This window comes from Manacus candei, unplaced genomic scaffold (genome assembly GCF_025592945.1).
Source record: "Manacus candei isolate 608988 ecotype Guabito, Panama unplaced genomic scaffold, ASM2559294v1 h1tg000077l, whole genome shotgun sequence".
Taxonomy (NCBI): Eukaryota; Metazoa; Chordata; class Aves; order Passeriformes; family Pipridae; genus Manacus; species Manacus candei.
Window position 1 is genome coordinate 8,525,508 of NW_026138125.1, and position 286,982 is coordinate 8,812,489.

General features: G+C 41.3%; 5 protein-coding genes across 48 annotated transcripts; 3 read left to right on the top strand and 2 right to left on the bottom strand.

The window, feature by feature from the left end:
• Nucleotides 1-4,800: 4,800 nt before the first annotated feature.
• DAPL1 (death associated protein like 1) lies at nt 4,801-10,377 on the top strand. Of its 2 annotated transcripts, none has more exons than XM_051810417.1 (4): nt 4,801-4,973; nt 7,292-7,430; nt 9,007-9,070; nt 10,010-10,377. In XM_051810417.1, the coding sequence occupies exons 1-4, from the start codon at nt 4,943-4,945 to the stop codon at nt 10,127-10,129; spliced, it is 354 nt and encodes a 117-aa protein (XP_051666377.1). In that variant the 5' UTR covers nt 4,801-4,942; the 3' UTR covers nt 10,130-10,377. The 2 variants fall into 2 exon arrangements, with proteins under 2 accessions (XP_051666377.1, XP_051666378.1); XM_051810418.1 differs by having other exon boundaries at nt 4,810-4,973; nt 7,292-7,379; nt 10,010-10,289.
• A 9,028-nt stretch (nt 10,378-19,405) lies between these two features.
• TANC1 (tetratricopeptide repeat, ankyrin repeat and coiled-coil containing 1) lies at nt 19,406-85,886 on the top strand. Of its 7 annotated transcripts, none has more exons than XM_051810391.1 (26): nt 19,406-19,817; nt 40,153-40,227; nt 52,304-52,507; nt 56,930-57,031; nt 58,707-58,828; nt 59,803-59,989; nt 64,175-64,432; nt 65,038-65,157; nt 66,194-66,475; nt 67,337-67,500; nt 68,713-68,944; nt 69,383-69,549; nt 70,787-71,394; nt 72,730-72,838; nt 73,030-73,152; nt 73,950-74,186; nt 74,776-74,961; nt 76,510-76,588; nt 78,055-78,188; nt 78,906-79,029; nt 79,149-79,324; nt 80,344-80,476; nt 81,246-81,337; nt 81,771-81,917; nt 82,336-82,436; nt 83,334-85,886. In XM_051810391.1, exons 2-26 carry the CDS (start codon nt 40,167-40,169, stop codon nt 84,667-84,669), a joined length of 5,484 nt encoding a protein of 1,827 aa, XP_051666351.1. In that variant the 5' UTR covers nt 19,406-19,817; nt 40,153-40,166; the 3' UTR covers nt 84,670-85,886. The 7 variants fall into 7 exon arrangements, with proteins under 7 accessions (XP_051666351.1, XP_051666349.1, XP_051666352.1 ...); XM_051810389.1 differs by having other exon boundaries at nt 19,697-19,817; nt 52,307-52,507; XM_051810387.1 differs by lacking the exon at nt 19,406-19,817 and adding an exon at nt 19,944-20,115 and having other exon boundaries at nt 52,307-52,507.
• A 101-nt stretch (nt 85,887-85,987) lies between these two features.
• On the bottom strand, nt 85,988-101,985 carry WDSUB1 (WD repeat, sterile alpha motif and U-box domain containing 1). 13 transcript variants are annotated; one of them, XM_051810405.1, is made up of 12 exons: nt 100,168-100,185; nt 99,777-99,899; nt 97,805-98,217; nt 94,599-94,783; nt 94,000-94,101; nt 93,212-93,305; nt 91,446-91,479; nt 89,722-89,762; nt 89,519-89,625; nt 88,466-88,645; nt 87,536-87,676; nt 85,988-86,379 (listed from the first exon to the last, which is right to left on the bottom strand). In XM_051810405.1, exons 3-12 carry the CDS (start codon nt 98,200-98,202, stop codon nt 86,219-86,221), a joined length of 1,443 nt encoding a protein of 480 aa, XP_051666365.1. In that variant the 5' UTR covers nt 98,203-98,217; nt 99,777-99,899; nt 100,168-100,185; the 3' UTR covers nt 85,988-86,218. The 13 variants fall into 13 exon arrangements, with proteins under 13 accessions (XP_051666365.1, XP_051666373.1, XP_051666364.1 ...); XM_051810413.1 differs by lacking the exon at nt 100,168-100,185 and adding an exon at nt 98,909-99,045 and having other exon boundaries at nt 97,805-98,174; nt 99,777-100,105; XM_051810404.1 differs by lacking the exon at nt 100,168-100,185 and adding an exon at nt 98,909-99,045 and having other exon boundaries at nt 99,777-100,105.
• A 146-nt stretch (nt 101,986-102,131) lies between these two features.
• BAZ2B (bromodomain adjacent to zinc finger domain 2B) lies at nt 102,132-217,223 on the bottom strand. Of its 16 annotated transcripts, none has more exons than XM_051810385.1 (38): nt 217,069-217,223; nt 188,268-188,310; nt 187,564-187,733; nt 157,189-157,344; nt 152,099-152,260; nt 150,819-151,012; nt 148,929-149,135; nt 147,848-148,246; nt 146,107-146,287; nt 144,214-144,510; nt 141,804-141,864; nt 141,178-141,286; nt 140,811-140,912; nt 135,803-136,013; nt 134,293-134,385; nt 134,111-134,172; nt 130,931-130,996; nt 130,126-130,191; nt 129,451-129,495; nt 129,168-129,200; nt 127,924-127,989; nt 125,664-125,804; nt 124,653-124,907; nt 123,655-123,869; nt 122,189-122,263; nt 116,909-117,149; nt 115,215-115,277; nt 113,882-114,026; nt 111,792-112,453; nt 111,007-111,283; nt 110,677-110,832; nt 110,094-110,254; nt 108,882-109,192; nt 108,361-108,496; nt 106,583-106,729; nt 105,611-105,870; nt 104,810-104,953; nt 102,132-103,605 (listed from the first exon to the last, which is right to left on the bottom strand). In XM_051810385.1, exons 4-38 carry the CDS (start codon nt 157,340-157,342, stop codon nt 103,452-103,454), a joined length of 6,051 nt encoding a protein of 2,016 aa, XP_051666345.1. In that variant the 5' UTR covers nt 157,343-157,344; nt 187,564-187,733; nt 188,268-188,310; nt 217,069-217,223; the 3' UTR covers nt 102,132-103,451. The 16 variants fall into 16 exon arrangements, with proteins under 16 accessions (XP_051666345.1, XP_051666333.1, XP_051666335.1 ...); XM_051810373.1 differs by having other exon boundaries at nt 111,007-111,280; nt 145,678-146,287; XM_051810375.1 differs by having other exon boundaries at nt 111,007-111,280; nt 129,174-129,200; nt 145,678-146,287; nt 217,069-217,222.
• Nucleotides 217,224-243,597: 26,374 nt separating this feature from the next.
• On the top strand, nt 243,598-268,793 carry MARCHF7 (membrane associated ring-CH-type finger 7). Of its 10 annotated transcripts, none has more exons than XM_051810426.1 (11): nt 243,785-243,852; nt 244,834-244,928; nt 249,440-249,596; nt 254,086-254,244; nt 256,339-256,501; nt 258,118-258,252; nt 259,838-260,954; nt 261,218-261,387; nt 262,600-262,709; nt 263,847-263,960; nt 267,686-268,793. In XM_051810426.1, the coding sequence occupies exons 3-11, from the start codon at nt 249,450-249,452 to the stop codon at nt 267,869-267,871; spliced, it is 2,301 nt and encodes a 766-aa protein (XP_051666386.1). In that variant the 5' UTR covers nt 243,785-243,852; nt 244,834-244,928; nt 249,440-249,449; the 3' UTR covers nt 267,872-268,793. The 10 variants fall into 10 exon arrangements, with proteins under 10 accessions (XP_051666380.1, XP_051666383.1, XP_051666379.1 ...); XM_051810429.1 differs by lacking the exon at nt 243,785-243,852 and adding an exon at nt 265,749-265,797 and having other exon boundaries at nt 244,837-244,928; XM_051810420.1 differs by lacking the exons at nt 244,834-244,928; nt 249,440-249,596 and adding an exon at nt 265,749-265,797 and having other exon boundaries at nt 243,598-243,852.
• Nucleotides 268,794-286,982: the final 18,189 nt, after the last annotated feature.

Genomic DNA, 286,982 nt, shown 5'->3' on the forward strand with positions numbered 1-286,982 from the left:
GCTTCCCACCATTTGACTCTTTTCTGAAGGTGAAGGTTTAAAGCCATGATAAACAGGAACAAAATGCAGGGGATTCTTGTGTTTAACCTTGAGGAAACAAATGCTGCTGTTATGATATGACAAAAATCATTAAATCTGTGCAATGTTTCCATGCAGCTCAGGGTGCTGCAATTGAATTCTTTAGAATTGATTCGCTTATTCCATTACCCAGTGATACTTTTTTAAACAAGGACACTTAGCTGGATAAAACACATGATGACAAAGATATATCTTTTTAGTCCTGTGAAAAAAAATTGACTCTATAACTAAAATTATCCAGTAAGGTTCTTCTCCTTAATGATATTACCCTTTACCTTTCAGCACCATCATACAGTGCCTGGACAATTCTTTGTCTCTTGTACTCTGCAAAACAACTGGCATCCAGATCAGAACCAGGTCTTGAACTTGTCAGGTCTCCTACAAGAAACAGGTAAGTTTTACAGATGTAAATCCTACAGATTTTGTCAGACACATAATATAAGCACTAGTGAACAATTATATCCATACAAACCCACTGACAATATGACTGCCTTCACTAATTGGTCTTGTCCATGCTTTAGACACTCAACAATAATGTTCTCTCTAACAGTATAAATTTTGTGCTGAACTACTATGAGCAGAAAATAAAACCCAGGGAGGGAGAATTAAAGCATGCTTTAATAAAAAACAATCCATATGCCTGCACCAGAATATAAAAATATGCCATATACCTGCACCAGAATTTTTGTTGTCTCCATCAGGCTCCTGCAGCATCTAAATCCAGCTCTGTTGATTCAATTGAAAAAGGTATTGCCTGTCTGTCACTGAACTTAAGAAAACAGCATTCAATTACCAGATGTAAAATTACTGTCAGTTTATACCAGTAGCCACAATCTAGTAATTCTGACGTTTGAAAACAAGCAATACTGGAGATAAGATGGATAAGGGAAAATACTGCAGAGTCATGAGCAATAGATTTTTAATGACAGAGAGAGCTGAATTCAAACATGACACATGAGGAAGGTATTCCATATGTCTTTGTGCTGAGTGCTTGGTTTAGATGTGGACTATGCCTGGTGTATAATTATGCTAATAGCTGTTAGCCAGGTTAGATCAGACAGTCTGCTTGGGAGCATGTTGATTCTTGATCCTGCCAAGTGACTTCTCAGACTTTGCAATCAGGTAATAACCTGCCTGTAGAATGTAGATTCTAAAGGAGGAATTGTCAGGAAAGATGAGGAGTTCCAGAGCACTGAGAGCACCACTCAGGAAAACTTCCTTTGACTTTTGTCTCTTTATTACAGTTAAAATCCTGTATCTGCCCCCAGGCTTTCCTACATCTGCCTAGGTGGAAGGAAACACATTCTGAAAGTACGTAGAACCATTATAATAGAAATTCCATTCTTAATTCAGCCATTCACAGACTACTACCATTAAAAGAAATCTATCCCCAGCATCAGGTGAACACCTCTGAAGTCTGATATTTATGTGATCAGAAAATGGGACTGAGGGTGGCAGGAACAGCAAAAGATTTCAGCTGCACTATCCCATGGTCACAGAAGGATGGTTCTCTCACTCATTCTTCTCACCCAGACAAACCAGTCTAATAATTTCTAATAAATGAAAGCATTACATAAAATCAGGCTTACAAATCTCATTTGGTGCTGTGGTATTGTTGAGGCAGTGCCAACGGCTGCCTGTCAAGAATGAGGTGCTCCAACAAGTACTGTGTAGATATTGTTTCCATTCACAACAGCTTCTGGTTTAAAGATAGTAACCAGTGACAGAGGTATTGAAGTCAAGAGGGCAGAAGAAAAATAAAAAAGAAATTGGAAACTGTATTTAATATTGTAAGAAATCCACAACATGAACTTATGATTTCTCATTTAAACCAAGTTCCCATGCTTTTCCCAGGAATTCCTGGAACAGATGTACAATGGCACTAAACCTTGTCATTACTAATGCTTTGGGCAGCATACCAAAGCTGTGTTACATGACTGCCTTGTGTGGTAAGTAATGAAACTTCACCTCTCCAATCCAAACAGCTCAGGTAAATAAACTGGAAAATCAGTATTTTTCTGCTGAGGCAGAGTGACATGAATATGAAAATCCCTTACTACTGACCAAGTCCTTCAGGATAGGCTTCTTTTGTTATCTCTCCTGCAGATCACTTTATCTGAAAGAATTTATTTCCCCAATCAAAATTGCCATCATGCACTTCAGGCTAAATGCTTATGGCCAGAGACATGCAGCTCTATTGACTTTAATATTTGCAAAGTAAGTTGCTTTTCTAGGGAGGAAATTGCTGCATTGCAAAGCTATTTCCTGCCTCATACACACAGAATTAAATATCAGATAGATCCGGTTTAGACTGGATGTCCTTTCACTTTTCCTGCTCCAAAAATCCAAGCCAACAGAAGTTACCCATGAAGGTGGTTGACGTGCTGTAAATCCCTACCAGTTTCTTACTCACTCTTCTCTTTCACGTTTTTTACTTCATACAAGGGAAATGTTGTACAATCACACATGAATAATCTGCTTGAGCCACCAATGCTGGGAAATTTCTACCTGAAACCTACTACAACTAATGATACGTATTTTCTATATTAAGCAACAAAGAAAAATAATGGAAGTCTCTCAGTTCACAGCAGTTTTGGATGCCATTCTCATTGGGTATCAAATTTTATCGTTGATGATAAAAATACATGTTGCAAATATATGTTTAACACAAATGTCATTTTATGGACATTCTGTATTAATAAAGGGTGAAATTATGGTGCTGCTGAAGACAACGAGACTTCATTGTGGCCAAAGAGTTAATTTCATATCACAGCTTTTCAAAGAACAGATGAAATTCAGGTTACATTTTCTGAATGACAAAATTGGAGCTTTTGGCTGAAGTGATTAAATACATCATAATTAAAACGTTATGACAGGTGGCTTTTTTTTTAATAAATTCTGTGAAACATTTATACAGGTTAAGTAGTATAACTCCTAAGTTTGATGGGTTTGCTAAAGGCTACATTGTTGTAGTTTTGGAGTGTGACAGTAAGTTTTTACAGGCCTGGAAACAAAGGGGGGGTTGAAATTTCTTTTTTGCTATGTAACTCCTCACGGCAGAGAGAAATCTCTGTGTCTAACAGTGCCCTGGGCTGGATTTCAGAGTAAAGCCTCTCACTGGTAGGCTGCATGTGTTTTTTGCAGCACTGAGAGTGTTTTGAAACTGTCTCTCATTCTAAGGGGTTCTTTCTCCTACGTTAACAAGAGCTTGTGAGTATCATCGTACAGTTTTGTGATATTGCCTAGAGATTAAGCTGCTTCTTTAAGCACCCAGGGCAATAATCATTACTTAAGTCAGTTTTGTACACTGAAATGCAAGGAGACTCGCTTAAATTACTAAAGAATTTTATAATAAATTAATTGGATCTTTCATATGTCTTGTTCAAACTAACAAAGTTCAGCCTTTGTACTCCAAAGGATTTGGAAAACCTACTGACCACGCTTTATAACGTTGATGTGGCTTTGCCCAGCAGCTTTGTTGCTGTCCTTTCTTGGCACTTAAATCCTTCCTGCTCATGCTGTTTCTCTCCTGTATTTATGACATGATAGGTGATCAATATGTAAGCTATTGTATCTTAGCCAAAAATACATTTTCAGTAAGGTATAGGCAGCAGGATCACCAAGATAAAGATCTTTGAATGTGGATTATATGAGTAATGCATTAGTAATAAAAGATGGTAAAATCATAAGATAATATAGAAATAGGATGGTGAAATCAGAAACTAATGTAGAAATAGGAAGTATTGTGAGGTATTTTTAATGTTTACAAGTTTTGAGCAGATTCTTAAGAAAAAAAGGACGGAGAATCATTTTGATAGCTGATGTAGAAAAAAAAAGGTCTTTGTTAGTATGTAATGACCAGAAGACTCAAACTGCTTATGATGATATCTTAGGGCCTTAAAACAGATAGAAAAAAATAATTTTTATTGCCTTTGTTGTGTAAAACATCAATCTTCGTTACTGTTTTTTTTTAACGAGGGCATGTGAATGCCGTGTTTTGCTTCTGTCTCAAGTAGACACTAACGATTGAAGAGGGGAAGATTTACCTCACTGAATCAAGACCTTTGAATCCACAGCAATAATTTTAAAAGTCACCACCCCTCACTCTTCTCACCGCCCCTCACCGCCCTCAGCCCCCACCGCTCCTCACTCATCGCCCCTCACCGCCCTCACTGCCCCTCACGGCCGCTCACTGTCCCTCACTCATCGCGCCTCACCGCCCTCACGGCCCCTCATGGCTGCTCATTGCCCCTCACTCAGCGCCCTCACCGCCCTCACGGCCCCTCATGGCTGCTCATTGCCCCTCACTCAGCGCCCTCACCGCCCTCACGGCCCCTCATGGCTGCTCATTGCCCCTCACTCAGCGCCCTCACCGCCCTCACGGCCCCTCATGGCTGCTCATTGCCCCTCACTCAGCGCCCTCACCGCCCTCACGGCCCCTCACGGCCGCTCACTGCCCCTCACTCCGCGCCCTCACCGCCCTCACGGCCCCTCATGGCTGCTCATTGCCCCTCACTCAGCGCCCTCACCGCCCTCACGGCCCCTCACGGCCGCTCACTGCCCCTCACTCCGCGCCCTCACCGCCCTCACGGCCCCTCACGGCCGCTCACTGCCCCTCACTCAGCGCCCCTCACCGCCCTCACGGCCGCTCGCTGCCCCTCCCTCACCGCCCTCACGGCCGCTCACTGCCACTCACTGCCCCTCAGCCAACGCCCCTCACCGCCCTTCCCGCCCCTCACCGCCCTCAGCGCCGCTCCCCGCCCCGTCCTGCCGAGCCGCGCTCGGCGCTGCCGCCCGGATCGGTGTGCGGTTCCCGGCGGTTCGCGGCGCTCCCGGGCCCCGGTGCGCCGTTCCCGGTCCCACCATGGCGCGGAGGAGGCGCGTCCCTCCCGCAGGTAGGGGCCGGGGTCGCTCCGGGGGCAGTGTGAGGGGCTCTCCCACCGCTCCGTCCTGGACAGACGCGGCTCCTCCGCGGGGAGCAGCGGCCGTGCGGGAACGGGGGTGGCGGAGGCGGGTCCGTGGTGCGCGGCCCGCTCGCCCCGGCAGGTCCCGCACCCGCCCCGTCTCTGGCGCACTCGGTGTGCAGGAGCGGGGCTGCGCCCCTCGGGGATCGGGAGCGACGGGGACAGAGCGGGCGTCCTGCTATAGTGAAATACCTCTTTAGAGTGCCAGCCCTATTCCTCGCCTCCTGTCGTAACTTGAAAAACTTCCTCTCCCCCCTCTGGCGGCACTCTGAGGGAGCCGTCGAGCACGGCCGCCTGCTCCCGCCGCCGCGCTGCCGGTGCGAGGATTGTGTGGAGCAGTAGCGGGTTGTAAGGGGGCTGTAGCGAGTGTTTAAGCGCACGGCAGGGTTTTTGAGGAGCCTGTAGATGCGTACAGCGTGTGAGCAGCCCCTGGGCCTCACACGAGTGCGTGCGCTGTGTCCCGCCTGCCCTGGGCACGGCGGAGCCGCTGCAGGCTCACCTGTGGGGCTGAGGGACAGGTACTGCAGGGACAGCCCTTAGAGCTGCTGCAGGCTCACCTGTGGGGCTGAGGGACAGGTACTGCAGGGACAGCCCTTAGAGCTGCTGCAGGCTCACCTGTGGGGCTGAGGGACAGGTACTGCAGGGACAGCCCTTAGAGCTGCTGCAGGCTCACCTGTGGGGCTGAGGGACAGCCCTTAGAGCTGCTGCAGGCTCACCTGTGGGGCTGAGGGACAGGCGCTGCAGGACAGCCCTTAGAGCTGAGGGACACTCACCACACGCACTGAGCCAGCTGGGTCCCCCCGGTGTATTAGGAGCACTTAACTGTCTGAAGAGCACGGGCCTGGCTTGTGCGTCTCACTGTACCCCTAAGATGTGTTTTGTTTTCTTGAAAGTACTTTTTGTTCACTTTGGGGGTTTTAAGCATATTTTTACATGAATTTATGATATAAGTAGTTTTCTCAGCCTCCCTTTCCTGGATTTCTGTGTGTGGCAGGGGCGGTTGGGCCGTACCTGAAGGGGCCTTTACGCCACTGCAGTCAGTGACCTGGGGCAGGTACGGCCTTCCTGGGTTTCCATCACAGTAAACTGCAGCTTGTAGTCTTGCGAGTCTGCAAGTAAGTCTTTGTGAGGCGTATCTGTGACTGCAGTGGGGACAGCTCTGGCAGAGGGGTGGGAGGGCAGGAGTCAGTGATTTGAACCATGCATGTAGTGAGCAAGGCGGTTCAAGTGGGCACCTTTGTTCTGACAGGGATTCAGCTGAGCTCAGTGCCTTAGTTTCCAGTGGGCTTTATTTAGTCTGGGTGTGTTGGGTTTGGTTTTGTGTTGTGGGGTTTTTGTTTTTTGATTTGGGGTTTGGGGTTTTTTTTGGTAGGGGGCATAAAGGGGGATGTTCCTTCTTAACTTTCTTTTTTTACTTTAAAAATACATGTTGTTCTAAATATGGAAATTAGTAAAGATTTGGCACTTAACTGTTAGGTTACACGGCTAACAGGGCACTTATGAATATCGAAAAGTTGAACTCCGTATTAAAACATTGACATAGCTTTCCCTTGCTTTGAAAGACAAATTACAAAACAGCTAGGTAGTACATCCCAGAACTTAAAATATCCTCCTGAAGAGGGAGAAAGGGTTTCTTTCAAGAGAATATTTTAGATAACTTTGTTCAGAATTGAATTTTCACACATGCCTCAGAACTTAAACTGTTATTGTTAGGTTGCCTGTGGCTTAATTAGTGCTAATTGATTTTGTGATTGGCAGATATCTTAATAAAATATAATTAAACATGTTGGAACACAAGTAGTATGCAGCTGGTTCTTATCTACATTACTTATTCTAGAATACCTTGAAATAATCATGAAATCTTTATTGCTGTTAGTGATATTGTTCAAAAACCTGAAAGTGTTTAGGTATTGGTTTGGTTTTCCTTTTTATATTTAAAATACAAATCTCAGATGTAATAGTTTCTGGGGAAGAATGCATGTAACATGGTGAGGTGTTAAGATTTAGTATAGTTAGCAGTGACTGAAACCCCTCTGATTTCTTGATTATGGTGTCTGGAAGTTGATTCAAGTCTGCCATGACACAGAACTCTGGAGCCTTTGCTGGATCTCTGTGGCTCCTCCTGTGTGTGCATGTGTACAAGTGAAGCATGGAGTTATTGGTTAACAGTTGTCTGGGATAAAAGTATTCTTTTGTTCTCTATGTAATTTTGTAGATATCTTTGCTTAAATTGTACTTTCTTCTTGCAGTTAAAGCTGGAGGTATGAGAGTGTCTAAAAAACAAGAAAACGGACCTGTTGAAAAAAACACTAAACCTGCAGGAAAAGAAAAGTCAAGGTACTGCAGTGCAGAGCCTGCTCCCCTCTGCCCCAGAGTTAAAGCTCGTAGGTAATGGCCTTTGAACAGACAGAAAACTCTTAGTTTCGGGGAGTTTAATTCTTAAATTAACTTGTGCAAAATATAGATAAAAGGCAACTTTGAATTAAGTATCAACTTAAAAAAAAAAAAGGCAAACCAAAACAACAAAACAAGTTGAAAACCCAAGGACAGTGCCTTGCAATGAAAGGCAAAGACTGAGTCTCATCTTTATTGTCATGTGTTATGGAAGAGAAATTAAAACAAAGTGTTGCCTACCTATGCCTAATAAAGAAATGGTCAAACAGTTACCAGTGAAATCAGAATGAATTTTAGGCTATCCACATTGTGAAGGAAATTAAACCTACATTGCCCACCCCTAACAAAGAGTCTGTTATGTCCTGTATAGGCTGTAGCCCATATTTCAATCTGAAATGTAATTTGGCTTTCTCTGTTTGCTACTTCATAAGGGTAATCAAGCTGTTTTGCCCCAAAAATGAAGGCATGGTTCTGCTTTTGAATAAAGTAACAGTGATGGGTTGATGTCATCATTAAAACAAGTATTTTTCTTACACCTTTTTCGAACACAGACTGAACATTTTTCTAAAATATATGCACTTTTCTTAAATGTCACTTAACAAAAAGTTAAGTTGACTAATATAGGGATATGAGGGTATAATTTGAATGACTTGTGGTGTTCCTGAAGTTTTGACTGATTGTGGGGTTTTTTTGGAATTAGCAGCTTTTTATTTTCACTTACTGCCAGTTGCCTGGGTGTAATTTTGCTGCTGTCTTTTTTGTAGTTGTAGTTACCTGATGGCATAAGCAGATCTTGAATAACTTGTATTTGTCAATGTAGTAAACTGTTGATTGCTGAATTGCAATGTCAGTAGGGAATGTCTTGCCTGATCCACAGAGCCATTAACTTAACTAAAGCAGTCTCTGCTTTTTCAAGAGTCACATTTACAGTATCTGTTTTTCATAATGATTTTTCTCTACTCCATTTTAAGCTACAGAGGTGTTAGTGGATATAATGATATCATCAGAAGAATGTGCAATCCAAAGTGCTTTCTGCTGTTCAGCTAAATTATTTCATATCCACAGATTGTTTATTTGTGGAATACTGGTAACATGGTGGTCTTCATTAGAATGTGGAGAAATTAATGGGATAATCTTGTGAAAAAAGTTCTTGCTTGACAAATAGCTGCTGTGAAAGTAAACTCCCTAAAAGCAGCAGGTGAATTTTTTTTCATGGGTCTGGGTTGGAATCAAGAAAATTACAAACTTGGATTTTGTAGTTCAGGATATTAGTGCTCAGCTTCTGTGAAGCTACTCCACAGTGTACAAAAAAAAAAATCCTTTTTGAGATATTTGATGGTATTTCATGTACAGATTTTTGAATAAAACAGCCTGTAACATAGATTTTGTGGTGTTCAATTCTGAAAAGCATGCCTTTTTTGATATTATATCATTTTTAATGTGATTAAAGGATTTAGCTCCAAGACCTAAATTTCTATTGCAAAATATTTTGTATTAGGTCTGAAAATCGAAGGGACAAAGTGTTTCTGTGAGATGGAAATGCTAAATACTTTTTTCTTCTGTTTTACAGTGCTGTTGTCAGTTTTTCAAAACCTCAGAACATGGGTGTCTTGGTAACAGAAGCACTGAGCAAAGTAAGTAAGTCTGGAAGAACAAGTCAGGGGTTCTCTATAAAGCTAGACATTACAAAAAGTGAATTATCCTTAAGCTGCTGTCATCTGGCAGTTGCAGGTTTGTCACCTGCCACTAAATGTTGTTGAAATAATCTCTTTCTGTAGTGGTTGTGTGGCTGGGGTGCTCCATGTGTGAAAAGGACCTGCCCTCTTTCTGCTGGTGGTGCAGACCTACACCTGCGCTTTGCCAGAGCCCAGTTCACAGGCAGCTCTCTGATTCGTGTGGCAATCTGAAGAGCTGGCAGTCACCATCTCCTTGTTATACACTTGCAGTCTTCAGATTCTGAAGTATCCAAGAGTTTCTCATCCCTTGAGCTCAGTAAAACATGAGTTGCATCATTTCAACACGAGCCTTTCATCAACAGATGTGTTTATAGCTTTAGTCTGTAGATCTTGAATTTTGGCTCAGACTTATTTAAGAAGAACAGATTCAGCTGATCTGTTTCTTTCCCCCTTGTCCCCACCTCCTCTGTTCTGGCCTACCATTTCCTTCTCCTGCTGGTTTCCAGAATCTCATACCTCAGTAGTTTAGAAAGTGATAATTAGATACTGCAATGATGATGATTTTGAATCTGGGAAAATGAGAATTTGAATCAACTCACTGTTAACTCTGAAATATCGATTATTTGCTGTGCTTTCCTTATCTCGGCAGCTGATTTTATGAACTTCTAAGAAAGGGAAAAAAATAAAAGTTTACTGAAGATAGTCAGATTAATATCACTTTAAAAACATAAATATAACTAAATGTACTGAATCACCATGGGTTTTATGTATTGATCGCTTGAAATTTTGTGGATTTAAGTTTTACTGCTGTTTTTAAACTACATGATGAAGTTTAGGAAGAGAATAATTGAAAAACTGTTCTATCACAACCTTTTTCTCCCTCGTTTAATGTTACAGATGAGCCACAAAATTCATGCAGCAGCATTACAAGTGGCTCACCAAAAGCCACAGCCTACCTTGGAGAAGTTCATACTGCCTAAAAGAATTTACATTATTCAACAGCCACGGAAGTGTTAAGATACTCGTTAAAATATTCGTTTACTTAAAAGTGAGTTCCTATTTTATATAGCACTTAGTACACTGTGGTGAAATGCTCAAAAGCTGTATGCCTTGTATCTTGCTATGTTTCTGTTACTGACAATAAAACATTAGAAGAGTTACTAAATGTACTCAGGATTTATTGCAATATCATGGCTTCTTTCTAACCTGGTGTTTCTAGTGTGTAGTAATTGCTCAATGCCAAAAAGTCCTTAACAGCTTCACTTACTGAGTTTTGACTGAAGGAATGGAAACTTATCAGCCCTGTTGTTTTTTGTTTGGATTTTTTTTTTAATTTAATGATAGCAAAGCTGAAGTGAACATGATACTACTAAAGCAGGTCATGACTGAAAGGCACAGGGTGTGCTGAATGCATGCCTTAGGCTTTTACTGCATGATAAGTAATTCAGAAAGTCCTAGGAAAGATTTCCATGCAGTGGAAAGAAATATTTCTTGCTTGCATTCCTTTCTGTAGGGAAATCCAGCTCCTCTTCAGGGATCCAGCAAGCAGGAAGAACTGAGTGGGAACAGTCTGTTTGAACCTGTTTGGGGCTAGGGCAGATGAGTGAAGGAAGTACCTGACTTGGAGATGAACCCTTTGGATAGGAGGACAGGTACCAAGGAGGAGCCAAGGTGCAGAGAAGGCCGTGATTTGAGTGTGGAGTTAGGGTTGGTAGAATGGGGGATGAGTCTGAGCATGGACTGGTAGCAGTGGGGCCCTGGGGGGTCAGGCTTAATAACAGGGAAGAGCAGGTGTAAATCCCAGTGCAGGCAGTTCCCCCCAGCCATGTCCTGCTCACACTGGCAGCAGGGATGGTAGAGAGAGCCCTGCTGTGGCCACAGAGTGATACTGTCCTGCTGTGTGCTGAGTCCTCAGAGCTGGCCCAGAGGCACACACAGCCAGGCACACCCATGGTTACACTCTCAGGCCAACAGCAGATCTTCACTCCATGCTTTAAGTTGCTGTTGGTGTCCCCTTTCTCCATTTCAGTTTCAAGGTGTAGTGTCCCAAGAAGTGCTGGCACATGCTGGGTGGGCAGGGGGGCTGAGCTAGGGGTGTGGCTTTTACTATGATGATGACTTAACAAACAAAGTCAATGGCTGGGGCAAGTTCTCACCACAGAAGCAGTCAAACTTGGATATATAATATCCAGGATAAGAAGAGTGTTATCTTGTTTTCCCCCTTTCAAGGACCTAGGCTATCAGTTTTGTGTTTTCTACATTCCTGTGGCTGTTCCTTCCATTGCTTAATTGCTTTGTTCTTTATCTTGTTATTTGGAACCTTGTTCCTGCTATTCATCAATTTTCTACTTTTAGACTTATGATTCTTCTTATACATATTGTAAGTCTCCCTTTGCAGCCATCACGTGTTTCCTGAAATGAATCACAGGGATGATAAGGTAAGTCAACTGCTTCATGATTTCCTAAGTGTGAATATACAGTGCTACAGTTAAGACAAAACTTATTAGTATTCGGAGAAAAACAAGTTGTGTCTGTTGTTCCTCTCGGAGGAGTGAGGGTTTGCCCATGTAGCCAAGCTAACCATCCTGCACAGGGAGCACTTGGGAATGGTGAGCACATGGGCTTAGTGCAGAAGTATTAATCTGCATTACTAATTCCACCCGTTTAAGAAACCAAGATGGATTAAACAACAGTTGTTGCTGATCTGCATTTTCGATCACATACGGTCCAATTTCAAAAATTTGAGGATACAAAATTTTCTCTTCCTCTTTGATTGGGGCAAATCTAGTTGTTTTGGTTTCAGTAATATCTATTTTGAATTTAAATGTTAGTCCCACATTATGGTGGTCCCAAAGGCATACCACAAAAACAGGTTTAACCAGGGTAGAATTGTACCAACAATCTCACCTTTTGGCAGCAGAAAATCTTTTGCTCTTGGTTCTGTTGTTCTGTTAGACATAGTAGTCTGTGTGGCTTTCCCATGTGTAGATCCACTGATCATTCTGGAGCCTGTCTGAATTTTTTCTTAGGTCATTCCCCTCAGGAGAAGAACCCAACTATTTCTGTCCCACCCCCCCTCATGTTCTGAGTACACTTCAGCTCCATGCATAACCAGAGTAGCTAAATTGTACCCTAAAATTCACACTTCATGTGAAAAGTGATACTCAAAGAATGTCATTTGTCAATGGATCATCTTTTCATAGTGTCCTTTCCACATGGCTGTCGCTGTTATCCTGGACAACAGCAGCAACATAGTTTATGGATATTGAAGTTAGGGATGGGGTTTGGCAAGCAGCTAGTTGTGTTTTTGTATCCAGTGTAGCACACTTCCACTCCCCAGGCTGGCTCTGTGGCAGGGAATATCAATAGGAATGTCAGTGATCAAACAGGGCTTGAGTTAAAGCTGTCCATGTGTCAAATGATTATTCATGCTTTCAAGGCCAAAAATAGCACAGTGCATCTAACATACCAATGGCTGATACATGCTTCCTACAGAAAGAATATTAGTAAAATCTTCAGAATTCTAATCTTTGTCCTTGTTGTTTCTGAAGAAAACCAATAGCCAGTGCAAAGTTGTGGGATCTGATTCTGGGGGCCTCTTATGACCATTACTTTCCATGAAGTTGAATGTTATTTAGCTGTTCAAAGCAGTACCTTCAGGGAGGGATGACGTGCTTGGTGTAGAAGGGAGCCCTTTGTGGCATAAATCAGGCAGCTGTACAGTCATTGCTGTGGATGGGACAGCTCTGCTAAAAGGTCCTGGCACTGCTGCTGCAGGGGGGTGTGGGAGTGCCCAACGGCCTGGCACAGAGCAGCTTTGATGGAAAGGATCTTCCAGGTACTGCCTGGGGAAACCTTTCAGGGGTAAAAAGAGGCCCTAACAAGAATTTGGGAGGTCTAGTTTTGATAAACTCAGTACCGTGGGTTTACTAAATATAAAGAAGTGCAAGCTCCTCTTCTGCTGTAGGAGGGATCTTGTGGAGCAGGAAATCCTGGCAAGTGATCTGTTCTATGTCCTGCTCTGTCAGGTGGTGTTGTCCCCTGTGGGGGCATTACAAGAAGTTTCATACTTGTTTTTTGTGTCAGTAGCACTTACTGGTGTTTGGAGGGATTCTGAGAGATTTGTATAGACAACAAACTAAACTGTTCTGCTTAAATATATTTTATAATTAGGAACCTTCTTAAATATATTTTATAATTAAGAACTTCATGTAACTAAGAGCACTTTTCAACAAAGGCACTCTTTTCTTCACCTGTTGCATTTTGACAGGTGCACTGTCAGATGCGTTATTTTCTCTGATTTATTTACCTCTTTATTAAGGTATCCTGCTTATGGTAGTATGCTTAATAACAAGAGCTAAGCAAGAAATGAAAACTGTATTTTGAACTTCTAAATAGTAGACAACTTCATTTTTCATCCTGTTTGTGCCTTCCATTCTGTGTCATTTCAGTTTGTGTTTGCCCCATCATTGATGATACTGCGATGAATCTGTTGTGCTTTCTGTTGTAAGGAGTTTGTTTTATTTAGTTCAAGCTTAAATCTTTGCTTTCATTATTTAAATATGAATTGCCACTAAGTTCAGAACATAAGGAACGAAACCAGTAGGTTTGCTAGAAGAATCAAGCCCCTGCAGGAAGCCTGTTTTCAGGCTTCTCAAGGACTGTTCCCAATGATGGAGGCATTACACGAGAAGGACATGCTTTCAGGAAAGTATTTCTGCTGCTCATCTTCATGTCACCATGTTGGAGGGCACAGTGTTGGTTAATATGCAGTTGTTTTTATGTGTAGCCCTCAAAACACCTTACAGAGATGGGAGTGACTGAAGCCAAGTGACAAGGAAAGCAGTGGAAACACATTCAGTGCATGTTGGTTGGTTCAGTGTCTTGCTCAGGTTGGTAATGTCACATGTGCTGTTTGATGACCCGAGACACAGATGTCCTGTTGGACTTCTCTGCAGGGAGGAGTTTCCTCCGGGGCAAGGAAGAGTCTCTGCCCTTAAGCACTTGCCACTCCCAGGTTAGGTGGTGCTTGACGGAGCTGCTTGGGAATTTGGGAGTGTGCACCTTGTCACTGGTCTGGCAGGAGCTGCTCAGTGCACAGACTGAGGCCAGAACTGAGAGGATATGATTTCTGACTCCTGTGTGAAGCTGCAGCAGATGAAATGGCAAAGAAATTACACATGGCAAGTCTGGGGAGTTGCAATACAAAAGAGAGCTATAGCACAAGACTTAATTTTAATAAACAAATATTAGCTGCTGTTTAAAACCTCTGTCCTTTTCAGGATGTACTTGTTCAGCCTGTTCCTCTCTTAAGTGGTATGCACAGATTTGCAAATCATTTCAAGCACAGTAAATCCTGCCTGGCTTACAAGCCCCCAGAGTTCTGGTGAGTGGTGCATACATAAGCTCAGTCATTTCCTGAGCTCACCGTTAGGTCCAGCAGTGGAGGAGTATATTTCTACAGTGTAAAAAAAAATAAAATAGTTCATTGGTCTAATAAGTGTCATCTACAATACTCATATTGTAATTGTTTTCTGTGGTGCACAACTCCCACACCAGGTTCCCAGGAAAGCACCTCTTTGTTTGGAAAGCCTCGCTGTTGTCGATGACCCTTTTCCCACATACTGCCATTCTTCCTGTTCCCTTCCAGCACCTTCTCACTGCTCTCCCCTCCTCAGCCTGCGTGGGACAGGCATTTGCAGCTGCTCAGGTGGTTGGAGGAACGTACACTTCATGTGTCTGCACAACTACTGAGTTACATCCTTTTGAAGAGGTAGGTGTCCTGGATTCTGTGCACATACTGGGATGCCTTTTTTTTCCTCTTCAGGCCTATAGCACTGTCTGACACTTTCTTGTCCTCCCCCCTGTCAGCTGAAGGGCTACTGCTCTGCCAGCACTCTGCAGAACACACTATTGAGCCAGGCCTGTGCTCTTAACTGTTCTCAGTCTTGCTCAGCTCCTGCAAACATTAAAGGCACTTTGATGTCCCTGCTGAAACCAGTCATAGTTTTATTCAGCAAAACCGTGCAGAGAACAATGATCCAACATAACAGCATGTTTATTCTTCTGGTCATACCTGGCCACAGATTCTACTTCTGGCCGTTATACCACGCTTGCTCTACTTTAATGAAAAGCTTCTAGAGAATTTTATTAACAGAAATTTCAGTCTGGCACTTCATTTATAACAGGCTACCGATGTTTAATTCATCTTGAATCAAACAGAAGGACTATTACAGCTCTGAAGTCTGAGTATTGCTGAGTCTCCAGGTAACAGACTCCAACTCCCCAGTCATTTGCTAACGCAATTTTATAGAGGTTTGACTTGTATCAAGAGTAGCTTAAGCAGTTTCAAAGGTTGTTCATTACTCTGTGTGTGCTGGATTTGCCACAAGAGGTTGCTGTATGCCTACAGCTCATTCCAGCTCTGCCAGCTGAGCTGCCCTCAGAAATAACAGCTGTTTTCTGCCAAGGTGGTGTGTTTTGATCTGCTGGATGTCCCGTGGTTTCTTGGATTTCAAGCAGGAGCTACATGAAGTGCATGAAAATTTCCACCCTACATTTTTCACTAAATTGTGTTACTTGTTGTTGTGTCCTGTAACCAAGAGTAACTTTTTATGTACTGTCTGTTACGTTCCTTAAAAGATTCCCTGTGGCTGAAAGTGAAACAGGATGTAGGATGAATAGAAATTTTCTGATCAGTAGTCCTTATCAATATTTCAAATGTCACTGTCTCCTTAGGAGTTTAGAGATGTGCCCATGCTGCAGATTACCTGTAGAGGCAAGGCTGAAATCCAAATTCTGCTTGTTCTGAAAGTACAAGAGCTGCTTTTGGTGTCATGTAGAATCTAAATTACCTACCAACATTATTGGGAGGTGCAATACACTATTCAGCTTCTCTTACAGCTTCCTCTCACTCCATTCCTGTGACTGTAGACTACTGGCATAACTCCACATTTGAAGGGGTGTGTCCCAGGTTTGTTCCTCCTGCTGTAGGATGCAGTTGACTGTCTCTTGAGCAGTGCCTGTACATCTGGTCATGGATCATTACGCGCGCACAGACTGAATAACATTTCTTGTCTATCCCAGACAGTTTATTCCCCATCTCTTTCTCTGATGCACTGGAGCAACAGAAAAGACACAATTTCCCACACGGCCTCCAAAAAATAATGCAAAAGTCAAACAAGGAAGTAATGTTTATCTGCTGATGAAATAGAAAACTTGCTGGGCAACTTAGATCTACTCTTGCAATACTTTACCTCTGCCTTAAAATTGCTTTAGCCTTCTGTGTTCATTGTCGGTCCAGGTTCTCTCATGAGGTAGGATGTACTGCTTCCCTTTTCCTTTGTTTTGTAAGCAGCATCTGATTTTGTGTGATGAAGCTGTGTGGATTCTGGCTAAAAAGTAATACTTGAACAGAAAATCATTAAGGTATAAGCATATGTTTGCAGAATGATTCCCTCCCCCCCTCTCTTTATAACAGCAGTTCCTATGGTGGCTGGGCTCATTTGCCATCCTACCTCCCTGTGCCTCCCAGGAGTGTCCCCCAGCAGCACACACAGAAGCAGCCTCTGCGAATGTTGGGGTCTCTGAGCTGCTGGTGCAAGACAGACCTGACGTCCAGGACCCTTTCAGGCCACTTTTTTAAAAAGTACATAATGGAAGGAGTTGGGAATAGGTAGACAGCATGGAAGCAGAGTATCAGGAAGAACAACTGAAATGGAGCAGGAAAACAGTAGACAGAAAAGAGCACGGGGAAGCACAAATTAATGGAAGCAACTGTAATGTAGTGGCATTTGGAATAGTCTAGTCGATGTCACTGATTATTATTTTTTACTATTTATCCTATTAACACTTCTACAAAGTAGCACCTACACCTGTGGGAGCTGTTTACAGACAAGTATGGTAAGAGACACAGCATTGCAAGCACATGGAGTTCTTATGTGGCATCACTGCAGTGACTGAGGCTTTGCACACAATCAGCTGTGAACAGCAACTGCCAGACCTCAGCTGGTGCATGGAGTGATCCTAAAGTACTGTGATGTAGGTGGTGATTGAAAGTCTTTAGCTTCACTCTTGTTTTGCCCTGTAGAGCTGTGACCAGCTCCATAGAGGAAACAGGCTGAGCTGAATCCCTGTGTGCACACCTGCTGGGGGGTGTCACAGGCTGAGGCGTCAGGGAACTGCAGCCTGGAGAGACATTATGAATGTAGTTTAACAGACCAAAAACCTGTGTCAGAACTTAGACTTTCTTAGACACTGCAAATCTGGCGGTCACAAAGCTCTTGAATATAAGGTGGTGTTGATTCTACTACCTTAAAAACCAGTAAATTAATAATTTGCTAGAAAATTCTCATGTTGCATGAGAATGAATCTGATAGGATAAAAGCAGCTGCATTGAAAGGAAGCCTCTAAAATTTACAAAATTACCTTCTTTGAAGGAGCCCTCCAAACCCAAGAATTGGAATAGTAGGCTAACATGAGAAACCTGAACTAACATAAACAACACTGAAGCTGAGCCGAAAAAGGGAGCAGTCTGATTTCTAATTTCTCCATCCCCCAGCATTACAGTGAACACTGCTGCCATTATATTTGTGTGGTCTGATTCCTGTTTAAAAAAAAAAATGGCTACTAGAAGCTTGCATGATAAGTATGTGGCTGAGCACAGCCATAACCTTTGTGAGAAGAAAGAAGGAGGAAGAACTGAAGAATTTCAGTGGCTAGGAATGGATAAATCATGTGAACAAATGAGTGGAAGGAGCAGAGGGCAGAAAAGGTAGAACAACAGCTGTGGCCTTACCTTCTTCCCAAAAGGAAGCTACTGATGAGAGCAAAAACCTTTATTTGCTGGTATCAAAAGCATTGCTCTATTAAGAGAAATAGAGAAGCACTAAAATCAAGCCCTAGTTAAAAATACTTTGATTCTCAGCTTTCCTGTGAAACAGCGGGACCTAAATCCAATTGACTATAAATACTATTTCAAAACTTCTGGGTTCACATCTAGAGGAAGAGAGAGCCAGCACTGGACCCGAGGAATAGATCCCACAATAGAAATCATAGCTCAGTTTCTTGTCTCGGATTTCAGAGGCACACAAAATCATAAAAGGCTGCCAGAACTAAGACATTTCCTCTGGGAGAGAGAAAATTCCTTTCTTTCCAGACACAGGCCTCAGCACACTGGCAAAATGGAGGGAAGGGAATGTGATTAAGAGGGTTGTCTGTCAGAGGAAAGACACTGTGTGCTGCTGGCTGAGGTGCACACAGCACCCTCCCCTTGTTTTGGGACCAGCCTTCAGCTGCAGAGCTGCTGAAAGGGGCAGTGAAAGAAATGTAAGATCACTAATGGCCCAGCTGTTGTCACCCTGAGAGCTTTGTCTCCAGTTCTTCTGCTCTGACACCAAACAAGGCAGTCATGGCCAATGTTCTCCAGAGACTGTGCTGCTTGTGTGTCAGCCTGCCACTTTTTTCTGAACATACACATGGATTCTCTTTTGTGCCCCTTATAGACGCATTGGAAGACACTCTGTGAAATGCTCCCATAGGCTAGAAAATGTTCTAGAATACTCTGGCACTGTAATAATTATTTTGCAGTTAAATTCAGATTTAGTTTTTCATTATGAATTGCATATGAAAATCAGTTTGCATGGCAAACCCTTACTGTTATTTATAAATGTATTTTGGATTGTCTCTACATTTCCTTTTTGGGTGTAAGGAGGATTCATTTTTGTATTTAATCATGTGAAATTATATTGTAGAGATTGCATGTAGCGAAGCTGAGGGCTTTGGCCTCTGTGTAGGGAAGAGCTGGAATATCTGACACTTGAGGTGAGAGAGACAAACACATCAGATGAGTGTGCTGATATTATTGACTGTTGTGCTCATAACGATGCTATGGAAACCACCACTGCTAAACCTGTGTGTTAATACTTAAAACCACCTGGCTCTTTAATGCCAGCCCCACTGATGTGATATGGTTATCTGCATGTGACATCCCCAGTCACAGGTAATGCTCTTTGATGGCTACATCTGTACAGCTCTTTGTGGTTACCGTGGGTGCCCTACAGTAAAATACCAGTACCTTGTTCTCTTTCTCATAAGCTGCCTTCTGTGCTGTCTCTTTGAGGAACTAAATATTTTAACATTCTTGCTGCCTGGCATCACCTTCAGCCTTCAGATCAGTTTTGTGCTTCTCTTCTGCACCCTCTCGTTTTTCGCTATCTTGGAAAATATGGATGGATAGACTGGAACCGTGTTCACCGCTGTATTCAGAGGTAACGCCACCTCAACACATGTGTGGGGTGTCCGGGCAGCGCAGCCGGGCAGAGCTCTCGGTGTGGGGTGTGTGGGGTGTGTGGGGTGTGTGGGGTGTCCGGGCAGCGCAGCCGGGCAGAGCTCTCGGTGTGGGGTGAGCACACCGGCTCGCGGGCCTGGCCGGCTCTGTGGGGCTCTGAGGTCGGTGTTTGCGGAGCGGCCCCTCAGCGCGGCTCTGGGGCCGGGCGGGCACTGCCCGGCCCTGTCCTGCCCTGCTGTGCCGTCCCCTCCCTGAGCGCTCCCGCTCCGCCCCGGCCCGTCCCGCCGGGGGCGGGCGCTGCCGCCGCCCCTCCCGTGAGCTCATCCCGCCGCCGCGCCTGCCCAGCCCGGAGGAGCCCGAGCAGCCCGGGCTGGGCCGCGCCGCGGAGCCCGGGGCGAGGGGCCGGGCCCGCCGCTGGTGAGATCTCCCTGCCCTCTCCCTCCCTGCCCTCTCCCTCCCTGCCTCCGGCCTGGCCGGCGGGCGCGGGGCCGGCGGTGAAACTTGGTGCCGGGGGAGCGTGTGCGGGCGGGGGCCGGGGCGGGGCCCGCGGTCGGCACGGCCGCGATTTCCGCCTCCCCGGCCCGCCCGGCGCGGTCCTGGGACAGGGGCGGGCTTCGTGCTCTCGGTGGTAGAGATTCGGGGGGAAAGAAGAAGAGTGCTGCTTTCGGGAAAACTTGGTTCCTTGGTGCCCAGTGGTTGTGGTTGATGGTAGAAGGTGAGGAGGAGCCCACTGGGAGCAGGGCGCACGCCGCGGGCAGGGCCTGCGGGTTCGGGGCACTGGGACGTGAGCGGGTCCGTGGGGACGGGCCGGTTTCGGCGGCTGAAACACAAGGTCCTGCCCTCGAGGTCGTCAGTGTTCCTGCTGTGATCTCAAGAATAAAATGATAACTTGATTTGTTTTTAATATGTGAGTTACTGATAATGTATAGTAATGGGGTATTTTATAACATACTTTCTAAAGCTTTCCGATTTCTCAAGTACTTGTTTGCCATAGCCTCATGATGTGTGTTTGTTGGATAGTGAACTGGGTCCTAAATTACTGTTTTCAGAAGTAGAATGTGACTGGAGACCTCTTAATGGGAGGATGAGCCTCGGGGGAAGAAGGGGTGTGACAGTGCTCTGTGACAGTGACAGGTCCCCTGCCCCAGCTCTCTGGCCATGCCCCTGCCTGGGCAGGGTGACAGCAGCACTCCCTGCTCTGCCTCACATGGTGCTTTCTGAGGAAGCCAACAGCTGGGGATGTGGGAGGTTTGCTTTGGGCCTCTGTGCCTGCTGTGTGGAAAAACAATTTGCAAGAGGTTCACTGGTTCAGACTATGTTAAGTGTTTTACTTATCCAGGCTACTTCAGAGCTTTTCAGTACCTGCAGAAGTCTTATTTTAGCTTGTATTTTTGATAGCTGTTGTTGAAAAATAGCCTTATGCTTATACAATTGAAAATATCAGGGAATAAGAGAAATAAATGTGCTATCTTAGATCCTAGAAGATTTCCTCACACTGTAGTTTGATATACAGTAGCCAAAAATGAACCTTTCCCGTTTGTTCTAATCTGTTGGTTAAGTGCTGGAGAAAATAGTATTATATTATTATGTAATGATAGGGAGCAAGGTAAGCACAAATGGAGTTTCTCTTTGCCACTGCTAGAGCGGTGTATTTAGAGCTTCATTCACATGGATGCTCTAAAGTGCTGGTTGCCTTGCTTTCTCAGTGGAGCTAACCATTGGAATGCCCAAATGGGGATGAATTATGTCCACTTTAGAGCCAAAACATATTTGGTTCATGGCCAAAGTCACTCAGCTTCCCATAATGGTCTGTAGGAAAAAGACATTTTGTGTGTCTAACCACAGTCGTGAAGTTGATGCCATGGCAACTTTGTGATCTTGGTGTATACATCTGCAGGCAGCTAAGCAGTCTTAGTAGAAGTGTTCTGTTTTTCTTTAGCTGAACTTGTTACTCTCGTCAAGATGAAACTTTTCTTTGAAGATGAAAGATTGTTCAGCAAATCGTTAAAACCCTTGTGTGTGTAAGAACATCAGCCCGACCTCTTAGTTATTTGTAATGACATTCATAAACGTCTGTAAATTGAAATTTATGGTTTTAAAATTAAATTTTATCTGTAGAGATGCTGTTTTGACTAAAAAGTGGTATTTCATGCTTTATCAGAAGCTAGATCTTTATGTTTTCCAGAAAAACAGAGAAAGGTCAGCTTTGGGTTTTATGTGTGGGTAAGGTTGGAGAAAACTGGGTTAGTTCATGTCTTTTGGTTTGCTTTCAGCTCCCAAGACTTGAAGTCAAAGTTGGAGAGTTTATTTTTCACAAAGCTGTGACCATGAAAAAAACCCAAAACAGCATATGGCCTAACAAATGTGTAAGGTCTTATTTTTTAACAATATATTTATGTATAGGAAGCACCAGTGTTAGAAAACTGACTTCTGACTTGAAGGCATAGTGTAACACTAGAAGCAGTTGCTGGAACAGCCCACGATCCTCACTGCATTTGGTTTTGTGTTTACCTTTAGTTTGAAAAGTGCCTTGTTTAAAAAAAAAAGTTTGTTTTGGTGGAGCCTTAAACTCTCTGATCTTGTTCTGCAGGGAAGAAAATAAAGAGATCAGCTGCTCATTAAGGCAGAATATCTATTGTGCAGCCTAATACTAATGTGTCTGCTTCCTCTGCTGTCTCTTACTACCTTCTTTTAAAATCCATTTTTTTTAGCATGGCTAAAATCTTTCAGTATTCTTTGTACATAGGAAGTTCTGTAAGGCTATATCAGCAGGCTTACGTGACTAGATTATTTATCTAAGTATAAAACTGTCAGAGCACCCAGGATGCTCTCTATGCTACATTTGGGCTCTCCACATACCTGTCAGAGACTCCTGCAGTGTTCCTTTCCTGCTCACTGGGATGAAGGAGAGTCTGAACTGCAGCACAGGTTTTCTGCCACTTGGTTTTGTGCTTCAGTCACACAGAGTGCTTTTGGTCTGTTTTCATAGCTGAAATGTTCTCTTGCTATTCCTCCCTGTCTTTCAGTTTCATGAACCTTCAGACGGTTGTCCAGTGTAGTATTTCAGATTTCTGGTTGTATAGGTGATGCATTGCTATATAGACTTTGTTTTCATCCATTGTTGTTGCTCCTGCTTCCTGAAGTGCAGGTGTTCTAGTTCATGTTCATGGAATGACTAACTTTGACAAATCCTGTTTCTCTTGCCAGAATTCTCAGGAATTCTGGTTTTGTTTCCCCCCTCACCCAGAGGAGGCTTGCTAAGATATAGGCTTAATCTGTAAAGGTAATTTGGCACTAGAATACTCAGCTCTGCGCTGTCTTTGCCTCAGTGCTCGGCCTCCTTGCGTGGTGTCCAGAGACACTCCTGTGCCCGAGGGATGCGCGTGAGAGTCTGGAAGCAGAGGCCAGGAAACAAACGGTGCCTGGGAGTTATTTCTCCACTGCGTGACAGGGAACAGTTGCTGGGAAATGAGGTTGGTTTCCTGAGGTAGTGCCATCACCAGTCTGGTATTTAATGTATTTTCTCATCTGCAGTACTGATTTCTGCCGCGGGTGCCAGTGTGAAGGCAGGACGAGCTGTGTGGATCGGTCGGCTTGGCCCCGCACGTGTGCCTGGGTGCTGTGGTGTCCGTGGTGTCGGCAGGGAGCCGTTTGCTCTCAGCCGTGCAGGGGCAGTTTGCTCTCAGCCTCTGGGCCGTGCAGGGGCAGTTTGCTCTCAGCCTCTGGGCCGTGCAGGGGCAGTTTGCTCTCAGCCTCTGGGCTGTCCAGGGGCAGTTTGCTCTCAGCCTCTGGGCCGTGCGATGCCTTAGCCCAGGAACCTCACTGGGCCGCACACAGGGCTCAGTTCAGTGCCGGCAGTGGCTTTGCACAGCCAAACGTCTGTGCTCAAATCCAGCGCTGTCCTTAGGATCTCGATGCTGTTGAAGTTGGTGGCAACGCTCAATGAATTATTGCCCATTTGACCTTCTTCTGTAAATACTCTGTGTGAGCTGATGCAGGGGTTAGGGTTTTACAACGTCTGTGAGGTGACTGACTTGGTGAGGCACTTGTTGTGAAGCACTTCTCAGGCACTTCTGCAGTCCAAATGGCCAAAATAATTTTGGTAACAGGGCTGATCTTGAAGTCCAGTTCTTCCTTGTGAGCCTTGGGGAATCCAGCTGTACCTAGATGTGTATGAAATTGGAAAGCTGCATGCAACTTAGAGTTCTAATGATCTTCAATATTGTAACTATATACAAAGCTACAGATCTGTATTTTGAATCTCTCTGGGTGTTTTTTATCAGCTGGCTTTAATTCATGGTGATGCTTTAAAGTTACAGCTTGTGAATTATCAATAAATGTGGATTTCCTTCATGTTTTAGATTTCTATAATAAGGGGTGGTGTTAGAAGAGAACAAAATTCCATAGCCTACATTAGAATTGTTCACAGTCTCATTTCACTCTGCAGCAGAATTTCCCCCTGATAAGTGATCCAAGTGTTACTCAAATTTAACACCTTTATATTTTTAAGAAAAGATGCATCATGTCCCAACCCTGTAAGAATTAGGCGTGGCAGAGGATGTGCAGGGTGGCAGTGCAGGGTGGCAGGGTGGCAGTGCAGGGTGGCAGGGTGGCAGTGCAGGGTGGCAGGGCAGGGTGGCAGTGCAGGGTGGCAGGGTGGCAGTGCAGGGTGGCAGGGTGGCAGTGCAGGGTGGCAGGGCAGGGTGGCAGGGCAGGGTGGCAGGGTGGCAGTACAGGGTGGCAGTGCAGGGTGGCAGTGCAGGGTGGCAGGGTGGCAGTGCAGGGTGGCAGTGCAGGGTGGCAGTGCAGAGTGGCAGGGTGGCAGTGGTGCGTGTCCCACCTGGCACAGAGGTGTTGGGGCTGTGTGGGGTGCGCAGGGACACCCCGAGGGCAGCTCTGGAGGGGTCCTGGGGTGGCGGTGGGGTGTGGATGGGGGGTCTCAGCGCTGTGGGCAGGAGGCTGAACACTGAACCTCCTCCACTCCGAGCTGTTTTTTACCCTTCCACCCACATATGCCCCCGTGTAGCTCAGACAGATCTGTAATTAAAATCTTCAGGAATTAGCACGTTACAGCAAAGCCTGCAGTTTTGTCCAGAGCCCTTTAGTGCATCCTGCTGCTGTGGGGAGGGCTCCTTCCACAGCCAGGCACCGTGCTGGGCTGGGACCTCCACCTGCCCTGGGAGTCACTGGCTGTCACACACCCCATGGGATTAGTGGGATCTGGTGTCCCCTGTGCCTCAGAGCACATCAAGTGCAGGTTCAGAAATGTGTAGGGTGAGAGGGTGAGGGGTGGCTGCTTGCTTGCTGCATATTTCATATATTTGATAATTAACAGCTTTCAAACCAAAGTGCCTGTAAAATGTTTGCTGCACTGCACTGAAGTTGTGTATGTGGTGTGGATTGGCTTTTTGTGTCGATTCTGTTTGTTAGTGGGGTTTTTTGGTTTGTTGTTTTTTTTGTTTCGGCTTTTTTTTTTTTTTTTTAAAGACTGGATCTTAGTCTTAGTTAAATTTAGCTCCAGCAAGAGAGAAGCTGGAACTTGTTAGCACACAGGAAACGCCCTGACAGGAGGTTTTTGATGTGTGTGCTTGTGTGCATGTGAACTCTGCAGATCCACACTGGAGTCAAGCCTGGGGAGCTCTGGGTTGGTCACAAAATCTGAGTAGTATAAGATTGTGCTTTTCTCCTTTCAGTCATTTACAGTGAAACTTATCCATTTCTTCCTTAGCAGATGTCCTTTCTGTATTTCTGACCATACTTCAACAAGTTAGTATTTGAACAATATCAACTAAGAGTAAATAGCAAAATACAGCCTTTGCTTTTTGAAACTTAAATGAGATGGAAGTTGATAGAGAGTTTAATGTGTGGGTTTGATGGCTGGGTTTGATTCGAGCTTGTTTTTCTTCTTTTTTCTGTGTTGTGTGGGGGTCTTTGTTGCTTGTTTTTTGTTATTATTTTTGAACAAGAAGGACAAAACACAAAATATTCTTAATGTGAGTTTTGGAGGGAGACAGTTTTTGTGTTTTACACCAGAAATGCATTTGAGTTGAGTTGATTATTTAGTTAATATGCTTCAAGGTCTGTTTTACACTGGGTTAAATTCCCACTGAGATCACAAAGGGATTTCTTTGTATTAGAAAGGACCAAGTTCCTGGATTATTCTACAAAATTTGCCAGCAATTGAAAGTTTGAAGAAAAGAGAAATATTACTACCACAAAATGTAGGCCTGGTAAAGTAAAATTATCAGCACTTTCCAACTACTGATACAGAATCTTTGTGTTCATGCAAGAATTACTTCAAAAAGTTCAAGAGACAATGTGACAACACATCAGGGGTAAACTTTGCTTTACCCTCAGATAAATTGTGCTTGGCAAAGGTAGGATGGAGTGTAGGAATATTGTGCCTCCTAGCATCATGTACCAACCTAATGTGCAGTTTCAGAATTCATTGGTATATTCCAAACTCCGGGAATACAGAGCTGGTGTGTATGTTTTTGTTGATTCTCTGTCTAACCCATTCTTTGTGCTCCTCACCACATGTCTTCTGTGAGTTTGCAGTAAGTCAGCAGTGATTGACAGAGCACTTTAAGAATGTTTTACACTCATTCAGAGGAACCAGGCATGCTTTGGAAGTTTGAGGAAAAAAGAACAAATTAATGTTGGTTTTTTCCTGACTAAAAATGCTGCACTTTGTCCTTAAAAGACAATAAGGAAAGGACATTAAGTGATTTTGTTGTGCTGGAGTTCAAAGCTGTGTAAAAGTCTGCACTGGAGGAATATGTGGAATGGTTTGTTAGAGGACTTGTTCCTCTCCTCGCTTTTTGCTCCCCCGTGCCTGTGCAGAGGGGGTTCCCCCAAGGCTGTGGCACCCCCCATGCAGTGTGTGCCACCAGAGCTGCCTTGGGTCTCACTGGGGACTAGGGCTTCCAGAGAAAGCTCCTTTTGTTAGCAGTGTTCCATGCATCTGCCTGCCTGGCACCTGAGGAATCTCACACTGTCCCTCAGTCTGGGAGAAACAAGATTATTTTCTTCCTATTTTCATCATGTCTCCTAATAGGAAAAACAGATGCTTTCCTCCTTAGTGAACCTTGCTTGAGTTTCCTTTCTACAGTTCTCAGCCTTCCCCAAGTGAAAAATTTAATTTTGTTTCTTTACAGTTTTTCTTCTGTTCACAGGATTTTGAGCTGAGTGAGTTCTTGTTGGTGTTGCATCTCTTCCCAAATCAGTGAACTGGACTCATTTGATGTACAGTGGGCTTGCAAAGCAGCCCAGGGATAGGCTAAGGGGAAGCAGAATACACTATCTGGGCAAACTCATAAAGATTTGCACAGTCCTAAGATTTTAATGAATAATTACTTTTTTTTGAAGGATACAGGTTTGTATTTCACTACTAGTTAAATTCTGGTTGTGAGGATTTAAATTTAATTTTTTTTTGGACTCTTGCCTGTGGCAGGAATGCTTTCTGGCATCTGAGTTAGAGGCTTTACTGGTGCTTGGCTGTTTAATTACTGAAAACAACAGGACAACTGTAAAATTTTAATAAATATGGGCTTGCCAAGTATTTCATATTTTTGGTAAAAGCATGTAGGATCTTGTCTACATCAGGGAGTTATTGCAGGATGGGGCAGGGTGTGAATGTGAAGCACTTTTCCCCTTGCATAGACAAGTCTTTAATTTTTCTTCAAGAGCAGACTCTGGGATGTTCCACGTATTCCACGTTCTTGTCCCTGGTTTGAGCTCTGCAGTGGACTTGTCACTGACAAGGAATTACACCTAAAGCATGTGTCTGGTTTGTGTGAATGATGTCACTGGTTTTGGGGTCTGTGTGTGTAAAGAGACCACATGTGCCAGGCTGGGGCCGAGGGAGGCCTTGTGTGTGAGCCCACTGGGACAGGGCTGCCTGTCAGGAATGTGCAGGCAGCTCCTTTTGGTGCTGTAACAAGGCCTCTCGATGCCATTGCAGCATACCTGAAAATGAGAAGTGCTTCAAGGGAAAAGGAGTTGGAGGAGCATGGGTGTTGGGATTTCCTTGCAGTTTACACTACAGAAGAGTGCCTGAGTCTTTTCCATAAAACAACACAATCAGGTAATTAAAACCAGAAGGTTTACATTTCACAAGAGACAGAAAAAGGCAGCATCCCAGGATTTGAGGTGGGAAGCAGGGAGGGAACTATTTCTGTTTTGCCACATTCCGATGGGTGAGATTTCAGGAAATAGCTGAGCCAGTGTAACAGTTTGTTGTGATTCAGAGGAGCGGTTTTCCTTTGCTCTGTACCTGCTGTGAGACCCTGCTCTTTTCCTGTGTCACCTCTGCTCCTCTGGCTCTGCAGTGCAGGTCAGTGAGCACAGGGAGGATGAATCGTGGCTGGCACAGGGCAGCAGGAGCTGCAGGAGCTGCAGGAGCAGGCTGACCCCGCTACCATGCTGTAAAGGCTGCACCAGGATGACCTTGAGCCAACTGGGCTTTGCTCCTCCTGAGCGAAATGGAAATAAGGTTGTTACCCGCCCTGCAGGCTGCGGGGAGCTGGCATGTGTTGTGAGATGCTCTGAGGTTGAAGAGCAGTATATATAAATACCCAGCATACCTCCTGGATTATGTAACTCAAGTGTCTGGTCTCTAGGCATCCTCAAAAATGTTAATGTTTAATTCCAAAGTTTGCTCATTTATTTTATCCACAAAGACTATACTGCTTTATACCCTTCTTTTTGTGTGTGTGTGTAGCCATGCTAATGTGTCCCGGACAGTCTGGTATGTTTGAGCCTTGTGTTCCTTGTGTTCCTGCTGCTCATTCCCACATTTTAGGTAGGGTCACGTAGATGCTGTATTTGCTCTTTTTTTTTTTTTTTTTTTTTTTGTGGGGATGGTGTGGCAAGGGGCACTGTCACAGTATATTAACACTATCTTACACTATCTTATCCCAGACCAGCAGGGGATGTGTTTGTTAACAGATCTAACAGATCCATTTGGACAGCTGCATTCTCTGAAGGAAATAACTCTGCATTGTATCTTTGATACATGTTTCCAGCATTTTCTTGTGTGACTTGCCCTGCTTGAGCAGGGAGCTGGACCAGATGACCTCCAGAGGTCCTTTCCAACCTCAGCCATTCCATGACTCTGCCCTAATCAAAGAAGTCCTAATGAGTGTTTCCTCTCTGTCACTGTGGGCACCTCAAGCTGCTGTTGCACACAGACCACTCTACCTCTAGTAACTAAGGCTAAAGATAGTGATCCTAATGAAGAAAACATCAGCATCAATTGGACACCAGAGGAGTATATTTTAAAAGTCACATTAAAACATGCAAAAGCGCTCACCTAGTAATAGATGTGTTCATCTCTATTTTTAGGCCTTTGAAGCAGGAAGTAGGTAACATGTCCCTTGTGTACAGATTTTGGATGGAGCTCTGCATTTGATTCCTGGCAAAAGTGACTGGCTGTGATTCCCAGCCCTTTCAAATCAGGTATTTCATGATGAGGGATTATAGAAAACATACTGTCCCAGAATTTGCAAGGATAGCTGCTGTGTGGGGAAAAAATAGACCACAACACACAGGAGGAAACTCCTAACAGGAGGAGAGGGACCATTTTTGCTTTTTTGAAAGGGAGGAAAATTCCATGAAGAAACAGAATAAAGTCCTGAGAATATCTTATTAGAAGGATAAAGAATATAGGAGATCTGGAACTAGATATGATAAGGAACTAAAACAGAAAAAAAGCTTTGAGGTTTATCAACACTGTGTTACTGTCATTCAAGGATATTGCATGTATTATTGTGATACTTCTTTAAAAAAGGAAATCTCAAGCAGATTAGATTCACTGGAAACCTGGAAAGTAGCTGTGGTAATGAAAAAGTCACCTCTTCTGTGTTCTGGACAAAACACTGACAGGATTTTGCCTGGTACGCTTTCCTGTTGTTGCATAGAGGAATTCTGTAAGGAAAATCATCTGTGAATTTTTTTTTCCTGTAGATGAAAAAATGATGGTAGAAACCTTCCCATCTAGAGACCAGGCGTATATTTGCATATTATATCCTGCAGTATTTTCCTTGAGTTCCATGCACCTACTAATCAAATACTACCAGGTTTCACTAGTGCCTTGGCTTACTATCAAATGATTTAATTTAGCATTTAGAGGGAATTTGTTTTCCTTTTGTGAAAGGATTGTCAGTTACTCTGGTCTTTGGAATTCAGTGGTTTTTTCCCTGTACAGTGGTGTCAGATTAGATACAGTAGATGCAGCAGGTGTCATTTTTAGTGTACAAAACCCATCCCCTTTGACTGGCAGCATGACTGAAGACACTCATTCCACCAGTTCCTGTGTAGTCTGGTGGTAAAATCTCATTTTGAGGTACAGCGGTTTCTTCAAATCTGGAGCTGCCTTATGGGTTTTTTCCCCTTTATTCCTATTTGGTGTGCTGGTTAGTTATGTGTAACTTTGTAGACAGAATAAACAGCTGTGGAAGTCAGGTGTTCACTGGGCCACATGCTGCCTACCTCACTATGTCCAGAAGAGGCCTGTGGTGCTGGAAGTCACTGTTTTGGGTATTGCCCAGAGTCCTGTTTTAGAGCTACCTTAGCTTACCTCTGTGCTCCACTGAAATGCTCGAGATGTTATTCATTTTGGTCAGGTCTGATTTTGAAAAAGATAGTTTGTGAGTTTGGGGGTTTTTTTGTGTGGTGGTTTTTTTGGTTTTTGGTTTGTTGTGGGTTTTTTTTATATATGAAGGCTGATAAGAACTTCATTGGTGTTCTTTGGACTGAAAAGGAAGAAAAGTGTCTGCTTTGCAAGATCTGAATTTGAAATACACATCTGAAAACAAGACTCCATGCAGGCAGATAACTAGATAGGTTTATGTGGGAGTTTTTTTATATGTAAGGTTTGTTGACTGCCGTATTTTTAGCAAGTTGAAAGTGAAACTTAATAACTTTGTCCCCCTTGCTATTGGTTTAGCCTGTTTCCTTCTGATAAAGTATTTCATATTAAATCCCTTTATATGGGATAACTTCCTTCCCTTGAAGTCTTAAGGTGGTTGAAATAAACAGTAATTTATTTGTTTCTCTCTGTGACCTGCAGCCTGAAAGCCCCAGTAAACAAGTAGATGGTGGTTCCCCTGTCCCAACTGTAGTAGTTCACTTGCTAAGCTTATGGATTTTAGGGATACTTTAGTCTAGGAGGGTTTTAGTCATTACTGTTCAGCATCACTGGGTGGACCTTATAATCTTCTGAGCAGTGACATACGAGGGAAGTGTAGCCTTTGGCTACTCACCCACTGTGAGCCTGGAGAGCTTCTCTCCTGGCCGTGAGACGAGGTGTGGTGGATCCAGGTGGTGTTCCCGAAGCCAGCGGTGGGATTGCTGTGCTGTGCAGATGTGCACTGTCCCTGGGCTCAGCATTCCCGTGGGCAGACGTGGCTCCTGGTGCTGGAGGAACACGCACTGTTTTCTCAGCACAGACAAGGGAGGACCCCTGGTCACAAGTAGGTGATGCAGCCCTTTGAAAATCCTGCCAAAAATTATTAGAGATTTGATGCATGGCCAGTCAGTTTGGTGCTATTATTTGAAGTTCGTAGCCTGTCCTCTAGTTACAGATTTCTTACAAAGTAGGTGTTATTTCTATTTGTTGCTTGTCTTTAACACCAGAGGTATGTGTTACATCTAGATGGATTTCTTCTGCTTCTTCCCCCTTGGTTTTCTAGACCATGGTGGTTCCTTAATAGTAACTGTAATTTGACAGGAGCAGAAAAAAACTGGCTTAAATCCAAATGGCAAAGACTGCCCCATCCAGGCTGCCTGTGAGCCTTGGCTCAGGAACACAGGACCCCACAGCTCTTGCAGGGGCTGTACTGGAATGTGCAGGAGGCCCGGGTAGTGCAGGAATCCCTGCTGGATTGTTGGGCTCATTCACCAGGTGCCCAGGTGCTGGCTGTCCCCAGTTTGACTTTGTTCCATCAGTCCTGTCTGCAGCAGGGGGGAGCACAGTGTGGATTTGCCTGGTGTGGAAGGGAGCAGGTTAAACTGATGCAGAGCTGAAGGACCAGGGTTTGCCCACGGAGCTGTTTAAGTGCAGCCTGTGGAAGGAAAGGTGGCTCGTTCTGCCTCACCTTTATTTGTGGCTGGTTGGAGTCAGTGGTGGTGTTTTACAAGCAGCTTGTGGATTTTCTTCTGAAATTAGGACTGTATCTAGGACAGCTGAGAAACCAGAGACACATTTTATTTCTGTATCCCTCATCTTTTGTGCTCTCTGGAGAGGACAGGGCCGTGATAGCCCAAGCATGTAACTGTTTGGTAAAATAAGGCTTAATTACTATGAGTTGGGTCAAAGTTTTGGTTAACATGATCTAGTTCTTCAGTTTAATTTTCTGGTTGTTAGTAAAGCTGAAATGCCAGTTTCTGACCTAGTTTTCATCTAGTTTTAGGCTCTTGATATTCTGCTGACTTGTGTGCGGGGTGTCACTTCTGCCAGCTGGAATGTGATGAGTTTTCTTGCCTGGTGTTTTGACCTTTTCATAATTTGAGTAGGTGTTTGTCACTTTTTCTGTGTTTACCATGGGAGGGGAGGATGGAGAGTGATGGAAAGTGGCCATTACAACAAAGGCAAGAAACAATACATCTGTGGTGATACTTCCTTTTCCTTTGCTCCCCTCTGCCTCAGTGGAACCGAGGTCTGTGATGGCCCTGGTTCCTGGGGGTTGCTGGCTGCCGTGCTGCACATGGTGTTTCCTCAGGAGTTCTTTATAAACCTCATGGCCTTAATTCATTCTACAATGCCTCTCTAAGTACTGACCTTCTGCTTAGGGGAGGGCCAACCCTTTTTTTTTGAAGCCTTTTTATTGGAAAGAGGGTTGTCTGTGGAGACAGGTAGTGAGCAGCCTTCCCCACCCTTGTTTATCCCACTCTCAGCAGACCCACCCTCCACCCTCATGCCCCTGGAGCAAAAACTTGGGTTGCAGCATAATCTCTGTACACTGATCCTTGTCTGGCAGAGCTGAAGGACAGGAAAGATAATTCATTGAATTTAGAAATAAAAGGCAGTGGAATGATTGAGGGTAATTTACTTCTGTGAGACCTAAAGATAAAACTGAGGGGAGCAAACTGCCCTGGTGAGAGCAGAATTAGGCTAAATGAGGTGAGACCAGGAGAGCACCGTTCACCCGTGGAGGAACCTGGCAGTGTCCTGTCAGTGGTGAGCTGGAGGGGTGAGGTTCAGAAAGAAGCCTAAACACCAAGGATAAATTCAGTAAGAACGAGAATGGTTTGGTACAAGGTTTGGGTTTGGTTTTTCTTGGGATTACCTTGGTTTTATTTTGTTTTGTTTTGTAGGTCATAGCTGAAGAAAGGGGAATTTCTGTAGAAAGTGGTAGAAGACTGTGGTCTTGGCATTTTCTCAGCAGAATGGGAACAAAAAGGGAAAAACACCTCATCTGTGGTCAGATATTTGGCATACAAGAAACAGCTGTGAAGAGTTAAGATTTTCAGGCTCTGTTGAGAACTGCTGCTCTTCTTCCCCAGTGTAGACAAGCAGGTGATTCCACCTGTGACTCTCCATCTGCACGATGGCCGAATCCTTGGGTTGGTTCAAACAGGTTCTTACGGCCTTTGAAGCGAATATTTCTGACTTGTGAGTGCTCTCCATCTGCTTCGGGGTAGTAAGAAGTAGCTGGGGAACAGTAATGTTGAAAATAGTGACAAAGAGCCATTTCTGCAGTGGCTGGCACCTGCCCAGGGTTTCTGGAGAGCAGTGAATCGAGGGGACCATCTTTTCCCCTGTGTTGGCAGTCTTCAGGGACATTGGCCAAAATAATCAGTAATCAGGTAAAAGAGTAGCATAGCAGAAAACTGGGTGATTGCAGGGCAGAACAGATACATCTCTGGCACCTGGGAAATCAGATCTAGATGCAGACTGGTGGGAAAAAAGCTACTGCAAAAGCACATTCTAATAGCTAACATGATAATGAGGTTTTTCTCACACTTCCTCATCTTTCACTGCTTTCATTGTATTTTAATAGTGCTTCAAGGCATAATTCCACTTTAGCAGTGAACAGCAATCTGGAAACATTGCTGTTAAACTGCAGCATAGCTTTCCTGGGGGTCAGGTGAGAGGGGAAAATGTGGAGGATCTCATAGGTGAGTTTAATAGTAATTAGGTTGCTGAGCGAGGAGCAAATGGCACAAATGGAGGACAGCTTGTTAGTTTGGTATCTGTATTGATTTTCCTGCATAAAAAACAGCTACACAGGGTAAAGACAGTAATCGTTTAGGGTGCTGTATAAAACATTTCAATAATAGCTATTTAACTTCGGTGGGTCTGACTAAGCTCACGGGAAACATCGTATGTGCCACTTTCTACTTTGTTGCACGAGGTCAGAGGCAGACCCCTTCAGTGTGTGTTTTATCATTTTCATTCATGCATTTGAATCATAATAAAACAAATATATCTCATCAGAAGTTGTACCTTAAAAAACAAAAGTAAAACCACAGTTCTCTTCAAATGTGTGTTTGTTCTTGAATTAGGAGTCTCTTAGATCTGAGGATATGCCCTCTGTTGATTCAAAATTTGAAAGGATTTTTACTTACTGTCTTGATTTCTGTTACATCAGTAACACCTTGCTGCTTTAAATATTGTATTTTGCTGTGTTTTGCTCTTGTTTCAAATCTACAGTTCAGAATTTGAATTTTCCAGAAAAGGGAAATGTTGAGACTTTTCTGTGTGTAAACAGTGACACTCTGAATGTGTCTGAAGGCAGTGAAAGCAGTTTTCTGTAGAACTTGGGATTTTGGGATTCAAATGTTTGAATCTCAGCATTCAAAAATAAAAAATACACTTTTAAAAATACAGATTATTTGAAGTATATGTTTGATAAATCCCACACTGAAAGGTGGTTTTTCCCTGAAGTATTTCTGTGCAAAAGTAGAGTAAGATGTTCTACCCTTTATTTCTTTGCAAAGAAATGTTAACTGGTTTTCAAGATTTAAATCAGAGAGCCTGAACAACACAACTGTGGGAAGCAGGTGGAGCATGTGGAGTTCATGGGCATTAACTCAGGTGGTTACCTACTGTGTAGGATTAGTTTATTTGACCTCTGCAGAAGTGCTGAACTGTAGGTAGATCTCTGAAAATAACCCACTGCAGAGGAAAGGCAGGTGGAATGAAAGCTGTGAATGCAGACAGGAGCTGTGAGTCAGCTACTGCCCGATGTTGGTGTCTTCACTAGCCCCTTTGTATGGAAGATATTCTCATGCAAGACAGTTGTTGAGTTTTAAGGAGAGACTCAAAGGCTGAGTGAAAATGTGCAGAGATTTTTTTCCAGTGTCTGCTTTGCAGAGGGGATTCCCCAGGTAACAAAGTACTTCATTTGTGAAGGTCAGCAAATGAAGTGACCTGTTGCACGTGCCTGCTCCCGACCCTTTCCATGTCCCAGCACTCGTGTTTTATCCAGCTGACCGTGTTCTGGAGTCCCTCATAGAAAGCTGACCATACAAGCTCTGGAATCAAGGGACTTTCTGCCCCTCCCCTTCATGCTCTGAGCAGGAAGCGGTTGTGTGGAATGTCTTGTGGATCTGAAGACAAACAGTTGAGCAGGTGGGAGGGCAGCACCCCTTTGAAAATTTGGTGTGAGCTGGGGGATCCAGCTTTGTCAGCAGCTGACACGGTCTTCAATTCCACAGGCAAAAGAGTTCTGTTTGGACATTACCAGTATGAGCCTGGGATAACAAATCTGCATCTGGTATCCACTTTAAAATGGAAATGATTGTTTTTAAAAGACTTTCAAATCTTTAGAGAAACACAAACAAATAAAACCAAATAAACAACCCCCAATCAAACAACAAACTAGTGGTTTCATGGCAGAATTTAAAAATTGAAACCAAGAAAATCTGAACTGGAATTCTTTACCGAGGTGAAAGAATTGCAATAGCTGAAAGGGTTCCTGAAATCTGAGTCAGGGAATGATCTTACTTAGCTGTGGGAGAGAGGAAGTACAGTGTGCTTAGAAAGCCAGCATTACTGGAAAATGTCCTATTAATACTGGTGTCCTTAAAGCAAAACCAGGTCCAGTGTCCCATGCCTGGTTCAAGGAATGAGAAAGTATAGATGCACACTATTGCTGTTCAATTTGATCAGTCTTCCTGGAGTGTGAAAGAGGGGTATGAAGACATACTTTACCTGAAGCTGAAATGCATTGGGATATATGTCAGTAGGTGTCACAGTAGGTACAAATAAGTTTGGTGCGTGTTTTGGGTTTGGTTTTGGTTTGGGTTTTTGTGGGGTTTTTTATTTTTATTTTTAAAAACACTGTTTGTAATTGGTATTTTTAAGGTGCAGTATTTAGTTCATTCCCTAAATGTTCTCCCATGCACTCTGGAACAGGAGTGATGTTACCCTGGATCCAAGGCTGTAGCATTACTTCAGAAACCAGCTGATTTTCAGACCTTTCAGTTTGTGTGTGCAAACCAACAGCACATTTCACTGCTCTTGTTTTGCTGTTCCAGCCCTGCCCATGTGTGTACTCACAAAGCAAAAGGTGAGTTGCCTTGGAAGTGCTTACCTTTCATGTTGCATATAATTTTATAGAGAAGGAAGGAAATGGCCTTTGCTTCCAGGTAATAGCCACCTTTTGTATCTCCACTGAATGTGGTGTGAGTCAGTGACCATCTTGCATGCCAGTTCTGTTCTGTGTTGGAAAAGATCCATGAAGAACTGTTTGCACAGTGGGGAAGTTGACCTCAGTTCCAAAAAGAAAATCTAGGATGGAATTGTCCTTGATTCCTTTTATTTGATCTCTCATTACCACTTGTCTATATCCTAAGAACAGGAATGACGTATACTGGGAAGTTTCAGTTCTATATCAAGCCTCTCTGTTTGAGTTAATAGAAAATTTATACTTGTCATGTTTGTAAAACAAGTTAAATATAATACAGGGGTTTTCAGGTCTTTTGGGGTTTTTTTATTGCCGCTGTGTTCTAGCTATGTATGTAAAACACCTTTCTCAGATTCTGAAGTTCATTAATGGCTCCAGATCTTAACCCTTGCATAATGCAGGCTTTCTAACATGGCAAATGTTTTTTGTATGGAAAAGAAAAATCTACTTACTTAAAAAGCTGTGTGTAACAAATAGATTGAAACTTTTATTGCATTTATGTCATAGCTTAGGAGGCTGTCTGGGAGAGGGTGTTTGTGCATTTAGAAAAAGTGCTTAGAGTTGGTTTTCTTTCCTTTTGGAATCTGATAATCATAATTTTTAGATCTTGTAGTAGTGGGAGGCATTTGCCATTGAGAGTAAGATGGAGTGAGTAGGAATGCACTTTCTCCTGAAGTACTGCTGGCTTCTGGAATGGTTTTATTCTGCCCCGTGACAGGATGTTCCCTTTGGAGCAGGAGGTGTCCTCTTGTGTCTCCTCTGAACTGGTTATTGAGAGCCTCTGCTGAGAGCTGCTCATCCTCCCGTGAGGAGTGTCCCTGGTTCAGAGGGAGCCTCCCAGCTTTCAGTCTCTGCTGAGAGCTGCTCATCCTCCAGTGAGGAGTGTCCCTGGTTCAGAGGGAGCCTCCAGCCTTTCAGTCTCTGCTGAGAGCTGCTCATCCTCCAGTGAGGAGTGTCCCTGGTTCAGAGGGAGCCTCCAGCCTTTCAGCCTCTGCTGAGAGCTGCTCATCCTCCCGTGAGGAGTGTCCCTGGTTCAGAGGGAGCCTCCAGCCTTTCAGTCTCTGCTGAGAGCTGCTCATCCTCCAGTGAGGAGTGTCCCTGGTTCAGAGGGAGCCTCCCAGCTTTCAGTCTCTCCTGAGAGCTGCTCAGCCTCCAGTGAGGAGTGTCCCTGGTTCACAGGGAGCCTCCCGCCTTTGGTCGGTGCCCGTTGCCTCTTTGTCCATTGGATTCCGATCTGCCCCTGTTGTTTTTTTCACTGACTTTATTTAAGCTCACATTTCTTCTCTCTTTGAGCTGCTGCGCAGGTTTTCTTTTAACACTGCACCTGTTCAAGGTCCTGTAAATGTTGTGCTTTATTGTTACTGTATTTTTTTAAAGAAAGATCCAGTGTTCTTGCAACAATGTCATTGTCTTCACTCGCAGCAGGCTCCCTGTGAGGATCCACCCTGTGAAACCAAACTCTTTCATAATTACCCTCTTTTATTTTTTGTTCTAATCGAATACACCACTAAGCTCCACCACTTCTGGAGGGAAAAAGAATAAAAAAAATGTGCATCCAGTGGTCTCTGTAAGGCAGAGCTAGATGAGTCCTGCTCTGTGAACTTCAGCAGGACTTTAGGTAGGTTATTTCTTCCTTGTTCGTGTGGTGATACCCACTGAGTTTTAGTAAAGTCACTGTCGTTCTGCATGACATAAGAGTTTAAAATGCCTGTAAGTAAAATTTATTGTGCAGCATACCAGCAATATACAATACTGAGTGATTTCAGGGGAAACACTAGTGTTTCAAAGCTGGACAAAAGTTAAGAATGTCTCTGCAGCTGGAATTGGACTTCCCATTCTTATGCATGATGTTTCAGCCTTGCCTGTGTGATTGAACAGTGTTTTCTTCACTGAATGTGTCTAGCTGTCAGGGCTGTTTCTTACTCTCAGAAAAGTCTTTACTGTTGTGGATTGTCTCTGTATTCAGCCCATGCAGACAAGCGAGGAAGGGAGAGTGTTTCCACATGTTGCATTTAGTTGTTCTTTCTCATGATCTTGTGGTGGAAATCTAGGAGATATTTCCTTATTTAAAAAAAAATTGAGCAGTGTTCAAGGGAGTGTCATTGACCATGTTCTTTCAGTGCAGCCTCTTGGACGGGGCGTGCTGAGAACAGACACATAACCCTTGCCTGTAGAACATGGCTGGTGCCCATCACTGACAGTGTAAGCACATGGAGTGTGTGTGTTTTAAAAAAAGAGGCTTCACCCTTCCCAGTTGGCATTCAGCACTCTAGTGTAGTATAGCGATGCTGATTTTGATAAATTTATTGATGGTTTGTAGCCAACAAATAATCATCATTTGCTTCCTTTTAGTTTATTCCATTTTTCAGTTAGATGATCCTGTTTTGGGGGTGTGTTTGTGGGCTTTTTTGATGCTGAAACCGGGGAGGGTTGATGAGTTTACATTCTTTGGGAAACACGTGTAAGTGCTGCTGAACCTGTTTGCTCTGGCAGTGGGCAGGGATGGCAGGGATGGCAGGGATGGTGGTGGGCTTGGCCAGCAGGAATAGCAGGGATGGCAGGGATGGCAGTAGCAGTGTCTCTCCCATATGTGCTGGTGGTGCAGAACTTAGGAGCTGGAGTGTTTGCTGCCCTGTGCCCTGGGGTGTGTGGGACCAGGGACTGCCCCTGTCAGCACAGCCTGCTGGGGATGTTCCCTGGATGAGTGGGAACCAGCCTGTGGGGTGTGTGGAGCTGTCAGGAAGCCACATGTGGAATATGATCCAGGCTCTGGAAACCTTCTGTTAGTGTTGGTGTGTGTGCTTCAGGTTATTCATAGGAGCTGAAGAAATTCTGTTGCACTGATTATTTTTTTCTGCTTTATTTCATGAAATGAACTTTCTGAAGCATCTCTGTTTTTTGGATGGATGGAAGGTTTTTGGTTTTCCTGTTGACTTCATGTGGTGTTTATGGCAGTCTGTCAGATTACTTTTTCCCCCCCTTCTTGTTGCATATTTGTACTGCATATTTTCTAAAATGAGATATCTTTACAGTTTTTCAGTAGAGAAAACAAATGAAATTACAAGTCACAGATGCTCTCAGAAAGGGTTCTGAGAAAGACGAGCTCTTCATACTTCCTTTCATTTTGTTTTCCTTGCTCTTCTTTCCTTCTGCTATCTGAAGATAGTTTTCTGAAACAACTCAATTGTCTTCCAGGTTTAACAGCCCAAATGTATTTTTCTTATACTATGTATTGCTCTGCAGCCTGCAGTGGTGCTCAGTGCAGTTGGTTGCTGAGTGTGAGGTGTGGAAGGCAGAAGTGGTGTGCTCGCAGGGCATGGGGGCATTGCAGGGAGGGAGGGAGGGGTCTGTTCTGCTGTCCGGGCACGGGGGCATTGCAGGGAGGGAGGGAGGGGTTAGGGTTAGGGTAGGGTTAGGGCATTGCAGGGAGGGAGGGAGGGGTTAGGGTTAGGGTAGGGTTAGGGCATTGCAGGGAGGGAGGGAGGGGTTAGGGTTAGGGTAGGGTTAGGGCATTGCAGGGAGGGAGGGGTCTGTTCTGCTGTCCGGGCACGGGGGCTTGCAGGGAGGGAGGGAGGGGTCTGTTCTGCTGTCCGGGCACGGGGGCTTGCAGGGAGGGAGGGAGGGGTCTGTTCTGCTGTCCCTGTGCCACTCGCTGTGTGTGGGACAGGGCAGGGCTGGGGCCTGTTGTCCCCCTGTTCTCCACTCCTGTACTTGGCCTTCCCAGCTGCCATCGGGCTGCTCCTGCCGCTCCCAGTCAGCTCTGAATGCCAGGCAGGAGTTAGACCTTAATTCTGGTTTACTTGTGCTGGAGTGTCTGACAGCAGCTGACTGCCATGGAACCGTAATTAGATGTGGAATGTGGAGAATGCTACATTATTTTTCTGTACCAGAAGACAGTGAACTCTTAATTGCTTAGTTTAAGTATTAAAGCATTCCTCATGCATCAGGACTTTGCTTAACCAAGTGAAGCTGTAAGAAGTAAATGTAACTACCAAAAAGTTTCTCCTGATGACCTCACTGTTCTATTTGTATTGATCCTGTCTGTATTTTGTTTGGATTTATGTGAATGGATGTTACTGACCTTGCATTTATTTTTGTTTCTCTCCGTTATCCTCTAGGAGCAACATTTAAAATGTTAAAGGCAGTTTTAAAAAAGAGCCGAGAAGGTGGAAAAGGGACCAAGAAAGATCCAGGTATGAATATCAATGCTATGTGTACTGTGCTGCCAGCTCCAACACAGCCCAGGGCCAGGACTGCAGAGTCCTCAGCTGCAGAAGTGCATTTGAAACTCCCTGATTACATATTACGGGTAATAGAATTTTTATTATGCATGTATTGGGAAAAAAATTTAATTGAAAAAAAATTCAGTGAAAAGTTATTAAACTGGTTACCAAGATTCTGTTATGTTTTAGTTTTTGCTTTAACTACAGGTATTTTTGAAGATAAAATTAATCATCAACAAATCTTACTTAAAATAAAATAAAGCTTATTGTACTGTTAATCATGAATTTAGTAGGCCACTACTTACCCGTGTTGCCTTCCAGGAAGGCAGGTAACAAGAGCTCTCATTGCAGTTCCCAGGGGCAGAGAAGGTCCAGCAATTCCCTTTGAGGAGGAGCAGATGCTGTGGACGTGCAGAGGTTGGGGCTGGGAGGAGCCCTGCCTGTTCTGTGTCAGGCGTGCTGAATTTAGTTTTTGCTGCAGTGGCTGAAAAGGTCATGGACCTGAGGGAGAGTTACCTGTTCTTCACAGTTACATTTTTAACTTCAGACTATTCATGTAGACTAATACATCTGATTTTCTGTTGAGTTAGATCCTAAATTACCCATAAGAGTGCATTTACACTCCTTGCAAAATGGATTTCCTACTCCCCGAATAAGTAAAAGCAAAACCAAATGCTTCTTTAATGTATAAAACCCAGAGTGTAATACAGCTGCCACATCCTTGTTTGCTGGAACCTTGTAAGCAATGCAGTCCTACTTTCTTGGACAAGCAGGTTATATCTGTGTCTTGCACTGCAGCTTTTAAACCTCTGCAGACTTGCCCTGAGTCCTACAGGTGGAGGGTATTTGCAGGGTTCTTTTGCAAAATGCTGTTGTGTGTTCATCTGGCAGCTAATGTGTTCTTCAGGAAATTTTTGCAGTCTTGTGAAGTTTGCACTCTGCCACAGTTCCTTTTTAAGTGACTGGCTGGTGGGTGCTGTGCTGACCAGAAAAAACACTGACAGTAGATCAGAGATGCACAGGAGTGATGACAGAGCAAGATGAAAAGCATCCTGGTAATTTGGTGTGTGCTGCTGACTTGGAGTTACCAGCTGGAGTTGTTTAAACAGAGTGGGCTAAAGATTCCTGTGGTGAGCCTTTCACTGGTACATTTTTCCTTAAAATACTAGATGGAAATTGGTTTAAGCTCAAAAGGAAAATCAGGCTGTTTAGAACAGAGCTCCTCTGACCAGGCTTTGATTAAAATCTGAAGCTTGAAAAGTCTTTTTCCTGTAGGTCAGAAAACACATTTTTTGTTTTAGGATCTCATGACATCTATCTGGATTAATGTGTGCAAAAGAAAGGATTTTCTCCCTTTGTTTTTACAAATACAGTGCTGCTGTATTTCTGAACACTAAAGGAAGAGTTAGAGCCTGGGAAGTGTTTTGTTTTCATTTTTTATTTGTTTTTTTTTGTTTGGGTTTTTCTGTTCGTTTGTTTGTTTTGGCTAGTTTTGGTTTTGTTTCTTTTTTACCAGCAAAGCTCTAGAGTTTCATGTATTAATTGGATGTTATGGAAACGAAGTAGTGGGGAAAACTGTGAGTAATGCCTGGCTGGAGAGAGCTAGAGTAAGGAGGAGTGCAGGAGCCGCTTTTTAAAAGGAAGGAAGTAATTTATATAGTGGATTCCAGAGATTTTTGCTTATTTTAGATTTGAAGATGATGTGAAAAATTTAAAAGAAATCCATGTATTCCATTCTGTATTACCTCCAGGACTTCCTGTAAAGCTATGTCCAGTTTAATAGTTTTCTCTTTTGTTCCAAAGGGCCTTCCAACTCTTTTGGCTGTAAGACATTTCTCCATTTTAGAAAATATGTGAAGCAAGGCAAAGAACATCAGTCTTTGTAGAGCTTATTTTTTGCTCTCTCCTCTCTCTGGTCCTTGAACGCAAAACATGAGTTGACTGTGGAGTTGTCCCACTTCATGGCCCTTTGGGTCCATAATAGCCAGAAAAGCTCTTAAAATGTCCTGCTCCCTGGAGAGGGTGGAAATGCTCACCAGGAATGGGAGCTGACTCCAGAGGCAGCAGAGTTGATGTGGAAATGGCCATCCATTGAGCCAGCCCTGGACAGAGTAATGCAGTAGTAAATTTAGATGTTTTTCTCAGCTTTGTGGGCACATGAACTTGATTTTTTGCTGATGAAGTTTTGGAAAAGTTTTCATTATTTTCAGAGCTTGGGAATGTGGGAGGAAGGAGACAGCACAGCTCTGTAGTGCTGCCCGGAACCCAACTGGGAAGACTTGCTGGGGTCTGTTTTCAATGTGTTCCTGGTTTAGGAGTGATGCTGAGTAGGTAGGAGGCAGTAAAATCTGCATGGGTTGTACTGGGCATCCCAGCCAGGGCAGGAGGGACAGCGGGGCCATGAGCTGCAGCTTGACCATGTGTCAGTGAGTTAGATTGGAAGAGGTTTAGGCTAAACTGCAATAGCTTTTTCTTAAACTGAGGTAACCTCAGTTGTCCCATGGGTTGCATGAAAGGAATGCCTGGAAATCTGTATAATTCAGATCTGAGTGGGATGATTCCTGTTTGACTGAATAGAACTTCCTGTTTGTGTGTTAACCCTGTTTATTGGTTTTACAGCTGGTAGCCTTGTGGAACCAGCGCAAATAGGAAAGGTGGTTTTTTCCCTGAATTGAAGGTACAGCTGTTGTCTTAAAAAGTCTGTAAAAGGGTTAAAGAGCAAAAAGAAATTAGGACTGGGTTTTTTTAGATAGCTTGTGTGGATGTTAATGTTAGAATTTCTCATTTGCCCTGACGTTAGGGCTGAAGACCTGATACTGTGCATAACACTTTTGAACTCAACCTGCTGAGTATGGGGATTGCAGTTTTTCATAACTTCTTAAATTCAAGGTCATCTTGAAAAAGAGGGTTGCAAGAAATGGTGTTGATGCTTTGGGAGAGAGACTGAAGTGCTGTGCTGAAGGCTGGAGAGTGTCTTTGTAGAAATAAGTTCTTCCCTGACCAGGTGGAAGGCTGTCCCCTGGGAATGTCGCTTGCCAAACGATGCCTTGGGCTGCACCAGAAGCAGTAGCTGGAGGTATGCAGTTGGGCTCAAAACCTGCAGTTGCTTCAGTAAAAATTCTACAATTGTTTTGTTAAAATAGCTCATTTAGGTGTGGCTGGGAGGCATTGATAGGTAGGTAGGTGGCTGTTGTAGGATTAGGTAAAATGTAAATGAGGCAAGTTTAACATGTTCAAACATGCACACATACTTATCAATATGTGCAAACACATGTGGACACAGGTGAAAAGAGCTGTGTTGGCAGCAAGTTGTTCATGGGTAGAGCAGCTTTTACAAGCAGAACTAATGGAATGCATTTCTAAAGGTGGATTTGAGGACAAGGTGGTTGGTTGGTATTCCACTTAGACAAATGGATGTGCCAAAGGAAAAGAATTTCAAATAAAACAATTTTTTGACCAAACTTTTTGTGCATCCAAATTTTTTCTGGTGAAGCAACCTGTCTACGCTGCTTCAGACATAGTTACTTCCATACAACAGAAATATCTGTCTGTAAGTTGATTTTTCTTTTGTCTTGTCCTTCCTTCCATTATGGATGAAAATACTTGGTAAAGGACAGAACCTGAGGGGAAAAAACCCACAATCTGCACCTGTCACATTAAAGGAACAGAAAACTATTTTGGGAATGTTTGAAACCAAGCAGGAAGAGAGTAAACAGGAAGATTAATTCTTGTGTCCCAGAAGGTAATTGGTGGGTTTATAGTATCTCATGTACACTGAGCTGAAAATGTACAGCACTTACTCCCACAGTTTCCCCTTGTTTCTCAAGGTTTTTGTTCAGTCTCAGAAACAAAGTAAAAATGTGGTATTTTCTCCTCTTTGTCAGGTTATTGTTATCAAATGAATATTATCTCTTTGCAGAGTTTCCGAGTCCTGCAGCGATTCTCTGGGAGGTGTCTCTGGTGTAACTCATGGGGCCTGGCCTCTGCTGAGGGCACACATTCTCCTGCCTTGCTCTTGGCCTTTATGTTCTAGATTTAAGATAATCTTAACTCTACCATATTTCTGCCCTGCATCTCTTCCTGCCTACCATGGAACTGTCTCTGCTCTCTCTCCTGTGTTGTTTTCATAGTTGATTGAGGTTTGCTTGTTGACTGATTTCTTTCCTTGAGGTTTTTAAATTGACCTCTGTAACCACTGGGAGATTTTCTGCCTCTACCCTCTCTTGGAAGGAGCTGGCCTTTCTTACTTTAATATAGCACAGAAACTTTGTGTATTGGCGTCACAGTTCAAGAAATTGAAGCCAAAGACTGTTGTCCAGGCTCAAGTTCAGCAGGTTACCTGCAGGGCTTGTCTGTGTCTGTGATGAGGTGATGATGTAAAGACTATACACAGTAAACTTCAGAAGATAAACAAAAAGTACTTCTTAGCTGTCATTGTTTTAGAAGTTCTACTCATTCTTAAATGCTTCAAAATGCTTCAGAGGTAGGTTAGTATTAGTATTTCCTGTTGGGTTTCTGTACTGCCAGCGGCTTTCCACTATATAATTAGGTTTGTTTTATTTAACTGTCCTAAAGTCAGCAACTTGTCTGCATTTGGGAATCTGCCTTTTTTTTTTTTACTTACTAAGCAAAAGCTCATTCAATATAAAATACGTGTAAAGTATTTCAATTTAAAAAGAAAGGAAAATCCTGTATATTAAGTTTCTACAGAACATGCTCAGTTATTTCAGATGGCTTTTTAGTAGCATGAGCATTGTCGTTCTGTTGACCCAATATCAGGCCTGAAGGAACACGAATAATGGCAGTATTGTGCTTAGTTTGCAGTGCTCTTCCTGCACTAAATCCCATCAGAAGTTGAACATCAAATGTAGTACATGGTATGCATGAAAACTTCGTTGATGTCAGTAGAAATTTAATGTGGTAAGTAGTCGGGACTTTTAGGTTTTCCAGCTTAGAGGCTTGTTAGACATTAATGTAGTGCTCAGATAACAAGGGACAGATTATTATGTCAACAAAAAGATAGTGTTTAGAATGTAGCACATAATGCTTTAAAGGAGAGAATCTGGAGAAATGAGATGGGTGGGTTTGATTTCTGAAATAAAAGGTATTGAAGTGCTTATGTATTTGTATGCATTGGGCTTTCAGTGATTGCCTGCATAATCAGATCTTTTGAATTTGGTTGACAAAAAGGGTCCATATTAATAAGTATTTCTTGTGTCTTGTTTGATCCAGATTTGATAGATCAGACTTAAATTTTTACAATTTTGAGACTTAGTTAGCTTTGGGTTTCCTTCTTCTTGTGTTCAGATATCTTTGTATAAGCATCCTTGACTTAAATATGAATGTACAGACTTTTGAATGTTAGTATAGACTGGATCCTTTATTTCTGCATTATGTTCTGTGGTAGATGGGAGTGTTAGTTATTTTGTTTGTCTGCCTTCCTCTTTAGGAACATTTTATACAAAAAAAGTAGGATGAAATCTGAAGTTTCTTCCCTTTTTTTGTCACATCATCAGATAAAATTAGGAAATTGAGATTCAACTTAGCATTCTTTTGGAAAAATAAGATGTGTTTCAAAAGCATGAGCTGTGATTGCTCGTACAGTGTTCTGCCATTCCTGTTTTTCTGTCTCCTTTCAGCCAAGGCCCTTGTTAGGAGTCTGATGTGCAGCACTTGGAATGATAAACAGAAATGTGCTGAAATTCACTGGCACTGTGTTTTGGGGTTTTTTTTTATTATTTTTATTGCTAATGGCAACTAAATTGCTACTCTAAAAAAGAGGGCAGTTGCTGTGCAGAAAGGCCCAATCTTTTCCTAAGACCTGCTACTTAATCTTTATTTTAGAAGTGAGTGTTTTCACTTGCCTTTAGCAGTGAAGGTCTGACTCTCAGCTGACCATGGTTGGCTAAAGGCGTGTTTGGACCCACCTGTCTTGCACTGCATCTCACTCAGCTTCCTGGCTGACACACTCACAACCCAGCTGGGAGCATCAAACCTTTGGTACCATTCTGGCAAATGGAAAGGCCATTAAAGAAAACAAGTTTGCGTTTTAAAACTAAATGTGCAAATTTAATTGGCTTTTTCTGTCCAAACTCTCTGTGTTATTAGGCTTTGAATTTTAAGTGCAAAGGGACTTTGTGGTGCATGAAGTACACATCCACTGTCTGGAACATTGAACTTGGACTGGAATACTTTCAAGTTTCAGTTTGACTTTTTGTTGTTACTCTAAAAATATCTTGCAACAGAAGAAGCATTGTTTCATGCTTAAAATATGGTTTTGATTATTCTGTGTTGCTTTGCCCACTTTCTGCTGCTGTTGTCAGTTATTTAAGAGTTTAAACTTTTTTGCTGAGCACTGAGTATTTAATGTGGTGAATGTCTTTTCCCAGAAGCAAATTCCAGTGGTGTATCCCATGTACCTATAAACAAACCTTCCCCTCCCCACCCCAAAAAAAAGAGATTCTGCCCTTGAAACACATAGAAATCACTTCAGTGGTCCAAATAACCTCTTCTCTAAAAATTAGTTGGTTTTTTAAGTAAGAGCTACAAGAGAATGTTTAGTATTTTGTGTACTGAAAAAGTAATCCAGAGTTCAGAAATAAATGCCAGAAAATGGGCAAATAACGTCAAGTACAAGCAGAGTTGGCAAAGCTTGTCCATTTAAACCTTTTATTCTAATGGTGCCTGGGTTGTTTCTCGCTCAGTGCACTTCACTGCTTCCTTTACTCAGGCTGTAATGAGTTTTCTCCCCATTCCGTGCTAGTTTCTCCATTTTTCTGGTCTCTCCAGAGTCTTAAGAGCAAATAAATTAAATGTTGCTCTTCCCTCGTGCATGTATTTTCCATGCCAGGCTGTTTCCTGCCCCAGAAGGCTGGCTGTGGACTGCCCCACTGAGCAGGGATGGTCAGTGTGGGCAGTGGTGTGACTGGTTGCCTTGCCCTCCCTTGGCAGCCTGGGCCACTGGGCCCCCATCCCTCCTGGAGTGCTGTCTCCTGCAGCGGATGGACAGGCACACGTGGAACTGTTCGGTTTCCAGAGACACAGAACCTTTAAAGGGCAGTGATCAGTGTTTGACAGTTAAAGTGAAGCACCTTATACACAGTCCCTGAGCCATTAGACAGTCCGGGTACACTTGCCTGTCAGTTCTGCTGAAAGATCAGATGCGAATGGAACATCAAAAACTGTTTTTTAAAATACCAAACCCACTGGTTTTGGTACTCTCTGAACAGTTTCTTGCTACTTAGGCACAGTGATGCCTCGTTCTGGAATGGGCATTCCAGATGGATCGCTTTCCTCAGGCCACACAACTGTTTTCTTTTTCCCACTTGTAATTTCCTTCCAAACCTACCTGTAAGTCTCATCTCTTACTGACACTTGTTAGAGTGCAACACGTTCTACGCAGCAGAATGGAGTTGGATAAGACAGTAGTGACACGTGAGCACATCTGAGTGTTGGCTGTTCCTGTGGCAGTCTCTCTGCAGTGTGGGTGGTACAGTTGCTGCCTGTGCTGTTCTCCAGCAGTTCTCACAGCGGGATCTCGGGACACATGCTGGGCAGGGACTGGAGGCCTCGTGTGCAGCAGCTCAGGGAACGACCTGTCTGCTGCCCTCCTGTGCCAGGGCATTAATTCCATCTCACCTCGGACCGTTGTGCTCGCTCTGGAGTAGCAGGGAATTACACCTGCTGAGCTCACCCTTTGGGGTCGTTCCGGTGCAGATTCCCAGGATTTGTGCAGTGCTGTCACAGTGCAGCACTGCGGGATCCCAGCGCTGGGTCCCTTGGCTTGGGAGAGCCCAGGGATGGGGCCTGGGCAGTGCCCCGGGCAGCCTGCACTGCTCCAAAGCCCAGGGATGGGGCCTGGGCAGTGCCCCGGGCAGCCTGCACTGCTCCAAAGCCCAGGGATGGGGCCTGGGCAGTGCCCCGGGCAGCCTGCACTGCTCGGTGTGGCAGCAGCAGGACTCTGGGGGCTGACAGAGGCACCATCCCCCTGTTCCAGCAGGATTGCCGGGGCTGTTCACAGGCAGAACACCTGAGTGCCTTTGGGACTGAGCTGGATGGGGGGTCAGTTCTGGTTGTCTCTGCTGTGTAGAGGGCTCCAGTCCCTCTGCTGCCCTCACTATGTGCTGAGCTCCAAGTTCTGCCAGCAGGAGCTACCAGTGGCCTCAGACACAGAACCCCAGACCAGCCCCATGAACGTTGCCCCTGCCCGAGGATCCTTAGCAGTGTACCCGGGGTTTGTCACCTTCCAGTCTCCTGCCCCAGACATGTTACAAAGTGCAAAGTTTGCAGCTGTTACATGGCAGGGTTTGTTTGCTCCTTCCTTGGTTTCCAGTTGGTGCCAGAGGAGTCTGGTCAGGGCTGCGTACTCCTGTGTTTGGGGCGATGTGGTGTGGCCCTTCGCTCCGTGGGGCTTCTCGGTCAGCAGCAGCACCCTGCAGTGTTAGTGTTTTTTTTCTTTTTAAAACATCTTAAACAGAACTGCAGAATTTAGGATTTCTTCTTCTGTAGCACGATTCTATATCAGATGTTTTTCTGAAGTGGGTTGAGAGTTTTCCGTTTCGCTTAAGTAGATAGGTTAAGGGAGAAAAAGACAAAATGGGCCGACCCAGCAGGGCCTGCTGAGGGAATCCATGGAACACTGACTGCTCTGCAGTCACTCTCAGTACCCAGACTCAAGGACTCTGCATGTTCATTGTTTTAGCTCTCACTGTTGTAAAGGCTGTATAATATATATTATACATGAAATATATATATATACATGCAATATATTATACATGAAATAATCTGAATTCCCACATCTGCACCAAACCCCTTTTTACGCATATTTTGATAAAGTAGTTGGCATTCTTCTGGTTTCTTAGCAACTTACATTGAATGAAGAATTAGATGCACTTTATTATGTTTAATACTGACATATACCCTGTAAAGGTTTTCGTTATTCAGTAGAATTAGTTTAATCTTGAAGTTCAACTTCTCTTTTAGGATATTAAGCTCTACAAAATCATTACTTTAGTCAACCATCCTTGTATCTTTTTGTATCTAAAGAAGAAAAGTAGTTTGTTAATCAGATTATGCTTTTGAATTGCATCCCTAGGTGCAACTAAACTGGGATTTGATTTCCATTCTTCAAGCTTTTTGTGTGTGGTTTTTAAAGCTATTAAGTTGTTTCTGTGGTTACATTGACCACTGAGTAAGAACTCCAGTGTTGATTGATGTTTTGAAAGCTTTTTGTCCAGAGGCTACTTGGCAGTGGAAAATGTACAACTCAGAGGTTTAAAAAAAAAAGAAAGTGAGGTTTCACAGGACCTTCCCTCATGTGTTTGTTTGACATTGTTAGCAAATTTGAGAGGGGTCATTTTCCTCCTGCTCCAGAATTGGCATCGCCAGTTTTACACTGGGGTAGGCACCAAGAATGTCATGTAATTTTAAAGTATTGTTCTGGTAGCTAAAATGTTTTGGGGTTTCTGTGTTTATCAGCATGTGACCTCTGCGTATATTCAGGCATTGTAACAAATTGTATTTGGACAGCTGTTTCTCACGCATTTTTCTAGTATCATGTCAAATTGCTATGTTAGAAACATAATGTATTACCTGGTGGATCCCACAAGCTTGGTAATTTTGGGTCTGTTTTGTCATATATGTAGTTCCAGGTATCTTACGGGAATTTTCCTGTAAGTTGGATGAAATGTATAAATTTGGTCATCAGCCCAATTTACACAAAATAGAAGATGCAGGATTAGGGTAAATAAAACCTACAGGATCAATTTAGAGACTTGGGAAAGGATGATCTAAGCATATAAAAAGAAACTTGTCACCCCTCAAGCTGGAGCCAGCCACAAGTGAGGGTCCTCGTGTGGATGTGGAGCTGCCCTGCAGGGCCATGAGTGTGTGGATCCCTCAGAGACCTGTGGGCTCTGTCCCGTGGGTCCCTCAGAGACCTGTGGGCTCTGTCCCGTGGGTCCCTCAGAGACCTGTGGGCTCTGTCCCGTGGGTCCCTCAGAGACCTGTGGGCTCTGTCCCGTGGGTCCCTCAGAGACCTGTGGGCTCTGTCCCGTGGGTCCCTCAGAGACCTGTGGGCTCTGTCCCGTGGGTCCCTCAGAGACCTGTGGGCTCTGTCCTGTGGCCGGGGCTGAGCTCCAGAGCCACGAGCCCTCTCCAAATGTCGGCGCTGCCTGGGCAGGGCCCTGGGCTGGCTCTAGGAGTCCCTGCCCTGGGCACGGAGCAGTTCCTCGTGCTGTGCCCCCGTTGTGTGTGAGCAAAGGGGATCCTCATCCAGCAGCTGTGAGGGACAGGGGCTGTTCCAAGGCCTCTCCGTTAAAGGTGCTCCTGGATCACGAGGGGAGGAAGGGCTGGTCCATGTCACGGGCTGGGCAGTGTCTGAGGGGCTGGAGGTGCACACCTTCGGGTGGGTCCCTGTTGTCCCTGTTGTCCCTGGTTTCTGAGCTCCCAAGGGCTCACAGCTCAGTCTGTGAGCTGTGGGTTAACAGCTCTTTAGAAAGGGCCTGGAGGAGCAGCAGTGCTGTTTCTGCTTTCTTGGAATGATATTTGTCCAATAGCTGTCTGCTCTTCCACAGTATCCTCACCATTCCCACTCATAACAGGAGTTTTTCTGCTTCAGCAGAACACAGTACTGTTAAACATGTTCACATCACTGAGGATATGACATGCTTGGGTTGGAGCCAGTAGGGTTGGGTTTTCTCAAGATGTATTCTTTGCTCTGAAGAGCTATTCTGTCTGAACACTGTGGGTATGTGAGTGGCAATAAGCAAAGGCTTGTTGTAAAATTAGGAAATTAAGTGACTGAAAAGGAGAATTTCTGTGGTACACATTTTAGGTTTTTGGTTTTTAAGTCATACTGCTCTCAGAATCTGAGCCATGGAAGACTGCTCCCCACAGTATCTGCAGGGCTGTCAGGGAAAAGGAAGACTGGAGTATTGCTGGCACAGAAATTACTAAGATATAATGGTGTTCGTATGTATTGACTGTAAAATATCTTTCCAATTACTGTCATGATCAAATAATCTGAATTTACTGATTAGAGCTATTTAGCCCTATCCAACTCTCTTCTGTGTTGTAACATTTCATATACAATAGAGAAGGATAAATTAATTCAAAATTCAAGTCGACTAAGAAGACAGTGAATTAAACAGATTGTTTGTGTCATCGTAAAAGGGAAAATAGAAGTGAGGGAACTGTAGGTGTGCCTGTTAACCCTCTTGCACCTCCCACCTCTCAGCATTCCACTTGAAATACTTACACAAATTCCAACTTACAACCTGGCAATGTATCTAGTAAACAGCTGTTACCAAGAATTCCGGTATTTTCTAATTATATTTAGCAGCATTACCATTCTACTTCCTTGCTTTTTGCTTATGTTCAGAGGAAAAATGGAATATCACAAATGTGTCTTTGTTCTTCAACAACTTGTGATGCAAACTCACATTACTGTGTTGAATAATAAAGAATAACACACCTAATGTTAAACCTGTGCTTGGATCGGCTGTTGTGAAAGTTCGTTTTCAAAAAAAACAGAAAAAAATCCTTAACCTCTTTATTTCTACTCAAAGTGGAAAAACATCTTAGATTGGCCATCTCTGAGTGTACCTTTTAGTGATCTACCTTTTCATTCCTTATGAGGGGTAACCCAACTAAATTTCTCCTTTAACTAGTTCAGTAAACAACATTTCAGGTGGTCCTGACTTTCAGGCTATCACAATGATCCTAAAACACCTTTTTAGCTGTAAAAATACTTTTATCTTCATAGGAAACTTACCTCTAAGATTGAAACCTAGAAAGTACTGACTGTTGAAAGTGAGATTTTTCTTCCCCCTTTCTGTCTGTAGTACAGTAAATGAAAATATTGCTTACTTGTATTTACAGTTTTCTGGTGGCTATCTGGATTCTGCAGTGGAGGGGGCACAGTAACATGAGTCCTGCTCAGTTGTTGCTGGCAAACGTTCCCATGTGTTAAATACTTGTATTTCAGTGCAACTCTGTGGTGTTTTTTTGGCACATCAGCTAATGGATGACAAAATTCTATTTTTAGTAGGTGACTGCTGCCTAGAGAATGCCTCGCAGGCCATAGCCACATCTGGCCACAATGCAGATTTGCCCCCTGGGGAGCAGCCAGGCCCCGAGGACACCTGCAGAATGAACGTGGCCAAGGGAGTGTCGATGTCCCTGCCGTCCTCGCCCCTGCTGCCACGCCAGACCTACCTCCTGCAGGCCAGGGCAAACAAGAAGTCTCCAGGTAAAGGCAAACAATGAGCTACTCAAACCTTCATAGGGTGTTAGCTGAGTTATTGACAGATGTTACATAAAGTAACACAGTAAAATCATATTGAACTTTTGCAACAAAACCAAGAGCGGTGCATGTTCCCAGGGAAAAAAGGCTATTAAAATAGAATATATTAAATAGAACATATTATTTCATATGGCAAAAAATTAACTGATGTTGCAAATACTTGTATTGAAATATCTGAATATGGTTAAGTCCAGTTATTTGTGCTTAGTGTATCAGGTAGAGGACTGCTGCAAAACCCTTTGTTTATGCAAATGTTAGTGACTGTGTAAGAGTCGTTGTTGTACCTTTTGCAGTTCATTTGTTTCACTCCTATCTCCGAACATAAATGTATTAATAGACAAATTGCTGTGGAAGTGACAAGGAAGTTGATAATTTTCAGGGATTGTGTCCTCAGTGGTGCCAACACAGTGGTGTGTGAGCCAGGCTAAATATGGGGCTCCACGGGCTCCTTTTATCAGCATTCTGTGCATCGAGATCATTCCAGCACACCGGCATCACTTGGGTTCACTGGGGGCAGAGCTGGGGGCCAAGTGACACTGTCCATATTCCTGCTGCCCGTGGAGACACTGAACAGGTTTGAGTTTATAAGGTCTGGGAACAGAGGGTGTTGAAAGGTGGGTTTTGTCAGCACTGAGAAATGTCTTGGCTAATGACCCATTTTACGTAACATTAAAGAAAAACCATTGTGCAACGGATTGCTGTAAGATAGCTAATACAGTTTGTAAAAAGTATTCTTGGTTTAACTTGCCTATCAACAGTGGGTTTTTTCTCCTTTCAAAATTTAAAAGTAGTAATCTTGCTTTATACGTAAATAATTTTGGGTTGGTTTTGACAGTTCACATAAAAGTTTTGAGCCACAGAATGGTATTTTGATGTTTTGTCCCTTGCTACAAGTGGTTCGTGTGCTGAACAACTTTAAATGATGGGTGAAGTCCTTGAAAAGGGAAAGGAAATGGGATTTTTGCCCAAGACTTAAGTGAAGGTCAGGATCTAACTCTTAGTTTTGTTACTGTTGAGAAAACCTTACTGCAATCTGGGTGTCTTTGAGATAATATTTTACCAAGCCCCTCACTCAGTGATTTCGGGCAGTGACATACATTTTTATAAGGGAGTGGCTGCTGACTGGTTCTCTTGCAGAAAATGATGAACAGTTGATAAACGGTGACTGAAAAACCACATTCACTGTGACTGCAAAGTCATTCCACTGCGATTCCCAGCTAAAGGAAGAGAGTTCTTAACAATATAAAGTGCTGGGAATGCATTGGCATTTATGTGTCATTATTTTGTACAAAGACCTAACTAGGCAATAGGCTGCTGACAGAAACATTCTGTGCTGTTCCTTTGACTCTAAACAAACAATAGCTAATGGAAGATGATTTAATATAAATTAGCTGCCTCACATCTGGGGCAGGAGTAGTACAAAGATGATACTAATGTCCTGATTTCAAAGCTCCATGTTTTAGTAGCATGATAGCAAGTTACAGATCTTTTGGGATATGGTGAGTGAAAGAGGAAAGAATTGGGCTATAGTGATGAAGTTATCTAACCAGTGGTAGAAGGAAAGTCTGATTTCAGCTACTTAGAGACATGGTTTTCAGTGTTAATATCATTAATATTTTTTGAAGTCTTTGAAACTGTGTAATAGAGAGAGAAAAGAGTGTGGTCATTGGTTCTGCCTTTAATTCTGTCCGTACGGCCGCACAGGTTGATGGTCAGGTATATATTGGGTGATACTCTTGCATAACTTATTTCCCTGAAATAAAACTCCAGGGGTAGTAGTTGATTGTACTCTGATTTAGGAGGGTCAACTAAAAGGTTGAAAATACTGATATATAAAGGATGTTCCAAAACAATGTGCGTTTGGAGTTTAAGGTGTAAATGAAAGATACTGCTGCTGCCCTTGAAGTAAATGTTTGCTGGCTTAAATTAGTGATACAATAATGCTTGAACAGAGAAAGGGAACAGCTTTCCTTTGAAATCAGGGCATTTCCATCAGTGAATGTCAGAGATGACTGCTAGGAGAATCTGCCATAAATGTGCAACAGAACTTTAGTTAGTTTTGAAATTAAACTTCAGTTAAAACTTCTAATTAATAAACAAATTATCAGCATACTTGATTACTTGAGACTAGACTAGGTCAGAGAACCGGTTTCATCTCAGCTGCAGTTCTGTGCCCTGCCCTTGAGAGCTCTGGGAGCTGTTCCTCCTGCATGCAGTAACCTGTCCCAGGTCCTGCACCTGTGTGGGGCAATCCCCAGGATCAGTACAGCTCCACTTAGTGCTGATGGGAGGGAAAGGAAGGGGATACACAGGTTACAATCATCTTTTGAAAAATCAGCTTTTCTGCAGTCAAAAAAGCATTAAGAATTACTAGGAAAGCAATAGATCATTTTAAAAAAGTATTGTTATGGAATTGTATAAATCTGTAGTTTGTCCTCCTCGGGAGGAGTCTGGTGTAACTGGTGCAACTTCAAACATCTGCAGTGGATGTAGGACAGAGCTCGACAGGAACAACTGGTGGTGTGGGACGGTGCTGAGGGAGGGATCATTGCACTAGACTGCACTGGGATGTGTCTGCCTGGAAGAAGGACAGGTGCAGGGAAAAGGAGGCAGTGCAGGGACAGTGTGAGGTGGTGTTGGGTTAACCTGCACAGAGTGCAGGCTGGGAAAGAAGGGCCGGGGTGAGTTGTTGGAGGGAAAATCCATCTAGAACTCCTAAATAGCAGGTGACTGCTTCTCCCTCTGGGAGTGGTGAGGCCCTGAACAGCAGTCACGGGAGCCCGCCAGGGACTGGGTTTCCCTTACTTGGATTCCTCTCTGCCGTTTGCTGCTGATAAAGCCCTGCCCCAGATGAACCTTCCATCAGACCTAATTCAGCCATCTTACACTTCTGGAAAAGTGCTCCTGTTGTGCAGATACAGTTCACATTTAAATGGGTCCTTTTTCATCCATTTATTGATTCATGTGGCCTGTTCTAGATTAGTGAATGAAAATAAACTTTCATGAATTCCCATACTTGTTGCAATGTTGTATGTCAGATTTGCAAGTACTGTAAGTCACTTCCACAGTAGTTTGTGAGGAAGAAAATTCAGTAAAGGGTCTCCTTCACAGCTTAAAACATGAGTATTAAAAACACGTCCCGAAGATATTTCCATTTTGATCTAGTTGTACATGACTGCTACATGTTGTTCTGGTTCTTTTAGAATGATTGCTTTTTTTGTTGTTCAACCTTGATACATTTGATTACACTTCTGCTTACAAATGACAGGTGTGGACTATTGTCTCCTTAAAGAACGTGAATTTATTTCAAAGGAATGTGTATTTTTTGCTGTCTCCAGCAGGGCCAGTGCCCCTTATTTTGTCAGGCAGTAGCGTTGGAAGAGCCCCCTCTGCTGACGGTCGGTTCTGAGCTTTTGGGGCAAAAAGTGGAATTGACTCAAGACTCTCTATTAGGGATACAAACATATGTTCATATATGACTGACGTTTCCTGCCCAGCATTTCTTAGCTAAGAAATTGGATTGTCACCATGTTCCCATGTTGCACTTTTAGATGGAAGTCTGAAAGAGCAGGTGGATCCACCCAGATTGTTCTGGGGGAGTGACACCCTGAGATGGGGTGACCAAGCTTCCCAGCTCTGTGACAGTGTGACCCTGGGAGCCTGAGGCCAAGGAGGAGAGAGATGCAACTTCTCTTTCAAAGCAATCATCAGCCTTAGAGTGCTCAGGAAAATGAGCAAGAAATCAATGCAGTTTTTAGAGACTTAATGTAGCATCTGAGGCTGCTGCCAGAAGGAAAGATGGGATGCTTTTTGTGGCTGAAATGCCACATCCTAAATATATTGTGGGGTTTTGATAAACAAAGTGTGGGACATCTGAGAGAGCTTTGGAGTGGCCTTGAATATTGAGCCAAGGAGAGGGATGCTGTTTGAAGACCCAAACTGCAGACAGGAAAGCCCATTTACCAGGGCCATGTGTGCAGTTGGCATCAGCCCTACAGTCCCTCTCCAGAGCTCCCTGAAGGGGCTTCGCTCTGTTTGGGTGGGAAGTGCAGACCAGGAGGAGGAACAGTGAGAGCCTGAGGTGCAGTCCTGAGTTACAGACCAGCAGGAAGGAGGAAAGGAGGGAAACCAGCCTGCTTGAGTTTCTTGCAGCTTACACACCATGTTCAGTGAGTTTGTTTTCCTCGTGTTCCAAAAAGCCCAGAGCGTGTGTTTCTCTCAAGAGCGGCGGTGCAGCTCCTTACAGCAGCAGCTGTGTGTAAGGAGTAATTCCCTCTGCTTTTTTTGCATCATGGAGGATACAGGACACAGGAAACTTGTGATCCATCTGGGAAAAGTTGGATCCACTCTGCTGCCTTCCCATTTCAGGTCCGGTCAGGAAGCCCAAGTATGTGGAAAGTCCGCGCGTGCCCGGAGAGGCGGCTGTGCCCCCGCGGAAGGGCCCCGAGCCAGGAGAGCCCAGCCCCGGCGGTGAGTGTGTGTGCAGGGGCTGCAGGGGCTGTGGGCAGAGCAGAGTGTGTTCTGGAGTACACACTGTCCCGGCCTGTGGCTGGGAGGAGCTGCTTGCCATCATACCCCTGTTATCTTTGTAGTTGTCTCAGTTCTTGGGGCTCTCATTTAAAAGAAACTACAGTTTAAAAGGCAATGTTTTCTTTCAGAAAAAGGCTCTTATTTTTGATACTTAGTAACAAATATGGATCTAATTGTAATTATTTTCACCGTCTATTTGATACGGTGTAGTTACCCTGGTCCCTCTTGTGCCTTCACAACCTTTTAGTGCTGGTGTTCAAGTTTTAGGTGCAGCTGGGAGAGCATGTAGTTCTCATCCCCCTCATCTGAAGGTGACCATGTCGTGATGCTCCTCCTCTCACAGAGCTGTACTCCCAGGCAGACTGCTGGGGATCAGCACTAACCTCTGCTGTGTAAGGATTCAACAGTGCTTGTTGGGTTGAACACCTCAGGCTTTGATCTCTGTTACTGACTGAATTTGGTACTGTGCCTAACATTTACTCAGACTTGTCAATGTTATAATTTAAATATAATAATAATAGATGGTGATTTCACAAACTGTGTAACTTCAGGATTGTGACTTAAAGATTAATTGTAAACTTTAAAATGGCAATTTTTTAGAGAAAATTTATTTTCCAGTCAAATATTTGAAGGCCTGTCAATTTGTGAAAATTCTGAGATAAAAAAATCTTTTGCTGTTTACTTTCATGGACTTCCCCCTTTTGGGATTAAGTGAGATCAGATAATTCAGTCTTGCAGAGTAAAACCTGTGCTGTTAGGGAAGTGGCTGTGCACATGTTCCTGGGTCTCCCCCTTGGCAGTTCCAGAGTTAAGTGTTCCTGAGAGGAGATGGTTCTCAGAGTGGTAGGATGATGCTCCTTACTCAATTAGCTGTGTATGCCTGAGGATGGGACAGGGTTACATATATATTTTTTTTAATGGACAAAAGAAATAAATGCTCTGTAAATGTTCCTGCCAGAGCAGATGGTCCCAGGTTGGTGGGTGATGCCAAAGTGCTGCAGTGGAAGAAGGAAAATGTCTTGTTTGTGAGATTCCATTAGCAAGAGGTGTTTGCCATGGGCACAACTGTGCTTGGCTGCTTTTGGTGGAGGTTGCCTCATTTTGAACTTTGTCTTATGTCAGTTGGATGCCAGAAGACATTTCAAAGCACTGTACTGATAGAATTAAATATCTTTGCAGCCAGAAGAGCTGGGAACTGATGTCCGTCCTTTGCATAGCAGGCAAAACAAAAATCTGTGGTATTAGCTGTAGTGTTAACTGTGAGATTACAAAACATCTGTGTCATTAACCTCTACTTTTTTTTGACATTACAGAAATAGAATCCCAACCTGCCACTAAGTTCTGGTAGCATTGAGCTTAGTGCTGCAGATGGGAAAATGGTCATGTTAAGTTGTTTATCAGTCCAGGGATGAACTGGTTGCACTTAACCATTTCTGTTTTGACTGGCAGGGTGGGTTTTGACTCCTCTAGATTTGTACAGATATGCAGAGGATCCAAGACTCACCAGCAATTAAAAGTTTGATGGATAGTTTGGTTGTACTCTTTTTACCTCTTTTAACAGTTTCCAAATACAAGACTCTAATCTTCACCACCTTTTTTTCTCTCCACTCCAAAGCAAAGCCAGACAAAGACTCGAGCTGTTCTCCTGCAGCACAAGAATTGATGACAAGATTGGGTTTTTTGCTGGGGGAAGGGATTCCAACTTCTGCTCACATGGAAGAGAAAAACGAAGTTATGGTAGGATAATGAAATATATTTAATGTTCATCATGTTTCAGAGAGGACTAATGTTATTTCCCCTATTTCCTGGTTGCAGTTACTTGATACTTACCAAAATACAATCTGTTTAAATAGACACATAATAATAGAATTGTACTTTATTTTAACAAGTGGTTTTTTTAAGAATGGAATATCAACTCACAGTTTCAAAACAAACAAACTGAATAAACTCCCCATCATTTCTTAGAGGTTAAATCTAATCTTCTGTGAATGTGAATGGCTTCTGGAGTTCTCTCAGCCTTACGTTAGTATTTAGGAGGAACTTTTTTCCTTTTGTTTTCAGTGATTTCTGAGAATGCAAAATATCAGCATTGTGTTAAAATGGGAGCAAAATATCAGCATTGTGTTAAAATGGGGGGTAGGGTTGTGTTTGTTTTTTCCTGAGAAGTTCATGTCAGTCTGGCAGTCTTTCTCTGTCATTTGGGGTAGAGGGATTGGAGAGAAGCAAGCAGCTACTGTCCATATGAAAGTCGTCTGCTAACCAGAAGTTCACTGTAACTGCCAACCTCTGCTCCTGCCCCTTACTCTATCCACGTTTATTCCCAGTCCTCATAAATCTTAGTGCATCAGTTTGGGTTTCATTGATAGCAAAATGTGGATAAGACTGCAGTTCTAGTGTTTCTGTCCAAAGAATAGCTACAGGAGGTGGAGGGGAAGGATATCCAGTAAAATGTTTGATAGAGAAGAAAACTGCCTCACTGCAGCTCTTCCACTGATCTGTGAAATTCCTTTTTTTGGTTCAGAGGTTGCTTTTTAAGAGTAATATGAAAGATTAAGATTCCCAATCTAGATAAAGCTTCCACTTGTTGAAGTTTTTCCTTGAAGAATGGGCTCTTTGCTTTGTTCTTACTGTGCCTGCCCTCGAGGTGTGTAGTTCTGTGCCGGGCGGTGTCCTGCTGCTGTGAGTGAGTGTTCCTGCTCTTCCCACGGCAGTGTGCAGTCCCCAGCCGAGGAGTGAGTCCCTGTTCCACCCTGACCAGCAGCACAACATCCCCCAGCACCGACAGCCCCTGCTCCACCCTCAACAGCTGCGCCGGCAAAGCGGCGGCCAAGGGCAGCCCCTGCGGCACCATGAGCACCCCCAGCTCCACCCTGGAGAGCAAGGACAGTGGCATCATAGGTGAGCACCCTGAGGCCCAGGTAACACACAGCACTTTCCTTGTGGTTGTACAAGTCTGAACAGCTGCTTCACGTCCTTGTGTTTGGTCCTGCGCTGTCCACGGATCCTGTTTCAAATCCTCTGTGCTCAGAAGACCGAAACCTAGTTCTTGGCTGTAACAGTTGCTCAGTTTCTGTTGTTAGGTGTGCATTTCTTTTATTTTCCCAGTGCAGTTCTGATTTCTCCACGTTTTCCTTTAAAAGAATTAATTTCCTCTGTTTTTCTCCATTTCTTATTTTCTTCTGCCTTTTTCCTTTTCCATTATATAGGTCTATTCAATGCTTCTCATAAGGGTGAAGCACAGCAGAGCTTGAAGCTGGTTTACTTTCCAGCTGAGGAAACAATAATTGATGTGACTTCTTATGAGAATCAAATCAGACTGTTTAAAACACTGCAGACTTTTGAGTAATTAGCATGGAAATGAAACTAAAATGGGGCATCGTGGAAGAGGTGCCATTGTGTGATTCTCCAGTGAAAGATGACTGAACTGAGGGTGTAGGTGCATCTCCTGTGGGGGAGTCAGTGATGGTGAGAGGCAGCCACCCTCGCAGCCCAGCTGTCACCCAGCTCCTTTTACCACCTAGCTGACTCTGATCAACTCTAAAGAAAACATTAAATTCCTTTTCTGCCTCATTTGTGCCATCTGACCCTCTTTCTGCTCTGTGCCCCAGTGGGTCTCTGTCTCTACCACTACCTGCCTGCACCTTTGGGCACTCATGTGACAAGCTTTAATGTTATTTTCTGGAAGGTCAGACTGAGATGTTAAAAGCATATTTTTCATGTTATAAACTGCTGTAGGAAGGTTTATTCTTTATTGGTTTAGTCTTTTTTTAATGCTGATTCTTTAACCAAGTGATTCCTTTTAAAATTGGTTTTTAACAGCTGTTAAGATTGCTAACAAAACCAAAGCTCAAAGTGCCCCCTAACACAATACTTTCTCAATACACGAAAGAGAACTTTTGGTTTTAGTCCAGTCCAGCTGATTGAGTGAATTTAGGGAGGCTGAAGAATGGAAACAGTTTTAGATCTGAAATGCTTGAATTTGACAAAATAACCTTAAGACATGTCATTGCCTCTGACTGTGAACTTAGTGCTTTTCTATTTACAACTTCTATTTGGAGAAGGAATTCCAGGTGCAAGTGCTCTCTCCCTGCTGTTGTGAATTCTGCCATGATGATCACTCTGGTGACACTTCACTGATTTTATAGATGCTTTTGCATTTTATTATAAAGTGAGGAAAGTAATAGTCGTAAGTTTTGACATAAATTATTGTTACTGATCCATTACCCTAAAAGACATGTTCATCATTCAACAAAAGACTCTTTTGTGTGAAACTTCAGTGCTTCAGTTTAAGAAAATGATTTTGTGAACTCATTCCATAGCAGATTGTTATGTGGTCAGCTTGGTGCAAGACCTACTTTTGAGACAGTGTGAACATCTTGATGTAAAGGAAAGGGTATATCAGAATTGTTGCTCTTGGAAAAAGAGCACAAATGTAGATACTGTGTGAACCTACTACCCAGGCTTTACAAGCTTTAAATAGTCAGTATGTCCATGTTCTAAATAAGGTCAGAACTGGCCTCGTGTTTGTTTAAAATAGTGTATTGGTGTGACAACTACATCATCATTTTATAACCTCCTAAGTACTAATATTTTAAAAAAAATATTTTAGAACACAGTGATAAAAGCTACTTATTTAAACTACTGAAAAGGAAGGAGTTTCAAAAATAAAAGAAACATGAAAAAAAGTCCTCTATTATACAGGGAGAAGAGAGGATGGTTGAGTTGAGAAGTATGCGAGTGTGAGAGCAGAGAGGAGAAAACTCCTAGAGCGGGGGGGGAACTTCTGTGTAGCTCCTTCAGGCAGTGTGTGGTTCATGGTTGTGGGGCCACATGAAAATCATCTGCTGCTGCTCCGTGGAACTGTTGTTCATGTCTCAGATTCGGGGAGAATTTGAACACCCCCTGGCCACCCATGGCAGCACCCCTTGCATCTGTAAAGGCATAAAACTGAGAAAGGAAAGAAGAGGCGTCTCTCTGATAAGTGACCTGGGCTTTTCTTCTTGTATACAAATGTGTCTGAACATTCAAGTTTTAGGAGCAAATGTGCATTTTAAATTATGCTTAGCAAGTATATGTTTTCTGGTGTCTTTGATGGCGTTCATCCAGCCATGAGAATATCTTGCTCTTTCATGCTACTTACGTGGGCTTCCTTTGTGTTTCTACTCCCACTGTGTTTTCTGGGCCAGCAGACTGATGGAAAATGTGTCTTTTCTCCCTTTGCCTCTTTTTTAGTTACGGTTCAGGTTTCCTTTAGTTTTCCAGTGTTCTACTGCTGTAGCTGAATCCTTCTTTGCTTCTATTGAGTTTGACATAATAGTAGTGGAGGCAGGTTTTAATCTTTAGCAATGATCTGAGTAGGAGAAAAGATTGGGCTGCTGGCCAAAATGTAAGCTTTGCTGGATCCTTGCCCCTGTTTCAGTACAAAATCTCGAGCAGCCAGGTTTCCTGATGCTACATTTCACTCCAGGAGGAATCAGAGGTTTAAAGATTTCCTACTTCAGGAAGAGCCAGATTTTTTTGACAGCACCATCAAAATGAAATAATTTGTCATACAGAATGCAGTTTAAGGTGTGTGCAAGGATTAATGGAGTGCCTGAAAAGCTTTTTTCTTCTGTTGCCTCTAGATTGTGTATCATATTATTGGTACTTCTTAGAATACAAGCTCTTGAATTTAAGCATCAGATCTTACATTCCTTAGGAATGTGAGCCTAAGCTGGAGGAATGCAGAGTTGTACAAGTACCTCACCATCCTTCAGGGCTGAAGCTGCAGTGCAGGTGGTGTGGAAGGAGAACAGTTGGTCCTTCCCCTTGCCTGGACGAGGCTCAGTTCCAGGAGCTGCTCACATGGTTGGGTTTCATTGCAGCTCCAGTATGCCAGAATGTTTTACTTAAGGAATTGGCCACTTGAGTGTAGAATTGCCATATATGTAGCTTTAGCTTTTAAATTGTGAGCCTGGGGAGGACCCAGAGTTCATATAGATACTGTTATCTGAACTGGTACTGATTTTTTTATTTTTTAATTTTAGGGTTTTTTTTAATCCTGATGTTCTTTCATCCTGTATTGTATTTTCCTCTGTTGATTAAAGTGTTCAAAATGCACTGATTGTTGGCTTAACCTTTAACAAATATTTGTTGTTCAGTTATTTTATGAGAGTTTAAATTAATTAATTAAAAAAGTTTTAAATGAAACCGAGTAGTTTCAATATTAAACATCCCAAAGAAGTGTATGTCTGTTCTTAGGCAAAGAGGTGAGCATAGTTTTATGAAACAGTACTTGAGTAGGTCTTCAGGAGTACAAATTCTTCACACCTTCAGTTATTGCAGGGGGCCTTGATTAAATGCAGTCTCAGGCAGCTGAAGACACACTCTGATAATCCTCAACCACCAAGGTGGAACATTTGGATCCTTGGATAATGCAGTTGGTGGTGTCTCAGTGGAGTGAGTCACTGCAGCAGTGGAAGGCACTGCTCTGTAGCAGCATCCAAAGGCACCTGTGTGCTCTCAGCTGCCTTTAACTGAGGATCCTTCTAGATCTGTGTTGCTTATTGTGCAACATCGGAAATTTTCATAGCAGTATAAGCACATCTTACTGCCTAAAAGTTTCACTCAGTATTGAGAAATTATTTGTAAATGTTTTCTGGTGACATCAGAAACAACCTCCCCAAAAAAACCTTTCTTTGACCCTCTGATTTACTGTGTACTGCAGCGCACTGAAATACTTTAAAAACCTAAATCAGTATGTTTAATACCATTTGAAATTTTGTTAATATACTCAACTGGTTCTTTTACATTGTACATCTGGCCTCATTTGCTCTTCTTGTCAGTAACATGTAGTAGGTAGCTAAGAAAGGAACAGTAAATAGCTCAGTTGCTGTAAGGTTTCTGTTGAGTTAGTTTGCCAGATATGTGAGTGCAGGCTGTTTGTCATCCTAATGTAATTACCTATTTTAGGTGAGACAGACCTGAACAACACTGAATTTTTATCATTTATGCTTCACAGTGCTGTTTGAGATTGACTGTTCTAACACGTGTGCCATGTTCCTCTGGTGTGTACTTCAGTTGGGTTTTTTCACTCTTTTTCAGCCACTATAACCAGTTCATCAGAAAATGATGATCGTAGTGGATCCAGTTTGGAATGGAGCAAGGATGGGAGTCTCAGAGCTGGAAAACATCATGGCATCAGTCGTGATCGAAGGACAGATAATTGTTCCCCAGTTGCAGAAGAGGAGGCCATTGGATCTGCTGAGAATTTGCCAAAAGAAGTACCAACAGGAGAGGGTCCCCTTCCTTACGCTCAGAGTTCTGGCTCTTTAATAATGCCTCGTCCAAACTCCGTTGCAGGTAAAGTGCTGAGGTAGAAAACAAGGATGTTCTTAATGGTAGGACATTTCTGTGGAATCTTTCTGTAGTTACATTGTTAGTATGAAAGTGTCTCTATAGGACAAAAAGAAAAAAACCTCTGTTCTGAACCGAAGAGATGAGCATTACCTAGGTTGTTTAAAATTGTCATCCAGAGGGCTGTTACTGTGCTTTCTACTAGGTATTGGTTAGGTCAGGACTTGGAAAGTCCATCAGTTACTCCAGGATTCTATGTGGGGTCAAGTAGTGTGTTATAAGATAATACCTGAACCTGTTCCTAACAGTTCTGACCTTGCTGAGGTGGTTGTTCTCACAGTGAAAAAGAAAACTCTTAATGTGGGAACTGTTTGCAACATGAGAAAGTTAAGGCAGATGTGAGGGCCATATAAATGGGGAAAAACCCAACCAAATCTTCAGTGAACTTGATTGAAAAGCATTTTGTAAATGTTATGACATGAATGGCTTCACTGCCATTGTCTAGAAAAACTTCTCTGTAAGTACCATGTGGAGGAAGAACTGTAATAAATAATAACGCTCTCGGTAACTTATGTGGGGAGAAGAATAATCTTCAGTCCTTTAATATCTAGCAACAAGTTCAACCAAACTGGAGGATCTGAGCTACTTGGATGGGCAGAGGAACACTCCCTTGCGCACGTCCATTCGCTTGCCCTGGCACGGCGCGGCCGGCGGGAGAGCGCAGCACGAAGGTAACGGTGCGGCCTGGAGCTGCCCTGAGCTGGCACAGTCCCACGGGCCTGCAGGGATCCTGTCCTGTGCATGATCCTCCAGAACAGCCCTTCAGGGTGCTCCTTACACACCACTCCACATGGCTGCAGATAGGAGGCTTGCTTACACTTTTCCCTGCACGATGCTGGGGTTCAGAGATTGAACTGAATGCCTGTGCATCCATCACAACCAATGGCAATTAAAAGCAGAAAAATCTTAAGTAAACTGGTAAAACTGATCTTCAGATCATATGTAGACACTATACTGTGCTTTTTCACTGATGGCTTTTCATAGTCATAGTTGGATGCTGAAACAGCATTTGTGTAACATTAGATTTGGGTAATGAATTTTTAGAGCATTTTATTAGTTAACATTATTATTCCCATAAATTTTAATATATTTTATGCAATCAAACCCAAATTCTTCTCTAAGTTGTCAGGTGTTTGCCTGATATATAGATCAAGTAATCAAGCATGTAACTTCTGATCCTGTGACTTCAAAAGTACAAAAACCAAGGAGGTAGTAGTTTTTTTAATATTACTTTAAAATGAAGGGGTTTTTTAAAGTAGAAAAAATTATTTATTCTCTCTGCCTTTCTCTGTTTCTCTGTAAGTGTCTTTACAGATCTGAAGACCTAACACTGAAATACTCAGCAGCATGTTCACTCTGAAATGAAAAATATTTGGCACTTCCCCATTTATAGAATTATTAATGCATTTTTAAGAAAACTTTTTGGATTCTGCAACTTCTTAACTCAAGTTCAGTCATAAAAGAATCACCAAATTATACTGGTAGTTTCTTCCCTTTACAGTTTAATTCATACAGTTTAATTCATACAGTTTAATTCAGGTCATGGAGATGACCTCAGCTGAGCAGATCAGTCTTTATTGTTTTCATGATGAAGGCTCTAAAAAGTCATATTGTGACCACTAAATGCCATTCCCTTCTGAAACTGTGCTGTTTTAGTGCATGTCAAGTTTCTTCTAATGAACCTTCCTCCCTGCCACCTCTTCCCAGCTCGTTTCATCCCCTACAAGCCCCAGGACATTTTGCTGAAGCCACTGCTGTTCGAGGTGCCGAGCATAACCACAGACTCGGTGTTTGTTGGAAGAGAGTGGCTGTTCCAGGCCATTGAAGAAAAGCTGCAGAGTCCTGACCCAGCAGGGAACAGGGGAGTGGTCATCACTGGAAATGTGGGATTTGGGAAGACTGCCCTCATCTCACGGCTGGTGGCACTCAGCTGCCATGGAAGTCGCATGAGGCAAATAGCTTCCAACAGCCCTAATTCATCCCCCAAAAGTAGGTTCCTTTTCCTTGTTTGGGTTAGTGTGCTGACAGCAGGAGTCACATGTTTGCTCTTTGGCTTGAGGTCATTGGGCCTCATCAACTCCTTAGCAAACACGTTTTTCTTCCAGCGAGCAAAGGAAGCTAAAGTTAAAATTGTGTGTTCTGACCAATACCTTCTACATACACAGTATGGGCTCAGCCCATCAGAGAGGTGGTAACATGAGACAGTGTGCAGGATCTCTTCCCTCTGCCAGGCAGTGTGTACCCAGGCTCTGAGATGTGACTGTAGTAGCTTTGTCTCCCGTGGATTTGGAAAGGGAGCAGTGAGCGTTCCGTTACCTCTGTATACCATGTGCCTTCCATAGAATTTCTGTAGAGGTGAGAATAAAACTGTGGAGAAGCTACTTCTGTCTTCTCCTGGGATCCCTAGCATCCTGTCACCAGACCAGTCCAGTGCCTATGTTAACTGGAAGGATGGTGAGGCTGCTGTTACTGCTACTTCCCCTACTGACACTTGAAATATTACTATTATTAATAATAGCAGTGATAAATTGTTTCTGTTTCCCAAGAGATCAGTCATGTAATAACTGTTAGTTTAAATGAAGCATCGTATGTGTAGTTTTCTGAAGGAAACTCTTCACGTCACCATGGTTTTGCTTTCAGTAATTCTGTAATTTTTACCTAAAGTCTGTTGAGTTGTTTTAAAATTGTGAAGTTGCAAATGTGGGTCTGTATTTATCAGACTAATTGCAAGTTTCTTGTAGTGCTATTTCTCAGTGTTAATTTTTACTGTAGCAGTAAAAACACTCCATGATGTTTTCCTAAAAAGCAGCCTGCTACCGGCAAATTTGGTCTCTTTTGTGTTTGTTGCAGGTGGTGACTCCTGCCAGGAGATTCCCTTAAGCCAGTTACCCCCATGTGCCCCTCCAGCAGGTGACACCAGTACAAGTGACATTAAGGTCAAGACTCTGACTTGTCCTGCTGCTCCTGAACACAAAACTCAGGCGGGAGATGCTGTGAGGCGCCTTGCTTCCAAGGTGAGCTCTCACTCCTCACAGGCACTCGGAGTGCTGGGGAGCTCTCAAGTGGGGTCACTGCTTTGCAGAGCCCCCTGGGAGGCACAGGCAGTGCTGGCAGAGGGGCAGTCACCTGGGCACCTCTGTGGGATGGCTCTGTTTGGTGGCTGGTGAAACCAGCTACCTGCCTCTGCTGCCTTTCAGGGGGTCACTTGGATCCTTCTTGATCTTGGAAAGAGTCAGGTTAACACTTTCTCCTCAGTTTTGTGGGGCTGTGGGAAGTTGGGATCCTTTCCTTGCCAAGGGGGCTGTGTGTTCTTTCCGGGGAGCTGCTCAATGTACCTTCCAAAAGCAAAATTGAGGGGGGGGAAATAAAATCTTTGGTCTGTATATAATCCATCTATATATGCTGCTGTGATACAGTTTGAGTCTGAATGTAGTTCTTCTGTTTTCCACACTCTGAGAGTCTGAAGTCATTTTTGCATTAGATTGCTATGTTAAGTGTTTTATTTTTTGCTTAAGTAGTAAAAATAATGAATGTCTGAATTGCATACTTTATACGAATAGTTATGATGAAAACATCATAATACATGCAGTCTTTGAAGTGATATGTGTTAGTTAGAAGCAGTGTTATGAAAGCCTCTGAAGTGCAGGCTTTTTTTGTTTGCCATGTTCTTCTTGTGGTTGGATTTTTTTTTTCCAAAGAAATATGGCTTATGTCCTGGTTTATTTTTGAGTAATACACACCTTTGCAATACTCAGAATAAAACTAGTTGTCCCATTTCTCCCTTGGCTTATGTGAGCATGTCTTTAATAGCTGTCTGTCATTTACTTCTGCCTGATGATGATCAAATTAGTCCTTGGTTGTTACAGTGTGAGACACAGCGTTGTTAAATCCCAGCTAACAGGTCAGAACCTCAAGTTACTTCTCTCGTACTGCTTAGTTATTTAGCTGCTTCCCCACTGTATCCAAATGCCACAAACTCCCATTGCTGTTTTCCTGCCAGAATGTGACACTTTGGTTTCTTTTCCTCTCTGCATGCCCTGCAAGGTCAAAAATCTACTCCTTTGCCTTCCTCCCTGTGTTTGACCCAGGCCCGCGGGGTCGGATCTGACGCTGAAGAGTATTTTGTCGATGAGAGAGAAGTTTAATAACACTTTGTTATCACTACACTAGCTAGTACCCAGCTGAAATACTGAGAAGGTGATGCTTTTTGGTTTCCCCCTCTCCAGGTGGTGGCTTATCACTACTGCCAGGCTGACAACACGTACACGTGCCTGGTGCCCGAGTTCGTGCACAGCGTGGCCGCGCTGCTGTGCCGCTGCCAGCAGCTGGCAGCCTTCCGGGAGCTGCTGGGCAGGGAGCCCCAGCTGCAGAGCCTGCTGAGCCTGCGCTCCTGCGTGCAGGACCCTGCCGCGGCCTTCAGGAGGGGAGTGCTGGAGCCGCTCACACACCTCAGGAAAGGTACGGGGAGCAGGGACCTGGAAATGGGATCTGAACTGCAGGAAACGTGGAAAAGAAATCAGAACTAAATAAAGCAGGATATTCCTGGAGAAAGGGATTATTCCTTAATTGTGGTAGTTGTTTGTAACAATAACAGGTGGGTTTTCAACGGTTTATTTGTGTTTTAAATTAAAATTCTGTGAAACTTACTAAAGGTCATGGAAGCTTTACCTTTTTTTTTTTTTACCAGAAAACTGAAGGATAACTGTAGCTTGAAGTTAAGGCTGCACGTTCACATTAAAGGATTTTGTTTTCAGATGCTTTTGTCACGTTTTCTCTTGTAATTGTCTGTGCCTAAGAATTTGCAAAGTGGTTGAGGATAAAAATTTGAGGACAAAAATGTGTCATTTAATGGGAGAATTTGTTTTCATCCTTTCCTTTTTTATTTTCAAATTTCAGAACAGAAGATTCCTGAGGAAGACTACATAATTTTGGTAGATGGTTTAAATGATGCTGAATTTCATAAGCCTGATTATGGTGACACAATTTCTTCATTTATCACAAGTGTAATCTGTAAGTTTCCTCCCTGGCTGAAGCTCATTGTGACTGTAAGAACTAACTTCCAGGTAAAAACACCTTTTAGTACTTTCCTTACCCTTAAAGACTAAACAATCATTCATATTGGTGCAGCTGCATTATTATGAAAAATACTGGGTTTACAGGAATTCAGAGTGAAGTCTCTTGGGTTTTTTCCTTCCTTGGTTGTCAGATATTTATTCACAGTACACAAATATGATATTGGAGGCTGCCAGTAGAATTCATAAGAAATGGTGAAATTGGAGTCTGTTCCCTTGGCCCTCAGGACTGCAATAGCAAGGTGCAGATGTGCTTCAGTACGGCCTCCTGGAGTTCATCTCATCTCTGCCTGCCTGCCAGGAGCACTAGGAGTGTCTAACTGGCTGAAGAGTTGATTGATTTCTCAACTAAAGTTTTTTTTTATTTTCTGCAGTAGGGACTGTTCCCTGTCTGGAGATGTGTGTCTGTGATGAAGACATCTCACTGGCCTGACAGTGCAGCTTTTAGAAATCCATGTAACTGCATAAAGTGGAATAGAGGGTTCCTTTTTGTGTTGAGGAAAGTGTGGAGAAGTTTGTTTTAAACCCTTGTGATACCTCTATGCAAGAAGTTTTTAGTTCCAAAGCTTTAATTTTAGAAATTTTAAAGTAAAACTTTAGAAGTTTTACTTTAGGTAAGAAGCTGAAGTTAAAAGTTGTAGAAGCTTTTCTTTAAAATAAAGATCTTTTGGATCTTTATGTAAATAAACATAAAAATATGTTCAGGTGAAGCTGCTGAAGTGTCAAACTGTGCCGCACTTGCCTTCAGCCACCTTGGGCTGGGGATGTGTGGATGGTACCTTTCTGGTACATTGTTACTGGAAGATAAAATGAAAAGGAGATGCTTTTCTCTCTTGTCATTTATGATACTTCTTAATAAATCTTTCCTACCTAATATATCATTCCTCTTACCTGCCCTTTCCCCTGGCCTGTCTTAGGGTCTAATTCTGGTAACTGTATTCTGTTTTGAAGTGATCATTTCTATAGCTCATCCACTTCAACTACTGAGCTTGGTCACTGTAATATTTGATACTTTCCTATGAAAACTGATAAAATGTAGAAATACTGTTCTACCTGTTATCAGGGGATGGTATTTGCAAAGCCGTCACAGGGATACTAAATTACTTTGTCTGATACTACAGAAGAGAAACACAGCAGAGATGTGTCATGGAGTTCTCAGTGCTGGAATACTATAATGCCTCTGGGTTTGTTTTTTCTTTCTTTTTTTTTCCCCCTCTCCCCCTCACAGGAAGTAGTAAGTTCACTACCATTTATTGCAATATCCCTGGACAATTTTCCAGACAACAAGGAAATTCACAATGATTTGAATGCTTACATTCAGTACAGAATTAATAGCAGCCAGGAAATCATAAACAACATATCTTTAAATGGAAAAGCTGATGCAGCTACTGTTGGGAAAGTGAGTAACCACCTGATCATGAGAAGCCTGGGATCTTATCTCTATTTGAAACTCACTCTGGATCTTTTCCAAAAGGGTCACTTAGTAATCAAAAGTGCAAGCTACAAGGTTGTTCCTGTGTCTCTGTCAGAGCTGTACTTACTGCAGTGCAATATGAAGTTCATGACAAACTCTGCTTTTGAGCGAGCCCAGCCCATACTCAATGTGGCACTGGCATCCCTGCATCCCATGACAGATGACCAGATTTTCCAGGCTATTAATGCGGGACAGATAAATGGGGAACACCAGTGGGAAGACTTCAGCCAGAGGATGGAAGCCCTTTCATGTTTTCTGATCAAAAGACGTGACAAAACACGCATGTTCTGCCATCCTTCCTTCAGGGAATGGCTTGTCTGGAGAGCAGATGGTGAAAATACTGACTTCTTATGTGAGCCAAGGTAAATAAAACATGCAGTAATTTGGTTTCAAATAACTGCAGTTGTGTTTTGTATAATTGTTTGCAAGAGCTGGTGAGAGGAAAGAGGGATGTTAAAGCATAATTACACCTAATTTTTTCCAAAATTAAAAATTTTATATGTTTAGAGGTAGACTTGACTTGAAGTCAAAGGTTACAATGCATAATTGACTCTGTAGAAGTCACAAGTTTGCATTTGACTTTGCTACTACCTTCGTGGAGAAATGAGAGTACTGTGTTGTTATTAGTACAGCAAAATTGTTAAGAATCAAGTGCAGCAGCACCTTGCCTATATAGAGTGCAGAAATAGAAGAGGAAGATCATTTGGGCTCTTTTAAATATAAAAATAGTAAGACATTTTGTGGTGTAATTATATCCTCCTGGCATTGTTTCAGTTTGTTCCAGCTCCCTTTCTGTGACTTGAGGAGCAGGAGTTGATTGAGTTGGAGACAATGACTGTTACTGGTCATCACATTCTCACAGTCAACTCCTTCCATTTTTTTCATGTTCTTCAGGGTTTACAGTTTTGGGGTTTTACAAAAGAATACATAATGCCTGACATTTGACATTATGACCGGCCCGAGACTTGTCTGTGCTTTCATGTGGCTGTAAGGGAGCCAGTTCTGCAGGTGGGGCTGGGGGGTTGCAGCCTCATGGCCCCCCCAGTTCCACCGCACTGGGCACTCCCAGCGCCGGCCCCAGCAGCAGTGGGGGCTGCCTGGGCTTAGGGAAAACTGCTGGCTTTGGAAAGGTCTGCCCAGAAATTTCTGAAGGCAGGGTGAGAAGCCCCCTGCAACTTGCCCCTCAGCTGAAGAGCCCAGTTAGCCTATGGTTAATTGCCCAGTTCCAGCGTATATCCCATTAATGAATAGTGTATGATAACCTTGTTTCCTGAGGCTTGTGGCACTGCCACTATTGTCTAGAACACTGACCACCACTAATGTAGGTGTCAAATTACTAAATTCACATTTTATCTCAAATTTCAAAATGATCCAGATCTTGTGTTTCTAAAAGAATTGACTTCTCTCTCAGGTGCCTGCAGTTCCTGACTCGAGAACACAAAAGGGAGGAGTAAACCAGAGTCAAGCTGACATGAGCCCCCTGCAAGGGGACAGCAGAGAAATACCAGGACTGTGTTTCAACTTCAAAATTTGTCTCTTTTCTTTTTGTGTTATTTCGTTAGGGAAGGAATTTTGTTCAGATGTAATGGTGTGTTTCAATAGTCTGACAAAGTTGAGCTGTTATAACAGGCACCTAGACATGTTAGGATATTTACTGAGATACAGTTATAAAAGTGGTTCTCAATCCTTTTTACTAGGAATGGACATGCTCTACTGGCTTTCATGTTTTCTCGACAAGAGGGAAAGTTAAATCGCCAACAAACTATGGAACTTGGTCATCACATCCTTAAAGCTCACATTTTTAAGGTAAAGCTTGCAACTTAGTAGTTGGGTCATAGAGATTCTCCTCTGACTTCCTTGAATAATTTGTTAGGAGCTTATGCAAAATACTTGGTAGTGCTAACAACCAAATTGTTATTTCTCTTTATACTGAGTTGTAGATCAAAATAGTATTTCTAATCTTATAGAGAGATCTCCTGTTATATCATTCCTGTTAGGGTCTGAGTAAAAGGACCGGAATTTCTTCCAGTCATCTCCAAGCCCTGTGGATTGGTTATAGTACTGATGGACTGTCCACAGCCCTGGCTTCTCTAAGAAACATCTACACACCCAATGTGAAGGTAAGAAAATCAACCTTCTCATACAGTCAGCGCTTCATCTGGTGCTGCTGCTGCCACTGGTTGGTGTTGAAGTTTTAGCAGAAAAGCTGCTCACACCCGGATTGAACTCCTTTGTACCCAACCTTCATGTCCTTTTATAAGCTGTGGTTGAAGTCCAGCTCAGTTTTCCTGGATGGTTTTGATGGAAAGAAGGGTTAGGCCTGGTTCTGCTGTAGCCATACTCTGCAGCAGAGGGGGGTGTGGGTGCATTTCTGGGGCTCAGACATCCCACTGGCCTCGCGGGGCTGTGGGGATGTGCCAGTTGTAACAGGGGGAAATGCTGTGAGAAGAGAGGATGTAAAATGCCATAACTTTGCACTGTTATTTGAATCCCCAGATTACAGATAGGGAAATCCAAGTTGGTGAGCTGGACTTTGAGCCAGCTGCTCCTTTTGGTTGGGAAGTGCATGTCCGTGAACACACACACGCAGGCTTTGCTCATTTTTTTGAGATTGCTTTTTATGCAATCTGATTCTCTCTTAATGGAGACAGTTACTTAAATCTTCAGTCACACATGTATTTGTGATGAGAGTAGTGAGTTTTCAGGGGAGAGACGAATCTTCTGTCGGGAGTGTGTTGGTCAGTAATACAGTAATTATTTACTAAGAGAAGATTTTACACTCATGTATTGCTATATATGTGATAAAGTTGATGTCTGCCAGTAAAATCTGTATCAAAATTAGAGAATAACACCTGATCAAGGTGTCAAATTCAGACAGATCTGAGGAAAATATTGTTCTGTTTAAATTAAATTTTAGGTGAGTCGACTGCTGATTTTGGCAGGAGCAAATGTGAATTACAGGACTGAAGTACTGAATAATGCTCCAGTGCTGTGTGTTCAGTCACACCTTGGGCATGAAGAAGTGGTCACTCTTCTGCTAGAATTTGGAGCTGCTATTGATGGAACTTCAGAAAACGGGATGACAGCCCTGAGTTACGCAGCTGCTGCCGGTCACATGAACATCGTGTCACTGCTCTGTAAAAGAGGTGCAAAGGTGAGCTGGTGTGCAGCCAAGAGAGTCAGGCAAAGGCCTAAGAAAACTGTTGTTGATTACAGAAATATATAATTATCAGATATAGTCCTGGTGGGCAGTCCAGACTTCCATGAAGCATTTTCCTTGTGCCATTAATCACAACCCTCTGCCAGATCTGTGCAACCAGTTTGGGGTGCACCTCACTGTGCACTTACAGGACCTTCTCATCAGCTTATTTGTCTTACTGAAGGAGTGTCAGAGCCCCCTAAAGTTGAGGTTGAGAGCATCCCTAGCTCTCCTCACCCCCTCTCCCATCCCCTTGGAGCCCCAGGCTGTCCAGCTGGCCAAGCTTCATCTCGCCTTGGCAAACCCATGCTGACAGCTCCTGGTCACCTTCTTGTCCTTCTTGTGTTTAGCAGTGGTTTCTGGATTCTATTTTCCATCACTTTCCCAGCCACTGAGGTGAGGCTGCCTGGCCTGTAATTCCCCAGATGTCCCTGGCTGCCCTGGACAGCAGGAGTGGCAGCTGCTCTCCTGCAGTGCTCCAGGTCTCCTCTCCAGGCCTTTCACTGCACTTTTTAACCCCCAATGTTCCTTTTCCCCCGTGCAGGCTGACTGTGCAGACAAGAAGGGCCAGTGTGCCTTGGTCCATAGTGCCCTGAGAGGGCACCGTGGCATCCTGGAGTACCTGCTGGGGCTGGTGTGGGTGGCTCCGTGCCGGGAGCAGGACGCACTGCGGAAGCGCCAGGCACTGCACCAGGCACTGACGGCTGCTGCCAGCATGGGGCACTGCCAGGTGGGTGAGGATCACACATGGGGCACTGCCAGGTGGGTGAGGATGACACGTGGGGCACTGCCAGGTGGGTGAGGATCACACATGGGGCACTGCCAGGTGGGTGAGGATGACACGTGGGGCACTGCCAGGTGGGTGAGGATGGCACGTGGGGCACTGCCAGGTGGGTGAGGATGGCACGTGGGGCACTGCCAGGTGGGTGAGGATCACACATGGGGCACTGCCAGGTGGGTGAGGATCACACATGGGGCACTGCCAGGTGGGTGAGGATGGCACGTGGGGCACTGCCAGGTGGGTGAGGATGGCACGTGGGACGCTGCCAGGGGAGTGGAGCTCAGTACTACCACATCCCCTGAATTCAGTAGGATGGGGCAACAGTGCTTGCAGCTTTTTTGAAAAAGGTTTGGGAAGAATTACTGAAGCTCCTGGTATTTATCCCAGTTTGTATTAGCATCTGGTGCAAATGCTGTCGCAATGCTACCCAATAATGTGGCTTCAGGTTTTCTTTATATGTATTTTCTGTCTACATTTTTCCTCTCTGTTCTTGGAAGTTGTCCTAAACCTCTAGTGGTGATGAGTTTCTGTATCAATGATCCACCTGAGTGGATCTACTTCACAGTGAATTTTTTCCATAGTATACCAAATTTTACATTGCATATAGTTGCACATGCTTAACTTTTTACCTGATCTACATGTCAAGTTACAGACTTGACCTTAATGTCACTTCAGATAGAAATTTGGGAAGGAACACTAAAAGTAAACACATAACAAATACTCAAAACGCTTTAGATATTTAGGTAATACAAGTATGTTGTCTGTTCATTGAGAAAATAAATTGTAACCTTGATATAAAAGTAATGGGTAAGTAAAGGTACTTGAATAAAAATCACACTAGGCTGAGGGGGTCTCTGGTCATGTATTAAGTGATGGGCCAAAAATGGAAACAAAATCTGTTCAATAAAGCCATTTCAATATTTACTTCTTTTAAATCTATTTTTTAATTAATATAAGATCAAGAATCTGATCCTTAAAGTTATTTAGATGATTAACATATAAAAATGCCTACATGAAGTCAATTTATGATATGATATATAAGCCATTGCTGTCTTAAAATATAAACCTGAGGATTCTGAACTGTGGTTAACTGGGATTAATGGATAATTCCTTCACTCTTGTAAAAGTTCTTGCTTGTTATCCAGTGATTAAATGAAACCAGTCAGCTCCTCAATACCAGCAAAACAGATGACATTAATCATACTTACCAGAAAATGTCCATGGTTCGCTATTCTTAAGACATTAAGAAGCTCAATTCTTCTTAGCTAGAAAAAAGGACCTGTGTGTTTCATGAATTTTAAATAAATTATGTTCTAGCATTTAAAATTCTAGGATTTTCTATACATTGTATACAACAGTTTTCAGACAGCCTGAAAATACCCAGATCCTTTTCTTTACCTGTAGCATCCCAAACTTCTTGTTTTACATCTTTTATCCTTTGCAAGTGACAACCGATGTTTTTGTGGCTCAGCACATCTCTGCTCCTTGGTTTTGTAGGTGGTTCACTACATCCTGACAGTTGAAAAGGACCATGACATGGATATCAATGACACTGATGCCTTGTGGGGAGAAACAGGTATTTCCTTTGTCATATTTTTCCTAATTAGAGTTGCTCATTTAAGAAGAAAGAGTGTTTAATTTTTTTAATTTAATCTTCTGTAATAAAAATGATGGGACGTACCAGGTTTAATAAAAAAATGCAGTTTATAAGGATAGCGTTTTAACTTACTAAATCTGTTCATCTCATGTATTGAATTATTTTATATTAAAATTACTGTAAATTACTGACTTTCTAATTAAATTGAAAATGGTGGAAATACAGTGTTTCATTATGGAACTTTATGAGATTCTCTGTTTGAGAACTTCTGTTTAAATCTCATAAATTTTGAGAAAATGCTGGGCTGTTGCCTCATTTGCTCTAATTAGGCAGTGGAGGAAAAGACCTGTCTTTGGACATCTGTTTCTAGGTTAATTTTGTTCTTTAATATTTTGTCAGTGGTACTTTTTTTTAAGTTCTTGCATAAGGCATTGGAAATCTTTACTCACCGAGGAAATGAACTTCTGAAAGGATTTTTGAGCAAGACAGAGTCTTTTGCCAGTAATACTTGATATCTAGAGCAGTTATTTTCCAGTTGTTCAGCTCTAAACAGTTGATGTAACTGTAACACAGTGAAGCTTGAGTGAGTGAGGAGGGAACAGGTTGATACTGTTGTTAAAAAGGAAGAATTTACCTGCAGTGTTTGTAATTTCATTTACTTTCAGCATTCACTGGAATTTAAAAAAAATCTACTTTACTATGTTTGAAAATGCTAAAAAATGAGTAACAGGAAATTCACAATTTGACCCACTTCATATAGAAAATATGGGGTGTTCCCTTTGTCATATGTTTCCTAATTAGAGTTGCTCGTATGGGCTTTAGAAACTGGAGGGGCAAGTCCTTTGCTGATCTTGCAGAAGTCACACACAGACCTTTTTTTTCAACAGTGTTGGCATGACTGGTGAGGCTTCAACACAAACAACAAAATTTTAATTTCAAAGTCTATTTTGAGCAAAATGGAAGAGGGGGGAAAATAATGATGGAGAAAGTATTTTCTTTTTTCTTTGTTCTTTTCAGCTTTCAATGAGGGTCGCAGGGAAAAGCTGAAACAAGGGGGATTCAGTAACACCTGCGGGGGGGGGGGTGTAAAGGGTTAGCCAGCCCAGAGCTGGTGCTGATGCCCTGCTCTCCCAGCCTCTGATGCCCTGCTCTCCCAGCCTCTGATGCCCTGCTCTCCCAGCCTCTGATGCCCTGCTCTCCCAGCCCTCTGTGCTTTCCTAGCCCTCTGATGCCCTGCTCTTCCAACCCTCTGTGCTTTCCTAGCCCTCTGATGCCCTGCTCTTCCAGCCCTCTGTGCTCTCCCAGCCCTCTGATACCCTGCTCTCCCAGCCCTCTGATGCCCTGCTCTCCCAGCCTCTGATGCCCTGCTCTCCCAGCCTCTGATACCCTGCTCCCCCAACCTCTGATGCCCTGCTCTCCCAGCCTCTGATGCCCTGCTCTCTCAGCCCTCACAGCTGCTGCAGGCCGAGGGAAGCTGGACGTGTGCGAGTTGCTCCTGGGGCGCGGGGCGGCCGTGACGAGAGCCAACAGGAGGGGGGTGCCCCCGCTGCTCTGCGCCGTCCGGCAGGGCCACTGGCAGGTCTGCACAGCCTGGGGGATCCCTTGGGAGCTGGGCCCCGATTCCTCCCCCCTCCAGTTCCGAAATAAATTCATGTACATTTTCTAATGGGCGTTCGCATCAACTTTCCTTCCAAACCCTTTGTATCGCTTGACGTAACTCACAAAAGTACATCGGCTGCACGACAGCCTTAAGTTGTAACATACCTGAAAAATAACTCGTGAGTTAAAATATTTCATTTCCTAGACCAAGATCAGAGACCATTTTGGATCTTCTGAGCTGCTGCTGGGCAGAGAGAGAACCTTGGAGTCAGGAGCCTTCCTCTTTTTGGCCACTCCTGCCAGGACAAGGCCCTGGACTGCAAACAGTCGGGGCTTGAGCTGCATGGGATTTCCCAGGGATTGCTGTAAATAACACCTGTCCTCTGTTCTAAAAGTTCATGATATTGTGGCTGAAATCTAAATCTGCCAATTTCATAAAATCATGGTGTCAATAAGGTTGGAAAAGCCCTCTGAGCCCACCGAGTCCAACCATCCCCCAGCACTGCCAGGGTCACCCCTAACCCATGTCCCCAAGTGCCACATCCTTAAATCCCTCCAGGGATGGGGACTCTACCACTGCCCTGGACAGCTGTGCCAGGGCTGGGCAACCCTTTCAGGGAAGAAATTTTCCCAATATCTAACCTAAACCTCCTCTGGTACAAGCAGTGTATTTTTAAATTGCTATTTTCTATTTCAGGTTGCTAAGCTTCTAGTGGAGCATGGGGCTGACGTGAATTTAAGTGACAAGCAGGGCCGAACACCACTGATGGTGGCTTCTTGTGAAGGACATCTGAGCACTGTGGAATTTCTGCTTTCTGAAGGTAGAAAATAAATAGTGGATCAAGGCTGCACAGATGCACCAGAGACTGCATCTGTGTGTTAGGCAATTTTTCCTATTCAACAGAACATCTTCCTAACAAAGTTAATATTCATTTTACAGGTGCAGCTATTTCCTCTCTGGACAAGGAAGGACTGACAGCTCTGAGCTGGGCATGTCTGAAAGGCCACAGGGAAGTGGTTCAGTATTTAGTAGAGAAAGGTGCAACAACTGATCAGACAGACAAAAATGGACGAACACCCCTAGACTTGGCAGCGTTTTATGGAGATGCTGATATTGTAAGTATAACAAAAGAAAAGCATGTACTAAATTTTCATAATACAAAACAGAGCTTAGAAAAAATATTGCCAACGAAAATGGAAAGAAAATTTGGGGAAGTAGTTAAGATGCTTACACTGCTCACATCCCAACTGCAGTGCAAGTGTTTGCTCAGAAAGCATTTTCCAGATGAGGGAGAAGCCCAGAATTATGCTGCAGACCCACGGGAGTCCCCTGACAGGGTCCTGGTCAGGTGGTGCCTTCATGGAACAGAGACCCCAGGGAGAGGTGTAGGAATAGGAAGGGCATTATGGACAGATCCAAGAGGTCAGCAGGGAACTAGAGGGAACAGCACGTGCAGCCTCTCACACTCACATCTGTATTTCTGAGTCTGCACAGACAATGTCCTGTTTCAGAACAGCACTTCAGGTGCTGCCATGCAGGGACCTCACTGTAGCACTTGGTCCCATCCAGCCTTTGTCAGAATTAACTTGAATTGTAAATAAGCCCTCAGGTTCTGCACTGGCTTTGGCGGGTTCCTGACACTGCGAGTGTTTGTAGGTGACACTGGATAGACTCTGCTGGGAAGTGAGGGGTGTCCAGGCTCCGTCCTGTCCCCATGTTTGCTGTTAGGTGGCTGTGCTGGAGCAGTGCCAGCTGCCATGTCCCCTCACAGACTGGTCCCATCAGAGTCTGTGCTCAGCCACTGGCTGGGGGGGATGATGCCAATGAAAGGTGCAGAGCAGGCCCGTGGCTGTGGGTCGTGGGACCCGTCTGGTCAGGACTGTTGGTGCCTCTTCCCTTCAGAGATCACTGCTGGTCACACTTGGGCAAGCAATGACCATTGCTTCCATCCAACCTGCCACTGCTGCCAGGTATCCCATGCTGCCTTGCCTTCAGTGGATTTCACGTGCTGTACTGACCTCTGGAGCGCATCCTCAGTGTATTTCTAGGAGGATATGCAGTAGCTTAAATATTTCACTGCTCTGCCTTTCCTGCCACAAGCCATGTTACAAGGCTTGTCTCATTCTTTTCCCAGGTGCAGTATCTGGTGGAGAAGGGAGCAATGATAGAGCACGTGGATCACAGTGGGATGCGGCCGCTGGACAGAGCGATCGGCTGCCGCAACACCTCAGTCGTGGTCACACTGCTGAGGAAAGGAGCCAAGCTGGGTGAGTGGAACTGCCCTGTACCGGGAGAAACAGCTGCCTTCTGCTCTGCCAGAAGCAGTCATTTCTGTAAAGCAGATTAAATAACTGGAAACACTAGATTTTTTTGCTGGTTGTCTGGTTTGCAGATGCCCACTCAAGAGAAACAATCTTCTTTAAAGGCAGACACACACAACTCTAGAAGTTTTATTCTGCTCCTTTCTGTGATGTGTGCTGAGGGTGAGGTCTGGAGGAGTCACTCTGTACGTGGTTACTCTGCCATGATATACTTAAACAAGAAAATGGTGATTCACTATTAGTGATACATAAGTCTGACACTGTTAATGAATTAGATTAACAAGTTTTACATTTAAGTGACATTCTTTTAATAAATTATAGAATCATACATTTTTGCAAAGGGTAGGCAAAAAAATGTATGTCCAAGTCATGTATTATCAGTAGGCAAGTACATGGTGCAGTTGTGTATGTGATAATTACTGAATCCTTAGTACCTTTGAAATATTATTTCATATTTTTTGGATAGTAAGTATCACCAAATACAGGTCCTTGCTTAGGCCTGAGCTTTACCGTGGTGGGGCAGAGGGGCAGGCAGGGGATAGACGTAGTTTAAACGTGTGTACACCTGGATGATGAGAACAGGAATACTAGTTCCACGCAGGTGGAATATCTCCTGAAGTGGGATTAGGCTCTCTAGGCTGATTCACTTCCTACTCTGAAAGCAGAAACACACTTTCTTCCCCTTTGTCAGAGACCCCTAAAATTTAACTTGCAGGAAATGCAGCCTGGGCTATGGCCACCTCGAAACCCGATATCCTCCTGATTCTGCTGCAGAAACTGATGGAAGAAGGAAATACACTGTACAAAGTAGGTAGATTCGTACTTTTTATAACAGAATCTTGGACTTCTGCATGTAAGTAGATTAAATTTCTTTATACCTCCTTTTTGACTACATCATCTGGTATTTTACTGGTCTGTTTAAAAAAAAATAAAATGCGTGTATCATACATGATTTTTTCTGGTACTGGTAGTATTAATGCAAGTATTATCCTGGTCTAATACCATTAAACATTTTGAGTTCAGAAACAAACAAACACAAACTGTAGTTAATGTGCAAGTTCTCTCACTGTGCTTGTCTGCCAGTATAGCCTATGCTGCGTATATTTATTTTTTAAAAATCTGTCTCTGTTTTCTTCTGGAAGGGCACCTCTTGGTAGATGTCAAATATAACATGCTTTTTTGCAACAGTATTGCAATATTAAAAGTTTGTGAAAAGCTTCTTGTTCCCTAAACTCTGCAGAAAGGCAAGATGAAGGAAGCAGCCCAGCGCTATCAGTACGCCTTGAGGAAGTTCCCGAGGGAAGGCTTTGGAGAGGAAATGAAAGCCTTCACTGAGCTGAGAGTTTCACTCTACCTGAACCTGTCACGATGTCGCCGAAAAACAAATGTAAGATCTTACTGTTCCTCTGCTGCCTCTCTGGCTTTCGGAATCTGAGAATTCTCTCCTACTGCATTGCTGGGGTGGACATTTATTGGTGCTATTTTATAATCCTTTTCACTGTACCCTGACTCTGGGCTTTGTTGTGTTAGCAAATGGGCAATTTATAAGAGGAGTGTGTGTTGCAGTGGGGGATCTATTACAGCTAGTCTGAGGTCATCCAGTTATTTTGGAATGATGAACTGCTGCATATCTGTGGTACTTTTCAAAGACTGGATGGACAGTGCTGCCACCACCCTTTGTTGTGACACAACCCAGTCTGGTGCCGTGGGTGCTTCCAGGGGAGGCAGAGCCTGTGCCACGGCCCCAGAACCTGCAGCTCCCTCTGCCTGCTGGGGTGTAACCGGGGTGTTTGGTTCATTGCCAGGATTTTGGGATGGCTGAAGAGTTTGCTACCAAAGCCTTGGATCTGAAGCCCAGGTGTTACGAAGCCTATTATGCCAGAGCAAGAGCCAAGAGGAACAGCAGGTACTGTTTGATTCTATGGATCTCTCTGCACAGATTCTTTTTTAACCTAACATTTTTAATAACTTGTTCTCTTCCGCTAGTTCTATGTGGAATTTGCAAAGAAAAAGTTATTTTTTGTGCACTTTCCATCTGTATTAGGTCTCTGTATCAGTTAAAGCCAACAACACCCAAATAGCAATATTGAAAACTTATTTCGGTAATCACTGGGCAGTCCAGAAAGTAACAAACTGATATGAAGAGGGATTATTTGAAATGTAAGACTGCATGGGTCTGCTACTCACATGACTGAGCAGAATGTGGCCAACAGTGTGCAACCCAGCCTTATCACTGCATTATTTATTACCAAGTTTATTTATCATGTATTACTGGCTGGTTTTATAGGACAGGATATGTTGAATCATTAGCAGTTAAAGATAAAAAACAAGGGGAGAGAGGAGGAACTATCTCTTCTAGTCTGGAAAAATGGCAAACTATAGAGGTATAGCTGAAGTACAGGGAAAGGTGCCTGTGGTTCACAGTATCTCTTCTAAACAACTCAATAGATAGTCATGGAGTTCAGCAGGTTCCCTACTCTGGAGGTAACTCTGGAGGTAACTGTGAAGGGCTTGTGAGAGGAAGTGTCAGTTCCTACTGTTCCCAGCAGAGACTTCTGCTGCCTCCCTGCACGGATTGTCACAACACTCAAGGAAGGACTTAGGGCTGGGTCTGTGGTTCACCAGAGGGAAGAATTTCCTGAGGTGAAGAACATCCAGTTCTTACATTGTCACCACCTGCAGCAGGAAATGACACATCAGAATATTTCTCTGCAAGTGGCGGAGGTGGATTAGTAATAGGCAATGGTGGGGCTCAGATCTGCTCTGGATCTTCACTGTTTATTTTTCTTTTTACCCTAAACAGAAAGTTACTTGCTGCTCTTGCTGACCTACATGAAGCCGCTCAGCTGTGTCCCAGCAATCAGGAGATAAAACGTCTCCTGGCTCGGGTGGAAGAGGAATGCAAACAGTTGCAGAGAACACAGCAACAGAAACATCAGTCTGCACAGCTACTGGAGCAAACCAACAACTCCGATAATGAGGAGGGTGTTGTATCAGGCGTGAAGGAGAATTTCAGTCCTCAAGACAGGGAGGATGAACTGTCACACCCTGATGAATCTGTTTCCCCACCACAAAGGCTGCAGTGTTCCTCAGCTGCTTCATCGTTCAGCAGGACCCTTCAGGAAGGTGTTCAGCAGAAGGCTCGGTCTGTGTCCCCTCAGAGCAGAACAAGCAGTAAGTACCTGAGAGAGCCAGGCTTGATCATGCAGCCAACAAAGCAGGCACAGATTGTAAAAACTAATCAGCACCTGAGCTCCATCCAGCCTGGATCTAAACCAGGAAGCAGTCAAGGTAATACAAAGGCACAATCATCTTTGCAGCATCATCCCCTAAGTCCCTTGCCTGTCCCACACTCTAGAAGTCAGCATTTGGATGGGACAAGCACACTGTCATCTGGAAGTATTTCCGCAGATCCCAGTGCTGAATTGTGCAGTGAGAAGTTCATGTCCAGCCATTGTTCCCATCCACAGCATCACAAGACTCTCTCTTCTCATTCTTTTGCCAACAAGTCTAAACCTGCAGACAGGTCAACAGGCCCTGCTCAGATGAACTTTGGTAACACAAGGCAGCAAAGCCCTGTACCCAGTGCTGTCTCTTCAAGCTCTCCATCCAACAGTGTGATTCTGGCCAGCTCAGCCAGCAGCTTTTCAGGCAGCGTTAAGGGGCTGGGCCCTGATGTTCGACTCAAGGAGAGTAACGTGAGTCAGGTTCAGGGTACTGAGCACCGACCCCGCAATACCCCGTTTATGGGAATCATGGACAAGACTGCAAGGTTCCAGCAGCAAAACATGCAATCCAGTCGCACTTGGCACGCTCAGGCATCAGATGGATTATCCACAAACGTTGCTCCTGGGGGCATCCAGCCCACAAACTTGGAGCAGTTCTCAGTGAAACACTACCCAACTAAAATCCCCTCTCTGGCTGCTGCCCTGGGAGATGGCAACCAGAGCAGTGTGCAAGCGAGAGACCGCGAGGAACTCCCATGCCCAGTCCCTCCCCACTGTCCAGACAAATGCCCCAGCCAAGGTTCTCATTCATACCCCGATGCTGCAGCCAAACCCCCGTCCCACAGCAGCCAGGACGGGCACCTCAGCCACACGGCAAAACCAAAGCGATCCTTCATTGAATCAAATGTATAAATCCTACTTTGGGTATTTACTGGGTAAACCTGGCTCAGCACAGGGGGTGACTGCTCTCACAACACTCACTGGCTGGGCACAGCTGGCTCCGAGGGAACAGCCCGTGCTGGCCAGTCCTTACTGGGATACAACCACTTCACACTGTTCCTACCAGCACAGGACAGTGACAGTAACTGGAATAACAGACTTCTGTAGGAAGAGTCAATTAGGGTTGTCCAACCAACAGAGTAGGACCTCGAGCAGAGAAATCCTTTCCATTACATTTTACCATTAAATGAGAGTTTCCTTTCATGTAGGGCTTCAATCTTGGCTTTTGGTTCTGTTGCATCTCACACATAATACTTGTGCCTCTCCAGTGCTTAAGTGCTTACTTCTCACAGCAGTGTTAAGGAAGATAATCTGCTGCAGAATACTCAGATCTGTACATGCATGCATTTTTTTAAATCAAAGATAGTATTTTATCACTTTTCTAGCGGGATGTAATTTGGGTTGCATGATGTACATTTAGGAAGCATAAATAATTTGTGTATGAGTAAACTATAAGCAGCCATGTTTGACATGTAAATATAACTATTTTTGGTAACTAGGAGAAATCGAATAAAATAAAGAGTGACATTTGCATGTGTATTAAGAAGCTTTGACCATATTGGTTATTGCACTGAAGAACACAATATTATGGCCTATTAACAATAATTGCACTTTATATAGGTTATCTAATCACCTTTGGGTGCTATCTTAAAGCAAAATGATTTATTGTTTATTTGTGAAAAGGTACAGCAGTTATATGCCTAGTGAGTGTTTTTATGGGAAACCTAACAAATGGATGGAGTGAAGATGAAAGTTTGAGGAAAAGTGTATGTGCAGTGGCATGGCAGGATGAAACTGTGAAGTTTTTTTGGAGGAAATAAGGTTTTATATTGGCAAGAACGTTGTGAAAAGGAACGGCTGCAGCGAACGGTGCGACGAGTGCAATTCAGTTGGAGAGCTCAGCTTTACACCCTGCCCAGCGTGCTTGGTTACAGTGCTCTGTGTCCAGTGTAAGCACCTGTACCCAGCTCTACAAGTCCTTTTGGAGTTTGCATCATTATGCTTTAGCTTATTTATTGTTTACCGGTTCTTTGATATTTTGTACAATTCATATATTAGTCTTGTCCTGTAGTTCTATTTTTGCACAGCTACTGTATTTTTTTCCATACAAAATAAACATGCTTAATATACCTGTGGGATGAGATGCAGTCCCTGATGGGATAGAATGATATAGATCCTATACTTTGCTATTTCTTACCTTCTGAAAGACTGTAGACTCAGAAGTCAGAAATGTAGTGAAAATTTTAAGAAAACTTTATTTGAAAAACTGCTATTACTTCATTTCTTGAACAGAAATACCACAAAGGAAAAATAACCAATAACTTTAAAAAGTTCTTCTGGGAGCTTCCACCAGTGAAGGTTTTCTTTGAAAGAGCCACAGATTAGACCAGAAATAGAACTTTTTTTCCCAGTTGTTCCTGATACAGTTAGTTCCTTTAGCTACACAGAATTCCAAAGGGGTTTAACATTTCTGCTGAGTCTCCAGCCAGCGAGTGATGGCCATTTTTAGTGTCCTGTTTGGTGTGAGCATAAGGGAGTGGAGGGGAAGATTGGTCATGGGACTAGATCGTCTCTTATTGCTGATCCAGTGTTCCATTGCTTCCCTTTCATAGGAATAGCCATCTACAACAAAACCATCAACAGAAGCTCCTGTTACAGAGGCGTGGGCACTGTGGCACTCCACGAATTTTAGATATTTAAATGGAAAGGAAGGAAATACATCCAAACAGGAAAAATTGAGATTTAGAGTAAGTCTATGGTCTGTGAGAGCTCTACTGTGAATATAAACAGTTCAGGCTAGTTTCATGTTTCTATCTCTGACTGCAAAGCACCAAAGTATATTATACATGTTAAATAAGACTGTCTTTTCAGTTTGACTGATCCATAATGTGAAGTAAAAGCTCTTTAATACAAAATAGCTAACACAGCTAAAGCTTGCTGCGCCCATGACCACTGTGGGTGCCTACCTGGCTGCCCCAGCACTGAGCTGGGCCCCTGCTGAGCCTTCACCAGCTGGCCAGTTTCAGGGCTTCAGCTCTTCAGTTGGTACCTAAACAAGGTGTTACTTAAAGAAGAGAAATGTGGCCCCCGCTCAGTGTTATTTAGCCCAATCACCCAGAAATCTCTCTGATGGAGATTACACTGCTCACCCTGTATTCAGTAAAGCCACTGCCACTCCAGCAGTTAGCAAATGTCTTCATACTTTGAGCATTTTAATTCTCAGGAGTCTGACACCTCACGACTGAAGTTAATCACTGCGTCAGAAGAACTTACACTGATCTTCTGATGACTGTATGCCCCTCCCCACCCCCAAGATTAGAACTACTAAGCACTAGTTCTCCATAGAATGTTTTACCTGTAGAACATCATAAGCTCCTGGTGTAGCATAGTTCAAAGACCTTGCTGAATTTAAAGGAGTCTCCTTCAATACAAACTTCTAAGTGCCCTAGAGATGGTGTGCTAAGTAGTAATGAGCCTGGGTTTCCTTGGCTTTTTGCCCCAGTGTGTGCACTTATTTTGCACTTATCAAGCCAAAGATGTAATTAGGCTTGTAATTATATTTGCAAAGGCACATTAAAAAAAAGAAACAAATGCTTGATACAGTATTCTTCTTCCTATTAGAGATGTCATTTGGCAAATTAAGCATTTATCACAATTCTGTTTTGTTGCAACAGCTATTTAAAATAGTTTATCTTTCTGATAAGACAGGCCCATTTTTGTGTTCCCACACCGATCTTTATCCTCAAGTAATTTTAACTGATGTCATGTAAAGACATACCCGCTGCAATGACAGGATCCTTCATAAGCTCCCTTGTTATAGGACACAGGAACTCATCAGGGACAGGAACAGACACTGAGCTCATTGTCATCCTCAGTTCTTCAATCTTCTGGAGAATTTTACTGCGCAGGCCTAGAGACTCTGAAAAATTATTCATACATGAAGCAGACATGGCAAAAAGTCAGCAGCTGCTTCAAGAGACACAGTTCCATCTCACCACCCCCCAACCAAAAACCTGCAGCCAGCCCAGGGCCAGGATGTCTCTCCTGCTACTCAACAGGAACCTGAGTAAGGAAAACAACCAGTAAAACCAACACAGGTGCAGCAGTGCTGCAGAGCCATGGCTGTGTGGTGATAAACTCCTAACATTTAGTTAAACTGGGACTGCAGTAGCACTGAAAATCTTGTTCATCTTGGGCAGGTAGTATTTTCCTGTTTTGTAAGTGCTTGAGCCGTGGCAGGTAGAGAGCAATTCTTCAAGTCAGTTTTGTCAGGCCATAATTTTTATACCTTTGTTGAGTCCTTTCCCCACAGAGAACTCTTATTTTCAGCAGGTCATTGATCACATTCAGTTCTCACAGGACTTCCTAGTCAGTGTTAATTGACTGGCCTCAGCAGGTGATGCTGCAACAGAGTTTTAGGCTACTTCAATGCTAAAGACAACGTGCAGAAACTGAGGAAGCCAGGGGGCTTTCGTGGATGACAATTCTGTCAGATTCCCAGCACCTGTTATTTCTAGAATTCAACAAAGCTGGCTGCTACACAGAGATACTGTGATCTCATACAGACCAAGTCAACACACGCAATGGTAATGAAATAAAAAGGCATTCTGGGGGGGGAAATCCATGTATGGAATTCTTAACTTTCTTTTATTACAACATTTCAAAGTCCTTTAAAAATTAAAAACTATTTGGATTTCCATACTCTTACCGATTTTTAATTCATTAGCAAGACCTTCCTTAGTAAGATTCAGTAGCTCCTTGCCATCAATATTATTCATTTTGAAAAGCCCAACAAAGTCTGCTAAATCTTGTGCACAGAGCCAGGCTGAAACATCATCCTCTGACCAGTCCTCAACAGCCACCTCAGATTCAGTTTCTACAATATTTCCTTTGGAAATGAAAAAGACAGTTACAAAACAAAACAAAAACCAAAAAATCCCCAATCAAACAAAACAAACCCACAAAACCCAAAAAACAACCAACAATGAAACCCCCCAGTTCTAAGAAACAATGTCATTAATGAACTCTGGTTTTAAGTGTTCTCAGTACTATACATTCTCCATCTAATAAAAGAAATGCTTATTAGACATTATTTTGGGGAAGAGGCACGATAATTTTTGTCTTTTTACCTGTCAATTTTCAAAGTTTAGAAGAATTTAATCTCTCAGATGCCCACATGTCTGTAAAATCTGAACTGAATAACTAAAAACCAGAAAAGTGGAACCATCTCACACCTCCTTAGAAAGCAGACTAAAGCCCAAACTTATTCTTGTGCTTTGAACGAGATCACATGTACCTTTGTTCCACAAATTTTGGGTGCTGATGTGTTTTGTAACAGTAGCTATCTTGGGTTTTTTTCACCTGTAACAACTGGTAAACTGTTTTTCTTGTTGACAATTATGCTTGCAATTAGCATATTTTCTGGTTAACCCATCACAAATGATGCTTGTCCAAAACGTCTTTCAGCACTCTGGCAATAATATTCATCTCTTAAATGCTGTCCAGAGAGCAAGCAATGGCAAATATCAGAAAAGAAGATACAGCAGATTAATCAAATTAAGATACATCTAGTATATTTTTCTTTAAAAAAATAACCAAATTCCTTTGTAGGACTTCAGTCAGGTCAGTTCAGAGAAAAGACCAGTAACAGGCACACAATTCTGAGGTTACACATTAACTGCAGGTAAGAATGTGGGGGGTTTGCATCTTCGGAAGGTGCTCTGAATTTAAAGAACAAATTACAAACACTTCACACACTGACCTGCAGAGGGTTGCTTCAGGTCCAACTGCCATATGTGCACAGTTTTATCCATTGAGCCCGTGGCAAGTAAGTGACTATGTGGTGCAAAAGCACAAGTTGTAACATATCTGCAAATAAAAAAAAGAACACTGTGAAAATTCACAAGAAAAAGACTTAATTTCTTTTATTAACAGTGAAACAGAACAATCATATTGAATTCTTACCTGGTATGCTGAGACAAAGTACGAAGGGTATTGCCAGTACTCTGTAAAAGAGTTTTTGTAATTTTCAATCTTAAAGAATAAAAAGAACATTTCTTCATTTGCATGCTTCCTCTCAAAGTAAGGAATATTGCCTCTTGAAAGGTGACACAAGTTACCTTCAGAGAAGTTACACAGCCTTGACAAAGCTGATCAGCAGTAGAGGCAGAACTGCAACTTGAATTTCCTGCCTGAAGCCCCCCTGGATTCCCTGGGGCACTGCCACCCTTCCCAATGAGCCAGCACGGAACATGCAGAAGAACCGTGCCAGAAACATCAGCTGAATGAATTACATCCATACTGGCTGACTGTTCGTGGGGATAAAAACATTTCTTTTACAAATCTGGTCTTAGAAATGACCAAAAGGGAAGAGATTTAAGCCACGATCCTTCAATGGGACCAGTAATTAACCACAGCAGTGGTTCTCCTATTTGGCCACTAAATATCAATAAAAAACCAAATTCCTGAATTTCCACAGTTTTCATTTATGATTGAAAGACTTTCCCTCTTATGAAAGATACCTTTTTTTGACAGGTACAGACGAAGTGGGAAGATGATGAGCAGTTATTCAGAATCACTAATTGATCAGTCAGCACTCCAGTAGTTTGAGCTGCCCAACATGATCAAAGTGCCCTATTTTAGGCCAAAATCTCTCTCTGTCCCATGAAGGCTTTATGTCCCCACTTTTCCCCACAAAATCACAGGGGATCTCTGCAGATCACCTAGTACAGACCCCTTGCTAAAGCAGGGCCACCTACAGAAGGTGTCCAGGTGGGGTTTGAGCATCTCCAGAGGAGAATCCACAACTAGAAAAGTTATTGTCCCATCTGATAAAAACCAAAGGCCACAAAAGCTGACAAACAGTATTAAGAAATACTTATGCTGTGGTTTTGTGCATCTTTTAATTTTCTGAAGCTCCAAAACTCTGGAGGACTTCTTACATACCTGTCTAAACTTCAGACTACTAAAATAACTGGACTAAAAACTGTGCAAGTATCATATTAGTGATTTTGGTGAAAAACTTTAACACTAATTTAAAAATTGTATCAACACATTAGGTATGTGCAGAGCAAGCTGAAGAAGCTTAAAATTTGTTCATCCTCCATTTTCAGCAAAATTATTTTTTTTAATATTAGAAAGTACTAGAGGTAAATAGCACTTACAGGTGAACCATGAAAGATGTAATAACATTATTACAGAAAATGCTTAAACAGTATGTTTTAAGGAGAAGACATTTAACATAATTTTCTTGACTTCTTTATTATGCTTCTATTTTATCTGCACTTTATATATAATTAACTAAAGAATTTCTATGATCACCATTCCCAATTTTATGTCAAAAGCTACACTCCTCCTTGCTTTGGAAGTTAGGCATGTTAGGATAAACAAAAAATCGTTCTGCTTCAATATGAACACAACTTGTAAGTATGGAATTAATTGAATAATACCCTACTGCAGAGAAATCAACAAATCCTCAAAATGTAGATAAAAAGTGAGAAAGACTGATCAATTCTCAAGAGACACTTTTCCTTAGACAACTCCTGCTCCTCCCCCCAAACGCACAGTAAATAATTTGGGATTATATCGTTTCTATTCTTCAATATTCCTTTATGCTGATAAGACACTGCAGCAGTACTGACATTAAAAGACAACAACCCAATGAATGGTCTGTACTATGCTATACTTACAGTTTCATAGATTATGACACACTTGTCCACAGACCTTTAAAAAAAACAGACATTAAAATGAAGCAGAGAGGAAAAAAGAAACTGTTTTTCATGAAGAAAGGAGGAAAAACCTTTTTTTGCAAACAATGTAAGATCAAACATATTTCTTAACAACACCTGATGCAAAGTTTAGATATCTATCTCCCCTCCACCAGTGCCCACCTTAAACAACACTGACCAGTGTGAAGTAAAAACCAGCCAATACGAAAACTCTGCCCTTGCATGAGAATTCCCGAGGCAAAGGATTTGCACAGTTGCTTTTGCCCCCACTCTCTCTACCATATCTCTGCTTTATATCTTTGCAAGTAGCATCTGTAAAGCAAATGCAGTCTGGCTGTCCAAGATCTACTCTCAGCCCTTCTTATTTTTGAGACCTTTCCATTTGCAAAGCAAGCCAGAGGAAGTTGTGTCATGCAATACATAAAATATAGCTGTGCAATGCAATCAGTACATACATATTTCATGAAATACAAATTGCACAGTTATTTACCATGGCAGCAGTATTTCCTGAAAGATTTTATGGGATAGACATTTCACTTATGACAATGTAAGTGAAAACAATAATCTGTACATCTAAGGGAAAATAAAATAACTCTACATCACAAACATTCATAATGATCTTCAAATACTGAAAAAGACTCCCTTAGAAAGAATATAAAGCAAAGTGTCAAAGCAAGCTATTGTCTCCTGGGGTTTGTTTAGTTTTAAGTTTATTTGCTGGCAATTGTAGTCTTTTTCCTTTGCAAGACATCAGCCTTTCAGTTTAGAAAGTCTTTGTAAATAAGACAGTTAAAATTTAGAGTGGAACCACTGTATTTGCTACTTCAAGCTACCACTTAGTTTAGAAGTGACTAAATACCTTTCATGAGAAGAGCAGAGTAAAAGCATACAGTCACTAATATTCATAAAACCATAAGTGATTATACCTACCTTATTTATAACTTCCTCTCTCAACAGCTTGGTCCCTGAGGAAAGCCACTAGCAACGAGCTGCTGCTGAGCATCAACCAGCCCTTTGAGTCTGACCACAGAGCCCCCTGTGCGAGCCCCCTCCCCTCACAGCTGCCTGGAACCCTGGGGGCCGTGCCCACAGCCGGCAGCATTCCCTGTGCCCACCCTGTCCCCACAGCCAGCCCTCCCCTCACACACGGCTCCTGGGATCAGCATTCCCTGTTCCCACAGCCAGCCCTCCCCTCACACACAGCTCTTGAGGGCCGTGCCCACAGCCGGCAGCATTCCCTGTGCCCACCCTGTCCCCACAGCCAGCCCTCCCCTCACACATGGCTCCTGGGGGCAGCATTCCCTATTCCCACCAGCCAGCCCTCCCCTCACACACAGCTCCTGAGGGCCGTGCCCACAGCCGGCAGCATTCCCTGTTCCCACAGCCAGCCCTCCCCTCACACATGGCTCCTGGGAGCAGCATTCCCTGTTCCCACAGCCAGCCCTCCCCTCACACACAGCTCCTGGGAGCAGCATTCCCTGTTCCCACAGCCAGCCCTCCCCTCACACACAGCTCCTGGGAGCAGCATTCCCTGTTCCCACAGCCAGCCCTCCCCTCACACACAGCTCCTGGGAGCAGCATTCCCTGTTCCCACAGCCAGCCCTCCCCTCACACACAGCTCCTGGGAGCAGCATTCCCTGTTCCCACAGCCAGCCCTCCCCTCACACATGGCTCCCTCTGCCCTCCTCACTTCCCCGTGCTTTCCACAAGCACAAGGTGCTGCTTACCCCGACACCAACATCTGCCCATCGTATGAAAATGCACAAGCCAGAACTGGGGCAGAATGTCCATTCAATGTGCATTTATATTTTAATTCAACACCTAAAAATACAGAAAGGAAATTATTACATACGGGCATATCTGACAAGGTACAAGACAAACCACTTTTAGAAGCATAAAGCTCCACCAAAGATGTGACTCTGTGACATACCATCTACAAAGACCACAGAGACAACTTAATTTGAACATCTCCAACTTCCTCACTTTGTAGTCTTAGCATGTCTCACAGTGTTTTAGATATTAAATGCATATCTGTACACACACTATTCATCCTTACAGACTTTTATATAAAAGAGATTACAAAAAAGTACCCTCTGTAGATGTTTTTGGCCATTTACCCCGTCTCTACATTGCAGTTTTAGGAGGAACCACTACTCTTTTCATTTCTCCAGCAATTGCTCAAGGCCCAGGACATATTGAAACATGAAAGCAAACCTCTCCATGGCCTGGCAGATTAAGAGGTTTCAACCTATTGACCTGTTCAAAGGCCACAGTAGATTTTTTTTTAAAATCTTTACTTTTACTGTTATTGATAAATAGATGGGTAAATAAAATCTACATGGGGCAGCAGCATCAAGTGGTCAATGCCTCAGCTGCTCTCCTGCTAACAGTTCAGAAAACTTTCAACTTGTGGTTAGTTTGGCTGTGAATTCAGCAGTATAATTTTGATCTTCGATTTAAACTGTCACTAAAGACTTAAGACATTGGTATATGAAAAAAACATTGCTGTGCTCACCTAAGAAATCTGCAAATAAAATAAGCCAAAGCTTGATCTGATTATCTTGTCCACAAGAAGCCATCTGGAAGTATTTGAATCCACTTTCATTATCTGATAAAACTAAAATATATTAATGGGAGTTAGAAGCACTGAAAATAACAGCATACCAGTAAACTACATCAGCAAAAAATCATTACAGAAGTTCTAAAATTGCTTAGAAGAAAGAAATCAGTATCATTGTTATACTGTTCCCTGAACAAGTAGATAAAGACCAGAGCTGTGCTCATATTTTAAGTTTTCTTGATGGTAAATGTTTGATTCCTCTATCTACTGAGTGCACCGACATACTCTTTTTAATTTTAATTCTATGGTTATACTAATTTTCTCTACAGTTCAGTAGTTCTCAAAGTTATCACCTTGTTTATTGACCTAGTACATTCTTTGCCACCTCCCTGACCACAGCTTTTACTAAAAATATTCACAATACTTTAAACATCAACTCTTCCCAAGGTCATTTGTATCTTGAGCATTGCTAACAAAAATAATATGAAAAGAAGAGCTAGAAAGAACTTTTTTTTTTTTTAAATGTTCCTCCCCTGATGAGTTAAGTAACTAACCAGATACTGGATTTGAAGAAATATCACAGCAGGTAACACCAAGATCATGTGCTTTTTCATTATACAGGCATCTCATTTTATCATCCCAAATGGTTAAATCACCACTTGATGATCCAGTGACAAAGAAATTTCCATTGGGAGAAAATGCACAAGCCACCAAAGAACCATCTTTAACATTTCCAGACCTGAAAAGCAAGAGTACACAGGATTTGAATTTAGAATAAGTACAATTCTGAAGAAGTGATCTATCAAACACCATCTGATACAATAAGCCAAACTTCTAAGTTCTGCACATCAGGACTTGGTAATACAAGGAAGAGAAACTCAACCCAGCTACGGGAAGAGATGCCAAATAAGCACTGCAGCAGGGAACACACCTGCTCTTTGACTGCAGGAGGAAAAACATGAGATGGCACCCCAAGGCAATAATTTTAACTGAGTGATAATTTTCAAACTACTTGCATGGACTTTACATTTAAAAGTAACATTCTACAGCAGGGTACATTTTAAAAGTCAAAGGTAAATGCACATTATCATAACACAGATTTACATGTACACAAACAAGGGAAAAAAGATTCCCACAATTCCTCTGTTCTGTTTTCAAAGACAAAACAGAACACCTACTAACCCATATCATAAGCTGTAGCTGAGAAGAACACTTTGTGATTTATGATGTAGGGTTAATTTTGAACAACATGTACACAAGAGAAAGCAATGTAGAAAAAAAGTCTCTATTTCAACTAAGCAAAAGCACTTTGTAGAACTGATCTTTAAAGAAAATTTCTAGCAGATACAGAAGTGTGGTCAATCCTCAGGAGGGAAGTGGGGTCAACCTGACATCCTTTACCTTATCTGATAATAACCTAAAGTCAACTGAAAGTGTCTCACTCCTTTTAACGGACAGCAGATCCAGCCCAGCATGCAGAGCTGAACCTACAAGTGCAGGAAGAAAATCAACAGCCATAAGCAACAGTCACACAGCAAGAAATGTCTGTCTTATTTACTCTGTCATTGTATCTTGTAGAAGCTGCTCATTCTCTTTTGCTGATAGAAGTTTTATTTACTGTGAGAGGTGTCAGACTTAATGTCACAGAAGTCAATAACTCTCCCTGAGAGTCTTGCTAATCAGACCCAGGACTTTCTACAAAGCACTGACTCCTTTAATTCTATCATTAAGAATACTGTCAAATCCACTACTCCCATTTTCATATGCAGAATCCTTTTTCCGTAGTGCAGCCTTTAAAACTTTCCTTCTTTCACACAAAAAGTTGCAGATTCTGCTCTGAAAACGTAACAGTAACATAAACAGCACTGTACATGTTCAGAGTATGCATTTAAGACTTATGGGCCAGATATTAGTATGGGAACTACTGAACAGAAAACAGAGACCACTAAGAAATACACATAAATTAACTTGCTTTCATGATGTTCACATCCATCACAGAGATTATTTAAATAGTCATCTTACTTCACAACTTGAACAGTCAATTACAACAGCAGAGCAGATAAGGAATAAGTGGCTACCTTTGTTCTAATTACCATCCACATATTTGGTCAAGTGACATAACAGTGTGGCAAAAGGTGTTCTCTTCTTCAACATCAACACAATCGACTGTTGCAAAAGAAACAGAGGACCACAGACTGACACTAAATGGTTAACTAACATCCTCTGACATAATTTTTAAGTACCTTGATAATTTCTATGTGATATTGATCTCAGCGTTTAAAACCAGGACATGTGCATTTTTCTATCTGCAGTTACAAATGACAGTAAAAAAAATTCATCATCTGAAAATACATACACATATACACATCCCAAAATACATATAATTAAAGTTAAGCTGACTACTGCTGGCGAGTTAACACACTGAAATGAACTTTTAATAGCTCAAGGGGACAGGATTGGGATGTTCAAGTTCTTTCTTACTTCTCTACAATGCAAACAATGTCAAAGCAGACAAACCCTTACAGTTCAGAATACTAATGACTGAAATTCCAAATTTTTCTTAAAGATAAAAATAAGAAAAAATATGTAATCACTACTTCTTTATTGTCTGAAAACAAAACAACCACTTCAGCATTTCTTTATGCATTAGAAAAACCACGGTGGCAAAAATCTATAAGAATTCTGTTTATGGACAAATTTCCAGATTTACACTATTTCAAGTAACTACAATAAATCATTTTAAAAAACTTTACAGTTCCCATCTAAATCACTGCTGTGGAAGGCAAAGGCAGAGAGGCCACGATTACCAACACCAAACAACCTTGGCTTTCACAAATGTCTGCTCCTTCAACCTTAAGTGAAAGTTCAATTCTCTCAATCCTTAACTACTTTCCAAACTTTGAAGAGCAGTTGTGTAATTGCAGCTCTAAAACCTAAATAACATCTTGCCCAAGTACAGATTACAACAACTGGCCTGAAGACTTTCCTGAAAGACAAAGATGTAGAGGAGGACTTAGAAGATCACTCTAAGGTTCACACCTTTAACTGTGCAACATCAATAAATATAATCATCTGCTTTGTTTCAAATGTTTCTTGGAAACCCATGTCATACTTAACTCATTTAGCTCCAATAATCCTTTCTGTCACTGTTATGTCTCAAATTGCATGGTTTCAGGACACGTCCATAGTTTCCAAACTCTGACTGCTGGATTACTATCAAGCTTCTAAGACCTTCTTGGACTCCAAACTCCTAGTAATTAAATATTTAATTTATACCACTATGTATAATACAATATAAAGTACACAGTACAGTCAGGCTCCATTAACTAGCTGTATATTACGTATCGCAGTTTGCTGACTCGCTGCTTAGGAACCAGATGCAATGCAGTACACAATGCATCATGATTTCATGTTAAATCATGAAATGAACTTTTAAAAAAATCAGGATTTAGATGCAAGATAACTGAGTAAAAATTAAAGCTTCTTGAGTTTGCATTAACATAAGAAAAACCCAAAAGAACCCAAAACAACAAAACCAAACCAACCAACCAAAACCAAAATCCAACAACAAAAAACCCCACCAAAAAACCCCAAAAAGACTCAGCATTTCTCCCAATCTTAGGGTCTTCCAAGTCCTATCCCCGTTTCTTCGTGATACCCATCAGCGGTGTAAGCCTGTGAGTCCTGTACGCAGCACAGCACACTACTCACACTACGCTCCTGCAGGCCAGGGACGGGCCCGAGAGCCCCCGGCACTGACCTGTAGAGCTGGAGCGACTGGACGTCCCAGAGCACGAGGGTGCCGTCGGCGGCCCCCGCGAGCAGGTGGGAGCCGCGCGGGCAGAAGCGGCACACGCGGACGGGGCTGGCGCGCGGCTGGCCCAGCACTGCCAGCCGGCAGCCGTCGCGCGTGTCCCACAGCGCCGTGGTGCCGTCCGTGGAGCACGAGGCCAGCACGCGGCCCGACGGCGAGAAGCAGCAGCAGTGCACCGCGTACGTGTGGCCGCGCAGCGGCGAGTACGGCAGCTCGGAGAAGTCGCGCAGGGAATACACGCGAACGGTTTTGTCCAAGGAACACGTAGCCAAGCACGACGACGAGAAGGCGCAGTAGTTGATGTCATCACTGTGATCTGATAAACTGTGAATTAGTGTTGCCATTTTCAAATAAAGAATCTGAAAAAGAGTTCAACAGTCAGACTTAACTTCCCTATTTCAGAAATGAAAAGACACTTTCTCCAGGAAAAAAAAAAAAGGAAAAAAATTCATTTGCAAAGGCACATTTTTCATCTAAGCATCATTTAGGCATAGAATCACAGAACAGTTTGGGTTGGAAGGGACCTTAAAGTTCATCCTGTTCCACCCCCTGCCATGGGCAGGGATACCTTCCCCTATCCCAGGTTGCTCCAAGCCCCGGACACTTCCAGGGATCCAGGGACAGCCACAGCTTCTCCGGGCAACCTGTGCCAGGGCCTCCCCACCCTCCCAGGGAACAATTTCTTCCTAATCTCTAATCTAGACCTACCCACAGTTTAAATCCATTCCCCCTTCTATCACTATATGCCCTTGTAAAAAGTCCCCCTCCAGCATACTTCTAGAGTGTGGCTGGAGTATTTCACAGTGAAGACGGAGACAAAGAAGCCATTCAGTCCCTCAGCTTTCTCCATGTCCCAGGTAAACAGGTCTCACATTTCCTTTCAGAGAAGGCCCACATTTTCTCTAGTCTTCCTTTTATCACCAACGTGCCTATAGAAGCTTTTCTTGTTGCCCTTGACATTCCTAGCTGGATTTAAATCAATCAGGACTTCAGCTTTCCCAATCTGATCCCTGACTACTCAATCAATTTCTCTTTATCCTCATAGGCTACCTGTCCTTGCTTCCATTCTCTTCCTTTTGTGTTTGAATTTGTCCAGGAGCTTCCTTCTGCTCCTTTCACAGACAGCAACAGTAGTGATGGCAAAACATCACAGCAATAATAACAGCCTGAGGTTTGACAAGAGTTGACTAAAACATTTAAGTCAAAATGTGAACATTAGTTGGGTGATCAGAATCTGAACCTCTCAGGAAATTGCATTTGCTGCTACACAGAACAGCAAAAGAAAATATGAACATCACACACATTTTCCCAGTACTTAAAACTGCAGTGTCAGACAAGTGATATACACTGCTGAGGTCTGGGAAATCCCCAAAAAGGCACATCTCAACCAGTTACTCCCATGCTGCAGATCACAGCCAAGCTTCCTGAGAATAAGGAAGCACTGAGCCAAAACGAACTGCTCACGCAACTCTAAAAAGATGTTTATAATGAACAAAAGCAGTAATACTGTTTATATTGAGTTAACTTAAATAACAGTCTGCTGGTTTAGATAAGTATTTGATTCTGAACAATTTCAATGCTGAGGCATCTGCAAATAAAATCATATATATTCATACATTTTAAAAACATATAAATTTATATTCACGTGTTTGTATGTATGTGGACATACAAATATGTATATTATGCATACATGCACAGGTATGTATGTAGACATACAGACACAAAGGTACATATAAGGGCAAAATCCCTGTTCTCCTCAGGTAGTGTATGGCAGGCCAGTTTAGTTAAAGACTAAATCATTGCATACTCCCTGTTGTAGCTTCAGGATTTTCAGAGTTTTACTACTATTCTCTTTAAAACCATTAGGGAGATGTAGTGTCAATAACATGTCTGATCTGTAGAAAGAAAATGAACATACTTTCTTCAATTATGAGAAACTGCAGAGTCAGACAAAGCTTGACATCTAGAAAGATGAGGCTGAAAAAGCGACCTTAATCTCACTGTTAAGAGACTTTCAGGAGCTCACTGCAGGAAAGCAAACCTAGGAACGAGATGTTTCAGTATCAATAAACTGGCTGAGGGAGCGAGGAGCACCGGGAGCGTTCGTCACCAGAGAAATGTTCAGCACCACGGCATCACCTCCTCTGGCGATTACCCCCAGCAGCTGCCCACATGAAAAGCGACAGCAATGCCCGATACGGCTTACAGCCCCTTCCCTGTTACTATGGCCCACAGCCCACCCCACACAGCCCACCGCTCTCGGGAGGGCGGCGGGGTCACCCCGAGCTCCAGTGGCGCGTGAACACCACCTCGCCCGGCACCGCGGCCGCGGGGCACGGCCGCCCCCGGCGCTGAGGGACCCCGGCGGCTCCCGGCCGGCGCTGAGGGACCCCGGCGGCTCCCGGCCGGCGCTGAGGGACCCCGGCGGCTCCCGGCCGGCGCTGAGGGACCCCGGCGGCTCCCGGCCGGCGCTGAGGGACCCCGGCGGCTCCCGGCCGGCGCTGAGGGACCCCGCCCGCTCCCGGCTCCCCGCACCACCCGCGGGGCCTCCTGCCTCGGCCGCCCCGCACTGCCCGGGACGCTGCGCACGCGCGCTCCCCCCCGCCCTCCCGACGTGGCGCAGCCCGGGCCAGCCCGCCCCGCCCGGGGCCGCACCACGGCGCGCCGGCCGCGGGGGGAACTGGCGCTGCGTTAGTCGCTCTGCCCGCCGCCAGCAGCGTCGGCCGTGAGGCGGCGCGGGCGCGGGTGGCGCAGGTTTCGGCCCTTCCCGCGGCTCCCCAGGGCCGCACAGCCCCGTCAGCGCTGTGGCTGCGCGACGCGGGCCCTGCCGGCACCTGTGAGGAGATGGCGGCGGGCCCGGGGCTCCGGCCGCTGCCGAACCCTCAGAGCCGGGCCCCCGCCGGCTCCGCCCTGGCACCGGCACCGCGCCCGTCCCGGCGCGAAGGGAGTTGAACAAACAGCTTCCCCAGCACCTGTCAGAAATTCACACCGTCGCCGCTGCACATCCAGATACACGCTCAGCAACTCATGCAAAATAAACGGTTTATCACCACACCTACTTTTTTTTCGAGGAAGACACAGTCACTTCCTCGGAGTCACCCTGTGCCCAGGAAGCATTCCCTGCTGTGTAATAATCTCCCTCCCGTGTTCAGTCTGTACCATCTCGCGTTCTGTTTTACGGCACGTTAGTTGACTGCACACCGTGTGGTTCACTGGCTGAAACCTGTCTCACCGGCATCACCGTAGTAGCTGTTACTGCCTTCAGCTTCCCAGCTGTTGAGCTGAATTAGGATACGAGCTGAAAAATTCCAAGTATGTATGTAGTGTCGCTGGTAACCTGGCTCTGACATTTCAAAAAAACTAACAGATCCAGTAGGGCAGACAAAGCATTGTCCAGTGCAGAATCCGAGACTGTTTTTCATCGAAGAATTAGTTTTCGGATTTATCTAAGCAAGCTTACCATCACACATTCACAACACTGATTAATCTTCACACCTCTGGTACATGTCAGCAAACCTTTTTACTGAAGTCTTCAGAAAGGTCATGAAAAGAAAAGGTGTGGAGCAGTCTGGGGGAGTTCATATTAGAATGCAAAACTGCCTGACACCCAGATATGAATTTTTTATTCTACGTAATAATGGATTATTTTAACAAGACTTTAGAAAAGAAAAATATCATCGAACAAGATATTCTGGGGAGGGCAACGGAAACAAACATTTCATTAAAAAAATAGGTACTGACTGTTCTTTCTTAGTAGAGGCAAGAACTATAACAGCAAGGGTGCATATAAACCAAGGCTCCAAGGCTCAAACGTGGCAGGCCTAGTTTAAAAGCAAAAAACACCCAACAGTGCTTTATGAGAGAGCTATAAGTACTGGTGTTCCACAATATCCCTTTGTAATTCTTCTGGTTTTCTTCAGTCAGAGCAAGGATTATGACTAATGCCCTCTACAGGCCAAAAAAGGGACAAAACTTCCCATGGACAGTGGTTTTCAGACACATTATCCATGGCGTGGGTTTCCATGACACGCGACTCCCACCGTAAGGGCACTGCCACCCCAGCCCTGGGGACACCCCGAGGCCTCCCTCAGTTAATGACAGACATTTACAGGTGGGACCTGCTCTCTGACTGCTGGCAAAGGCAATCGCTTCTTTGGAACCACCAGGAGAATGAGATGCACTGTAAGAACTGACTAAATGCAAGACTCCCAAGATATTAAAAAACAAAACACCTATATACACAGGAGCTGAAGTATTAAAATTGCCAAGAAAATCTGGTTTGCAAAACAGTCTTTTATTGTATCCGTGCCACACATACTAGTGAAAAATAACACTCCTAAAAAAGGAAAAGAAAAAGAATGCTACCTTTCCACAACATTTCTTTTAAATAAAACTTCAAGTACTCTTACATTAGTACAAAAAAAAATTCTGATCTATCTGCCCCAACAGGCCACCACAACACACAGTAGATAAAACACAGTGGTTACAAATGTCTTTTTCCGTTATTCTGTGGCAAGGCAAATGGAGGGAAATGTTTCTATGAAAAAATACTGTGTGCGTAGGAAATTGTCACAATTTTCTTCCACATGGGTACAAATGATTATACTTGAATTTGAGGCCGTGGTGGCTTGAAATTATATAACAAAATAGAAAAATGGAAAACTAATATCCCCTACACCCTGTTTCAAAGGCAGGCACTACCAAGATTAAGGAGACTCCACAGTGTTGGTAGAGGATAATTACTGTACAAGCCATAGAGCTATAATTACCTTAAGACTAAAATAAAATGCTACCATCCTCCTAAGGCATAAACAATAATGTCTGCAAACAATATGTACACATCATACATATTTAAAACAAGACTTAATATAAACAATAATGAACAGTATATACATGTCTCAATTTTTCTTCACTGTCTTGAAATACAATTTAACTACTCAAGTGATGCAGCAACATATATATAAATGTACTTGTAACTCTACAGTAAAGTTTAATTTTTAGTGCTTTCACAGCACATCAGTGTAAACAGTTTTACTTGGCTTTGTTTTATATTTTAAAACATTCCTTGTTGTATTTTCAACATTTAAAGCAATTTTCTAATTCTTCCTTTTCACAGAAAACGAAGATTCTGAATGCTGTATAATCATAAATAATTCATAAAATTAAATACATTCACTAAAAAATAAACTACAAAGTAAAAAAATGAAAAATAGATATTTATTGAAAGGGAAAAGAGAACCATTTCCCCAAGTAGAGCTCTGGTGGTTGAATATTCAGTGCGTTTTGATAAATTGCTATTGCACTATAACACCCCTTTCTTTGAAATTCTTTGGGTGTGCTTCCCTGTTCTACCTAAATTAGTTCGTTAAAACACACAAACCAATAACCAAGGGGCCATGGTTGCTGTAGGAGTGAAGCCTTTAAAACTAGTATCACAATTCTGTGATATTTTAAAGGAAAAAACCCAGTCATTAGTTACACATGTGCCTTGCACTTTCATGTAAATACAGTTCACATTGCTGGTCTCTTCAGTCCTTATTAGATGGAAAAAAAAAAAGAAAGAAAAAAAGAAAAGAAAAGAGTTCTGGTAGCTTCAGCTCACTTTGAAAATCTCTGTCCATTTTTTTTCAAAATATTTCCTCATGTTGTGGCCAGCCCTGCCTATGTCAGAATCGTCTTCATTGAAAGTTTCACAGTTGTCAAAAACAAGCCTGACATCCAGTGAAAATGCTTCAAGATTAGGGTACCTGGAAGAAGAAAAAGGTGAATGATTTCTGGAACATGGAGAATCAAAGGGGAAAAACACTTCAACTACATGAGAAAGAACTTTCTTAACATCAGTGAAAATTCAATGAATGTTTGCTAATAATGCTAATTATACTTTTAATTTTTAAATTCTGATTTAAATATTTACAGGAAAATGAATGTCAGTGCAAGGAAATACTCTCTCATCACTGTATTTGTTATTGTCCTCAAAAGCTTTGTAAGGTAGAATTTCATGCCTGTACTGGAAAACAAACTTGTTTAAAAACTAATTCTCCTTTCCCTTCAACAGCTTTCTAGTTAAAATGCTATGGCTATTTTCCATTTATGTATCTATTCTTGGGCTCAGGGTCCTTTCAAAGTAAGTGATGAGTAGAGCTGCATTTACCTACAAGAGGAACAAATGGCCACAAAAAAAGGCTGCCCAGATAAACATGAACATTGTCTTTGCTATTCTTTTTATTACCCCAAACATACACAGCCCAAAGAATGCTCCAATATTCACACAAATTATTAAAAAAAAAAAGAATAAAAGTTACAAGTCTACCGACACCAATAAGCACATATAGAGCATTTAAATCTCATATTCATGGGAGAAAAAGCCTGAAGAGGCTCAGTCTTCACAGATGACAAAATGTGCCTTGGTGCTGGGGAGTCCTAGAAGCACAGGGTTATGACAAGGAGGGAAGGGGTCAGAGTAATACACTGTCTTGCTCTTTTTTAGAAGTTGTGCTGTCTAATTCTAGGACTATAAAATGATTAGCCACCATTACTGGAGTGTGGCCACAACAGAGCTGCCAAGTCACTCCACATCTACATCATTTACAGGGACTCCACTCTTAAAGCCCACACAGATGGTTCTCTCTGACATGTAATAACACTAAGATGTCTCCATGAAAAAAAAGGTGAGGAGGAAAAGTTTTTCCTGTTGATCGTTTTGGTGCATTTGACCTGGCAGTTTTACTGTTTTTCAGCCAGTTCCACAGGTTCTCCCACCTAACATGGTATTTCACTTGGTTATGGCAAAGATAAAAGCATATAATTAAGAATTTTTATTGTTACTGCAGAAGTAACCACAGAGGTGTCAGAGCAGGCAGATCAATACAGTTTAGCTAATTTTAAAAAAATGTACTGTATTTTATTATTATTTTTAAAATGTAAAGTAAAATTTACAGTAGGTTTACTTACTGTCCACTACTTAGCTTGTCTCTAATGGTGGAAAAGTCCATAGGTTTTTTAATAACTTTCTTATAACCAGGAACAAGTTTCAAGTTTACAGGAAGTAAGAAAGGCCAGGCATCTTCATGAGTTTCCAATTCTGAGAGAATCATGCTGAATAAAATAAGGTTTAAAACCAATATTTTTAAGCTGTTCATACATTTACAGAGGTTTTCCATTGTTCTATAAATTCATCATGCACTGCCAAACTATTCACTTTATAAAAGGAAAGCACTTTATTCTGTGCCCTGTGAAAGGCTCAGAACAATATATATAAAGACAGACATCTTAACTGAGTAATTAAAATAACATTAAGTTCTCTCCAGACAACCTATGTTAAGAAGAAATTTTAATGGTCAGCATTCCAAAAGAAAAACATGGCTCTGCAGCTCTGATCATCAATGTAAACCATTCACAAACCAGTAAAAAAGGTGCTAATACTGACTTTCCAAAACTGTGACAAGGCTAAACTACACTGCTTTTGACTGACCAGCAATGGTATCACAGAAGATGATTCTTGTGTCCTCCTCCATAAAGCAAAGCCCTTTGGACACAGTGGACAACCCTCTTGGCTACACTTGGGAAAGCTGTCAGTACCACTGCTACTGGGGTTCATGTGTCCCATTCTTGGAAGAAGCATTATGTGTATATATGTCTATATAAATATGACAAAGAACAATGTTCTTGTTCCCCAGAACAGGGATAAAAAGAATCAGACATTACTTGTTTCAACAAGGTTTACACCCCTGAGTTTAGAATTTGAAACTTTACCTGCATACAGCCAGGTCCTTGGAGTCATCTCTCTTAGGTTTCTTAACAGCAGTGCAATTTTCTTGCTTTAACTGGCTTACAGAAACATTTTCATCCATTTTTCTTTTTTTAGGGTCTGTTTTTCCTTTTTTTAAGGAGGCGCTTGTAGTTGCAGAATCTTCATCCTCTGTTTCTCCTGCTAATTTCCTGCTTCTCTTTTGTTCATTACTTTTTTTCCCTTTGATTTGAAGCTTTTTTATCTTTAGAGTTTGACCACTTGCCTACAATAGAGAGAACTTAAATAAGTAATAACCAAGAAAGTACAGAAACCTCTGTTATCATTGATAGACAGAAACAAAGATCAGAAGCAAAAGCACCAAAACAAATGAAATATTTAATATTAGAGATTATTCACTTTTTGCTCTTCTCTGAAGGCAAATAAGGCTGCAGAAATTCCTGTTACTAGTGATTTAGGTTCTCAACTTGTGACAATATATAAAAGCCCCTGACATTTGGATTAGTAAAACAGTACCTCCTAACAAACAGGGCTGGCACCACTTTGGACGAACACATGTCTATTCCTAAAAGACTGATATAAACACATAAAATTAAAAAAAAATATATTTACTGAGTTTTTTTTCTCTGATTTTTCTTTTAAAACAGATTCTAAGACGTTGGTCTGTCAACAATGATGAAATTTGCAAGATAAATACTGAATAAATTCTAAAAGTCAGATTAAAAACTACGCTATTGAATCAGCATGAAAATTCTGTACCTACTTACATTAAAACCCCCACAGTTTAGAACAAATAAAACTGTAGCCTTTACTGCCACTAAAATCCAAGTTATATAAAACTGTTAATCTCATCATTTAATGGTAGCCCCACACAAAACACACAGACCATTATTTCTATTGATAAAAGCACCTGTAACTGTTCCATGTATAAACAGGTCACTCAGCTCAGGTCCCTTCCCCCTGCCAGGGAGTGTTACCTTTGCTATGCAGGCAGGGCAGAACCAGTCCCCATCTGGGATGGTGCTGATCTTGGGTCTGTGGCAGTAGGTGTGACAGCCTTTATCACAGCCATCACACAGGAGCAGCAGTTCCTCATTATCTCCCTTTCGACAGATTTGGCAGTACTGTAATTCATGAAAAATGGTTTTAATTCCATTTTTAAACTTTGAAACACAGGAATGGTACCTAAATTACCCTTCTCCTCCAAACACAAAAATTCACTCTCAAAATTCCTTTCATTTTACCCCAGTCAGAATCTACTGATGATCGCATCTGAAAAGGAATATATGCAGTATGTGAGGAACTGATCTAAAGGCTACATTTGGGAACACATTGGAAAAGCAATTCATTAAAAGACAGGTTTCCTACAGCACACAGAAGCATGAGCCCTTTTTGTAATTCATTAATGTCTGTGATAAGTAAAGGTATCTTAGACCTATCAAAACCCTCTGGCCCACACATATGATCTCAGAACTCTTCTCTTCATTTATGCCCACACTGTATATGTAAGTTGCTACTTAATAAAGAAGATTTATATTTTACAATAATATTTCCAAATAATTATCAGTAACGATCTTATCCAAAGGCTGCTGTGAACAAATTCAGTAAGGCAAAACAAATGATCCCATCACTTCCTAAAATTCACACTAACTTAAGAATATCTACAGGATTGTCAATTTTTTTACTTACACTGTGTGATTTTGCTACTCCCCTATACCTAGAAATTTGTTTCAGGAACTTGAAAGAACTCCAAATGTTTTCACCAAATACTTATGTTTACTGTGTAATTAAATGCAGAGAATATTTCAATCAAATTGAGAATGATACTTTTCTTTCTGGATAATAAATTACTGCATCTTGAAACGTTCAAATGCCTTTTCAGGTGCTCCTACCAAATTCATAAGCTTTTTGCACTGAAGATACAACTCTAAACTTATAGTTATATAAACTAAAGGATACAGCCTTACATTACAGTTTTTATTTCAATCATCCTTTAATTGTCCAGGTGTAATTAGAATCTGTATAGGACTGGCAGAAATTACAAAAATAGGAAGGAGATCACAAATGGAAGAATCGCTTTTGGCACTCACTGTACAGCACTGGCCACACTTGACCACATATTTCTGTAGTAACAGTTTTGTTTTCAGAACTTTGAGGTTCAGTGGACCATGCAAATTTTGACACAGGCCCTCTCTCTGCATGCTTTTTCTGTACATGTAGTTATCACAGACTGACATGCTAAGTGTACAAGGAAACAGGTACTTTGGCCTGCCTGCTCACACACCAATTGTGTGGCCAATCTGTATGTTCCATGGTGAGAACTGTGCGTGCAAAGGAGCCACACGCTGGGAGCATCTCAGCTTTCTGAAAAATGAAGTCCTTAACTGGGGTATGTGATGTTGAACCTCCATAAAGTTTGTGCCATGGATTAGATCAGAAACACTCCATCAGACAGAGTACCTTCCATCAGATGGAGCCAGAAATGACTCTCTTTTACGCAGATGTCATCATCAGAGAATAATTACCATCTTAAAGTAACCAGTTACAAGGGCTTTTTACCTTAGCAAGTTCAGGATGCTGAATTTGGCAAGCAAGGGACAATCTTTTCCATTAGGCTTATTCATCTATGCCCAGTGTACGGTTTAACTGTGTGAGGTTTCACGTGAAATAATAACAAATGCATTACTCCCCATGGCAACTAAAAGTGTCTAAAATGGGAAAATAGGATAACAGTGAAAGCAGTTTAGATACTTACAACTTTCATGATAGATTTTTCCCATGCTATTGATTTCTGTAACTGCTGAATGCACAGAGCTACCTGTGCAGCACTGCGTGCCTCTGACAATGCCCTTCTCCACACTCTCAGCCCTGGAGCAATATCCTCTTCAGTTCTGCATTGAGATACAGAGAAATTAAGTAGGTCACATGCGTGTTTGCTTATTTGAAACGTGGAACAATCATTATCACACTGAAAGCCAAGCAATGACAAAACGTACACAGCCAATAAGTATAAGGTTTAAGCAACTAAATTTCATGTAGTGCACAGACTGTGGCTACGTGCCTCAAAGCTTAGTCACAATCAGTTAAATATAAGATAACTTTGCAAGATTATCAACAAACGTAACAAAAAAAATCTTTACAAAGCACCATGCAGAATAACATGATCCATATGGATCACAGACATACAAGAAAGTACATAGATAACAGGCAATAAGAAAATAGGCTCCAATTAGCAAAGAAGCACAATAATTTTTCAAGTTAATCTCAATGACCTACCCGTCACCATCACCACTAATGGATGGTGCAGGAGCAGGGACAGTAACTGTGCCCACATTATCCAGTTTGATCTGAATGGTGGTACTTAAGGGGCTCTTCAGATACCTTCTCTCTATGTTCCGCTCCAAGTCAGCCAGCCTGGTTACAGCTATATCTAGAGGGTTGTCACTCCTCCGCTCTACAGAGCTGGCACTGCCTTCTCCGCCTCCAGCACAATCCCCATCGTGCTTCTTGTGCAATCTAGTAATTGACTTATGGTCACGATATACCAAGTCGTCTCTCTCTGATGCAGGTTCAGGACACAGCCAACCCTATGTCAATAGAAAGGTTTGTGCATTTATTGGGTGCCGTTAACTCAGTGTGTAAACAGAGGAACTGTCCTATGGAATCAAACTAAGTAACTGAAGCGCTGTTTCCAGTAGATCTTGGTTACTTGTAATCCATCTGTAGAGACAGTTTCCAAAATATCCAGAGAACTAAAATAATTAATCAAAAAAATACAAGCATTACCAGACTTTCTGAAGGGACCTTTATTTACACAACATTCTTACCCCCTTGTGAAGTATCCTGTTCTATTGGTGGAAACACCAGATCAGGTCTACCTGTCCAGCAGGCTCATGAAACAATGTATACACTGGTCACACAGAAATAACATCCACCTCACACCCAAACTAGATTCCAAACACTGCATCTGTACTATAACCAAACGTATGCAACTTGATAACCTTACCCCCACCTTGGAAAAATTCCAAATTCCAGAGAATTCTTAACTCTGTCACACTCACAACACTCACATGTTCTCCATGACTCTGCAACACTCGAGCAGAGTATTATGATGTACTTGTAGGCTTTTCTGAAAGTATGAACAGCAACAGTCACACAAACCAGGCAAAACTGTGACAAACCCCCTGAGAGTTAAGCAGTGTGTGCAATACAATCTGTGCATTTACAGGAGGTTAACAAAACATGCAGAGAACTGCACTGCGGGACAACACTCCAGGAAACGCCAGTCTGAGCACCTTCAGTTGAAGACCGAACGGCAGTAAAATGTTTCAAACACAAATTTCCATGATACTGCTGCAGCGTATTTGTTTTATTTGCAGGCAGTTAGGATGGAGTAAGAAGGCACTTACCACCAGCAAAAGGACTGTTACCTGCTTTAAATTCTTACCACTTATTTTAAAGAGACATTTTACTAAAAGTTGGTTTTACCTTAACTTGTAAACTAGCTGATGCAACTCTCCTCTCTAGGTCTTCCACCTGCTGAAGAATAGTAAGATCCATCTCCATTGCTTGTTCTTCTACTGACCAGTTTTCCACAACATCCCGAGTTACCTGGTTATCTTCATTTTCATTGGTATCAATAATTGCAACTGTATTTGAGAATCACATTTTTATTATTTTAATTAGCATTATAACTTCTCTGGTAAATCCAAGCTGATTTACCCGTCACTCAAGTCAAATTGTGTTTGTTGAAGAACTGTTGTAGAAGTGTACTATTCTTAAAATACCTAGTCTGGACAATAAATTCTGTACGCTTTCAAACTTGCAATTTAAAGGCTAGAAGGGAAGGAAAGGCAAGGTTGAGCTAGAGTGTTACCGAGATGGAAAGAGCTCACTAGAGCAATTGATATGCAATGGTATTTCTCCAATCCAAGGCTGGTGAAAATGCAACTACAGACAAGGAGACCTTTACCTTTTTTCTCAGCCACTCTGTTCTAAACACATCTCAAAGAGCTCTAAGCAGTTGTCTGATGCCCCAATACCATCTGTAATATAAATATCAGCTACATACCATCCTTGTTTTTGATGCAGGCCAGAGTGATATAATCCATGTGTTTCTGTATTTGCTTTTGTAAGGCCTTTTCTCTTATTCCCCTGAGATGCAGCACTTTAAGCAAAGATTTTAGGTCCTCTGGATCAGTAATCCTCCACCACCCATACTGCATTTCTAAATCAAGATAAGCATACAAACACTTTGCAGGCATTTTTTTATGTGATCACACACAATCAGATTAGAAAATCAATAGGAAAATTATTAAAAAGAAAATAAATTTTAACATCATAGTGGCATTGTAGAAATTATCCTTCACATAGTTCCATCTTATTTTTGTATTAGACTTACCTTCAGGTATAGGTTTCGGGTTAGGATAATCTACTGGCTTGGCTACTTCAGCTGCTGTAGAAGGGGCAGAAGCAATTTTTTCAGTTTGTACTGCTGGTGATTCACTTTTACTTGCAGGAACACTAGATGCCAAGAACGAGTTACCATTCACTTCTGATAATCCCAACCCTGATCCAAGAGCAGGTAAAGGAGATGGAAATGGGACATTTGAAGTAAGAACGCCTGTAGGCCATCCACAAAACTGAAGACCCATTATAGGTAGTCCAGTCTTCATCTGCTACAGAGCACAAATACCATTATTATCGCCAAGAAACTTGAATTATGATGCTATTTGTCAAACAATAATCAAAATATAAAGGAGGTCTTTACTCAGTACTTCGATTGGTTCCAGAAAAACTAACGTAACACTGGCGTGTAAATGCTTTCTATTAGGGCCCTGTTAATGCTAACAAAATAACAGCTTATAAAGGTAGGGTGTGGTGTGTCACACTTCTAAAAACTAATTTTTATTTACTTGCTTTCCATTTAATATCAGTGGCCAACAACCTAAAAGACAAATCAAATCACCTAAATACATGTACAAAATGTCATACATTGACTAACCTAATTTTACACATCTTAATCTAGTATTATACAACTTCTGTAGTTAGTTACCAACATTTAGAAACAGAAAAAAAATAAATGAAGACATAATGATTGCACATCTGTGAAATTATTTGTCTAAACAGAAATCCTGCCCAAATAAGCACTGCAAATTCAAACTATTCCAAAGTGAGTTTGTTTACCTGCAGTGGCGACAGTGCAAAAGGACTTAATCCCATGGGACTCTGTGCAGAGGTGGAGCCCAGGAGAGGCGATGGCACAGGGGATGGGGACTTGGATGGTGGATGTGACTGAGGGGTCAGGGGGGCTGCAGGGGCTGCCGTGTCCACCTGGGTCACCGAGGTGTCGTCGCAGGGCACCCGCGGTAACAGGCTGAACCACTGCCTGCTCTTCTCAGTCAGAGTCTTCAGCAACTGATCGCTGGGAATCAGTGCAGAACTGTAAAACTTCCCTGTCCCACTTGCATTAGGACTGAAAAGATTAGTAGAGTCAGACTTCTCCATGGAGCTCTGTGACACACTGGGCTGCAGACTGCAGAGAGAGGGTTTGGAATTGCTCGGGTAAGACAATGTGCAGCCATTTGCTGCACTGCCATTAGGTTTTGGGGACATAACGTCAGATTCAGGTGGCATTTTTGCTACTTCTAACAGTTTGCTTAATTTTGAAAATGACCCAGGTTTTTGTAAAAACAAATTAGTGCTGTCCTTTTCTTTCAGATCTTCCTTTTGCTCACAGTGAGTTGCAGCTAAACAATGTAATTTTTCTTCTGTTTCAAATTCTTCTTTGATATGCATACTTTCTTCCTTTTTTAACTTCTCTTTTTCTTTAGCAATTTCTTCTAGACCTAAAATTGTACAAGAAACAGATTAAATATAACAGATAACTAATTAAATAATTTCAATCATCACAGTTAAATAAATTACTTCACTTTTGGCTCAACACATGCTAGATCCCAATGTCTTCGTTGTTGTTGCTGTTGTTAATGAAATCACTTCTCACTTCACAGAGGGAAACAAGTTTCCAGGCATACAGATTTAAACCCTGCTAAACACCTGGAGGAGAAATAACCCCACTGTAGATAACGTACTACAGGATTCACCCATCTGAAGCAGTTTACCAGGGCCAAGTCTTTGAAAAGAACCATTTTTTGCTAGCTTTCTTCCTGCAAGACTCTGTGTGCTTTATCAAAAAGCTCCTCTATTATCAAGAGGGTATAGTGTCTGCAGCCTTAAGCTTATTTTTGCAAGAAAGATAATTCATTAAACTCACAGCCAACTATGAAGTGGAGAACCAAAATTCCTGTGGTGAAATCAAATATTCCCCAAATACTGAAACACGATATTAAATATTTTACCTCTTTCAATAAAAATCATTAACAATTCTGACTGTAAAATAACGTCAGCATTCTGGAAAGTTTAATACTCTTTTGAGAGCCAGCCAACATGACTACTGGAACTCTCCACACAGCTAAGCAGACAATGTAACATCTAAGCAACTTAAAGTACGACAAGCAGAAGCTGATTGCAAAACTAGGTTTCCTCAGACATAGGAGGTACAAAAGATCTGAAGATCTACCTTTCATGAAAAGAAAAACATTTTTCTTTGCACTCCTAGTCTTTCTTAACCATTTCTCTTCTACTCTTATACTGACTGCCAACTTGGACAAAGTCTTAAAAAGTCCAAAATGTGATGGAAAACTGTCAGCAAAAATCCAACATTCCAATTTATTAATTTATGTTCATCAGATACTGCAGTCGCAAATAAACAAAGGTCCTGCTTCTGGTTTGTGACCAGCACATCCACATTTCACTGCGAGAAAATGATTTTCCCATTTTTGCAGACACCTATTATATCTTCAAGCACAAAAGTGTCTGTGTACTTGCAGAAAATCTAACAACTGAAGATGAAAGCAATTTTCTGCATTCTACAGTCATCCTAGTTTTCACACGTAGAGTTCACTGCCATAGGGGAACATGAAATAGTTCAGAAAGAGTCAAAAACCACCACAAGCAGGTAAATATGAAAAAGCAAAATATGTAGAAGTACAAAAACTGAAAACTTCCAAAATAACAATCCTTATTTTGAAAGGTATTAACTGATCTTTCATCACCAGAAAGAGACATCAGAGACAACCACATGAGTGGAGAGGTCTATTGACAGCAGCCTGTTGAGCATCTGGTTGAGGGTGAAGACAGAACCAGCGCCTCTGAGACGGGCAGCATGTCTTGGTCTGGTGTACCTTTGTGTGCCATCGCTCCTTTATGGCTCTTACCTTCACCACTTTCCATGCCTTCCACAAAAATTCCCCCACACTGGGGCAGGATCCAGTACCGGCGCCTGTAACGGTCCTGACCGAACATCATCGAACGCAAACAGTGCGAAGCTTCAAATAACTTCTTTCTGTACTGGCTTTGTTGCTGTTTTAAAAAAAAGAAAGCATTATAATTCAGTGGGGGTGGGGAACCTCATTGTAACAGACAACATCTCCTGGCTACCAGACTGAACAGAAGTTCAAGGGTCACACGAGGAGGCTCTCTCAGAGATTCGGAGCAGGGGGGTGTCTCTGTGTTACCTGATACTCCACTCACAACTGCTGCCTTTATGACTTTATTTGCAGAGTTCCCTTTAAAAAATCAATTAAATCACTTCCTCGTTCAGCCTAGAAACACACTGTGATGATAGATCTTGTCTTTTTATCTCTGACTCTCAAAAAGCAATGGAACAAAGATTTCGTTGCACAAGAACAGCTGAGATCCTATCAAATATACAGCATCAGCAAATGGTGAACAGAGCCCTGAAGATACCTGATAGTGCAGCTCCTGATGGGAAACCAATGGGATATTTTAACTGTTTATGAAAGAATGAGAACAACAAGGCACAAAAATAAATTCTTCAAACATAACACAGTTCTCTGAGGGGGGCCAACAAGAACTTCAGTTTATTTATTCAATTCTTGCTCTACTAAATTGGCACTGCTGGAAGTCAGGTGGAATTCTGGACAACTAATCTATTGTGATTTGAAACATGAGAGAAACCAAAACACAAAGTCTTAAATGACAAATTTTCTAATACAAAGAATAAAAACGTGTGCCATGAGTACCCTATCTACAGCACTGTACTGTTCTCATTTACACTTCTCTTCCTGTTCCATTGCTGCTGCTTTCAAAATGTCAAGCCCAGACATCTCTGTCTCGGGCTTGAAGCTCCAGAAATCAGTCATGGAAAGGAAGGCATGAGAACCACAATCCATTGTACAATAGAAGCACTGCTTCTCGTACACAAAATTTGTCGTTGCAAGGATCAACAGACGGAAGTAAATCAATTAGGTCTGGATAAAAATAACATTACTTTTTATTTTCAGAAATGCAAATATATTAACAACTATTATTATTAACTGTCTTTTGAGTGACATCCACTTCCTGCCACCAGACTAAACTTGCAATTCTGGTGTCTGAACAGTAGCATCGTTCATATTTTCACAAAACAAAAGCTGATCCTTATTTCAATTTGTATTAATTTGGAGCATTGAAAATGATGGTAAACATTTTAACTCATGACATCCAGTGATCAAATTTCTAGTATAACAAAAACAAATGATCTCTCACCTTTGTCAGTTTTTCAATCTGCTTCTCTAGTTCTTCAACACTTGCTGTCTGGTCCCCATCATCCTATAATCACCAAATATACTGTCACGCCAAATTTATTTCATAATACAAGCATACTACTATGTCTTACCATTATTACAGTAAAAAGATGTAACAGAAAATGAGAGGCAAATACTAAGGAAAAAATAAAGTTCAAATTGTGTGCTTGTTCAATGTATTTGACTAGTATTTTCCTAACTGAAAAAAGGATACACCTTTAATCTTTTCCAAACATCCTAGATGTGTAGGAAGGAGAAGGCTCATGACCAAATGTTTGCTGAAAACATTCTTTTACTGGAAGAAATAATGCAGTTTGTGCATGAACACTCAACACTATAAAATTTAATCTTAGTTTCTATGAAGCTTTTTTGATAATCAAATTAATTTTAAGAGGTTTTCATGCATAAAATAATGGATCTCTTAAAGTCTTATTAAGAAGTGTTTAGTAAGTCCACATTTGCATTTTATTTCAATGTCTACATGAAACTGTAGAGTCACTTTAAATTACAACTGCTATAAAAGTTACAGTACCAACCCTGCTGATTTTTGAAGAGGAATGCACCCATGATTAAGTCTATAGTTGCCTTCTTCTTGACAGTTTAAAAATGGGAGTCTTTTCCATAAAGAGAGTTTCAATTTAGTTCAAGAAAGTCTTTCTTGATAACAGTAAGTTTCCAAAAGAATACAACCAAAATCATCCACACCCTAAGATACAGGACTTGTATTTCTTGGTTCTGTAAAAGTGTACCAGAATGAAGCCTCCTGAAATACCACAGAAAGCACAAATGCAATGAAACTTCTGCTAGATCAGAAAATTAATTTCTCTACAGAGTTACAGGAATTTTGCCTATGAATAGCCCAGTGCACCAAAACAGGAGATTGTACAAGAGGGAAAAGGATTAAGGGAGGGATTTGAGATCAGAAATCTAAATAAGACTTACTTTTAATTCTGAATTATTTGTAAGAACCTTATGCTATTCCTCTAAGGTATTCTCCTTAATTCACACACATTCCAGTACTTGAAATAAATCGAGAACAACAGCATAAAGGGCTGTTCCTACTCTCGAAATTAGCTGGGTTTCTAATAAAGGGCATTTGCAAAGATCTGAGTTAATATGTTGGATTCATGCATTGTTCAAGCAGTCTTAAAAAATTTACTTTGAACCTTGCACAAACGGATCGTTTTCAGGTAAACGGTGCAACACCCTGTGCACTAAAATACAGTATTTGGTATTGTTTGTGTCTTGTATCAGGTTCCATACAGGGGAAGCCTGGGCATTTCTATTAAAAATCAGCTCAACAAGCTAAAACCATTTCAGTGATCCTTCCTGTATTGCATCTGATACTGACCAGCAACATTTATCATCCTGTGATCAAACACAGCCAAGCAGTGACTACCCTGGATTTGTGAAAAAAATACACAGCAAGGTCAGAGTCAGGCTTTATAATAGAGAATGTTAAATGTAACTTGACACTTCTATTTATTAGTTAACAAAATAATTGAAACTAATAAAAATTTAAAAACATTAGAGGTAAGTTATTCTTCCCTCCTTTTTATTGCAACATTTTGGGGAAGCAGTGCCATATTACAGAGAAACAGAAGGAAAACAAGTTTTAACTTATTAGTAAATTTGGTTTCACTTGAAATCCCCCACCTCATCCTCACAAACATCTGCCTTCTTTCCTTTTTTCTCCTCCTTGTCCTCTTCATCCTCATCCTCCTCATCTGCCTGGTCCTCGCTGTCCTCCTCGTCGTCGTCGTCATCGTCGCTGTCGCCCTTCCGGCGGCGCTTGCGGCCGGGCTGGGGGGGCTCCAGGGAATGCGGCTCCTCGCCCCCCTCGCCGCCCCCCGCGGCCTCGCGCTTCCCCGTCTTCTTGGCGTGGATGATCCTGAGCCTGGGAACACACAAGGGGGGAAACTATGGACTGTGTCTGGAGCATAAACATCCCTCTCTTCCTCTGCGACTGAGAGAAAATCAGACAGTTTAGACTTAAATTAGAGCTTCTGTTCTAATATGAGATTATTTTTGCTCAGTATTTATTGTCATTAGTCAACAAGAAAAACTGAGGTTATAAAACCCCTTAAGACTCTTAATTCCGTTCTGAATGGACTTTGTTTCTCCCAGGTGAATTTTACTGCATAACTCTTTAGAAGAAATGAAACACGGGAGGGATTTTGAGAAGTCAGAAAAGACGATTAGAAGAAAGAACAATTTCAACTTATCTTTTATTTACTGCATCTAAGGATATGATGATAAAATACCTGTGTCTGAGGGAGGAGGGAAAGGCAAAAATCCTCAGTTGGAAGTGTGAAATTATATTTGCACGGAAACAGCAAAGCTTAATTTTTTTTCTTTTTATTTCCTCCCCCCACAATTTTAATAAATTTTTTATATTATTTTAGTCCTTTGGTTGATGTTTTTATTCTAGGATACATACTTTTTTTCCCCTGGAAATCTTAGCTCCCTCAACTATCAGCAGATTACTCAAACTGTCATTTTTCCTTTTATGAAAGAAAAGGGAAACTTACATACCAGTAATTATGGTTGTAGTAGACCTTCTTCTTCTACAAAACCCCTATAAGACAAGATTCCACACAGCAAAAATTACAGTTCCACCTCTCAGGGAGCTAGCAGGCAAACATGCTGAACCACAGGAGGTATAAATAGCCAGGCCAAACCAGTCACTTATAACGCAGACCAAAAATGCAACTGATTTAGAAGAGATTCATAAACATGTAGGAAAGACAAAGATTTTGTAAGAGATGACTGGAAGAAGGTAGGATGGGAAAAGTAGGATGGTAACGACAAACACAATTACCAGGACGTAATTTTTCCTTGTCGTACTCCTCTCTCTTCCCATCCTACAGAACAATATTCCATACAGCAAGTGGCTACAGGTCCGATGAGTGCAGCCCAAGCACTGGCTCCAGGACACTCTGACAAAGGGATCAGCCCTGGAAAATGCTGCTGGACAGAGCCAGGACCCAACAGCACAGCCTGAGACGAAGGTGCCGCTGTTCGACTGGGAGCGGCGCTTTTTAGAAAAAAGACTGTTAGGCAAGAAATCATCAAGGGGAAGTGAAAACTGCTGAGCTTTGTTTTTTTGGTGTGGTTTTGTTGTTGGTTTGGGGTTTATGCAGTGGTTAATCCACTGGAGAATTTAGAAAGTTTTATGCTTTTATTTTTCCAAAACAAATGGATATTTACCTATTTCAGCAATTCAAAATACTTTTTGATAAAAAAAATTTCTCAAGCCTCTCAATGAACTTGGAAGCAAGTAACATTTTCAGGTTTTGTGCAAAAAGCCTTAGTGCCACTGAGTATCAATACTACCCACGCTCTGAATTACATATTTTTGAAAAAAATTTCCCTTTTATAAGGATAACTTCAAGCCATCAAATCCTCTTCACGTGGACTAGAAATTCCTGCCTATACACAGGAATTAACTATCACAGTCACTAGTCAATGAGTGGATTGACTGCTGCGTGACTGCATGATTTCAGAGACAATTTAGACTAAGATAATCTTGAAGACAATTCAGTAATAAAGCTGGCAAGTGGAAGTTCAATGACCAGCAAACACCTTTTTCATATACCTAAAAGAAATGAGAAGAAGCAAAAAAGGCTACTTTTGCTGACAGCAAAAATGGAGATGTAATGCTGTCGAGCACTAAAGGAAGCTTTGCACAACACTGCAAATTACCAAGGATGAAAACAAACCAAAGATGTTCCCTTTTGACAGCACCACAAGTGCACGAAGGCAGCAGTCTGTATCCAGAGTAGCACAGAGGCAGAAACCAATGACATGGCTTTAAAAAATGTTCAGGTATTTCAAGAAGCAGCATAATTTTCCTGCTGCTACCTACACATATGACTCACTGAGAGAAGAAAACCTTCACTCACAAAACTGTCCTGGCTTTCTCATTTACAGGTATGGACCAAAACCATACCTGCAGCTGCTGAGAGAATCATAAAGTCTACTGGACCATAAAAAGAGTGGATGGCCCATCAAAGAACCAGATGTGTGACTTAAGCCTGCTCTAATCTCATCTATAATGTTTACTAGATCATATAAGGAAAATTCATCTTCTGACTTAATTTTCATGCCTTCCTCCTAGTTTTTGCACATCAGTATTAGGTAGTACCAAGGCAAAGAAATTCTTAACATCATACTTATAACATGCTTCACCTTGGGACTCAAAAAATGAAAGTTTCACAAATCAGCATTAGCACCTCCTACGCAAACTCAGGGTGTAATTTCTCCCCTTTGTGACTGCTTTTCATATACCACCATCATTTACAGATGAGATGGCTTCATTCAACAGAACTTAACTCACACAGATCATGCCATAATACTGGTGTGTTAAAAAGAACACTGTTGCAGTGAAAAATTTGGGTTGCAGTACTTCAAGTCCTGTAAAAACGACCAGATATCATGTGATTCTTCAAGTGGTTATATTTCAATTTTTTTCCATTTTATATTGATCAAGCTACAAAAGAGATGCCAAAGAGAAGACACGTAATGGAAAAGGAGATACTGAGACTGATTATCTAGTTAAAAAAATCACCAAATCACCTCAGGTGAGACAGCCTTTTGACCACAGTTGTCATTTAGAAAGCACAAAGAAAGATGAACTGATTGTATGAGACGGGTGCCTTTACAAAAATGGTGATTAGTATCAAGATTCACATCTAAATGTAACAGAGAAGGAATTAGATGCAATCTGTCATTGACCATCAGTTAAGCAGAAACTGTCCAGGCAGCTCAGAATTCAATTTCCAACCATACTTATCAAGAACCTAGGGGAAAGGAGAAGAGGAGGGACGGCAGCAAGGGGGAAAAAGGAGCATCCCTTAAAATAAAATATAATTCCTTTTTCCAACTTGGGATTTTAATTTTGCTTTTTTGTATCTTTCAAGGCACAGGTTTTTATATTTTATTTTTGCCCCCCTTCCCAGCTGAGAAGCTTATCTGATTACAAGTGAAAACACAGGCACAAAAAAATCACTCAGTGAAAATATCTGATACAGGCAGAATCTCTTCTCATCCCACTTGGATACACCTCCAGCCAGCCTTCACCACAGCAAACACTGGCAAGCCAGGCTGAGATCAAATAAACCCATTCCTCAGCATCCATTATCCATCCACTCCACACTTCCCACACAATGGGATGTACTGAGGAGCTCCTAAAGGTCTGTGGGCAGGTGAAAAGAGGCCACATTTGCTGATCACACTGCAAGTGGTCAAGAAACCAGGTATTCCCATGCAAAACTGTTTGGGACTGGGATGCTTAAAAATTAGACTGAGATGTGAATGGATGAGGAAGGTACTGTGTAAGAATGAAGTCTGGAAGCAGAAAAAAAGACCAAAAAGAAGACTGAAATGTGCAGATTTCTTTTCAGAGAAGCCCCAGAACAGTTGTAAGAGTTTACGAAAAACACCAACTGACATAATAAAGAAGAGAACATTGATCAAAGGTGGCTCTTCTAAAAAGCTTCTTAGAGTTCATCAGAAAAACAGTGGAAAATCCAAAAATTTTGAACCAAGGACGAGAGAGATGAATCAAGTCCAGTGAATTCAAAGCAGAAGAGCAACATTTCCAAGCTCTCCTGCGATACTTACGCTCAAAAATAGGGTCAGCACTACTGGAATCTGAAATCCACACAGGAGGGGAGAAAATAAGAAATGGAGAAATGATTGTAGCAAGGAAGAAGGGCTGGGACTTCAGGGTATTATGCCCACTATTTGAAAGGGAAGAAATGAGAGATTGTAAGGAAAAGAGAAAATCCTACATCTACAAGTACTTACAGTTTGATGGAGGGAGAGAAAGACTAAGCAGGCCGTAAGAAGACAAGGACAGGGAAGGGTCCCATTAAACTAATGGTAAGTTGGCTACATCAGAACTTCAAAAACAGTTTTTAAACTATATCCCATAGAAGGGATACAGATGAAGAAAGGAAAAAGGTATTTGGATTATCCTAAAAGATAAATTACATTAACCCTGTGCAGACTGGGATCTGCACCATCAGTAGAGAATTTCTTATTGTTGGTCTAATTTTTTCCTCTACCTCCCTCTTGTCCTTCTTCTTTACTTCTTTCCTTCTTCCTTCTGAGATACATTAAAGGGAAAAAAGGGAGACATAAGATTAGAAACAAAAGTACCTAAAGCAAGGACTAAGAAAGGATTTATTGTTCCTAGCAAGAGGTAAAGATGACAAAGAAAAAAAAAAGTAGAGTCTGGCTATGCATTTTTACCCCCTGTGATTCATTAACTTTATGCCGTCCAGCTTCCTGGGAGTTGGAGCCGTGTGCTTGCTGTATGGAATTTTGTCTTGTAGGATGGGAGAACAGTGAATATGAACTGACAACCCTTCAAAAGTTCCAATTTTACCTTCAATAAAAATATATAAAATATCTCAAAGTTTGCATACTACATCTGATCCCTAGCTATAGGGAGCAACGCAACACTGACAGATGGGAAACACTAAGAAAACATAAATTAGCAAAACTTAATTGGCAACTGTTGTAGGAAAATCATGTCATCTTAAAATGCTTTTCAGAATGAACAGTGGGAATTATGGTAGGTCCAAATAAACTTTGAAAACGTCAATAGCAATTTTACAGTTCCTTTAATATTCCAATTAAAAACTTTTCACTTTGTTCCAAAAAATTCAAAATGGACTTGACTTTGCTCCAGTTCTGAGGGACACTAACCCTCTGAATCTCATGCATCTTTAACAGACTGTAAAAGACTGGTGTTGCACCATTCTAAATCCACATCTATCTTAATTAAGTAGTTTGGTTACTAATTTCTTGGTAAACCTGTAACTGCATCAGCTAATTATGTTCTCAGAAGCAATTCCCCATATAGCACCATATCTGAACAAAGGCAAAAAAGCAATATATTGTAATATTTAAGGAAACAAAACTTACTTCCGAAGTTTGCCTTCAACCATCCACTTATCTCTCCTTAAGTTTGACATATAATCAATGTTTTTATCAATTTCACTGTCAAAGACAAAATAATCCATTAACTGTGAACGTACACATTTTTTTCTGACATTCATTTATGTACAGACACTTTGCCTCGAAAAACTGTCTTGGAGAAAAAACTGTCTTGGTTAAAATTCAAAAGAAACCATTTTAAAGCTAGCAAATGTCAATACCCAGAACACTGATGCAGCTGTACCTATGTCAGTCTTTAGCTACAGTATCACCTCAGCTTCCTTTCCAGAAGAAGTATGTCATTCAAAACAGCTGACATTTCCTTCCACAGCTCTAATTCAGCACCAAGCCTCCAGATGTCTTTGCCACAGAGCAGCTATCCCTGTGCTGAAAAAACAGTTACCAGTGGTACATCCAAGGTATTCTGCCCAGGACCCCTGAGATCTACAAACCAACATTCACTTTTCACTGTAGAAACTGAGGAACCAAAACACAGGCTTCAGTCCAGCCACCGTCTGCAAGCCCGCTCCCAACACATCCCAGCCTCAGCAATTCAGCAGATTATAGTTGTTTCTATAATCAAAATGCAGAAACTCCAGTTCTGAGTGATCGTTTCTACAAACAGCACTTAACAGTCATCTGCAACAAGAGGAAGTTTCTTACTACGATGAATTTGAATGATACACATGAACTCTCTTGCACAGCTCATGCACAGTACTTGCACTGGCCACTCCTGCTAGTTTTCAACTTTGGAAAACCTGAAGTATCTCTTCCATTCTTCCCTTACGCAGCCCTGATTCGCTTTGGCAGCACCATGTACCAAACCCACAGAATTCACCAGGAAACAAAGCAGCACTCAGTGAGGTGATAAAAGACTTTACCACAGTAAGTCAGTCTGTGGGAGAACAGGCATCCTAGAGACTGGCATTTCATAACTTTTATTGCACATTGTTGGGTTTTGACAAGTTGCTGAACACAGGGGGGTTTAAAATTATGAAATGCAGTGCACACCTTTCTTGGATTACTACATCAAGTTTGCCACCTCACCTTATGACCCCAGTTAAAGCATTTAGACAAGACATGTCTTGAAAAACAAAAGGAAAAAAGAATACTGCAGAAGATTTGAACAACTCTTCTAAATTATTCGCTAGACTACCTAGTACATTGCTTTGTAATCAACCTCATATTTTACTCCAAAAATTGCTGGAGAAATTTTGGTGCAAGCTTTGGAAACAAAATTATGGACCAAACATGGAGTTCTATTTCAAACAAAGTTGTATTCTTCTGTCATATCAGAAGTAAATAAAGGTAAGAAGCAGTAACTCGACCAATTTCAGCTTTCATTGTAAGAATGTCAATAGCCCTACTATAACAGAACAGTGTATTCACAGTATTTCTGAGCTACAACATTTTTATAATTTTATTTTTACACACCTATTTAGGAAAAATCTTACCTTACTACACTTTTGCTGCACGCTAACTCATTGACCAGAAAAGCAAGTACTGATGCTTTCTGAGCTGGCGTGTGTGCCTGGAAAGCTTTTGTCTTCAAGCTCTCTGTCAGCTCCGTTTGCCCACAGTGAGCCTCCATGAATATCTGCAGAATCTCAGACACATTGTCTCGATTGATACCAACACTCAGTAAGTGTTCCCCAAGAATAGTTTTGGCCTAAAAAGGATAAAGACATTTCAAACAATTATGTTTTAAAATATTATTTTCCTTTGCAGGTCGTATTATTGTTTTTAGAAGAGGGGGGTGGTGGGTTCATTTGCATTTTTACATAAGGACTTTTAAACATGATTATTCTTGAAAACTATTCAAATGTAAATCTTAAATACAGTAAAAAAATTATTATGTCTTCACCCCTAAGTTTTTAAGAACAGAGATAATATTAATAATAATTAAATAATTAAATAATTAAATAATTAAATGGATGAATTAGAAACTGATGAATACTGTTTTGTACAATGATGCTGTGTAGACTTCTGGAGTGGAAGAGAGCTGTACTGGCTTGAAAAAGAAGGCCAGTAAGAAAAGAAAATTATGAATGAATTGGAGTTTTGAGGAAGTCACCTACACAGCAGACTTTAGAAAAAGAAACAGCAAGATTCACTGAGAATAGAACATGAAGGTAAGAACGAAAAGGGGTAGGGGGAAAGGAGTTAATACACGTAGCCTCAGATGTGACAGTGCCCTACAAAAGGTCCAAATAAAAATGGGATGTGTGTGTGTAGAGAAAACGCCCAGAAATGTATGAGTTCTGGAAAATCGGAAGGTTGACAGGGCACAGAAAGTCTTGGAGTAACATTAGAACAGTAACATCAAAGAAAAGAAATAGGAAAGTGAATGGAAATCCAAATCAGAGAGGTGTCACAGAGGCACTAGGAAGAATACATTCGTATATACAGGGTGTTTCCTATGGATTTTTTTTCCTTTTTTTTTTTTTTTTACCTTGTATCCTGTACCAAGTCCTGGGTCACACACAGCTGCAGAGACAAGCTTCACAACCAAGTCCTGTACTTCTCCCATACTGTCCCCTATGTTGAGCAAACCCTCCTGAAGGACACTCAGGGAGGGGACATCCACGCTCACATCAAAGCCAAGAACTTTCCCAAAGTTTCGCAGGAACTGCACCACCATGAGACAATCTGAGAACGTGCTTCCATCGAGGACAAGGCCGGGGATGCGAGGCAGCTCTGGGAAAGGCTGGAAAGCAACAAAACCCAGTGCAAGCTTCAGCAATATATTTCGAAAGAACCCTTTTTTGATACCAGCTAAGGAAATGGGCTGATATTTCCTTATGACCTCCAACATGCCAATGCTGGAAGATAAAGGCTACAGGGAACCTGCACTCCCCAGCCATTCCACGCTGAAACACATCGACCTTTTCACAGTCCAGGAGGCGAGAGATTAACATGTACTTCCTTTTTGGTCAGGAGATGCTACCAGGATTTATGCTGAGCCAAATTACTGTAAAAGGTGGTGTAAAAATATTTAGGGGGCAAAGAGAAGGGATTTCTCTGACACAGAGAGGCTTGGAACCTGAGCTTTGTCAAGTCTTTAAGGACAAGAACTAAAAACACAGAAGACTGTGAGAGTAATTTTTTTTGAGCAACAGCTTATAAGAGTTGTCTAGATGACTACCTAGTGTCTGTGTACTGAGATATGATGCATATTCCTGATGTAAAAATAACTCAGAGTAAAGAATTTTTTTGAGGCAATCATGAAAGTGCTTTTTGGGAAGCAGGCTGCTTTTAAACAAAAAGCTTTTCATTAACTAAACATGTGCCACTGAAGCGCTCTAATATCTAATATATCTATTTGTATATATTACAAATAGTTCTCTAATTAGTTGGATCAAAACTTGAATGCTTTGGGTGTGGCTGCAAGAAAAAAGTTATTGTCAAATGATAAAATACACAAACAAAAAGCAAGAAAATAAGTTTATGTTGCTGTGATTACCTTCTGGTCTGCTAAGCACATATCTTCATTAGGCTTCTTTAGCTCCTTTGCCATTTCTAATTCCAATCTTCGCTGTTCCAGCTTACGTTCTTTATTTAATCTTTTTTCATCACGTTTCTCTTGCTTTAACCGCTCTTTTTCCTTAAGCAGAATTAAAAGGGCAGAAAATAAACCTTATATATTAAACTTACAAAGGAACAAGCTACAAATTTAAAAAGCACTACTTATGTAACCTTAGTAATTACCACAGCAATTAAGGAACTTGCATTAAAGTAAAGGGACAAGTGAACAACACATGGTTTAAAAATTCCCGTAATACACAAACTGGATATGAATAGCTTGTAAAACACAACAGATCTTTTCAAACAGGTAGATTCTGGGCTTGAATTACCATGTACTTCACATGCAATCTGAAAACTGAGCGGCCCTTTATGTCTCATTTACACAACAAGAACACAGGGATCATCAAGTGAAAAGTCAAGCTTTTATTACTTCTCTCTCCCAATGCCCTCTCCAGAGATGTCCCACACATTACTGCACTCCCTCTGTCACTCTAACCCACCAAGACTGACTCTGAATTTGGAGCTCCAATGGCCTTTCCTATCCCTGGCTCCAGGGGTTCTGCAGCCCCATGCCCAGCACCAATCCACTGTCCTGACAACACAATTCCCTACACACCTCTGTGCAACCAATATCAAGCGCAGAATGTATGGAATCTGCATCTGTCGATGCTCCTCTTTGGAGCACAGGACCGAGAACATACCCACAAACACACGGGGGGTGTGGGAGTCATGACTGAAGAATCTGCTCCAGCGGTGAAGACACCGTATGTGCTTTCCACCTGGGGGCACGGAAGGGCTGAAGAACCAAGCCAAGCTGCTTCCCGTTACTCGGAACCACTCTCCACTATTCTGTCAGTTTAGGAGGTCACTGGTCTCTTCCATTTACCACCACTCTGCTTTGCACAGATCAGAGTGTGGGAGATCCTAAGTCAGGGCTGGGCCACATGGAGTTCTGGCAGGCCCCACGACTTCTGATTCGTTCTGTTGATTCTATACTGAGTATTACTAGAGCACTGGTGACTCCTGTGGATAACCACTGTGACTGCACAAAGATCAGGACCTCTACTACTACAGTCTTTGGTGGATTTTATGCAAGATTGAGTTTCTCATTGGACACAAAGAACATGTTTGGACCAGTAAATTAACACTGGCAGAAAAAAGCAGTGACATACAGAACTCCCCATCTGCCCAACTGCTTCCTGCTCTGCAGCTGTGCAAGCACCCTCTGTATTGCCAACAACAGGCCTCGGATCTGTGGTGAGTTCATAAGGGACATCCCGTGTAGAAATTCACAATACACTAAAGCAGCACACAAAATCCAAAACTTTATTTTAAAATGGAAAATACTCCCTGGCTTGTTTTTTTAAATTGTTTATTGCCTTTTATCTTAAACTATGTCAAGGTCTCAAAGCCAACTGGCATTTCCTACAACTTGTTTTTGTCAATTAGAAACACTCCAAGCCTGAAGAAAACAAGAGGTGTACATATGGATATTTATGTAGCAACACAGTAATTTGCAGTTATGATTAAAAATGCAAACTTTAACCACTATTCTGTTTCTACCAGAGCAAGAATACAGTTACAGCACTGGATCAGACTAAACAATCGTGTAGCCTGGCATCCTGATTTCCAACAGTGGGATGGGTGCTTAGGGCATCATTTTCCTCTATTTCCTTGCACTGAAGTATTAGTCAATATTTCTTGGTTTTGGTCAGCCACTTTTATTTAAGTTTGTGAATACATCCAAGAGAAAAGTTTTAAAACTTCTTTGACAACTAGTTGCTATAATTACAGTTATTTTACTTCAATATCTTAGTTATCTGTACTTTATTTATAAAAGTCTCAGGATACAGAGATTAAAATAAAAGTCTCAGGATATAGAAAAATACATAAAACCAAAAAATAAGTTAGCAATTATGTCCTTCTGTATTTTACTTATGTTTCCTCTCAAAAACAACCAGAACTCTCAAAACTGGGAAATCTGTGCCAGTGTTCAACCATCACCCTCCAAGTAGAACAGTTTTTCTTAAGTTTGAACAGAATTTCCTGTATTTCAATTTGTGCCTATTACTTCTTGTCCTACCGCTGCCATGTATACAAATGAAACTACCCACATGTACATCAAAGACACTGCTCTTCTACAGATAACTAGAGAATGAAACCACGAAAACCTCAAGCTTTTCGAGGTTAATACTCACTTCTGCTTTTTTACGTGCTTCCATGGCTTTCATAAGCATCATATGCTGTCTTCTCCGTTCGCGCTCCTATTGAAGCAGGTAATATTAGAACGAAACTAATCCACATTTTCAAATCAGTAAAAAAGCTGAATAACAAATTTAGCATTAATAGACAAGTCACAGTAAATACTAAATATAGGACAAGAATGGCCAAGTCTGTGCATGTTTTAGTTCAGGTTTAGAAAGCAAATACAAGAACAATCAAAAGCAAAAAGGTAAAGCAATGAACATGGAGACAGTGTAAAAAAGAAGCATACAGGTTTACTTATGGTCAGTTGTGATGCTCCTTCATAAGCTGGCAGAACAAAAAGCATAATGGTTGGCTGGAACAGGTCAGTTACCTTACATCTGCTATGACGGAACTTGCAATTTACTTCTTCAATAGCCAATTCAGCAGAAATTTTATACTGGTCTTTCTCAAACATTGCAAATACTAACATTTTTGTAACCAAGCAACAAATTAACATTCTCAGCTCTAGATCAGTTTTAATCAAGCCAGTGGTGGTGCACATACGTACACAACAACACTTGGTTTACTGATGCCTGTCCCTCAATAAATTCTGGCAGTAATTTCAAATGCATTAAGGAGCACTGTTCTAGGGCATTAAGTATGGGAGCTTTGCCTTGAAAGCTGTAGAGTAAATCCTGGCCCCAGCAAAGGCTATGGGAATTTTACCATCTGATTGGGTGAGGCCAGGATTACATTCTAATGTTTCACTGTATAGTTGTAACAGCATGAATTTACCACCGGTTGAAAGTTAATTTTCTCAGTATCTTACAAACTTAGGGAAGATATCATCCTGGATTCTAAAACAGGTTAATTCAAATTGTATTTAAAATATCTGGATTCATTCCCAGTGAATGGGACAAGGTTTGCAAAAATTATACAAGTGACTATCTATTAATTTTGCATTAATCCCTGATTTTATATAGTAGTCAAATTTCTACTAGGACATCAGTAACATAGATCTCTGGTTTAAAACCTCACTTAGTTATTGCCATGTTCAATTTATACACATGTTCAACACATGTCCTTTTTTTTCCTGAACAGACAAGACAAGCAGATGTATGCAATGCACTGTGCTGTAAAGCCATGCAGCAGTATGTAATATGACAGCAGCCAGTGCTACATTTTATGCATTGCTATGACAACCATATCACAACCAAATCACAATGCGGTGTTAGATGTACAAAAATAAACATACCCATACCATATCTAGTCTATGCCTCTCCAACTCCTGGTAGAAAGAGTTGGCACAACATTATGAAACAGAAATCACAAAGTCATAAAACCACTTTATAATCCCCCAGAAGACCCCAATACCAAAGCAAAGCAACAAATCATAAGGCGAAAGAAAATCTGTGCAGGAATCAAACCCAGAATTTTAAAATGGTTTATTTTGAAGATTCCACCCCACCCCCATATAGCTTAAAGTAGTAGCTCACAATTGGCATTCAGTCTGTCTGGTCAACTGAACATATACCAACCTGGTGCTTCAGAAGAACAGCCTGCTGCCTTCGCATCTCCTTCTCCTTAAAAAAGCATATTGAAAACATCTATTAAAATTTACTGACCAAATCGCACAGTTTTGCCATACAAAACCAGCACATCTGAGTTGAATTCTACCTTCCCTGCCCCCCATGAGCTGAGCACAGTGTACGCGACAGGAAGTCTGGTGAGCTGGGAGGTCCCTGTGAGAACGCACCGAGAATGCCAAAGCAGCCATGCAAGTACCTATATGCACCATATTTGCCAGTGTTTGTAAGAGTTCTGCAGTCCTGTATGCATACAGCCTAGAAGAGACTAGGCTTGCTGAGAAACAATAAAGTTTTTGGATACAGTGTGCTTAAAGAATACATGTGAATAATGTTACTGAACGGGCATTCTGTTGTGCAAACCAGGCGTCATGTAAGCAAAACTCAAGGTAATGGCACACAAAAAAGTACTGTCGCTATATATTCACACATGTGTATGTCACACATACACAAACTCCTCTGCACATGCTTCATGCAATTATATAACCACATGGACATGTTATCGTGTGCTCTCTATGTACAGTTTCCTTAGCCATGAATATTCTTCCAAATTTACTGCTTTTTATACATCAACATACATTATGCACAATAACACAGTTCTTGTTTCTGGAGCTCCTCCAAACTAACCTTTATTCGTTTTTCGGCCTCCAATAATTTGGCATTTGCTGCTTCTTCCTTCTTTTTCTTTTTTGCCTGTGCATGCAAAAAAGGTCACACAACAGCACCATCACAAGTCGAGAACAATATGACTAGAAATAAAGTTATGTGCCTTTAAAAGTTAAAAAACATCATCACTTATTGTGTACATTACAACAGATCTCTTCCTCAATGCAGCTTTTGTGATGAACCAACTCCCAATTCACTTACTTCTTAAAAATTAAGCCAGAATTTCAAGTCCTACTCAAAATTGCTTCATCTGGCTATTATAAGAAAGCAAGTACTCACAGAAACAATATAAATGGCAAAGAGTTACTACTAATTTTTCCATCAATGAAGACTTGAAAATTAGCAATCTATCTTTGCTAGTACACTAGCAAACCCATTCCGTGTATCAGTATATTCTAGCATATATACAGACACAGTATTTTAAATCCACTGCACTACATCCAGAGCAGATCATTATACTGTTTGAACATCCTGCTACTGCAAACTTGTTCTCTAATAATTGAACAGCTCTGCTGTTAATTTTAGCACATACAAGACTTCATGTACAAAGTCGTGAACCTAAATGAACATTTCCAAGATCTGGGGCACAGTTAACGGAGATTTTTTAAGAAAAATATTTTAAGACACATGTTTGAACTGGCCTTTGGAAATCCAGGTTGTTAGAGTTGTTATATTTAGTTATATGCCTAACTACACATCTGACTGTCAAAATACAACATTCTTTAAAATGGCAACACAAAAATTACATTTGAGCCATTATTTCTACCTCTAAAATTTGCTGAGCTCGAAGTTCTTTCTCCATTCTGATTTGCTGGATTCGCTTGATTTTTTCCTACAAGAGTAAGAAAGTTATTTCTTTAAAAAAAAGATAAAAATATCGAGAAAGCAAATTTATTCTTACATTTGAAAAATGACCAAGTTTATACATACTTTTTGTTATGAAGTCTCATACCCACTGTAGTCAATTGTTTCCATACAATTTTTACTAGCATTAAAAGATGTCTGGTATAACCCTGAAGGAACCTACTCTTAGTTATGCAGAGGTGCTTATGTTTAAGTTGTCGTAGTTTCTTATTTTATTTTTTCAGAGGACAAGATTAATAGCAATGTAAACAAGCCAATAGCATTCAAATTCTAGCTGACAGTGGGGGAGCTATTTAGGAATGAACAAAGTGTGAGCTATGCCATGAAATACATGATGTTTTGAAGTGATCCTCCTGACCAAGAAATAGGGGGTTCTGTCAAACCACTGTTTTCTGCCTCAGGTCCAGCAGCCTTTCAGTCCCACAGGCAGCACAGGGAACCCGAGCTCTGAGAAACCCAAAGCAGGTGCTCTGCCAGCGACATTGCCCCTCATGAACCTGGGTAACACGCTCAGTCAAGTACACTCCACTTTCCACAGATTTTTAAAGCATTCAGGTAATTGAGGACAAGTTTGGATGCCTTCCTATGTAGTTTGGGGGATGGAGTTGTAAACATGTTGTAACAAAAGAAGTAACTGGAATAGCAACCGTGGGCAGTACAACACATTTTAGCGTGTTCCATGTGGAGAGAAGAAAATGATCAGGTTGTATGTGCACTCCACAGACAGATGCTGTGCAATCATATTCTGATTTATTCTTTTTTGAGAATTAGTTCCTAAAATCTGAACTAAGTCCTACTACATTGATTGAGAAATGTAATCATTGCTAACATTGGGATTATTTTACATTTCCTGTGCTGCATGGGTTTGTCTGTTAAATTAGCTCACATTAAAAATTTATTAGCCCATTATTTGAGATTTTATTATCTCAAAAGAACTGCCTGAGCCACAGTGACTGGGAAGGGACCATTATGAAGAGAAGCAATACATCCAGCTGAACTTGTTGTAAAGTTTTAACAGCAAAACCCAGACCACGGAAAAGTCCTGCAGGCTGGGAGGCCTAGATCAGAAGCCTGAAATGGAGCTCAGTGCTTTTCTTTGGAACAGCAGATGTTTTCCCGACAGTGAGGGCAAGCCCATCTGTATGGAATACACTGTTTACCTGAGAGCTGGTCTGAGACTCTAGAACACGGACTACCGCTAAAATCTTACTTTCTGGAGAACACATAGGTATATATATTCTTTATCAAAAAATAACAAACCAAAATCAAGTCCCTAAGAAAAGATAATCTAAAATATTTAACAGTAAAGGAACAATCGCAGAGGAGAAAGACATACAAAATTTCCTGATAAATAGAGCTCCAATACATGAGGTCTTACAAACTTCAGGCAAATCTTACCAGCTCCTTAAATTATTGAGAAAGTCCAGCATAAGACTACATTATCCAGCAAATTAATTCAGAGGCCTTGTTTAGACAGTGCTGAACTTTTATTTTCACCATGTGAAGGCTCACAGCATGGACCTTAAGTCTCTGTTATCCCCCATTACACTTTAAAAACAGTACAGAAGTTGAGAGCATGTACTACACCCTCTCAATTCCACAAAGGTTAGAGTTAATGCAGAACAAACTTTGCAGCAAAGAAAGCATTAAACATCTCTGCCTTGTCTCTGTCCTTGTTTGTGAGGTGACCATCCTGACCCTCTAACAGGCTGATGTTATTTCTACACTGCCTTCTGCCATTAATATATTTGAAAAATCCCTTTTTATTGTCCCCTCCAGCTTTGTCAGCTTCAACTCCAACTGAGCTTTGGCTGCACAGATTTTCTCCCTACAGTAGCAAGCAGCATCTCTGTGTTCTTCTCCTGTGTGATAGTTTTCACCCTAGGCCTTCCTGGAGACCAGCCTGTAACCAGGAAGGAACTAGGGAAGTGACCAAGGAAGTATTCCATGCTATTCCTTTATGTAACCTGAGGTACAAACAAAGCCGAGCGGGGAGACCTCGCTCTCTTCTCTTCCGGCGAGGTTTGGGAACAGCGGGTCCCTGTCTCGGCCTTGCTCATCTGGAGCTGAGGCCTGCAGTGACTGCTGTTGTCTGCCACGCGTGAGGGGACAGTGCTGGGCCGCGTCCAGCCGTCCTGCTTTTCTCAAGGGAAGTGGTGAGATTTTTAATAGTTCTTTATTTCGTAAGTTACCGGGTTTCTCGATTGTGCATACTTGTTTTGTTTTTGTCCCTTTTTGCCCCTTTTTCTCATTTTCCCTTCCCCTCTCCCCTTTCTTGGGAGTTGTACATAATATCCTTACTGTATATAACAGTATATATGCCAAAATACACATATATTTTGGTATAATTCAGTTGGTTTCAGTTTCTCTCAGTTTCTATAATTTTTTTCCTTTCCTCTCTTTGCCCAAAGGAGGTAGGGGAGCGGCTTTCACTGAGCTGTTGGAGACTTGGCAGGAAGCCAGCTCAAACTTGCTCACCTTGTCACTTACAGGCAACTAATACTAATACTTAATTTTGAGTTTGGGATGTTGAGACCAAATACAGACACTGAAGTGCTGGAGCGTGTCCAGAGAAGAAAGGGCAATGGAGCTGGGGAAGGGGCTGGAGCAGCAGGAGGGGCTGAGGGAGCTGGGGGGGCTCAGCCTGGAGCAAAGGAGGCTCAGGGGGGACCTTCTGGCTCTGCAACCCCCTGACAGGAGGGGGGAGCCGGGGGGGGTCGGGCTCTGCTCCCAGGGAACAAGGGACAGGAGGAGAGGGAACGGCCTCAAGTTGCACCATGGGAGGTTTAATTGGATACTAGGTGAAATTTCTTCAAGGAAAGGGTTGTCCAGCTTTGGCACAGGCTGCCCAGGGCAGTGGTGGAGTCCCAACCCTAAAGGGATTTAACAGCCATGTGGGTAGTGGTGGATTTACTGGAGTTTAAAATTTTAAGTAACATACACTGTGTGCTCTTGAACACTAGATTTAAAACATACACTTTGCTATCAGCATACTTAGTAATTTACTAAATATTTGAAGCACCTAATTCAATAATTCAAAATATAATTTAAAGGGCTCATTTAGGAATCACAGAAAGTTTACCTGCTGCTTCATTATCTTTATCTGCTCCTTTTGCTTTCGCTTTTCTTCAGCTGCCATAATAGCTAACAAACAAAAGCAAATGAATTAATATCAGCAGAACATGACAAGAGACAGGTTACTTTTAATTAATGCTTTTCAAAATAATCCGCTAACATGCACAAACTTCCACAAGTAATACTTACCTTGCTGTTTTTTTGCTTCCTTGGCAGCTCGTGCTTGTTCTTGCTTCTGAAGTTTCCTAAGTAGCTTTATTTGTGCTGCTTGCCTGGCTATTTCTGTTACAAAAAGAAAATATTAAGTTCATAAAAACAGTGCTGTCCAACAATAAAGATACAGTCCATGTTCCAGGCATTTGTATGTTGTAAAGACAGAGTAAACAGTGAATTTCTTTTGTACATGCTGACTTTTACAAAATTTCACTATCGACTACCTTTAGTGGCATCTCATGTATCAGTAACTACATCAACAGTGTAAAAACATAGTGTAAACACAGATATTTTCTACATAAAATAAAATACTATTTTTGGAAGAAAAGAATTGTCTATTAAGTGACAGAATCAGGCCAATAATGCTGCACCATTTTAAAACCATTTCCTTCTTTCTTTCTAAAGCAAAAACATTTTTTCAAAAGTACTATATCAACCTTTTATTCAGAAAGATGGAATTGCTGTTTTCCTTGGAAGTCCCCCCATGTAATTATCTAATTCTTTTTTAACAAGACAGGGAGGGCACACTCATCTGGGTCACACCTCTCTTTCCTGTGGCTACCTAAATCTAGCCACTCTTATGCTAATTAGTAACCACCTGAAGCTACCCTTGGTGAAATTTGAATTAACTGCTGATAAAAGCCAGCTGTAGAAAGGATTTTCTGGAAGTTGAATTCAGCTTGCTTTTCAAGAGGTCCAGGGCCTCTCTGACAGCATTCCCCAAAATACAGCTTCCTGTGCAATGACTAAGATCCAGGTAAACATATAGAAAATCCTTGTATAGGTCAGATGATGCTGTAGATACCAAGAGTAGTGTAAATAGGTAAATGACAACAGGGAAACCTTCACGCTTCCATGGGGAAAGCACACAGAAGAAGCAGTTACACCTTAACTGAAACAGAATCTGTAGCTGGATATTAGAATTTATGTCATAGACAAGAACTTAAACTATGAGCTATGGAAAGGCCAAGAGATACAGAAGATCACTTGGTTTAAATTGGCACAATCCATGAGAAGGATGTGGTTAATGTTCACCATGCACCTGAAAAGGACCAATGGGAAACACTACAAAAAACAGGGACGACAAAACAGTACACCTGTACTTCCATTCAACTAGTATGTACTGTACTGAGCAAAATTTAAGGACTTCTAAAACAAGCTAAGACTCTAAAAAGAAATCAAAGAAACTAGAATTCTTAGTATCAAATGATAACTCCAAAGTAATAAGACTCTCATGCCACAGTATGAGGACAATAATCATAGAATGGTTTGGGTTGGAAGGGACCTTAAAGCTCACTTCTTCCTTTAAAACCTACACACGTTTACTGATCTCAAAAAAGCCTTCAATAAAAGCATGTACGGAGTTTCCCAAATCAAATGCTGTATACTCATATCCTGGTGAAACACATCACTCTTCCTTAGGAAAAACATTAACTCTCTATATCCTAATACCCTCTGTTTGTGAAAACAGTAAGACATTTCTTACCTTGGGCCTGGAGCTTTCTCAAAAGCTTTGCATCGGCGTTGTCCAGGAATTCCGTGCTGCCAATGTTCGGCGGTCGGCCCTTGCGGCGCCTTGTCCGTGACTCCTCCCTGGAGTGCTGTCTGTCTGGGTTTGGTGGTCGTCCTCTACGCCCTTCCATCGCTCTGATCCGGGGAATGACCTCCTCTTCTTTCAGAAGACACCACTGCACACCCTTTTAATCAACACATTTCACAGAGAGGTATTATAAACACAGATTCAAAAAAAAAGACAAATAATTCTGACACTTGAGAACATGAACAGCAAGAGACTTCTCCCCCCCCCCGGTAAGTTATAGATAGAAAATATGTGAGAGCTGTGATATCCTATTTGGGTAGGACAACGCTTTGATGATGCACAGAAGCTATATATTGAGAGGCTATCACTCAGAACTTTGTAAACTGTACCACTATGAAAGATTTTGAAGACTATTCAATGACATACAAAGTTATTACCTAGTAGGTATGCCATTACTATGTTATTTTTAATTATTTCTGATCAAGTCAAATTGCTCAACCCTTTTTAAAAGGTGCAATGGATTCTTATTTTGTGAACTCAAAACCAAGTATTCTGCTTTCACATAATCTACTGCTCAACATGAATGAAAAAATGTGTCAAGCCGAGTTGCTGTCTTTCAACTGAGTGTTTACAGAAATTCCGACATACATAACAAGCAAATGCAGTAATGTATTTTCAAATACTGCTTTCAAGTGGCGTAGATCTCAACAACTGAGTTGAAAAAACAGACGCATTTCAATCTTGAAGTTTTAGCACAACTGAGTTCTCTCCTCATCCATTGTAAATTTATTTGTGCCAACTTGAAGCAATCAACGTTTGTAACTTTTAAGCATCCATGTATCTGAACTAAAAATTCAGATACAGATATATTTATTCTCTAACTAAATAAAGTATGCAGCAGTACATTCCACTCTTGCTCTCACTGTTCTTACCAGAGTATTTTGTGGAATCACAAAAGAAGCTACTGAAATACTTTGTTCATAAAAATACCCAAGTTAATCCTCACGTAGAAATAGCTTTACATTAATTGATTACTGAAAAGTAGTTTATTGCCCCTACTGAGCAAAACAGCGCAGTCTAGCTGATCCTGTTTGATTGAACATCCATATTTCAAAATTGTAACATCTTTTACCATTTCCCCAAGTTTTTGAGAAGCACAGGGAAAAATATGTAAGCTAAGTATCCTTTGGGACTTCTCCATAACTTGCCTTAAAAAGATCTGCAGATTTCAAAAATGCCTGCTAAAGCTGGTAACTTAGAAACTCATTAAATATCAGTTCAGAAAAAATACATTTGGAATGCTTAAGTTTTCATATTTATATGTACATAAACATTAACATCAAATCTGCTGTACCATAACATAAATGATTTTTGCTTATCCTGGCAATTTGTCTTTAATTAGTTGCACTCATTCTTCACAGTTACAAAAGTTTAACATAACTTCAGTAAAAGCATTAGTTTGCTAATGAAACATTCAGGTTTCAAGGGAGTTATCAGTATCTGCAAAGATACCTTTTTTAAGTCTCAATACTCCCAGTTAAGACCATCCCAAGAGTACATGTCACACTTGGTCTGCAAACATTTCAAAGGGCTTTGTTATTAGTTATGTTCTGAAAATGCACTGCTCAGAACCATGACCTATCTTTACTGTGTACGGCATCATGCATCACCCCTAAGGACTTTTCAATCCAAAATATTTACCTCTAACACTTAACCATAAGTTCTCTTACTATCTTTTAAGAGTATTACTCAGGTGTAACTTTGATTTCCCTGCCTGGTACTTGAATTAAAATTTATCACAGGTTCAGTTTATTGAGGTAGCTTCAATACTGTAGTTATTCACCTACACCAACTTCCAGCCTAGAAAATCTTATTCCATAAAAAACAGATGCCAGGAGAGGGGAGACAAAACAAAAATCAGAGGAAAGGAGAAGTAGCCATAATTCAAGAAGTACTTTAGAACCTGCAATGGAAATCGCTCTTGCTCTGTATTTGTATGTCCCGTGGTTACTGACACTAATGATAATAAATACACAGAAAAGGAAGGCAAGAGGTCTGCAAGATCGTCAGTGCCAGAGACCACATATTACGTGTATTACATTTTCCTAATGCCACCTAAAAGAGAAACTAGAGGCTGTCAAATGAAGGTAGTAGCAAGTTCAATAGGCAAAAGGAGCAGGTGTTTCAGGGAATGGGGAGAAGACTGTTTAATGCCCTGACAAAGGACATTGTGCATGCACAACTTTCCACAAGTTTAAGAGAGGACAAGACAAAAATAGTCCAGAACAAAGCCATTAAGGGTTAAGCAAGAGGTGACTGACCATCTACATTTTGTGCTCAGACATCTTTTAAAATCTAACTCAAAATACATTTCTATTAAAAAAACGTACAATCTAATACTCTGTGTGTATTTTCAATATTCCAAAGAAAAATATGGGGGTTGAGCCCTAATATAGGAGAATCACAGGCCTCCATAAAATCTAAGCTTTGCCACTCAAACATTAGAAAAATAATGGGAATTACACTGTGAAATGTTGTATTTTATTGCTGAAACTAATCAAAACAAGAACTGCATTCAATTTCTCACCTTTGAGCATCTACCATGTACTGCAACACCGTGCTGAATCAGGACATTTACCAAAAAGGCACCAGACAAGTACATGTGGAAGCAGAATCAAGCTCAAATCCTGCTACCCAAAATAATGAACAAAACCATAGGCACTTTACATGAAGCAAAAATCCACAATAATTTCAGATTAGATTTGCGAGGAAAAATTAACAACAAAGCTTTCTAAAATGAATTGCAGAACTCAGAATAGGACAAACATTCCTATCCATATTATCTAAACTCACGAGGACCTGTGTCCTCTTTAGCATCCCAAATCACATTCACAGTAATAATCTTTCTAAATCACAGCAGTTTAAAGCTTCCAGGTCCTGTCACTGAATTTTCACATTTGCCAACCACCACTTCACCAAACTTCAAATGTTCTTCTAACCCTACTCTTTCAAGGCCCACTTCTGCCAGATCTGCTTCTCTGTTACAGCATTTAATTGCTCTTTGAATAACCTGTAATATCTGGTTGCTTGCGTACCATGAGTAACAAACACAGGCACTATCAGAAGCAGGTAATCCACATATTTTTGGTTTGCTATAGGTAATTCTTCAGTATAACTGATTTAGCCTTAAGATAATTTTCTTCACATCTTGTTCCATCTTAGAGTTCTCTGAAACTTACCCCATCCCTCTGGATACTGCATATCTCGAAAGATGACAGAAATATAAAACAAAGAAAAGGAAGAATAACCACAAAAGGCTGTACAGAATAATCAAAACTACCACAAATGCAGATATAAAATTTCTGGAATCACCTCCAGATATCCATGAAGATATGACTGTCCCATATTATTTTGAAGTTGGACAATTCAAAAAACTGCAGTAAAAAGGGTGCAAATTCTTTTCATGAAGTATCAGTATCACATACTGTTTTGCTGGGTGCATATTATCAGTCTGAGTGCAGCTCCTATGTTTACATTATAAACTTTTCATTCATACATAAAATGTAAAGACATTTTAGCACAGCTGACACAGCTGCCCTCAGTCTCTTTTTCTAAAAAAAAAATTTTCCTTTGTTTACCCAAGTCTCAGTAGAACCTAGCACAAACTCTATCAGTAGAAACTACAGTTTATGTGCAGCAACTTAACGTTCACCCTGCCAGCCCTGCCAGTAGAAATCTGCCCCTCTCACTGCCTTCGCTCTCAAGTTTTATAGATCACAGTTCAACTCATGAATTAAAGGGAGAAGAAACAGATAACTAGAGAAGGGGACAACACTAATGAAGTAATATGGGCAAGAGACACAAAAAGGTAACAGGGTAAAAAGTGAGCAGATACATTATGTTCACAGTACAAAGAATTATTTCACTCAAACAATTCAGGTACGAAATGAAGTTCACAACTACAGGAACTCGTAACTGCTGTTTTCTGAAGGCCAAACACAAAACAAGTTTAGCAATGTTTTACCCTGTAAGCCAGGAATCAGTAAGCACCACCTAGAAGTAGCTGCTTACTGTGAACTCAGTCTTCAATGCTTTCAAATTTATACCATGCAAACATTAATATTTCTACATGGTATCACAAGGACATAAAGCTTAACTAGAGCCTGAATTCAAGACTTGCTGAGAGTTAGTAACATGTTCAGAACGCTTTTCTTTTAAAGAAGCAAATATATTCACTGACAGAAGTCCAAAAACCTTTGGTGCGCATCCTGAAGAAATGGCAACATGGCCAAAATTCAGTAACACAGCATGGCACAAACACAGTAACACAATTTCCCTAAACTTCTAGTTTTACTTATCCTTGTGTGGTTTATCTACACACAGTCTAACAGTTCTACCACTGTAAAGTGTAGCTGGGATAGCCCTGCATTCCTTTCCTTAAGTCTCAGGATGCTCAGTCAGTGTTCTTGATAAGGACACACTTGCATATAAACATGCATTTTACACATATATACAAACACACATACACATATATAAATCATGCACATGAACACATGAGAAGAGTGGGATTTAACGCATACATATAAACTACTATTGATAGAGCTTGTCCACAGTAAAGGAAGACATAAAGGTTTAAGTCAGGAATATCTGCACACTAAGATAGAATAGGTAGCTCAGAGTTTCTGTACCAGCCCAATCCAGGATCAGAGCTGATCATTAAAGAGTGTGAATTCCTGCTCCCTCCAAACAAAAGCACTGAAGGGAACAGCTTTCAACACTGCCTTGGGTCCAGCTCTCAGCATCTCAATCTCGCTACTATTAAAGAAACACGCATAAGTTTTAGAAATAATTAGCTAAAAACAGGCAATGCTTCAGATTGCAGCAAAAATTACTTCACCTACACTTAAGTTAATGCTCCTTGGATCAAAGACTTTACTTTTTAAAAAGTGGATACCTGCGGTCCATCTCTGGCTTCATAGAAGTCACCCACTCCTATTTTTGCACTGAAGCTGAAATTGTCCCTTGAGATATCCATTATTCCATTTCTGCTGAGATACTGAAAAAATCACATATTTTTCCACTTCAGCTTGTAAATAATTACAACCCAGCTTTGACGTACAGCTAACTTTGTGAGTGTAATGTTTTGCACATTCTGTCAAAGGGATATGCATTTATAAGAGTTCAAATCAGTAACAGACCGAGATACATTACACCTCATATCACAGGAAATAAATATCGTTACTGGAGAGAAAAAAATTGCACTTTTTAACTGCAGGCATGCTTAGTAGCATTAGAACAGAGAAGTTAAAAAATGAATGTACCTTTACTACTTCAGGATACTGTCTCAGCTTCTTTCCACAAGGTGCAAAATATGCTACTTCTCCTTGAAGACGACCACCAAAGTTTCTGATTCGGGTTTCTCTTTGCCACCTGGAGTAATATGAAATAGTTGCATACAACAACACACTTTTAAAAAAGTACTTCATGTCAACTTAAGAATTTTACAAAAAAAAGAAAAGAGGAGAATGTGACTAGAGTATCGCAAATCAGACAAAATCAGAAAATTTTATTATGTAGATTATCCAAACCGACTATATATGGATTTACTTATATCAAGCTACTTACATATTACCAGATTTTAAATGGCTTAGAATTATACTTCAGGGAGTTATTTGGAGTCTATATTGACTCAGATCTAGCAATCACGATTAATTTCCAGTGGCAAAACTGCTAAGAGACAGGTCATGTTTGCAAAATAGCAAATTTAATGCACAAAAATTAACACACAAGATATGTTGACCCAGTCACTGGAAGTTGGAAATCTAAATTGTTGAAGCCCTTTCCTTATTATTCAGCCTCAAAAATTTTTCAACTGTCATTTCTTTACCAATTGACTTTTGAAGGTATTATCTCCCTTTAAGGCAAGGCAAGTACATACACGACCTACCCATATTCGAGAGGAACGCGCAGCTCCCGTTCATCCGCTACTCTTCGTTTTTTTGAAATACCTGAAACAGAACTTCTGATTAACACCTAACAGAACTTACAAAATGAAAACATTCCTAAAATGTACCTTTTATGTTTGTATTCCCAAAACAAAAGATAAATAATTTGTTTCATTCTAGGCATTATGTACCTCAATTACTAAGAAAAATCACTGCAGCTGTTCTCCTTTTGAAATACATTTTCCTCTAAGTTTCCTGTAACCTCTTTCTCTGGAATTGTGAACAGAAAAACCTAACTATTCTATACTTAACGACTCGCTTTGCTTGGTGCTCTCGTGTATTGCTAAAATAATTCCTTGCATACCTCTTTTTCTAGACCAGACTATACATGATTTTTTTCAGTACAGAGGATGCAAATGAAAACACTTGAAAGATCCATACATTCTAATAGGTTCAGTCTTCTTAGAGTACTGTGCATAGACAGCAGCTACCTGCCAAATGCAGAAAATTTTCAGGACTATTTCAGCTTTTCCAAGTACAAACAGATGTTGTGTTTGATGCTAGTGGAGAGACTGAATCAATATCACAGAGACAATTACCAAATGTGGGGTTTTTAGTGTGAGCCAAAGGCTGGTCCTTTTCTCAGGCCTCTCAGTCAGCTGTAGGACATGAACTATGTACACAGAACAACTTCTGGAAGATGCACTTCTCAAAAAGATAGTTTGGACCTTGTGTAAAAATGTGCCACATCTCTTCCCTGAGTGAGTTCCATTATCAAACTGAAGCCCTGGTTCCAAGCTCCTACAGCCGGGAGTGTCACACCAGGCCAGGGCACAGCTCCAGGTGAGATGCCAGTAGCTGCTTCCAGGTAGTGCAAAGAGTCCTCTAGATAAGCACTGAGGAGCTGCCCGTGCTTGGGTGCCAAGCTTTAGGCACAGGTCTGCACTCAACCTCCCCCCCCCCGAATATTGCGTTACTGCAAACGATCCCAGGGGAGGGAGGGAGGGAGGGACAGAGGGAGGCTTCTCTTCCGAACACAAGTGACATGAAAAATGAGCTGTCCAATGCAAAACAACACAGCGAAGAGACCACAAGACCTCTTCAGTGACTGACCAACTCTAGGTAAAATGGACACAAACATCTGTTGGTGTGTTATGGTGATTCTTATTAGGTGATTCTTAGGTGAGTACTATTACATCTAAAACAAGGACACAAAACTAACATATTCTACCTCCTACCCCTGTAAACAGACAAAAATCTGCTATCAGTCTTTTCAAAGCATCATAAGTTAACACAGAGCCCTGAACTTTGTAAGTTAACAATTTGGACTACTTCTAATCCATGGGAAATCTTTTACTGACTGTACAATTAACAGGTCTGTTTCTGGGGAAAATATGAAGTAAATCACATTATGCTGCTTCAAATCTAATGCCCTTGATGACATGGAATGAAATTCCTATTCCACCGAATCCAAACATAAAAACCTATTTATAAGTGCATGTCCTCATTTAAAAATCTACTTATATGCATGTTGATTAAACATCAAGTTTCTAATTCATGCAATTTCATTGTTACCACGCAAATTAACAAGTGTGACTTTCAAAAATGCATTCTTTACTGTAGTCATAGTAATTAGTAAATCTTACAAATTAGTCACCAAATAAAGAATTTTAAACACTAGGTAACATCAGGCAAATGCTAAATGTACTTTTCATGAACCTTTCAAAAATAAGTCCTTGCAAAAAACCATAAACTCTACTGAGAATTTTTAAATAATAATGAATAAAGTTATACTCTGACAAAATACAGTTACAAAATTTGTCAAGGAAGGGGCAAAAACAGAAGATTCAGAATGCCTCCTATAATGCCCAGAAATTACAAATAAATAAGAATAACTAGTTTAGAATAAAACAGTAAATAACAAAGACTAAATAACGAAGAGTTTTAATGTAATAAATATTGACTCTGGCTATTTCATCCTACCTTCTGTCAAATAATTACATGAGCTAAAATGTCCTGGTCTAAGTGTAATGTTCTAGTCTGGAGAACCTGCAATTCTGCTGACTCACTTTAATGTCTGCTACAAACACCCATGAAACAATCACGGAGTCAATCAGCTGAGCTGAGGTTGGAAGGGACGAAGTGTCAAAAGACACTTGGTTCAACCTTTCATGGGAAAGGGAGTCTGGCTGAGACTATCTTGTCCCCTGACCAACTGGCACCTGAAAATATCCAGTGAGGGGGCCTCTGACACATCCCTGGGGAGGCTGTTCACTGAATAATTGTTCTTATGGTAAAAATCTTCCTTCTTGAGATATCACTTGATACCAGCACCTGGACTACTACTGTAACCCCTTTTACAACACATGCACTCAGCTGATACAGGCACTATAAGAGAAGACATGGAGATACCACAGTGGGCACTTGGCGGGAGGGCGGTGGGCGCTGTCCCGAGGAACACCGCCGGCTGCGACTCGGGACATAAGGCAGCTGGAGCCGAGCTGGGGGACTTTGCTACTTGGAGATTGAGCGGGGTGGAATGAGCTGCAAGACCAATGGAAGAGCTCTTCACAGAGGATGACGTTTTATTCAGTTTCAGTGGAGTTTTTTCTCCCTCAGTGTCTGTATCCGATTCATCTTGGTCTTTATCATCCTCATCATCTTCCTCCTCAGACCCTTCTGTATCTGACTCAGAATTACTGTCAGACTCTGTTTAAAAAAAAGTGTGGCAAAAGGCACATTATGACTTGATAACTACTGGAAAGTACATTAAATTCTAACACTTGAAAAGTCATTTGTCTTATTATGTATGTTTTTAATAACACCTCTTGACTATAAATAGAAGGTTATAATTAACTACCTAAACTTTACAATTACTACAACTATGACAGCATAAAGTAATTCTGCATAATAATGCACTGTTCTTTTGAATGGGAAGAGGTGAGTGACAGAAGCTGCAGTCTGTTCACCCCAGAATGAGCTATAGCTAAATCATTCTGTTAGCCAGGCAATAGCTGGGCACTATCCCAAGAAGGGCATTTCACAGGGTGTGAAATCCATCGTGAAGAGGAAGAAAACAACAGAACTGGGTACAGGTTGAGAGGTGTCAGAATTGGAAGTACAGCGATCCGGGCAAAGGAAGAGTTACAATCAAGGATACACAGGGTAAGGGACTAAAGATGGGCTGCACTGTGAGAGAAAAAGATTTGTACAGGGTATGTGGATGAGAGGGAAAGAGAATAATGAAGGTGGAGACTGGACCCAAGGGATATCAGCTCACAGGGGAGAAAGGAGTAACTGTGAATACAACAACTCTTTAAAACAGTCCTTGCTTTTGTTTAAGAGCCTTTAAAATAACAGTCTGGACTGCAGCCCTTAGAACTGTCCAAGTTCTTGCTCATGGACTACTGTGCTCCTGAATGAGGCGTAGAAACACGCTTTTCTTGCCACTCTTGACAATTTGAAGGCCTTTGTTTAGTCCCTCTCTGGTTAGGGAAGCCTAAGCTCTGCCTGCCAGAATCATTAACCACCAACCAGACAATTTCCATCCCATCCTGAGCACCTTGTCACATCAGCAGGACATGAGCTACAGGCCAGGTGACCTATGTGGAAGGCAGGACTCTGACAGCCTTTCCAGAAGGCTGTGGAGCCACCTTACTAGGGCAGCTGACCAAGTATCAAAACACTCCAAACATGATTTTGGGTGTGATATAATGGGGATGGGGAGATGTGCTCATTTCAAGGATATAGGTAGGACAGTGTGGGCCATGATGGCCAAATATTTCCTACCCCTATTTTAAAATATGGTGGGAAATGCATGTTTTCAAAACTCAAAAAATAAACTTTTTGCTTTTCCTATTAAAAAGGTTAAACCACCTGATTGGCTATCATCAGAATCATCATCTTCATCGTCCTCATCTTCATCTTCATCATCGTCGTCATCATCATTTGAGTCGTCAGAGTCTTTACTGCTGGGGGCATCTGAGTCTACCCCTCTGAACTGCTCCACCACCAGTTTTGCAGAGTGGAGGCGGTGTTGTGGTTTTACTGCATTTACTGCATTATTGCTGACTGGTTTATCCTTTCCTGAACCAGGTAACACAGGAGAGGTAGAGGGCATAACAGGTGTCCGGTTACCAGCTGGTTTTTTCCCACATGCACTCAAGTTTACTGGCAAAGAAAAGGGGGCACTACTAGAAATGGCTACGCTTTCATTGCTCTTGGTCTGGGGTTTCGGTTTCGTAGTGAGTGCAAGAGGAGCCTCCTGGATGACGCTCTGAATAACTCCATTGGGTTGGTGATTACCTAAAAGTGCATTTGTCAGGAATGGGTTAGAATGGTTGTTTTCCAAGGATGTCAGTTTTTGATGAGCTGGTGAACCTGATGTTGATTTAGGGCTTGACAAAGCTGCGATAACCTTCTTCAGGTTCTTAGATGATTCCTGTTTCTTTAGCTGTGCTGCTGGGAATGTCTGTTTATATTGTTCCTAAAGAAATAAGAAGACAGGAATAAAATGTGGAGGTGTTTGGTTTTCTTTAGTATTCAGGCAGGTGAACACTAGGAAATTATAAACATCTGCTAAACTATTTTCAGTACGTCAAAAGCAGGCTACACAGAAGAGATGAGCAACCACAAGTTACACAAATCTTGCATGATTTTCACTGTAAATCAAGTAGGAAAAGACAAATTGAAATCAAGACTAAGTTGATCCAAATTATGTAGGGAATATTTCTCACATGCTATATTGCTCTAGACAGTGACTTTCATAAATATATTAAGTCTCTTGAAAATAGTAATTTTTAGAAAGAGACTACTCTTGTGTACCAGCATAGGAAAACCCCCACTTACTACTTATTTCTGTATATAATAATATCATTAGTGAATGTAAAACTACCTTTAATAATTTTTTCATTTAAAAGCGCAACATAATGCATTTTTAAACACTAATAGCCACAATACCAGCAGAAAGCTAACAGAAGACTCTTGGCATAGAAAAATTTTATTAAAAAAATAAACGGGGTGGGGAGAAGGCATTAGTCATAACTGCTGTGATATACTAATTTTTTAACTGAAAAAGTAGTTCTTCAAGGTTTGCCAGGTAAAACTTAATCAGTAGTGGCTCAGAAATGCACGTAAAGCTTACACTGTCTTTAGTCTAAAGACTCTTACAAAGAAAAAGACCTCACATCATCTTTGATGGAAAACATAATAAAATGGATAAAGATGGTATCTTTTCAATCAATTTTTAAAAATAAAGTCAAGCGTAATACATTCTGGAACTTACTAACATTTAAAACTGAATCTGAAATTATGAAAACCTCCAAAATAAATATTCACACAATGCATACCTCCAGTACATCTTTTAGAGAAATCAAACCACTAAATGAGGATCACCAGCTAAAGAGCACCTGGGATAGTGGAAGGTGTCCCTGCCCATGGCAGGGGATGGGACTGGATGGTCTTTAGGCATCTTCAAACCCAAACCCAAGCTGGGATTCTAAGAATCTACGGAAATAGCCCTACTGATTTTAATAGCTATCAGCGCGTAAATATCTGTCTTTAAAGAGCAAACAAAACTCGAGGTTACATGGAGCATTTTTTTAAGAAAGGCTTTCAACTTCTTTTTTTTAAAATCATAATTAAAACAGGTAATTTTAATTACTTTGACTTAAAACTGTCCAACTTGAAATGAAGTGAAGCTGCGCTTACAATACTAGATACATGAAGCATTAAATCAACATTCTCACTGAAACTAGAAGCACAGGAAAAATATCCAGGCCACACGATTTATCCATGAGTACTTTCCTTATTTTGATACTGATTTTAGCTGCACATTGTCCTTAAGAGATGCATGACCCACACAATCTAATTAATTTACACGATTCAGAAATCCAGATTAACTTTAAAAGCACATAAAAACTTCATGATTATGAAAAAATATACACTTATAATTTTAACACATTGTATTTAAAAGAGCTTGACAGCACAATGTTCCATCTTGTTAAGCAAGTAACACAGATCACAAATAATCAAAACATTCACTCACCCGTTTTGATCTGACATCGCTGGTCAAAGAGAGAGATTCTTCAGAGGTATTTTTATTCCCTGCTTTGAGTAGATCAGGGGAAGGAACTATGAGTTTTAAATAGGTTTCCTTTTTGGCTTGATGTACCAAAGACAAAGGTTTCACATTAGGAACCAATCCTGTAGACTGTATTACACTTGTGTGTTTGTTCACAGATTCCTCCTTTGCCTGAGAGCTTTGGAAAATAAACGGAAGCTGCTGTGACAAAACCTGAGGCTGCTTCTGCTGGGACTGGAATGATGAGTGAGTCTGGGAATCAGACACAAGAGGTATCTGCTGGTGTGTTCTTTTTTCTTGAGACTTTTCATGTGTTTTTTGTCCGTCAGTTTTCGTATCTGTTACATCACTATGCATTAGCACCTGCAAAATATGTATTTTTGACTGTTCACTATAGAAGTTAAAAATCCTTTGATAAAAACAACGCATATGATCAGTCTCCATGAAACAATTATACTATTCTAGGCAGAGAATCAACAATAATAATTTTTAAATCAGTCTTGTAATATATTTATTGTTCAGTTAGGTTTTTTCCCCCAGATAGTTTCAGCATGTGCAGACAATGCTTACTAGAGAAGGAGTATTAAACCATGGTTGTTCTAAATGTATTTTTGACTGTAAACCTAACAGGATACAAAAAAATTCAAATCTTCTCATTCTGCTGCCTACCAGGGAAAGTAACCATTCTAGTAGGAAGAAACCAACTGCTGAAGCAATATCCATAAAGATATATTTGCAATGCACTATTAACACACAGTACTTAATTTCTTTGTATTTCCTATTTTACAACAGACATAAGAGTCTACCAGCTCTTAAACTCCTAGCCTGTAAAGAACAGCAATACATAGACATGCTCACACACAAAGGAAGCAAAAAAAAACATAAACAGAAAACTCTGAAGCAAACCTAAAAAAAGTATTCTTAGCATTTATTAACATGCAGTTAAATATTGCTTGCTATGTTTTCACAGACAGGAACAGTCAGTTTGTCACAAACAGCCTGTAGTGACAGGACTGTGAGCAGAAGGATGGGGTGTTACACCTACCTTGTTCTTGCTTTTGTGGTGTGCTTCGTTTTCAGAATCAGATTCATCATCTTCACTCTCTTCAGCACTCTGGTCCTCCTCCTCCTCTTCATCCTCCTCTAGGTCATCCGAGTCACTGCTACTTATGCCTTCACTTGAGGTGTCTGAAGAGGAGCCCGAATCACTGTCACTGTTACTAGAGCTTTCCACTGCTTTTTTTCTAGGTTTCTACCAGAAAGATGAATTCTCTGTTAATGGTTCAGCTTTAATTTGCTACATAATCTTATTATTACACATAATCTTTGGAACAAAGAACAGTGAGACTTTGGACTACAGTGATCTGCTGTCCTTAAAAGAGAAAGTGTTTCACAAGATGATGAAAATTAAAAACTGGTCACAAAGTTCCACTGCAGTATTTTTCTGACCACACACAGTTGGCATCACTACATTTCAAAGCTATACATCAAATTAAGGCCTGGTCACGGATAGTGTATCAGAGCATCACAATGACATCTATCTCCCACACTGTTATGCTCAACAGACATACCATGATACGCCACAAATATACCGTGATGAGTGAGGATCCCACACAGTGTTAAAGTCACTTTTCGGACACATTTTTGGTTTATCACTGTTACGTACAACCCTTTGAATCATCACATACACACACAAGACAAAAGAAACTGGATGAGAACTTATAACTACAACTTTGATGATCAATGCTTCTATCAACTGAGAAGTTGTTTTTCAAACACTACAGGCAAAAAAATTCATGGAATACAAGTTACTATCAGACTGCACTTGAGGATTCCCCAAGATACACACAACAGGACTAGAATTCAATTCAGGAAGAAAATATTGCACAAAATGTAACTCTTTAGATTTTCATCAACTGTAAAAAGCAGTTTGGATCAGCTTTGCCTTCTTTAAAAAAAAAACCCTAAAAATTTATTTTTACATTTTTTTAGATATCATCCTCAAAAGGAAACTACAACTAAGGAGATGATTGAGGAAGTCAGAAGATGAATACTAAAAAAACAAAATCCTAAAGAAAGGAACATTTAGAGAAGTATAGCTAAAATGTTTTAAAATAAACCATACCTTTTAGAAGAAGAGGCAAGAGCTGTTATATTTGAAATTTAGAAATGTAACATCATTTGTACAAAGCCCAGCAAAAAATACTCCCATATGCCCCCTTACTTATTCCTCTGACTTCAATTCCTGCCATGGCTTCACTCTAGCACACTGAAATAAAAATACAGATTTTTTTTGGGGGGGGTGGTGGTGGAGTGTGTTAATCCTCCTCATGATGGAATTCTCATTTAGAGTATTTTCTATGTTTTCATTGGAAAGCTTGTTCAAATCATTACATTTACAAATACCAATTACCTCTAAGTTTCAGAGGAAAGAAGTTACAAATGTCAGCATTACAAATGTCGAGTAAGACTAGGAAGAACCACCTCCACTTCAGTATTAGAAAATTTACAAATAGAACTTAGGAAACAAAACCACTGAGAACCTGAAACTTATCTGCTCCAGACAGAAAACTTAAATGTTAAGATACAGAGCAAAACACTCTCAAGAAAGCTACTTGTCCATCTAGTCCATCATCTTACAGCAACTCAGTATTTAATCAAGTGAAACTGGAGTCTAAAATCAGTGCCCACATCAAAAGAAAGTCTATCAATCGTACAGAATTTACAGTTCAAGACAAATGGTTGCACAAAGGAGAAGATAGCAATGCTGACAAGCATGCTGACTGAAATTTCAAAAGAAAAAAAATAAAAACAGGCAAAGAGAGGAAGAACCCAAAACATTTTGCGCTCGGAAAGAACGCTTAAAAATGCTACTGTTTGCAGAACACTTCTGTCAATTTTTGTCTGAATCTTCAGTTTCTTTCTGTGTATTTACCTTATCTTTGATTTTGTCAGCCCTGGTGTCCAGAAGCTGAACTTTACTTTGCTCCTGGTTGTATTTGCGCCCTCCTGCTCCTGAGGTCACAGCTTTCCCTTGTCCTGTTGACGTTGCAATGCTCGTGGAGAGCACAGACGTGCTGACAGCAGACACTGCAGTGGTACTGCTCCCATTCAGTGATCCATTTACACCTGAAGATGACAGATTCACAAAGTGACACTTAAATAAATCTGAAGTAGCAGATACTTTCTTTGAGATGCTCCAGTCACACTAACCTAGCTTCCATAAACACATAACAACATACTAGACTACTTACAGGTTACTCCCCACATATACCAAAAATTTGTTATCCAAGTGTCATTTCAATTTGGAGTTAGTTTAAACATACAGAACACCCATGATTTAAAGGACAAACACAATTAATGCTGTAAGAGATGCGGGGTGGGGGGAGGGGGGAGAAAAAAATCTGAAATTGTCCATTTTCAAGTCATAGAATCATAGAATATGCTGAGTTGGAAGGGACCTGTCAGGACCATCAAGTCCAACTCCAGACTCCACACAGGACAACTTAAGTTAAACCACAGATCTAAGAGCTCTGTCCAAATGAGCCTGTTCACCCTCTCTGTGAACGTTTTCCAACACCCACATGAACTCTCCACTGCAGCTTTATACCATTTTGTGTCCTCTCATCAGACACCTGAGAGCTGAGACCCAGCACCTCCTTCTCCACCCCCATCATGAGGAAGCCACAGAGAGCACTGAGGTCATCCTCAGCCTCTTCTCCTCTAAGCTGAGCAGACCTAGTATCAAACACCAAACCAATGTATCTCACATCTTCCAAAGGCGTGCAATACCACATAAATACTGAAGAGTAAGAACATGCTGTCCTGGGGCTCTTTTCAGCAATACCCTGCAGCCACAGCAATCTCTCCCTCCGTGCTCCCCACAAACAAGGCCTGGGGCCTACTTCAGACGTGTACAGGAACAGGAGTCACTCTGCAAGGCCTCCTAAAGAAACTGCAAACGTTAAAAGGAAACCTTTCCCTACTACTCAGTCACAGACACACTATCTAAGGAAGAAGAGGGAGGGAAATATTAGCAAAAGAGTATTTTGTTATTGAAAGCTCACACCTGTATGCCTCATGTTTAGCTAACAGGATCAATTTTTATAGAACTGTTTACAAGTGGGAAGAATGATCAAAGGTAAAGCTCAAATTCCAACTTCTGCATGTGCAGAAGTTCAACATGATTATTCCCTCTACAATTGCAGCCATTACCTTTGTCTGTACTGCTCCGACTACTTTTTCCCGTAGTTCTCGAGTGGAATGAAGCAGGATCATGATTCTGTGCAGCAGGTGCAAACAGTGGTGGAATTCCCAAGAGTGGTGGGAAAAAAGCTGCCCCGGGACGAGAGTGTGTGTCTGCTGTTCGCCACCACTCTGCACCACAAAGGAAACGAAAACAAACTTCAGCTGTTTAAACAGTGTATTTCAATATTTCAGTAAGTACATTGCATATACGTATATATGCATATATATAATATGTGCATGTATATATATATGCATTCATATAGATATCAAGAGAGATAGAGAGCAAGCAAGCAGATTTATTAAATCTAGAGGTAAAACACAACAGTTTGGAACTTCTCAAACGACACACACATTTCCTGCAGCAACTCTGGTCTTAAGGTATTAAAGCCATCAGCTTTATTTATATGCATTCTGAAAAAAAATACGAGAGAAAAAAAACAACACAGCTAGGTGAACTGGATTGTAAAAATTACAGGTAAAACCTAAGCATAGGTGGAGCTGTGCATACTTTAAACAGTAAGGAGAGTGAATCTAATGCAGAAAGGAAAAAAGAAGTGAAAAGGAAAAAGAAAACAGGAAGTGACCAGAAAGAAGTGAAAAGAGAGTTTATTTGAGCTGCTGCACACCTGGAAGGTTGGGAAAGGGCAGAAGAGAAGAGAGCAAGCACAGTATAGCAAGTCAGGACGTGTTCATAAGTTAGGACAAGGCAAGAATTCATAATAATATAGATGAGAGACAAAAAACAAAGGACCAGAAATTCTATAATCCTGATAAAGGAAACTTCATAGGAGTTTCACAGTTAAACTTCAATTTTTGAGATAGCCTGGACATGGGGATGGAAGACAAAGCATGGAATTCCCAGATATAAAAGCATACATAACCAGGAGAACAGAACAGCAGGAATTCATTTGCCCTTAACTGCACTGATGCTAACTATGGCAGGTGATGTGTACAGTATTTCCTTATATTTTTGACCCGAGTTTGAATGCACTGTATTTCAGTTCTACATTTGTTGAATGTAGTTCAAATGTCTTTAACATCAGCTTGTAAATTATCACCAAAAAACCCCTCAAAACCCACCACAACCACCCAAACCTCATTTCTGTATCTTCTTCCACAATGCTTCCTCTCACAGACAACAGTGGTGATTCTTAATGATGCTGATGAGCAACACTGCATTGCAAGGTTTCATAATACTTTGAAGACTTGAGATTGTTCATCATCTTTCTTCATCACACAAAAAAAAAGAGTTGGTAACTTTACACTATATTACACATTACTATGGCCTTATAAAAAGATGCATTGTGTGCTAGCTAAGCCATTATCTAATGTGTCCAGAAAAGAGAAGCCATCCATTTTTAAATACACATTTCAAAACATGGAAGAAATAAAGAAAAAATGGAAACCAAGTCTTGTAATAACAAACAGAATTGTAATGGCATTTTCTCGCTTTCTGACTGGATGAAAACACTAACAGTCTGTTTAGCAATTAATTCTATTAGTTCCTTAATTTTTCCTATTAAATTTGCTCTTCAAGTTACTAACTTACCTCAGACATGCTCCACACAACTAAGACTCATATTAAACCTCACTCCTTAACATTCTTGCCTTACTTCAAATAGGTTAAATATTTTTGAGCTCAGCTTTTGAAATTCTACTAGCCACTGCACAGATAATGATTGAGAGCGTTACTCCAAAGGGCAACGTACATTTCAACAATGCCAGTCTCTTAGTAACAAGGAATGATAACTGTGAATGCCTTTGTTAATATTAATGAACTTCATGGTGCAATACAAGCTTTTCAAAAGAGCTAAAAAGGAATAAATACTTAAATAAACACAAAGTATCAATGTGCCAATCAGCAGAAATACCAAAATAATGTGGTATTTAAGGGAATTCCACCTTACACAACAAATCTGAGAACTGCTTGGGGTGACAGAAATTACTGTGTACTTTCCTCCTCTCTCTGTTGTCTTTTAATCTTTACAGTGGTAGCAAAGTTTGCGTTCTACATGCCTCCCAACACCAGTAAGTCTTCCTAACTCCCTGTATGCCTGATTCCAAACTACTTATGTGAGTGATTTCCTAGTACTGGTCTCTCAGTGTAAAAAGCTGCAAAGCATGGAAAAGGCTGGAAATGGTTTATACATACATAAGTAACATCACCCAGTCCAACACTGGTTTGAAAAACAAAAGCCTTCATACAAATAGAGAAACATCAAAAAACTCTTCATTTAAATGAAAAGCACTGCATATCTCAGTAAAGCACCTCAAAAACACAAGGCATTTTAATAAACTCCAAATATGCTCTCACAGAACCAAACACACAAGGACTTAACTCATTCTTCAACTTTCCTTCATAAATCATAGGCTAAAAGATGCTAGACTTGGACTAATTTTCAAAAAAAAAAAAATTAGAAAGGGATTGATAAAACTGCACACTACTGAGAAAGATGATACATAATTTAGGCACAAACACTGGTGATGATTAACTCTGAAGAGGTAAGAATATAATGAACACACACAGAGCACAGCCCCCCCTAAGCTGCATTTTAAAAAGTATCCATAACATGGCAACTCTCATAGACACAAAACACTGAACTATGATTCTCATATGAGAAAAAGCTGTTGATTTATATTCTTTCAAAGTTGCTAACATTCTTGTGAGGGTGAATTTAAACCTCTTTCTCGAGTCAATTTACTTTTCCAATGTGTCTTCTTATTTTCAGCAATGGGTGAACAAGAAGAAAGCAAGTAAAGTTCCTGTTTACTTGATTAGAATGCTTTAATTATTCAGCAACTAGTCTGTATTAACCAATTAAACTAACAGTAGGTGATATATTCCATAATGGTTTCACACAGGTGCTTTGTCTTTTTGACCTGGGAATATGCCAAAATAATTTATTTGTAGTCTAATCTCCCTGGCAAAGCATAAAGACTGCCAGTCCTAACTCACCATGTATTGTGGGGACTTGATAGAATATGTAATCAAATTTATTGCAGAAACTACTAAGTAGACTATTGATTGCTGCAAAGAAAATAAAGAGATATACTGGAATTAAAAGAATCTCTCTAATCTAATGCATAGATTAAGATGCCTTTACCTTCTCTTAGTAAGAATAATTGCTCATTCTTAAAAAAATTATTTTATTAGATACTAGAGAAATGCATTTTTAAATTTTAAGATAATTTAATTATCAGATTGAGATTGGACAGACATTCTTGGGGTTTTTTTAAATATCACAGAAGCGAAGAACACCTCAGTTTAGGAACAGGCTAAAATATTAGTCTACCTTGGCTTCAGAGTAGCTTGTACATTCAGGAATCTTACAACTTCAGTGATGGGTCATTCACGGGAAAAGTCTTTGGCTGGCTGACAGCATAAACACCTCTGTGGGATTTCTCTACGACAGCCTATACCTTTTCTGAGTGGATACAACAGTAACCACAGTGCACTGTGTCAGCACAGAAACAGATATACTCAGAAATAAAACTGATGGGACAGCACAGAGTGAGTTACATTCCAGCTTGGTTTTAGGAAGACAAAGTGTCTTTGACAAAATATATATGTTCTAAAGCATCAGATGCAGCCAGGCAAAGGATCTGACCATCAAAAAAATGAATCCTGAGAATTACTATCAGGCTTTATGACCATTAGCCACCAGACAGAACTGAAACCTTTTTTTTAAAATAAAGGTTGAGAATAGAATTTTTCAGTGTCCTTTACTGAAGAAGTACTGGGATTTTCTAGTGAAGACCAAAGCTGACAGTTGAGGATCTTTATTACATGATTCATCTCTTCGGTCTTACTGAATTTTGGCAGACCAAACATATGTCTTATGTGTACATGCAATGTTACGGGACATACAAAATTACATCCTGTAGTATCTACAAAGCAAAAGCAGCAAGGAGAGGTAAAGGAGTCACACAAATCCTCAGGGTGGAACTGCACATTTGTAGCCACACGCTAATGAACTCCTGCTACATTCTGGGGACCACCACTGAGAACCAATTCAAATAGCACAGGCTAATGAACACAGCCAAAAAATGCTTTTGGAGCTGCATTTGCAGTGGAGGACTGAAAAATATGATACGTCGTTATTTATTCATTAAGAGTTTTAGTCAAGAATTCTTCTGACTGATTTTAGAGAAATTAAAATAAACAGGTGAGACATAACTCTAGCTACACAGACATTCTTGTTCCTACTTTTCTTCCCGGGGCAGCTGCAAATGAATACGTGCAGGATGTAGGAGGGAACTTGGAATCTACTCACTCTGTACTACAAGGCAGAAGATTTTTTCAATTTGTAGAATATACTTTTGCTCACTCTACTGCAAGAACCAAGTTTGTTCTGAAAGCAGTGGATTACCATGAATTTAAGATGAAAAAACTTCTATTTACAATATATGTCATAAGAATCAGTAAAACTCAGGTTAACAAAAAGAACGTTCTCAAAAAAAAATCATCTCTTCAAAAGTGAAGAGAGAAGCAGCAGGGAAGAGTTATTTACCATTTCTTGTTCTGTGGATGACATAGGCATCATTCAGTTGAAATATGAGTTTCATTCACAAAAAATTAGATTCTTGCATGGAGAAATCTTTTATACATGTTTGTGATTCAAGACGTTTCATTCTAGTCAAGACTATCCAAGACCCTTTCAAGTTCCATTATAAAAAACTATTCATCCAAGTATAAAAATACAGTATGGGTTGGGCTTGAATGCTGAGAACATGATGATTATTAGATCTTAATCTGAAAGTGGTATAGAGTTTGCTAGATCAACCCTTTACTTGATCCTTGCTTTCAAGGCAGCCTTGTGAACTGAAATTTTTTCACATTTTAAAGAGGCAATTTTTAATTAATTTCAATCCTTCAATAAATAAGTACTATGTAAAATGTATTCACAGGAAATGAATGTTGCTTGGCAAAACAAAAAAACCTCAAACATTTTTCTCTGATGCATCTGTGCAACCGTTTTATATTGACTTGTAATAATAATTACAAACGTTGACAAACACTACAATTACACCGCAATATAGACTTGAGTCATTTTTACCACATGTGCTGATTGTGGAACTCAGTGTCGCAGCTCCCGTGGAAAGGCCACCTTTCGATCCTTCTGAAGCTCCCGATGGTGTCGGCGATGCTGGAGTGGAAGCAGCTGCAGCAGAGGAGACTGATGGTGACGTTAACCGCTCTCCAGACTCCATATCTGTAAGAGAGAAGAGAAATGTCTCTCCTCCATGGCAGGAAAGGAAATCACAAGGGACTACAGGGCTCTTTCTGCTAACTGTGTCTCAGGATCTGTACTAAATTCTTGAGAGGTTCCTACGAGACCTTCACACGGGAAGTACATCCCACTAACAGCCCCCAGCCACCAGGGAACCCAGCACAGTTGCAGCATTAAGAGAATGGGGTAGTGCAGTTCAGAGTTCGATCACACTTCTACCTGAAGGCCTACGGCCTCAGCTGGGACCACTACCCACACTCTGTGCCAGGGAGCTCCAGCTCAGCTCAGCCCAGCTTGGCCCCTTCAGCCCCTGTCAGAGCCAGCCCACACTCTGCAGCCTGCTCATGCCCAGCCCTCCTACCAAGATCCCATGTATCACATTCTAGCTTTCCTCTAGGACAGCATCAGCTCCCATCTTCTGCCACTCCTGATCAGACAACATCAGAGATGGGCCCTGGGCCTGACAGGTTCCGTTATTATGTCTAACTCTGTGACTAGCAGTGTCCAGATCCTGTGGGACTGTGCCGGAGCCAGGAAGAGCCCTGCCTGCATAATCCTCAACTGCCAGCCTGTCCCTCGCAGAGCAGTCCTGCTCTTGCTGCTCTCTGACAGACACCAGCTTTAAAGAACCTGTAGTATGTGCCAAAAAGTCCATACTGTAGACTCTTAATTTAAGGAAAGGCCCAGCAATTATGGTAAGGTAGTATAAATATAAGAACTCCTGTAAGTTGGTAGGGGGGTTTTTTTGTTGTTGTTTCCTCATGAGCTTCTCATACAAAATAATAAATTTTTATTTGTGCCATGAATTGTCTAAATCAAAAGTTACCAGACTTATTTCACTGAACAAGCATGTGCAATTTTAAGGAAAACAGATAGTAAAATTATTCTTAAAAACACTAGTTGTTGAGAAGCAGTTTCTCAAATACTTAAAAAACACAGTCAAGACAGTGATGTCTTAGCACAGTGGTAGCAGCATCAACAGACTCTCTGACTAAATCTGCCAGAGCGTCAGTTGATGGTGAGTCAGGATCAGAGTATAAATAAGGTGAGGAAGAAATCTTCTCAGAGTCCCTGTATTATTAAAAAAGCAACGAGACAAAGCACATTGAACTCTGAACAGGGAAACTCCCAAGAAACCGGTTCCTGTCCTGGAGTCTCCCAGGAACAGAGGCAACACCCTTTCTCAGATTTACCACTGGAAAGTGAGGGGGGCAAGTACTGAGCCTAAATCAAACAACTGCTACAAAATCTCACTCCAGTACCTGTGAAACATAATGCCAAGTACACAAGAAAGATCCACTTTTCCAAGTTCTATTTTAAACAATTTAGAAAACTGATGTGTTAAACAGCACTTCTAATCTAAAGTTATATTAGACAGTGACTTCCCAAATGCTCCCTTGGAAAGCCAGCATAAAAGCTGTTATCTGTGACTCCAGAAAGATGCAGTACCCTTGGTTCCTCTCGGTCACTAAAAATGAATCTTAAAAAGACAAAGCAAATACAAAAGCAAAATCCATGGAGAAACACACAAAACATTGTGAAGATACACTGTGCCATTTTAACTAAATTGTTAATTCCTCATCACTAATAGTTTTTATACACGGCCACTTCTACGTACCGAAGAAGTCTCCAGGCTTTGCTGGCAGAACAAGAGGCAGTACTCTGGCAAAGTGAAAACTCTGCTGGCAAAGGTACAGTCTGTCACACAGAACTGCCCACCCTCTGCACCACCTGTGAACAGCCACTCTGCCCACCACAACACCCAAAGACTTCACTGCTTTTAGTCTTTACTGCCCAATTTATCACACATCATTTTCACACATGCAGAAGAAAACTAATTTTTTTTTTCCGCAAACACAGAAAAATCAACTACTTACACTCATATGTCACCAAAAAAAAGTATCTACTAATATACTGAATATGAAGGCTATGACTATTCACTTCCGAACAACAGCAGAAACACAAAACCTATTTCCTTCAGATAATTTATGAAGGAAAAATATTATTAAACATTTTAGTTTTTAATTCTGAACTCTTAAATGCATACTTTCCTCCAATTAAACATTTTCTATCCACAGGTAAAGAATACATGGATTTTTAGTAATCTGTGATTATAATTAATCTAAACTGCTACTCTGTGGAGGCAGGTCACTGAAAAATACTGTGTATACCACATATCACATACATGTATGTCTACTAAATTTTAGAATTATTCTCGAGGATAATAATTAATAAAAATCCCTTTCAAAAGGGATTATAGTTTAATTTTGCATCTGCAGTAAGTCTGTAGCATTTGCAAACACGTGCGTTATTTTGTGTTACAAAAAATGTACTATTGTTAGTATATAGAGACCTATAAATAGATACAAATAATTATGACTAAGTATTTTTTTAGTCACTATGAATGACAGGACTTATTTGAGCATTCCTTGTACAAATTCAAATTTGTTGTATTTTGGTACTCATTGTTTAAGTATGGCTACGTGAACTTACTGTATTTACAGACAGTATAAGGAAAATTAGAAACACATCCAAATGGTACTACTGCAGTAATCATTTGTAAAAGGGGAAGTCCTTCTAAGCTTTAATGCAAACTTCATTCAAAACTCAGGATTGACACTTCTTATTTTACTTATGTTCCCCCTCAAAAAAATCCAGAACTCTTAAATTTCTAAAAGAAAAATAAATCTGTAATGTTGTGTAGAATAATACAGCATTAAAATAAGTCTTTACCACAGAATCACAGAAGGCAACCTAAATGGTTGGAAAAGCCCTCCCAGCCCATGGATCCCCCCCTGTGCCCGATGCCCCCCTTGTCCCCCAGCCCAGAGCACTGAGTGCCACGGCCAGGCCTTCCTGGGACACCTCCAGGGCTGGGCACTCCATCACTGCCTGGGCAGCCCCTTCCAAGGCCTGACCACCCTTTCTGTGAAGAAATTTCTCCTGATGTCCAACTTGAACTTCCTCTGGCACAGCTTGAGGCCATTTCCATTTTTCCTGTCCCTTGTTCCCTGGGAGCACAGCCCGACCCCCCTTGGGCTCCCCCCTCCTGTCAGGGGGTTGCAGAGCCAGAAGGTCCCCCCTGAGCCTCCTTTTCCCAGGCTGAGCCCCCCCAGCTCCCTCAGCCCCTCCTGCTGCTCCAGACCCTTCCCAGCTCCGTTCCCTTCCCTGGACACGCTCCAGCCCCTCCGTGTCTTTCTTGCCGTGAGGGGCCCAGAACTGGACGCAGCCCTCGAGGACCCTCCAGCAGTGCCCGGCACAGGGACAGGGGACGGGCACTGCCCTGGGCCTGTGGCCAGTACTGACCAGGTGCCACTGGCCTCTTGCCCACCTGGGCACACCTGGCTCATGTTCAGCTGCCCTCAACCAGCACCCCCAGAGCCTTTCCCACTGGCAGCTTTCCAGCCCCTCTTCCCCAGCCTGGGGCTGCAGGGGCTTGTTGTGACCCAGCTGCAGGACCCGGCACTTTACCTTGTTGAACCCCATTCAGTTGTCCTCAGTCCATCGATCCAGCCTGCCCAGATCCCTCTGCAGAGCCTTTCTAACCTTCCTGCCCTCCCCGGCAGATCAACACTCCTGCCCAGCCTGGCGTCCTCTGCAAACTGACTGAGGGTGCACTCGATGCCCCCGTCAAGGGTTTGGATAAAGATATTGAACAGGACTGGCCCCAATCCTGAGCCCTGGGGACACCACTGGTGACTGGCCCCAGCTGGATGTAACTCCACTCCCCACCTCTCTCTGGGCCCGGCTGTCCAGACACTTTCTAACCTGGTGAACAGTGCCCCAGCCCAAGCCACAGCAGCCAGCTTCTCCAGGAGAAGGCTGTCAGAGAAGCATCAAAAGGCTTTACTAAAGTCTATGTAGACACATCCACGGCCTTTCCCTCATCTGCTGAGTGGGTCACCTTGCCATAGAGGGAGATCAGGTTGGTCAAGCGGGACCTGCCTTTCATAAACCCATTCTGCCTGGGCCTGATCCCCTCATTGTCCTGTACGTGCCATGTGATTGCACCCAGGATGATCTGCTCCACAACCCTCACAGGCACTGAGGTCAGGCTGACAGGCCTGTAGTTCCTCAGACGTGACCATCTAATGTGTTTTATAAATAAGCATAGCTAAGAACCACCTACAAGCAATCCATATTTGAGTCACAAATAGGAAGATATCCTTGGCAAATCAATACTTTTTTAATACAGAAATGTAAATTTAGCTTTACTTGCAAGCTTTTAACCAACATAAGCCATCTGTCTGAACTGGTAACACAGGATCACATAAGAACAGGGAGAACAGTAACAGACTGCCCTTTTAAGGCTCCCCTTCTTCCTCTCCCCCACCCCTCTTATTTCAGTTTGCAGGGGGCTGGGAGGTATTTTTGAGAAGGTGCTTTTTCAACCTCTAATTTAGCTGCTTAAGTCTTTAATAGAGAACTGGAATATTGGTATTTTTGAATTATTCTGAACTGAGGAAATTATATTCTTTTCCTAGAGACATACATACTTCTGATTTCAAACTAAGTCAACTCTTAATTATGTTTAGTTAATTACTCTAACCACAGCAGATGGCTGACTCCAAAAGAGATAATCCCCAAAACAGTCATTAGTCAGGATCAGCAATAATTACACTGTAGACCTAATGCGTTCTGTGACTAAAAAAAGTCCATACCAGTTACAGCAGATCCTTGTTATTTTTAACCTCAAGTATAAATTAGACATTAGTTCCATTGTAATGTATTTTGTTAGTCAATACTTAGGATGAACTTTCATGATTTTTTTTTAATCTCTCATATTTGTAAAAGAGAAAATCAATAAATAAAGCTAGGAAAAAAACCACTTTTTTATTTCCCAGGTGTAGTGATATGTGTCAGTCTTCTCAATGCCTTGCCTGAAAGTCCAGTTATTTTCTCAGAATTTTTCATAGTGAATAATAATCATTAATGCAACTGAACCCAATGAAAACAGAAAGCAACCTCTCAGTAAAAAGGAACAAAGAAGGGAAGAACATGAAACTTTACACAAGCAAAATGTTGTCTTTTCTGGGGAAAAATAAAAAAAGGAAAAAAATTACTAATGTTTAATAAAAACAGAAACACTAAAAACAGGTAAATGTTTACTAAAGGAAACAACAATCAAATCATTTTCAAATGTAACAAGTTGAAATTCGTTTAAAATAAATCAGCTACCTATTCTATGCTTAAAACCTTTGCTGACATGTACCCTAACACAGAAAAAAACCCAAACCTTTCTTAGTTTTAAACAGGTATTAACAAGTAACTCCTTTCATAGGATAGTATCATGGATAAAATGGCATCCTGTCAAATGTTAGCTGGGATGTGTGAATACTATTAACTGTGTCTTGAAAACATCTAAACACTAGACTAACTCACCTCCAAATTCCAGTTTAACCTCTACACTCCTGTGCATTGCTTCATTATTTCAATTATTACATCTAACACAGTGAAAAAGAAGTTGGGTAAAAATGCACTTCAATCTTCCTCAATTACCATGGGAAATTTGAAAAAACTATTTGACAGCCAACTATGGAAGAGTTCCACAACATCTCGTGTTCTCTTGCCTTACACAAGGTATTTAATTGTGTCACATCATAATACCACCAGTCCACAGCTACTTCTTGTGTCAGTGAGAGCTCTGACGCCAGAGATCTTGCAGCTGCTGAAGGGAAGAACATCAGAGTGTCTCCGAACAGACAGTCCAGCACAGCAGAGTTCATCACAGATGAGAAATGCCCCAGAAGGTCAGTGCTCAAGAGGTGAATGCAGAGCCTGTGTGCTGGCTGGGAGGTGACTCAGCAGGCCAGGCAGCACCTGTAGGTTCCACACCTCCCACAAGGGCCACAGAACCAAGGAGGAGTGGGGATAAAACCAGTGATGTCCGAAAAAATACACAAAACAAGCAAGTGCCCTGACCAAAACCTGGCAGAGAGGGAAGTGAGGTCCCCACAGGAAAGGTTGCAGCTCGCCACAGACCACCTGGGAACACCAGAGGCTCCCTGCTCTGGTGACCAGGTCTGCTCACACACCTTCCACACAGTCTACTACAGCTACAGTGTTTTACACATTGAGATGTTTAAACTCAAATAGAAGTGACAATATAATTACTGAGACCCACTTTACATTTCTCAAATACTGTACAAACCTTAAAGGCCGAGTCAGTTGCTAAATATTCCAAGTTTTGCAGAATGTCACTGTTATTACATCACTTTCAATAATTTACTCTAAGCACTTTACATAAAGCTCTCCAGGGAAAAAAGTCACCACAACAAAATTTCTTTTAGTAAATCAACCATCATAATAAAACCTTTTTTAGTAAATCAACAGCAAGATTGGTTTGTGTTTCATAGGTATCATACAAACTACAAAGACACTTCTACTCACAAATACTCTTAATGTATTACTCCAGTTACACTGTGTGAACCAGACTGTATGTTCCAGCACTACAATCTAAATGGGCTTTATAGCCCTCCCCTGCCTCATACTAGACCAGATTCAGCAATATAACAACTCACTGTTTTATTGCGTCAGATTCCACAGCAGTGAAGAGATTCATGAAATCACAAACACAATTCCATAAATGTTTTTTCAACAGTCTTTACCCAGATAAGGTGACTTACTAAAAGCCAATTCAAAGCAGATCCAACTCTTAAGTTTGGTATAACTGAGTCAGGACTGGCCTGCAAAAATGGAAACAGAGAAGGGATACAGCTGCCATTCTACTATTTGGTAACACACACTGGCCATTTTAAATAGATTCAGGATAAAATGACATTTTAAACAATGCATCTCTTTTGACTCCATCCGACAGGATAAATTCTTCATTAAACAATACATGCAAATTTAGATGCAACTTAAAAATTTATTTTCTCCTATTGTACAAGTAATGGTGTTCCTTTTAGTTAAAAATAAATGTCACTTTGAATACTTCTGCATTCACACGTTTCACGATCTTCATGATTTTGGTAAAGAAAGAATATTTACGAATAGGGCATTATAATTCACTTGCTTTACAGTCCATGGGGAGAGGAGGGGCACACAGGTCAGGTTAAGTTACAATCCCCCATAAGCCTCATTTATGGATAAACCTCAGAATACTGAAAGCTGCATAATGCTAGGCAAGAAATCTAATCCACCCAATTCGTACCACAAAAAGTGTATGGCCATACCAGGTACCCATGAGGCAACACAGCACTGCAGAGAGGCACTTAATGCTGAAGTGACTCGACTCTACCTAAAACAAACATTTCAAACCCAGAATAACAACACTAAGAGTCTGGTTTAAATAAATATATAATTAGAATCATAGAACAGTTTGGGTTTGAAGGGACCTTAAAAGTTCGTCTCGTTATACACGCACTCCACCACAGGCAGGGACACCTTCCACTAGACCAGGCTGTTCCAAGCCTATCCAACCTGGCCTTGAACAGTGCCAGGGATGGGGAGCCCATAACCTCTCTGGCCAACCTGTGCCAGGGCCTCACCACCCTTATAGTAAAGAATTTCTTCCTAATATCTAACTTAAACCTACTCTCCTGAAGTCAAATCTATCTGCAATATCTGTTATTCTGTTTGAGCCTATCAACTTTATACATGCATGTTTTGCAGTCACCACTTTTTTTAAGAATAAGCACCTCTTCACCTTCTGTTATTTTCACTTCTATATTGGGTTAGGAAAGGAAAAGTTGATACCACCACCCTCACAACACAAAAAATAGATGGGTGATAGCTTCTGACACAGATGTAAACACATGCAGCCACGAATGTCACCCTACAAAAGCAGCTGCCCAAGTTACTTCTTGCTGCACAGCAAATTTCAATCAGGTGAAAAGAGAGGAACCCTATCCCCTAAGATACTTCCACCAATGGAAAAGCTGTGCAACCCACTCATCTAAGAAGAGAAGCAGTCAGAATTTAGACAGCAGGGTGGCAGTGCTACAGTGCAGACGTTAAGGCTCATGGAGACATCGCTCACAGAGTGGAGATGACAGCACTATGTGTCTGTATCCCAATACTTGTAAGCAGATGTTAAACAAAAGTAAGTATTGGCACCTCCTAAAATTCATGAAGAGCCTGGACTCATCGTGACTTTAGAGGCTGAAACAATAGTAGTTCTGAAGAACATTATAATGCAAAGATTCTCTGGCATCAGTTCAGTAAATATCCAAGGCAATTTCAACAGATTTTGTTACCAAACCGAAACAAATGATTCATCATTTCAGAAACAACATTTTACAAACCTTTCTGTTCAAAAAAACCCAAACAAACAAACAAACAAAAAACCCCACCAAAAACCAATGAACAAAAAAAAATCACAGAATCACAGAATATGCTGAGTTGGAAGGGATCCACAAGGATCATCGAGTCCAACCCTTAGCCCTGCACAGGACCATCCCCAAAAGTCACACCATGTGCCTGAATCACTGCAATATTTTATATTGTCTTGGGATTGATACCAGTTTTTATTTTTGTGCATAACAGTTCAGCTTAACATGTTTCCAGTTTCTATGTAAAAGGTCAATCTTTCATGTCCCACATACCTATTTTTTTTAATATCCTGGTTATGAGACTTCAATACTTGGTTCATCTGCACTAGATTCTAGTAGTACTACATCTTGTTCTGCAGAAGCAAGACTTAGCATTTTATACTATTATTCAATTTGTGAGGGTACTGAGCAAACTGTATCTATAACTACCTCTGTAGTTTTTAAAATAATAAAGTATTATTCAATCTTTGGATATTGATAAACAATACAACATTTTTTAAATACCTAGCATAAATTCTTGCTTAGGGTGGCTCTGAAATAGGTAACAGGAACCCACATTAGAAATCCTATGCAACAGTAGTTCAAAAATCAGTAAAAAAAAAATGGAACAGCTGAAGTCAATGCCTTTTTTTTCTGCTTTTCCGAAACCTAAATTTCAATCTGCCAGAGGCCAATTTTCTGCTTTTCTTCTGACATTTCGCCACTCAGAAACTTAGCTCCTGTTTAGCCATTGTATCGTACACCTCTTCCCCTGGTTCAAAAGCCAGATTTCATCTCAAGCTCAAAATATAGGCTTATCTCCAATTACAGGGACCAGCAGAGTTTCAGAAAACACCTACAGAGGAAGTGCCCTTCTGAACCTCTGAAAGCAAAAGCTGCCACAGGCTTGTTTGACAACTGTTAAAATTTACCAGTGCTTGTGCCAAACATGCTTTTTAGTACTTCCATAACTGCACCTTGCCAATCTTCACCAGTCTTTGTCAAATAACAATGGAAGGCATTAAACCAAAGGTTAACTTTCTGAAGCCTAAAGTATCTGCTCTAACATATATATATATATACATATATATAAGACCACTCGAACTCACTACAAACAATGTATTTTGCCCACCTGGTATTATTTGACCTTGTGCTGGAAAAAATGGCATATAAAGAAATGATTGAGTACAAAAAACTCCGAACAATTAACCTTTAAAAGCATAAGCTAATTTGGGGAAGAAATAACTACAAATCCAATACCTGTTTGAGCGTATGAACTCCACACGTGTCAAAATAATGAGCTCAGAGCTAGTTCGCAGGTACTCCCCCATAAGAAAGAGGATGCTTAGAAAAGGATTCTTTTACCCTGCAGTCCTAAACTTACAGACTACCATAATACCTCATCATACTCCAACAAGCAAGAAAGGGCAAGGATGTTAGTCAGTCCTTCCTAACAAATGGTCTAGAGGGGGTTTTTTGGATGTTAGTCAGTCCTTCCTAACAACTGGTCTAGAGGGGTTTTTTTTTGTTTCTGCTGGGTTTCTTTTTTGGATTTGTCATCCTAACAATTAAAGTTACTATTCTACACCTTTTAATATTGCTAAAAACTAAAACCACTAGCAAACTCTGATGAGAAATGAATTCTCGAGTACCAAGTCAGAGTTCCAGAAAAGCATTCAGGAGAAACAAATCTTTACTATGTATACCTGTAGCAGCCCCAAGCTTTGCACTGGGTCCTGATTTTGTCTTAGAATAGCACCAAACTTCAGTCTCATTACTCTAACATTAATATCATCTTACATTTAAACAAAAAGAGAAAATGCCAAACAGCTAAATCGTACATTCAGTTCACCAATGCCAGCGAAAACTAGTTTTAACCCACATGACAGCAAAGAAGTCTATCAGCCTCTCATGTCATTGAGTGAGTTCTGGCACTTTGACTAAAAACTTATCAGTAAGGAATGCTACTTCCTCAGTTTTGAACTCTCAAAAACACCTTGTGGTGTCATCTAGCAGGAATGTAATGGTTCCCACTAATAAGCTGAGACACAGATAAACGGTTTCCACATTTTCATGCAGTTGCACTCAGGTGGATCTTTGGAAACCCAGAACCAGTTCTGGCAGGAAGCACTCCGTGCCATAAGAGCCATTGTTTTGAGTCAGCGGCATCATTGGCATCCACCTCCTCTTCCAAAATATCTTTCTTAGGTTGGTTGTTCATTGTTTCTTCCAGTTTTAAAGGCATAAGAATACTTTTTATAAAATTGAAGGATTTAAGCAAAAACAAAACAAAACCCACAAACAAACAAAACAAACAAAAAAACCCCCACAAAACAACAGAGTCTACTGAATTTTATCTAAACAGAGGAACCAGAGGCAATAATAACAGAGTTCTTAAGATACAAAGAAATAAAATCAAGATTCAACAGAAGCCACAGCAGCTATTACCATGTCAGAAGACTAACCTTGCTGGCTGCATTCACCACATTATTTTTACAAACCAAGCACATGCAAATCTAACAACTTGATGTTATTTACATGCTTAAAGGAAGTGGTTAGACATAAAAAACCCCTGACAGATCACACTTTTATTTCCACATACTGGAAAGAAAGAAGATAATAAGCCATCTGTAGTTTTATCTACAAAACAAAAGTACTGTATCTAGATTTCAGGCTCCTAACAAAGCCACATGCTAAACATTACATTTTCCTACATGGTTAAAGAACACTGGTTAAAACACAGGAGGTTATTTCAGGTGTAGGGGTGTTGTTTTCTTGGCAAAGCTTGGAAACCATTTAAAGATTAACACTGATACACGGTACTCCCATAAACCATTCTTTCCGAATTCAAACACACTCTGCAAACACGAGCAGTCAGTGATGGTCATATCTGAGCAAGAGATTAAAACTGTGGCTCTTTGGAGGGGTGGGGGAGCAGGAAGCCACCCTCCTCACTTCGAGAGGACAGTACAAGAGGCGCACCACAAGGCCCTTTGGCTGGACCCAGGATTAGGATCTGTCCTTCCCTGTGTGGCAAGAGCACCTTTATTCCTTGACCACAGCTGCTTCCCGCACTTCCGTCTCCCCAGGCAGGGAGGTAGCCCAGGAGCTGCAGCTCAGCAGCTCCCATTGGGGCTGTTCCACCTGTTCTGCAGGAATCTGGTTCTGTAAGTCAGGCTGAAGCTTTGAGCCAACAAGGTCAGCTGTGAGGCACAGACCTGTGAGTTTAAGAGCCTCTACAGAGGTGGAATATGCAAAAAGATTCAACTTTTTTGAAACACCAGGACTGTAGGACACTGGAGAAAATAGAGCAGGGGTACAAGAAGCCAGCTGGACAGCAAGGGAGTCTGCTGGAAGACAATACATGTTTTGCTGGTACCCAAGCTAGGACATTTCACAGATAGTGTCAATATTAAGCACTACGGTAAATTATTTGAAACATCAAATTATATAAAGTTTATCTATTAACAGGAGCAATTCAGTATTTGTTAAAAACATTAATGGAATTTTATTTTGTAAGAGACATCAGCACAGAATAGTACTCCAGGTCACTGGGCTTCCGAATTAAATACCAGTGTTAAGGGGCTTGTAAGGGAAGCAGCACATGTATGAAACCTAAAGCTATCCTGTGAAACCTTTATCTTGCTGTTAATGTTCTCAAGATGAAGAGGTCATAGTTTCATAAAGAACAGTGACTGGTACTCATTCCTCAGTAATCCTCAGAATACATGGATAAGTATTTTGGGGAAAAAACAATTCAAATCAATACCAGGTCTGCACTACCTGAGAGCCCTTTAACAAAGTAATGTAGATTGAATCTCTCCTCTCTTCTTCCCCTTGGCATTTTTCCTGCCTTGTTCTCCTCAAAATAGACCTGTATCTACACGCTCTAGCACTCCATTGTCCACACCCTTTTCTCTATAGCTAACAACTCAAGTGAACTAATAGGTCAAGCACCTCAAAAAACTTCTCTCAAATCCAAGCTGGAGGGACACTGTTCCTCACCTACTTACTCTTCTCACAGTTTGAACAAAACAGATTTCTCATATATGCTGTCTACTCCACAATTTTTTTAGTAATACCTACTTAATTCAAAAGTACCTATTTCTGTAAACATCTATTATAAAAACATCTATTTCTTTTAAGTGAATCACACTTTTCCTCCATATTTCATTTTCAGTTCCAGTTTCTGTTAATGTAGTGGATACCTCCTGTAACTAAACGAAATTGTACATAAAATTATTTCCACAGTAAGATACGATAATAGAAAAAGTGGACTTTTGAAGAGCAACAATAATTTTGGTTAGGAACTCACTAGAGGTTTTTTCATACTCTAGCTTACAAAGGGGAAAAAGAAAGAAGTTTTTGGTACCAAGAACACAATATCATTTTAATATTAATTTATTTTGGAACTGCAAAATTTGATTTAGCGCTTTTCTAAATTTGCACAAAACAACCAAGAACATGCATCGGTATTATTTGCTACAGAACTCCAGTAACGTTCATCATGGCACGTACAGCACTACTGCAAATGCTATGCCAATTATATTAGCGTAACGTAAGACCAAACTCAATGAAAATAACAATCACTGTAGACCTGTTTAACAGAGACGAGTAAGACCAAAAATGCACTGCAACCACTGTTTTAAAACATGAAATCTGTCAGACTGATGATCTTAAGCAAAATAAAACTGGACCTGCACACTGAGTGACAGTTGTCACACTCTCCTGGTCCTCAGCAGCAAGAGCTGAAAAATTACTTGGAAGTAAAAATAATACATCAACTGAAATACAGATAGAAACAGCACTTACACAGTCATATAAGAAAAGCTGACAAAAAGGCTCTTCTGTTTTATTTGAAGACTAAGTTTGTTAGACATGAAACAGTTCTGCAAGTGACAAAAAGATTATGAAACACACTTCAGAATGTGCATGAAACACGCATTTTATGTCACTGTATTTGTCCAATGAGCGTTCACCAGAATGTTTCATAAAGTTAATACCATTTGTCTGAAACCTAAATAGACTTCAATGCGGTTTTTTTTAAATCTCATGAAAATCAGATATATTTGCTCCTCACTAATATCAGATAAGCATTGCAAAAAGCAGTAGTTGTCTTAGAATTTAAAAAAAAATTAAATTTGCAACTCTATATAATTTTTTTATATTCTTTTTCAATCTATAAACATTTCAAAAACTATTAACCCAGGGAAGGCAGGGGGAGGAAGCACAGGAGAACAGAGAGAGAACACGAACAGCTTACTGTGGAGAGTGGTTTAATCAGGAAGTAGCCATTATCCTGTCGCTACAGAGCAGTGACAGCACTCCAAAACAAGCCGTGGGCTGGTGCTGGGGGGTTCTGTTGTTTGGGTTTTTTCAGCCAAGAAGGAAGAAAGCACACATGCTATCCTGCCCGAGTTCGCAGAGCGCAGAGGTCGCCAGATGCCTATTGTCAAAAGCTATCCCGGAAACGAAATCCAAGCGAGCGCTGAAAAAGCTGTGTTTGAGAAAGCATCTAAAATCTACCACAACCTCCCTGTGTGCCACACACAAAACATGGCTGTCTTATTCAGAGATTAGCAATTATTGTAATGAGATACCGTCGGAGAGGGTCAAACAGTGCTTCCTGCAGTTTACACATCTTGATTTCCTGGTAAACAAACCGAAAGGCAGGTGGAGCCCTGGGATAACCAGTAACACAGATGCTCCCGGGACCAAACCAGCTCAGGAGAGGAGTATGCAGCTTTATCTGTAGTTTATTTACACAAGGCAACAAGGTAGCAGGAAAACATAAAACGAACTGAACTATGAAGGAAATTTTTTCCACAATTTTACATAGTCATCATCCTATTTTATGCCAAGCCCAAGAAATTTTTTTTTTTTTTAAATGATGCTCATGTAAGCGCACACACTCTCCAGAACAAACTACACACAGAATTGTTTCGGTATGAGAAAGTGCTATGAAACAATAACCTGAACCAACTCTGGAAAAACCTGAAACTGAGAAAAACAAATACTAATCACTGCATTTGAATTTAACCATCAACCTTTAAAAAAAGGTACAATTAAAAAAATCTACTAAAAATATCCAGAATTATAAAAAATAACTAATTACCACAATTTTAAAAGAAACTTGATATTTTGAAACTAACACTTTTCCTCCACAAAAAGAAATAATCACATAGGGACTAAACACATAGCAATGATTCAGTGAGAAGAGATTATAGGTTGTTTCCTACTTATAATTTTTCCAAAAATTAATTTTCATAAGCTCCAGTTTAAAAATCATATTTTCACAGTGGAACTACAGAGGGCCCTAGGCTAGTATGAAAACTAATATGAAAAAAAAGAAAAAGCAACCCCCAACAAACAAACAACAAACACTCCCCCAACAATAAAAACCTTGACTAAGAACAAAAAGCTCGCTACTCCTAAGCAACTGAAGTATTTGGTCCAAAATCAGAATACAGAATTTTGGGGCAGTGTTATCAATCAATTTTTGCTCTCTCAGAAATTCAGCAGCATGGAAGAAGACAACCTAGGGAATACACCAAAGTAATGTGTCTGAAGAAACAAATCAAGGAACAAAACACTAAAGAGTTTCTAATAACACTGTTAGAAATACACTCCAGCCACTTTTCACATTAAACTCAGGAAAGGAACAAAGGAAAGCTATGAGAAGAAAAATACAGAAAGCGTTACTGGAAAGATCATGAACTATGAAGGGGTGCATCTGTATCAGCAAAAACTGACAGTGAAGATGCAGCCTCTGCCAATGAGAGAGTGATTCTGCCATCACACAAGGTAAGATACAGTAAACAAGAGGGATCTCTGCAACCAAAACAATACATCAAGCAGGAATTTTGGAAGCTGTGCTTGCTACAGATATAATTAGTGCAGCCACAATTTCCTCATCAAACACTTGGATATACCACTGCTTTAAGTAAAACCAAACTAAAACTTCAGCATTTCATTCATCTGGTTTTCTATTGTTTCTCCTTTTACAAAAAAGCAGTTTTGTCAAACCATGTAGAGCGTTTCTGAAGGAAACGGTAAAAATCCAAATCATCAAATGAGAAAAGCCTTCTGCAAAGACAAGGAGTATCAGCAGCATTCTTCACAGTAGCCTTGAAATAGTTTTAAAAAGCAATGCATGTTGTATTTAATCAGGGTAAGTTTGGTACTAGTATCACTGCAAACAAGCTCTCACTGCAAGATTTAGGAGATCATGACCTGAAGTCTCAATCTGCTAATTATTATTAATATCAGAAATTTGCATGCTAAAATACAGCCACAATGAACTTGAGTCTTATGTGACACTGGGAGAATCACACACAATAGTTCTATGTGTTAAAATAACAGCCCATAAACGATGATTTTTCTAAAATTATTTCAATCCTAGTTGCTCATAACGTGAAAAATACTTACTGTGGAACAGCTGTTTTGCACTGACAGTGCAGTGAAGGAGAGGGAAACAAAAATATGCCACTGGAAAGAGCCAAACAGAATGCTCACACTTACTTTCTGAACCCTGGGCTCAATCAGACCCCAGCCCAGTAATACCACTGCAGCCATTAGAGAAGCTGAATATACTGAACTACAACCCATGTTAGTCAGCAAGAGGGTAAGAATGATTCAGCAACTTATGTTCTCAGACAGAAATTCTACAGGCTACCAAAACAATGGTGGTCAAACACCTGGCTCCATGAAAAATTCTGTTTATAAAACAGACCTAAAATGATACAATAAATCAGCTACTCCAGCAAGGTCTTACATATGCACCAGCACCTGCCCTTGTGAAATGGCACAGCATCAACCAGGGGAGCCCAACGGGGAAGTTACTGTCTTTCTGAAAGATTTTTTTTTTTAAGAGTATTACTTTCTGTATAGTAAATTCTAACTATAAATATGGGTATTGAATACAACTCTAGCTATGGGTATCATAAGATAAAGTAAATAAAAATTTAAAATCTTTAAAAAGCAATACATATGGTAACAGTGAGTAAAATACTGAAGTGTCCTTGTACTGAGATTTCAAACACTGCCCTCAGAATTAAATCTATGGTCATAAAGAAATTACAAAATCCTGACAACTTTACCCACTAGATTTGAGCCTATCTAGAACTACCTATGTCGTTCAGGTCAACAAGTTTTGATTTCAAACTTCTTAGTTTACCCTGTGACAAACAAATATAAAAGAGCTAACGAATTTTGCTTATACACATTGGAAAAGAACATGTCATCTCTATGCAACCTCCAGTGAATGCTAACAAAGCCAGAGATCTACACTTTGCACCATACCTTGATGCAAGCTCCAAAACTGCCACAAGAAACACAGCTTACTTCAGAGCAGAAACACCTCCTTAAAATAGCAAGCCTTTATGAAAACAAGCACAATACCTAAATCCAGCATCATCTGTGAATACAAACTGCAGCAATGGTGTGGAGAGTATGAACTCCCTTCATTAAAGGGAGTTCTTTAAATCAATAGATTTATTTATAAAATTTCAGATGCAGCATTAATCTATCTTTTGCTTATAGCAATTTTAGCTAGAATCCTCTGACACCAACTGCATGAACCAGTAAGGAGGGGATAAAACGGACCATTCCTTACTCGGAGATAACAGAAGTTCTAAATCATCTTTTTACTTGCAAAAAATTAACAAGTTAATAAAGTGACCTTCAACTAAATTACAAAAACTAGAGGGCCTCAACAAAGGACAGACCAACCAACCAACTTTTCACCTCATACTCAGTCCATGACGAAAGTCTCAACCACCTTTTCCTCTTGAGAGACCTTCACACGACGGCACCCCAAAGCAAGTCCTGCTCGCGTGCCTATCAATTACGATTCTGACAACATTCACAAGCCTCAATATCATTTTTTTCCATACTGCAGAGACCACTCCTGAGTTCCACGGTTACACCGAGTACCACTGGATTGGTCTACATTGGTCTCCACAACTGAAAACACAGATGCATCAAGGAGACAGATTAGCTCATTTCACATAGTTTCTCACTACCGAGAACAACTAAATCAACCAATCTTTAAAACCCATCAGCTGACACTAAGTAATCCCCATCCTTATGCTGGTCTATAGCCCTACCAAAGCCAAGGGAAAGAGGCTTCCTTCCCCAGGGGCAAGAGAGGCAGCAATCTTCTCTTTGTTCTACCTCCTCCATATTCTGGTCACATTTATTGGTGACATTGCTCATGATTAAGCTTCATTTTAAAGCCCCTTTGCTCCTCACTGAATTGTTTACAAAACACATGGACACTTCGTCTATCAATTTGATCCTTAAAATAGTATCCTGGAATTGGAATAAACATGGTAGCTACCACTGAACTATCACTCAGAAAGAGCCATATTCTACTGTTGTTAAATACATCTCTACCAAAACCCCAGTAAGGACAGAATTGTTTCAAGGCATGTAAAAGTCACTCACAGAAAAACCCAGAAAACTAGCTTATTGTTTACATTACTTCAATGCCCAAAAGCATTCTTCATGCAGGCTCATCACCTAGAACAAATCACAAAACCATTAAAACTTTCAAATTATCATTTATTTATTAGCATTTCAAACATTTACTACTAGATTTCAATCTCACAAAGTACATATATATGGAATAAATACTGAAATAGCACAGAAAAATAACAGAATTAAATCATTTCAGTACATTTTAATTTTCCTGTATGAAAGTGTTCTCATATGTTCCTTCTCATTTTTACTATTATGATTATCAAAATGTCTTAGTATTACTGAAACAATGGTTTTAACTAGCAACTTGGAAACAAAAGAAACTAAAGCACACCAGTATCTCAAGTAGCTCATTGTCCTATGCACCAAAACATGCCATTTCATAATAAAGTTGATGTATCTTTATACATCAATATATCATATTGATATGTTGTACCTTTATACATCAATATACAAAAATAAAATATTACCAATATTCTTCAGTATAATCTATTAAAATATAAACAGTTATTTGAGTTTTATGAGGTTTGAGACTGAGATGACGTTTGTTTCCATGTTCTATATATATTACTATCACCCAGTTTAAAAAGCATTACAGAAATCAATTCTTAATTTTCTTTTTTATATATGTGTATGTATGTGTATATATGTACGTATGTTTATATATATATGTGATAAATTCAGTAATAACTGCTATTTAGTCAAACTGAAGATTTTGGAGAAAAGATCACATAGGTAGCAAACATGGTAGAGAAATACACAGAGATCGAGGGTTAAACTGCTATTTTCCATAAAAATAACCATTAATTTACCACATTATTGTAAAATCAAAATTAAATTATTTTGAAACTATAAAGGTTTTTCAGAAGTTTTAAAAGCTTGGAACAACTGTAAATATATTCTTTATCATCATAATGTACACATAGACACACAGACAAGACCCTCTGAGAATACAATATTCATTTTGCTGCAGAAGAACAGACATTGCATAACAATGAGATCTGCTAATGAAATCAGCCATCAACCTGGAATACATATGTATTAAACCAAGACCTCAGTGTCATTTTCTTTTTGCATCGTTTGTTCTTTCTCTCAGTTTTCCTCGACCTTTCAAGTATCCTGTCCTCCTGGTTTCACTGCTTCAAGTACAGCAATACTGCAAAATATTCTGTTAACACCAAACACTTTTTATTTCATAAAATTTCTTTCTCTAGTTACTGCTAAATGTAGATTCTAATTGCACGGGTTCTATCAGCATTGTTAACGTAGTCTTGAATGAAAAATCAATGGGTGCTATAGAGACAAAGGAGTATTATCTCCCCTGTGAAACAGCAGGAGTATCTAATAAAAATTGGGTGTCGCTTGAAACACACTGTACTTTCGTAGCTCAAGTTGCATTCCCATTAATACAAGAATTTAACAGAATGCTACATTTTAAAAAAAATCCCCTCTCTATTTATCTAATGATTAAACAGGACAAAATTTAGAATCATTACACGAGTACAAGTGTAATTTCTTTGCCTGAACATGCAAAATCACCATGAAAACAAGTAAAACAATCCAGCAAGTTCAGTGTATGTTTGAGCATAAGTAACATTGCAGTTACACAAACCACTTCACTGAAGAAGAAATGAATACAGAATGGAGTTCACATTATACTAATACCATATTTTGGTTTTGTGGGATATACGTTGTCTTATATTTTGTAGATAAAAAGCAACCCATTTGTACCCCTAGCTCCAAGAGTATCGAACCTATGTTTTGAAATCACACCAAAACTATTAAAACTAAAATACAGCCCACTAATTTTTTCTACCGTTCCCATTTCACAGATTTTTTTTTTAATTGAATTAATACATTGTTACTATAACAGTACTATCAAGTTAGCATTGCTGTCGATTAAGCTCCAAAGTCATACCAAAAAGAAATACAAAACAGTAGAGAATAAACATTTGCTGACTTGTTTGGTAGGGCTGGCTTTTTTGTTGGGGGGACGCACATGGGTGGGTAGGGGTGTTTGCTTGTTTTTCTCCTTTCTTTTTCAACTAACAGTCCAAAATCCTAATTCTAAGTAAAAGAATGGACAAAAAGTTACTCTAGTATACAAAAATTGCACACAAAACTCTCACAGAAAAAATGAAAGGAATTTGTAATTTATTTTATCTTGAGGGGTGCAACAAAACCATTCAGTCATTCTAAAGTTATGATGGCCATCACAACACCCAAGAAACAGAAAGCAAAAAAGACCACTGAAAACACAGAGGAAAAAAGTAATTAAATGTTAGAAAATGGACTTAACCATCCCTGACATCAGTCATATCAAATTGGCACTGTACAACCCTGGAAGAATACCATCAAGATACCGGACATAATGAACTAAGTAAGTAACTGAAAGCAAAAAAATTCCCATAAACTCTCTTCATATGTGCTCCACTGCTAAGTTAACAAGCACCTGTTTCATTGAGAGCCTTGAAAGCTGAAAACATAAAACACACGTCCTTATTTTTTCTTCTATGACTCTCACTTTTAAAGATCTGTGGCTACAGGATATAAGCATCCACGCATATGTCATATGAAGAGGTCTTACTCTCATCTGTTAGCTTTACAAGGTCCTAATAAAAAGATGTATGAAGGCTGTCCTCAATCACACTATCAAAAATGCTTATGCTTCAATTACAAAGCATTTGTCCTTCTGCAACAAAGCCCTCTCTCACCACATTACATCTCAAAATGACTGAAAGTGAAGAGATAGAGGAGGTACGATTAATTATAGTGGGCTCACCCTTAAAAACAAAGATTATATGACCTCCGGGGTTTGAAATAAAGAGGTTCTAATGAAACAACCTTGACCCTTGAAAGTGCTGGGTCATTTTCTTCTGTAATGCACACTGATTGCTTTCTATAACTCTAACAATTGTCAAGTAGGCTAAAGAGTATGGTTGGTAGGTGATAGCTGTGAAAACCTTGCACTTTTAACAACGACTTACGCCCTGTAATATAGATCAACTGTCCAACTGAGCATCTTCTATAAGACGTTACAGGCTCTTAAAGTCATTTACTGCACCAACGGACATCACTGGTTCTATCAGATATCAAACTAGTGTATATAGAGCCTAAGAATATAGAAAACTGTTAAACAATTCAGTCTTAATTCAAATGATTAAAGGTGAAAGACTGAGATATGCAAATTTGCTGTACATATGAAATATGTGACTGGTACATAACTGTTAGCACTACGTAATCACACATATACCCTAAGTACAGGTCATAACTCACACAACTTGGCACGAATTTCATTAATAGGTATGAGAACATGGAAACCAGTTACTCTACTAATAAAAGTGAACCCTCATTCTAAAAATATAGACTCAACCTCATACAAGAATACAGATGAAACCGTATCAGCAGCACACAGAATTAGATGCTGCCAGGTGCTGAAACATACTTGAATTTTTATCAATAAGAAAAAACATGAACTCGGAAATCAGACTGAATTTATCAACCATATTTATCCTCTCTGAACTAGCTTTTTCAATATATAGTCTCAAACTCTGTATTGTTGGAATAAATCACACAAACCTAGATGCCCATAGTATGAACATATTCTGAAAATTAACACTGTCCAGTTTACAGTGTTTAAAATATTCCAGAGAACTAACAGTTCACATATACAGATCTCATATAGTGCTGTACTCGTAGTTGCACCTATGCACACAAACACACCTTTACTTTCAGTATTACACAACGCTTAGTTAAAAGCTATTACTGGCACTTCATGCAGAAATCACAAGCATCCTTCAAAGCTTACTTTTAATACCTAGCAATAAAGCACATTTATGTTTTTTTCACAATGAAACACCTAAAATTGTACTGAATTATGATGACTACTATTTATCTACTTTTAGGAAGTAAAAGTGGAGGACAATTTATTTAAGTACAGGAGGAACGCCTGAACACTGGAAGGTCACAGCCTATGTGCTGAGCCGCTAAGCAAAAACATCTATGATGTTGCAGAGCTGCCATTTTTCTTCCTTGACAAAGCCTCCATCTGCCACAGAGCCATTTACAGCCTCAGAGTCAGAATATCAATGATTTCCAACCATTCTGCAAGTGTGCTTTCACCTTGACATCACCTCTGTAATACATCTAAAGCAGATGATACATACAACCCCTCAACAAGCTCTAAGCCCATGCTTTATTCAACTGATATGCATTTAAGCTGTACTCTAACATACAATTTCCTTACTTCCTATGAATTGTGCAAGAATATTAAAACTCCAAGTTCTACATCCTGTTCATTGCTGTGTTTGCCTTAAATAAATTACCTTTGGAAAACCTAAAAAGAAAACCTTTTGAATGCTCACAAAACATACAAAAAGAGTTAGAAAACACCTGATAGTTTTAAAATTTGTACTTACATAATGTACATGCACAGCATCACAATCCACTTTTTTCTTTTCCAAATAAACAGAACATGCCTGGTAAGATCTTTATTACAGACCTCCATGCAGAATAAACTATCACAGCTTCAGTGAAAGCAACAAAACTAGATGCAGCTCAGCTCGACATCTCTTGATGTATATATAAACTGATTAAAAAAAATGTCCAGGTTAGAGCTGAGTCAAAGAAGGATAGGGAATCTTGCCTTATTGAATGAGTACTAAAGAATTAGATCCTCAGAGAGAAGAGATTATACCCAGATTGATAACACCAATCATACATATACACACACACACACACATATATGCACACATACGCTCTCTGTCAAGTATGAGAATACACACTCCATCATCAGGCTCATCACAACACGACTTTAATGAACGTCTTCCTAGACAGCAACTTTCAGAGTCTTGAAATGCAGGTAAATGTCAGCACTCTAGACTAATTTTAAAACATGCAAATGTCCAGCCTGCTTTTACAGTGAAACTGGGCCACAGAAGAAACCATTTTGTATTACAAACATGTATGTAAGCACATATGATTGCACAGCCAGATCTTCAATTATTGCCATACAAACCCTCAATATGTTAAATATGCAAGAGCAAAATATTTGAACACTAGACGAAGCTTGCAAGCACCTTTATGAAAATTTACTTCATAACACCTGTCAAGTACGTATTTTACAATCTCAGCTTTACATCCCATCCTTTCTTTTCATTGCTTATGTCCTTCTTCCCGTTACAGAAGTTAGTGTCAACAACTTCATAATTTCAACCTGTTCTACTTCCACCTGCTCTCTGCGCACTTCCCTTTGTTGAGGCTGCTTTTAATATTCCAAAAATAAACACAATTTAAAGCCAGAATATTTTTTAAATGGAAAAAAATGTCTCTTCATCTCCTCAAATACCTTGCACCCTAGAACTCCTCTGGCTAAATCACACTAGGGTTTAGGCAGACTGCAGTACGAGGCTGAACTAGTTCAGGTGTTACCTTTGTGCTTGCCTTGGAAAGGGTAGGATCAGATATACACGGATATATATCCAACATGTTTATTTTATGACTCACGGGTATTCACCTGACACTCGCATATCACATCTCTCACCAAAAACACCCAAAACCAATCAAACATAAAAACCCCATCAAACTTGTCCAATTTTCCACCTGCTATCAACATACATTTTGCTACTTATCTCATCTGCAATTCAGCTACCCCTACACCAATCTCCTCATTGGCATTAATTGCTTCATTTTTTTAGTAGTGTTAAAGTGTGTTGGCAAAATATAGAACACAAGGGAGCACCTGTGTGAACCATATTTGCTCCAAGATTAATACAGACAGCACTCCATTGCTCACTGTTCTTTGCACTGAAGACTCAAACCTGAAGAAGGGCACCATGCTGCATCCAAATTTAAGATAATTGTTCTCAGACCAAGGAAAACCAAGCCTGACAGAAAAGCAATGCAGCACTTCTCTGAGAGGATGTACTACAAAGCAGTAGAGCCAAGGAGATCAAGATAAAGCATTCAGAGGCATGGCCAGATTTGAGAGACAGCACCACAGCTACAAAATATTTCACTGAGGACACTGAAGGACAGTGGTAAAAACAAGAGTTGATCACTTAGATATCCAATACCTCTCAGTCTTACACAACAGCAGCTCTCTACCACCACGTATTCCCTGCAGTGAAGCACCACACTTATCAATTCCTTATATACTGCCTCTCTAATTCTACCTTCCTCCTTTAAAAATCCTAGGAGGAAAGAGACAAAGGGGAAGAAAAGGAAGATAGTTAAGAATTCTGTAGTTAAGACAGAATCATAAAGTTGTGTAGATTGGAAAGATCTTACAGGATTTACCTGGTCCCATCTCCTGCTCAAAGCCCCCAGTTAACTTCCAAGTTAAATCAAGTTGTTCAGAGCCTTATCAGTAAACAAGACGCAGCTTTTGCATGCTCTCTGAGCACCCACTTCAGTGTTCCACAGAACCACAGACTGGTTTGGGTTGAAAGGGACCTTCAAAGATCATCTAGTCCAACACCCTGCCATGGGCAGGGGCATCTTTTACTAGACCAGGTTGTTCAAAGCCCCCTCCAGCCAGACTGACCACTTCCCAGGGATGGGGCATTCTGCTACTGCTTCCACCTGTCCTGCTCGGCAAAAATTTCTGAAAAAAAAAAAATTTTCTTTTCTTATTTACCTACTGTTAAGATCAATTTATGAAGTACTGATGCTACAAGTAGCAGAAGAGATACAACCACAAATCAAGACTAAGCCAAGGCCTTGTGCCTTTCACCCGTGGCTGAAGAGCGGTTCTGATCAGCTGCTCCCAGTCACCAACCTGTCCTGTTTTCACATCAGTTTCCCACAACATATACATTTAAGCTCTTCCAGCTGTCAAGTTAAAAGAGCTCTCGCTGTTTATTTAACCAGTTGCCTTTAAAGTTTCGCATCTTTTCATTTCACTGTTTCTTTTCTTATCACAGGATTTGCTACCTACCTTAAAATAAGACACTAACTAACGCAGATCTAGTTTTGCCTAAGGAATTAAGACTTTAAAAAAAGTCAAATATAAAATTATTGATAGTAATATTATGAATTCTGGTAAACAGCAAAAAAACTCCAACACATACACTACATCTCCCTTTGTGGAAGAACAAGAAACAGAATGGCAGCGTTTCCAAGCTTGGAGAGACCTGTATGATGCTTGAGGAGAACAACAATTTATGGACTTCTATGTTTTTACCCCAGTTCTGAACACAGTTTAATGTGCCCACACATATATCTCTGTATTACCCCTTGATTTGTATCACCCCAGACTTGTCTGGACTTGTCCCCAGTTATTCCCGCCAAAAGTTGTTTACTCCCTTACTCTCCCCTGCTTTCCCGCTCATCCCACACTGACTGGTCGAAAAACGCACAGTGCCGAGTGAGCTCCCACTGGTCCCAAGCACCTGACTCCTCCCAAGTTCCTCCCTCCTCCTCCCTACTCCCCAGTCCTGTTGCACCCTGAGATGTCCGTCCCATGCTCCGCCCCAGTTACTGGACCTCCCTCCCCTGAACCCCATATAAGTCCTCCTTCTCCTCAATAAATTGGCCATTGCACCCCGACCTTCCACCTTGTCGGACCCTTCTGTGCAGTGTCGCGTCCCTATTTCCTTCCCCATCAGGCCATGGCATCCCTTCTTTCTCATAAACCTTATACAGACCACACTTTTTGGAGCTCTCCTGTGGTGAATTGGTCCACTCCTACTAAAAGCAGCTTTCTAGTAGAAACAGGAACACAACGCTCAGATGAGCTACCAGCAGAACAGTTCCTGAAGACTTAGAATCAAAAGATAAGGCTGCAACAATTTATATATGGAAAATTATCTTTTCAGTAGTTGACTAGAAATGCTGTCTTCACCTAAACATCTAAATTACAGACCTACTGTATATTAAGACTCTGAAATTTAATTAGAAAAAATATTTCTCATTTTCCATAAGCGGAAAAAGCTTTGTATTTAAATGCTAAGAACACTTCTTTCTGTAAGAAAGCCAAAGCAAAGTCAAAACCCTAATCTAATCACATATACTTTGAAAGATTTCTGAACTTTTAAATTTTCGAAGTAACTGTAAACAACAAGAACACCTTTTTTCTGCAAATGGATTGTTGCTACTGCAAAGATAAAATCAGCTGGTCTAAACAACACCGTGCTACAACTGAAAATTCAATTTACATCTGAGGTCCTCCAGTTGACATCTGTACAGTAAAGCTTAATAAACCACTTATTCCACCTAACAATGGATTGACAATACATAATCAAAATCTGCCCTTTAAGCCTCTCAGCAAATAACCATTATTAAATCTGGTTTGCAGCAGAAGCACTAACACAGTTTGGAGCAAGTCTTACAGAAGTTGTGTCAGTAGCGGGGTTTTGTGTTTTGTTTTGGTTTTTTAACTGTCGTCCTATTATAACTTATAACACATCAAATGTAGACTATCAGTTTAAAAGAAAACTATAATAAAACTAGGCATTCCACAGAGAAATATGCAGTTCATTAATTCTTTCCTTGAAACTTTCAGTCCTTTTGTAATTTCATTTCCATAATTGTTTGATGTAGCATGTTAATTTGTTCTCCTCATTAAATGAACCTAAATACATACAACCAAGGATATAAAAGTACACACCCAATGACCATATTTGCAGACAACATACAGTAATAAACTACTTTTAATTTTTGAATAAGAGAATTTTCTAAAATGTCTAAAAATAACTATGTAAAATAAGTAGAAAAATGGCACAATTACCCTCTGTATTTTATTTACACTCTGTATAATTACTGCAAGCACATAAAACTGCTACAGTCATATCATCATGCAGTTTCTTAGTCAATGTTAATTGTTGTTATTATGCTGAAGCAATTAAATCTGCAGGTCTCACACATGTACGAAGGAAGTAAATTCTCGTGTTCTTTGGTTTTGGAAGCTTTTGTATTTTTTCTGAGCTCGTCAAGTGTACATCCACCCACACTTGCAAAAAACCGAACTCCTCCTTTTCAAATACTATTACCACAAACCATGAACAGCCTCTTTTCATAGTCACAGACGGTTCTGTTTGGAAGGGACCTTAAAGCCCATCCAGTGCCACCCCCTGCCATGGGCAGGGACACCTTCCACACTATTCCCAGGTGGTTCCAAGCCCCGTCCAACCTGGCCTTGGACACTTCCAGGGATCCAGGGGCAGCCACAGCTTCTCTGGGCAACCTGTGCCAGGGCCTGCCCACCTTCACAGGGGGAATTCCTTCCCAATATCCCATCTAATCCTGCCCTCTGGCAGTGGGAAGCCATTCCCTGTGTCCTGTTCCTCCATCTCTTGTCCCCAGTCCCTCTCTAGCTTTCCTGGAGCCTCTCTAGGGGCTCTAAGGTCTCCTCAGGTGAACCCCCCAAGTCCTTCCCCAGGTGAACCCCCAGCTTTCCCAGCCTGGTTCCAGAGCAGAGGGGCTCCAGCCCTCAGAGCACCCCCGTGGCCTCCTCTGGACCTACTCCAGCAGGTCCATGTCTGCCTTGTACTGTAAGCCCCAGAACTGTTTGGGGGAATATAAAAACTGAGGTACCATTTCCATAATCACATGCACCTCTCCATGAATTCTCTACATCCTTTTGAGTAGTTACATGATGAAAAAAGGCAAATACAGCTATGTATTAGATGGTTTAGCAAGTTTTTGGTAAGAATGGGAACAACTGTAAAGAGGAAGCTAACAAATTGCCCTGAAAGCATAAAACTACTTTTGTTTAACCCAAGTTCACCAAATTTTTCTTCTTTTTTGCCCCTTACTTCTCCGCTGTAAGTTTTTATCAATAGTTTCTCATTAGCTGCCAGTTCCTAGACTTATCAAATTTCACTTACAGTTCAACAATCACATTGTTTGTTCAATTTCTTTTGTTCTGAGACACAGAAGCTGACAAGTGATAAAGCATATGGTTTTATAAAATTTAAAAAAAAAATAAGTCTGCCTAACAAGTCTGCTGTGTTGTTATTTAGTTTGTAACAGGCTATTATTCACATACACTTAAATTTCATGTAAGAAAAAGGCTTTTCTTGGCAATTGGTTTCTATAGTTTAGAACCAGTAACTGAAATATGCAGAACTTCTGGTGGACCTGGTGACAGCAAGAAAAACTCTCACACTTTTTTCTGTTGCTGTTTGCCTTCACACGCCCGGCCACTAATTCCAAGTAGGCCAATGCACACTTTGTTACTGTGAAAAGAAACTGGGAGCTTGCAGAACTTGTCAAATCCTTACTTATACTTTCTCTAGAAAGTCTGATTTCTGAATCTTTTAACATCTTGCTCTTCCTCACTCTTTTTTTCTCCTCCACCCTCACCTCCAAGAAAATGGAAAGAAACCCCTTCAGTGTAGATCTCACCTACAAGGATTCTTCTGCTAACCACAATATTCACCAACTCCAGTATTCCTGTAATGGCAACATCTCTCATAGACCTGCCTTGTCAACACAATTTTGGTCAGAGGTCTCACTTCTTAACTTCCTAACTTTACTCCAGAAAATTTTGTTCAGCCTTCTGCTGCACTAATTTTTTACTTTTAACTCATTTGTTTCATTACAGACATTATTAACTTGCTTTGTTACAACCATATATAAAATTTTTAGAGAGTATTATCTGCATAACTTTAAAGTACTGTGTCAACATTCTAAATTATCTGTTTCCACAAATAAAGTGGGACTGTTAGAATTCCACCGCCACCTTTTGGAACAAATAAAAAGAGCCACGATCAGGAATTAAAAGAATTTTGTATTTTGGGAGCAGAAGGTATTCTCAAGAACTTCCTATCTAAAATGTCATCACTTTAACATGAAAAAAATCCAAACAAATAAACCAACCACCAACACGAAAACTCATAACACAGGAGGAATTATTACTTGCCATTTTTCCTAATCTTTTTAATCTCTCCCTTAAGCAATCCATTTGTTACAACTGCTATTTCTCTTGCATTTTATAATGCCTACAGGAAAACTCATCAAAAAGCACAAACCTCTCTACAACTTCCTCCTGTTCTTCTCCAATTGCATATTTAAAGGGAAAAAAGTTACGCATGTCAGCTTAGCCATTTATGGCGTACTCTTCTTACTTCCTGAGTAAGGCACTTTTTTGTTCAGCATTCATCCTAATGATTCCACACAGTAACACAACAGAGGGCAGCTGGCATCTCTCGCTCCATGGTTGTAGGTCTAGGAAAAACTGCCCCACAGAGTAGGGTCTAGACTTGTTTGTAGGTAATAATTCCCAAAACATTGAGGAAGGAGCCTTTGTAACATTAGGGTGTTCAGAGAAGTCAGAGACAAATTTTTACCCAACCAATACATCTGTATTCTTAATGGGATTGTATCTCCTTCCCAAGGTAAAGGACTTTTTTTTTTAAACAAGATTTCACAAATCAGAAAGTTAAGCTGGTTTAGCCTTTCAAAGTCAAACATACAGGTGCTGTTTAGTACCAACTACATGCTACATTCCCTTCTCTGCAAAACTGGAAGCTTCTTCTATAAAGTTTCACTATCTTTCTTCAGACACTGGTAGCTGGGAAGCAAACAGTCTCAGGACACCCCAGCAAAAAATGTTACCTCATTAACAAAACAACAGGGTTCAGTCTTTATGAAATGAAGGTTTTTCCAGTAAAATGGCTCACCTTACAGCAACTGGCAGTATCGTACTGCATTACAGGAAGTGTCACAATATCTGATGCCTGCAGTAAATGTTAAATCCTAGATAAAGTCTTCATATTTCTATTATAGCAAATTAATTAATTACTTTCCTAGTTCTGCATTTTAATTTTTTTAAGTGGTTCAGAATGCTGCTCCTGACTTCAAAATAGTAGGTTATCCTACCTCCCGCTCTTACCAGCTCTTCTATCACTGCCTGCTAAGCAATATGTTCACTAGAAAACTGTTCTTTTGAACTTTCATTCACTTGAGTCCTCCTATTTAATAGATCTGCCCTCTCCATATTAACCTATTTGCTCTTTGAATTCAGCAGCTGTTGGTGCTCTTACCACTCCTGTAAACACTGTATTAAGTCACAAGCAGTGGCTGTAACAGCTTGTCTTTGCATTGCACAGAAAGCACTTCTGAAACTCGAGCCTTCTACATTTCATCTTAAAAATTATTTTAACCAACATGCAAACATGATTGATTTAGACTTTTTTTTTCCCTACTGTCAGTGCAAATTTTATCTCTACTGATTGTAAAGTTATGTCTGGGATGAGGGCAAGAAAGTTGCTACTGAAATGTAAGGCTCCACTGTATCACAGTCCTGTGCCTGGATCTAAACAAGGCTCTTGGTAACCAACATATCTCATTACTGCATATAAGTTTACAATATGTCTTTACAAATTTAAGTATGTTATTCACTGTTTTCATGGTATTTTATCACAAGTATATGAAAAACTGATGATTAACATGAGCAACACGAAAACAATAAACTTGAAAAATCATTCCAAATGTATTTCAGATTTTCCTCCCTTGTATTACATACCTCACAGACAGTAAGTCCAACAGAAGTTAAAAAGTGTTCCTGAAAATTGCATCTATGAGCTAAACAGGCAGTCAGGCTTGCTGTTAAAATCTCTATTTTGGTTGTCACTGTTAACTTTGTCTGAAGCAAAGTGCTGGAGTAAGACACAAACAGGTTTTTCTTCAGCTATCCTGAAAAAAACCCAAGCAAACTGATGCGAATGCAGAATTTTTCATTTCCTAGTAGTCTAGCAAAACAGCATAACTCATGCTCATCATATAGCAAAATATCATGTATTCTCTGACTACGCAAAATGCTTTTTGAAGTCGCTAAAATCGATTTTGGAATCAAAACTCTCAGCACAATTAGTTTTAAATATTCCCTAACTGTATAACATCAGACATCGAAACTACTAAAGGTATACACTAAAATTACATTCTATCATATTTGTATTTCAAGCCTACATACACAAGGTAATCCAGAGAATGACAACAGTATTGTGGACATGAATTGTTAAAGACCTACTCAATAGTCACAAAGTCACAAAAGTAATTGTACTCAAATCTCTAAGTTTTAGTCAAGGCTGTGCTTAACGTCTGGCTGAAACCAGGACCTGGATGCAGATGTTAGCATTAAGCCCTTCAGTACATAACATTTTCCTTTTCCTTGTATGAGTCATGCTTCTCAGAAAACTATCAGAATGCTTATTGCTACAGCTCACTTACTGTGAGGAGCGTGGTCAGTTCTGGGACATGGCTGTTTTGCAACCTGAAAACAGAAAACAATTAATGATCAGCTGAGTCATCAAGTAACTTTTACAAGGACAAAGAAAGACACATCAAACAGAACAGTAAAATTTCTCCCCAAAAAAGTATGTGAAGCATTTCCAGCACAGCGAAAACACTTTGTTTTCCACTGCCAGATACAAAGCCCTTACAACAAGAACAGTTGAAGACAAATGTTATATAATCACCCTTGTTTTGTTTGCAACCAGCTGTTTAAACACACATACCCATTTTCCCCTTACTAAGTTGTAAATTAGATGGTGTAACATGTTCCCCCTTTGATGCATACAGTAAACCAAAGAAATGTTTCTGTTAAAATGCAAAAAAAACCCCAATGTCCTGGCCTCCCAAAAATCAATGGAAATTCTCAACTTTGTTATAATGGAACCAGAGTTTCATTCCATTAGTGACACTCTCTAGCATGAGGATTTCAAGTTTTCCTCATGCTATGAGAATTTAGAAGTGGCCCTGTGTCAGTACAAAATCCACATATATTTCACAGAAAATTTAAAACTTAAAATAATTTTGAACACTTGTTTGGATTGTTTACTTCCCAGACTTTTTTCCCTGGATAGATGAAGTTTTTCTAAACATATAGTTCACACACACTGTATAGGACACAGAAAACATAATAATAGATGCAACATTTCCACTTCAGGAAAGCATTACTTGCTGAAGTAGTAGAAATGCAATATCATTGGGGTTTTCATTGAAAATTAGTAAAATTCAGTGAAATTTTACAGTTTGATATTTTAAAAATATCTTCTGTAGCATTAAACAGATACTTGCTTTAGAAAGCTCAGAGATGCTCTCTTGAGCTACACTGACAGGCAATTTTAACCAAGCAAATATGCATAACTGCCTAAATATCAAAAAATGCTACAGGGAAATGGCATATCAGAGTTTTTAGAAAACACATGCATAGAAAAACGGGTATTTTCACTCTAGATCTTTTTCTACAGCATCACACTGATCGGAGCACAAAGTCTGCCTACCTCACCATGGCACAGTCAAAAAAGCACACTAATAAATTTACACAAACAAAACTTCAGTCATCTGCAGGAGCAAGAACTCCATTTACAGAGTTAGGCAAGCTAAGTAACAACTTAAATCTAGGTAGACAGTTGCATCAACAACACTCAGTTTTTTTAATTTCATCCTTAATTACAACCTGCAAATGTGTGGCCATTAACACCAACTGCTTTTTTGTTTGTCAAGGCCACCAGTGTCAAGCTCCTAGGTCTGCCAGAAAAACAATAAGTATTTTTCTCCCTTGACAAAGGACAGCCAGGAACAAATCATTTCTCACAACAGTCAGTGGCAACATCATCAACCTTTCTCCCAAGGAGAAATCAAAACATTAGTATTCCCCTTCTCTACCCTACTGCCATACTTTGACCCTACCCCAAAAACCCAACCTACTAGAACCAAAAACAAGAAAGACAGAAGCGATGGAAGACAACACTATATAGTAATTACGCCATTTAAAAAGCAGGAGCAATTCATTGGAGAGAAGACAACTTTAAAAAGTATGTATTTTGCTACACTCTTAACCATTCTGCTGGCTGACTAGAGGCCTCAACTGTCCTCCAGAAAGCAGAAACAAAGCTGTATTTCTTCTTCTAAGTTGCATTTCCTGCATTAGATGAAGCTCAAAGCTCAAGTACTTAATCTCTGTTAAAATTCTGCACATTTGTTCTACTTCTGACTAATCTATTCCTCTGGCACTGCTAAGTCTGGGCTTTGGAATCAGTCCTGAGGGCATTGAATAGCCCCCCAAAACCTGACCCTTGGGACAAAGGTCAGAGGCTCAGTAGAGCTGAGGACAGTGAAAAGAGCTCTTAAAGCTCCTGCCTGCCACTCCCCCAGAATGATAACCGGCTACTGAGGTACCCAGCAGGCAGGGACACTGCACAGCCACAGCCTCCTCAGCCTTGTACCCGGAGAAGGAAAAGTTACCCAGACCCCTAAGAGAAACCACCCAAACCAGAAAACAGCCTACTTATTTCCCAAGGGTAACAACTCTGAAACAAGAAAAGACTGGGAGGAAAGAGAAGTCTCTTTTCTATCCTTAGTACATGAAAAGGATCACGACTCGGAAAATCCTCTACAACTCTACTAGAAGCACAAAAACTTGTAAAACAAAGTTTCCACAAGAAACTGGAATAGGTACTTAAGTAACTGAATACAAAAGATTGCATAACTGCAAGTAAGAACAGGTAACAGTTTTAAAAACAAGTTTTACCATGGCTCCCTGATTAAAAGCACACAGACTGGTTTTGGCCCTAGTGCCCAAAGTACAGAGTAAACAGGTGCCCTAAGTGGAAAGGTCTGATTTGGCATGAACTTAAGGAAATTACACAACACCAACCTCTCTGTCCAGTAGAAGAAAAAAATACTTAAAAGGACCAAAGAATATTGTTTCAGACTAAATATTCTGTTCCTTGACATAACTGCACATACACAATGGTGGAAAGCTCAGGATTTCCCATTTAACTGTGCAATAACAGAAGTCCTTGAAACTAGTTTCTTCTCCCTTTTTGTACTCACAGTTATTCCATTAAAGCCAACAGAAAAGCATTTTTGTGATTTATTTTTTAGATTTGTTTTTAGAACCAATTACTACAAAGTATCCTTAAATACAGACAAAATCCTAATGCAGTCTGAGAACAAAATGCCAGAAACAGCCAACATTCCACACCCAATGGAAACAGGTGGAAGTTGAATATTTAAAATAACAGAAAGAACTGAAAATGTAGAGTGGTCCATGGAAGAATGGGACAGTTAATGTGGACAAGAATGATTTTATTGTTTGTTTTCAAATTTCATTACTAACTGTGCAACATTAACGTACCCTAATCAGGTTTTCCTGCGCTATTTCCTTATTGTGTACAAAGTAAAGAAAAAGGAAGCTTCCTATGCTTAATATTAGCATATAAATGGTTAATTGAGGTTTGACTTCAGTGGGAAGACAGGGTGGGGTGAATTCCCACCTTTGTTACTGTTATCACTTTGCAAGGTGGGTTTTTAAGCAAGACTAGAATAACTGGTTTACATTCTGGCAATGGTATCTTCCCAGTTAAATCGAAATTTAGTATCTGAAAGCACTGCAGAATGCATCAAAACCTGCACCATTTTCACACAAAGCTGTGAGGAAAGACCTTTTCTTTCTTGAACTACAATTTGCTTCTTTCCCCAATGCAAACATACTACAAAGGATATGCCCGTCTTTTAAAAATTGACTTGGTGTCCTTTTGAATTATACTGCAAAGACAGAAAGAACATGGGTTTTCAGGTTACATTCTCCCTGGCTTTCATTAGTAATTCAGGACTTGTCTGCTCCAAAAGATTACTGTGACAGGGCAGCTAACACCGTTAAGGTGTTTATAAAAGACTGAAAAAGTGAAATGAGGGAACTTGATCAAACTGTTTCACACTTCCATTAACATTTGCAACCAGCAGTTCTCGAAAACCTCACAGAAAGAACGTTTGATAAAATAGGGGCCCCCTTGTTCCCTAAAACTTAAAAAAAAACAACCTGAAGCAAGTTTCTCTATTTAAGATGTGCCACTTTCAGTAGTTTTAAAAGGCTTAGTAGTAAAGTCATTAATACCTATTAAAAACTAACACAACATGCTTCTTGAAAACCCCTTCTAGTGGAATAGTCAAAAGGAAAAAAGAAGCCATGTCCCTAAAATACAGTTTTAGAAAAGTAACCTGATTTAAAAAAAAACCCTCATGTATTTTTAGAATTATTTTTTTAAGTACTTTTATCCCCTTTGATGAACTAATATGTGGAGAACAAATGATTCCAAAAAATGGATTTAGAACAAAAGACCAATAAAAAAAAATTTTAGAAAATGTTTAACCTGCCAAAGTAAAATTATCCCTTATGATTTTGAAAACTGGTAATTCAACAGAGGTTCAGTATTTCAGCATCATATTTAGTAAAGACTGGGCATCAATCAGTATGAAGAATATTTAAGTAACAAAAATCAAATGCTTTCCATAGGAGTTTGGGTTCTGGGTTTAATTTCTTTTACAAGATTTATGTAGTTGGGTTTTGCCTGCTTGGAATTCTCCTCCTCCCTCCTTCTACAGACCACACCACTAATATGGAAAGAGCACAGAACTGAAAATTACTTCCTGGATCAAATTTACTTCCTTCCCATCCCACATCACACAATCCTTCTCATAATGGATCAAGTACCATCTTTGAATTTGGTTTCCTTCTCCAGTCTTTACATTCCTCGGGTTTTCAGCCTAAACTTGTTCTTCATCAGCTTAGCCCCACTTGTTTGAATCTAACAATTTCTATGTTTCTTACACTGTTTTCTTTGCATTTGTGACCCCAGGGCAGGAGTATGCAAGCTCTCAGGTTTTAATTTTGCTAAACTAAACCAGCCTAAGTTCTTCCAAATCCTTCTATAAGTCTCCAAATTACCCTCAGAATCCTAGTGTATGTTCTCACCTACTTTAACTCCATGTTTCTTGAGTACGAATAATCCTTCTGGTACAAACCAAAAATAAACTCTGTTCCAGATGAGGCCTTGTCAGGACATTCCCAGTGCAACAACGACCTAAGAGAATCATTAAAGCCACCGCACAAAAAGCCTCCCATGCAGAGATGCCACATTCACCTCAAGGACTCATTCAAGTACTGGTCCACCAAGATACAGTGCTCAGACACTCACCTGCTGTCCTGCAGAACCCTTCACTGGTGAAGCTCTTGACAGCTTCTGCTGTGTCTTCTGAACAGGAATAATGAAACTGGGGGAGTGGGAAATGGGGACCCACCAAAAAAACCTATATACTGAACTCTCTTCAATTTTATCATCAAGTTCCACTGAGTCTCGTTTCTTTAAGATCTTCTTGTTTCTTCCACTTATTTGCAATTGTACATTCGTCATGCCATTATGTATTCAAAAGGAGAAACACAAGCATAATTTCTATTCACCCAAAATGCCCTGTTTTCTCATGCTATTACTTTATCAGTCCTCAAAAAACTAACCACTCTTCACCCTCATTAGACAAAATTCTATAAGTGGCAGGAAACTAAGGCCTTTACATTTTAACTTTGTCCAGACAGAATGAAGGTAAGAAATGTTAATTCAGTTTCATTGTACTAAGAAATCATCTGAGCAGCAGAAAATGGGAGTTGTCCATTTTTAGACAAATATCCTAACCGCGGGAGGCCACATTTTTATGGTGAGTATGAGTATGCTGGCACTGCTTTATGAAAGCAGAAGCCACAAAAACCTCTTCTATAAGTACCTGATCCTTCAGTGTGCACACTGTATTTCCTCTGTTGCAGAGGAAATACACCAGGAGTCAGTCAGCTGCTGGAGCACTGCACACAGAAGCTATGAATTGGCCTTAAAATGCCTGAGGCTCTAGCCCACAGTTCCACTGCATTCTTTTATCCAAGAAATTTATCTGTGCAGCTGGAGACTTCTCTCATATTCAATTCCTGTGTACAGAGACCACTTACACAAAATCATTTAGGTCAGAAGAGGCCTCAGACCATTGAATCCAATCATTCCCACAGCACTGCCAAGGCTACCCCTAACACATGTCCTCAAATGCCACATCCACACTGCCTTTAGATCTCTCCAAGGATGGAGATTCCATCACTTCCAGGGCTGGACAACCCTTTCAGGAAAGGAATTGTTACTAATATCCAATTTAAACCACCCGTGGCACAAAACTGTTACAATCATACCAAGTAAATACCTTCTAGGTAGAGTCCTGATTCTCCTCTGAACTGTTATCTTTAAGTCTCCATTAATTTAAATTTGTTTGACCATTTTCAAATATTTTAAAAATATTATTAATTCTCATACTATAGCAGTTACACTTTATTTGACTTCCAAATGCTGAAAATCTCTATATACGCTGTATGAAGAACAAAGAGGATCCTTCCTTTGTGCTTATTTCTGTTTTAGCGCAACAGCCCACAAAAGCATAGCAACTGATCTGAGGGTTTATTTAGTTCAGTAGTATTAAAAAAACAATTCAACTTGTAAGTCTTTTTGCATTCTTCAGGTAAAACGTGAAACATGCCACTTCTGTAGCATCATTATCCTCTCCCTAAAATAGAATTTCAGCCAAAAAGTAAGAAAGTTCAGAACGCTGAGCTACGGGGTTTTATTCACATCGTTGACCATTTCGTGCAGCTCGACAAGGTAAGATTCCTACACTCAGCTACTAAGAAAAAATATCCCTTTGGAAGAAACAAAAGCTGTGTGGACTGTTAAAGCTCTGTCAGCACATCAGACACACTTATGCCACAAACCTTTCCACATCAGGCCTTCACACTGTTGTGATGGCTGAAAGCAATGATGTCAGCTATGACAAGGTCTACATCATAATTAGGTATTTTGATCAAGATTCAAGACTCGGGAAAAAAATGATCTTTTGGCAAAGCTTGCCCAAAAGTGCTGAAAGGCTTTTGCATCGCTTAATTAGTTTTCATCGACTCCCACATTCTACAGACACGACAGAATTTTTCTCTGACTCAGCACTTACAGGGATCAGCAAGCATACTTATGACTAAAAAGTGCAGCCATTCTATATAACCTCTCTGTGTGTCACTGCAGTACACCTGAGAAACCAGAATTATGGCAAGGCTATTCTCTAACAAGCAGGGACATGTTGATTAACAACTCTATCATGCCAGTATAAAGTGAAGAAAGGAACACTGCCAGTAAAAATTCAAAACTGCTCCTCTTCCTGTCATTACCCTCAGTGGAAGAGAAAGGAAAAATGTGAAAAGAATTTTTTCTTCTAGCAAAGTAAGTTCCATTTCATCCTTTAACATCCATTTTGAGCAGCACAACACGAGAAAGTGAGAATTACTGCATTGGAGGGACTTGATCCTCTGTTTGAAGACTGACCACCACCCTGAGACTGCGCAATGCCGTAAGCTCTCCCGAAGGAGGAGGGAGCAGCAGGACATGACTTCAGCACCCACGGAGCTGCTCCAGGCTGCCAAAAACACACAGTCATTGTTTTGTGTAGTGTCCCATTAGCCAGCAATCCCAGCCATAAACAAAACTTCACTGCGTTTTACATGACTCAGAGAACCCTGGACACTATTAAAAAAGCAATAATCACACAAACATAAACATGGTTAGGGAAAAGAAAGAAAACAAGGATGGAAAAATCAGTCAAGGGAAGAACATAAGAAAAAAATTAACCTATTAGAAAGTTGAAAAGGTCTTTTTTTTTTCAAATTAATAGATAAGGATACAATACTTAAGAACAAAAATGCAATGCAACTGAAATGGGAGAAAGCGTAGAGAAAGTAAGTTACTATGATGATGATGAATATAAGTAATTTGAAGTTCTTTGATATTTTGCAAATTCTCATAGGCACCTTTACTAGGTATATGTTTAGTCACACAGCCAACACAGAGACATATTAAAATGTCAATAAGTCACCCAGCACTGAAATCTAGTAACACATGGTTAGATGAGGTGTGAAATATAGGTCTGATCCACAATTAGATTATATTAAGTACACAAGCTAATATCAAGAGGCCTACCTACTCTGAAAGCCGTAAGAAGATAGTTCTTCCCACGTAAAGATCTTATTCCTAGGTCCTTAACAAAGAAAATTTGATCTCCAAAACTTTGAAATTTGGGGCCCTCTGATGCAACAAACAGAAAACATCTTGTATCTTCTCTAATAAAAGCAACTACCAGTCGCAAGCTAAAGCACTTCAACCAAATGAGATTGGAAATTAATTGGTTATCAAGCACAGCTACATTGAAACATCCTTTGCATCAGATCTTCTGTCATTATATTCCCACATCAATGACAGAAACATTGCCCAGTCTGTCAACAAAACCAATTAATCCAACTTGTAAAAATAAATTTTAAAAAAGTATGTATATATATGTTCGTGTACATATAGGAACACCTTCCACCAGATCAGGCTGCTCCAAGCCCCTGACCTTCAACACTTCCAGGGCTGGGGCAGCCACAGCTTCTCTGGGCAACCTGTGCCAGGGCCTCCCCACTCTCACAGCCAAGAATTTCTTCCCAATATCCCATCTAAACCTCCCCTACCAATCACCTGGCATTTACAGCCCAAGATACCATCGGAGAAAAAGACCACCCACATTGTGTGACACTGAAGAGTTAATTCAGACCCTATGCAGAAGCAGCATTTTTGAGGCAGAAACACGGGTACTTTCTACATTTACTTGTAATTATTCTCTTGATGGGCAATATATACAAAAATTAATTTTTCAGAATAATACACAAGAAACCACATGACCCAAAGCAGGTAGGACACAATGTACTTTCATAAAACAGAAGTCACAAATTAAAATCTGGGGGAAAATATTCCTGAGCAATGTATTTGAAAGCTTCTTTGGCAGAGGACTACTGGAACCCAAGAACAAAACCACTTCCAGTAAAAACAATCTTAGATAATGCTAAGATCGCACCATTTACTACATATCATTACATATATTTTATAGGCACATCAGAAAAAAACAAGAACAGATTTAATGATAAGAGGATTTTAGCAATGGAAACAACTTTTACCTATAAATACATATCAAGGAACAACAATAATCTACTGTAATTCTAATTCACTCCTGCCCCAACATAGCAGCATCTTCTTTTTGCACACATACGTAACACTTTAAGGCACTGAAATATTCTGCTCACAAGAACCAAAACAGTTTCCATTAATCCACAAATCAAGTCAACATAATACAACAGTACAAAACACACACCCTTCAGTAGGGCAAACACCTACAGTTTTTCCAAGACAACAGTCCCAGGCTCCTGAACTGGCATCTATCATACAAAACAGATCAGAGTAGCACTTATTTCACATAGTGCATAGTCCTTAGACAGTAACATCATATTCTCCCTCCTGTATTTCCCAATGTATGCTCTTCTGCTCCACCCTTGAGAAACACAGTCTGCTGCTTTTATGCTCCTACAGAAAAGGCACGTACTCAGATCTCACTTACATAGCCTCGTATCAGGAGATGCCAATAACAAACACCTATAACAGAACTAGCACAACACAGAAGGAAAACAAAGGAGTTGTGAAAATAAAATACCCCATATCTCATTCGCGTGTTGTATCTTCATTTTTGTTTAACAGTGTTTAGTAAAATACTTTATTTAAATTAAAAATCTTGTAGTACACTTTCTTAGTTTACAACCCCACTACATTTAGACCTGAACACTTCTCTTACTGCTCTTAATAATCATTGTGAAAATTCCAAGATAATGAATCAGACAGTATGTTTACTAGTTACCTATGTTTCCTATGTATAGTGAAGGCAGCATTACTTTTCAAAACCACCACAAACTATGTAAAAATGGGGTTTGTTATTACAAGCAGGGTTTTGTTGGGGGTCTTTTCTTTGTTTTTTTTTAATATTTGCTAAATTTTTGAAGTTTACTGCCTTTCCAAAACAAGGCCCTGCAGCTGGTAAAGGAACTTGAGCACTGCAAAGATCAAAGGGAAACACAGATCTTCTTAATTTTAAAAATCATATGTTTATATATTATCCTTTAAGTCTTCATATTTGTAGAAATGTTATTAATAAGTGGAATTACAACCATAAAAAAATTAAACTAGTGAAGAGATTTTATCAAATTAAAACATTAAAGTAATATATTACTCTCTGGGAACAATAAAAGGCTTCAGATTGGTCAATGTGCAAATAATCATATCAAAGGCAATAAAAAGCCTGTATCACAAAAAACAGCAGTAGTAATGGACATCTTCAGTTGTTTATCCCTAAACCATCAAGATATGACACAAGCCATCTAACAGGCAAATATAGCTGATTTATCGTATCACGTGGTAAGTACAAACACGTTACCTGAAAAAAACAAACAACCCACACTAGTGGGTTAAGTCTATTCCACAGATTTTTCTAAATGCAGACCCTTGCTACAGAAAGTTCACTTCCCTGAAGCTAAAAGGCAACAGAGATGACCACACAAAAATCTGGAATAGAGAAATTATATTGCTCCCTGATAGCGGGTGAAATATAGCTGACAGAATGGAGCCACACACATGAATGCTGTGTATTTTGTTTTTGCACAGATAAATTTGAATGGAAAAAATTGTTGGTTTTCAGGGAAAAAACAAAGGAGCAAATTTCAGTAAAAGAAAAATCAACTCCTCTCCCTCTCCCCTCAGGTTTTGGGTAAAACAGAACTTGGCAGTGTAAATACATGCAGTAATCCATCAAAGACAGAACTGAAGAACTTCCTATTAAGCTTATAATAAAACAGTTTAAAAACTCCCATTTTTATTATTCTGAGGAAAAGCAACAAAAAGAAGTTTAACCTGTAATGCTCAGGGTTCCCTGTATTCACACAGTTTATCATGAAGTTACTAAAATCACCTGTTGTCAACATTCTCTTCTAACATGATATAACAGCACCACAAAAAAAGCCATTTTGTACTTGCCAAATTTGTTGATTTCCCTCAGGCACACTTTTATCAAGTCCTCCTGTCTCAGGACATTGTTCATTAAATGTCCAAAGAGTATAAACTGAGAAATTACAGAACAACAATAAGTTATCTTTTAAAGATGACATTAGGTAGCTTGTATTTTTAATCCTCATGCATCTTATTCCAATGAATCCTGAAGACCTCAGAATTTTAGAGTTTGTTAATTCAAGACTAGCAATATTCTACTTTTCTGGTCAAAACTTATGACTCTGCATGCTCTCCTAGTATCATTTCAACACAAACTAACTTCAAACAGTTCACTAAAACATCCTAAAATACAAAAGTGACACACGGAATCACAGAGTGGTTGAGATTGAAAGGGAGGTCGTCTTATCCAACCCTTTGCTGAAGCAGACCCGTCAAATCAGTTGCCCAGGACTGTGTCCAGACAATTTTGAAGTATCTCCAAGAGTGAAGACTTTGCAGCCTCTCAAGGCAACCCATGTCAGCACTCAGTCACCTCACAGTCAAAAAGAGTTTCCTGATGTTGGGGGGAACCTCACAGAACGGGTCAGGTTGGACCAGCCCACAGCGGGTCACCTGGTCCCAGCTCCCTGCTCAAACACAGCCCAGAGCACGTGGCACAAAACCTCCTGGGTTCCACTCTGTGCCCCGTGGGCTTTTGACCTGTCACTGGGCACCACTGGAAAGAGCCCAGCTCTGTCCTCTTTGCACCTTTTGTTCAGGTATTTATAAACACTGAGACTCCCCTGAACCTTCTCCCCTCTGGGCTGAAGAGTTCGAGTTCCCTCAGCCTTTTCCATCAGGAGAGATGCTCCAGTCCCTTCAACATCCTAAAGGCCATTTATTGGACGCTCTTAGTGGCTCCATCTCTTCCATACTGAGGAGCTCAGCACTGCACACAGAATTCTACAAATCTCACCTCTGTCCTTCAGCATGTATTTCAAACAGTGAAATGCTATAAAGAGTTACGGCAACAACTTATGAATTATGATAATTTTTCTGGCATAAAGAATTATGATAACAATTAGTTCAAAGAAACAGAAGTTGCATACAGATGTTTCTCCATTACTGGAAAACACAGTTCTGTGGTATTAATGAACAAATAACTTTGAGACAGGGTTGTGGCACCAAAACAACAGACTACAAGACATCCCTGGAAGTTCAAAGGGTAAAGTAAGGTATCTATCTTACTAGTTTAAATAAAATTGAGAATTTTGAGTGAGGGACTCTGCTGCCAGGAATGCCAGTGTTTCTTCTATATTCCCCCTATTCCTTCAGTCTTGCTGAAGCAACGCTATAAATCTTGCCCACATATGAGAAGGGGGGGGAAACAAAAAAACCTGTAAGTTATGTACACAGAAAATAAAGAATCTAAAAGAAGGAGCTAGTGGTAGTCATACATTTTTTAGTTCAAACCATTCATATAGATTACATTCATTATCCTAGCATCAGTCTAGTACAAAAGCAGTGTACTAGACATTGTACTAGGCTTCTGATAACGATAGTAAGCTAACGGCAGCATGGATTACAGCAAACCTGAAGACTTTGTTAAGGGGTACCTATTAAAAATCTATTATTTGTGTTTCAGATTCTTTTTCTTCTGCTTCCCTGTTCTTTCTGGGCAAAAACAAGCTTGCAAGTACTTTCTTCTGCTCTGTGAGCTTTCAGGTTCAGGATAAGAACACAGTTTTGACAAGGTAACTTAGGAATCTGTAGAAGGAAGTTGATTGCCCAGAGACTGAAAGAGAAAATACTGTAAAGAGCACTAAAACCCGAATGGAAGGGACCCTGCAGGGCAAGAGTGCCAAGAGGCCAGAAGCCACCTGAAGTTCCAAGTGCTTCTTAATAGAGTATCCTTGTCTTTTCATTTCTTAAAGACTGGAGCTTGAGCTAAAGAATGAAACTTCCACTGCTGCTTAGCACTAATTTAATTCTGCTGCTAATGCAATTCCACGCACATCTACTAAGAGCATCAATAGAAATGCTAAGCATTTTTTAAATATTGCCTGAAGTATCAATCAGTATCTGAGTATCTCAAGCAAAAAAACACTAAAGCAAATTAGTAATAACCCACTATGGAATAGGTTTGGTTTTCTTCTTTAGCCAACTGCATTTATTTAGAAGGAAAGATGGTCAAGATAAAAGTTTGTTCTAAAACTTAAACACTTGCTCATCTACAGAGCCCTGGTCCTCTGACCTTTGACTGTTTCTTTACAGTCCAAGCAACTGACAAGTTGAAAATTAATCATTCTGAGCCCATATTCTTTAAAAGACATGATTTATGATTATTTCATTGGTTGCTATATGCAAAATATTCTATTAAAAAATTAAAAAGAAACTTAAATATCTTGCTTAAGAAACCAAGTTTCTCTTCAAGTTCTGTAGAAACTGTAGTCTTACACTTTTGCTGTTCAAAATTAGTTATATTTATACTGGTCTAATGGCACTTGACTTCTGTTTGATGAATCAAAACATACCGAAACCTGTTTTTCAGCAATGATATGACGACTTATTTTCTAACATCAACAGAAGTTAATTATTGCCACACGCATGAACCAATGTGATTTATATTACAATAAAAGCAAGCCATTTCTGCAGGCTTTTTAATATTTGACAAACAAGTTTGACTCTTGCTAGTCTGACTTACAATTTACAGGATGGAAGCGAACCAGGTATGGTCTACCTGATCACTGAAATCCAGTCTATGACACTAAGGGGGTGGGTGGGCACTTCACTTCCACTAAAAAATAGCTATGACTATACTTTTTAAAACCTTATGGTTTTCACTTACATTTGACTACATAAAATGGCAAGTCCTGCTTTTATTGATGAAAGGGCAATCAGCCGTCTGTGAGCTATGCATGTGACACATGCACACAATCCATTTCACAGGGCGCTGTTAAGCACACAGACTCTAGTCTGAAAAACCATCAACCAAAATGAAAGCTCTGGAAAACTGTATTATTATGTGCATGGATTCCATAAAGGCACGTTTTCATTTCACACATCAATGCAAATGTTTGTTCTCTCATGTAATAGTGGAATGGAAAGATAACAAATCAGCATGACTTGTGCTGGCCTATCTGCACACTCAGTAAGAAATAAATGTGCACATGGGAATGATTCTAAGGCATTTTCACTGACAGAAATGACTGGATTACTTATTGCTTGTAGTTACAGATGTAAATGTAATTCTAGTCATGTTACTTAAAAGCGACCAACATTTTCTAATTGAAATCACACTGCATTTATTCTGAAAACAAAATTTTGATCCAAAAAAGTAAACTTCAGTATCCACATTCTGCTGTACACAGAATACATGTAGAAGGCATCATGTAAAAGCTTTTTACTACAGGTTTCCTTATGTGCATTCTACCTTTGAGGTAACTCTCCTGAGAGCAGTGTTCCTATGATGGTCCTCTGCATTCTCCTGATGCCATAAACCAGATTCTCTCCAGAAAATACAAATCCATTGCAACAACTCACTTGGCAAGGACAGTGCTGACAGTGGATATACTTACTGGAAAGTGCACACACACTGAGGAACTGGAGAACTGCTTGAGGCAGGGCTGAAATTACACTACTACTGGCCTACCACTTCCTCAGCTGGTGGGTCTAATCTGTGCATCTTCTTCAATACAGGAATTCATTTTCACAAAGTCGTAGAACTTTACTGTTAAATGTCTAGCCTACTTTCAGTTAAGGCTGCAAAGAAATGGCAAACAAAAGTGACTGCATGGAAGGGACAGGCACATGGACAGACAGGTGAGCAGACACAGCACCATCACAGAACTTTACGTGTGTTGACAACAGGAAAAGAGCCACAAAGGAAACTCCTCCTTAACTAGGAGTAACTGGAAGCACTATAGTAGCAGTTGAGTTTTACCAGAAATTACTTTTTCCATTCCACAAACAGCATTTGAGTTCAATCTCTACTCATAATGAAGGGTTAATCTGCAGCTCCATGGCTAACGAGCTCTGGATACATGAAAATAACTAGTTAAGGACTATCAGAAATCTACACTATATAGAACCAGTATTCAAAAGTGTGTTTCATTTTTTAACTAATGCCATTCTATGCATCACAGGCAGCTTTTTCTTTGGGATGGTACCTCACATCATTAAGAACCACAACGTGAATAGTGTACAGGCACCAAGCCAAATTTCCAAGTGCAAAACATTGTTATATTCACTGGATTAGCAGCCACATGCAACAGTTCCCTTCTTTCTCTGACAATTGTGTCTAGAAGAGGTATTTATCCTTAAAAAACAGAACCAGAAATGCTTAAACTTGGTATCTGCTCTGAAAAAACATCCTAAATTTTTACAGTCTACATTCTTCTGACTACTATGATTCAGTATAAGTACGGTAAACATTTTTCATAGTAAAGAAGGTATCAGGTAATGAAACGAGAAGATTGTTGAAATATGGTAAGTCATTACTGATTAGAATAAGTGTAAATTATTTTTATAGAAAAAAATTACAAAAAGTATTAAATACCATTAATGTTCCTACTGAAATAATGAAAAGAAACCAGTCACTGACTAATTTAAGGCCAAGATTCTGCAAAATAATTTTACATGCTCAGCTCCTGTAAGTGTCAGTAGGTCAATGCCTTTTTATGAACGCAGACACACACTTAAAACTATTCAGGATTAAGATGTATTGATTTAATCTAACTGCATCTCAATTACGATACGTGCCATATATGTAATGGCAAACTTGTGCACTGGGTCACCTGAGATCTACATATTGCTTTGGTTTTCTTCTAGCAGATGCAGGTTCCAACTCAGGGAATACAAATGAAACTAAACAAGCACATTTATAGAATCATCTAGATTGGAAAATACCTTTAAGATCACAGACTTCAGTCATTAACCTACTACTGCCAAGTTCACCAACCCATGTCCCCAAATGTCACATCTACACAGTTTTTAAAATCCCTCTAGGGATACCACCACTGCCCCGGGTAGCCTGTGCCAGGGCTTGACCACCCTTTCGGGTAAGAAATTTTCCCTGACATCCAATCTAAACCTCCCTGGTGCTACTTGAGGGCATTTCCATTTTTCCTGTCCCTTGTTCCCTGGGAGCAGAGCCCAACTTCCCCCCGGCTCCCCCCTCCTGTCAGGGGGTTGCAGAGCCAGAAGGTCCCCCCTGAGCCTCCTTTTCCCAGGCTGAGCCCCCCCAGCTCCCTCAGCCCCTCCTGCTGCTCCAGACCCTTCCCAGCTCCGTTCCCTTCCCTGGACACGCTCCAGCCCCTCCGTGTCTTTCTTGCCGTGAGGGGCCCAGAACTGGACGCAGCCCTCGAGGAGCCTCCAGCAGTGCCCGGCACAGGGACAGGGGACGGGCACTGCCCTGGGCCTGTGGCCAGTACTGACCAGGTACCACTGGCCTCTTGCCCACCTGGGCACACCTGGCTCATGTTCAGCTGCCCTCAACCAGCACCCCCAGAGCCTTTCCCACTGGCAGCTTTCCAGCCCCTCTGCCCCAGCCTGGGGCTGCAGGGGCTTGTTGTGACCCAGCTGCAGGACCCTTGTTTATCTCTGTTACTGACACAGAGTCTGGAAGTAAATGCATACCTTCATGTTCAGTGAAGGTTCACAATTGATGTTAACCACCTACATTAACAACCACACTGGGTCAGGCCACTTTCATTTAGCAGTTTTCTGCATTAGACCAGTTTTGTTTCAATTGTAGACATTCCATTCAGAAAATAAGCATATCTCACAAATGCCTTAATTTTCACAATATATATGAATTACAAACTTAAGCTCATGATTGGACTTCTTTAATTTAGCCTAACAAAATAAAACACTTAATTAGTAAGTAATTAATATGGGAAAAAAATCCTTTAAAGATATCACTGTGGAACTGAATCCCCAAACCAGTCTTTAAAAAGCATTTTAAAAAACCCCTAACTTAAAGTTTTCTTGCATTAGAGTGAAATGTATTTTAAAATTAACTCCCCATCTATCACATATGTTCTTCCAAATTCTCAGCACTACTATTTCTCTGATTTTTGTACTGAAAGTTAAACACAATATATCCATGTACGGAATGGCCAACCTAATAGTTACGCCTGTTTGTGATAATTAATGCACTCAGACTTCTGTTCTTCACTATTAAGAGCAATACCATAACAAGTATAATTCCAAGATATTCTTATTTTAAAAGTTGCACTTCAGAGAGGTGATGCTCTGCTTATTAGTATTATGCTGTTCACATTGACAGCATCGACAGGTTACCTGCTGCACTCAAAAAAAAGACAAAACAAACAAAAAGAGCAACATAGTTACACTAGTTTCTGATATGGTCCTAATCTTCCCTTTCACAGGTGATCCTGAGGAAAACAGTTCAAAAACTGTACATAGCAGGTTGTCTTTTTTACCCTTTTTTTATGTATAAGTTACAACTAAATCAAATGTGAACTCTGTGCCTCAAAGTACTACTGAAAGTCCCACAGCACAGGAACAGTTTCAACATTTTTATATATTAGTCCAACCAAACACATTAGCCCAAATTTAACTGCAACTTATTTGCAATGTTGTGTGCAGTATTTAGGATAGGTCATTTTTCAATTCCATTAAATATAGTGCCATTAACATCTATAAAACACCTGGATTTATGAATATCCCATGTTACAAACCTGAAGACTAAAATTCACACACAGGAACAGGGAAAGAAAGGGATATGGGAAAAGTCTGTAAGGTGGCAGTTACTGTACATAAAACTAGTCTATACTGCATTATGTTAATGGAATAAAGCACATTAACAAACTCAGCACAAAGAGAGCACAGTAAGGAACCAAGAATGAAGGACAGAATAATCAGTGGTAACTGAAAAAACTGTGGTTGAAAATACACAAACCAAAAGTGATTACTTTTAAATCCCACATAAAAAACATGAAGAAACCGCTTTATTCATTAAAATCTTAGAAAATGTTTGGCGTTTTGGCATTTTTTGTTATTCCATCTACACAAGACCTCAAATATTAACAAAACCTCAAATATTAATGAAACCAAAATTAACAGGAACTTATTCAGACTAAAAGTCCATCTACACAAGTAATAAACATTTCAAGAAAGAATAAAGGTATATATCCTTCCCATAAAACTCAGAAATATGAAGATTTAACAAACCTAACACTGCAGTTCAATCACCATGTTCAGCAGTGACTGATAAGCACATCTTCCATTAATCACTTTAAGTGCATTTTGCTCTCCACAGCATCTAAGGAGGATTCCACAACTTAATCCAGCATCAAGTGCTACTATTTGATTTTTGTTAACAAATTACTGGGTTTTGTTTTACCAGGTTATTTTTCATATCTGAAATGCCAAAAAAAAATGCTTTCTATTTATTTCAGGTGTGGTTTTCCAGCCCAAGCTGAAGACTTCTATATAGTCTCATCTCATATGGAAAGTGTTCCAAAACTGATGATTCCTTTCATTTTTATTTGTATTTTATTTTACTTGACAGGGTGACCTGAATTGATACAGTGTTCCAGATGTTTTGTGGTTTGCCCTTGTTTTTCTCCTCCCAGTAACAGGTCAAACTTGCATTGTGACTGCTGTTAAACTGACATTTTTGACAGAACTATGCATTATGACTCCAGTATCTCTGCCTGATAGCAGGTAATAATCTAGAATCTATCACTGTTTAGTTCATGTTATACTCTCTGCTTCCCTCTGCTCCATGTGCATTGTTCAAATTCACACAATCTTCCACAGGTTGGAAGAGACCTTCAAGATCATGTAGTCCAACCATCAACCCAGCACCACCATAACCACACCCAAACCATGTCCCCAAGTGCTGCATCCAGATGCCTCAAACACTTCCAGAGATAGGGACTCCACCACATCCCTGGGCAACTTATTCCAATGCCTGACCACTCCTGCAGGAAATATTTTTTTCCTAATATCTCTTCTGAACCTCCCCCAGTGCAACTGTTCAGCCTGGAGAGGAGGAAACTGAGGTCAGACCTCATTGCGGTCTTCAACATCCTCCCAGGGGGCAGCGGAGGGGCAGGTACTGACCTCTTCACTCTTGTGACCAGTGACAGGACTCATGGAAATGGCTGGAGCTGTGTCAGGGAGGTTTAGGCTGGATACTAGGAAAGGTTCTTCCCCCAGAGGGTGGTGGGGCACTGAACAGGCTCGCCAGGGCAGTGGGCACAGCCTCAGGACTGCCAGAGCTCCAGGAGCATCTGGACAACACTCTGAGGGACAGGGTGGGATTGTTGGGGTGTCTGTGCAGGGCCAGGACTTAGACTGGATGATTCTGATGGGAAAATATAGTGCTAATATCACAGTTAAATGCCAAACAATAAAGGACTCTCACTAAGTTTGTTGTCATTTGGGGAATATATTCTTTCCTTAAGTGCTTTTTTTCTTTTCTAAAATTTACTTCTCCAAACACTCTTACATGCATTAAACAGCAAGGAAACTATGCAAAACCTTTAATATAATTTTCATTTGACAAGTTGTTGGTAAGTTAAAATAAACAAACAAAAAAGACCTGAGGAACAAATGCCAAATAGGTCTGTAGTATGCCATCAAAATGGCATCCCTATTTTGAGTTCACATGTCCACTCACCATGCTTAAATCCTGTCCTCCAAATCCTTCTCCAACACATTTAAAGTATGACTAAATCCAAGTGCTCTCTCTACTAAGCAGCCAGAAAGACACTAATTGTTGGAATGTATTGTTGTGACTTCTTTCAATAATCCACAGTCTTTCATCTTTCTACCCATTTCTTACACTTTCTTTGGGACAGTAGCTTTCTAACATGGTCTATGTTGACAAAATGGTGAAAAAAATTCAATCACTGTCTGCTGTTGTCTGAGTGCCAATGCTCACTAAGAGGAGGGTGGGTGTGTATCCATTTAAAAATCACAGAATATCCTGAACTGGAAGGGACCCACTGGAAGGATCATCCAGTCCAACCCCTGGCCCTGCACAGACACCCCAACAATCCCACCCTGTCCCTCAGAGTGTTGTCCAAACGCTCCTTGAGCTCTGGCAGCCTTGAGGCCGTGCCCACTGCCCTGGGGAGCCTGGTCAGTGCCAACCACCCTCTGGGGGAAGAACTTTTTACTAATACCCAGCCTAAATTCCCCTGACACAGCTCCAGCCGTTCCCTCGGGTCCTGTCACTGCTCACAGAGAGAAGAGATTGGAGCTGCCTCTCCACTGCCCCTGGGGAGGAAGCTGCAAACCCCAATAGGTCTCCCCTCAGTCTCCTCCAGCTGAACAAACCAATTGACTTCAGCCACTCCTCATATGGTCCCTCCAGACCCTTCACCATCTTCAGAATCTTGAGTAAGGTAATTTCACTGAAAGAACCAAAACGGGACTCTCTACTGTTTCTCAGATAAGACTTGGTAAGTAAAAACCCTAGGAATTCTCCTTGCTTCTTTGAAAGCTCCTACAATCATGCTATAAAGGAATTGTTTCTGGCATTACAACTGTAGTAGAGGTTGGAGCCCCAAACAATCTATAGAGCACTCTTCTGCCTCACTTTTCTCCTGAACCACACAGTTGTAATCTCAGCTATTACCTCTGATCTAGCTCTTGCATCAACATTGATAAGAAGCAGCGAGTTGCTTAAGGTAATTCTAAGGATGAAAAATGATCAGAGATGCAACCGAAAAATACTCCTTTGCATGTCTTATGGTTTATCCTTTCTAATAGCTGTAACTACCTAGAAAAGACCACAGCTGTAGGGAGAGATAATATCTTTTATTAAATCAAGTGATATAGCTTGAAAAACTAGACTCTTTCAGGCATGTATGTTATTTTTATCTCACTGAAAAACACAGTAAGAAACCTTCCCTAATGGCTTCCCCTTTTCCTGGATCCATACATATGAAGTGAGAATTTATTTACAACTTTCCTCAGCAATACCTTCTATTTACGTGGCAGGTTATAAGTTAGTAACTTAAAACATAGAGGACCAAAAGATGTGTGGAGAGTGAGCATATTGGGCTCACTTTTATTCCCACAGGAACTAAGGATGCTAGGAAAACTGATTTTTATAGTTAAAAGTATAGTTCTCCTTATAAAAGTTCTCATCACTAGGGCAAACAAAAATACAGAAAAGTTGTCAAACTAAATGTATAAACTTGTGGAAATACCTCACTTGATTTCTAATTTGGAAAAGCAAAACTGAATGGGAAGGAGGGGGAAGAATCAACTTTACATCACAGCTCATATACATTATTAACTAATATTTCTAAATACGTACTTTTCACATTACAATGATAGGTAAGCCTACAGTTTATATGTATATATAAGAGTACAGTAATTTCTAATACATCCATTATTTTCTCCATGTAACACTCAACAAGGCAGTGTTTATTACTAATTTTACTTCACCTTTATTTTGTGTAATACAATCACATTTTATTCTTCTGGGTTTTTCTCCAAAAGCATTGGGCATACAATGCATGAAAACCACGAATTTCAGTGACTACAGTGTTAAGCAAGGTAAGACTGGGTAAATCTAACAAGGATTTCTTATTCAGAACAACTAATGTTAGGAAAGGACTAAAAAGCTTGGCTGATGTCACTTTTTTAGGCTGCTTTACATAACAAGATTTTGTGTTTAAGATGTATGTCACTGCTCACCCTTACACTTGGTTTCTTTGAAGCTCACCATTTAAGGTTTTATTTAACATTTAGTTAAAAATAAATATTTAATATGGAGGTTGTCCTATGATGCAAGCACAGCTAAAATGAAGGGTCTCCATGGCTGCAGTGACCAGATTTCAAATGCAAGCAGATCAATAAAACAAAAAATCTCAAGCACAGTCTCCACGTGTGAGCAGAATGGTTTATAATAGCTTGCAAATGACTATGCGCTCGCTGTAACCTGGCGTTCGTGAATTATGAATACGCAACCAATTCACGTTAAAGCCAAATCCTACCACTATTTCGACAGGGAAATCCCAGTAGGTTTTGTTTGCTCCTGTTTGCTCCACACGTTAGTTCTGTTAAGGATACAAACAGCAGCAACTTCAGAACAAACAGTACCGAACTACGGGTGTTCCATGCACTAAGTCCATTAGCACAGCAAGGGTTGTCAATCTCTAGAACTTTCCTACAACAGCTCAGGCAACACAACCGTGATCTCCACAGCATACACCCCAGCCCCTCTGCCACGCTTCTGCTTCAGCCAATCAGCCAGCCTGCCCTGACCTGCTTGAAGGCTTGCTTCAAACACTTAACACCATCAATCATAAAAACAAAGACAGGACACTGAATTATACAGTATTAACCTCCAGGGTTTGCATACAAAGACCTCAGATTTATTTATGGCCCAGCACGTTAAGAGCTTCAGTACGGTCTTCTTTACACCAAACTGGCTGCCAAGTTGATGAACCTCTCTGCCCTCAGCAGGAGTACCGTGTCTTTGATTAATGAGTGCATGCTTGTGGAAAAGTGCAAGAACAGAAAATGGGGCAAAATCCACACAATTACGTCCCTCTGCATCTGATGGACCACTGCAATAATTTTTGTCAAACTAATTTTCTGTTGTAGAAAGAGTGAGGGCTGAGAAGGGGGTTGTGGAGTTATTTTGATTATTATACTTGGAAACTACACACCACTCTTCTAAAATAAGTATCTGGAAAACGCAATGCATTGTTTATTAAAGAATCTTTCAGTGTTAGAAAAACATTAATTCATTAATACCAATTGATTAATAAATAGGGTCACAATCAAAAAACATTAAAAGTGAAGAAAAAATACTCTTTAGAGGATTTCAAGGTTTTAGCTTCTCATCCAATAGTCTCACAACAGAGATTCAAGCTCAAGAATAGGTAGGCAGATTACTTTGTGCCTTTAAATTACTGTGTTAAATGCTGTAAAGAAAATCTAGCTTACACTTCCTGTAATTTACAAGAACACACTGGTAATTTGTGATTTAAATGATTCAAAAATGAAAATTCTTCATTATCCTTTCCAGCAATTCCAGAGCAGAACTACATTCTGTGTGAGGCTCCAAAAAGATGACAGCATTATTTCACAGTCATTACTTTATTTCTAAACCTATCTTCTTTCCCAAGGCTTTACGCTGCAAACATTACCCAGACAAGTCTTTATACTCAGCAGTCCCACTGATTTTAGTGGAACCATTACTAATGTAAACGGTTCATCAGGTAAACCATTTTTTCAGGCGGTGTCTTTACATTTTTAGAAATTTGAATTTTAAGGTTTTGGGTGATTCCTCCCTCAGGGGCTAGAAAAATCTCTGCAATCTCTTTTTTGCAAACTACCGAGGCTTAACCCATTCAGCTCTTTACAATGCCTGACCTACATCAAGTGAAAAGAGGTCTTATGTCCTTTACACACAGAAAACAAGACATTCAGGAGGCCCTGAAGGGTGTGAGTAGCAATGGGAGAAAGTCCACACTGAAGGCAACAGGCATCATCTGGACACGGACAAGCCCAGCATATCTTTTTCTAAGTACTTTCAGAGACTATGTTTGAGATCATCTGTCAGTAGGTAAGGTTTAAAAATGTATACTTTTCTTTGATGTTTGTCTTTTATCCAAAAAACTGAAAGACATTCAACATAAAAAGAGAAGAAACTGCTATGAGAAATTCTGTCAAATGCATAAATTAATTCGGTTAAACTAAGCAGGGAAAACCCCTGCATCTTCCTTTCCTGGTTGTTACATTAAAAAAACAAAACAAGCATAAGGCTTCCTCACACTCCAGGAGTGTTTGTTTCACCTGGTGGTTTCGTGAAATGCTAATATCACAAAATAAATCACAATTCCTCCTCCCTCCCTCAAAAAAGAAACAAAAATCTAAGTGATACCATAAAATTACTACAATGGTCTTCTGGCATTTTAATTTCCATTTAAATCTTAAAGGAATTGCAGTATCAGACTTAAAAAAGTATAGTTATTTTTTTCTTTTTAAGGACATTATATAATGCAAATTTAGGACAGTAAAGAGCTAAAACACTAAACAAGAACTTAACTCAGCTAACTGTGAAATTGTGTGATAACTGGATTATATGTTCTACATACCTTTTTTCACTTAAAACAGCAAAATACTGCATCTAGCCTGGCCCTTCTGCAGAGTGAACTTAATGAACACATGGTCCCAATTTCTTCTAATGACTATGTGCACTCAGCTTACCCACCCCACTGGCATTACTCTGCAGAATAACAAACCACGCATTTCCGTTTTCAAGGAAACAACTACCCAGCACACTAGAGATTAAACTGGGTGAAGGCAGCTCTTTTTTCTGCCTCTATCATCATCTTGTGATGTTGGTAAAAGACTAAACCCTTCCACAAATCAGAGTCCTTATCTCTATAACAGTGAATCTTACACAGCCTTGCCTCCATAAAAGTAATAAGAAACACAAATTTCAAAAATTAATGTGAACCCACTATTTTCCTTACACTAATCTTCTAGTGACTCCATATTGATTTGTTTGTTGCCTTTTTTTTTTAAATAAGCAGGCAAAAAATGGGGAGCAGGGTGGAGGAGGATCTACTTTAAGCTTACTAATACAGTATCCTTGTTTCTGCTTCTCATCTGTAAAGAGTAAACCCAGAGGAACTCCAAATGCCTATCACTCACTTAAAAAAAAGATGCACTTTCTTTCTACCATTACACAGAAAGAATACAACAAAAATAGGTCTAAAGTAAAAATGTAGTCTAACAAAAAATTTTTAAAGTACAGATGTTAATTACAAAAAGGATGTTTCATTTCCTTCTGTGATGCAGCAGGGAAGATCATCCGTACCCAAATTCTCAATACTGCATCATGTTCTTCAACATAAACTTCCAGTTTCTTTAAAATACATTGACCAACACATACTACATTTTGTCCATGTTCAGGATGTTGTAAACTATCAATCACAAAAATCACTGCTGTCCTTGATACCTGTTTCAGTGTTTCTTCTGGTGGCAATAAACAATCACAAACTAGTTGGTACTGTGGTATGACATAATTTACTGAATGTACTGCAGTAAAACAAAATTAACTAAGATGCTGAACCACACTTGGGAGAAAACTGGTAGACTTTGGGAATCTGCATTGGGCCAAATTATTTAAGCGATGAAAACACTAAGTATCACTCTTATGTAATCTATTAGAATAGTTTGCTGATTAAAAAAAAAAAGCACCCCATCACTATTTAGTTTTATTTAAAGATACCTGTATTAGGGCCTGGGAGACAATCACAGTGAAGCAATTTGAACACACAGCATTCACACAGTGAAGCCCTTCATGTGTGTGTGAGGGAGGGGTAGCAAACTGCATTGTGCATTGTACCTCCCAACAGTCAAGATCTCTTATTCCCAAATATGCCATCATAAGAAAATTAAAAAACTAAAAGTAGTCAGGTACTAATGCCTCCTTTCCTTCATTCAGGGATATTAGACAGGGAGCACAAACTTCTTTTTATCTGCAACTATGATATTCCACATTTTGCATAGGAAGAGAAAAGTAGCAACAAAGACGTTAACAATTGCAGTTCAAGCTGGGAGCCACTGTTCTGTTTCAATTCAATGACACCACTAATGGCTTCTTAGCAGTTCCACGAAATCAACCAGCTGTCAAGTCGATGCATCAGAAGGAACAGTTATGCACTCCCATAAGAAAAAGCAACACATCAGGATGTTTTGCAAAACATCTGCTCCTTTACACTGCAGTTCTGTAATAAACATGCAGACAAAGAAAACACAAGAAAGGTCAACAGGACCTAAAAAGGAAGACTTCCATTACTTTCTTATTGGCATTTTCAGTGTTCTTCATTAAGAAAAAAAAATTCAGTCTCCTAGCACTTTCTTCTTAGCAGTATAAGGATTAAACACATATACTGCAGTGGTCAACCAATGCTTTTTCCCCCTATTACATAAAAATATTGCTAACTTATCTTTTGAAAATGCAAAGCATTGTATTACATGTTCAAGAAAACCAAGCATTTCTCATCGAAAGGTACGAAGCACATATTTAGTTACCTTTCCTCTAACGCTACTCAAAACATTTTACAGTGGTATTGACAACCTACAATAATCTACATGGACAAATCCTAAAAACAACTACTTTTTCTGGGAACATTGACCTGTAAGGAACCCAGCACAGTGGAATTTAGTTTAAAAAAATAATCCGGCTGAGAAATACCAGTGTGCCGTAGTTTAGGAATGGTACTCTCCAATTTAGTGCTCTGACTGAAACTGCGCTGCTCACTTGCTCCTTCCCCGCCTCCCCCTCCCCTGCAAGATGGAGAGGAGAATTGGTAAAGATCAGGTCGAAATAAGAGCAATTTACTGGAAACAGCAATGAGATAAGAAAACGAACAGTAACAGCAACAGTACTAATGACAGAGGGTACAAGAAAGGAGTGATTCACATGGAAACAATAATTCGCAATCACTCCCTGTTTCCCTCCACCAAGCTACTCTGACCTGGAAGGAACCCCTTCTCCCAGGAACAGACTCCTTTTCCACCCCTTCCACTCTCCCCCCCCAAAAAATGACATGAAGTGGTACAGAATAACCTCTGGGGCCTGGCCATACCCCCTCCTGGCTATTGTAAAAATTAACCCTGTCTTGGCTGGAACCAGGACACAGTACCACAATTCCCGTTTATTTTCAATATACGATAGTCACAAAACCTTATTTTGTGCTATCTAGAACAGATCTGGGGTCAGGAATGAAAAGGTAACATTACCTGATCCTCTGAAGAAATATTTTTTAATTCTCCAGAGACTTCTGTTTACAATGAACTCCATCACAACATGATATGAATACTCCATTACTTACAAGGAATTGGTACCATCTATGATGAAACAAATATCCCCTGATTGAAGCAAACATAAAATTTCTTGAACACTGAAAATCCCTTAACAATTCCTACTGCTTCCTGTACATACACTTTACAAAAACTACCTTGGCTACAATTTTCTTAATATTATGTAGTTTATTGATTTTGCAGCAATTTGACAAAAACGTGTGCAGTTTTCTATGAGATGTCAAAACTATACTATCGTTTTCTGAAACTACTTATGCTGTTGCTCATCATTTATAATCTGTCCAATCTTCTAGACCTTTGTTCCATTTGCAATTTAGAATCACCCGTTGTACATGCTTTCAACTATTTAAACATTTTCATTTACCCGGTATTCACATAGCTAGTAAATACTGAATCCAACCACGCTTTCTGATGCATTTAAGAAAGAAAAATAAAGTAAGTAATATTTGACATTTGTTCCAACATAACCTTAAGTATGCTTTAAGTACATCATTCAATACTGACTTGGATATAAAAGCCTTGATGTACAAACAGCTGTTGCTATTACTTTCTATGTTAATTGTAGTCAATGTTTTTCCCAACCCTGAAGACAAAGAAAATGCAAATTAAATACAGTTTCGTGTTCTCGATTGTGTGACTTTAAATATGCAGCAAGTCAGATAAGCATAGAAAGAACAGAAAAACAGAACTTCACCTACAACAGCTATTCCTTATCAAATATCCCATGTTTCAATAAGTCATATCATGTGACCAGAAAAACTTTTCTGAGATAAAAAAATGTGCAATTGAGAAGTAAATTAACACAGCAGTACCTTTTATTGTTTTCCTTTTCACAACAACTGATGCAAAATGTATAGAAGATACAATTTGTTGTTGGCTTTTGGGCGCAGGGTTGTTGTAGGGTTGGGTTTTCTAATGAGTTTAGCACAGTAACTACATTTAGCAACCCACATTACACGGCACCTGGAACATAACCCAAACTACATGCAATATTTATAGGTACTTCCCAGGCGGAACCTTTTAATAACATAGGTTAATAAGTTTGTTACTTCCACACATGCCTCCCAAAATCTGTCATTTAAAAATGGACTTATGTATTTCCATGTTCCTCATATCAAGGAGATACTGTTTATTTCTCAGGGAAGATCCTGTACCAAGTGTTTCATCTAAGCTTCACATTAGATTACTACTTTCCGTAAACAAAAACAATGAAAATCTCCAGATAGTTCGTTATTTAACATAAGAACTTTAGAACGTTTACTTAAATAACCGAACAAGCATTACATATTAAACACTGAGGCCGGGACAGGAAAAGAAAAGAAATAGGCAAGGGGGGGCAGAATAACCCAAAAGCACGATTATTTCCCTGTTACGAAACCAGACACAAGATAAAGACGCATATTCACAATGTCCCCTGTGCGTGCAGTCTCAACTCGGAACCTTTCTCTTTAAAGTGAGGTTTACAACGCGTTAGATCAGGAATGCCGGGGGAAAGCACAGAGTCTTGGAAAAAAATCCCCTTAAACTTTACATGACGTCACTGTCTGTCCCCGTAACATTTCCTAAACTTTGAGACTTATCCAAAGGGCTTTCAAGATTTCTACTCGTTCCTTCCTAAAAGAGACGGACAGACTTTGGAATAAAAATTCGCCCAAGATGGCGAAAGGCTCGTTGTTTAGAGGGCAGAAAAATGGAGGATATTGTAATATACACAAAGGGATAAATTTCAACAACTCGGCCCAGCGCTGCAGCCGCTTGCTTCTCTTCACAAGGACGGGACACGCACAAAGCCGCGGGCAGAGGGGCCCGCGCCGCGCCCCGCACGGCGCGGGAGAAAGGGAGGAAGGGAGGGAGAGAAGGAGAGAGAGGGGGAAGGAGGGAGGGAGCGCGGACCGGCCGTGCGGGAGCGGGGGCTGCGGGGCCGGGCCCGCCCGCGGGGGCAGCGCGCGCTCCGGCCGCTGCCCCGCGGCCCCGCGGCCCTGCCCAGCGGCCGCTCCGCGCGGCCCCGCCGGGCGCAGCTCCGCGCCCGCGCAGCGCCGGGGCCGCCCTGACAGCGCCGGCCAAGGGGAGCGGGGCAGCGCCCGGCGGCCAGAGCGGAGCGCACCGCACCGCGCCACACAAAAGAGCCGTCCGGGGGCCGCCGGCAGCCGCCGCGCCGCCCCGGAGCCTCCGGGCGGCCGTCGGCAGAGACGTGACCGGCGCCGCCCGGCCGAGGCACGGGCGTGCGGCCACGAGTAAAGTTTAAAATCGCTCGGAACGCGGCCGTCCCATCTACAGACACCCGGGCTCCGGCCCTTTCCCGGGACTCGCCTCCGCCCGACCCCTCCGCCTGCCGCCCGCAGCCCTGCCAGGGCAGGGCCCCGCGGCGGGACCCGCGCTCGGCCCACACAACAAAGGGGCGATACGCACCGGCGGGGACGCGGCCGGCGAGGCTGGCGCTGCCCGAGCTCGGGCAGCCCGGCGCGGCAGGACGGCGTTCCGCGGCAGGCGCTCACCTGGGTAAAGCTGCCCCGCTCGGTGCGCGGCTCCCGCTCTCTCCCTCTCCCGCTCGCTCCGTCTCTCCCCTCCGCCGTGCGGTGCGGGCGGCGCGCGCCGGGCCGGCCCTTCCCGGCGCTCCCCGGAGCCGCGCGCGGCGCGCGGAGGGGGCGGGGGCGCGGGGACGCGCGCGGGCGGGGGCGCGCGCGGCGGCCGCCCCGAGCCGGCAGGTCCCTGGCGGGGGTCGGCGGCCCCGCGGCCCCGGTGACGTCACCGCCGGCGCTCCCCACAATGCCGGGCACGGGACGGGAGCCGCGACCCCCGCCCGCACCGGCATGCGCGGGGGGAAGCTGGGAACGGCCCGCCCTCTCCAAACAGCCTCGGAAAGTGTCGGCCGGCACTGGGGCGGTTTTTAATGAGGGCTTTATCGATCGGGGGAGACGCAGTTGCCCACCTCAAGAACCTACATCAGTTCTCACGCTGCAGATTAAGTTTAGGTTAGAAAAAAAATTAATATGGCAACAAAGAATCTGTGGTACAAAGAACTGCCAAATTGCCACCTACTAAAAAAAAAAAAAAGCTACCCGTTCCTTAAAGAGGAGACATTTTAAAGACACCGAGCAAATCGGTGGAAGCAACGTTCAACTTTTATGCTCCTGAGGTCCCAGATAAATTCAAGTAAAACAGGCGACAAGGGTGGCGGAATTAAGTTAAACTTACGGGGAAGTATTAACATTCACCAGCTGTTGACACAAGAACTAAAATAAAAAATACATCTTTTAATACCGATGTTCTTGCCTTGCCTGAAACAACCCATACAGGTTATTTGTAGAAAACTAGAAGCTGTGGTTTCCTACACCAACCCTTCACACTACACACGTGGTATCCTCCTTTTTTTCTTTTTTTCTTTCTTTGGCATAGTCTCAAACTCAGGCAGGGTTAAAGTACACGGCAAGAGCCAAAGGACTGCTCCCTACAAACCATAACACTATATAGTTATACCACGGTGCAGTGACAAAAATCCAAGTGATTTCAGTATGAGCTAGTAAAAACATACTTGTAGAATTCAAGAATATGAACAGCTCGTTAACCTTGTTAAATACTACATACAAGCACTTTAAAAATCAACAATATTTCTAAATAAAGCTGATCTCTGCATAAAGAAATATGCACATGTAGAAAGATGCCATTGTTTTCTGTTTCCTCTTAGCCACTGGCTGCGATTTTAATTGTGCTGGAGGATCTTCATTAGTATTAACACATGGGGAGATTTCACAAAGCTGCTTCATTAGGAGAAAAAAAAAAAAAAGCCTGGCAGACTAGGTCTTTTTGCATGCAATGAGAATGTCAGCCTTACCTCGGTCATTTGTAACATAATAAGTGCAAGCACAATGATTGCAATGCAGGAGCATTGGGGGAAGGGCAAAAATGCTGCCTAATACGGATACGAGAAAAGAAAGCTTCTCATTACACAGGAAAATGTATGCTAAAAATTAGTGGAGATGATGTCTCGTGAGACTCATGCTAAATACATTAACGTGCTGATATGTTTTTAATTATTATTTTTATACTAGTTTATTTCATTCCCAGGATTCACATCCAGCAGCAAAGGTTTGCTAGCTCTTATTGATTTTTTTTTGTCCACCACATTCCCTGAATACAGATTTTAATCGTTTCACTGCACCACACTCAGTAATTTCATTAAAAAATGGAAGCTTCCATCCCCAGAAAGGCATTTAATTTCAATGACACACGATTTCTTTTAGCAGCAAACTGTCTCAACTGTAAAAGCTGGCCTAAGGTTCAAATGCATAATTTAGTCCCAAGTTCTCCATGCTCTGCATTCCTTTGAAGCTATAATTTGACTAACTACCTAATAACTGTAATAAGGACAATGATTTCCTTATAATATGTTATTAACCCACATTTAATTAACTCAGAGGCCAAGCTCTGTACATGTTTGATTGGGTCAGTACCTCTCTAACCTCAAAATTTACTAATAATGGTCTTAAAAAAAGAGTGTGGGATAAGAATGTGTATAGGTATAATAAATAGCTGCTTTGCTCAGAATGTTATGCATCAGAAACTCACACATTTTCAAATACAACGATATTGTCACTCAGGAGATAACAGGATTTTATAGGGAGAAACAAAAAAATGGATTTAGATAATTCCTTATCAAATGTACTGGCTGTTTTGTAAATATTTGATATTGCTGCTTGTAACATTTAAAAACAATTCTACTATCTCTTATTGTTGCAACCTCTCTAAATACCCATTTGAGGTATATTTTTTGTTATTAATAAGAAAAACTGTATTATGTTGTGAAAAATAAAAATGTGTGTATGTTTGGACAATGTGAACACAGAACCACAGGCCCCAACACATACTTCTCTTCAAAAAGTTCAGTCAGCTATCCAAATTTACACCACGGGGATATATTTGACATCAAAATATGAACAGTCAACAATTTAATATAGTTTTAGCTAACTACATTGTATTTTATAGTCTACACCAAAATATGCTTAAAAAGTTACAGTTTTTCCACTGGTCACAAACAAATCAGTTCTACTACTGCAAAACTTACTAAGGTTTTAAAAATGGATTAACAATTCCTTTGTTTTAATATGCTTATTCAACAGAAGCTGTTGTTAGTGGATGCTACTGATGCATTTAAAGTGATTAACTATTACATCAGAAGGGTTCCTAGCTTTCAAATTTGGCTGTTCTCCCCCAGGCAATATTAAAGCTGTAATTCTCAATTTTAAAAAATGCAAATTCAAATGCAGCACATATACTACAAAAACAGGATTCTCTTTTCTTTTGCTTTCTTTTCATGATGAATTAATTACAAGTACAGTTAGCCTTTGCATTCTTTTCAGGCTTCCAGTGTAAATGCCATTAAAGAAAACCACCATGCCAGTTTTGTAGTTCCCTGAGTGTTTTTTGCTATGCTTGTTGACCCTATCATTAATAATTTTTTTTGAACGCATGATCTTAACTGCTGAACTGGGAGAAAACAGAAATAGAACAAGGACCATATTTACAGATATGTAACCTCACATTGGAATAACTACACTGATGTCACTACAGCCATTTACATACCATATATAAATGTCTAGAAGGTCAAACCCAAAATTCCTATGGGACTACTTAGGTGGAGTTGACTGTAATGATCTCCCCAAAGGCACAGTCAATTTAAGAAATTCTCTTCTCTACCTCTACTCACAGATTTGCAGCACAGGTTTATAGCCCTTCATTCGTTCAACTGTTTATGGGGCTACACTAAAGTTAAAACTCACACAAACATTTCCAAAATCTGATCTTGTAACATGGTCTGTTCTAGGCAGAGCTTCTTGTCCACCTAAGCAAACATGAAGTCTTTGAAAGCATTTTAAAAGTCTGTGCAGTATTCACTAGAGACTAGAAACTATACTATATGCTTTTGTTAACAGGTGTCCTGGTGTACTGTTTGCAAAGCATTCATTTTATTATTATGAAATATATTAAAACAGATTTGACATATGATAAGGACCAGCAGCAAGTTACCATCATTTAAAAATAACAAAATGTTTGCAAGGCTAGTAGGACTAATCTTTCCCCTGATGAAGGGTAGAAACAATTAGCATTTAATGCATGCTATTAATAAAAAAAATTAAAGGTTGATCTTCATAAAAACTTTAATATATCATTCAAGTGCAATATATCATTGCACAATTATGTTGTGCAATCTGGTTTTTAAAACACTACTTTTAAAAATATTGCATAGCCCTTTTGCTGCATTTACTCTGTGATTAGGAGGTTTATTGTCATCATAGATACTTGTTGGCATTTGCAGAGCTGATGCTGCCGCTCCCTGACAGCTATTTATACAATCTCAGATGTCTGAGTACTTCTGGCTTTGTGCTCTTACACTCCCGGTTTTATTATATCAAATGAGGATCTACTTCTCTTCACTGTAACGAATAAGGCTTGAGGTACAAAAGGCCAAGGGATCTTTAAAAGCACAAGTAAGTCTATATGAAGTATAAAACAAATGTGATAGCTTTGCGACTGGATAGATGTCTTCATCACTAAGTTGCTTTCGTTAAGAAATGCTGTGTAATTGTTGGAAGTCAGTATGTTGATAACTTTTCTTCTAAAGCTTTGTAAAGGTGCTGAGCTAAATGAATCCTCAAAACAGACGTAACTGGTTTGCAAAAAATACAGATTTGAAGGGCCAAGATAAGAACTTCTGAAGGATGGGGAAGAATCTAGATTGCAACTTCACACATACTATGAAAGCCTAGAAATCTTCCCTAAGGAGCTTCTGCATCAGCCTACGTTACAGACAATTTACGAAATACACTTAATGGAATGTGCACTCTTCTTACCACACATCTCACTGTGAAAGAGGCAAAATTAGCTACAAGTTGTTTCCCATCACTCCTCAATAGTTAAAGAATACTTCTGCTTGTCTTAAAAGATAGAGGACTCTATGACTTGTTCTGCCAATCCCATTTTAGCAGTGTCTCATACTCCAACCTTGCCTTCTATAGCTTCTCCGGCATCTCTTTCACATTTGTGAACAAAAATAGTCTTTTTATTAACTAATTTAATCTCCAAATGTCAGTTCAATCTAAATAATTAAGATATTAACCCTTTGAAAGTAGAGAGAGAGAAAAAAATGTTCCTCGCTTGGTCCCCTCTATACTGGTATTCCCGTTGCATTTTACTGTTGGCTCTGTCTTGTACTCAGAAGCAATGTTTGATTTTAGGTATTAGAGTGTTTTCAAGTGCAAGTTACTTCTACATTAGAAAAGACTTAGGTTACTTTTTTCTAACTGACTAGAAAAGCACCAGCCTTACCAATAGAAACGTTAGCAAATAAGGTACTGAAAATCTTTTATTACCACCACTACTGCTCACATTGTTCTATCAGAATGTTTGCAAAATAAAGTGACCAAAAGAGATACATAAAAACAAAAGAATCAGGGGTTACTTCTGTCTGTATAACTTTTCCCCCTAAGTGTTTCATAAGAAGTAAGCCAGGGAAATACTAACTTGCAAATTCAGTTAATTTTTATCTTCTTCCAAAAAATGGATGTTTTTTGCTATTTGGGCATATTTGGCCTTTCCCTTTCCCTATATATGTCTCCAAAATACCTTACATAACAGCCGGGTTAATTTTCTTGTGTCTATGAAGCTCTCTTTTTCTGGACCAAAATTAAAACTAGTTTTCTCTGATCAAGGGATATAGTGTGTGAGGGGGGTCCTGTTGCTTCTTTAACAAGTATTCAAAAAAGCCCACTTCAAAATCTAGTGTGAATCTGTAGTAATTACACCCACAAGTGAAAAGAAGCACTTTCAGGGTGGAGCACAACAGCTGTCACACAGCAGACAAGACTACACAATAGTTTAGGACAGGAAGTGATGGCATCTCTTATTAAACTATAGCTAAGTAGGAAATAACCTTGTGTAATTACCCAACTTGGGACCTGGCCAGGTCACAAGGATTAAGAACTTTTGCAAAAATTTCAACACACTCTTAGTTAATTATCCATGAACTTAATTTAAAAGCACAGCATATTACTACTGCACATATAGTGCAGTATGCACCGAAAGAAGCTATGGCAAATTATTTTGTCTGTAGATACATTTTCAAGTTGTACTTAGTCTACTTACTGTTCTTTAAATAATTTTATCCATAAAATGCCATGCAGTTGGCTGCCTTTAAAGCTACACCAAATTTATGTGTATTGTCTAGCTGATTTTTATATATTAAATCAGAATAATGCAAAACACCAATACTATGACACAACAGAGATTTTTTTGTTTGGGTGTTTGGGTGTGTGGTTGGGTTTTGGCTTTTCCCTTTTTTTTTTTTTTTTTTTAAAGGGACACATGCTGTCCAAGTTTTATTTGATTAAGATCTCAGGTGCCTGCAAAACCTATAGTTTTGAGGTGGAAACTCTCCTTGCTTATACAGTTCGGATTCTTCAGCTTCTAGCTCTTCTTCCAGTCTTTATTCTCTTGTTCCTTTTTGTGTTTGAAAATAATGCTGCTAAAGACATTATAAACATACTTTTATACTTTAAGAACTTGATGATACATCCATGAAACAGAAAATATGTCAAGCAGAATAAGGATTACTGTAGAAATGCTAAGCTGGAAGAGAAGTGCTTTGACAGTTCTCTTCATCCATTGGGATAATTACAACAATACCATCAAGTGAAATTCAGAGGACATGGGTCTAATGTTTAAGAATGTCCTTAGCATAAGAGAATCAACCAATTAGTATATTTAATTTTCCCCCGTATCATAAATGCTATTCTAGATGAGAGCTAGGTTGAAAGGCAAACTGTACAAAGGCCCTTAAAAGTTACATTCACTTGTTCTTCATTGCCTCAGAAACAGTAACCCTTAAATTTAAAATCTACTAACGATTATGTCCTTTTTATAGATAAAGGTAGACGGAACTAAGAGGTAGACGGAACTAAGAGCAAAAATCATAAGCTTGTGATTCTAAATCCTACAAAGCTCCACCTTCCAAATGCTAGAAAAAAAATGTAGGAAGAGTTTTCTACCAGGATTAGTTGCATATGTTGGTAAAGAAATACACATTCCGTAAACTGATTGTTTTCTGAGAATTTATAATAATACAGTTTCTCAGAGTTCAGAAGTAATCTTCCTGAATGCAGTACTATTGCCATTTAAAGAAAAAAATGTTTATCCTATCTCCAGGCCTTCAGAAACTCTTGCTAATCTGTTATTTCTTAATATGAGAACACTTTCTGCATCATCAGTTTGATTTCACATCTATTTACACTATCTTAGAACCCTCAGAACGTTATCACCATGCATGGCACAACATAACACAAATAAGGATCGTACTTCTCTCAGGACTACAGAGTGCTGAACTGCAGATCTAGAGATTATTATTGCAGCTATCAGAATTTTTTAAAGTGTTTCTGAAAAGTGTTTCTGAAAAGACTGAAACGTAGTATGGAAATTTTATACTGTTTTGTATATCAAATAGCTAACATTTCTTGAAAGGAAAGCATGAAAAGGACCTTTTCCATACTAGTGCAAATGTGAAACACCCTACATTTATTGTTATATATTTGGGGATATCTTAGGCAAAAGAAAAAAACTTAACAAAAAGTTACTTGCTGTAACTAGAAAAGTGAAAAGTTGACGTATGTGTACTGATAACTCAAAACTTGTACAATCTTGGCCTTCCTGGTACCTTTTCCCTTCTTCTCTCTCCTCAGATTATACTAACTTCCTATGTTGAAATTTAAAACTGCATAAATTCATTACTATCCCCTACAGAGAGTTCTATGACAAAGCTTTGCCTAAAGCAGTTGCTGGCACGGTAAAACAACTAATTTGTAGTTCTGCGAAAGCTTGTAAGAATTATCATCAGTGTGAAAGTTGTGTCATGTTTGAACTTTTTATGATTATAATAGGTAGTATTCTCAAATTAAGCATGTAATTTGAAATTTTAGCTTCTAAAAATTAGTTTTCTGGTCACATTTTGATCACAGAAATCAGCAAAGATTCCTTTGATGCTTCTTATGCCATTATGTTTTAACATAAACAGCGAAATATTTAAAAAAAAAAACAAAACCAAACATTCCAAATGTCTAGTCTTGAATTCCAACATTAACTCATGCTCAGCAAATATAAATACAGCTGCAATACAGATAATAGAAAAGATTGCATACACTCATGAAATGCAAGAGTTAAAAATAACCTTGATGTTTTTCCCAGTGTTTTTAACAGGCCATATATACTAAATTCAATCTCCTTTTCTGTGGTACTTTAGCAACTTAGGAAAAACTTTAAAGAGGTATTAAAAAAAAAAAGTTAGGGAAAATAGTGGAATACCTCTACAGTTAATGATGATATCCTGCAGCTTCAGCCTGACTTTACCATATTAACGGCCCTTGATCCACATGCAGCTGTGGCTGTGATTTCCAGCTGTTAAAGAGAGTACACGAGTCGGAGCTGACCTGGCTGTTCACAGTGCTCCACCCGCCCGGGCGAAGCACCAGGCCGAGGAGCACCTCAGTGCCTCCATCCCCCCGAGCCCAAGGCTGGCTCCCAGCTGTGCAGTTTTCCCCTGCACTCACGGCCATGTAGTGATGTCCTGCACCGGGGCTCAGATATGAGGGGAGCGGTGATGTCCTGCACCAGGGCCCAGCCGTGAGGGGAGCGGTGATGTCCTGCACCGGGGCTCAGATATGAGGGGAGCGGTGATGTCCTGCACCGGGGCTCAGATATGAGGGGAGCAGTGATGTCCTGTACCGGGGCCCAGATATGAGGGGAGCAGTGATGTCGTGCACCGGGGCTCAGATATGAGGGGAAAGGTGATGTCCTACACCGGGGCCCAGCCATGAGGGGAGCGGTGATGTCCTGCACCGGGGCTCAGATATGAGGGGAGCGGGAATGTCCTGCACCGGGGCCCAGCCATGAGGGGAAAGGTGATGTCCTGCATCAGGGCCCAGCCATGAGGGCAGCTGTGGTCTCGCTGGATCAGCTGTAGGGTGACTGAGCACTTTGGTCCAAGTCCTATTTTGGTTATCAAACCATATCGCTGCCTGAAGTTGGGTTTTGCTTGTACAAGTTCAACTGGAAGTGACCTCATGCTCAACTGGAGTGGTTTATTATACAATTAAATTTTCTCGCCTACTTCATTGGCAAGGATTCTTCTTTTTCAAAGCACTGACATATCCAGATGAGTAGATGTACTTGTTTCTTAAAAGGCTGTGTTTCATGAAACGCTATGAAAAGGCTAGAGTCAGCATATATATTAACCTTTTTTCATTGCTGGGCATAGCTTTAGCAAGGAAACCTACAGTAAAAGTACTGAAGGTAAAGGCAGAAACTGTTCTTAATCTTCTATTAACATTATCTGAACAAGAGGCTAGGGAAGCATTTTATAACACTTTGGGGCAAATATATAAGATTCAACTTGAAAAGAGATGTGTATTTGGGTGTAGATGTAGTCTGAACTATAAAGCCAAGAACCTTGAGCTTTACACAGTCGATGGAAACCCAATGTAAAAGTAATAATAATGTCTCTGGACTAATCATGACTTCACATCTTAAATTTTATAGGAAAATAAAAGAAGCCAGGTTTGGATCTTTTTCTCTCATTACATATAGAAACAGAGGAAGAATTTTTCCAATGAGATACCAATATGGAAATCGAATGAAGAATTCTAATGGGAAAGAATTATTAAACAGGCTTGATCTCTAGTAGACTTATTATGTACTATCAAAAATCAGTGCTGGTATAGAGGCAGTTCAGCAAGTTTGTCTACCGTTGAACATTGTTTAGGAGTAAGAACAAACTGCCAACAACAGGCAGTTTTTGTTGCAGGCTCACCTGAAATGATCTCCTTCTGTATACTTCAGTGCACATAAAAGGTAGCCAGGAAATCTGTTGATGCTAAAATCTGCTGAGAGAAGATCAAGCTAAGTCCCAGACAATCTTAAGAGGTAACTTAATAGTATCACTATAGTGCTACAGTCAAGAGATCTAAATGACGGCAAGGAAACTACAAGGAAAATACTAGGAAAGAATTCCTGTAGTTATATTTTAAACCTATCACTAAACAAGTCCTCAATACTGTGTCTTTTTCTACATGGGGCATTTAGTAAGAAAAGGAAACTTTTGAACTTGTGAACTCATTCTTACCAAGCATTAATTTTCTACCACAGAAAGTACAACAGTGTATGCTTCTGCTGTTAAGACCTTTAGCTATGCATTGATTTTTACTAATATTTTTCCATTCACTCTGAACTCTAAAGAGTTCAGTTAAAAATCAAGGGGTTTATTTTCCCCAGTGTCAAATATATTAGTTCCATTCTCTGGGCCATCCTAACTTCCACTAAGTCAAATGAATCGACAAAAGTAATCTGAGTTTTGATTTCTTTGCCCTACTTCTGCTACATAGTATTAATTGTACCAACTGATGTAGTGAGTTTCCGTGGCTGGGTTTTGGTAGTGGGGGGGGCTACAGGCGTGGCTTCTGTTAGAAGCTGCCAGAAGCTTCCCCTGTCTGGTGGAGCCAATGCCAGCCGGCTCCAGGACAGACTTCCTGCCGCTGGCCAAGGCTGAGCCAGTCAGGAGCAATAGTAACACCTCTGGGATAACATATTTAAGAACAGAAGGTTCTTGTGCAGAAGGAATTCCAGCCAGGGAAGAGCAGAGTGAGAACATGGGAACAACAATGCAGACACCAAGGGCAGTGCAGGAGGGGCAGGAGGTGCTCCAGGCACTGGAGCTGAGGCCCTGCAGCCCGTGGGGCAGAGCAGGGTGGGGCAGCTGTGCCCCTGCAGCCCCTGGGGGAGCATCGGGGTGCAGAGACTCCCCTGTGGCCCATGGGGGAGCATCGGGGTGCAGAGACCTCCCTGCAGCCCATGGAGGCTCCCATGCTGGAGCAGGAGGATGCAGGAAGGGGGCTGTGACCCCGTGTGAGGCCAGGATGGAGCAGGGTCCTGCCAGAGAGCTGTGACCTGTGGGGAGGGAAGCCCACGCTGGAGCAGGTTTTTCCCAGGTGGGATTTGTGGCCCCTGTTGGGGACCCACGTGGGTACAGCTCATTCATGAGGGACTGCACCCCATGGAGGAGTGACCCACTGGACAGCAGGTTGGGAAGAGCTGCTGCCCGAGGGATGGACTCACACCAGAGGTCCATCAAGGACTCCCCTCCCGTGGAGGGACCCCACGGGGGCAGGGGAAGGATTCCAACTCCTCTCCCTGAGCAGCGGCAGAAACAACAACTGACCATGACCCCCATTCCCATCCCCCTGCACCGCTCAGGGAGAGGAGGAAGAACATGGAAGGAAAGAGGGGCGGGGGGAAGGTGTTTTTAAGATTGTTTTATTTCTCACTCTTTGGCTCTTATCCTTTTAGTAATATCCCCACTTTGAGTCTGTTTTGCCCATGAAGGTGATCAGTCACTGACCTCTCCCAGCTGTTATCTCTACTCATTAATCCTTAGTTGGTTTTTTTTCTCTCTCCTCTGTCCAGTTGCAGAGGGAGAGAGAGAGAGCAGCTTTAGTGGGTGCCTGGCATCCGGACAGGGTCAACCCACTACAACTGATAGCAGGTCCTTTCATGAAAAGTGAGTTCTATAACCACACCAGAGGTATCCACTGTTACTTATCAACTGGGGGGCAGGTTCCTTGGTCTAGCCAACCTAAGCTTCATAAACTATTTGAGGAAGTTTAGAAGTGGGGCTTTTTGCTCTCAAGTCCAAGCACTAGTGGTGTTTCAAGGGCTAAGTTGAAAGCCCAGCACAACTGGCACAGTAACCACAGCTCAGGTTTTGAACGGCTGGCTCAGTGCAGTCAATCCTGGAAATTAAGTCTTCCACACCTGCCCGTATGTTGTTAATTTGAGCGGACTAGAAATGGTGTTCATGAGATATCCTTCCATTTGTTCTGTTCAAAGTGCAGTTTTGCTGCCTTCACATTCTGTATCCTCATATATATGGAATCATAAAATGGTTTGGGTGAAAGGGACCTTAAAGGTCATCTTGTTCCAATGAATATCAAGATGTATGCGGAATAATAAATGCAGACACACAAAATTCCAAATACCTCTCTTTCATGAATGCTTGAAAATCCACACCAGAGGGCAGTACTGGGGTTGCTCGTATGTACAACAGTTTAATCACAGAAGGCAACTACATATCGATGTGTGTGTCTGTAATAAAACTCTAGTGCAATGGAGACTTGGACGGCCAAATAAGAGGTGTCTGGATTCCTAAATTCTAGATGGTAGCTATAAAAGAAGAAAGGAAGAACAGACTTTTGGAGGGAAGCAATGAAAACTGACAACTTTGATTCATATTCTATCAGTTTAAATTTTTTAGAAAACTGAATAGACAAATATCTAAGATTCAGTTTTCTGACAAAGACTACAAAGTTGACAGCTAATAAATGTCTGTCATCCATGGAGCTGAGCAGGCCTAAGGACCAAAAATTAACATATATTATAGAAATAATCCTGTACTACTTTATTTGCCTTACATTTTACCATATAATAAAAAATATTGTCAATACTGCACAGACAAGCTCTCTGAGCTAAGCACAAACAGAACTAAAGCTGCATGTGTGACATCAATTTGGCCTCTTTGTGCTTGTGAGCTTATTATTCTAGTGTGGTTTGGTGGGGTATTAAGGCAATACACAAAGGAGGTAGTTGTCTATTCAATTCCTGCATTCACAGAATGAATGAAATATTGAGTTGTTGGTCTTTAAGTTAAGGAAAATGAACACCACATAGGAGAGCAAGCCTTCTATCTCAACCTCTGACTTGAAATTTTTTTTCTTAAACTGAATTTTCTATCTCAACCTCTGACATGAGATTTTTTTTCTTAATCTGAATGATCATTAATTAATCTTCATTGCCTAAATATTCAGTTTGACCACCTGTGTTCTAAAAGTACAGGGTATTCACCAACTGCAATTGGCATAAATTTAGAGCTGCTGTTTGGCAAAGATCTTCACAAAACACAAGTCCTTGTTCTGCATATTCAAGCTAAAAGTTAGCAGATACCTATTCCAATATGCCACAGATGAAAACTGACAAAATCATTCATAATACATGTAACCTGGCATGCCAAATCAGGACTACCCATTCCAGAATTGACTGTTATGTAAACAAAGTCTCATGAATGACCTAGTGACTGCATTATAAAGATTTGCTTTAAATTCATGTCTGCTCTTATTCTAGATTAATTTTCACCTGTAAAATAAAATCATTACTTATAGCCTACTTCTTGCCTCTGAATTGATAAATTCCTCATGTACCTTTTTAGTGCATACGTTGCTACCATACAAGAAGTAGAAGCTAGATGTCCTTCATTTTGCTCACACAAGCAATTGTCAACAAATCTGGCTTTGGAGTTTGACTTCAGTTGCTTTCAAACAGGGCAATTGATTTACGGTCAATGCAATCACAAACACGTGAAGACTTATTTAAAATATCTCCTTGTAATCTGATGTGTATTGCCATTTCTAAAATTAGATAGCAGCAATTTGAGACCCAGGACTGGAGAGGTGGTTTCATTAGAGATTCCTGTTCTCAGAGTGCTGGCATTTCTGACAGAATGATTTTACTTATGCATCTCAATCCAAAGATGATATTTGTTGCTGTTGCTTTCTGAGCATGGCAAATAAAATAAAAAATATTTTCTCAAAGTCCTCACTTTTTGAAAAGGTGGTGAATCTATTTTATTTTGTCTCTAATTTCAGGAGTGTATTTGTCTCCATAAATTAAACATTTGGGTTTCCATAAGCTGTATGAATATAAGAATCTGTACATATGCCATCTGTATTTTTTTATTGCAGATCATTGTATAAGATGCTGGGATAGATATAAATATATTTTAATACAATAATTTTAGTACAAAATTAAGGAAATTTCCTCGAAATAATGAGACCCTTTTTTCCAACTTTTTGCATTTTTCCAATGCTTTCTTCCATTGGCTTTGTTTCCACACGAGAAAGACACAAGTTTCCCATGTCTGTTTCTTCTTTTTACTTTGACAATACTGATGGTTTCTACTGAGTCTTGGGCTGTTGGCTCTAACAGGATACTGCTTTTTCCAGTGGAAAGAAGCATTTCTTTCTTTTTCTTTCTTTCTTTTTCTTTCTTTCCTTTCTTTCTTTCTTTCTTTCTTTCTTTCTTTCTTTCTTTCTTTCTTTCTTTCTTTCTTTCTTTCTTTCTTTCTTTCTTTCTTTCTTTCTTTCTTTCTTTCTTTCTTTCTTTCTTTCTTTCTTTCTTTCTTTCTTTCTTTCTTTCTTTCTTTCTTTCTTTCTTTCTTTTCTTTCTCTCTTTCTTTTTCTTTCTTTCTTCTTTCCCTCTTTATTTCTATCTCTCTCTCTGTCTTTCTTTCTTTTCTTTCTTTCTTTTTTCTTTCTTTCTTTTTTCTTTCTTTCTCTCTCTCTCTCTCTGTCTCTCTCTCTTTCTTGTTAGTAACTATTTGGATTTGGGAACATAATCAACGTCAATTGCATATATTTGTTTTGGATAATTGCTTGGACGACTGTTTATCATAAAGTAAACATTACCTTTAACGGATTATGTTAGAACTGAGGACCAGAAATGCAAATTGATGATTTTAAAGGAGTACACTGTACTCATTTTCACCTCTCACTAGCAGCTCATAGAGCTTGGTGATGGAACTAAAGGCATGTGTTTGCTTTTCTCTGCATTATCTCTTCATATGAAACTGCCACTCCAGCTTATTTATTAAGGTAAACAAAAGAACCTATAGTTTTGATATAAAATATGTTGGGATTTAACTAATTTCATGAATGTGCCTTAAATTATGAGAAATTATGAGTATTTCTTACTATATTTGTTCTTTATCTTATCGAGTGACAATAACGCAGAGGCTAAATGACACCTCCCAAACAAAACACATTCTAAATTCAATTATGCCAAGTGCAATCACAGGAATCTAAACATATGAGCATAAGAATATTTTGATTCTGCACAATAAACAGAAGTAGATTTAGATACATTATAAAAAATTTAAGATATAAACTTTCTTTTTGTCAGATCTTTGTTTTGCTCTCTGGGCTAGATTCAAATCCAGGGGTTTTAACTTCACAGATAAGCAATAATCCATAATTCAATCCACTTTTCTTCTTACGTGAATATTTTTTGTACTGGATCTATGTTATTTAAATTCCAGACAATATTACTTGTTCGGCAATATGCTAAACTCTTGTTATAGCCTGAGCTAAGAAGACAGATATCTTGAAGATGAAGCGGGAGACAGCCAAAAAATCCATGACTGATTTCAAAGCTGACCAATGCTTAATTGATTGAGGCTCAGAAGGCATAAAGTAGCATTGTCTTTTATAACTGTAGCCGAATACAAAGTCTCTAATATATTGTAAAAAGAATCTTTAACATTGATAATGACATATAAACAAGCAAGCCTGGTGTTTTTGCATGCATTTACATGGATGCAAGCCTTATTGGCAAGGGTTACGAAGAAAAGCAGTAAATTTATTAGAAGATACGGACGCAATGGATATTTTTGAAAATTAAACAGGTTAACTTATCCCCAGAATACACACTCAGCTGTTTCAGTGATGTTATAAGTGACCTTGTCCTTCTCACATTACATTCAAAAAGTATGCACAAATTAAAAAGTAAAGCAGCATGATGTCCTGCAACAAAGCAGTTTCTCAAAGGGTATTTAAAAGCAGTTTGAGAGTATAAGGATTGGGGTGATACAGTTTGTCTTGCAGTGTGGTCTTTCCTCTCTTTGTACATCACTGGGAAACAATTAATCAATAAGAATTCAATTATGAAATTGCTTCAATGTGTAGCTTTCCAGAGCAAGATCTACTCATGTGAACAGTTTTCCTCAGAAGGGAAAGAAGAAATAATGTCGTGGAATACATCAAAATCAGTTTTTACTGCAACCCAAGCTTTCTGATTCTGATTTAACTAGTCAGTGTTAGTGTGCCAACTGGTGCTAATAAACAGTTACAACGAAGGGAAGAGAAACGGTGCTGCATCAGTGAGGAAGATGGGTACTGAGACAGAAAAAGGGAAAAACCCCACATGCTATTATGTGATTACACAATACAGCCATTGAGCCTGAGTATGTTTTACAAACCGTTTTCTATCTACATATGGGATTTGGTATTTTAAAGTAAATAAAATATTGTGAAAGACTTTTTTCTGTTTTGTTAGTGTATTATTGCTTTCTTTATTTCCTGGACATGACATTTCGGCAGTGTATAGTTTCAGTGAGATCTGAAATGTGACAAATGCCACCCCCCCCAGGATTATTTCCAACCCCACTTGGCAGTCTGAAACTCAACATTTCCACCAGCTTCTGGAGGCGGCTCTGTATTTGGTTCTGGCTAAATTCTTCTTATTTTTGTGCTTGAAAATTCAGGTAAAAACTAAATGCATTTTATGTACCCAGGCTTTGCAGCACCTGTTACAGCAGTAGTTGTTTGCAGATATTTAGCATCTCTCATCCTCAAGAGTCCAAGTATTTTATAAGCGGAACACAAGAAGCCCCTGCGGGACTGAGCGTCACCTGGTGGATCGCCGAGGCAGAGCCTCAATTCGCCGGCCGGCGTAACCCGGTCCGGGGGACTGGCCCCGAGCCACTGAATACAGGTGAATACAGGCTATTCTGAGCTGGGCCGGACCCACCGCGATCGCCGAGTCCTTACGCACTTGCATCTTAGCAATCTTTACCTTGACCTCCTGTACATAAGGGTTACAATTCAGCCTTTCAATACATTATGACCTTTTCTGGAGACCACTGTCTATCCAGTGAGGAATATGCTCTCATTGTCTCCTGGGCTCTTTCCTCACTACTTTGCCTGCTATTGGGGTTAAGACCATCTTTGATTTTCTTCCTGCGTTAGAACAGCAGCTGTTTCAAAAAGATCCAGTGGACCATCACACCTTATGTGTGCTTCATGTTACAGGTAATATAAAAGAAAGTATCACGAAGGCCTTGACCAAAACTTGGTGGATCACATATGAAATGTCAATAAGGCATGAGAAATACATTCAACAGAAAACTAATTCTTAGGGAAGAAAATATAATAGATCAGCAAAGGAAAAATGTGATTTTTTAAGCAACCATTTTTCTAACTGGATTTTGGATGAGACCTTCATTTACCCTCATTAGCATTCCAAATGGACCCTTAATTTTTAAATAATGTCTTGGATGCGAAATTCTATATGTAAAAGTTATCTTTTCATCCAGAAGAATAATTTATTTCTGTCAAAACAAACCAATTAGGTATATATGAATATGTCTAATTATTAGTGGTAAAGGTAATAATGTTTTAAAAGATATAATCTTATTTCCTGGTTTCATGGATATTGAATTATTTTTAACCTTTTTCCGGCTAACAGCTTTCAATGGCAGGATCTACCCTCCTTATTTTCTCTTATACTCAACCGAGCCAATAGTGGAATGTAAGGACATTTAATACAACGTAGGGAGAATTTCCCCAGAAGGGGACTGAACTTGTTTTTTACCTCTCCTAGGCAAGGGGCAGTTGACCATGAAGAGATGCAATTTTTGTGTTACGTAGCTAACTTCAAGTCATAGTTTGCACTTTTGATGGTTTGACATTATTTAAGAATGATCTGGCAATCCTGTGTTTAGCCTAAACAATAGTTTCCTGAGTTTCCAACTCTGAGTATTTGAATTTGTTTTCTTCATCTACCTCTTGTGTTCCAGCATCAGTGGCTGTTATATACTTCCTAAGCAGTTCCCAAAGGCCTTACTTACCACTCTGGGGATGCTGGTGGCAGCAGCTCAGCGGGAGCCAGGATGGGGACAGGGGCTGGTCCCGCTGTGGCCACTGGCCTCGCCGGGAGCCCTGTGCACAGTCCTGGGCTGCAGCGCTGCTGTGGATGTCCCCAAACGCAGCCGGGGCAGGCAGCCGAGCTGGGGAGGGGCTGGAAGGCACGTCCTGGGAGGAGCAGCTGAGGGCTCTGGGCCCGACTGGTTTGGAGAGAAGGTTGCTGAGGGCCAGCCTCTTGACTCTACTGATTTCTGAGGAGGGGACATGGAGTGGCAGGTGCTGAGCTCTTTTCCCTGGCATCCAGGGACAGGACATCTGAGAATGGCTGAAAGCTGCACCAGGAGAGGCACAGACTAGACATGAGGGAACATTTCTTTACCAAGAGGGTGGTCAAACCCTGGAACAGGCCTCCTAGAGAGGGAGCCAATGCCCCGAGCCTGTCAATGTTGAAGAGGCATTTGGACAATGGCCTTAATAACAAACTTTAACTTATGGTCAGCCCTTAAGAGGTCAGGTAGTTGGACTAGATGATTGCTGTAGGTTCCTTCCAACTGAAATAGTCTGTTCTATTCTAAACCTTTTGGCTGAGTTAGTTGTACAACATCCTTATTTTAAAACATCCATCCATTTTTTTTGTTGATCATAAATAAATTAGATGGCTATTAATTAGAACTAAGATTTGATGCATTTATACGAAAGCATTAACACTATGTACACTTGAATAAAGGAAATTAAATTGCTTTCTAGCTTTGCACAGCTCTCACTGGCAATGAAAAATGCAGTATACATTATACAAGCAGCCTGACTGTAGACTTCCCGGTCTTTGCAAGATAAAAAAATTACTGTAGTTAGTCCAGTAGAGTGGCAAGATCTCAAGTTAATCAGCAAGTAAAAACAAGGCTACCTTTCCAAATCAGTTGAAATAGGTATCCCAAGTTTTTTTCCAGAGAAAAACAGCGTGTTTTCAATAAATTATAAAACATATTTTTCCTATTGCAAACTTATGAATGCAACTGACACTACAGCCAGTATCTCTGTATCAATACAATTTTATTTTTTGCTTCTCTTAACCCCTAGCTTTACAAACATTTATGAGTATGCTAACCTTTTTGGTTTGTGAGAAGATCCATAAGCCTCATAGCATATCAGGGCAGCTGCTTGGTAATCAGGATGGAGATCTAAGAAAGAATGTCACAGGTTGTCTTATAGAGGATATCAGTAGTCCAGTAAGTATAAGTTTAATATTGTCAGTTGCATATACAAAGCTTATTTATTTGAGTGAACCTCGGCAGAACCGCTTCCAATACACCAGTAACCACACCACTAGCAGATTTGAGATGCAGTATTAGTTGTCCCTAGAATCTGGAGAGGATGGTAAGATGTCAGTATCTGCACAAGTGTCCTGGTTTCAGCTGGGACAGAGTTCATTTTCTTCCCAGTAGCTGGTGCAGTGCTCTGGTTTGGATTCAGTCTGAGCATAACGATAACACATTGATGCTTCGATTCTTGCTCAGCAGTGCTCACTCTTAGTCAAGGACTTTTCAGTTTCCCGTGTTCTGCCAGGGAGGAGGTGCACAAGAAACTGGGGAAGAGCATGTCCAGGACAGCTGACCTGAACTGACCAAAGCAATACCCCCTCAACAGAGCGTCACGGGACCTGTTAATGTGTACGAACTACAGCTTCTGTGAATCGTTATGACAAAAATTAAATTTACAGATTATAAGTATGAACTCATAAGAAATAAATCCAGTGATGAAGAGGAAACTTCCTAGAAAAAATTACATTCTGTCCTTTCCCCACCAGCCAGCTGATGCAAGACAAATACTAATCTGCAGTTCTTTTCCAGCAGTTGTCTGTGTCTGAATTTCAAACCCATTTGTATGCTGGTCTTTGTTAGGAGCAGTAAATTCCTCTCTGTTGCCAAGAAAACCTTATTTTGCAGTGATTTGTCTAGTTTCTTGCATTGCACATGCCTCCTGTGCATAAAAGAAGTTTGCGATACCGCAGGCAATCGTTACTAGAGATCGTGATCTCTGACCTTTATCTGCATTTAACAACAGCTTAAATTCCACATTTTGTTCAGCATAGCATTCACACAAAAGTCTTCTAAATAGGCTATAGTAGCTGCTATTCAGAGCTGCTTCCATTGTAAGACCATTTTCTGCCACATTTCATTATTTTAGAAGTAGAATGTTACTGGTTTTGCTTTTAGAAATACTTTATTCTTTACATCTTTAACGAGAAGTGAACATGCTAATAGTCTACCATGCATTTGCTTTCTATGACTTTCTGCCAAGTACAGCTAAATCATTAGTCAAAACACTAAAGGTTTTTATGTTAACAATAAGAATAATTTGAATAAGGGTTTGAAAAATGGGATTGTTTCACTAACATTTTAGTTCCCAACTACTCAACAAACATTTACAAAGAAAGCAGATAGTTCTAGCTGTGATAATTTCTTATTTTGACAACTTGTGGCCAAACCCTCCCTTTACTACTTCTGGAAGCGATAGATTTGTTAGTAGTCCCAAGCTCTAATAATGAAAAGGTTAAGAAGTGCTAATTAACTATATTAAGAATCTGATTTTAAGTGTAAGATCTAATTTTTCTTATTTTATCTTATGAATGTAATGTTATATATTTGTTATTTAGGCTATACAGTTTGGAGAACCAATTTATTATTTACAAAAATCAAAAAATGTACAAAGCATCTAAATGAAAGCCTTTTATATTGTTTTTGATATTTAAAATGAGGAGGAGAAAAAAAAAACAAGCACAGAAATTAATTACATCACGCTATGGGAGAAAAAGACATTCTGATTTCCCTAAAAACCCCAGACCAAGTTATAAAGGTCAGATGCATGTGAAACAGGAGAAGCCTGCATTTAATTATTCCTGAATCTTAGGTGCTGATTTCCAGGATGCAGAATGTGGCCCTCTGAGTCACTGGCACATGCTTTCTAAAAGGAACACAACAAAAGCAATAGGTCCTGTACTCAGCAAGGACTGTGTCATTCTCCTGAGGCTCTGGTGAAAAACCTAAGAAAATGGTACCTGCAGGGTGAGAACATCTTACCTCGCTCACAACAGCCCCTCCTGGGTAACCTCCCTATCCTTCTGTCCTGTCTGCAACTTCTCAGGCATTGGGCCAGAGCTTTTAATACTTTTGCAGATCACACACCCCTTCTGGCACGCAGGAGAGGACAAGAAAGCATCTTTGAGACCGCACATGAAAAGAAAGGAGGGAAGGTTATTGACCTTCATGATTTAATTAACCTGATTAGCTGTCACTTCCTTTGTGCATCTCAAGGAGGGCCAAAGGTACTACAGTAATGGGAACAGAGATTAACACATATAACCTCCCCCTTTTCTGGATCAAGGTAGTATGATCAAAAACTAATCCCTTTTTATGTAAGGTACTGCATTTGAGGCACCCAATGATTTCAGGAACAATATTAGGAAGGAAATAATTTAATTGTTTCAGACTTGACAAATTTCACACAGGCGTGCCTTAAATGAAAAAGCCATATATAACTAACCATAGACTCTGATTTCAGATTCAATCCTTCCAGGCGGGAAGATTCAAATTTATTTAGGGGTACCTGCATAGCAGTAATAAAGTAGAGCCACTTTCCCAGTAGAGCTATCAAACTCACACTCTAAGAAAGGAACAGAAGCAGAGAATCACAGAATATTCTAAGTTAGAAGGGACCCACAAGGAACAACTCAGTAATTGACAGAGCTTTACTTTGACACCTTTACTACTTAGGAAACATTAAAAGAATGTGGATAAAAAAACAAGTCTGCCTATACAAGGTCAGAAAATGAGCATATCCAAGCCAGTATCTTGTTTCTAACAGTGTCTACAAGGCAGGTTAACCTTGGCTGGCTGCCAGATGCCCACTAAGACACTCTCCCGCTCCACCTCTTCAAGAACTCAAGGGGAGAAAATAAGATGAAAAATCCTGTGACTTGAGAGGTCACTTATTCATTACCATTGGGGCAAAACAGGATTGGCAGGGAGAAGATTAATTTAATTTATTACTAATTTAAAATTGAGCAGGATGGTGAGAAACAAAGCCAAAACGAAAATCACCCTCCCTTCACCTCCCCTTCTTCCCAGGTTCAACTTTACTGCTTTGTTCCAGCTCTTCTACCTCTTCCCCCGTGAACAGCAGAGCGGGGATGGGGAAGGGGGATTGCACTATTCAGCAATAAAATGTTCCTGTTATCAACACTGTTTTAATCACAAATCCAAAACACAGGACCATACAAGCCACCATGAAGAAAATTACCTCTATTTCAGCCAACACCAGCACACACTTCTTTACCACTCCTTCCTCTTTATGCTGTTGCCCTTCTCCAGCCTGGGGTCCCTCCCACAGGATGCAATCCTTCACAAACTGCTCTGGATAGGTCCTTCCCTTGGGCCGCAGTTATTTAAGAACTGCTTCAGCACGTGCCCTTTCCATGGGGTACAGTCTTTCAGGAAGAGACTGCTCCAGTGTGGGTCCCCCATGGGCCACAGATCCCAGCAGAAAATCAGCTCCTGTTGGACTCCTCTCCCTGGACCACAGTTTCTGCCAGCGGACTGCTCTGGTGTGGGGTCCTCCATGGGCTGCAGGGGCTCAACCTGCAGCACCATGGGCCTTCAGGGTCTTCTATTCCTCATGGGCTGCAGGGGAACATCTGCTCTGGTGCCTGGAGCACCTCCTCTCCCTCCTTCATTGACCTTGGTTGTCTGCAGGGTTATTTCACATTTTTCTCACTCCACTCTCACCCAGCTGCTGCATGTCGTTCTTATGCTTTCTTAGATATGTTATCACAGAGGCACCACCAACATTGCTGATGGGCTCAGCTTTGTCTTGGAGACGGCTGGAACTGACTCTGTCAAATATGGGGGAAGCTCCTGACGTTTTCTCTACAGAAATCACCCTTGCAGACTCCCCACTACCAAATCCTTGCCACGTAAACCCAATACAAGCTGATAGCAGATGTCTAGTGAGAGTATGGGACTAGCACGAGGTACAATGAGGGCAGCTTCCTTGCTCTAGAGGAGGCACTGTTCAACCCTCCTTCTGGGAAGCAGCATAACTTTCATTCCAGACTGAATCTTTAGGCATCTCTATTTCTTCATGCTCTGTAGTGATCGAAACCCCAAGTACAGTGTTACAAGTGCTTAGAAAGGGAATGCAGCACAAAAGCGAAATCACCACTAAACCACTATTAATCCATGGTGTGCCTACATCCTGAATAATCAGTTCTGTTACAGCTACTCCTCATAGAAAAGATAAAATAGGACCAAAAAGTTAAAACAAAGGATGTTCAAAGTTATAGAAGAACTTATGGATTGAAAAATGGACTAGAATCCTGTAACTCAGAAGAGGCAAAACTCAAAGTCAAGATGATAGGTATCTATAAAGTCAGAACTTGAAAAGGAAACAATTATTTGCTCTTTCTCTTATTGCAAGAATTAGGAAGTATCAAATTAAGTTATCAGATAGTGATCTCTAAGCGAACAAAAAGATTATCCGTTTTTTGCACATCACAAAGCTAAATTCTGGAATTACTACTACTGCAGGATGTGTCCATGAGGATAAAATAATCAGTCATCATAAAAACGAAGATGTGTGTCACCGCCTGTTTTCAATACACAGCTCAGAATGCAAATCTGGTATTTGGTGTTTCTTCCCACAAACACTGTGAGTGTCCAGTGTCCCAGTCTGTGTAACACTGACAGTGCCTCTCATCACATCAGTAACAAACTCAACAAAAGGCCTCAGTTGTTCAATATCCCATAGAGTCAAGAAGCATTTTTACTCCCTGATCTATTTCCAGCATTGTCTATGTTGTCTTTTTGTTGTTTCCTGCCCTCTCTGTATGAGGCAAAGGTGAAGATCTGCTGTTTAAGCCCTGTATGAGCTTCCCTGATAAAAACCTCCAAGGATACCTTATGCCAAAAGCAGAAGTGTGACCTCATTTCCTTTCTTCCCCCTTCCTGTCTTTGCTGACTGGTGGCTCCCTATCCTTGTCAAAACAGGATCCTTTTATTTTCCTCTTCAATTTCTTTATCTTAAGCTGATGTAAAATGGGCACAATAGAGAATATGGGGGAGTTTTAGTGCAAACCACTTGTTATTGGGTAAACTCTAACTAGGCCTTTGTTGTATTTATGTACATGCCCTTTTGTTTAAAATTAATTTTTTTTTTTTAAATGCACCACTTTATCCATCACATCTGCACTGTAAAGCAGAAAAAAAGTCAGGCAGCCACGATTAGCTGAGCAGCTTTTCCAAAGGTGAAAGATACTTCTGGTACATAACAGTAGAAACAAGGACTATGTTCCTAATCCTACACGTGATTTATTAAATCAAATCTACTTGATATTTATTTTCTCATTTGTGCAAGGCATGAGAAGAAGATATTTACTCTGTCTTATTAAGTGTACAGCAAAGCACTGTTGTTAGTTTTGATTTTTTCCCAGTTGAACCTTAAGAAAGGGATATTAATCTATTCACTCACAAAGGGAGAGCAACAGAGAGGTTTAGTTTCACCAAAAGTTGAAAATGTCTTCTGTTTAATCATAGTAATTTGTTCCTACCCATAAAAAATGTTTGGTATAATAAAAATTAAGGAAAATAAATAAATAAATCCAAGTAATTGTTTTGAGACAACTCTACTGCCTGTATTTCAATTACAGGAAAAACAGAATGATCTCCTTGTTGCGCGTACATGCAACTAATAATTCCTGATGTTTTTCTCCTCCCACTTCCTTCTCTGCCTTAACACTAAATTAGTCACAATATAACAATAACAATAATTATGTTGTTCCGGGATTCCAGTCCATTCTCATCAACATGGGAGTAAACCATACTGCATTCCCCACCCTACTTACATACTATCCTCAGCAGCAGAGCTCAGATACATTTCAATGAAATCTTACATTGTTATTATTCTTGTTCAAAAACTTTTTTAACCCCATATGTTTATATATATATATATATATATATATTTTTCAGCAATGATTCAGAATGTAGAGAAGTCTTTGTGCAATGTGTTGGTATTGATCATTATGTCTTTTTTTTTCCCCAATTTTGTACAATTTTAATTAAACTAGTTTACTTATGCATTGTTGCAATATTTCAGGGTAGACCTTTGATCCATTACGCAGATTGAAAAAAAAGCAAGCCCATGAGTTCAGATGATAGTGTATTTTTTTTTCCTATGAGCCAACAAATGGCTCATAAATTTTTAATAAAAGAGTATTGCATCAACCCTCAAATAATACAAATCATGCATTGCATTGGACAGTGCTAGTGTAGTGAGTGGTATAACATCCTTCTTAGCATCTTAAGTAAATGCTCTTCTGATTATAGTGAGACTGAATTGAAGACTCTGAGGTTTTTTATTGGATAGTTTTTTCCCCACTTACTTCTAACTTGCTTTTAAACAGAAAAGCATAATGCCTTTGCTTATGGTGGCTGGGACCTGTCCTGGCTGCGGGGAAGGCCATATGCTCCGTCCTCTACATTTACACAGACATTTCACTACATCTGTGAATAGTGCTTGATTTGTGCATGACTAGAAGGCAGAATGACTGCTCTAAGGATTGAATTTAATGTAGATCTAACTCCTTCTATAAGAGCTCTTATTTGCTAACCAGGAGAAAGAGCAGCTTCTACTGCTGGAACGATTCATTAATCCATTCCTCGCTGTCCTCTTTCCCTGGAGACAGATATGCCAAATAAATAGTACTGGCTAGGGCAGCAGCCTGCTTCTGGGTGCTAGAGACAAGATTTTCCCCAGTCCAATAAGCATTGTTTTTGGCATGATGGTGAAAGGCAACATGCCTAGCAGCAAAAAACCGGCAGCCTTTCTCTCCTATCAATTTTTGTTCAATTGCTCCTCTCTCTGTTCACAGTTCTTCTTTTCAGTCCTTTGTCCTGTCTCCAATAAAACAGTACTTTGCCCACCATTTCCCTTTGGGAGAGATTCAGTGAACAAAATGAGACGCAAGCCAAACATAAGGAAAAACCTATTTAAAAGCATGAACGGAAACAGGATCAAGGATATTGCTAAACGTAGCAATAGGACTGTCCTATAATTTAGATGCCACCTGGCTAGTTTCTAACCAGCCTGGCTGATCTGACATGTGTCCCAGATCTGTCAGAGCTATTAGCCATGCACACATTGAGTTTGTATGTGTTATAGCCCTGTGCCAGGGTAGCTGCTCATGTTTTCTTTATTGTTTGTTTGGGTTTTTTTCCTTTTTTCCTCCTTCAAAGAATAGCCAGCCTGCTACTGTTGCACAGTCCTTTATCTGACTTGCAACAATGCAATCCAGGGCACTCGCTGGGATACTGGGATTCAGGAAAGCCCTGCCGGAGACTGATGACAGATGGATGTTGGATCAGTAAAATACTGAAACTCTTAACTGCAGGGACACAAGTCTAGATCCTCCTAATAACACAACCCGCCTTCTTCAGAGTCTGGTTCAGAAAGAGCAGAGCAAACCCTCGGCTGCGTTCTGTAGTGGGCAGGGACACAGGATGTAAACCGTGATTACGTGAAGGCTTGGTATTCTCAGATTTGCCAAGGTTACCTTCTGATTTCCTGCGTCATGCAAGATCTTCCCTCAAGTAAAGCCGTCTGCCCTTGCCTGTTACTTTTAAGAGGACAAAACTGGAGCCTCAATACAATTAAAATGAATGGTATTTCTGTTGCCTTGCAGTTGGAGGGGCCGCATCCAATAGCCCCATCCCGCCGTGTCCTCCAGGGAGCCCGAACCAAGCCCAGGTTGCGGTGCCCGCTCAGGAGAGACGGTGGGATCATTCACGGCACGGGATTCAGGACTGTGTGGCCCGGGGAGAAAACTCAAAGCCTCTGCTGCAGTTTTAAGGCTGAACGTGGAAGTCGATTCCGATGTCTCCGGCGATGCTGCTCCGCGCAGATGAAGGAGCCCTGTCCTTAACACGAGAGGGTTTCCAGACCGGCTCCGCTCTGCGGGAACCGCGGCTCCGACCGGGAGCGGCTCCGTTCGGGGCCCCAGCCCTGCCCCTAGGCCCGCCCCCGCCTCTGTGCCCCGCCCCCGGCCCGCGCCTCGGCCCCGCCCCTCTGCCCCGCCCCTGTGCTCCGGCCCCGCCCCGCGCCCCGTTCCCATCCCCGCCCCCGCCCCTATGCCCGCCCCTCGGCCCCGTACCGTGCCCCTTTCCCACCTCGTGTCCCGTTCCACCCCTGTGTCGCATTCCCGGCCCTATGTCCCGTTCTCGGCTCTGTGAGCGCTCCCGGCCCCGCCCCCGCCCCGCCCCTGTGCGCGCTCCCGGCACCGCCCCTGCCTCGCCCCCCGCGGGTCCTGCCGCGCCCCCGCAGCTCTCGCGAGAGTCGGGCGGGCGGGGCGCGGCCGTGTCTGGCAGCGGTGGTGTCGCGGCCGCCATTGTACTGCGGGTCCGGCGCGGCGCGCGCGGAGCCGCCGCGGCTCCGAGCCCGCCCCGGCAGGTGAGTACGGACCGTCCGCGGCGCCCGCTGCGGCCCGGCCCGGCCCGGCCCGGCCCACACCTGCTGCGGGGCCTGGCACGGCCCGGCGGCCACGCGCCAAGGCCAGGGGAACCATTTTGTGCCGTGCGGGGCCCGGCCTCGCCGCCCTTCCATCCGCTCTCGCCCCCACGGCCGCTTGGCTCCGCGGCCGCTTTCGGAGCGAGGCCGTGTGGAACACACCCGGTGCCCCCCGAGCAGCCCCTGCCGTGCGGGCCGGGCCGCTCCCCGCGCGTGGCGGGGACGGTGCGGGGCCTGGGGGCTCTGCGGGAGCAGCCCCGCGCCACAGCACCGGCCGCTGCGGCCCGGGAGCCGCCGGCATTCGTAAGTATTCTTGCTGCTCGCGGGACTCCTGAGGGGCTGCTGAGTTATTTGTCAACCTTTCTGCATCGAAGGTTGAGAAAATACTTCGAATGAAGAATTGCACAGCCTCAAAGACGCGAACTCCATCTTGTTTGTCATAAAAACGTGATTGTGAGTAAACACTGAGGAAGACACGTGAGCACAAGTAGCTTGGGAGAAGGTCTTATGAATAGTTTTATGTTAAACCACACAAAAACATGTAGATGTGACAGTTTGAGTCTTAGGTAGAAGTGTCACTTCATAGTTCCAAGCTAGAAGACTTGGATTTAGGAGCTGGTAGTGAAGCTCATGCTTTCCTCTGGTAGAGGGTACAGGAATGCTTAAAAGCTTAAAGCTAGAAAAGTTAGTAGAAATCGTGGAAGCTGGTAAATATTTTCCTTACTGCTAGACAAGACTGCCTAAAACCGCTCCTCATATATCAGTAGAGAAGGTCTAAGTAGAAGAGAAATATTTGCTGTCTGTTATTTTTATCTTTTGAAATTGCGTTGCTTTCCCGCAAAGAGTTCTTGAATCTTTTCTGTCTTTGTTATCTCTATCCATGGCTATGTTAGGTCTAGTTGATGTTTTATAATGTCGTTAAAGGGATGACATCAAGAAGGGCAGGACATTTGAGCTGTGCACTCAAAATAGGCTGTTCAGCTCCACCTCCTGTTACAAGTTGGTCATCTGTTTCACAGGTATGACTTTAAAGTTTTATTTCAGAACTTGGTTTCTGACTGAGTCTTGAGAGACATCACATGTTATTCTAGGAGCCACTAGAGTTTCCAGATTTTTTTATGAGGTTTTGATTGCTAAGTAGTGTAAGATAGCATAAGCTGATGAAATATGTTGCTTTGGTGAGAAGAGTGCTTCTCATCCTGCTATATCTTTTCTCATTTCTCTGTTGTTGGTTACCAGAGTGAGTACAGTCAAAATAATAGAGAAGCCAGAGGTGTGTTTTGCCAGGATAGTGTGTTGAGGTTTCTCAATGAAGGACACGACAGGTGTGATATTTGAGTAAGATGTTCTTTTTCTGTTTGGCAGCGGCAGGCTTTTTCATCAGTTCAGACTGCAGCACAATTTCTATTCTTATATTATTAGTAATTCCTCAGAGAAGTAGATTAAGTTTTTTGGTCTCACTACCTTCTGTGTAAATGGAGGTGAGTACATTGTCATTATAGAACTCATTACAGCATGTTAATTACCACTTGGGGTTTGTTGAATTCCTGCATGTGTAAACAAAATGCTTGAGGTTTTAGTTTGAGTGCCTTTGTACTCATTCAGGAAAATCCTTAAGACACTGATCCTGTAAAAGGGAACCATTCTCATTCTGAAATACTGTATACAAGCACAATATTCCCCTTGCAGACAAGTACTAGTGTGGCTTTAATAATGTGGTTGATTTTTATTGTGAGACCATTGTCTGGTTCTGTCCTGTGTTCTCTGATAGCTTAGCATGTTCACCTTATTTGTGACCAACCCCATTGCATAAGCCTTGTATGTGTTTTGGGTGTATTCAGCCGAACTGTGAAGAGGGTTGCTTCTCAGGCTTTCAAGGTACAGTGCTTAAAATGCTTTTCAGAGAACTCTGAACACCCCCTGCCAAGAGACCCCTTACTGGTGTTGATCACCAGAGTTGAGATGCCTAGATCTAGTTTTATCTGGCTAGTAAATTCATGTCATGGCTCCATTGACTTCAGTTGCAGCTCTGTCCAGCTGGGTAAGACAGGAAAGGCTGAAAGAGTTGGGGCTGTTCAGCCTGAAGAAGAGAAGGGTCTGGGGAAACCTTATTGCACCCTTTCAGTACTTAAATGGGGCCTGTAAGAAAGATGGGGACAGACACTTAGTAGAGCCTTTGTGATAGGACAAGAAGTAATGGTTTAAACTAAATTTGAGGAAGACATTTTTTACGATGAGGGTGGTGAAACACTGGCACAGGTTACCCAGAGAGGTAGTGGATGCTCTGTCTCTGGATATATTCAAGGTCAGGTTGGACAGGGCTTTGAGCAACCTGGTCTGGTTGAAGATGTCCCTGCTTATTGCAGGGGGGTTGAACTAGATGGCCTTTAAAGATCCCTTCCAACCAAAACTATTCTATGATTTCTGCTCATTGGATTGCAAGTGAATTTTATGATGGATGGCCAGAAATTGAAGAGCTCTTTGGTTGTGATTTTTAAAAAAATCAAATCTTAATTGATCTGAATGACATGCTCCATATCACTGAATCTTTGTTGAAAGGCAAAGGTAAAGTCCAGTTTCCTTGAACAGAAGTTCTTTGCCTAGACCATAAGGCCTTTTATTCAGCGTCTTTTCACTTCTGCATCAAACAAGGCAGGATTTCTCTTGCCTTTTCTTGCACTACTCCAATTGATCTTTATAGCAGATCCTTCTCATTTGCTGGCTGAGGTCAGTACTGCAGAAAAAATGTACAGTTGTATTCAAGAGATTAACCATAATGTGTATGCATAAACTGAAATTAAAATCTTGCATTTTCTAGTGTACTGCCTTAATCTTATTTTAACGCTTTTTTTATGTGTGTAGTTTCTGGAAGTTTCCTTTTTTGAAGAAACATAATATTATATAGATAATATCATCCTGACTTACTGGGGTTAAAATCACAGCCTGTGCTAATTTACAAGATTAGGCTGATGGATAACATTGTCCTCTAGGGGTTACCTTAGAAAGGAGAAAATTAGTCTTGTGCCTGTGTGTGTCTGAAGAAGTAATTTGCTAATTTTGGACTCCATTTCAGCTTCTGGAGGTAGTTGGTTCTGGTGTCCACTCTTCCACCCTGTCCTTTTCAGTCTGAATGCCTGTGTTTTGTTTGTTCTGTGGGTGGCAATTTTATCAGTATTAGATGATCTCTAATTTAGTCTTGAAGCTGTTCTTACACTTCTTTATCCTCCCCTGGTTCATCTAGACATTATTTTCTACCAGTAAGAGCTTCCATCCCTTCTTCTTGAACCTTTGTGTTTTCTATATGTGTCTGTGTCTGACTTTTATCTATATTATTTAATTTGTCTGGTTCCACACCTATCTGAAACAAAGTGATTCAAAGTGATTCAGAAGTAAATTGATCCATAATAAAGGGGATAATGCTGACACTCTGTCAAGTACTTAGTGGTACAGAATTGGATCTACTATTCTGTGTGTCTGTTCCTTATATTTTATATCAGGGTAAAACACAGACAAACAGTGCTTTGAGTGTCAGATGTCATCAAGACATACAGCTGTCCTGTCCAGCATACACCCTCATCTGTATTACTGTGACGTTATTTTAGTTTCACAGTTTGCGACTTTGATAGTTACTTTTTCAAACTCAGTGCAGCTTCATCCAAGTACTAGACTTGCAGTGCACATTAAGGCAGATTACTCTGAAGCTTAAATTACATTACAGTTTAGGATTGCTGCATTTTATTGCACTGAGGATCCACCTGAAATGATATAGCTTAGATTGTTAGATTTTCCTTAATTTCTTTTAAACTTCCATGATTAACAGTTTCTTCTGAACTTTGAAACACTGCTTAGAACATTCTTATTGATAGAGCTGTGTTTACAACTTGAGAATTGCATAAATTGTTTAATATTTACCTTGGGATTTAAATGTGATCTGGGAAATTTAATTAATTAATTATTTCAGGTTACTAATGCAAAGTTAGACAAGTGAGAATTTCAGATTCCTGACCAGATCTTTTTTAACTGATGATGTCTCTGGCGAATACTAAGGGGTTGCTAATGTCAGAAGCATGGTCTAGAAGCTGATGTGCTTCTCCTTAATATAACCCAGTACACAAAAATAAACAGTTCCTTGATGTGCTTTATATTTTAAAAGTCCTACTTGCAGGATTAAGCATTTAGGCTACTTTGTGTTTTGAGGACTGTTGTAAAGCTGGCAACTAAACATGCACGAGAACAGTAGTTAAAAAAGTCCTCTTACGGAAATTAACCTCAGCTGTCCCAGCTATTTGGTCAGTGGAGTTCTGTACAAACTGGCTTTTGCCAGGTAGAATATGTAATGCAGCATGACTTTAGCAAAGATTAGAAGTCCTGAGTATGTGAACTCAACTTGAAACTGCAGCCAGACATGAGGTACATCAGGATTGATGCAGCTGCTTTTTGCAGACAGTGGCTGAACTGTGGAAAAAAGTGTACTTTGCTGATGGATAGGGTTTTTTCAAAAATTAGTAAAGCTTACTCCTATTCTTAGAAGGTTAAGCCAGAATTTTACCACTTCTGCAACTCACCTTATACCAATGGAATTCTTGGTCATCTGTTTGAGTGGATAGTTATCATGCTGCTCTTCACTGTGTACTCAGTTCACATGCTATGCAGTACTGTGCCACTGAGGATACTGCAGTTCTCTTAAATTTTTTATTTAAGAGCTACCTTTTGTGTTCTGATTCTTGTCTGTACCATCCTGAGGAGGAAAAATCTGTGCATATAAGCAGGCCAGTTAGGTAGCTATCTGGAGTTTTAGAGAAACACTAACTCAAGATACTATTTCAAGGACAAGGTTGACTATGGGGTCACTTCACAGGGGAAAAAGGCACCAGCATTTCTTTTGAAATGCCTAGAAATATCAAAAGAGCAAATAAATACTCAGCGAGTCAGAGTTAAATTTATATATGCACCTGTGAGATAGCATGTGCTCCTTTGCATATGTTAACTTGCATGGGAGTTATCCTTGGAGAAGTTAAAGGCAGGGAGACTGCAGGCATGGTTTTTCTCGGGGAGGCGAAGTTTCATGATTTTGACCCTGAAAAATAAGTCTGAATATAATTTCTGCAATTACAAAAATGTAATACATAAATTTAAGAAATCTGAGTACTTTCTTTCTGACTCATTTTGTGTTAATATGAATGCTGTGGAGTTCTTAAGGGAGTATATTTATATATTTTATCTATATATATTAGGGATATATATGTAATATTTATAATAGTAAGAGTATATTGTAATAAAATAAGTATAGCAAAAGGGGCTGTATTTCTAGTTTTCTAACATGGAACGGGAGGAGATGTAAAGAAGAGGTTACAAAAGCTAGGGTGAGAGCTCGTTTCCCCGTTTTACTGATGCACAGTCAGACCAAAGTGCTGTGTATTTAATATTCGTATGTGTGAGTCATATTTATGTTACACTCAGAAAGACTATGCCTGTTTTGCATGAGGTCCCTGCTTATAGGAGAAAAAATAATCAGTGTGTCCTTGTACAGGATACAAAGAATGGAGTCAAAACCCTCAAGAATTCCTCGCAGGATATCTGTTCAGGCTTCCAGCTCTTCCCTAGGATCTAGGACATTGACTGGAAACAGTTTAGCTGGTGCATATAGTGCAAGAGAATCTTCATGGAGATTAGAATCTGGATACCAGGTAATGTGTTTTTTTTTCTTTTTGTAAAGTATAAATTAATTTCAAGTGTTTTCTTGGTTTTTTTTTTTAACCAAGAAAAGCCCCCAAACTCAGACAAAAAAATTCTAAAGTACAAGAATTTAATTAATAACCAGGCCAGTGACAGTAATCTGTGAACTGGTAGTTCTATAGATCTATTTTTACCTGCTTGTGTTTGTAGCTGCACCTTTAGAAATCAGCTGTTTGATGACTGAAGGGGCATCCTGATACTGTGGAACTGTTTTGGCCTGAGTCACTGCCATTGTAAACCTGGCTAAATGGAGTTTTCTGTTGAAGGGGAGGGTGAGGGTTTTGTTTGAACTTAGATGTGTATAGGACTTTACCCCTGATGTGTTGATGATGCAGAAATTACAGGACTGTGTTTTGAGTTAATGAGGCTGTGCCTCTCTGCAGCACCTCCCGTGTTTGCGTTTTGTGAAGGTAAGAAGAGGAGCTTTAGGCTCCCCTCAGCCTAAACACTTAGCATGTCAGTGTGCTAGTGCAACTGGGCTCTGTGTGCCATAGACAGGACTGAGGGAAAGGCCTTTGGTTGGTTCACATGCAGCATTTCACACTGACCAAACTGCTTTCTTGGGGGCAGGGAGCCATGCTCAAGAAGAAGTGCTCACACTGTGCAGGTACTTTCACTTTTGGAAGAGTATTATGGGAAGTAGAGATTAAACTACTTTAGAAATTACTTTGGGCACTTGGAAGCCACAGATAGCAGTTCAGCTCAATTACCTTGGTAGTTCGCTTCTGCTCCTGTCAGCAGTTCTCACCTCAGTTTTGGGCCCAGAAGTGTACGCCCGTTTTGATCTTTGAAATTGCAGAAACTTAACTCTGTGATGAAATGTTCATATTTTTTAAAAAAATCGTTATGAGTTTGGTCCCTGCTGACAAGCTATCTGGAACATTGTGTTACATAATGCCTTTTTCAGAAACAGTTTTACAAGTAATGGAACATTATTTTTAACGTGTGTTACGTTTTTGTTATCTCTGGCGCACACACACGTTCATTAGTATATAGGCTATAGGGAATGTGTAAGGGCAAGCAATCATCAGTTGGTTTTGGTTTTTGGATTCCCCGGTGTTTTTCACGGGCTGGCTGCTCTGCAAAACCAAATCAAACAGTCTTACTCTTTGTAGGAATTTATGGACACCGTCCACATGCAGTGTACATATACTGAAAGCTGTTGATCAGAAGATGAGTCTTCAGCTGAACTGGTTCTGTGAAGTTTGATGTGTTACTACTGTTAAGAAATTTTAACACAATGTACCTTACATTATTTAGTTTATTACACAAACTGCGACGTGTTCACTGCACTGCGTATTCTTTTGACTATTTCCTGTTGAGCAAAGTGCTTCTAATCTGAGGAATGATCTTTATAACATTTAGGGGAAAATATTTGTATAGAAGATTATGTTGTATCCCTTCTTTCCACTTTGAGTTCATAGAAGGTAGTCTGAGACCTTGTTACACAAGACTAGTGCTTAGTGATAAAAGCATAGGGAAGCTCCCTCTCTTGACTAACCTTTGGTACTTAGAGAGCAGGTAGGAACAAATTATATTAGTGCTTGCAAATTAAGATTACAGAGACTGGGGCATGAAGAAACAAATAGTCTAAATAAGATTAAGTCCAGTCAGATAGTAATGGAAAGGACAGGTGTTTTCCATTTGTTAATCCATTCAGAAGCCTACCTTAAAATATTTAAGAGCTACTTCAGTTACCAATCATTTAAGATTTGTCGTTCATAAGAAAAAACGCATAACTATCGGTAATGCTTTGGGTATAAAGATGAAAGGGAACTTGGGGATTTGGCTTTTAAATACAGAGTAATTTCTGTAGAGAGAATATTTGATTGTAGCTTAACTCAAACTTTTGGGACAGAGCAGTCAAAATTTGAGTATTTGGTTTTGACTAGGCCTAAAAAAAATAAGAAAGGTTTCTATTGTTCTCTTTACATTTTTTTTTTTCATATAGGTGTGAATTCTTGTATGTCATGCATTTCTGAGATCAGTCTGGGGACTAGCCTCTGCTTCTCTGAGTTGGCAGAACAAAGAGGTTTATTGTAAACTAATCAGATGTATGTGATACAGTTGTTTCTAGGTGATTTAAAATATAAAAATCAAATTAGTGTAATGGTATGAGAAAAAAAATTCCTATGCTTTATGTTACAACATAGTAAACATTTTGTGAGAAATGAATTTTAAGGTGGTTTTTTTTTTTATGGGAGGATAGTGTAAAATGTAGTGTATAAAATTTTTCTGGATGTTTTCCCCATCACATTTTTCTGCTACTTAGACCCCAGATTGACACCAAAATAGACTAGATTAGGTAGTGCTTTAATTGTTAAGTACTAACAAGGGATGTTAACTAGTCTTAAGGTAAACTGAAGGAAGAAAGCAAACTGATTTTTTTGTTGTTGTTGTTCATTTGTTTTGGTTTGTTGTTGTTGTTGTTTCAGATATAGCAATTGGTTTGAAGATTCCTGACATCATACCTGATAATCTGCTTTCTCTTAAAGCCACTTTTTTGATTCCCAGTATGTTGCTTTTTTTTTCTCTCCGTGTTGGCCTTGGGACATCCTTTAAAGAAATGAGCCCTGTGCAGAGGTACCACAGCTACCAAAAGCTGCTTGGCATTAGGATGGTATATGATGTGGCTCCATGACTGGGCTTTCAGAGCTGTGCTGGTCTGAGTGTGGTGTTCTTGAATTAGGGTCTTTAGCATGGTGATCCAGACACTTAAGAAATTCTCACATCTTCAGAATCTAACAGTTGGAAAGAAAAGGGAAAGGCAGGTATTTCAAGATCAATTAAGTCTGCAGGTATGGCTCATAGTAAGGACATTTTAAGAGAGCTTTGCTTTTATCTTCAAGTTGTTTAGTCTTCTGCCCATACGCTGATTATCCATATGTGAAATAATCTGGAAATATGATGAATCCCACTGAGACTTGAAAATATGAGGATTAATTTTGCTTGTGAGAACGATGAGCCGTGAATATTTCTTCAACTTTTTAAATCCCAATCCTATGATTTTTAAGAATGGTGACAGCAACTACTGTGTTTGTAGTATTAATAGCGTGTAGAAAGAGAATGGACAAATAATCACTTAGAAATGCTTCTTAGTGTTAATAAAATGGTTGGATTTCTGTTATTTCTATTGATTTTATTAATCTCAATGATTATTCTATGGAGCAAATTAAATTGCAGTGTCTTTCCTCAGTTATCATCTATTAATTGAAATTCAGTGTAACTGGTAGTCTAGAGCCTCGTCCCTTAGGTTCTCTTAAAGACAGACATACTTTTATGTTAAATAGTTCCTGTTTTAGGTATTAGAAACTTGCCTCAGTAGCCAAGGGGAGGATTAGAGCTCCTGATTTTGGAAGAGAAAACACACAAAAAGAGAACAGTTATGGTGATTGCCCTGCAGACTTCCTCAGACTTCAGATAATTTGAGCACTTTGTTCTCAGGAAATGCAGCAAACTCTGTTTATTTGCAGGACTGTTTTGCCAAACAGTCTTCGTCTGTTATGCATCTCAAACTGTGGAATCAATATTTGTGTCTGAAATAGGCTACGTAACCCATTTACCTTATTCTGAAGCCCCACTGGTTTTATACCCAGTGCTGTTCACTGTTTTATGGTGATCTTCAATGTTAGTGATTTATAAAAAGCTTAGATGCATAAAAGCTTCAATTTTGTAATGAAAACCAGAAATTTATTATTGCCGCTTGTATGAAATGTAATTGGAATTAATAATGATTACTTTTCAGTCCTTCACTACCAATAGCATAATGATGGATTATTAGAATAGACTGCAGAGAAATAAAAACCTTAAGTAGTGGTAAAAGGGAAATGTTTAAGAACTGGAGAAGATACTGTGTAATTTGCAGGAGCGTTTTTAAGGTGACATAGTTCACATTTGCTATACAATCTATTTTCCTTGGACAGATCATGCTCCTTATATAAAAATAATTATTTGTTAGTAGGCCCCAAAACATTATTTTTCTTCTTTCTCCCCACCTCTTTGCACCACTCTTTTCTGTATTAAAACCGATGGCCGGGACAAGACAGGTAGCTCAGGTGCGTTTGTCGTCATGGAGACTTCTACACATGTGGGGTTTTTCGCATAACACTTGAAAAGTGAGGGCCTTAATTCTGCCCTGTTGTTGCAGTATCTAAGTTGGGATAATGCCTCAAAAGCTTTACACTTTTTGCTGTCTGGCCAAATGAGAGGACAGATGAAGGAACTGATCATTGCTATGAAGTACTTTAACTAAAAAAATCTTTCCTTTTGCCAGTGCTTCTCTCTTAAGCCTGTTTCATTTTTTGACTATCCCTTGGGGTTTCTTACTAAAGGTTTCCAGATGCGGTACTACCTCCACTTCCCTGTATTTTCAATATTCAGAGCAGATACTGAGTTGATTGTGAGTTACAAGATGCATACAATAAGTATGTTGTTCTTCAGGAACCCAGTGTATTGAATAGTTCCAGTAGAGACTGGGGAATTGGAGAAAGAGATACCTGCGAGACTCCTTGGAAGCTTTCAATGTCCTCTCCAACCCGCTACTCAGGGACACTCGATCATCCACGTTCTGGAAGATTTTTGGGAAGCAGGAACAGATTGGTGAGAACTGTTAATGTGTAATACCTGAAAAAAATATTTAAACCCAGGGTTTTACTTTAGTCTTCCCAATCTGACAAGCAGCTAGCAGAGGCTCATTGTAATGTTTCTGGGTAAGTACAATATTACTAAGCCAAGATGGAGCAAAAGCTAGAAGATAGCAGTGTTAAGAAATTATTCAGAGGATAAAAATAGTAATGCATATTAGTTTTAGTAAGAGTTAATAAATAAATTTGAAGCAAGTGGCTCTGCAAATGTCCATTTAAAAAGAAAAAAGGAGGGGGTGATTAGAACCTGATATGTTACAGTCCTGTGGATGGCAACATTAATATTATTTATACTCAGCTTGTTCCATCAGGTATTTCTAGGGGATGTGGGTTTTGGATGGTACCAGTTCTGTGAGTGAAGCAGGTGAAGACCTGCTTTAGGAAACTTAATTGTGGAGGTGTAGTTTATAATCTGCTTGTGCTTACTGATGTGCTGCTTGCATTATACTGTGAAAGAAAATGGAGGCTTAGTTGTTTACATGAGATTCAAGGCTCAGGCCTTAACAGCTTGTCATAACTGGTTTCTAGAATGTGCCTTCGTAACTCCAAAAATAAAGCAGTTAGTTTGTGCCATGCTTATACATTGTAGAGTGACAGTAAAACACTTCAAATTGCTGTAGCAATATTAAGGTGGGAAAAGCAGAAGACTGTGAGCAGCTTTGATGGGATGGTAGTGAACAAGTAAAAATTCTGCTCGTTTTCTGGATACATAAGAGTGCTCACATCTTTAAAGAGATATTTGTTTTCTTAGTGACTTGTAGGTAAAGACACTGAGATAATGGGGAGGGGGAGGGAGGAACTAGTGTGCACGTGCTGGCCTTCAGGGGAAGCCCTGGTCAGTGTACTTAAATGCAAATGGAATCTGGTTGTAAGTGGTCTACATACCTAGTTTAATTGGCGCTATAGAGTTTTCAAGATGAAAATCTTTTTTTTCCCCAGTAAGGTTAATTTTTCTCTTAAAATTAAATTTAAGGAGTGAACATGGCAGAAGGCATTCAGAAACTTCCACTTCTCAAGTAGTAAACAATTAAAAAATAAATGATACGTTAAGTAGAGGATTCATGAGGGAAAATAACCTACCCTTGTATTTGGTTTTTGTTGTTAGTTTCTGTGTCTCCCTGTCTGTCTTGTATGATGGGATGAGAGAAATATCTAGATACTTTTTATTTTGAAAGAGTTGTGGCTTAAACTTAGTAAAAACCATAATAAAATAACACCCCGCAGCTATAACATATACTCCAGTTTGGTTGATCCTTAAAGGATCTTGGTTGTAGATAAGTTTTTGGGGAAGACAAACAGCTCAATTGAGCTTTATGATTGATCTCACCTTTTTTTTTTTTTTTTATATATGAAAAAATAAACCCCAAACATTTCAAATAGAAAATGAATGCCTTGGCTGCAAGTAACTAGACAAACAGCTTTATAGGCTATCCCAATTTTTTTTCTAAGTACTGGGATACTAGTTTCTGAAAACTGTTTTATTTCAGTGCTGTACACTGCAAAAATTGTTTTGTACCTGTTCTTTACTCTGAACTGCTTCAGTAACACTTGGGCTTATTGTAATCAAAATATACCTGTTTCAAACAGTTCACTTGAAGCTCACTCCTTAACTAATTGTATTTTACGTTGGTAAAAAAGAAGTTGGAATGGTTAAACTGTTAAATAAAATAATGTTGCTGATCGATTTTGGCTATGTCTGGACAGCAAGATTATGTTCCCTTGGAGATCTGTAAAGCTATATTTGATTGTGTTGATATTCCTGGCCTCTAAGATCCTATGATTTTTTTCCCCTGTAAGTCACATCAATCTATAAAGGAAAAATGATACTGAATGTCATAGGAACTGGCTTTTGTTGGTAGGACTGTATTCAGCAAACATGGAAATACTAATCAAGAGTGCAAGCACAACTCCTGGGTTATTTTTAAAGAAAAGGTTTTTGTATCTAAGACTTACTCTATACTATTTTTGTGAGTTTTACATTACATACACTTTTGTTCAGTGTAAGCCCATCTGAAATACTGTGTAATTTATTTTTTTAATGTTATTTCAGTCAACATCTTCTTCCTCTCATTTTACATCTGGGTGTTACGGTGAGTCTGAGAGAACTCAGGGAGCATATTCAAGACAGCAGCAAGACAGTGATTCAAAGAGACCTAAGCTATCTTATACATCTACCTCTTCTGTGAGAAGTAATGGCTTGTCTGCCTTTTCAGGTGAGAGGTTGATTACTTGAACTGAGTTACATCACAATTGTCTGAGTAGTGAGATCAGGTTTTATCAAGTTTTAAAAGATTTGCTTTGAAATAGCATACCTTTATTATTCTTAAATAATAAAACCTTACACCTATCAGAAGAGTATGTTCATAATGACAGCAGTATCCCAAGTACCAAGAATGCTCTTAACGTGGTCTTTTGAAAACCCAGCTGTACTCATGTAATTTCGGAATTATTACCTGTACCCATTCCATTTGCAGTAAAGCTGAACCTCGTGGCTCACGTATGTCTTAATTGGTTAATATTTCAAGGAAAGAATGAGTGCAGCTGCTCTTATTTCATGAGTCTAATTGTCTTGGTACATCAGTGTGTGCCAGGGAGTGCAGAAAAGAAATCTTTACCATATTTAGCAATATGTTCAAGCACAGTGCCATGGCTGGTTAGAGCACTGTGGGTAGGGGTCAGGGAAGAAAGTTCTTTTTTTAGCAGGGCCTAAATTCATTCTATAGGCCACACAAAAAGAAATTTTCTAAGAGCTCTTACATGAAAACCCGAGATTTTCATTAAAGCTATCTTAAAGTAAGTTGGTGAAACTTGGATAGACAGGATTTAATCAATATGCCAGCAAAAGTCTAAAGCTCATAAAGTAATGGTCAAAAACTTACACTAAAAGTATTTCTAGAACATTTTGAAACAGACCATTAGTTTCATTCAGATTACCCTTATGAGCATGGATTAATGTTATTTTTATATCTCCTTATGGTATGGAACCTCACAGCCATCCAAATAAAAATAAGTTCTTGCTTAAAACCCAGTATTAATGCTGCTTTCTTGCTCTGTTAATAAGATGACAACTGTTAATGTATCTCACAGTGGAGTAGGACTGTTTGTCTTTCCATTTCTAGATTGGTCGGTCATTACACTGCTGACCAATGAATGCTTAAATTAGATTTCTAAGTTAGCAATGAACAAAATCAAGGTGAATTTTTCAGAACCATTGAAGAACACTCTTTTGGAACAAGAATTTTGTTCACAGCTGAAGTGTGTACAGTTCCCTATGTCGTTGTTGGAACTGTTTGTAGAAAATAAGATCCCTTTTGACACTGAATTGTTTTACTCTGTAATAAGTACAGTGTTAGTAATTGTTCCTAAAGTTGTGTCTAAACTACATTTAAGCTTCAGCTGTCTTTGTGGAAAATGAATTTTAGAAGCATTTAGGTAGCATCAAGTAAAAGGGCAGCATTTACTAAGTCTCAAGCTGCTGTTTTTGCTGTATTGTGAAACGTGTGTAAGAACTAGCTACCATTAGGAAACAAGATGCTACTTCTCTTCCTCCGCTGTCCTGTATGAGTGTTAACAGGTTTGACTCTTCACAAAACTATTATTACTTTTCGTTTGGTTTAACTTTCAGAACTAACTCACTGCAAGATTAAGTGTGTGCCAGGATCAGCAGGGTGCTGCTTATTCTGGGCTTTATATTTGCCACTGGCCACTTAATCAGTTTAATGATAATGTTAAACTCACTGTTGATATGGAATAACAAAAATGCATGTGCATGTGCCAGCTTTAATGGATGATTACCAAAACAGGGGATTTATTTACTTATTCTTTCTAGATTCCTCATGGAGATGCAGTAGGATTCCTAGATCTTCATCAGTGATGCGAAGAGAGTTAGAAAGACGAACAGATCTGTCTGTTAACAATGTGGTGGATCCAACCTACAGAAACAGTGACTTTTCACCTTCAACATGTATGTATTGTGCAACTGAAAGCTTGTAAACCTACAGTTTGTATGCCTTTTAGTTTCTGAACATGTTCGTAGAATCACAGAATGATTTGGTTTGGAAGGGATCTTTAAGCTCATCTTGTTCCAACCCCCTACCATGGTTAGGGATACCTCTCACTATACCAGTTTGCTCAAAGCCACATCCAACCTGGCCATGAATGCTTCCAGGGATGGCACATCCACAACTTCTCTGGGCATGTTAATATTTTACTCAAAACACAAACTCAAAATATCTTTTTAATTTTAAGGTATCCTTTTAAATAAGGTTAGTTGGCTACTTGGCATGCATTGGCCAAACCACCAAAGGATGTATGAGTGGTCTACCTTGTAGATGCATTCAGTCATATGAAAGTGGTATGGGTACTCACCACTGTAACTGTGTGATTAGTTAGTAGGACTCTTTTCTACTTTGTGTTAAGATCACTTTGTATTTAGGTATGGGAAAAGAAATAATGTTAATTTGACCCAGGAAACTTTTTTCTTAAAGGTGTCCATGGTATCTTATCTCTTTTCATTTGGGTTCTCAAATGGGTATTAGGGAAAACCACTAGACCACTGAAAATAGAAAGGAATGAACAAATACTTCACATGAGGCAAGAGGTTTGTCTCATGGCAAATGCTGGGACTAGTAAGGACTTCTGTGCTGTAATTTTCACTTTCTGTTCAGCGTGTTGTGGCCTTCTAGAGTTTTTTCTGGGGAAACTCATCATCAGTCTCGATCTGCCACCTTTTGCAGATGTATTCAGTGATATTTTTTAATGCAGAAATTTTTTAAAATGTCATTTTTATAATTGTAGAAGATAAGCAGAAAGGCTAAAAACTGGTTCCAGATTTCAGCCTGCAGTCTTGCCTCAGCAGAGGAGTATATTTTAATGCCATCATGCTCTACACTTCTTTATTAAAGTGGACAGTTCAGATTACCTGGTAGAGCCTAATGGGAGAAGTGGATAAGTGAACAACTTTGCTTTGTACTGTCCATGCTGCATTTCTAGCAGTAGTGCTGATATTAAGTGCTATAAAGATAACTCGTGACTGTGTTCCCTACTGTGTAATCAAAACCGTATGGTGGATGCTTGGCGTCTGTGCAGATGTTTCTTTAGTTAGAATCTGCCAGATGCATAAACCTCAGGTTCAGCAATAAATGGTGATTGCAATGCAGAACCCATAGAAAAAAGTTACCAAAACTACAAACATGAAAGGTTTCAATTCTGGAATCATAGAGAGCTTCTGTTTCCTACCTTCATCTACCTATGCTTGTTCCTCCTCCCCCCCTTTTCCCACCCCCAGCCCCCAAATCTAGCCATTTGAGGAGGGAAACTAGCTGATTTTAGCCACCTCAAATGATTCATGTAGTGTTAATTACAGTTCAGCTACAGTGGAATTCTTCTCAGTGTGTTGAGGTACTTAGACAGTATTTACAGAAAATACACTTGTAAGAATCGTAGAATGTTTTGGGTTGCTTGGAGCCTTTTTGAGCCTGACTGTGAATGTTTCCTGATGTGTTAGAATGCATCTTGTCATAGTGTTTTCCTCTGCTTTTCTACAACAGATCTTCAAGACAGGCCTACCTCTTCATATGCAGAGGGAGCAAGACCAAAAGAGAACTCCTTAAGCACTTTGAGGCTGAATGCGTCCGTGAACCGCCAGTTGCCTTCTGATCATCAGCCATCTTTTTTCAACAGAGACTCTAGTATGAGCTCTTCGAGATCCAGCTATTCTTCGAGACAAAGGAGAAATGAATTGGAATTTCCCCACAGGAGTGTGCAGCCAGCATTTTCGCTTACTGCCATTAGAGATGAAACCCCTTCCTCAAGTGGTTCTGAAAGGGTTTTATCTTCCCAGAGGTCACTGAATGAGCCTGCAGCTGACAGTGAAGGGAGGCGCACAACCAGGCAGCTGCTGTCCCGTTTAGCATCTAGTATGTCATCTACATTTTTCTCTCGAAGGTCGAGCCAAGACCCATTGCATACAAGATCATTAGGCTCTGAAGAGTCAACGGTGGTCCCAAGAGTTCAGGCTTCTACTCTGTCAAGTAGTAATGGAGCTGCAACTCCAGAAGTTCCAGGACTTCAGTCATCTGAAGCTTCTCAGGGGTTTAGTTTTCTTGGACGAAGATGGGGTTTATCAGCAGTTTCACAGAATCGCAACTCTGATTCAGATGGGGAAAGCTACAGACCAGACTCTGAAAGTAGGAGCACGGGATCCTGGTTGTCATCCTCTTTGAGGAACAGATGTACACCTCTCTTTTCCAGAAGAAGAAGAGAAGGAAGAGATGAATCCGCAAGGATCTCTACCTCTGATACAACTGCTAGATCACAGCATGTCTTTAGAAGGAGAGAGTCAGGTGAGGAGACCTCTCTTGAAGCATCAGGTAGCCCTCCTCGGGCTTCTGTTAGCAGACCACCAACACCTGCGGTGTCTGGTATTTCTAGAGCTACTGCCTCCCCACCAGATTCAGCCCACAGTAGAAGAAGTTCTGGAATTCTGCCCGGTTCTCTCTTTCGCTTTGCAGTGCCTCCAACATTAGGAAGCAGTCTATCTGACAATCTTATGATAACTGTAGATATTATACCCTCTGGCTGGAATCAGTCTGATGGACAAGAAAGTGACAAGTCTAAAGTACCGCCTTCAAGAGATCCAGAAAGACTCCAGAAAATTAAAGAGAGGTAAATTAGTAACTTTTTTTTGAGATAGTAAAATGTACCTGTCTTAAGGTGAGAGGGCTTTCTGCACTTGTGATTTTAAAAGAAAACTTTTCTTCAGAGCAGGCGGCAACTCAGTCCCCTGTCACCTGTATTCTCACTTCTGTCTTCACAGAAGCTCGTTTTAATTCTCTTAGGTTTGAGAACAGTTCGATAAATAGAATTTTCATTATAAAAATCTTTCATGAAATGTGTTACAGCGTTTATTGGTATTTCTTCCTATTCAGCCTGCTTTTAGAAGATTCTGAAGATGAAGAGGGTGACTTATGCAGAATCTGTCAAATGTCCTCTGCAAGTTCTGACAACCTTTTAATAGAGCCATGCAAATGCACTGGAAGTCTGCAATATGTTCACCAGGAGTGCATGAAAAAATGGCTGCAGTCCAAGATTAATTCAGGTAAAGCAGACTAGACCAAGGTAGACTTCTGGTTGTATAGGGAGGCCTATCAGAGGGATTACTGAGGTATGTAGTTGAAAATGAGCAGTGGGGACAAACAACAGTGTGGCACTTCCAGACTTACTGTGTGTCTGTGCAGCTTCTCATGTGAGTAGTTCCAAGAACTGTATTTGTTGTTCAGAGAATTATTAGGGTTGTCTACTAAGGTATTAGACAAAATATAACATTGTAGAAGTGTAGCTTTAGAACTACTCTGTCACTTTGGTTGTACAGCTTGGGGTGGAGTTTGCTCCCCACCCTTCCTTATGAGTATGGTTGTGCTTTTTTGCAAGACTTACATAGCCAAGCTGACTGTAGCAGAGCAATAAGAATTTGAAAATCCAGAAATGTTTTTCAATTGTAACTAGACTTAAGTACTTTATTTTTTTTAAACATACTAGCTCTTGTTCAAGGCACTTTAAAACTGCTTGTTCAAAAACTGCTTCGAAGTGTGTATATAATTTTTTATGAAGCACTTCAGACATTGCACACTGGGTAAAAATTTTTGTAATAAATTGATTAACCAGTTTATAACTAAGTTATCTGCAGTATTCTTAAGACTTAAAAATAGGTGGCTTGGTAGAAGACACAAAAAGCATGGAATACTTTTTACCAAAGGAAGGTGCTAGCATCTGTTTGCTTTTTTACTCAATATCAGAGGACACGCATCAGAGTAGGGCTGTATTAGAAGCCTCAGCCTATAGAAGAAATTAATTTGAATTTAACTCTGTGTAAAGACATAAATCCCCCATCAACTGTTCGTCTTATTGCTTATGGAGCAGCTTGTTTTAAAACTGGTACTTAAGACAAAATGTTACTCTGACAATGACTTTGAGCTGTTTTGGTATATTCATTCTTACTTTTGTGTGCATTTGGATTACACAGTAGAATTCAAAAAGCCCAAGAAGTGATTTTATGCCAGACTTGCAGTAAGAGGCTTGTCACATCCAGAATGAATGTGAGGCAAAATAGGTGCAGTTGTATAGAGAACAAACATTCCACAGCATTTAAAATCTGACAGTAGCAGATGTCACTACATTCATATTAGAGGCTTTCTTTTCTTCTAACCTTGCTCTGCAAAATAAAGCAAAAAATTATACTTAGAGTTTGCAATGTTTATACGATTGTGTCATGGGTTGTTGAAACTTGACACTGAGTTTCCCTCCTCACCAGGTTCTTCTTTGGAAGCAGTGACAACTTGTGAATTGTGCAAAGAGAAGTTGCATCTGAATCTGGAAGACTTTGACATTCATGAACTTTATAGGGCACATGCAAATGAACAAGTAAGTATATTTTACTTAATTTGGTAAGTGTTGGTTTAGTGCTGAGAGGGCAGCCTTCTTTAGAGAAGGCAAATGCATCTCTATTTCAGAAGGACTGTTATGCATAGAAAGTAATGTCAACATGGAACAGATTTTTCTCCTCAATATTCAGACCAATTCTATCTTCCTGCTGTGCTTCCTATAGCTGAGCTTTCAGTAAGTGTAATGTATCTTTTTTCTTAGTTGCAGATCTGCCATCTAGCTTTGCAGGCCCTTGTCTCTGTCACATAGGTGCAGTGTGAATTCTATTACAATTAGATTGAATTTCACATTGTCATGAGCTGTCTTTGCTTTTAGCTGCTTTTAGCTAAACACACTTAGCAGTTGTTTCAAATGTACCATTACAAACTTTTTTTGTTTCACTAAAGTGATAGAAACTAACCTATTTTCTAACAGCTTCTGACTGCTCCTTCAAGTTGTTTCCTAAATTAAAAATAATCAAAGGCCATTATTTAGAGTAAGTTCTTACCCTAGTACTCTATCACTTGGGACAGACTGAAATTTTCTTGGCTTTCTTGAGGGTGCCATCATCTTATGGTTTAATACTACTGATTATTGGTTACTGTCACTATACTTTAATAGAAATAAGAGCTTTGAAATTTTTTCCTAAAGAGTTGACTAAATTATCTGTTCAGTGCTAGCATTTTTAAAGATTTTCTTAATCTTGGGGAAAGGAATTTCTCAAAATATTTAACATCATAGCATTCTTAAAATATATATGTTCCTTTATTTTGGCTTTCTGTAAAGCATTGGGATCACGGAGAAGAAGCCAGAAATGTTCATTAGTTTTATTTTTCTGAGTGATATAATACTCTGATTCTCTCCTCTAAACTAATCATGCTGGCTGAGATTTAATTTGTAGAACTCTATTTATCTTCAAGGGTAACATGTTAAATCTGGGGTGGGTGGGAAGAACCAGAAGTATAAGCAGCTTTTCAGTAATTAAAATTTTTTTGTATTTAATTTCCCTAATTCTCTTGGAACAAGTAGAGATAAATATATAATGATTCCAGTAAAATCTCATTCTTATTCTACTTTTTGAATCATATATGCAGACGTATTACTGACATTCTGAATGTTTCTTTGATCTCCTTTAAGGCAGACTATGAATTTATCAGCTCTGGTCTCTACCTTGTAGTGTTGTTACACTTATGCGAGCAGCGCTTTTCTGATATGTTAGGAACTGCCAATGAGGCCAGCACACGTGTCAGAGTAAGTATGCACTGATTTTCTGGCAGGGATTGTTACCTTGAGTGACATAGGAGCTAGATACCCAAGAAATATGCTTTTTAAAAAACTTTTAGGTCTAAAATGGGCTGGGCTTGTCAGTGCACTCACACCGTGTTTACTTTGAAACTCGAGGTACTGCATTATTGCAGTTACTGTGTTGCAGAACGCTTTTTGTCAAGGTTGTTGGTCATTCGTTGGTTTGCATGTACCTTGTCGTGATCGTTGGGAACTTACGCAAAACTGGAAGGTTAACCTCTCCCTGTACAAAATATGCAGTTAAGAATGTTGGACTACCTGATTTAATTTTTCTCATTATGCCAGTCTACATTGCAGAGGTCTAGAACTTGCAGTGGTTGTCTTATGGACTACGCCTAAATCTGTGCTTGACTATGAACGTTGTGAAACAGACCATAGCTATAGTAGGACTTTTTTGGCATTAGTCCAGACTCCTTTTAATTGTGTTTGACTGTACTCTTGTCACTTAAATGGCTTGGCATAGAAACCTGGTAAGTGCACATTTTACAAGTAAGAGATCAGCATACAGAGTTCTTTCTGCATAGTGACTCACTCAGAAATCCAGTATTCTACATGTTTATTTGATACTTGATAATGAATCAGTGCTCTTAGTCAACTGAGCTCCTTGAAAAGCTGATAATTTTGGGTTTTTTTTACTTGGATACAGAGAAGTGACAATATTAGGCTTATCCAATGGGTATTGGAATGGTTGACTGCCAGCAGGCATTAGGCCTTTGGGGAAGAGGCGGGACTGTACTCTAATCTTTTAAGGTCTTAGAACAGTGGTCCTCTTTTCTATGCACTTCTAATGTAGAACTTGTATTCCACCGTCCACAAATGAAATGTGCAGTTTCCCTGGTGCGAGTGTAGAGATATATAAAAGACACATAATCTAATACTAGCCAGCATCCAGTACAGTACAGCTTGAGTGTATTACAGAAGTTGTTTTTACTGGATTTTCGTCAGAGGAGACATTACATACTTCAGTGTGTGACACTGCATTTTAACCCAGTGAGAGCACTGATGCTGCCATTTGATACTGAGCATACAAGTAAGCAATGAAGACTCATTTTATCTGCTCTGTCTCAACATCTGGACTTTGAAACAGTGATGTAGATTGCCAGTGATTAAATTAAACCACTTGGCTGAGACATGTTATTCCTAGGGATTTGGGGGTTGGGTTTTTGATACCATATGCTTCCAACATTAAACTACCATCATTGCCTAATAGTAATCCTGGTCTTAAAATTCTAAGTGTAAACAAAAACTTTAACCGTATTCATGCATTTTTCATTAATCTCATTCAGTCGAAGGACTCTGTTTTGTCATAATAATACTGAATTAAATAAAATGGATCCAACTAATGCAAGTCCTTACCATGACTATGTTTTTCTGCATTACAGTTTTTAGGAATGGTATTCATTAAACTGGCACTTGTTTATATTTGCTGCTTTCAAAGCTGATGTGTTTTACAGACTGTAGAACATGAAGATGATGCCACTAGCTGCTACCAGAAACATTTGACATAGAGTGGAAGCTGAAATTACTGTGCAGTAGCAATTTGAAGTCTAATGTGTGGGGATTTATATGAAATTTTGCATTGATTTTTGTAAGTTGGGCAAATGGGTTAGGGTAACCAATATATGGCATGAAGCTTTGGGATGTAAAAAGTGAAGAAAACTTTGCTAACTTGTTGCAAATTTCTGCAGATACCTTTGCAACTTTTAAACTACTTTCTCTCTGCCTTGTTTCTAGTTTATTAACCTTGCAAGAACTCTTCAGGCACATATGGAAGATATTGAAAGTAGGTGCTTCCCCTCTTCCCCTCCCCTCCCATTAGATCAACTCAAAGCTAAATGAGTACAATCCTGCTTGCCAAGATTCATGATATGAACATAATTACTGAAAACTTTACTTGACCCAGCAGTGCTTTTTCCATCATCAGTAGAACTATTCCGAGGGGGAACCAGCTTTAATTCTCCATGATTAATTTCCCAATAGCATAGAATTGTTTAGACTACAGAAGTGTTATCTGCTAGTGATTACAAAATTCCTTACTAGTTACAGTTGGTTATTGTAATTCTAGTAGTACCTAATTATGGGATTAGTGGTGGACCTTTAGGTTGTTGCCTTTTACAGGAGTCTTAGTAGGAAAGAAATATTTAGAGTCGAATTTCACTGCATTTAAGTTACATACTTCTTTTGCCGTTTTTTCCTCTTCCCCTTCTTTTTTTTGCCTTCTCCCTTTTCTTTTTTCCATTCACATGCACTTTTTGGTTGTTTGGATTCCTTGATCAGACCTACCACACCTCATGAACGAGATTTAAAGGTTGCCAGTTTTTCATAAAATTCTGTGCTCTATACAGACCCACAAAGTGATTCTTCCTAATGCTGTCAGGCTCTGTGTTAGAGAAAAGGTGACAACATTTGAAAAAAAAATCAAAAATTCAAAACTTTATGTTGACTTCTGGTAAACATATCCTGGATCTATTTCTAGGCATGATGAATAGGCAGTAGAAGGGTAGTTGATCTACCTTTTTTTTCCCTAGCATGCGCGTGAATGTCTGTTGACATTCAAAGTTTGTATATGAATTTTCACTGCATAGGATGCATTTGAAGTACTGTAAGGAATGAGGAATGTGTGTGTGTGTGTGTGTGTGTGAGTTTTAGTTCAAGATGATTATTGCATCAGAGCAAGGTGGGCTAGAGTTCTGAATTAATTCTTAAGTTATGTGCATCCTTATTAGAGTAAAGATTAACCTTAATGAGTGTCATTTTACACCTTAATTTAGTCTATATTTGATTCAGCCTTTAACTTGCAGGTGAGGAATACTGAGTTTTAGTTTTATCACTGATGCACTTCAGTTACATTTGTCTGCTAAGAACTGAAGAAGCAAGGAGTCAGGCTTTTCTTCTTTTGGTATTCAGGGGTGGAACAAATTACTTCAGTGTAAATACTTTCTTGCCTGCAGACTTTGCTTAAGAGGACCTACTAAATTCCTGTTACAGACAAGCTAATGCTTTGCAAACCTGATGTAGATGTGTGTACTGACTTTTCTTTCGTAGTCGACAAGTATGTATTTGTCTCTTTAATTCACTTTGCAACAACAAAATCCTATGCACATGTGGGCTTCATGTTCATCTTGCATATGGTGAAAGAACAGGGCTGGAGAGAAAAGCTGCTTCCGAGTAGGCCCAAGTTGCATTAAGCAACATATATATGTGTATATATTCAAAAATTTCAGAGTCTTTGTTCAGATGACTGAATCTTTCAAGATATTTTAGTATCCAAATTGTTAACTTTGTGAGTCATTTCTTTCCCTGGTTTTGGGTGCTGCTGTCATGGATTGAATATATCCTCCTCTGACTACTGTTGGAATTAGCCACTGTAAACACTGCATAAAAGTTGAATCTCTGGCTTAATTAGGTTTTCTTCCTTTTACTTTGAGGAAGAAGAGCAGGAGGACACTGCCTTTTGTACTGTTGAGTTTTGATTTGAAAATGCTATATTTTTCAGACATGAGATGCATTTAAGAATTAATCTATGTGATTGGTTACACCAGGTTTGGGTGGGTATTACAATCTGTCATTTATTATTATAAAATTACCTTTATTTCCTCTGCTCATCCTGAAGTGCTTTAATTTCAAAGACCTTTGTCAGGGCTTCTGATTATACTGTGTTGTTCCAACAGCTTCTGAAGATGATTCTGAAGACTGATGCTGGTAGACCTTTCATACTGCAAGAAACAAATGGAATTGCTGCAGAAATGCTGAACTGGCAAGAACAACATCAACATGCATTTGTTTTATTCCTCTCCTTAGTAAAAACTGCATTGAATATCCCTGTAGTTTTTGAGGCGTTGTTGAATTCAAAATAAACTGCTGCACAGTGGAACTCTCAGTGGACTTGAGAACTACTCAGCATGTGTGAGGATTAGATACATAGAAAGCAATTTCCCATTTTAAATTATGAGGATGATGTGCTTTGTTTTGGAGGACATCAGATTTTGAATATTTAAGGAAGCTTTATCTCCCTTTGTGTTTCCTTCTTACTGTAGTCAGATTTCTGGTTTTGTCTTATCGAGCTTTGCTCCTCTGCTGGCACTAAGTGGTTATAGTGGGCTTCAAGGGGAGGGTGGGGATGTCCATGTACTGAAATAGGTTTTGTTTGGGTGTTCTTAAATGCCTCTTTTGCCACATCATATAATAACTGATTGCTTCCGTTGTTAATAAATGAACAGGAGGATAAGCAAGATATTGTAGAAATTGTTTGGGTTTTGGTTTATTTGAAGATTATTATTTAACTCAAAGAGCAATAAGAACTTGCAGTGGTCTTTTAATACTTGGTGATGGCTTTTTTATGTACCAGTTTGGAAATTGGAGATTATATTTGATATCATGTGGCTGTTCCATTATGGAATATTGCAGGTGTAAACTCTTGCATTTCAGCATTCCTAGCAGATATGCAACTTGATAAAGACCTGAGGTTGTTCAGTTTAATCAGAGTTTTTTTAGATCCCACCTTCACTGTTCAAAGCACTGGTTATCAATGTGTTTTCTAGTGTCGTCACTTCTTTATAAATAAAGACAAAAGAGGTATGCATCTCTACTGGTATTGTCCATTTTATTGAAACATGGATATCTACCAGAACTTACACTTGAAAACATAGAAAGCTGTAGTCTGTGGTATATCTTTACTAATGTTTATAAATTCTTATGCGGATATTTAAGATTGTTTCTGACCATTTTGGATTGAAATGCTTTATATGAATGGTGATACAATAAATTCTCATACATGTATTGGAATTGTATTTCTTACAAATTTATGTTAGTTTTTTAATTACCACAGTAACTATGTATCTGCAACAACTGCAATATGTTGAAATGCCATGAGTGTAGTTTATCGTTACATTATGAAAAGCTAATTTGTGCAGAGGAAAGGATGTGCCTTAACAGCTGAAATGAACTCATGTGATTTTTAACAGTTAACTTTGCTAGAATTACATGAGATGGCCTATCATCTGTAAGATTTGAAAGAAAATGGAGTGCAAATGAAATGGCACGTTTCTGTGCCCATTCTGGTAACCTTAGGCATTGGAATATTCAGTGACAACACTTAGAAGTATTATTCCAGCAATTAGTTGAAATGGAGCTCTGGGACATTTATCTGAAAAGTGAAGGTCCAGGCATGTGTGAAAATGTTTCTCATTTCTGAAGAAAGTGAATTGAAGTTTATAAAAAAAATGTTCAATCCTTTCTTAGTTGGTAGAGCTGAATAAAATGTCGTACAATGAAGCAGTCAGTATTTCATATGCACTCAATACATTTAGGGTTACAAGGATGAGTTCTGATAACCTAATAAATTGATGACTTGAAGGATATTTTTAATTTTTTTTTTCAGTCCTTGTGACGAACAATGTTCCATGAAGGTGAGCAATGTAAGTAGCTCCACATACAAATTTGGTTGAAGTGATCCATCACTCTGTTGTCCTGCAGCCTTGTTGAGCTTCAGTGCAAATGAAGGAATGACATGGGGCAGTATCGTGATGGAATCGGTAAAGGGTGGCGGGTCTGAATGCACCTTTTGGGAAGAATGCCAGCCCCAGCTGCCTCCTCAGAGGAGAGCTCTGCCTTGCAACCCTGATTCCCTGAGCTACATTGAGGGGGAGAGGCTGGGAGCAGCCAGGATTAGTCATCTTCCGTGTGCCCGTGGCTGTGATATCTCTGTCCGTGGGAGCAGCTGTCTGTGAAGCCCTTGAGGGTCTGTGCAAGTGGATTTTTCTTAGCACAGTGCACATGTAATGAATCCCCCCTCCCCAGAACAACACCGCGTGTACGTGAGGGGCACAAAGCGAAGGGCAGAGCGGTGCAGGGACTCGGGAAGCTGTACTGCCCCTCCGCTGTCAGTGCTGCCCCCAGTGCTGACCCCGCTGTCAGTGCTGCCCCTGCAGAGGATCGGGACCAGAGCAAGCACACGAAGGGTTAACGAAGCAGTGGACATTGCCAGAAGGGAAGCCAATGTGGCAGAAGGTGGGAGGAAGTGTCTAAAATGTGCATGGAGCCAAAGGTCGCATGACCCAGAACAAGAAGATGATTGAAGAAAAGAAAGCATGTTGAAAGCTGATAGGTGTAAAGATGGACATTAGTTGTTAATAGGTAGAAATATGCATACTGTAATTTTATGGGGCCAAATATTGCTTGTTGTTAGGTTGAAGATGCTTAGCTCACAGACCAGAAACAAAACTAATTCCTCTATAAATAGAGGCTTGGGAAAGGAAATCTGGGTGATGGGTAGGCTGGAGAAAAGGTGTGTAGGTAGCTGTGTGTGACATCTGTGTATATCCAGGAAAACAGTTCTAGTGACATTCACACTGCCAGGGAGCCAAAAAAGGGCACAGTTGTCTGAAGAAGGCAAAAGCTCTGCCAGCCTCTTTCAACACCTGCACTGAAGGAGATGCAAATTTTCCCCCTCTTGGGTGCAAACTGCACAAAGCTCCCAGGAAAGGAAGCTTTAGATTCCTACCCAGCTTTATGTTAAAGGTTTCCTTGCTCTCTCAGCAGGACGTTGAGTGCCACTGTGTCCCTGTGGTCACTCATCTTCTGTTAGCAGAGCATGAGGTGGATGGAAAGGATTCCTAGACATCTGCAGGCACAAGGACTCATATGCCTGTGACTTTCCTATGGCACTTGTGGTATGGACTTTCAGGGTACCGTTGGGAATGTGCCAGTTCTTGTGCTGGAGTTTTACTATGAAATATTTTAACTCAAAGAGTAAAAATAAAGTCAGGTCTGTTGTGGAGTATGTTACACCTGTGCAAAGCTTCTTCCCTCCGTTTATTTTCTATTCTGGAGAGCTCAGTCTTGGGTTCCTGTGTGCTTCCTATTAAATGATACTGTGAAAATAATTTTGTCCTGAAAGGGAAAAGGAGCTGTCTGTCAGAGTTCAGATGTCTATAATAAAAGTTTTATGCTTTTTCAGTCAATAAATCCTAAAATATCTTACAGGAGTACTCCAAGACCTTACTGAGGTAGCAGCATCTGTGCTAAAAGCAGTCGAGGTCCAACAAGAGACTCAGACAAAACAAGATGAATCAGCATCACTTCTGAGGGTTTTCCAGACTTTCCCAAGGAGCACCAGCAGCATTGGAACTGGTTCCAATGAGTCCTGATGTGTTTCTGGTGGGTCATGGCTTCAGTCTTGTCCTTTCCCCTGCACCTCCAGTGTGTACTGTCTGAGTTCAGCTGTAAAGAGATTTTCCGGGAAAGAGGAATCTTTCTCAGTCCACGAAGTTGCACTTTGTGAACTTCCCTTCATAGCTGATGCCCTTGGCAGGAGAAGTCATCAGCAAGGAGACTTTTTCCTCCTGGGCAGGAAGAAAGGCCAGTGCCCTTCCTCCCCAAGGCCCAGCACAGCAGGGCTTGCAGGAGCTGCTGGTGTGGCTGCTCTTTGGGTTCTCAGCTGTGCCAGTGGGGTGGTGACATCGTGTTCCTCACTGTGCTCCAGGGCAGCCAAAAGCCCCAGCATCCCCTGGGCCATTTTGGGAGCCTGAGGTATTGCAGCACTGGGGATGGGTTTGGTTTTTCCTTTCCTAAGAGTAAAACCATAGGGGGAATCTCTTCTCTCAATGATTTTTGTATATTTTTAATTTATTTTTTTTTTAAAAGTTAACACTATGTGATTTACCAACTGACTTGCATTGGTTAAATTGAAAGTGCCAAATAGTTGTAGGGTACAGTTTATTGGTTGTATTTAAGCAGCTTAATGTTTCTTTAAAATGGGAGGCAAGGGAAGCGACAGACAAGTTTCTCGCCTCTGCGGAGACACTCGCACCTGCGTGCCGCCACGAGGAGAAGGGGCGGCGAGAGCGGCAGGCGACAGGGCCGGGTTCGGATGCGCCCTGGCATTGCAGTTCCCCGGGGAGGGTCTGCGCTGCCTCAGGGACCCTGTCTGTGCTGCCAGGAGAGAGAAATCCTTCGGGAAGCTGGGATGGAAACAGCAACTCTGTGAATTGCTCAGCTTTTCCTAGGGAAGGGCAGGTTTTAGGGAAGAAAGGCCCGTACGCGCGAAAGGCGCCGCGGGTCTCGCAAGGGGGGGGCGCGGCTGCAGTGCCGTTCCCGGCCGTGTCCGCCAGGCGGCGACTGCGAGGCAGCGCCCGGCGCTCGGGGGCGCGCTTTGAAGCGGCGCCTGCGCAGAGCGAGGCGTTGGCCGGGCCGGGCCTGAAGCGCTCGGGGCCGCCGGGCAGGGCAGTGCCCGGCTGGTGGGTGCCCCGCAGGGAGAAGGGCCCGGCCCTGGGAAGGCAGGAGCCTGGGCTCGAGCTGCTCTGGACCGCTGTGGGGATGGGTTTGAGGTTTTGGGATCGCTTGTTTCTGTCCCTACCTTCCCACTGAAAACAATAACTTAAGAAGTCCTCGTCTGGACTGGTCCAGAGAAATTGTGGAGTCTCCATCCCCGGAGATGCTTAAAACACTTTTGCTCAGGCAAAGTCGTGAGCAACCTATTCCACCTAATCCCTCTTTTTGAGCAGCAGAGATTGGACTAGATGATCTCCAGAGGTATTGTCCAACCCCCACCATTCTGTCCTTCTGTAAAGGGGCTTTGCACTGCCCTTTTGAACTGTAATCTGTTGATGACCTGTGTTGACGTCACACTGCAGCTTGTTACACTGCAGCTTGTCACACTGAATGGCAGCCTGAATAATTTAATATTGAACTGAGATTAATCACAAGATGAAAGCTAAGATAGGCTGGTAAGAGGCAGTGTTCTTTGCTGCAGCATTTCCCACCTGAGGTAATTTTCCTTGTTCTGAAAGTGTCAAGTACAGTTGGGCAATGTGCTACATAGGAAGAAGGGAAAGAATCTCAAAAACAAATAAATGAACAAAAAACCCCTTTATATTTGCTTGTGCAAGAAGAAGATTGTTCTTCCACTCAACCAGGTTTTGAGAGGACAAATTAATTGTTTCTCTGACAACACTATCCATTGGAGGCTGTTAATGATCCCATAGTATGTGGTAAAGGTTTTAGCTGATTGTGTTTGTCATCAGCTTTTACTAAAGAAAAAGCAAGCCCTCTTGGCTGTGTGGATATTACAGGAACGTAATGATTCCATTCATGTAGATAATGATAAGAGCCAAAACAAAAATATTGTAAGTGTCCTGTGTGGAACAATATACAGAATTTCAAAAGGGATATACAGAACTAACATACTTCCTGTTCCTTATTTGCTGATCAGGTCATATTTCTCTGCCTGTCAGGACTGTTGGAGCACTGGATGGAGAGCAGGTCATATGAAGAGGATTACGGAGTAAAAGGCAGCTTGTACTGAAGTGCAGGGAAAGTATAAATATTTATATATATTGGCACAGTGCCTGGCCTTAATGCTTAAAATCCTTTGGAGAGCTGTCTGCATATTTACTGTATTAATGATCAATGCAAGGCTGTGTTGGGAAAGGTCTTCCATTTGGAAGTCAGTAGTTGAGACTGTCTTGCCTATGAAAAAGAGGGAGAATTTTCGTTAGAGGATGTAGGATTCTGGCTGGCAATAGTCTTAATTCAAGGTATTTTTAGAGAATTGATTTAATGCAAGCAGAACAAATGGCCAGAAGTGTAATGAGAGACAAGTTGAAATTAGAAAGTAGATGTGCATTTTGAATGTATTGTCATAGCAACTGATTAAATTCTCCCTCTCTTGCTGTTCTGGGGACCTTTTAAATGTGCTTTGGCTAAATAAAAAGTATTAGACTATTTCAGAGCCAAAAGGTCAGTTCTTGTTGTCTCTTTTGCACTTTAATTCTAGTACACTGATACTTGCTAACCACTTATAACCCTAGATGCAGAATGAGAACTTGGGTTATTAACAATAAACAAGTAAACAGCAGAAAGATTTGACCTTTCTTTTGAATTACCCTACAGTGTTAAAAAATACCAAACAAACCTCCTTCCCCAAACAAACACCCCCCAAAACACCCCAACAATTCACCAAACAGAAAATCACCGACAACCAAAAAGCAGAAGTAACAAACATGAGCAGCAAGTGGAGGAAGAGTTTGAAAGCGGGCTGGACAGAAGCAGAAGTGTTACTGCCTGCTCTTAGGCCACTGTGCTGATTAAATGGCTGTTGTTAGGTTTAGATTAATAGTTTGTTGTTGTTGGGTTTCTCGGTGGTGTTGATTTTTTTGTTGTCGTTGTGGGGGATTGTTTGTTTGTTTGTTTTTATTTTGGTTTTTTTTCTGTATTAAGAATCTGGCTCAGTTACTCTCTAGTTCTGGTGTGTTTTCTTTTCCAGGTGGTTGGTGTTTCTGCAGTGCTTGGCACAGGACTGGGTGAGTTTTTTACCCAGCTTTCTGAAGCTGTAGATGAATAGGAGAGGTAAGGGGATAACTTCTGGTCCGCGACCCAGTGACCACTTCCTGAAGGTCCTGATTCATGAGTCTGCTCCTTTGATTTGAAGGAGTGTACAGTTGCCATAGCCAAGGTAGCTTAGGGTGTCCAGTATCAGCATAAAAAGCAGCAGTAAAAAGGAACTATTCAGAGACGAATTTTTGTGCTGTTCCGTGAAAAAGTAAAAGCCATCTGTGCCAGCAAGTCTGTGAAGTAATTTTTTTCTTGTAATTCCATACCAAGTTTTGAATTGTTGCTGTTTTAATGAAGTATGTTCATTGATTTTGCATCCATTGGTTTCAGAATCCAAATCTGGGGAAAAAAGTACTGTTAGTCTTTCTGAAATGTCTCTCAAACATGAAAGCCTAGAGAAAACTTTTTTTTTGAGTAAAAAGAAGCCTCCAGGATGATCCTTCTGCAATACAAATCATGTGTTTTTCAGACTGAATGCACTCCCTTTGTTCACCTTTTCAGAGAGTATCGGCCAGAATACGAGCGCCTGAGAAAAACACTGGTAAGTGTTTTTAGCTGTTTTACACCTGAACAGTGTGTCTTGGGTCACTTTTATGCACACAATTGCCTTTATGTTGAGAGGGTCTAACATTTCATTTACTAGTCGTACTCACTGTGGGAAAACTCCTGTCCTGAAGGAGTCCACCATTTGCCTTTTTTTTTCCTAGATGTGGTGGAGCATATCTTTACAAAAATAAAGATTTTGTAAAACAGATGTTGCTCACTGGTTTAGTGCTAATATTTGAGCTAATTGTGTGAAAATGATTGGGAAATAAGATTGTGTCTTCCATTCAGATGGATAGAGAGTTCTTAAAAATAAATTTCCAAAGGGATTTGTTGAGACTATCCCTGTATCTTCCTGCACCAGTGAAGAGCACTAGTTTGACTTAGTACAAAAGACTGAATTGCAGTGCCAAAATCAGTAGCTCTGCTCACCTTGAGTTCTGGCTGTCCAAAGGACAGTTCTCTGCAGGCACAGCTACACAGAGTTTGGCTTCCCGGTGCTGCTTAAAATCCCACCTAGATGTCCTAGAAAATGTCCTAGAATCCCACCTGACTGGAGGTTGCTTTCCATGCTTAGTCAGAAGTTCTGTGTAACCTGAGTTGAAATGTAAGACCTGCATAGTGACTTCTGCTCTCTGACTTGGGGACAGGCTGCTGGGTTTGGGTGAGGTTTCTCTTCTCCTGATGTTTTAAATGTTCTCAGAATCCACATGGAAATCTTTGTCTACGGGAGAAAGCTCAAAATAAGCAAAAGAGAGAGCAGCTGGAACACTTGTGGAAGGACATGGGCAGCATGTGTGTGCAGGGCAGCACACTGGCAGGTACCTCCCCAGGAGGATAAAGGTTACTGCAGAAGTTTTCTGAAGAGTTTGCCTTGTGAAGTAGTGTAGTGCTTCTTTGTCCTCACAGCAGAAGTGTGAAAGCAGCTCCATGTTAGAGGAGTGGGGCTTTAGTTCCTGTGGGATTGGTCACACTCAGCTCTTCTGTGTCAGTCACAGGTTTGGAAGAAACCCCACTGTGTAGCTAAAGCAGGGGACCTACTAGAAATAATGAAATACTTTAGAAAAGGCGAAACAGTCAGATCAGAATGTGAGAAAGCTCTGCTGTTGGCTGCACTGTTCCTTAGATGAGGCGAGTAGGTGCTGATGGAGTCTGTCCTGTGTCTGGGATCCACAAGCAGCTTTCTGTCCCCTTAGAGCAGGTGTTCATTGCTGGGTTTCTGTGCAGACAGAAACCTTACCTTTAGCAAGCTGGTTTGTGTACAGCCGTTTCTGTTCCCTTCAAGGACCTGATGCTTCTGCAATGGGTCCCTCTGAGCTAATACTAACACGAGGAACTCTCGATGAAGAGCAAGAAGAGAGGGAGAGTGACGCTGATGGCATTGACCATGAAGGTAAGGGAATGAGGTCTAAAAGCTGCCTCTCAAGAAATCCCCTCTGTATTTCATGACCTGGATGGACTGTAAGGAGAGCCTAGAAAACAAGCAAACATTCAGTCACCTGACGTGTCAGAATCTGTAGCAGAAGCTCAGCTGCAATGGTCAGTGCAGGGATATCACTCTGTAACCTTTGTGAAAGTTCAATTGTAAATTTTCTATTCAGGTAATTAATAGGTGTATAACACACATAAACCAGAGAACTCGTTAGGCTTGGGGCATGCAGTGACCTCTGAACCTGATTGATGCACAGATGTGTCCATCATCTTTTTGGCCTTACAGTTTCTGCCCCTGGCTCTCTTCCCTTTTCCTGTGACTGTGGTCTTGGAGCAATCTTCTAAGTTGTTACAGTGTGATTTTTCTCTTCTATAGCTCACAGACTTAATCTTCATTCTTCCCCTGTTCCACTGATGGGTAGGATCACTTATTTCCTTTGCCCTGTAATGTAGTTGAAGATGGAATAGACTTTCTATGTTGCTTTGGCTATCCTGATTCTAGCTTTTTTTCAGAAGCACAAGTAGAACAAGTACTGAAATAGCGCTGAACTTCAGCAGCAGCGGGGACTGCGCAGGAGAAGGAGGGTGGGCAGCGGGCCTGGGGCGGGCAGGGGGATGGGGGTGGGGGCGGGCACTTAAAAGATTTCGGCCAGGGAGCTGATCTCAGCCAGCACCCAGTCGGGGCAGTCTAAGTCCCCGTAGAAGCAGAACTGCTGCGTGGGGAGAGGCGGTCAGAGGCGCACTGCCGCTCTGCGTCCTCCGCTGCTCCCCGGTCCCCCATGCCGCACAGTCCGCCTTCGCGACCCGGAACCGCCCCGTGTGCCGGTGGGGGGCTCCCCGAGGGGCTCTGCAGGGGCCTTGGGGCCGGGACCCCGGGGGTGCAGCCCGACCAAGGGGCGGGGCAGGGGACGGGGTCCCGGGAGCGGGACCCGGGGCGGCCACGGAGCCGCGGGAAGGGCCCCTCCGACACGGCCCTCGTCCCTCCGCCCGACCACCCGAGCGCCACCCGCGGCCGCGGCCCCGCGGGCTCCAAGCCCCGCCAATCCGGGCCCGAGGCAGCGTCTGGCCCGCCAATCCCGGCCCGCCTTTCTTGGCGCCGTCCAATCACAGCCCGCCTTTTCAATCCGGCCGCGGTCCCGCAAGCTCTGCCCGCTCAGCCGCGGCGCGGCCCCTCCGCGCGGCACCGTCTCCCCGTTCCCCACAGGCGCTGCTGGGACCACGGAAGGGCGGTGGGAGCTCCGCGGTCACGTCCCGTCCGGGAGCTCTCCCAGGAGAAGGGGAGGGAGGCGGGGAGCGGGCGGGAGGGGCTCCGGGAGCGGGGCCTGCGGGGCCAGCGGCGTTCTCGGGAACGGGCGGGCGGGGATTGGCGGGGCTGGCACGGGGGGGCGGGGCTATGCGGGCCGCGGTCTATAAATAGCGGGGGAGGGGGTGCGGGGGGGGCAGTTCGGCGGCGGAGGTGGAAGCGGCGGCGGAGGTGGAAGCGGCGCTGGAGCGGCGGGAGCCGGGGCGAGATCGGCGGTGAGCTGGGGCGGGACTCCCGCGGCTGCCGCTCCAGGCACGTGGCCTGTCTTGGGCAGAGGGGCCGCTCTCTCCGGGAGGTTGTGGCTCCCGACGTGCAGGTCCGATCCCGGCCCGCCACTCCCAGCCCGCTTTTCTCCGCTCCGTCCAATCGTAGCCCGCCCTTTCAATGGGGCCGCGGTCCCGTAAGCTGTGCCCGCTCAGCCGCGTCGCGGCGCCGCCCCCCTTCCCCACGTTCCCCTCAGGCGCTGTAGGTGCCGGCGCCTTTGCTTCCGGAGCCGCGCCTGCGCTGCCGCAGCCCCCGACAGGCCCTGTTGGGACCAGGGAGGGCGGGTGGCACAGCTCCGCGCTCACGTCCCGTCTGGGAGTTCTTCCGGGAGGCGGGGAGGGGGCGGGAGCGGCGGCGGCCCTTTCAATGGGGCCGCGGTCGAGCAAGCTCTGCCCGCTCAGCCGCGGCGCGGAGCCCCCCCTCTCCACCTCGCCCCCCGCGTTCCCCTCAGGCGCCGCTCTCGGCGCCTTTGCTTCGGGATCCGGCGGAGCCGCGCCTGCGCTGCCGCGGCACCCGCAGGCGCTGTTGGAAGGGCGGGCAGGAGGTCCGCGGTCCCGTCCCGTCCCGGAGTTCTCCCGGGAGAAGGGGAGGGAGGCGGGCAGCGGGCGGGAGCGGAGCGGCCCCTGGGAGCGGGGCCTGAGGGGACAGCGGCGTTCTTGGGGACGGGCAGGGCGGGAACGGGCAGGCGGGGATTGGCGGGGCCGGACGCTGCCGGACGCTGGGATTGGCTGGGCTGGCACGAGGGGGGCGGGGCTGTGCGGGCCGCGGCTATAAAGGGCGTGGGCGGGGGGCGCTGGGGGCAGTTCGGCGGCGGGGCTGGGGCGGCGCTGGAGCGGCCCGGGAGCGGCGCGGCCACTGGGCCGAGGAGCGGCGGTGAGCCAGGGTGGGACCCTCGCGGCTGCCGCTCCAGGGAGCGGTGGGGAGCCATGGGGCAGCACCCCCTCGGCTGCCGATCCAGGGGGAGCCGGGGTCGGTCCCCCACAGCTGCCGAGGCAGGGCGTTGGGCAGGCGGTGTCCCGGGCAGCTGTGCCGGCCAGCTTTGGTCAGTGCTCAGTGGGGGAGCGACCCGTGCTCAGGGGTGCTCCCCCGAACCAGAAGGACTAGGATGCAGCCTCTCAGTGCGGCTGGTATTGAAAGTATTATTACAAAGAAAAGTAATAAAAGATGTTTCATTCTATTATAATTTTATTTTACTTTTATTTTCATCTTTGACTACTTGATTGTTTATTCTATTGTTTTGTTGCTCTTCCCGTTGGGATGGGTGGGACAGCTCAGAAAAGTAATAAAAGATGTTTCATTCTATTATAATTTTATTTTACTTTTATTTTCATCTTTGACTACTTGATTGTTTATTCTATTGTTTTGTTGCTCTTCCCGTTGGGATGGGTGGGACAGCTCCTAGAGATATTTAAGTGAACGACAAAGACTGATTTGTGACCTTGTCAACAGCCCCGGGCTGCAGAGACACCCAGGAGAAGATTTAGGCAGAGGCAGCAGAAAGCTGAGGCAGAGGCAGCAGAAAGCTGAGGCAGAACCTGGAGCTGAGGCAGCAGAACTGGTGGAGACATAAAGACGGTAGGACTGTGGGCAGAACAAGAGTGGGGCTGGCTTAGGGAGCATGGACCTGGCATAAGTACTGCAGGGATGGAGCTGGGATAAAAGTAGTCAGGCCTGACCTGGAATGTGGGCTTGAGAGCTGGGGTGGAAAACTCAGACCTTTATCAAAAGAAAGATGCTAGGATTGGAATGTGCGGCAGCTTTACCGGGAGGTGACAGCAGGGCTGGCAGAGAAATAAAGGTTGTGGGTCTGGGTATGGGATAGGGAGAGTGGTGCTCGGAAAGGGACTGTGGAGTACGGAGAGGGACTGAGGCACTGCAGCAGATATCACTGTAGGATTGAGACAGGGACTGGCACCGTCGCTGAAACATCTGTGTGTCTGTGGAATAGGCATTGATGGGTGGAAACGTGCACTAAGGGGAAAGAGCTGAAATCAGTCTAGGGCAGGGATCTGGACTTTAGAGTTGGGATCGGGTTTCTGGGGCTGGAGGAGCACCTGGGGAACTGGGATTGGGAGTGTGAAGTTGGAGCTGGAAAATCCCAGAGCTGGAGCCAAGCTGAAGATCCTGCAGCAAGAACCTGGAGCAGCTTCCCGTGGCGGCGCTGGCAAGATGCAGAGCTACTGCTGAGAGAGCAGAGCTGGCAGTGCAATAAAGCTTGTGGGTCTCGAGCTGAAATCACTGAGGGGCTGGGGTAGGGCTGGGTTCTGGGCTCGGGACTGTAACACTTGGGGCAGGAATGACAGCAATCCCTGTGAGATAGGGCCTGTGGCAGCATTGCTGAAATCTGTGTGGCTGTGGAATAGGGATTGTTGGGCAGGAACGTGAGTTGGATGGGTAGAGCTGAAATCAGTATAGAGCTGGGTTTGTGATTTTGGAATTGGGATAGGAATTATGGGTCTGGAGGAGCAGCTGGGGGAGTGGGATTGGGAGTGCGAGGGTGGAGCTGGAAAATCCCAGAGCTGGAGCCAAGCTGAAGATCCTGCAGCGAGAACCTGGAGGAGCTTCCCGTGGCGGCGCTGGCAAGATGCAGAGCTACTGCTGAGAGAGCAGAGCTGGCAGTGCAATAAAGCTTGTGGGTCTCGAGCTGAAATCACTGAGGGGCTGGGATAGGGACAGGGTTCTGGGCTCGGGGCTGTAACACCTGGGCAGGAATCAGTGTGGGGCGGAAATAGGGCCTGTGGCACCGTCGCTGAAATCCCTGTGTGTCTGTGGAATTGGGATTATAATTGGGAATGTGGAGTGAGAGGCTGGGGCTGAAATCAGTATAGGGCTGGGATTGAGAGTTTGCAGTTGGGCTAGGAGTTATGGGGTAAGAGGAGTAGCTGGGGGAGTGGGATTGGGAGTGTGAGGGTGGAGCTGGAAAACCCCAGAGCTGGAGCCAAGCTGAAGATCCTGCAGCGAGAACCTGGAGCAGCTTCCCGTGGCGGCGCTGGCAAGATGCAGAGCTACTGCTGAGAGAGCAGAGCTGGCAGTGCAATAAAGCTTGTGGGTCTCGAGCTGAAATCACTGAGGGGCTGGGGTAGGGCTGGGTTCTGGGCTTGGGGCAGGAATGACAGCAATCCCTGTGAGATAGGGCCTGTGGCACTGTCGCTGAAATCTGTGTGTGTTTGGACTCGGGATTATAATTGGGAATGTGGAGTGAGAGGCTGGGGCTGAAATCCATATAGGGCTGGGATTGCGTCTCTGGAGCTGGGAGGGTGTCTGGAGCTCAGATGAGGACTGTGGCAGCGTCACTGAAATCCCTGTGTGTCTGTGGAATAAGGATTGATGAGCAGGAACGTGGGCTGGGTGGGTAGGGCTGAAATGAGTCTAGAGCTGGGGTTTTGACTTTGGAGTTGGGCTAGGAGTTCTGGGGTAGGAGGAGTACCTGGTGGACGGGAATTGGGAGGGTGAGGTATTGGGAAGTGGGAGACTGGGATTGGAATGTGAGGGTGGAGCTGGAAAATCCCAGAGCTGGAGCCAAGCTGAAGATCCTGCAGCGAGAACCTGGAGCAGCTTCCCGTGGCGGCGCTGGCAAGATGCAGAGCTACTGCTGAGAGAGCAGAGCTGGCAGTGCAATAAAGCTTGTGGGTCTCGAGCTGAAATCACTGAGGGGCTGGGGTAGGGCTGGGTTCTGGGCTCGGGACTGTAACACCTGGGCAGGAATCAGTGTGGGGCGGAGATAGGGCCTGTGGCACCGTCGCTGAAATCCCTGTGTGTCTGTGGAATTGGGATTATAATTGGGAATGTGGAGTGAGAGGCTGGGGCTGAAATCAGTATAGGGCTGGGATTGAGAGTTTGCAGTTGGGCTAGGAGTTATGGGGTAAGAGGAGTAGCTGGGGGAGTGGGATTGGGAGTGTGAGGGTGGAGCTGGAAAATCCCAGAGCTGGAGCCAAGCTGAAGATCCTGCAGCGAGAACCTGGAGCAGCTTCCCGTGGCGGCGCTGGCAAGATGCAGAGCTACTGCTGAGAGAGCAGAGCTGGCAGTGCAATAAAGCTTGTGGGTCTCGAGCTGAAATCACTGAGGGGCTGGGATAGGGACAGGGTTTGGGCTTGGGACTGTAACACTTGGGGCAGGAATGACAGCAATCCCTGTGAGATAGGGCCTGTGGCACTGTCGCTGAAATCTGTGTGTGTTTGGACTCGGGATTATAATTGGGAATGTGGAGTGAGAGGCTGGGGCTGAAATCCATATAGGGCTGGGATTGCATCTCTGGAGCTGGGAGGGTGTCTGGAGCTCAGATGAGGACTGTGGCAGCGTCACTGAAATCCCTGTGTGTCTGTGGAATAAGGATTGATGAGCAGGAACGTGGGCTGGGTGGGTAGGGCTGAAATGAGTCTAGAGCTGGGGTTTTGACTTTGGAGTTGGGCTAGGAGTTCTGGGGTAGGAGGAGTACCTGGTGGACGGGAATTGGGAGGGTGAGGTATTGGGAAGTGGGAGACTGGGATTGGAATGTGAGGGTGGAGCTGGAAAATCCCAGAGCTGGAGCCAAGCTGAAGATCCTGCAGCGAGAACCTGGAGCAGCTTCCCGTGGCGGCGCTGGCAAGATGCAGAGCTACTGCTGAGAGAGCAGAGCTGGCAGTGCAATAAAGCTTGTGGGTCTCGAGCTGAAATCACTGAGGGGCTGGGGTAGGGCTGGGTTCTGGGCTTGGGACTGTAACACTTGGGGCAGGAATGACAGCAATCCCTGTGAGATAGGGCCTGTGGCAGCATTGCTGAAATCTGTGTGTGACTGTGGAATAGGGATTGTTGGGCAGGAACGTGAGTTGGATGGGTAGAGCTGAAATCAGTATAGAGCTGGGTTTGTGATTTTGGAATTGGGATAGGAATTATGGGTCTGGAGGAGCAGCTGGGGGACTGGGATTGGGAGTGCGAGGGTGGAGCTGGAAAATCCCAGAGCTGGAGCCAAGCTGAAGATCCTGCAGCGAGAACCTGGAGCAGCTTCCCGTGGCGGCGCTGGCAAGATGCAGAGCTACTGCTGAGAGAGCAGAGCTGGCAGTGCAATAAAGCTTGTGGGTCTCGAGCTGAAATCACTGAGGGGCTGGGGTAGGGCTGGGTTCTGGGCTCGGGACTGTAACACCTGGGCAGGAATCAGTGTGGGGCAGAGATAGGGCCTGTGGCACCGTCGCTGAAATCCCTGTGTGTCTGTGGAATTGGGATTCTAATTGGGAATGTGGAGTGAGAGGCTGGGGCTGAAATCAGTATAGGGCTGGGATTGAGAGTTTGCAGTTGGGCTAGGAGTTATGGGGTAAGAGGAGTAGCTGGGGGAGTGGGATTGGGAGTGTGAGGGTGGAGCTGGAAAATCCCAGAGCTGGAGCCAAGCTGAAGATCCTGCAGCAAGAACCTGGAGCAGCTTCCCGTGGCGGCGCTGGCAAGATGCAGAGCTACTGCTGAGAGAGCAGAGCTGGCAGTGCAATAAAGCTTGTGGGTCTCGAGCTGAAATCACTGAGGGGCTGGGATAGGGACAGGGTTTGGGCTTGGGACTGTAACACTTGGGGCAGGAATGACAGCAATCCCTGTGAGATAGGGCCTGTGGCACTGTCACTGAAATCTGTGTGTGTTTGGACTCGGGATTATAATTGGGAATGTGGAGTGAGAGACTGGGGCTGAAATCCATATAGGGCTGGGATTGCGTCTCTGGAGCTGGGTGGGTGTCTGGAGCTCAGATGAGGACTGTGGCAGCGTCACTGAAATCCCTGTGTGTCTGTGGAATAAGGATTGATGAGCAGGAACGTGGGCTGGGTGGGTAGGGCTGAAATGAGTCTAGAGCTGGGGTTTTGACTTTGGAGTTGGGCTAGGAGTTCTGGGGTAGGAGGAGTACCTGGTGGACGGGAATTGGGAGGGTGAGGAATTGGGAAGTGGGAGACTGGGATTGGAATGTGAGGGTGGAGCTGGAAAGTGGCAGAGCTGGAGTCAAGCTGAAGATCCTGCAGCGAGAACCTGGAGCAGCTTCCCGTGGCGGCGCTGGCAAGATGCAGAGCTACTGCTGAGAGAGCAGAGCTGGCAGTGCAATAAAGCTTGTGGGTCTCGAGCTGAAATCACTGAGAGGCTGGGATAGGGACAGGGTTCTGGGCTCGGGGCTGTAACACCTGGGCAGGAATCAGTGTGGGGCGGAAATAGGGCCTTTGGCACCGTCGCTGAAATCCCTGTGTGTCTGTGGAATTGGGATTATAATTGGGAATGTGGAGTGAGAGGCTGGGGCTGAAATCAGTATAGGGCTGGGATTGAGAGTTTGCAGTTGGGCTAGGAGTTATGGGGTAAGAGGAGTAGCTGGGGGAGTGGGATTGGGAGTGCGAGGGTGGAGCTGGAAAATCCCAGAGCTGGAGCCAAGCTGAAGATCCTGCAGCGAGAACCTGGAGCAGCTTCCCGTGGCGGCGCTGGCAAGATGCAGAGCTACTGCTGAGAGAGCAGAGCTGGCAGTGCAATAAAGCTTGTGGGTCTCGAGCTGAAATCACTGAGGGGCTGGGGTAGGGCTGGGTTCTGGGCTTGGGACTGTAACACTTGGGGCAGAAATGACAGCAATCCCTGTGAGATAGGGCCTGTGGCAGCATTGCTGAAATCTGTGTGTGACTGTGGAATAGGGATTGTTGGGCAGGAACGTGAGTTGGATGGGTAGAGCTGAAATCAGTATAGAGCTGGGTTTGTGATTTTGGAATTGGGATAGGAATTATGGGTCTGGAGGAGCAGCTGGGGGACTGGGATTGGGAGTGCGAGGGTGGAGCTGGAAAATCCCAGAGCTGGAGCCAAGCTGAAGATCCTGCAGCGAGAACCTGGAGGAGCTTCCCGTGGCGGCGCTGGCAAGATGCAGAGCTACTGCTGAGAGAGCAGAGCTGGCAGTGCAATAAAGCTTGTGGGTCTCGAGCTGAAATCACTGAGGGGCTGGGATAGGGACAGGGTTCTGGGCTCGGGGCTGTAACACCTGGGCAGGAATCAGTGTGGGGCGGAAATAGGGCCTGTGGCACCGTCGCTGAAATCCCTGTGTGTCTGTGGAATTGGGATTATAATTGGGAATGTAGAGTGAGAGGCTGGGGCTGAAATCAGTATAGGGCTGGGATTGAGAGTTTGCAGTTGGGCTAGGAGTTATGGGGTAAGAGGAGTAGCTGGGGGAGTGGGATTGGGAGTGCGAGGGTGGAGCTGGAAAATCCCAGAGCTGGAGCCAAGCTGAAGATCCTGCAGCGAGAACCTGGAGCAGCTTCCCGTGGCGGCGCTGGCAAGATGCAGAGCTACTGCTGAGAGAGCAGAGCTGGCAGTGCAATAAAGCTTGTGGGTCTCGAGCTGAAATCACTGAGGGGCTGGGATAGGGACAGGGTTTGGGCTTGGGACTGTAACACTTGGGGCAGGAATGACAGCAATCCCTGTGAGATAGGGCCTGTGGCACTGTCGCTGAAAGCTGTGTGTGTTTGGACTCGGGATTATAATTGGGAATGTGGAGTGAGAGGCTGGGGCTGAAATCCATATAGGGCTGGGATTGCGTATCTGGAGCTGGGAGGGTGTCTGGAGCTCAGATGAGGACTGTGGCAGCGTCACTGAAATCCCTGTGTGTCTGTGGAATAAGGATTGATGAGCAGGAACGTGGGCTGGGTGGGTAGGGCTGAAATGAGTCTAGAGCTGGGGTTTTGACTTTGGAGTTGGGCTAAGAGTTCTGGGGTAGGAGGAGTACCTGGTGGACGGGAATTGGGAGGGTGAGGAATTGGGAAGTGGGAGACTGGGATTGGAATGTGAGGGTGGAGCTGGAAAGTGGCAGAGCTGGAGCCAAGCTGAAGATCCTGCAGCGAGAACCTGGAGCAGCTTCCCGTGGCGGCGCTGGCAAGATGCAGAGCTACTGCTGAGAGAGCAGAGCTGGCAGTGCAATAAAGCTTGTGGGTCTCGAGCTGAAATCACTGAGGGGCTGGGATAGGGACAGGGTTTGGGCTTGGGACTGTAACACTTGGGGCAGGAATGACAGCAATCCCTGTGAGATAGGGCCTGTGGCACTGTCACTGAAATCTGTGTGTGTTTGGACTCGGGATTATAATTGGGAATGTGGAGTGAGAGGCTGGGGCTGAAATCCATATAGGGCTGGGATTGTGTCTCTGGAGCTGGGTGGGTGTCTGGAGCTCAGATGAGGACTGTGGCAGCGTCACTGAAATCCCTGTGTGTCTGTGGAATAAGGATTGATGAGCAGGAACGTGGGCTGGGTGGGTAGGGCTGAAATGAGTCTAGAGCTGGGGTTTTGACTTTGGAGTTGGGCTAGGAGTTCTGGGGTAGGAGGAGTACCTGGTGGACGGGAATTGGGAGGGTGAGGAATTGGGAAGTGGGAGACTGGGATTGGAATGTGAGGGTGGAGCTGGAAAGTGGCAGAGCTGGAGTCAAGCTGAAGATCCTGCAGCGAGAACCTGGAGCAGCTTCCCGTGGCGGCGCTGGCAAGATGCAGAGCTACTGCTGAGAGAGCAGAGCTGGCAGTGCAATAAAGCTTGTGGGTCTCGAGCTGAAATCACTGAGGGGCTGGGATAGGGACAGGGTTCTGGGCTCGGGGCTGTAACACCTGGGCAGGAATCAGTGTGGGGCGGAAATAGGGCCTGTGGCACTGTCGCTGAAATCCCTGTGTGTCTGTGGAATTGGGATTATAATTGGGAATGTGGAGTGAGAGGCTGGGGCTGAAATCAGTATAGGGCTGGGATTGAGAGTTTGCAGTTGGGCTAGGAGTTATGGGGTAAGAGGAGTAGCTGGGGGAGTGGGATTGGGAGTGCGAGGGTGGAGCTGGAAAATCCCAGAGCTGGAGCCAAGCTGAAGATCCTGCAGCGAGAACCTGGAGCAGCTTCCCGTGGCGGCGCTGGCAAGATGCAGAGCTACTGCTGAGAGAGCAGAGCTGGCAGTGCAATAAAGCTTGTGGGTCTCGAGCTGAAATCACTGAGGGGCTGGGGTAGGGCTGGGTTCTGGGCTTGGGACTGTAACACTTGGGGCAGGAATGACAGCAATCCCTGTGAGATAGGGCCTGTGGCAGCATTGCTGAAATCTGTGTGGCTGTGGAATAGGGATTGTTGGGCAGGAACGTGAGTTTGATGGGTAGAGCTGAA

Coding starts and splice junctions, on each gene's coding strand:
- DAPL1 (XM_051810417.1), top strand. CDS start 4,943: ATGGCGCGGAGGAGGCGCGTCCCTCCCGCAG. Junction 4,974..7,291: donor GAGGCGCGTCCCTCCCGCAG/GTAGGGGCCGGG, acceptor TTCTTCTTGCAG/TTAAAGCTGGAGGTATGAGA. Junction 7,431..9,006: donor CCCAGAGTTAAAGCTCGTAG/GTAATGGCCTTT, acceptor TCTGTTTTACAG/TGCTGTTGTCAGTTTTTCAA.
- TANC1 (XM_051810386.1), top strand. Junction 52,508..56,929: donor GGCAAACAAGAAGTCTCCAG/GTAAAGGCAAAC, acceptor TTCCCATTTCAG/GTCCGGTCAGGAAGCCCAAG. Junction 58,829..59,802: donor AAGAGAAAAACGAAGTTATG/GTAGGATAATGA, acceptor TTCCCACGGCAG/TGTGCAGTCCCCAGCCGAGG.
- WDSUB1 (XM_051810403.1), bottom strand. CDS start 98,708: ATGGAGAAAGCTGAGGGACTGAATGGCTTCTTTGTCTCCGTCTTCACT. Junction 98,218..98,633: donor ACTCCAGCCACACTCTAGAA/GTATGCTGGAGG, acceptor ACTCTTTTTCAG/ATTCTTTATTTGAAAATGGC. Junction 87,677..88,465: donor TGCTAATGAATTAAAAATCG/GTAAGAGTATGG, acceptor ATAATTTTTCAG/AGTCTCTAGGCCTGCGCAGT.
- BAZ2B (XM_051810369.1), bottom strand. CDS start 157,342: ATGGAGTCTGGAGAGCGGTTAACGTCACCATCAGTCTCCTCTGCTGCA. Junction 125,805..127,923: donor AAGCACGTAAAAAAGCAGAA/GTGAGTATTAAC, acceptor ATTCTGCTTAAG/GAAAAAGAGCGGTTAAAGCA. Junction 103,606..104,809: donor GACAAGCTAAGTAGTGGACA/GTAAGTAAACCT, acceptor TTCTTCTTCCAG/GTACCCTAATCTTGAAGCAT.
- MARCHF7 (XM_051810419.1), top strand. CDS start 243,613: ATGTCCCGTTCTCGGCTCTGTGAGCGCTCCCGGCCCCGCCCCCGCCCC. Junction 258,253..259,837: donor TGACTTTTCACCTTCAACAT/GTATGTATTGTG, acceptor TTTCTACAACAG/ATCTTCAAGACAGGCCTACC. Junction 260,955..261,217: donor CTCCAGAAAATTAAAGAGAG/GTAAATTAGTAA, acceptor CTTCCTATTCAG/CCTGCTTTTAGAAGATTCTG.